The sequence below is a fragment of the Simochromis diagramma genome, unplaced genomic scaffold, assembly GCF_900408965.1.
Source record: "Simochromis diagramma unplaced genomic scaffold, fSimDia1.1 OVJJ01000061.1, whole genome shotgun sequence".
Lineage (NCBI taxonomy): Eukaryota > Metazoa > Chordata > Actinopteri > Cichliformes > Cichlidae > Simochromis > Simochromis diagramma.
Window position 1 is genome coordinate 838,111 of NW_024386945.1, and position 236,969 is coordinate 1,075,079.

The 236,969-nt window shown below is 39.6% G+C and overlaps 14 protein-coding genes and 2 long non-coding RNA genes across 31 annotated transcripts in view; 11 read left to right on the forward strand and 5 right to left on the reverse strand.

The window, feature by feature from the left end:
• The first annotated feature begins 1,384 nt into the window (after positions 1–1,384).
• On the forward strand, positions 1,385–20,328 carry LOC120737465 (tubulin alpha-1A chain). Of its 8 annotated transcripts, none has more exons than XM_040038185.1 (5): positions 1,385–1,516; positions 2,800–3,022; positions 3,118–3,266; positions 3,362–4,288; positions 19,358–20,328. In XM_040038185.1, exons 1-5 carry the CDS (start codon positions 1,514–1,516, stop codon positions 19,403–19,405), a joined length of 1,350 nt encoding a protein of 449 aa, XP_039894119.1. In that variant the 5' UTR covers positions 1,385–1,513; the 3' UTR covers positions 19,406–20,328. The 8 variants fall into 8 exon arrangements, with proteins under 8 accessions (XP_039894119.1, XP_039894118.1, XP_039894120.1 ...); XM_040038184.1 differs by lacking the exon at positions 19,358–20,328 and adding an exon at positions 12,460–12,569; XM_040038186.1 differs by lacking the exon at positions 19,358–20,328 and adding an exon at positions 11,998–12,569 and having other exon boundaries at positions 3,362–3,826.
• A 290-nt stretch (positions 20,329–20,618) lies between these two features.
• On the reverse strand, positions 20,619–47,355 carry jph2 (junctophilin 2). 2 transcript variants are annotated; one of them, XM_040038178.1, is made up of 6 exons: positions 45,970–47,355; positions 41,539–42,355; positions 28,361–28,479; positions 25,219–26,162; positions 22,338–22,438; positions 20,619–22,263 (listed from the first exon to the last, which is right to left on the reverse strand). In XM_040038178.1, the coding sequence occupies exons 1-5, from the start codon at positions 46,346–46,348 to the stop codon at positions 22,358–22,360; spliced, it is 2,340 nt and encodes a 779-aa protein (XP_039894112.1). In that variant the 5' UTR covers positions 46,349–47,355; the 3' UTR covers positions 20,619–22,263; positions 22,338–22,357. The 2 variants fall into 2 exon arrangements, with proteins under 2 accessions (XP_039894112.1, XP_039894111.1); XM_040038177.1 differs by having other exon boundaries at positions 20,619–22,253; positions 45,970–47,354.
• A 5,356-nt stretch (positions 47,356–52,711) lies between these two features.
• gdap1l1 (ganglioside induced differentiation associated protein 1-like 1) lies at positions 52,712–81,389 on the forward strand. The gene is made up of 6 exons (XM_040038192.1): positions 52,712–53,163; positions 61,263–61,455; positions 67,167–67,340; positions 76,197–76,291; positions 78,384–78,498; positions 78,576–81,389. The coding sequence occupies exons 1-6, from the start codon at positions 52,984–52,986 to the stop codon at positions 78,917–78,919; spliced, it is 1,101 nt and encodes a 366-aa protein (XP_039894126.1). The 5' UTR covers positions 52,712–52,983; the 3' UTR covers positions 78,920–81,389.
• Positions 81,390–81,728: 339 nt separating this feature from the next.
• fitm2 (fat storage inducing transmembrane protein 2) lies at positions 81,729–85,535 on the reverse strand. The gene is made up of 2 exons (XM_040038195.1): positions 85,322–85,535; positions 81,729–84,723 (listed from the first exon to the last, which is right to left on the reverse strand). The coding sequence occupies exons 1-2, from the start codon at positions 85,492–85,494 to the stop codon at positions 84,114–84,116; spliced, it is 783 nt and encodes a 260-aa protein (XP_039894129.1). The 5' UTR covers positions 85,495–85,535; the 3' UTR covers positions 81,729–84,113.
• A 5,420-nt stretch (positions 85,536–90,955) lies between these two features.
• Positions 90,956–94,014, forward strand: r3hdml (R3H domain containing-like). Its single transcript, XM_040038124.1, has 5 exons — positions 90,956–91,276; positions 92,069–92,187; positions 92,307–92,409; positions 93,205–93,320; positions 93,861–94,014. The coding sequence occupies exons 1-5, from the start codon at positions 91,097–91,099 to the stop codon at positions 93,982–93,984; spliced, it is 642 nt and encodes a 213-aa protein (XP_039894058.1). The 5' UTR covers positions 90,956–91,096; the 3' UTR covers positions 93,985–94,014.
• Positions 94,015–96,588: 2,574 nt separating this feature from the next.
• Positions 96,589–119,154, forward strand: hnf4a (hepatocyte nuclear factor 4, alpha). Of its 2 annotated transcripts, none has more exons than XM_040038119.1 (10): positions 96,589–96,710; positions 114,859–115,033; positions 115,386–115,480; positions 115,979–116,085; positions 116,177–116,332; positions 116,875–116,962; positions 117,065–117,217; positions 117,357–117,593; positions 117,750–117,872; positions 118,333–119,154. In XM_040038119.1, exons 1-10 carry the CDS (start codon positions 96,602–96,604, stop codon positions 118,473–118,475), a joined length of 1,386 nt encoding a protein of 461 aa, XP_039894053.1. In that variant the 5' UTR covers positions 96,589–96,601; the 3' UTR covers positions 118,476–119,154. The 2 variants fall into 2 exon arrangements, with proteins under 2 accessions (XP_039894053.1, XP_039894055.1); XM_040038121.1 differs by lacking the exon at positions 96,589–96,710 and adding an exon at positions 113,343–113,765.
• Positions 96,704–113,012, reverse strand: LOC120737433. 2 transcript variants are annotated; one of them, XR_005696741.1, is made up of 4 exons: positions 110,668–113,012; positions 107,289–107,351; positions 107,068–107,132; positions 96,704–105,815 (listed from the first exon to the last, which is right to left on the reverse strand). It is a non-coding gene; the product is annotated as an uncharacterized LOC120737433 (long non-coding RNA). The 2 variants fall into 2 exon arrangements; XR_005696740.1 differs by having other exon boundaries at positions 107,289–113,012.
• A 2,637-nt stretch (positions 119,155–121,791) lies between the features above and the next one.
• ttpal (tocopherol (alpha) transfer protein-like) lies at positions 121,792–128,543 on the forward strand. 2 transcript variants are annotated; one of them, XM_040038123.1, is made up of 6 exons: positions 121,792–121,896; positions 122,485–122,711; positions 125,531–125,774; positions 125,884–126,077; positions 126,427–126,537; positions 127,852–128,543. In XM_040038123.1, exons 2-6 carry the CDS (start codon positions 122,502–122,504, stop codon positions 128,128–128,130), a joined length of 1,038 nt encoding a protein of 345 aa, XP_039894057.1. In that variant the 5' UTR covers positions 121,792–121,896; positions 122,485–122,501; the 3' UTR covers positions 128,131–128,543. The 2 variants fall into 2 exon arrangements, with proteins under 2 accessions (XP_039894057.1, XP_039894056.1); XM_040038122.1 differs by having other exon boundaries at positions 121,863–122,033.
• Positions 128,544–134,144: 5,601 nt separating this feature from the next.
• pkig (protein kinase (cAMP-dependent, catalytic) inhibitor gamma) lies at positions 134,145–162,011 on the forward strand. Of its 3 annotated transcripts, none has more exons than XM_040037950.1 (3): positions 134,145–134,472; positions 156,987–157,168; positions 159,312–162,011. In XM_040037950.1, exons 2-3 carry the CDS (start codon positions 157,015–157,017, stop codon positions 159,392–159,394), a joined length of 237 nt encoding a protein of 78 aa, XP_039893884.1. In that variant the 5' UTR covers positions 134,145–134,472; positions 156,987–157,014; the 3' UTR covers positions 159,395–162,011. The 3 variants fall into 3 exon arrangements, with proteins under 3 accessions (XP_039893884.1, XP_039893885.1, XP_039893886.1); XM_040037951.1 differs by lacking the exon at positions 134,145–134,472 and adding an exon at positions 141,658–144,025; XM_040037952.1 differs by lacking the exon at positions 134,145–134,472 and adding an exon at positions 144,057–151,514.
• Positions 160,499–179,787, reverse strand: ada (adenosine deaminase). Its single transcript, XM_040037953.1, is given in 12 exon segments — positions 160,499–162,402; positions 163,447–163,576; positions 163,681–163,748; positions 164,792–164,893; positions 166,362–166,433; positions 170,171–170,190; positions 170,329–170,454; positions 172,890–173,005; positions 173,093–173,236; positions 174,708–174,830; positions 176,449–176,510; positions 179,660–179,787. Coding segments are annotated over 12 exon segments (1,113 nt in total). The 5' UTR covers positions 179,705–179,787; the 3' UTR covers positions 160,499–162,297.
• Positions 179,788–190,637: 10,850 nt separating this feature from the next.
• ccn5 (cellular communication network factor 5) lies at positions 190,638–204,132 on the forward strand. 3 transcript variants are annotated; one of them, XM_040038108.1, is made up of 6 exons: positions 190,638–190,821; positions 196,274–196,974; positions 197,840–198,056; positions 198,495–198,743; positions 201,651–201,892; positions 202,651–204,132. In XM_040038108.1, the coding sequence occupies exons 2-6, from the start codon at positions 196,912–196,914 to the stop codon at positions 202,936–202,938; spliced, it is 1,059 nt and encodes a 352-aa protein (XP_039894042.1). In that variant the 5' UTR covers positions 190,638–190,821; positions 196,274–196,911; the 3' UTR covers positions 202,939–204,132. The 3 variants fall into 3 exon arrangements, with proteins under 3 accessions (XP_039894042.1, XP_039894043.1, XP_039894040.1); XM_040038109.1 differs by lacking the exon at positions 190,638–190,821 and having other exon boundaries at positions 195,358–196,506; positions 196,620–196,974; XM_040038106.1 differs by lacking the exon at positions 190,638–190,821 and adding an exon at positions 195,358–196,192.
• A 264-nt stretch (positions 204,133–204,396) lies between these two features.
• On the forward strand, positions 204,397–208,776 carry LOC120737426 (P2Y purinoceptor 1-like). Its single transcript, XM_040038111.1, has one exon. The coding sequence runs from the start codon at positions 207,086–207,088 to the stop codon at positions 208,043–208,045; it is 960 nt and encodes a 319-aa protein (XP_039894045.1). The 5' UTR covers positions 204,397–207,085; the 3' UTR covers positions 208,046–208,776.
• Positions 208,777–217,465: 8,689 nt separating this feature from the next.
• On the reverse strand, positions 217,466–220,092 carry LOC120737428. Its single transcript, XR_005696739.1, has 4 exons — positions 219,070–220,092; positions 218,756–218,850; positions 218,422–218,574; positions 217,466–218,266 (listed from the first exon to the last, which is right to left on the reverse strand). It is a non-coding gene; the product is annotated as an uncharacterized LOC120737428 (long non-coding RNA).
• A 683-nt stretch (positions 220,093–220,775) lies between these two features.
• Positions 220,776–222,447, forward strand: LOC120737427 (P2Y purinoceptor 1-like). The gene has a single exon (XM_040038112.1). The coding sequence runs from the start codon at positions 221,112–221,114 to the stop codon at positions 222,060–222,062; it is 951 nt and encodes a 316-aa protein (XP_039894046.1). The 5' UTR covers positions 220,776–221,111; the 3' UTR covers positions 222,063–222,447.
• A 3,229-nt stretch (positions 222,448–225,676) lies between these two features.
• Positions 225,677–227,645, forward strand: LOC120737425 (P2Y purinoceptor 1-like). Its single transcript, XM_040038110.1, has one exon. The coding sequence runs from the start codon at positions 225,916–225,918 to the stop codon at positions 226,906–226,908; it is 993 nt and encodes a 330-aa protein (XP_039894044.1). The 5' UTR covers positions 225,677–225,915; the 3' UTR covers positions 226,909–227,645.
• Positions 227,646–229,909: 2,264 nt separating this feature from the next.
• Positions 229,910–236,969, forward strand: part of LOC120737445 (P2Y purinoceptor 1-like) — a 25,721-nt gene continuing 18,661 nt past the window's right edge. The window contains exon 1 of the mRNA XM_040038147.1: positions 229,910–235,227. Coding sequence (XP_039894081.1) covers positions 231,514–232,443 — 930 coding nt within the window. The 5' untranslated portion in view covers positions 229,910–231,513 and the 3' untranslated portion in view covers positions 232,444–235,227. The remainder of the gene's footprint in view (positions 235,228–236,969) is intronic.

Consider the following 236,969-nt stretch of genomic DNA (forward strand, 5'->3'; position numbering starts at 1 on the left):
GGACTCTGGGACAACTGTTGTCATAGAGTTTCATTTGTTGTTAGAAACCAAAGTGCTTAACTCCCTGCCAGTTGGCCCATGAAAACCAATTTATGGTCCGTTTCACTGAAATCTGAAGGTTTAAGAAACCAGAAGAGCCGCATTCACAGTCTTAAGAAAGAGTGATGCTTTGGATGAAGTGCACCATGCATGGAATCAGTCAGCCCCACCCTGACATCCTCACGACATTTTTAAATTTTCACTGGCTCGATAAGACAAGGATTCATGCACATGTAGGGAAGAAAAAGCCTGTTTCTTTACAGACCGAGGAGTGATGATAGATTTTAGGAAAAACGTGGCTTATATCCCACCACAGAGGCAGCTGCAGTGCAGGCCCTTAATGCTACTATTTAAGCTGGACCACGTGACCACCAGATAAAGGCGGTCTATGTGGATACTGGTCTGTATCCAGGCAACTCCTTTATTCATTTCCTAGCAACCGTTAAATCTTGGGAGGGGGGCTGGGGGTTGGGCGTCGTTGGCCTACATGTCCCTCATATATGACTGGGCAGTTTGACCTCTTTTATCTGAAGAAGACTGGAAAACAAAGCCAAATGGCTGTTAATCTGCTCAATAAAACACCACATCTATTATGTAGCAGGCAGTAAATTTTGAATAGTATGTAAAAATCTGTATGCATGAAAACCTACAAAGGTCATATCAAAAATACTTGTAACAGTGATGGTTTGATAATAACTAAAGTTTTGTTGTTGCCAGCCAACGTGGATGGGTGTTTAAACTCCTCTTTAGGTTAACTGCAAATGCACATTTTATAATATAGCCTTAAGGAAAAGTAAGACACTGGAAGATCCATATATATCCGGTGAAAGGCTTGAAATTCAGTCTGATGGTAACAAATTGGAGGGGCGATTTGAAGAAAGATTAGCTGATTGGTTTGGTATTGGAAAATGTGAAATAAAATAAGATGTATTATGGATAAAACCTGATAAAGTCAATTATAAATAAAAGTGAATACAGTTTTCAATATCAAATGCACAGAATAGTCCACTTTTTAAGTGTTTCTTGAATTTTATTATAAGCCTTCCTATTAGTTATTCTGTTTTTGTTTATTAGTTTTAGCATGAGGAGCGACATATGGAGAGTTTGTGTAGAGCAGCCGGGTCTGTCTGGCACAAACATGCTGAAAATTACGCAGCATTTTTCCCATAATCAGAGGCGCCATGCTTGCAGTACAATACGGCAGGATAGTAGGGTGGGGTCTGCTGGGCGGTCCTTGTAGTGAGGAGAACCGCTTATCCAATCGAAAGCCGCGGAATGACTGGAAACGTCAGACTGACGGGAGATTGGCCAATAGGGCGCAGCAGCCACCGGCGCCGGGTCTTCCCTTGCATATATACCCCTGTCCATCCTCATGTGCGCCATTATCTCTTACATCGACCCCATAACAGTCGAATTGTAAGACTGCTTATCGAGGAGCTTCTGCCAACCTCCACCGCGACTATAACATAACAAAATGGTAAGAACTTTAAAAAAAAGCTTTGTTAACAGGCCATACTTGAGGCACACTTAAAAAAAAGAAGAAGGTGGGTGTGATTTGTAAGTTGAGCTCTTATAACGGAGGGTTGCTTTACCTTTAAATGAAAAGTGGGATTTAAAACTGTGTGGCTGATTTTGCTATATAGATATTCAATTTCTTGCAGTGTAGTGTGGAGGTTTTAGTCCCAGCTTGAGATGGGGAGATGCTCTGACGTCTTTCAATTGGGGGACGTGGCGGGCAGACCGAACAAAAGAGGTTTTCAGGGGTGGACAGAGGGAATAATGGAGGCTTCAGTCCAGCCGGTGACTCTGCGGTATTTTATTCTCTCACTGGCATGACAAAAGCCCCGGTCATCACTAGTCGTGACCGCGACGGGCTGTAAGGGTAATTCACGGCACTGGCAGGGAGAATGGCATTAAGCTGTATCAGCTTAAAAAGAATGCCCCACACCCACAGTAACCCAATCCTTAGGGAAAACTGGATGAAAATGCCCTGTCAGCGCGGTAAGCCATTAAAAATGCATGCGAGTAACGGACTCTCCCGGGCTGATAGTTACCGCACTGATGCACAGCCAGCCACCTAGCAGATGTACAGCCGGCAACCTAGTAGTATTTTCTGTTATAACGGTTTAGTTTCAGTGATGAGTCGAAATCAGTGGCATTAACATATAGACAGACCTAACACTGAATTAAAATGATCAATTCTCTGATGGCAAAGATGGCGTAACTTGGGGGGCGGGCGCAAAAACCGCATTTTGGGGCTAAACCGGCAAACTTTTGAGCCATTTTTCCACATTTGACTGGTGGTTCAACGCATGCAGTTATTATGCTGTAAAATCAATACCCGTGGGTATTACCATTATGGCTGCCTTGCTTCCTTGACTAAACTTTTCTCCTTTAACGGCTCAACCTTTTCTAATATTCACGCTTCCCAACGAATTTCAACAGCCCCGACGTCATCGGTTGCTAGAGTGAAGGGTTTGTCGCATAGCAACGCGGGTCCAGACACAATCCAGTGCACCTGTTGGGCGGGAAAAAAATAAGACTAGTTGTTGCTAATAAAAGAACATGTTTGGATCAGTAAAAGTGACTCTCACCCAAAACAGCTGAATGAAGAAAAACACTTTGAACAGTTTTGTCCTTTGTTTTGTTTGCATAAATAAATTATTTTATTTTTGCATAAATAAATAAATAAATGAATACATTTACAGCTAAATTAACCCCCCCCCCCTCCTTTATCGCTTTGTTTTCTTCTCTCCACAGCGTGAGTGTATCTCCATCCACGTTGGTCAGGCTGGTGTCCAGATCGGCAATGCCTGCTGGGAGCTTTACTGCCTGGAACATGGGATCCAGCCGGACGGACAGATGCCCAGTGACAAGACCATTGGAGGAGGAGACGATTCCTTCAACACCTTCTTCAGCGAGACTGGAGCTGGAAAGCACGTCCCCAGAGCTGTTTTTGTGGACCTGGAGCCCACTGTCATCGGTAAGTGTCATCACCGCTCGCTGAACAATAATTCAAGCAAATTAACATGAAAATACCTTTGAAGTGTAGCTAATGTAATGTCCTTGTTTGCATAGATGAGGTACGCACTGGGACCTACCGCCAGCTGTTTCACCCTGAGCAGCTGATCACAGGCAAGGAGGATGCTGCCAATAACTACGCCCGTGGACATTATACCATCGGCAAAGAGATCATTGACCTGGTTCTGGACAGGATCCGCAAACTGGTGGGCTAAATTTACAGGAGCTTGTTTCAACTTTATCTTCAGAAAGACAAATTAAATAAAATAATCACTGGTTGTCATCTCCTCTCTCTCCTCAGGCTGATCAGTGCACTGGTCTTCAGGGCTTTCTGGTGTTCCACAGCTTCGGCGGTGGCACCGGCTCTGGTTTCACCTCCCTGCTGATGGAGCGTCTGTCTGTCGACTACGGCAAGAAGTCAAAGCTGGAGTTCTCCATCTACCCAGCTCCCCAGGTGTCCACCGCTGTGGTGGAGCCCTACAACTCCATCCTGACCACCCACACCACCCTAGAGCACTCTGACTGTGCCTTCATGGTAGATAACGAGGCCATCTACGATATCTGCCGTAGGAACCTCGATATCGAGCGTCCTACTTACACCAACCTGAACAGGCTGATTGGTCAGATTGTGTCCTCCATCACTGCTTCCCTCCGCTTTGATGGTGCCCTCAATGTTGATCTGACAGAGTTCCAGACCAACTTGGTGCCATACCCCCGTATCCACTTCCCCCTGGCCACCTATGCTCCAGTCATCTCTGCAGAGAAGGCTTACCACGAGCAGCTCTCCGTGGCTGAGATCACAAACGCCTGCTTTGAGCCAGCCAATCAGATGGTGAAATGTGACCCTCGCCACGGCAAGTACATGGCCTGCTGCCTTTTGTACCGTGGTGATGTGGTGCCCAAAGATGTCAATGCTGCCATTGCCACCATCAAAACCAAGCGCACCATCCAGTTTGTGGACTGGTGCCCCACTGGTTTCAAGGTTGGCATCAACTACCAGCCCCCCACTGTGGTTCCTGGTGGAGATCTGGCCAAGGTCCAGAGGGCTGTGTGCATGCTGAGCAACACCACTGCTATTGCAGAGGCCTGGGCTCGGCTCGACCACAAGTTCGATCTGATGTACGCTAAGCGTGCCTTTGTTCACTGGTACGTGGGTGAGGGTATGGAGGAGGGAGAGTTCTCCGAGGCCAGAGAGGACATGGCAGCTCTGGAGAAGGATTATGAGGAGGTGGGAGTCGACTCCATTGAGGGTGAGGGAGAGGAGGAAGGAGAGGAGTATTAAAACAAGCATTAACAGATAATAATTGATTGCAATGTGTTCTTGAATGCATTCCAAACAGAAATGTTTGTCAGTTTGGCTGTTAAGACTAAAAACTCCTGAAAATGTTAAGTTTGGCTGTCTTCTAAATAAAACCTTTGTGATGTGAAGTCCTTTGGAGGAAGGAGAGGAGTACTGAAAGGGACCTGAAGGCATTAGTTAAAAAGGAAATATTTGACTAAAATGTCTCCTTTAAAGCATTCCAAATACAAATGTTTTGTCATTTTGGCTGTTCAGTTCTAAACCCTTGGAAATGTCAAGTTTGGCTATGCTCTAAATAAAACCTCTGTGATGAAAAACTGTTTAACTGTTTGTCTTTTAAATATTCAGTGATATTCAAAATGATTTTTTCAGAATGATTTTTAAATATTCAGAAACTTTGTGACATATTAGTCATGAGTAAGTAGCACAAAAATGTTTGAATCATGTAATTTAAGATGTTTCAAATTCATATGTTTTTAAACATGCATGTAAAAAGCTGATTAGTTTTCTCAATAGCGTTCCAATCTTTTTTCTTGTAATCGATACATAAATCTTACAGCCGTGTTTATAAATACTGTTCATAAATACAGATTTTAAATATTAGTGTGAACCATTGCTTGAAGTTTCAATAGTTAAAGTCACGCTAAGAAAATCAGTTTTCAGCAGGTGTTTAAAATTCACCTGCTGAATATCTGAGTGATTCAGCCGACCTGAATGACAAAGGAAGACTCTTTCAAAGCTTAGGTACGACAACTGTAATAGCACCAGCCCGTGTGACCCACCTGCCACAAACTTTAATACAAAAGCAGTAAATTTAGGTCAAGTAATGAATAATATCATAAACTAACCACCTTTGATTAAGTTTTTATATAAATAAATATGTTTATGTAAATATATAACTTGGTTGTTGCCCGCTTGCAGTACCTTTATGGTCCACCAGGGGGCCCCAGCCCACAGTTTAGGAATCCTTGCACTGTGACAAATCTTTAGACCGTAATGAGGATCCTGAGGTTTACAATGCGGTCTTCAAAATTTAATAATTAAATAGTATGAACTGTTAAACTGAAACCTTCAACTCACAATAGATCCATGGTGTGAGACTGGAAGGAGACACAAACCCAGCCACCGGTGTAAAGTTTGGGCTAAAGCAAATATGTGGATCCATCTGCTGTGACAACCTCATGGAAAATAAGGCTGCAGCCAAAAGTATTCCACTACAACTAAAATAAAAATACTGAATTGACAGCTGTAGTGAATTACTCTTCAGGTCTGGTAAGTCCACACAGGAACTATAAGATTAAACTATAAGAGGAACCTCAGATGGGCAGCATTCTCACCTGACCTCCTACTTTACTATTGTATCTAATGAAGCCAAGCAACAGCTTATCCTGACCTTATAAAAACATCTGGAGTTACAAAAGGTACAAAGTACATAAATAAGGTTAGGTGAACATTTTTTTTCCAGGATTTTTAGCCCCACAACCTCTGAAGTACAGGAGATATCCACATGAAATGTTCAGGGCTGAAAAGCACATTTATGCTCTGTTACAAACATCAACAACATACATTTCACACCCACTCCAAGTGGCAAAATCTACAAACAAAATCTTATTTTTGCTCAGAATGATTTTCTATGACTACATTTAAGCATCAGTATCATAGGATATAGTTTCAATATTAAATTTGTGCCAATACCAATGAACTGCTTATGTTTAAAAGTAACAGAAGAAAGCAGCGGTGCCCTGGATGTTTTTGTCTATTTCTGATAATTTGCTTGAGAAAACGTCGGAGTACAATATGTGGGATTGATGGCTGGTCGCATTGAGTTATCATATAAAAGTTCTTCGTTTTTACCTAAAATTTGATACCGGGTTTATCTTTTATAGTTGTGAAAAGGAAAGTTTTTCACAGGATTTTCTAGACCTGTAAAAAAAAACTGAGTGAGGTATATGATTCAGTAACTCAGAGAAGCACATTTAGCAGCAGTAACTTGGAAGTAATCATTTTCCGTATGACTCGATTGGTGTCTTGATTCAATGTGGAGGAATTTTGGTCCACTCGTCTTTATTACAGTGCTTCGTTGGTAATTTAGGTTAGCAGGTATTTGTTATTGCACAGCTTTTTAAAAATCCCACCATAGCATTTCCAGTAGGTAGAGACCTTGACTTAAACTGGGCCACTGCAAAATCTGGATTCTTTTCTTCTTCAGCCATTTTCATATAGATTTGCTGCTGTGTTTGGGAACTTAGCCAAGCTGTCAGACAGACGGCCTTACATCTGACTCTAGAATACTTTGATATACTGAGGAGCTCATGGGCGACTCAATGACTGCAAGGCGCCCAGGTCCTGTGGCTGCAAAAAAAAGCCCAAAATCATCACTCCTCCACCGCCGTGCTGACAGTTAATGTTTGTGCTGATTTACTCTTTTTACCAAATACGATTGTGTGCATCGTAGCCAAACATCTCCACTTTGGTCTTGTTTGTCCAAAGGGCTGTTACAGTTCAGATACTAACATAAGTTGTGATGTCGTGTTCTTTTTTAGAGACCATGGCAGCCCCTTCCAAACAATCTGTAGTTTTTCCATTTTTTGTTAAATGAATGATGTGTCGTTCATCTGAGGTTGCATTTACCTGCTTTTAAGACCTCGTCTTATCACCCGATATGTAAAGCCTCAAGCGTGATTTATGGTCCCAGTAATGTGTCTGTCTGTGTACAGTGGATGAAAAGGGGTTTTTACACACCACTAATGTGTTTCCAACTGCACATCACTGAATTGAGTGCTGAATGACTTACAAATGGGCCAGAATGGAGGAGGGAGCAACAGCGGACTGGGAAAGGATGAAGCATAAAACGAATGTTAAAGATAAAAAATTAAAGCATGAAGAGTACAAACAGTGGCTGCGGTGGACAGTTTTCAATACTTATTTCCTCTTCAGATCCTTGAACGTTATCACGTTGCTGTTCTCAGCAGATGGCTGATGGACCAACAAACAAGAGTAGCCCACAGACCGGCTGTAACACATATTTTTCACACTGCCTCCATCAACAGCAAACACTCTCAGCATCCCATAACTACCTGCCTACCTGCCTTCCCACTATCACAGCTCAAGCATAAAACAGGCATTAGAACTTTCAAGAGTCTATTTTCTTTTTTGGCATGATTGCATTACAGACAAATTGTATATAAAGTAATTATTCTGATGAAAAAGGATGCCTGTTAGTGTTATAGGGATTAATACTGATGTTAAGATGTCGAGCTCATTTTAAACCGTTTATATTCTGTTTTATCTACAGTGATTTATCATATTCTATAAAATAACATGTTTGTAGTGGCTGTCCTGTGAGGAATACATAAACAGCTTTTATTGAGCTCAGAAAAGCAGCTCAACTACTTGATTAAAGGATTAAAAAGCATAATAAAATATATCGATACATAAAAATTACAGCTGAATTAAAAGGCTTGAGCACTGTGTGACATGGTTAACTGTCAGTATTCACAGGAGGATTACAAATATTAATGAAAAAGTAAGTTTGAGATACTAATACTAATCTGAAAGAGTTTGTGGAGCCTTTGTCTGCTGTTTATTAAACAGCAAGAAGCGACTGTGCCACAAGATGGCAGCATAATACAGGGTAGACGCAGAGACTTTGTTTTCACTTTGGGACATTTTAATTTCTGCCTGCCTATTTTTATTTTATTTTATTTAACTGAACTATTGAACTGAACAAACTGAACAAAGCACTGCTTACTTTGCTTTGCTTTGCTTGCTCTGACACAACGCCACTGCTGTAGCTGTGACTTCTTCTGGGTCAAAATGAAATTCTAGCCCTTTTTCACTTGCCTTTAAAATTTGAGATTTGTGGAATAGGGGTTGTAAATGTAATTGTAATTTTAAACAGAACTTAGATGTGATTTTCAGGCTTGACATTTTCACGTTTTCTCCCTTTAAAAGTAATGAAGACTCACTGAAAAGGCAAAAATGCAACTTAGAAGACATCATCTTAAAATACCTAAATTTAGGCTTGGGACCTAAATATTCATATAGTATAAAAATATTTTGCATGCATTTCATTAAATATGCTAATAGTAAAAATATCAGCTCATTCCTAAAGTGGTCAGATGGGATTTTTTTTCAGTAGAGTTGTATATTGATTTTCAGTCTTTTAGGCTTGCTACCCTTGACAAAGAAGCAGTGTCTTGGAGCCATTTCAGATAGTAGTTTTCTCTAAGCTCAGACATTTTTATTCAGTTTGCCAGTTTTTAAGCATGCTTTTTCTTCTTTTGTCTACCACTTGTCCAGTTCCTATAATTTTTTTAAAAACACATTTGCTAAATATTCAGCTAACTCTATGGGAATCACCTGTTGGTGATAAATACCATATTATATCTGTCTAAGTGAATGTTTGGCATTTTATTCCCCCACTGAAACTGGAACAAATAATAAGTGAGTTACTTCGATATGCTTGAATCCTCACAGGTCAGTTTTAAGTGGGTTAATAAACAAACAGAAATTCCTCTGAAATTGATCAGGTATTTGTATTTGTTGTAACTGTTGCTCCCCTATTGGCCAACTGGACAAATAAAGGAAAATAAGGTACATGGACTGGACTGAATGTGAGTGAAAAAAAAACAGCCAGTGCCCAAAGAAAAACTTTGAAAGACCTTCAGGAAAGTCTGGAGAATTATTGCTCAAGCTCTAGGAGAACTATTGTTACTTAAAAAAAATCTACAAGAAGCCCAGCTCAGGTGAAACAAAGCAAAGAAAAAAGAATGGCTCAAGACTTAATATAGACTTAATGTAATATTACCCTCCATGTTTACTTTTTGTGTAAGTCAGTATGTTTGTGTTTTTACTTTTTCAGGCTTCTGGTTTTGTGGAAAGAAGAAAAAGCTGCTGTTTTGAAATGTGTTCTATAAATAAATCTTGCTTGTGACTCTTTGGACCCCGAGCACCAGGTTGGGAGACATAAATTGACATTGTTTAGAGGTACACAGATATTTAAAAACAAGCCCGCAGCACCAAAATGATTCAGGTCTGGTTAAGTAATAATGTCATATGTGATGACAAGTTTCTTTTTCTTACAAAAGGTTTTTTTTTTTGTTTTAAATTTTGCTGACAATAATGCTGCCCTTATTTTTGAGGGAGTCTATTGGAGTGGATTTCTAAGTGTCATTTTCTTTATTTGAATACTTCTCCCAACACTCTATATTGTGCTTATAATACTCACTGAATGTCATTTAACTAAATAAAGCAGGACTGGGGAACTCAAGGTATATCCCACCCTCCAAGATGCAAGTCTCACCATTCTGTAGCCGGGATGAATCTCCTCCAGGCACTTGTACATAAAACCGGCACGTATAGAATCGCCAGTTATATTAAAAAACCGCCTAAAACCTTAATTTGCTTCCAAATAGGGGTTAAAAAAGTTTTTTTCCTCGTGAAAACATATCTTTTTCTCTGTTTACTTTAATTGCCATGTCTTTCTCTTACAATGTATCCGATCATATTTGGTAGATGCTGTAAAGTATGAGTGAAAACAGACAATAAAAACTTAAATGTGAAATCACTGGGGGGAAAAAAGCACAGTTCCTGCCTGAAACACACTGCTGGCAGCTGGGATTGCCTCACCTTCCTGAAAAGTTTGTGCCGTGTCAGGCTGAACGTGACGCTTACAATCTAACCAATAGGAATAGGGCTCGTGTGACGTGACCCAATCAGATTCAGCGGAGCGTTTCCGGCGGGTGAGCGAGTATAAAACGCCCCGCCCAGAGGCAACGCATCAGTTGCCTCTTACACGGGACTCATAAAGGCCTATTTGTGGGAGCTAACGTTTTTCTCGCTTCCTATTCCTCATTTTAATCCTGAAACTTATCAACACAAGGAAACATGGTGAGTGTCAAGTTTTTTTTTTGTGTCTTTTCCTACAATTAAGTTCAAACTAAAGTTATATCACGTGGTAGCCGGTAATTCAAATCAGCTGAAAGGGTCGTTAAGTTCAGTCGTTACTTTAATAGCTATAAGAAGTTATCATTTCAGGCTGCTAACCAACCCCAGTGTTCAACAGACATTTAGTGTATTTTTGGTGTAGCGTGACGAGGCACAGCCCGAATTCAAGTTCTGCCCCGTCTGTCTGTTTCCGGCTTTTCATGCGCACATTGACCTAGTTGGCAAAGGTCAGCCTGCAGCATTCCTCTGATTAGCGCCTCTCTGAAGAGGCCCGGCCTTTGTGAAATTGAAGCCACAGACTCAGCAAACAGAAGCAGCTCACTTAAAGTTTTATGGGGTTTTTTGTGTCTTTTGTTTGGTTTGATGTGAAAATGTTTGTTCTCGACACAAAAGATTTGCTTGTTGCTTTGCTTGATGTACATGTGATATTTCTAAAGGGGCTCAGATGTTATCAGCCTCAGGGGAGTCGTGACTGTGGCATCCCACTGCTAACAAAGAGCCTTATTTATTTTCTTCTTCCTCATTTCTCACATTAGTTCCAGAGACGGCCTCAACATGTGATGAGTAGCTTTCAGCTACTATTGGGATTAAAAAAATAGAATGGATGACAAATGAATGACTTTTTTTTTTTTTTTTTTTCTCTTCCCCCCCCCCCCTGCACAGCGTGAGTGTATCTCGGTGCACGTTGGTCAGGCTGGTGTCCAGATCGGCAATGCCTGCTGGGAGCTTTACTGCCTGGAACATGGGATCCAGCCGGACGGACAGATGCCCAGTGACAAGACCATTGGAGGAGGAGACGATTCCTTCAACACCTTCTTCAGCGAGACTGGAGCTGGAAAGCACGTCCCCAGAGCTGTTTTTGTGGACCTGGAGCCCACTGTCATCGGTAAGTGTCATCACCGCTCGCTGAACGCTAATGTAGGAAAATTAAAAAAATCTTTAAAGCAAAACTAAAGTAATGTGGTTTGTATAGATGAGGTGCGTAGTGGTACCTACCGCCAGCTGTTCCACCCTGAGCAGCTGATCACAGGCAAGGAGGATGCTGCCAATAACTACGCCCGTGGACATTACACCATCGGCAAAGAGATCATTGACCTGGTTCTGGACAGGATCCGCAAACTGGTGGGTGAATTCAAAGCAGCTAGTATAAAATGTATACACGAATTAAATATTTGAACAAAGTAACTCATGCCTGGTTGTCATGTCTTCCTCTCTCTCCTCAGGCTGATCAGTGCACTGGTCTTCAGGGCTTTCTGGTGTTTCACAGCTTTGGCGGTGGCACCGGCTCTGGTTTCACCTCCCTGCTGATGGAGCGTCTGTCTGTCGACTACGGCAAGAAGTCAAAGCTGGAGTTCTCCATCTACCCAGCTCCCCAGGTGTCCACCGCTGTGGTGGAGCCCTACAACTCCATCCTTACCACCCACACCACCCTAGAGCACTCTGACTGTGCCTTCATGGTAGATAACGAGGCCATCTACGATATCTGCCGTAGGAACCTCGATATCGAGCGTCCTACTTACACCAACCTGAACAGGCTGATCAGTCAGATTGTGTCCTCCATCACTGCTTCCCTCCGCTTTGATGGTGCCCTCAATGTTGATCTGACAGAGTTCCAGACCAACTTGGTGCCATACCCCCGTATCCACTTCCCCCTGGCCACCTATGCTCCAGTCATCTCTGCAGAGAAGGCTTACCACGAGCAGCTAACTGTATCTGAGATCACAAACGCTTGCTTTGAGCCAGCCAATCAGATGGTGAAATGTGACCCTCGCCACGGCAAGTACATGGCCTGCTGCCTGCTGTTCCGTGGTGACGTGGTGCCCAAAGATGTCAACGTTGCCATTGCCGCCATCAAAACCAAACGCACCATCCAGTTTGTGGACTGGTGCCCCACTGGTTTCAAGGTTGGCATCAACTACCAGCCCCCCACTGTGGTTCCTGGTGGAGATCTGGCCAAGGTCCAGAGGGCTGTGTGCATGCTGAGCAACACCACTGCTATTGCAGAGGCCTGGGCTCGGCTCGACCACAAGTTCGATCTGATGTACGCTAAGCGTGCCTTTGTTCACTGGTACGTGGGTGAGGGTATGGAGGAGGGAGAGTTCTCCGAGGCCAGAGAGGACATGGCAGCTCTGGAGAAGGATTATGAGGAGGTGGGAACTGATAGCTTGGGAGAGGATGATGAGGGAGAAGAGTATTAAATGACTTAATGGTCCTGTGCCATTTATTTCTGTCATAAATAAAGTTTGTTCAATGACTGCAATTTGTCTTTTCTTTTTAAAATACTATAAAGGGCACTGGATATCAAATTTAGAATTTCAGTTATTAGAGCTTAATCTGACTTGTGTGGAATTAAAGTGCTCACATGATGCTGTAATACTTTCTGGTACGCACCACTTTAGAAGCCAAAAATCTGCAAAGCCCATGCATCACACAAAGGGTTGATCCTTTCTTTTAGGTCAGAGCAATCATAATGTTAAACTTTCAAAATTCCCCACTTAATAAAGATCTCATAACTTGATTTCACATTTTTCATCTCATCAGCATCCATCTGTAGAGGCTCTACATCCCAAACCCTGCAAGACCCACTGTGGTTTAATATAATCTAACAGGTGTCTTGTGTGGTCACTAACAGTGTTTGAAAGTAAAACTGATTAAAGTCTAGTCACTTGGGGGCAGTGATGCTCCACAGATGTTCTGAATCAACATGTTGAAGCTGATCCACACTCACGTTGTTAGTGCTCCACTTGTTTTATCCATTTCAGTTCATGATTTGGAGGTGTTCATTTCCCTGTGAGGTACAGTGCTTCTCATTACTGAAGTGGCAGTCCAGGCTTATGCCCACAAAAGTCACTGTGCACCTCAGCTGAATCCTACCGATACACCTCAACTATAAGTTATGCCAGTTCATACAGTTTTGTAATGAAACTTAAACAATCACGTAACTGATAAGTTGTTGCAGTGTGAGCTCAGTTTAATTACAGTTTACGGTGAATCCTGTTAACCACCATGACTGATGAGGACAATGAGCAGATGGGTCAGACTTTGAAGTACCCCTCACATCTATAAAACAATAAAGGTGCCATTCATCAGGTCGTACAGCTATTTTTAAAGCAGGACTGTTTGAAAATTGCAAAACAAAATGTAAATGTGTCGAGGATACTGTGAGCACAGTCAAATGTTTTAGTGAGTGGTGTACTCTGGAAAAACATTCTCTCCCATTTGTCTCCAGCTTTGTCTCCGCATGTAATCTGAGACAGATATGTTTGCCCTCTCATAACTTTACCAACATTTTTCTATGTGTATAAGGTTCAAAACATGAATCTTTTTTATGATGATAATTTATTTTTAATGGAATAACAAAGTGACTTCAGCCAAATGCCCCCGTTCATATTGTCTGCTGCCACCTCTGCTCATACCTCCAGTAGTTCTATAGGATGGATGAGAAATAAAAAATAGAAAAGCAGAAAATAGCCCAGATTTCAGAGACTCCAAGTAATAGACAGGATTTAAAAGATGAATTCCAATGCCAATTTTAGCTTTATGGACTTTAACATTTTTCTAATAAAATGGTGCATGATTTCCTTTTATACTGTCATGTATATCCCTGACACTGCAATATAAGTTTGTCAGGAACTGTAAGAGATGAAATATTGTCAAGTATAGAAAACTGAATGTCAGCAGCCTCATACAACTTATTTCTTATTAAACCTGTGAAGTGGACGTGTAACGCCACCAAAAAGAGGCCTAAAGGCAGAATGTGGGGTAACCAGAATGTCCTGATAAGTTAGATCGTCCACCAGCCAAGGACATCTGCGTTGAGAGAAGCCCTTCATGCAGGGGCAGTGCCAGAGCATAAGCACTGGGCGGGAACCCAACTTTCACAGGGTGGATTTGGCTCACATCAATTTACTGTTTCAAGTCCATTATGTGCAGGAGGTTATTATAGGTACGAAAAGTGAAGTAAAAACTGAAACTAGGTGTTAGAAAAAGAATGAACTGAAACAAAAATACAAACTAAAAAGAAGGTTAACTAAAATGATAATGCACTTACAAGATTAACTAAAATAAAATAAACACTAAATCTTATTTTTGGTCTTTGATGAGGTCAAATTTGTAAATCAGTTTATTGAGACAAGGATGTCTACATAACCTGAAAATGTTTATATACGCATTAAAATATAAAGCTAACAGTGAAACTGAATATTTTCAATTAATAAAAATGAAACAGAATGACTCAATCCGCTGTGGAAACTAAAATTAATTGAAATAAAAATTAATACAAATAAAATAAACATGTAACTCTGATGTTCAAAGCTATACTTGTAGTCACGTAACAGATCCATAAAAGAGAGGTTATAAACAAAGATGCAAAGCAGAAAAACCCGTTGGATTTACATTACATTTAAAACAGCAGGTCTACTGCAGGAGGCTTTAATAAACTTCTAATTTGGCCACATTTACAGGCTACACAACAAATGTAACTTTAAACTATCTGACGAACATATATCCTTAACTACAAGCATTCAAGTGGCTAAATTAATTCACCACATACTAGAAAAGTTGGAGTCACACTGCAGAATTTCTCACCCCTAGTTTTATTTATTTTTCGATTGTCTTGCCAGATCATGCATTAAAGCTACATGAGCTGACGGATGACTGTTTTTACTATAGCTCCAAAGACAAAGTGTAGGATCAGTGTCTTCAGTCATACTAGTGATCTTTATGACTGTATTAGCACTAAGCCTGAGCTTTGATATCTTTTTACTCGAGTAACTTAGTGCAGATGTTTATTTTAAGTTCCTTCAACCATAAAACCTATTTAAATAGTTTGGAAAGTGTATCGGTAACATTCAGATGATGGGGAACAAAGACCTTTTTAAACATACCTGAACCAGCAAATGAGGAGATTTCCATAACCTGTTTTCTCACATCCTTGTTGCTGTTTTTCAACCTCATCTAGCTTCTTTTCCAGGCAATAACCCAATTCCCCAATCTGCATCATTAGTACCTTTCCACTGAATTTCCAACCTTTTCACATAATCCTGAACAACAGCCACAATGGCAGTATTATTGCCCATCTTTAGTTTCACACCTGCGTGCTGTGGGTATCTCTGTTAGAAGAGGAGTGAGAAGGTGGCTGAAGTCAGCCTGGAACAAAGAAAAAAATCAGCAAAATTCAAGGTTTGGTGGCTACTCAACTTCCAACATACTTTTCTCTGGCTCAAGGCTATTATTTAAAACCGCTCTGGATCAGAGCTTTTAGTTGAGGTTTGAGGTAGAGGTGCACACAAACCTGAGAATAGAAGTTCCAGATCCCACTATCAGGACTCCTTTCTTCCGTTCCTGCATCTCTTGGACAACTTAATGCAAAACCTTCTGGTTGGACGAATCAGTGTTCTTTGCAAATAGGTGGCAAGTGACCAGATCCATTAAGCCCAGATGTTAGATCTTCATAATGTTTCTTTATAATTCTGAAGTCGATAAAAGCCAAATGTTCATATGAAAGTGTAACATATCCATTCTTCATATAATGAAAAAGCCCTAACAAGTTGTTAAAACCATTTTGTACTCCACAAATATTTAAGAAATCGTAAGAAAGCACCTGCAGAGATCTCCACCCTACCGTCTGGTCCATTTTAACCAATAGGCGCAGGTCTCATGCGACATCAAACCAATCAGATCCAGCAGACCGTTTCCGGAGGATCTGCGGTTATAAAAACCACCGCGTAGCAGGAGCTGGTCATTTATCTCTTACACAGGATTCATAAAAGCCTGTTTGTAGGAATTAACTAATTTCTCCTCCTTTTCCTCATTTCGGCTCTGAAACTTCTTGACTTCAGGAAACATGGTGAGTAAATTTTTTTTCTCTTATTAAGTGTCGATTTAATCAAAAATCATTACTGAAATAGTCAATAATCAGGTGGCAGACCGTTAACTGAGATTAGCCGGAAGTATCAGCAGGATTTAGTAACACCAATTTAATTTTTAAAAGGATAAATTTCACACTGTTAACCAGACTACGCTGTCCTGACTGTATTTTTGGTGCGATATGACAGGACACATCCAAAATTCAAGTTATTTGCTTGTGTCCGTTTCCGGCTTCTTGTGCGCGCACTGAGCCAGTTGTCAACAGGTCATCCTGCTTTCAGGCTGAAGCATTCCCATGACTCACAACTCTTTGAAGGATCCTGGCCTTTATGAACCTGCGACCGCAGACTACAAACAAACCAACTCACTTGAAGCTCAATTGTTTTTCTTCTTCTCATGTCTTTAATGTTTTTGGGCGTGTATGGGCTACTTTTTTGTAAAGAAGTCTTTCATTGTCTACAGCTGTGTTTGCTTTGCTGAACTCTGATGTGCACTTGTTTGTTCTTGACACAAAAGATTGTCTTGTCCTGGCTCACATGCGACATATTTCTAAAGGGTTGTTAGTTCAGAGCGTAAAAGGCCTCAGGTGACCACATGAGTAGCGGACAGGTTATGTAAATTGGAGTAGCGATTTCGGACTATAGAAAGCGGCAAATAGCGGGCGGAATTTTTAAGATCCCACACATTCTGAACGTCCTGAATCTGTCGCCATCTCCTGTAGATTGCTCTCGCCACAGCGACCATAGCGCGCGGGTGCGCTCCCCAAATACGCAAAAAGTTGCGCACACGCTGCCATCTATCCGTCTCTCTCCCGTGATCGATGTGATCTCTTTCCAGTGTCTACCTGCTAATTTATGACGAAAATGTTTCTGATGTAAGAGGGTCTAAAGAAAGTTAAAGCCGAGACAAAACCAAAAACTGATGTCACTACTGAAGAGTGAGAGACCGGAGGATGTACTGCAGACCATGTTCTCCAACCTTTGACTTAGTTGGTTCTACAAAACCTAAAGCCTGAGTCGGAGATTATTATCAGACAGTGGTTATGATCCTTCTGCAGGGTCTGTGAGTGCTTACACAACAGGCAAGTTTGGTGCATCATTTGACTCTTCTGCACCAAAATGGAACAGTTGAGCACCGACTTCTCAAATCAGATGCAAATGATAAAAAAATAAAGCTGACATTCCTGAATACAGGCAAATTTCTGTGACTGGTCCTTTGTTGGTAGGATGTGGTTTAACAGGTTGCGTATAAAAGGTGTTACTTCAGAAGAAAAATGACATCAGTGATGAATTCAACGTCCCTTAAACCAAAACTCTAAACATAACCTGGCCTGACTTCTGCATAAGTTACCTTTGTGATGTAATTAGATTAAAAGAGCTATGCACGTGACAGTGAAAACTCTGACTTCAAGTTCAACTTGGCTCGCTAAAGCAGTAACCGTGTTAAGAATTCTCTCAAGTGTGATTCATTTGATGCAAGGGACAAATTACATAGCTGACTGATGGAACGATTAAATATTTTTAATGTTCTATACTAAAATTCCAGTATTGCTGAAATCACAGTCCTAAATCATGAAGTCATATTCCCCCAGGTAACTTTACGTTAGTTGAAGAGCAGGTCTAACATGTCATTTTTGGATAATAAGTCAAAAATGAGGTCACCAAATAAATGGCTTTTCCATCTCATTTCCACAGCGTGAGTGTATCTCAGTGCACGTTGGTCAGGCTGGTGTCCAGATCGGCAATGCCTGCTGGGAGCTTTACTGCCTGGAACATGGGATCCAGCCGGACGGACAGATGCCCAGTGACAAGACCATTGGAGGAGGAGACGATTCCTTCAACACCTTCTTCAGTGAGACTTGTTCTGGAAAGCACGTCCCCAGAGCTGTTTTTGTGGACCTGGAGCCCACTGTCATCGGTAAGTGTCATCACCGCTCGCTGAACGCTAATGTAGGAAAATTAAAACATCTTTAAAGCAAAACTAACGTAATGTTGTTTGCATAGATGAGGTGCGCAGTGGTACCTACCGCCAGCTGTTCCACCCTGAGCAGCTGATCACAGGCAAGGAGGATGCTGCCAATAACTACGCCCGTGGACATTACACCATCGGCAAAGAGATCATTGACCTGGTTCTGGACAGGATCCGCAAACTGGTGGGTGAATTCAAAGCAGCTAGTATAAAATGTATACACAAATTAAATTATTGAATGAAGTAACTCATGCCTGGTTGTCATCTCTTCCCCTCTGTCCTCAGGCTGATCAGTGCACTGGTCTTCAGGGCTTCCTGGTGTTCCACAGCTTCGGCGGTGGCACCGGCTCTGGTTTCACTTCCCTGCTGATGGAGCGTCTGTCTGTCGACTACGGCAAGAAGTCCAAGCTGGAGTTCTCCATCTACCCAGCTCCCCAGGTGTCCACCGCTGTGGTGGAGCCCTACAACTCCATCCTGACCACCCACACCACCCTAGAGCACTCTGACTGTGCCTTCATGGTAGATAACGAGGCCATCTACGATATCTGCCGTAGGAACCTCGATATCGAGCGTCCTACTTACACCAACCTGAACAGGCTGATTGGTCAGATTGTGTCCTCCATCACTGCTTCCCTCCGCTTTGATGGTGCCCTCAATGTTGATCTGACAGAGTTCCAGACCAACTTGGTGCCATACCCCCGTATCCACTTCCCCCTGGCCACCTATGCTCCAGTCATCTCTGCAGAGAAGGCTTACCACGAGCAGCTCTCAGTGGCTGAGATCACAAATACTTGCTTTGAGCCAGCCAATCAGATGGTGAAATGTGACCCTCGCCACGGCAAGTACATGGCCTGCTGCCTGCTGTTCCGTGGTGACGTGGTGCCCAAAGATGTCAATGCTGCCATTGCCGCCATCAAAACCAAACGCACCATCCAGTTTGTGGACTGGTGCCCCACTGGTTTCAAGGTTGGCATCAACTACCAGCCCCCCACTGTGGTTCCTGGTGGAGATCTGGCCAAGGTCCAGAGGGCTGTGTGCATGCTGAGCAACACCACTGCTATTGCAGAGGCCTGGGCTCGGCTCGACCACAAGTTCGATCTGATGTACGCTAAGCGTGCCTTTGTTCACTGGTACGTGGGTGAGGGTATGGAGGAGGGAGAGTTCTCCGAGGCCAGAGAGGACATGGCAGCTCTGGAGAAGGATTATGAGGAGGTGGGCGCTGACAGCGTGGTAGACGACGATGAGGGAGAAGAGTATTAAGTGCTAGCATATTCCTTCTCTTAATCTCTATCATCTAGTTTCATAAAGTTTAATTGAACGCACCATTTGTGCTAATGAATTACAGGATAGTAGAATTTCTTTATAATTTTCAGATTATTCAGTTTTAGCAAAAAACAAAATTCTGTCTTGGCTGGAATCAAATACTTTTATCCACTGTGTACTTTTAACATGACCTAATCTATCTTTACGGATGTTGCCAGCATGGGGACTCATACTCCTTTCTAGTCACTTGAGGGCAGTGATGCTCCACACATGCTGACTCAACACCATGTTGAAGTGCTTGACATTTCAAACTATTGCAGGTACTTTACCTGACCTGACCTGACCTGAGGCATTAGAATGGTGATATCACAATTAATAGTGTGACAATTCTCCTTTGATCATGGCTCAATTCACACCTCAGTTTTGGCTCAGATCTTGAGCTGGATTATTCAATCTACATTCTGTTCATGGTCTGGCATTAAATTATTTTTTAAATTTACCAAAACAGGTGTATTTATAGTTTTATTACAGAACATTGGGAAGAATACAGAAGTCTTTGGTACGAAAGTGAGGACATCAGCAACCAGACAAAGAGAACCCACCAGAGAGGAGGAGAGGCTGTGTGTATGTGAGGGCACTTGCATTACATATAGCGTTATCTTAGTGGAAACCTATTCTGTTTGATTCATTTTCCATTTAATATCACAGAATAAAAGACTTGGTTTGAGTTTTATTTTTCACTTTCCAGTCCAGTGCTCTGTAATAAGGAACTATATGTGAAAGAAATAACAAAAAACAAACAAAAGAAGTCTTTATTGCTGGCAGAACCCCCTCTATTCTGATGTTTGTCCATTTTCTCCATACCTGAACAATGTCCAAATAGACAGTACAATGATCTATTGTGACTGTTTGATTTTTGGTGTAGATTTCAGGATTGTTACACCCATATTTACCATTCGGATGAGGTTTGACATGCCTGACTGAGAACCACCAAGGCCAAACGCTGCCTTGGTTTAAAATTGGGTGTGATATTCACTGTGGCGAAAGGCAGGGACAGAGGGCGTCTCATGCTGGCAGACAGGTGGTGTTTAAAAATACTTTCTTCTTCTGTTACTAGACTGGATTTCTTCAGGGTAATGAATGATGACGAGTACGTTCAAAATCTCAAAGCTAACAGTGGGAGCTGTTACAGATCATCAAAAATAAAAGATTCACAAGTGTAAAAGTTTTTAATTTGACTTCAGCTGTATTTCTGCTCTAAAACAGAAAAAATAAAGTGGCTTCCACATTTGCATTGACACTGGTGTGAATCATTGAATGCATTGGTAGATTACAGGTAAACCACAATGGGGAATTTCTTAAACTGGTTTTTACTACTTTCAAAACAGTTTTATATGCTTGTAGACTTTTTCACTAGTGGTCTGTGTGTACATTTGCAAACTCAAAGGCAAAAAAACAACAAAAAACTGCAGCTAAAACTCTGTTCCTTTTAAATCCTAACTGGGTTAAGAAAATAAAAGCTTTCTTCTCAATATAAGACATGGAGTTAAGAATCTTTCTATTTTCCTCCATCTCACAAACATGAGGTAATCTGACTCATTTGGGAAACAAATTTTAGGATTACAACTTCTGATTGTACTAATGAGCCCTCCCCCCAGAATCCTATAACAGAATATTTTGAATGCTGTAAAGATGTGCACTTCAAAAAAGGTACAAAAACACAGATGCATACAAAGTGTTCTCATGTGTACAAAAGCTGATCTTACAACAGGCCCTGAAAATAAAGCAGTGGACAGTTTTCTACACTGACACATAAAATAATGAACCCAACCCACTCCCTGCTGCAAGATAATTATGTAGATCCAGCAACCTTACAACAACATACAGTGACAGTTTCAAATTAGATAAACTCCAGCCATCATTTTCCTCTTGCAAAACTTGCACAACTCTGTATTAAAGCTGCCTGGGTGCTAAACAGCATTGCACGACACCACAGGAACCTACGCAGCAGCAGCGGCACTCATAAGCTTCTTATTTTCCCTTCTCTATTTGGTTTATCAGCTTCCCCAAAGCAAAGCAGCAGAATGACAGGAAATGCACATAAATCCCAGTGAAAACTGAAAACTTCACAGTGTAGTACACCACAGTCTCAAAGATTTTGCAGAAACTCACAACGCTTTGAAAATGTTGCCAGTAAATAAACCCCCTTTTTTTTTTTTACAGTACCACTCGGAGAGCTTCTTGATGAGACTCAACACACGCGAGATCCCTACTCCTGACAGTAACAGTTATCACGCCCAAACCCTTCACACATCTGTTGTAGTTTTTGTGTCTAAACAATCAAGTTCAAGGCATTATAGAGAGAATATTCAGTCTGGCGATTAAAAACGTATCTAGGTGGGTTTGTCTTATGTGCCTGATTCACTCTTGTGAGATCCAGATAGTCTGAATGCCAATTAAGTGTTTATTTAAAAGCCATATTGCAAAAATGTTGACACGCTCATGACACACTGTGAAAAAGTTGAATTCTTGAGTGCCACCCTTCTTTCCTCAGCATCATCGCCGGGACATAACCTACCATTCACCCACCAATTTTTTTTTTTTTTCCCTCTAAACAAATCATTTTTAGATGCACTGAACAGTGCCAGCCCTTCAATGTCCTTCAGTTTCTCTAACCTCTTGAAAGAGAGGAGCTTCGCAGAGCCTCACGAAGTCATATCAACAAAAACCATCCTAGGAGCTGCAGCGGTCTGCGTGAGGCTTCTGTTCCTCCTCAGTGTTGTCTTTGATCTCTGGTCTTTACTGAGGAGGAGGAAGCCCATCTCTCTCTGACACTGCCGTTAACCTGTAGCAAACTGATATTAGTGGATTCATGTTTATTTTTACTGTATCGCCGCTTCTGAGTACATTTTGATGGTGTGTTTATTACCTGAGGAGGTGGAAAATGTCTCATGACAAAATGTGAACGAAGAGAATGGCCAGGCCGATGTTGAGCAGGATTACCATGCAGATCATGATGGTGTTTGGGCCCTTAAAAAAGGAAAAGAACTCAATGCAGAATAAGGACAGCGGATCCAGTCAAAACTGGAGATGAGTGAAAAATTAAAGGAAAAACCTAAACCTTAGCTCCAACAGTAAAGGGACCCAGTGGTCCTGTTATGTAGAAGGGTACATTACGGTGTCCTGATGGGAGGAACGGTTTCCAGGAGTAAAATGCCTCCATGGATGTGCAAGTTAACTTAAAATTAATCCAAATTACTTTTCTTTTTGCCATAAGTCAAAAGCTAAGGAAATATGAGACAAAAATAAAACAACAAATTCAGAAAATTCATAAATTCATATCAATTAAAACCTTAGAACTAAGCCCAAGTTAATCACACAATTAAATACAAGGTCCAAAAGAGTGGTTTCGTGGATCAGCTTACCACATGAAAGGGGGACAATGAGTCATCAGAGGAATTAGTTTATAAGTAGAGCTAAAAAAATAAAATACTCAAAGAAATATTGATAATTGAACCCTTGATAATGCTGATAATAATGATTTGATTATTAAATAAGTCTTACAACTATTTTCTCTAAAGTTGCAAGTGATTCTGCAGAGATTCAAGAAACAAATGGAAACTTACTCAGTTTTGAGGTGTTAAACACCAACATGTAACATAAATGCTACTTAAAATGCAACATTCTTAGAAATTTTTGAGAAAATGTATCCTGATGTCTACGTTGGGGGGAAAAAGAAAGTAGAGCCCCTGCCTCTTCTACTGTTATCACTTGGAAAAATCTTAAGCGACATATACAACATCAAATATAATGTGAGTTATTCATTATGATGATGCTACATGAACTTAAACTGTATAACACTGAGTGTACTGACTACAAATCAAAACTTAGATATGCAAATTTACATTTGATTTCCTTAAAAAAAAAAAAAAAAAAGTTGTCAGAAGATTCAAAAAACACTATAAAAATAGAATTTTATGGGAATTATTTCATGGTTCAGGCTTTACAGGATTAAGACTACATATTTATCCTGGAATAATATTGTGCGAGCTCAACCCGATGCCGTGGTGAAAATTGCATACTCTACCAAATCAGAGCTCCACTTTCAGTAATGCAGTCACCCCTTTTTGTACAATGGGACTCCATGAACAATGTGATGACATTTAAACCTGAGATAATTAGCTTCTGACATGAAACTGATAATGATACTTGGGATACTCATGAAGATTTTGACAGACTTTAGTTTCTTTCCCACAAAAAAGGGAAATGCTAACTAAACTCAGGGTCAAATGACAAACAGTGTTTGAGATCGCCCAGATAAAGGTCGTGGGTCAGCTTGTCTACTGGCTCATATTACCCCCACTCTCCCCTACAGACATTAAATCTGAACCTAATGAAGCCCTGTGGGAGATTTTGAATTTACGTCATACATAGCACTCCCCACCACCACCAACACACCAAATGAGGCAAAATCCTCTGGATGAATGGTGTTTATAGTGTTCCAGCAGGCTGGAGAATCACAAAGACTCAGAGTGCTCTGAAACCTTTCTAATTGCATGTGATGGCCATAAACCTTATTAAGACACTTTGTTTGTTTTTCTTTAACCTTCCTAATCTGCGGCTGTTCATGTTGGGTTTTATCTTTTCAATGCAAAGAATTAATAAAGGATTATCAAAATTATTATTTATAGGAGATGGTTGTACCCAAAACATATCTTGTGAGCAAGTTCAAAATAAGACTGCAGGAGGAGCAAGACTGAAAAAGGGGTTTAACATCTAGAAAATTGTCCTACCAGCACCTTTAAAGATCAGAAATTAACACCCCTTATCCCTTTTGTGAGATTTAGGGGTGCAGATGGGAGCAATCTGCTAGCTTTGGTTAGCTCTAGGCTAGCCATTTCTTCCTGTTTCCTGTCTTTATGCTAAGCTATAATCAGCCTCCCACATTCCAGCTTCATATTGGCAGGTACATTGTGTACACTGTCTTCTACCTCCCGAATACAAACAAATTTAAGCATATTTCAATAAAAGTTGCTTTAATCCTAGCTTATAACAAATATTTACAATGTAAAAGTGAGCATTTCTTTGTCATGCATGCTATTTCTAAGTGTATTTTTTTTAATTTATTTATTCCCATCTAGCCAGCAGGGAAACTAAAAGAAAATTGTTTGGACATAACAGATAATTATCGTCCACTGAGATTAGTAAATGTCATCTTATTTGGTGGAGGTTAGTACTGGCTGACACAGATGTTTGGCTGATATATTTATAGCCATAATTATAACTTAATGCTGATGCTTAGGGTACATGCTTAGCTAAAACTTTAAAACCAATGTAACATTAATACCTGAAATTGGCAGGCAATATAAAGCAAATGCACATTTAAAATAGAGAAAAAGGAGACATAGCATTCATTTACAACTATTTCCCCCTCCAATAAACCAGAACAGTAGTCTGGCCTTGCCCTTATACGGTAAATAACGTGACTGGACATGGTGTACACTTTTATTTGACTATGATGGTGTCAAGCTGTGCTCTTTAGTTAGAAACTAGGGCTTATGGTCATTAATGTCAGCAGTAATGCTAGTGTATATTTTTAAGGCTGTACTGAGCTAAATGCTTATACGAACATCGGTAAGAATTACTCTCTGGGGACACTGAATGTGTGTGGAAAATTTCACAGTAATCCATCTGATAGCTGTTGACCAAAGTCTTGGACTGACAGACTGACACCACCATACATGTTGTGACAATATTGATGTAGCAAAAAATAATGAAGAGTGAGTCACTGTGTATATTTACTGCCTTACCTCCATGTCCAAAGACTCTGGGGTCACCTCGTTACTGAGGCTCGACAGGATGGGCTTGGGTCTGACTTCGGCTTTGGGTTCCACCTTTGCTGCCGGTCTGGTAACTAAAGATTTTGCTTCCACTGGCTTTGGTGCCATTTTAGGTTCAAGACTCGGAGCAGGTTTTGGAGCTGGAGCTGGGCTGGGTTGCCGTTTTGGCAGCGGTTTTGTTTCTGCTTTACTGGGAGGCCTGCTCGGTTCCCTGGACTCCACTTTGTTCTCAAATACAGGCGTCACTCTTTCTTTTGTTGGTGGTGCTCTTTCGCTTTTTACCTCGGAGGCTTTAGACTCAGGAGTTACAGATTTGTAAGACGCTTTGGAAGGCGTTTTGGAGGGAGCTTTGGAGATGGGACGTGGTGCTTCTTCTTCTTCTTCTTCATCATCTGGTGAGATGAGGCTATTCCTTACAGGGGCAGCAGGGGCTGTAGTGGTATCTGATGCTTTTGCCTCAGAGTCAAACTTCTGCAGTGGCTTGATCTCCATGTCAGAACCCTGCTCGTTCTTGTTGCTCTGGCGGCTCGGGGTACGAGATGGGCCACGACTGCTGGTGGCCCCTCCTCCTCCTTCAGATACAGTTGAAGCAGGAGCAGAGGGAGTAGTGGGACGACTGCCTTGCTTGTCGTTGAGTTTACTACTTCCACCACTTTTACTGGTTTTGTCTTCATTCCAGCTACCTGGACTGAGGAGTTTGGGCTCTTCCTTGCTCATGATGCCTGGGCTTGGAGAAGGTGTGCGACCTGGGGATGAGCTAGGCATGAGGCTGTCCAGTTCATTCATAACCGGGCTTTCAGGTGGTGTAGGCAGTGGCTCCTCCTCAGCTAGCAGGGGTTCATGCATGATGGTCTCTGTGTTCTCACTGCCTTCCACGGCCAACTGTAACGCTCTCTTCTTCAGATACTCAGGACCTGAAAGCCAGTTCAAATACTTTTTAATCACTGGTTTCTACCATCAGTCATTATAAGTCAGAGGAATTATTATTTTTTCCATAATTTAAAATGTATAATAGATACAGAATGTGGGCTTTCAAACTCCTCCTACACAATCACAAACTGACTAATGAAACTTGGCACACAGGTACGTCTTAGACCTGTGTAGGTTCTTATCTAAAAAACATATGACGCCATCATGTTGCCTACAACCATCTACCAACATTTATGCACCTACAATGCCTCATTAAAATAATATTATTTGAATTACATGACAATAACATGTAATTTATAGCCACAAACTTGAATTATGAATTATATATGATGTCATGTTGCCAAGGAACCACCTAACAATGGACCGAAATTAGAGATACTGTAGCATGGGTATGTACTAATCACGATAATTAGAATTAATGTTCCATAAAAAGGCCATGGTATTTTTAACACTAAGTAATAATGCCTCAATCCATTAGGGATTTACAAACATCATAAATGATTTATCATGTGAGAGTGTCATGACTTAAAGTTCAAAATAATCCTCTTTTGTTTTTAGTGGTTTCAGTCATTCACCATGTGAAAGAAGCTGTTTTAGTGCCTCTCACTTTACCCAGCTTTATTCTGATTGGCTGCCATTCACAAACAGAATAATTGAGCAGCAGATGGGTGTGGCTACTGTGCTCACAGAGAGGTCACACTTCATGGTGCATAGCTCAGTATTGGGTTAAGTACAAAAGGAGTCTATAACAGAGTGCTCACATCAGTGAGGCCTGAACCTTTAGCTTACAGTGAGAATTATAGGTTATTATTAGTTTGACCTCACAAGGATAAGTTATTTTTGCAGGTAAATATATTTTTTAGAAATATTCATTTATATTAATATCTTTCTGCTGTTTCATAATTATCATGGAGCACAGCTCACTGTTAGATAAATTCCTGTTGGCTCGAAAATAGCTAAAGGAGCTCAATTTAAAAACGGACATTTTTCCATTAAAAAAAAGATTCCCTTGATAAAAATGTTTTAAAAGTATTGCAGGGCTGAGAGGTCACAGATTGTCTTTGTAAGTATCATCCCCTTAAACCTCCTGAGAGCACAGGAAGCAGCTACAGGGGATATTAGAGATGCATTCAGCTGCTGCATCCCCTTCCTAATAAGCTTTCGCTGGAGTACACATTTTTCCATTAAACACAGATAAATTCTCTGTTTGCTCACATTTCAGAAAAAAATCCAAAGGAGAAAATTTGTCCCAAAATGAAATATGCTAAAAACAATTAATATTTTTGATATTGTCAGACAATCCATACCTACAATGCACTGATACGCTTTCTCTTCATATTTGGTTTGAATTGAACAGCTGAACACTGTAGTTTTGAGCAAATGTTACTAAAACAGAAGAAATTACCATTTGTTGGGAAACATTTTTTGTTGTGGATGAATACACATGCTGATGATCATTACCAGCTGTAGGACACGTACAGCTGTCCTACAGCTGTACATATGATACTTTTCTTATGCTAAAAATAAGAAAAGTATAGAATATCAAAAGTCCGATCCTTAAATTTGTGAAGTGTTTTGAAGCAGATGTTTCTCAGCCAGCGCCAGTCTCAACCAGACTTTTAGTGAAAGACTAGTCATTTAGAAAGTGAGAGACAATTCATTTAGAAAGCTGGACGACTTTCTGTTTGCATCTGACTTCTTTAAGCTCTCTGCTGAGTGAGAGCGCAGGAGTGAAATGCAGGAGGCTCCCAAATAGCCCCTTTGCTTTTGTGTCAATGTGTGTGTCGACAGACTCGCAATGAAACTGATACGATCCCTTCGACCCAATAAGATGGTCCTTTTTTTAGACAGTCAAACGCGACTATCCCTGTGATGGGCCTCAGCAGAAGGATATACTATCACAGGCTGTGAGGACAGAGACAAAGTAGAGAAGTAGCTCTGCTGTTGGGATTTTACATTTGCTGTTTCCTTCGTACAGTATCATACATAAGTAGGTAAAAAAAAATTCTGAATGAGCTTTTTTAGTGTGCATTCCCGTGATATCTAGTGAAACTCAGAGCTTGCATACAGCTGCAAAGTCCGTGAGTGACATTATGATGCCTTAAAAGGTGGCCCTTTTTGATGCTTTTTAAATTAATTTTGCTGATTTTTTCTCAAATGTGGTGTGGAGATGTCGACTAACCTGGCTGGTAGAAGGAAGGGGAGAGCTCTTTGGCCACCAGTCTGGCAATGCTGGACTCTCTGTTGGAGGCCTGGGCAGCCTGCTCAGCTGCATCTGCCTTGGCCTTGGCATGGGCTGTCCTGCAGTGGAAAGATGCAACACAAGTCACTCAGCCTTCTTCTTTCATCTTCTCATTTCATTAATGGTCTGAATCCTAATCTCCCCCCCCCCTATATGCCGGCAATGAACATGCTGTTTTCAGAAAGCATCTGTTGTTCACTTCAGTGTGTTTTATAAATGACACAATCAGTACCACACTTGGCTTAGCTGTCGGGAGGAAGAGTGGGATATGAGTGTGTTTTCACCATCAAGAAAGCAAAGTCAGAGTGTCTCCCAAATAGAATAATGCTATTAATTTAAATGTGAAACTACAAAACCTGGTTTTGTCCCCACAGGAGGCAACAAAGTCCACCTGTTAGCAGCTGTGAATCGGTAAATCAGAATTCCTTTAATAGCAGGGCAGTTTCACAAATGTCGGTTTATACTGGTCTATAACTTTAAACCAGGCTTAATTTTACTAATAAAAAAATAATTAAAGCCAAAGAAGGGGAAAAAAAAAAAAAAAAAAAAAAAGATTCCCTCAGGTAAGCCTAGCACTGATATTACCATTTCATCAGCGACACCTCCATTGACAAATAACAGGGAAAGACAAAAACCAAAATAAACAAACTGGTTATATTTGAGGAAAAATACCAAAATCAATTTATTTTGAAGGCTAAGCTATAACTTGCTGATCTCGTCTCATCATTAAATCATCAATCAGTTCATTTTGGAGTCACTGTTAGACAGAAACCACCTTTAGAAAGCCAAAAATTATATTTTAATTGTCCATCGTTTACGCTCCAAAACAAAAAGGGAAATCCCTTCTATTTATCCTCTGTGTCACCTTTTTAAGTAGCTTTAAGCTTTTCTTGTGTGAGGAAACACAGCTGAGGGCTTGGATACGGTCACTCAATTGAGCATTTGCTTGTCACTTTCTTGTTTAACCTCTTTACAGCCACCAGTGATCAGCACATGCATCAACCAGGATGCAGCCTGTTTCAGTTCTACATACTTTTTCTGCTTTCTATTCATTTACGTCATACTATAATGGTTTAATGGTTCATGAGACATTGACCTCGACCTTCCTACACAAACACTCTCAGAGATAAGGGCCTTAAACAGAGTGACCAAAAATATCGCAGTACAAGGCTTGTTTATAGTATTCAATCATGGTCAAATGGATGCTGGGGTGGGCAGTCGCTGGTCATATGGCTCATTAGTATTATTAGCTTTGGAGGAAAGGGGTTGTCCTGTTCTACCGTTTGCCTGGGACAGAAATAAATTACACTTTTGCCACCATGAGTGAGACAATGAGTTATTGCTGGCAAGCTACTGAGGCCTCCATCATCACACAAATGTCTGTGTGGGTGACAGGCAGAAAGCACTGCGGCCTGACAGGCATACATTTGTATATTTATAGTTGTTTTGCTGCACACTGGAAAAATTTACTTATCATGCAACACTTTGCAATGCAGAGTTCATGAACTTTCACCCTGGATTTCCCCTTTAAAAAAAAAAAAAAAAAAAAAAGGAATCACTGAAGAACAGGTAGCAACCAAGAAAACAAGGCTAATTCCAGCTGCTAAACCTGAAATGCAGTCTAGTTATACCACGAAAATAGGGCAGCACAATTTATTATTATTTTAATACTATTATGCTTCTCTACTCGGGTAAAGACTGTAGCCATACTGAAGTTTTGTAGAATAAAAGCTGTTTAACTGGTTCAGTGGTTACCATCTCAGTTTAGCTTGTTAGCATGCTAATGGTAGCTCTTTAGCAGTGTCAGCAGTGTGCGATTGCTCACGCGCACAGCTTAGAGGGAACATAGCGGTGTGTCAGGCATTTTGACTTTGCACATGTTTTATGATAACTACATTTAACCTAATTTCTACTGTACGATTCAGCTCAGTGTGACTTTACCGTACTCTCTGTGTGTTGGGTTTCTATTGTGGAAAGAAACTGGATTGTTTTTTTGTAGCCTTAAGTGCTAAACCAATTATTTGGAATATTTGGTCAGGGAAAATTATCAGTAGGAAGCCACTTGGGGAATGTTACATGGAAAATGAGCCCCAACACATTGCAACAGCAACCAAACAGTTCCAAAAATCATATCATCTCAGTGAAAAAGTACACATATAATTAATTTAATCTGATACACCTCCTGCCTCTGTAAACATACAGTCAAATTTCAGCTAAGCAGATCAGGGAACTTTTAGTTAAACAATTAAAAACACCTGCTGATATACTTCCTCAAAACCATAAAGTAAAACATCTGGCAATCACAACAGGATCAGTTAATAGTTAAGAAAAAAAATCTAATCATGTTTTCATCATTAGTGATGAAAGAGGATGATATTAGATGATGAACTGCTGCTATATCCAAAAACTCGAGAGGTAAATGAGTTAAAAGCTGCTGCTGTTTGTCCCCAGTAACTGCAGGTACTGAGTGTGATTACTCTGTAAATACTCAACATGTTGTAACTTTACACCAAGATGAAAATAGCTCCTCTTAGGTGGGGAAGATGCTTCCACCAGGAACAATTAGAGGCTCCTGAGGTCCCCTGATTGATATAAATGAGCTCCACCTGTCCACACAGACTCAGCACCTACTCAGGAAGCTGTTTTTCCTCAAAGTTATTCTAACAGCTGATCTTTAACAACATGTTTCCATAGCAATCTCAACAATATCTAAACTTAGCACAAAAAGTAGGGAAACTTTGTTTTGGTCGATTACTTCTTTGTTGTAATAATGCTTCTTGGCAATAAATCTTGTACCACTGGAAAGCCTGTTTATTTCCCCTTAGATGATGCCACATTTGCGAGGAAAATGCTTTTGTGTGTTGAAAAGCAGAGTAAAGTATGTGGGTTGTGCCCATGAAAATCTTGGAAAAAAAATCCCCTCTGCCAATGCCAAACAGCTTATTCTGCTATCATTTATTTGACCAGATGATCAAAGTCTATGCGATCGTTGTTATGTTGGAGGATAGAATTTGGTCCAAGACTGTGGAGATATGTGATTACCCCTGGCTGCAGAGACTCATCTTGATATCTCTCTGCATTGAGATGCCTCTAATGATGACAAGCCAGATTGTCAGCACCAGGGTACCAGAGGCTCAAAACAAGAGTCAATAGCAGAATAAGCTGTTTGGCTTATTCTGAGAAGATTTATAAAGTTTTTTTTAAAGGCACAACACACATACTTAACTCTGCTGCTCAACCCATGCATGGATTTCCACTGGTATCAATTTTATTGCCAAGAAGCAATTTTGCAGCAAAGAAATAACTGACCAACCAAAAATGTCCTTACTACTTAGTTGTTGTGCTAAGTTTATTTAAAGTGTTAATGAACACAATATGCATACATGTTTATTATAAAAATATACTCTGAAAAGCCTCAACCATCTTCTCCCTTACCTAACAATATACTATTACAATTTAGTTCCTGACTGCCTGCAGACAGAGTGCTGTGTGAGGTAGCAGACAAGATGGCAGCCTTTCAGTGTGGACGGGTAAACTGCCAGTTGGAAGAGAAAGATGTCGACAGATGGCTTCTTCCTGGAAACTGACTCTACCTTCCACCTCACAGTGGCTCAGTGTCGTCAGGAGTAGGAATAGAGTTTCAACTGTTTGTTAACTGCGGAGGCTGCAGAGGGGGGCTTCATTCAGATAACACTGAATGTGGACCACATCTGCAGTTTTCCATTGGCCATAGTTGACTTTGACTGATGGATTAACTCAGGGGGAGTCCGGCTGCTTGATTTCACCTCTGATACACCTAAATGGTCCAGATGTCTGATGTCTTGGACATCTGGCTCAAACAATAATGACTGTAACCCACATCAGGTCCAGCTCATATTATTACTATGATAGCTTGATGTGAGCTTGGGTAGATTAGTGGCTAACAGCTATTTTCCTTAGTATGCCTGGAAGCACCAGGGTAATTCTAAGCTGAAGCAATCAGCAGATTTGACACACCGGGCTCAGTTCAGTTCAGCTTCCTGCCTCTCTCTTGTTCTCCTTCCTGTTGGGAACTCCACAGTTTTCCCATTTAGTTTAGCTTATTGCCAACAAAACATGGCATCGCACAATAGTCACAGAACCACGTTTACACCACTGATATTACATTTGTACTACTTTTAACATAATAAATGGTTGAATTCAGCATGAAATACTGTGTTCTTTCCATTTCAGTTGTAGCATAGGAGACGGACATTACAGCCAGGAAGATCATTATGAAAGAAAAGGGTCATCTGAAAGTGACTGCATGTATCCTTTGTATACAGTCTATGCTTAAATACAGTGGTTAAGTATGAAAACTCACTGTGCACTTTATTAGAAAACACCTATGAGACCTGCATTTTTTAGTGCTATGCTATACATGTAGCAGAGCTACTAGTAAGTACTAAAATGGCTAAAGGCAGCAGGTGGATATAAACTGACCCCTGTAGCAGCCTCACATCCATTCACAGCTCACTGAGCGTGTCCGTCACTGAGTATTAGTGACCACACAACTCTCAGTACCATAAATATGGTGAAATCTTTAGCACAAGCACAAGGTGAAAAGTAGGAACTTAGGGCTGCATGGTTAAATCAAATTCAATCCTGTAAATTACGAGTCGCATAATCAAAATGAATAGATTTGTGCAAATCACTGACTAAAATAATAATAACAAAAAAATAATAATAAACCAGACACTGGCATGAAGGATTAAAGCAGCCAAGCACTGAGCAGTGTTTTCCTGCTGGAACACTGTATTTGTTTGGGGCTTTTGGTGTAATTATATATCTTGTACCACATCTTCCAGTGTGGTTACAGTTGCTAAAAAATGTATATCATAGCTCCTCATAATGTCAGTCAATGGATGTTCTGATTGATAAATCCCACCTGTGACCTCAGCAAACACTTAAATGAATAGTTTAAGGCTAACCAATGTGTTATGCCATGACATTAGTCAGTGAGAATACTTTAGCCTTCTTTCTGGCTCAAATTGAGCCCAAATTTTCAAAATTAACCTCGTTTTCACCAAGCACAAAAACGATCAAGTCAGCCCATAACGTTAAGATTAGTGAGGTCACAGATCAAAAGTTTTCTTGGGCTGTTATTCTATAGGTTTATATACAAGTCTTTTTGAAACCAGAGGAGCTGCACTCTACTGTTTATTAGAAAACAAACCCCCACAAGTGTAAGAGAATTCTGCACTGAGTTCACTTCTCAGACACAGACAGCTTTTATATACAGTCAGCGAAGGAAGCATTCAGAGGCTTCAGCTGCAGAAACAAAAGTACAGTAAAGGTCACTTTACACAAATGCACTGCAAAAATAACTGTGTGTACTTTGAATAAAAAAAAAAAAAGCATGTGCTAGTGTTAGTACATTAATATACTTTATTTTCTGTGCGTCATAACTCCCCACAGCTATGAGATCACAGATTAATGTACAACTTAAATTTGGCCTAATATATAAGTATAGATACAATTCTTTAAATAAGTCCTGGTACTCTGCTGTTTTGTAATGTCTGTTTTTTGTCCCGCCACCATCGTCTTGGAGTCTACTGATGGCGAGAGATATTCTGTCATTTTGGCATGTGCCACTGGATCTTTGTGGAGGGTCCTTTCCAACTCTGCAGCAACTATGTGTGCATGCATGAGGGAGTATGCAAGAGTGATTAGCTGTTAATAAAAAAGATGACAACATTTTTAAATATAATTGAATCTGTTGGCCAAAATATTCGCACATTAAGTGCTAATGGAAACCTCGTTATTGCAACATTACTCAGAGGTCACGTCGCAAGAAATAGTAGAGAGCTCATCTATTTTTCTAATTACTGACCAGTTTCTTTTTCTATCAAATTAAATAAGGCACTTGTTAAAAAAAAAAAAGTCCTCAAAGAGTCCTGAGCCGTAGTCTGAACTTTGTTTACAACTTTTATGACCAGTTGATCGCTCACCAGCACAAAATGCTAGTATCAGCAGTACAGTATGTAATCCAAGCCCCACAACTAAAGCTAGGTGTGGTACATATATACACTAACCCTTTATACCCAAGCACTTGCTTATGAGGTGTGCCATATTTATATCCATGGAGGCATTTGACACCACTGCTGACGCAAGATGGATCGAGATCTGTGATCTCGAACTGTTGGCGGCTCTTAGCGGAGCTAAGGCTCGCAGGAGGTGACAGAAAGAGAGAAAAACAGCAAGCAGATTACTGTTTCTGAGCACAGCTGTGTGGTGTATGGGTAAGTATTTGATTTCTGTCTGCAGGAAAAAAAACAAAGAAGAATCTCTGTCTGGGTGTTTGTGACCAGATAGGAAAGACGGGGTCTGACAGCAGCAAGGGGGGAGGGGGACAATCAGCTGTTGCATTCCCCCGCGATTGTGATACAGCAAGAGTATGCCTGTCCATATTTAGTCAGGGCTCCTCCGCGACTACAAGGCCCCTATGTGTGCGTCATTTACACCCTGTCCTGCCACACAGGTCCTCCTCCAGACGCCCAGCAGCCAGTCCACAAAGCAGAACAATGTCCACAGACTGTCTGAGTGTCAGCAAACACTTTGACTAACTGGGCTTGAAGAGGCCTGGTCTGGGATCGCATGCAGTGTCCTGGTTGTATGTGTATTTTTAAATCCAAGACATCACTGCCAAAGGATCATAGTGTGAGGAAACCACTGCCAGGAACAGATGTGTCATGTCTCCTCTGCTTATATAATATTGGATTTCAGTTTAATATCCAGGACTACAGGAAGGCTGTTTTGTTAGGACCAATGCAACAATATAAAAATACTCCAGTGCAAGAAAAACAGATTTTAGAGGGTGCAAAGGACATTAAATTGTCAAAAAGAGAATAAGAAAGATGTAATATTATTCCAGTAGCTGTCGACGTAGGATAAAAAGATAAATTCGAGGTGCTGTGACATAGTTAAACTCCTAAAAATAAAGAGCATTCCATGCACTTTTGCAAGGAACTCCTCAGTCACTTACACCTGCTCCCTATCAGCCACGGCTCCAGCAGATAATGTGCACTGATACCAATCAGAATTTTAGACTACTGCAAAAACAATGAATCCACTTTTTCAGTTCAATTCAAATTCAATTCAGTTTTATTCATGTAGCACCAAATCACAACAACAGATGCCTCAAGGCACTTTATATTGTAAGGTAAAGCCTCTAAAATAATACATAGAAATCCCCAACAATCATACGACCCCCTATGAGCGAGTGCTTTGGCGACAGTGGGAAGGAAAAACTCTGGCAGAACCAGGCTCAGGGAGGGGCGGCTATCTGCTGCAACCAGTTAGGGGTGAAGAGGAGGAGGGTAGGACAAAGACATGCTGTGGTAGAGAGATTAATAATAACTGATGATTAAATGCAGAGGAGGTGTATAAACACACACTGAGTTAGACAAAAAAGTGGAAGTCTGGAAGTCCCCAGCAGCCTAGCGTTATTGCAGCATAAATAAGGGATGATTCCGGGTCACCTGATCCCACCCCAACTATATGCTTCAGCAAAAAGGTTTTAAGCCTAATCTTAAAAGTAGAGATGGTGTCCGTCTCCTGAATCCAAACTGGAAGCCGGTTCCACAGAAGAAGGGCATTTGTTAACAATACTTTACATCTCCTCTGCCATCTGATTTAAATGTTTGGACACTGAGTGTATAAAGCACTGATATGTCAGTGGCATGTACACCGTTTTCTGCTACATCTTGCAATGCATTTTGTCTCACTTTGCAGGTACCAGACTGGCTGTTGATAATGATGTGATGATGAATCCTCACGCAGTGAGTATTCACCATAAGGACACTGAATAGATGCCTGTTTTGCATCACTGAAAAAGGATTGCCATTTATACTGTGCTTATTTGGTCTTACCAGACACTCAAAGTGGTTCAGACTGCACTCGTCAAGGAATTTGAAGTGCTGTGATATGGTTAAAGGAAAATCTCATGCTTGAGCTAGTTGCTGGTAACAAGCTCATTCAACAGAAACTTTTAAATATAAATGATTTATCAGCCCAAGCACATTAGCAAAAAGACTCCACGGTCACTTAGACCTGCTCAGAGTCAGCACTGGCCTCTGCTTTTAATGTGTGCCAGTAAAGAGGATTACAGCCAGAGCTATCTACTGCCCAACCCGTACCCATTTCATTTATTTATCTATCTTTTGGATTGTGCTTCCTACGCATGCAGCAAAAGAATTCCATCTGAAACTTGAATTGACAGAAGGGAAACATCTTTTTGTCGGTTGGAGTCTACTGCTTAGTTTGACCCAGTCTCACCTGGCCTGGACATGAAAAGGACTGACAGTTCTCAGTTCTGCGGATGGTGTTCGATGGAAAATAATGCTGCCCTTATTCTCTGTGGGTCCCACTAACTCTGCAGAAAACTCGCTATACAAGAACGTGCACCAAACAGGGCCATTCAAAGTACATTTTAAAAAGCTTAATTTCTCTTGAGACCTTTTAAGTGTTTGTTTTTACCACCTGGAATGGCCATGGCTTATGCTTGCTACAAAAAAGCTCTCCATCAGTGACATCTACGACCTAATTACAGTGCAATTCCACTTTATTAGATAATCTAATGTTTGGTGGAAATGGGAAGTAATCCAAAAGAAGACACTGTGTGCACAAGGGACTGCATGAAAGAGTGATTAGATGACAGCATCTTTAAATATAATTGAATCTGTTGGCTAAAATACACACACATTAAGTGCTAATGGAAACTTCATTATTGCAACATTGCTCGGAGGTCACATAACAAGAAATAGTACAGAGAGCTCATCTGTTTTTCTAATTACTGACCCATTATTTTATTCCCCTCAAATTAAACAAGACAGCCCTCAAAGAGTCCCGAGCTCCAGTCCGAACTTTGTTTACAACCAGTTTACAAAACTGTTTTTATGGACGGTTAAAGAGCCAAAAATACTCAGAATCCTAAAGAGTTAATATGTAAATAGTAGAAGTCAATTTTAAACGTAAACAGTAACTCAAACTGCCAAGTAAATGTAATGAAAACAAAAGTTTGCCTGTAAAATGCGGTGCAGCTGAAATTTCAGCACTGACCTTCCAGCACTTTTTTAGGCTCTTCCTGGTGACAGTCGTGTTAAATGTGAAATCTGCTTTTCTCTGTTCAGACTTGCCTCAGGTGATCCTAAAGCACTGACACAATGAGTAACTCTCATATACTGCTTATCTTTGCAGTACAATATTTAGATTTCAATCTGCAGGGACGGGGGTCTGCAGTCCATCAGTGCAAGTCTCACTGCTGTAAACACTCAGCCTATTTCAGGTCTTGAAGACGGCAAAAACACCACCGCCTTGTATGGTCAGACAATCTGAAGGTAGACATGTCTGTGCACACATGAATCACATAATAAAAAAGGATTTCCTGCATTAATTTTAAATCAGATTGTGCTGCAATGTGTGAGAGAAAGGTTTAAATAAATCTGTGAGACAAATCGGGGTAGCGATTAATCACGATAATGACTTAAACATAATCACACTCATGCATTCTGTGCTCATCCAAAAGGTTTTTCACCTAGTTAAAGGAATAGTTTGACACTATGGGAAATGCTACTCTTAGGGCGATTGTGGCTCAAGAGTTGGGAGTTCGCCTTGTAATCGGAAGGTTGCCGGTTCGAGCGTTGTGTCCTTGGGCAAGACACTTCACCCGTTGCCTACTGGTGGTGGTCAGAGGGCGCGGTGGCGCCAGTGTCCAGCAGCCTCGCCTCTGTCAGTGCGCCCCAGGGTGGCTGTGGCTACAATGTAGCTTGCCATCACCAGTGTGTGAATGTGTGTGTGAATGGGTGGATGACTGGTTGTGTAAAGCACTTTAGGGTCCTTAGGGACTAGTAAAGCGCTATACAAATACAGGCCATTTACCATTTATACTTGGCAGTTAAATATGAGGGCAAAGCCAGGAGCCACGCAGATTCATATAAAGACTGCAAAGTGAATAAGAGGATAACCCACTGAGACATCACCCTCTTTTTGATTGTGTTTTGAAGCCAGACAGGCTTTTATTTGGAGGAGAGGGTGGAGTGTTATCAGCTATAACCTGTAGGCCTTTACATGCCATATACAGAAGGAAATGCCTGCTTAGTGTAAGTAATCTCTCTACCGAATTTTGTGATTTTTGGAGTGTTTTTAATTAATTTATCTGACAGATAATATGGCTCGCTGTGGGGATGTTAGCAAAAACAGACCTTCCAAAAAAATTTGTGGCAAGCATCTTTGTCTGTGCATTGCAGCTGCACTGTTTACAGATGCAGCTTGGTAACCAAGCTCGGTACTGTTGGGTTAACTTAGTACTCCCACCTTCTCATCTAAATACAATCAGCAGCCAAAAAACTAAAGTTCAGGCTTCAAAAGGTAAAGTGTAGAAACCACTGAGTGCCAGTGTCCATCTTTTATATGCAGTCATACAATTAAGTACATTTTCCCTTCTAATAGGATTCAGCAAAGGCCATTTCTGGCATCACAGGGGGTTATAATAGGGTCAGACTATGTTTGTGTGGGGCAGGTTACAAATGCTCAGAGGAATTTAGCATGTGAAGCACATTTCCTGTGTGAATATATTCCTTGCTAAATAAATACATTGTACATAAAAGGAAGTTGTTTCTTACTCTCATGTGGCCTCTTTTTTTATTTCACTAAACTGTTCTTAACTGTTATTTCAGTTTCTTTTTTGATCTAGAAATCCTTTGGGTTTTAGCAGGGATGCATCTATCATCTGAGCTGCAGGTTTCTTGTGAGACTAAAAAACAAAGAAAAACAAACTTTCTGATCTTTGACATAGCTGAATTTGCTTGGCATTGGCATAGTTTGTTACTTGTAGTTTTCCACCTTGGAAAAGACATTATCATGTTTTCCTACAGGACTCCCAGGATGACAGTCCCTGGTGGTTTCCCCACAGTCTCTCCATTAAAAATATTCAAATTTAGAAAACTAGATGCAAAATGTGGAACATGATCATTGTAGAACAGGCGAACAAAGGGTAAAAATGCCGCGTAGTCTTGCATAAAATGATACTTCTGGCTACAAATACTCCAGGAGATCACCTGTTTTACTTCCAGGCTTTGGGTGTAATAAGCTCAGGAATTTGAACCACTGATCAAATGATTATTGGAAACCTCAAACTATTAAAATCAAAAATTCTGAATGACCCGACCTCTTACAATGACACACAAATATAAGATTACAGCATGTACTTCCACACATGCTTTAGCGTTTTCACACCAGGAGGAGCATGGCTGTAAGGACCCTGGGATCCCAGCGGGGTGTCATTTCTGAGAAGTCGTGTTCAAGGCCAACAGTGGTGAGCTGGAAACTGATACTGTGGAGCTGCTTGCTACATTCCAACTATTGTAAGATACATCAACATTTTGACAACTGCAGGGAGTAAAAGTGTCAGATTGTGAATCATCTAAGATTTTCGCTAAAAGGCCAGCATCGCCATTACTCAAATACCCTGCACGACTCCATGATAAGTACTCTTCTGTTCACAACTCAAATATCATGTTAATTATTCAGCTTTAGAGATTTTGGATTTTGTTTCTCTTTCATGGGGATGATGAGACTTATGGGTTCCCCTGTTACTAGGCTCTGTGTTAAGCTATAAGCAAACTCATTTAGAAAAATCCAGAGATCTTCTGCTCCTCAGGTATTCAACTAAATCCTCTGTCGACTACGATCTGGGCTTGCAGCAGGAAGCACATATAGAGATTTCAGATATGTATTCTCCTCCTAACGTTGAAATCTATCAGAAAGCTATCAGATATTCAGCCACTCCTGTAACTGAGTGCAGTGGAGCTCTAAAGGTCACTCCAGTCTCACTGTTTGAATATGTTGTACACAGTGCCAATTCAGGCAGATAAACTGAGAAACACACACTGAGAGGGAGAAAAGTTATGCCTGTGAACTTTCCAGTTTCACCACAAAAAACTAAACAGGTAACCAGAAGAACCCACATGAATTTTTAACAATGGGTTGTCCAGTTTGTGCTATAATACATTGATTAAAAGGTATTTCTGTTAAAGGTTTATTTGGACTTGCAGCCAAAGCCATGGATGATTACAATGACAGATAAAGGCTCTAAATAAATGTTAGTAGTATGTGATCTCATCGGCTCTACTGCAAAGGTTGCCAAACAATTCAAAATTACACCCAGCATATCCTTATTCACATTACGGAAAATCACAGTAGCTAAGACAATTACAGCACATAGTGTGTTTGTGTTTATGTGGATTGCAGTTTGGGGGGTGCCTACATACTTGTCTTTACTCACTTTTGTAGGATTTTTAAAATAATTGATTTTATTTTTGTTTTATTTGTAGATATTGAACCATATCTGAACCAGTGCAGTGAAAAGAAGATTGACATTTCCATCTGCTGTGATTTATATTTGGTGATGTCGGCTCTCATCGCTCTTCCATGTGTATATCGGTAATGGACAAGCTAGTGAGAGCAGCAGAAGGACCCAAGGACAGAACAGAGTGGGCTTCAATCAAAAACAGATCAGATATTAAGTCAAAAACAACATTAAAAGAAGAGAAGGAGTGCAGGTGTAGTGCAAAGCAACATGCTTATGTGCAGCTACTGTAAGGGGACTGAAGCACCCACATGGGATTTTCCAATTGGAAGGCACTGATATCTGCTGATCTGCCGGGTTTGTGCCAAGTTTGACCGAGTTTGACAAAAAAATACACTTGTGCAAACACTTCAAAAGTAGCCAAATTCTACAAAAACAACAGAGCCAGCGACCCTCGGTGGTATTTAATACCACTGTTAAAGATCGCTGGAGATTTATCCAGCCATCCATTTTCTTGACAGCTTAGCCTCACTGCAGGGGGCTGAAGCTGATCTTAGCTGCAACTGGACAACAGGCTGGATATACCATAGAAAAATGACAAGTCCTTTGTAAGGGAGACAACCACTAACACTCACATTCACACTTAAGGCTAATTTAGAATCACCAGTTAACCTAAGAAGCATGTCAAAATCATAGTTTTGCTCTGAGGATAGAAAAAAAAATACCCATAATATGATTAAAAAAAAAACAAAAAAACAAAGGCATGAGAAGAATGATCTCTCTGGTTTCTTACCTGGAAGCAGCAATCTCTGCCTTCTGCTTGCCGATGGCTGCAGCCCTCTGAGCACCCTCCACTGCCCGCTCCACCTTCTGCTTGATCTTGGTTCCCTTCAGCTGGATCACCCTCTTCTTCATGGCTTTCACCAGCATGTTGTTCATGTACTTGCCTTCTTCCTTCCCTCCCTCAGCGAACGTGGTGCATCCGTAGCCGTGTCTTTGGTTATTGAGCCACTCACCCTCATACTTCAGCCCGCTGGACCTCTCGCTTATTCCATATCCTGAGCGCTTGTCATTCTTCCACTCGCCCATGTAGACCTCTGTGGTGGTGGCGTCAATGTCAGCCTCCACTGGGGGGAAATCCTCAGCTCCAGCCAGACTCTCGTCCCCAATGCTGACTGTGGAGTTGGTGTCGCTGGCGTTGGAGCTGAGAGCTGAATCCGGCCTCAGGAAGCTGATCTTGCTCTTCTGGCTGGACAGCGATGTGCTCGAGTCGGACTTCTTCAGCTTACCCAGTAGGGAGCTCCTGCGAAATAGGCCCTTCTTCTTGTTTTTAACAGCCCCAGGGTCCACCTGGAGTGTGAGGGCAAAGCCTCCTCGAGACGGTCCCAGCTGGGTAGGAGTGGCGACGGGTGTCTCCTCACCTGAGGCATTGGTGGTGGTGATGATTGGGACGTCTTGCTGCAGGACGGTGCCATTGCTGTGCTCGCTGCGAAGGGAGGTCAAGGAGGTGCGAAGAGGGGAGCGGACAACTGCTGCCATGCCGTAGGGGACGCTCTGTCGAACACCATAGCCGTGCCGCATCCCACCAGTGAACTGACCCTGAAATGTACCTGGAAACCATTAAAAAAATAAGTTGTAAATATTTTGTTACTACACCGCAGATCCTGAGCACAAGGTATTTAACCCTAGAAACGTGTTTCCACCTTGATCAGGATGAAATCAACACCAAATCATCTACATTGGGAAAGACTGCACTACACTTTTTATGGACATAGAAGACAGACCCCACTAACACTGGAAATCATAATGATATTTACAATCAGGTCAAAGACTTCCTGATCTTTTGTTCAAGAATGCTTTTTGATCTTAGAAAGAAGTTTTCATAGAACTTTAAGATTTTGAGATGCAGATTTTATTGACTTCCCCATCCTCGTACACTTTTATTTCTGATCAAGCAATTGCAAAACCACTGGAACTGCAAGAAGGTGATTTGAACAGCTTACTATCATTAAGAACTTTGTCATAGACTCTGGGCAGAAAGCACAGGATTCTTTTGCTTTTATTTTGAAGTGATTGCTGTTAAACATTCCAGTCACACGTGACGGTGAGACAATCCAGTTAATCAAGACACAGTCGAAAAATTACCAAGAGGGAGAAGCCCTGTGACAGCCTGCCTGATGGACAGACAGGGAGCGCAGCAGCATGTGCCGCCTGTTCTTTCTTTTTGTTTATTCTCTCCTGTAGTTTGTGATTCATCCTGTTTGCTGTTTGTTGTCTCTCCTTTTCCGTCTTCTCTGTCCACTCACTCACCAGTCAGTTACAGTAGCTCCCTAATTCTGAGTGTGTATGAGGTCTCTTCCTGTTAAAATGGAGCACTTCCTCCCAGTGCTTGCACACAGCGTGATCATGTTGATCTTTCATTATAAAGCACCTCGAGATAGCTTGTGTGCTATGTAAATAGCACCTGCGAAAAAAGTATGATTTTTATTTGTTGTGCCGTCTGTATTTTGTGCTAATTACACAAAGGAGGAATGCACTGTGTTAAACCTACATTGTATCTTACACCCTATCCTGATGCTCACTATCTGAGAAATGTTACCTAACATCACAGCTATACAGACTTCAACACCTTTGATAAGTCTGTTAAGAATATGCGGTATAAACCCATTATATTGATTAGCAGAAGGATAATGGCTCAGAAATAATTTAAGAGGCTGCAACTATCTCTAATTTGCTCATTACATTAATGCAAAAGCATGTGATGCTTTAATAGCTCCTGCAATAAATGTATTGACTCAAAGTCAGCTCTTTAGTTTTTTCTCCTTTCTGTGTCTTAGCAGAAGTTACTGTTCAGCAGTGGAAACACACCAGCTCACAGGATGCAAATGGCATCACCCACTACAGCAGGGATTCAGTGCATTACCATAAATTAAATTGAAGATTGTGAAAATAGTAAATCTTAGCACCTTAGCTTCATTAGCATGTTAATAATGCCATTCTTAACATATTAGCCTGTTAGCCTATTTGAGTCCAGGCTCACAGAGCTGCTATCGCTCCTGGAGACTGTTGTTTAAACTTTCATTTCTGCCAAAATGTCATGGATATCTTTAGAGTGACACATCTCATTCAGTAATACCCTCGCTGACAAGTCATCTTAGTGTCTGTTCTCATGCTAAAATTGATGTGTGTGGATTACAGTGACAGCGAGGCCTCAGCCTGCAAGGCCAAGAGGGCACCAAATATGTGGGCTATTATTAAATCCTGACATCTGGTGCTCTCACACCCACCCGCCTCCAACCACATCTTCCAACGCACCGCACCTCAAAGCTGATGAGTCCGAGGTTAAGGAGGGAAACCACTGCTGTTGTACAAACACAATTAATTTTATTCGTCTAACTCATTTTATTAAGTAAGTGAGCTGACGGGCTAAGTAGAACCAAGAGAAGCGCCCAGAGAAAGTGTACAAAAAAAATGCACACACAAAGTTCGATGATAATGTTTCCTTCCTGATACACTGTTAACACAGTGGCCGCATTCATAAATGATATACAAATGACATAATATACAACGTATAACAGTTGAGAGGACTAGTACTGCTGCACAACTGCTCACTTTACTACACGTTTTGTATGCTTAGTACTTTTACTTGTGTAAGACGTAGACTTGAGGGCATTTCTTTTTGTGTTTTTATTAATTTTGAGTACTTATTTTGCCACTGTGACGTGTAGTGTAACAAACTGGAAACATCCATGTAGGGGTTTTTAGCTCCAACAAACTCTGAGCACCTCTTGACTGACAGCAGCAGGGTGGTGTTTTCTTCTTGTTACAGAGGCATCATTAAAGACCACCGAGTTCATTGGGCCGGTCTGTTTTGCACTCACGGATTTGTCTCCAACAATCTTGGCGGGAGTTTGCTTGTGATGTTGCAAGATTTACAAGCAGAACAATAGTAATAAAGTACTGCACTTCAGGACTTCACATTTATTTTATAGCTATAGATAGCAGTTAAAACCATGAAGGTCATGATGTGTTCAATTCAGCTTTTAAAAGCACATTAAGAAGTTGAATCATCTAAACCTTTTCAGTTGTCAAGTGCATCAGTAATCTCAGCAATACTGACTGAAAATCCTCAAACTAGCAACTTTTCCTCATTGAGAGGAATGTTGTGAAGAGGCTCAGCCACACGATGACCTCTGACCCTACTGTGGTCTGCTGCTGCAGTTTTAATATATACAGTATATTTCTTAGCTGCCCTTAGCCATCTTGATTAATATTAAAATAATCTGAATACTCATAACTCTGCAGAGACCTACAGCAGCAGCAGCATTTTTATTTAGTAGTAACTATGTACATTTAAATCGGTATTTTACTGAGTACAGTAACAAAAATACTCAAGTCCTTCATTTATCTATTATTAGTTTTACTTAAAGATTCAGAAACCCGATTATCCTGCTGAGACATGAATCTGCAGTTTGACCACAAGCATCTGTTCATCTCAGTGCCATGTACTCAAGTGATGTACTCAAACATAGATAAGTGGATGTGCTTGAGCATGTGTACTTACATGCTGTAGTACAGTAAATGGTAATTTATTTGATTATTTCTATATTTAAGGAGTAATACGTTTATCAGCACTAGCTTTAGAGGCACATTAGCATTTTCAATGACTATAAGTAACTCTTTTCTGTGGTAACTAAGTACATATACTCAAGTATTTCACAATGGTTTTCAGGTACTCTTTCTATATGTAAAGCGTTCTCCATTTAAAGAATCTGAACCGGCAGTTTTAATGTGCACGTCTTTCTTTAAATAGTAACAAAGTGCATATATGTGAATATTTCACTTTTTCACAGTTATAAGGTGCCCCCCCCCCCCCTTTTTTTTTTTTTGCTGTATATTTGTTATCCTTCTGTATAGATTTTTGTAGAGGTAATAATTTCGTTTTTCATTGCACTGCTTATGTGGCAACTTTAGTGTTTTCTTACATTTATTTACGAATTAAAGTATCGAGTCTATCATACAAGTCTTGTAAAGAAGTAGCCTTTACAGACTAATGATAATTATTAGATACACATGGCATACAAAATATGTGATATTCAATTAAAACAACGAATACTTCACATATCAAACTTCTAACAGCACATTATCGAAAAATATAAAAACATCAAAGTTTTTTTTCCCCCCACTTGTTGGTCGTTGTGGGCATATTTAATGCGACTCTCACCTCCATCCGCATACGTCTCTGTGCCATATCCATCCTGGAGCCCGTTATTCCATGTCCCCTCATACTTTGCTCCGCTGCCAACACTGATCCGGACGCCATATCTCCCTTTGAATCCATGAGTCCATTCCCCTTTGTAAATCCAGTGTCCTTTGGTTTCTACTCCCAGACCGTGACGCTTCCCCTGCGACCAGTATCCCTCGTAGGTGTTCCCGCTGGGCCAGGTGTAGACTCCCACCACCTCGAAGCCGTAGTTCCAGGAGCCCGAGAACTCGCCCTGTCCTTTGGGTCCGGTGCAGATGCCATGGCCGTGGGCTTTGCCCCCCTCCCAGCCTCCGCAGTAAGCTCCACCGTCATCAAACTCAAAGCGACCTCCACTCATTCCTCACCGCAGAAAAACGCACAGAAAGTAAAGCTGAATTTTTTTTTCCTGTTACCTGTCTAAAGATAAGAGCTCCGTTAGTCTGACTTCACCTTCACCTGACATTAAAACTGGCAGGAGATACCCTCAGTGCTGAACTTGGTTTCTTCTTTGGAAGTTGGTTTGGGGGTTTCTGAGCGTGTCCATGAAGCTCCGGGGCGCACTTCACACTTTATTCTGTTTTTCCTCCCTTCTTTTCTCCGGATTACTCCACTGTCTTATTGGATTCGTCGATTAAGCTAATTAACTACCCACTCCACGGATTCCCTCCAGGATAAATTATACCTCGTTGCAAATTTGGATCCTATTACCGGTTACTGAAACGGAATTGTTTCTGTATTTCTGTCTTGAAAAGCCAGGGATCTTACATGGCTTTACCAGGTGGCCACAGAGAAAAGCCCCTTTCCCCCTGTCCCTGCCACCCAGCTATCTCCCGACAGTCGCTGCTGTTGGAAATATTTTAGCAGTCCTAACAAGGCGACCAATCCACACACACACCCTTCCAAAAATACAACCCAATCCTTACTCTGCTGCCTGCAAGGAGCCATGCCAGAGAGTCTTGCCACTTCGGGACAGGACTCTGCTCTCTATAGGTTTTACTGCTGCACACACGGTGCGCCCAGTTAATGCAGTTGGAGCGCAATTATTCTCTAATAGGCTGTTAAGCTTCAGCAGAGAGATATGTGAGCGCACATGCACCACTGCTGCATCCAATTCATCTTCCTGTATGACGGAAAAGCGCCTGTGGTTCTCGTGACATTAAGTCAAGTGCAATATTTCCAGTGCAAATTAGGCTTCAGCATGTGTCTCTGTGGTTTATTTCTCCATAAATGTAGCCATGCATATAGATCCCTTTTGGTACCATGTGTGCTGCTAGCATGTTATATATTCCTGTTTTACTAGGAAAAAAATGTTTCTCTGTCTAGTTTCTTCTGCTTTCTAGTTCCCCTGTCTCCGTCTTGTCTGTCTTTTTTTTTTTTTTTTTTTTTTTTTCCCAGTTTTACTTTGAAAGTTAGTTTTGCTGTATTTTACTTCCTTTTTCCTCCTTTGTGGTTGTATCCCTCATCCTCATCAGTTTCACCTGTTGCCCACCTGACTGTCATCACTAATCACACTTATCTGCTATCTCACTGGCCCCTTTATTAGGTACAGCTTACTAGTACAGGTTTGAGATGACTGGAGCTTTGTGATATGGTGCATTACCCTGCAGGAAGCAGCCATCAGAAGATGGGAATACTGTTTCCATTATGTCACTACCAACAACTTGACCTATAAATACAAGGCAGGATGGAGTCATGCTTTTATGTTGTTTATGGCAAATTCTGACCTTACCATTCAGGTGAGGTAACACAAATGTCATCAGGTCTGGTTTTTCCAAATTACTCTTGTATAATTTTGGTGAACCTGTGTGAATTATAGCCTATCTTCTTCAAGGTTTGACATGTTGTACATCAGAGATTCTCTTCTGTATATAATGAGTTGTTATTTGAGTTACTGGTACCTTCCTATTAGCTCAAAGGAGTCCGATCTCTGGCATCAATAAGGCATTTTCACACAGAGAATTGGTGCTCACTGGATATTTTATCTTTTTCAAACTGTTTTCTGCAAACCCTAGAGAGCACTGTTTGGTAAAATCCCAGCAGGTCCTTAAATAATTAAACACTTAAATACTTAAACCAGCACCAGCAGCTACGCCATATCCAAAGTCACTGAAACCACCTTACCCATCCGGATGTTGAATTTGGACTTCAGCAGGTTGTCTTGGCAATGTCTATATTTGTATATGCATTGAGTGTAAATGCAGTCTTGTGGTTGGCTGATTAGTTATTTGGAGTGAAAAGCAGTTAAACAGGTGTGCCTAACAAAGTGGCCAGTGAGCATATATTCCTCTTTCCTTCTGTTTATGTCAGATTGTCTGCTTGTGCTCTGTGTGTTTACCTTGGATTTAATGTACCCCTTTTATGGATTTTTGCTTTAACTCCCAGACTTTATGTATGACTTTGTGTACTTTGTGAACAACCATAAATTATTTTTCTTAATTTTTTTTTTTTTTTGGGTCCAAACTCTGAGCCAACGTAACAACAGGAGAAAAAAACCCCAACATAAACACTCACACTTATGCCCCTTCCAATGAGAGATCTGCATCAGTTATGTATCACTCTTCAGCCCTCTGCTGGAGCGTTTTGGTAACAACAACGTATTTTGCTTGAAAACTTGAGTTGTCAAACTTGGGATGACTCTGTGCCAATTTCAGGAGCCAGCATACGAATGAGGGCTGCACAAGGAAGTATGCTGTGTTTGTAACTTGTCCCTTTGTAGCGAAGGTTCGTCTAAATCTGAGTCAGTTTAACACTGATTTATATTTCTGAAACATTAGTGAGGTGACATTTCTTGATCAGCTGCATCTATCAGTATTTAGCTTTAGTCAGCTTTGATTACTAAAACAGAACGGTTCAGTCTGAAGGGACCATGCTCCCTTGTTCTCATTCTGTTGTATCATATTACGTAATGAAGGAAATCTACCATGCAGACTGAATTCCTTGCTTATGGCGCCGGACAAAAAGTTATAGAGGTGCAGATTGTCTTGCAGACTGGCCTAAGAACACTGGGCTTAAAATATCCTAAATCAATTGAACCAATGGGTTCTGTAGAAGAGGAATATGTACTCAGCTATTTTAATTGAGTAACAGCGTTTGTGCATTCATGTTAAGTATCCTATTACAAGGAAAGGGTTTGCACTTATACTCCTTTGCTTAAGATAAAAAAGGTAGAAAAATGCCTGTCTAACATACAATGTTAAGCTTTTGATAGCTTGACCTTGATATTAATCAATTGCCATTTTAAACTAGTGTTTTGAGGGGTTTTTTTTGTTGTTTTTTGTCTAATGAATCCAAAATTGGGCAGTGGGGTCTGTTTTTGTTGCTTCCAAAGGTCAGAACATGAATCTGTGATTTTTAGGAAATTATTGTTACCCAATTTTACTGCTTAAAACTGCTTTCAAGTCTTGGTAAGAACATCTACTCTTTTTGTATCTGAAAAATGTTAACTTCTATTATTTGAGGTAGCAAGTCAGAAAGAATCTGAGCAGACTTCTTTAGCAGCTCATTGTCTCAGCTGCAGGCTCAATCATTTACCAGTTGTTTCCCTCAGTCTTGAATAATTACTGAAATAAACTCACGTGAAAGGCCTAGAGGAGGAATCATATGTGGAATATTTTTTCTAAGGAGTCAAACCAAAGACCCAAGCCTCCCAGTTTATTCTTTAAAAACACGTTTAGTTACACATTTTTAAACTGTAGAGTCTCAAGCTAATAAAATAGGTTTAGGGACTGGATTGCTTAGACTTTGTCAGATAAAAATGAAACTATATTGAAATGTGCATAACTCTTCAGTCCTCACAGGGTGCATTTAGAAAGGCATCTGAGCTACAACAAACAGGTCATGAAAAGAACAAGGAGTCCTGTGAACAGATGGTAAGACCCCTGCAGAGCCCTGATTCTGGCTTCCTGGAGTCTGTCTGGGATTATACAGGAAACCAGCAGAGACTGAGACAGACTAAATCTCTGGTAAATTCTGGACTGGGCTGGCATTTCTATAGCAAGCCATGTCCCCAGGATATGGAACAACCAGCCCAAACTATGTGCTAGGCTGCCAATGAGAGCTGCTGTTTTGGAGATTACACTCAATCGTTCACCTTATTTTACATGGTTACTCCAGTTTGTTTGCACCTAATTAATAAAAACATTTCTCAACTTTTATTAGAATTTTTGCAGAGAACTGGCCTTTATAGTAAGCTGTTGCATTTATTGCACATGCAGTCAGTTTGGTAGAGCACATATTCAGTTCAGAGTAGCATAAATAAGTCTGAAAAATGATGCTCTTTAAAAAAAACAAAAACACTATAACATCATACAAGAAAGTGTTTGTTGCTTTGCAAATTATTCTATTTGTTGTGTCTAACACTGAAACAAAACACTAAATAGCATTTTTAAAAATCAGCACACTGACTTAAGGTAGACTTCTGCACATAAACAGAAGTCAACTGTTATTGGATATTACTAAAAAGATGAATATAGTTTACTGTGCTGCAGGATGTCTAACATGTTTTTTTTTTTTTTTTTGTAAAACCAATAATATATTTCTAATCTCAATGCTAATTAAGTCAAAAAGCAAAGAAATTATGTATTTATTTCCAGGGTTGGGATTAGTTTCAATTAGTTGTGGTCAAACGTTTACATCCACTCATGGACGTCATGGTTAGTTTGGGCTTTTAATTTGAACTCTTCTTTTTCCAGACTGGAATCATTGTACAGCATACTTCTTTTATGACTTTAAAATTAGGTGGAAAAGTGTGAATTTGAAACTTTCTATAATTCACACAGGATCAAAAGTATACATGCACACCCACTGATACTTAAATGTCCTTTAGAACAAGGGTCAAACACAAGGCCTGGGGGCCAGAATTGGCCCAGCAAAGACTCCAGTCCAGCTGACTGGATAACTTTAGAGGAAAAACTTTTAACTCTTAGTTGCTATGTTTTAGTTATGTTTACAGTAATAAAGTAACACATAAACATTCTCCTTTTTTTTTTTTAATAAAGTCCTGCTGACAGTTCTTTCATTTACTACAGCAGCATTTCTTTATCATTCCTTTATTTATTCTTATTAAACGTCTTTACACTGACAGAAAGTGGAGTTTCACTGGTCTGTATGTGGGGGGTGGTAAAAAAACTGATATATACGTGAGCTGTATGTGACCCTTGATGTAAAATGAGTTTGACATTCCTGCCTTAAGAAACTGCACCTCAGCTACATGCTTTGGTAGCCATCAACAAGCGTCTGGAATAATTCTGACTGGATATTTCACAACTCTTCGTGGCACAATTGATAGAGCTCATTTAAATTGGTTGGTTTCCTGGCACAGGCCTGCCTTTTAAGCATAGTTCACAAATAATAATAATAATGGATTTCATTTATATAGCGCTTTTCGGGGCCCTCAAAGCACTGTACAATTCCACTATTCATTCCACTATTACCCACATAGAACCCACACAGGAACAGGGAAAACATGCAAAATGCACACAGAAAGGCCCCAGGGAACCAGTGGGTTCAAACCCAGGATCTTCCTATTATGAAGTGACAGTGCGAACCACTATGCTGCCTAATTACTTCATTCTGTTTCCATAAAATGCATTTCTATTCTTGGTGTGTCGAGGCCAGGTTTATTCCACAGGAGACAAAAAGGATGGAAACTGAAGTGTTTCTAGATCTATAGGCACATTGTTTCATAAAGAAATAACACTGGTATGTTTAATTACAAAACCATCTGCGTGTGAAGTTTTTTGTGCTTTTTCACTTTGATCTGACTCACAAATGTGGGAAAAAACAATTTGGAAATATTCTTGGAGCATGACTTATTTTATGTAAAAGATGAATCACCCATTAAGTGAGAAAAATATTAACAAGAAGTAATAACTTCTGTTGTTGTAAGTTTTAGCTTCTTGGACAGATGGTTTTAGATTTAAAAAAAAAAAATAAAATTAGGATCTGGTCAAAGTATTTACTGTGAACTTCTACATTACGTTTTCTAAATGCTCGCTGTGTGTTGAAATATTTTGGGATGTATGTTGTTTTTATCCGGGCATTTAATTTTAGCTTTACCTCAGTTTACTTAGCAACTGTAAATAAAGTATTTTTAATGTCTTGACTGATTGGGGGGGATTGATTGTCCCAGTGCGTCATCTTGTGGTGTAAATTGGTATTACATGAAAGTGCAGCACGGCTCTACTTCTACTTCAGTTGATAATGTTTTTTTTTTGTTTTGTTTTTTTCCAAATTAAAACAAATGTTACTCTATTGTGTTGCGTCCCTTGTTTCTTCACATTTTGTCGATATCTCCGTTAATTTCGGAAGACTTTAAACGATTTTACGGTCACGGGGAATTAGGCCCTACGTGCCTTTTTAAGAGAGTAAATCAGGAGTTCGGAATATTAAAAGTTATTATGTAATCGGTTTACTGGTGTGGCTCGAGATTGAGCTGCACGTCACCCACGGACTAAAGTGAGTTTGACACCATGGCCTAGTCCAAATAGTTTCCCGGTAACGGAAAGAAAAGCACTTGAAGTCCTCTGATTATTTAATGAGCTGCTCTTATAGGCAGACTACGGTCCACACAATGAAAATTTGCGTGCGTACCGTGGCCCACAGCCTCCATTGTCCTTACAGGAGCCGATTGACCTTCCACTGAAGCGCTCCCTGCGAGGGGTTTCCACGGCGCATGTTTGTGCGTAACGCATCATGTGATGTAATACGGTTACCCATCGATTTAATTGCAAGTACAGCGGCATGCTCGAGTAAGTCGGTATTTGCATATGGATTAGGGTGTGCGTGTTTTTCCCTGGGAAGCGCGGAGCTGTCCCAAACTGATGGATGCTGTCGCTGCTGCCGCGTGAACCGGTGATGCTGCTGCGCTCGAGCCGCTGAGCTTTCTCTCTCTCTCTCTTGTTCGCTCGCTCGCTCTCTTTCCCTTTCACACACACTCTCTCTCCATCCTCTCCCTCCTCGCTCCTCTCCTCCACACGCACAAAACGCTCTGTCATGGCGTCTTCCAACCATGTTACCCCTACCAACTGTAGCTGGTGGCCCATCTCAGCCATGGACGAAGACGGCAAAATCACAGACGGGGAGGAGTGCGAAGAACCGGCGGCAGAGCCCAAACCCTTCAACAAAGACAGGCTCGTTTTGTACCACTGGACGCAATCTTTCACCTCCCAGAAGGTAAAAAAAAAAAGAGCAGAGCTTGAAAATGGAGGTGGCTCCACGTCTCTTTGCATGACACGATGCTACAGCTTGGAGCTGCCTCTGTTTGTCTGCTGTGACCAAAGCGTGTTTGCATCAGTGCATGTTTGTCCTGCACATATACCTCCGGAATATGAATATCATCCTGCAGCTGGGCAGAGCTCCCGTTTGAGACGTCAACGCTGCAGCACGGGGGTCTCATTTCTTCGACAGAGAGTAGTGTGTTTGATCAATGTTCTATCATTAGTCACCGCATAGATCACCTTTCACATCTTATCTGCTTCCATCCTCGATTGACACGTTGGGGCTATTATCTGCCCATAATGCTGGTGAACGTGGTTAGGCTACTATGGGCTTTGACACATGACATCCTAAATAATTGATCAAAATGCTGTGCAAAACAAACTCCAAAGGCCATCTCCCACCTTCTGCAGCTGAATCACACCATATGTTCTTATTTTCATGCCTTCCTTCAGTCTACCTGTGATTTATTAACATGCATGCTCCCACGAAATGAGCATGTGTTTATAAAAATTTTGCATTGAAGCCACACAAATAACTCTGAAAACATAAATGATTATCATATAGAGAATTCAGTACCATGAAGCTCCAACAATTAAACATGAAACCCGTTTGCATTTAAAAAGCATAGACTGTATGTAAAAGATGAACTCAGTCGTCATGGTATGTTTTCTCCTCATTTTGAAAGCCACGCTTCACTGTTGCTTAGGCTGGTCGTGCACCTCTCGATTTTTGTAACTCTGTGCGGGTAGCGCGGCCGATGTGGCTCGGTTGAAGACGTGAGTGTATCATCATGTCAGGTTTTACCATATTTCAATGAAAGCTCAGATATTCCCAGATTATACAAAAATCCTGCACCATTTTTAAAAAGATAAAACTTTCTTGAGAAAACTTCATTTTGACTTCCACTCCTTTGCTAGCACTGAGAACACTGCAGTGAGTATGAAGCACAGCAGCGGTATAACTGTGAAACAGTTGTAGAGATGTCACCGTTGACTTGTGACACAACCAATCAACTTCACAGGTCCAATGCAAAGAAACTGTTATCATTTAATTAGTGCTAAACAACAGGCTAATAATATACTGGAATTTCACACACCAGAATTGAACCATAGACTTTCTGGACAGCAGGTAAGATGCAGTATTTGTCAAATAGTGCAGCTGTGATGCACCAATAGCATAAACATGGTGGAGAGGTTCAGTTCTGTGACTCCAGTTAGCAGACAATGATTGGCGACAGCTCCTTTTGTCGTGCACACCGCCAACTCTCGTATCATGAAGCTTAGACCAAAACAGTTTCATTATCCAGGCTGAAAACATGTTTATTTGTGTATTATAGTTAGGCATTTTAACACGGGAGTCTATGGGGACTGACTCAATTTTAAAACCAGCCTCATATGGACATTAGAAGAACTGTGCTAATTAGACAACAATAGTGGTTTGGCCCACTAAGGAGGAGAATGGTACCAGTGCTACAGCTGTAAAACCATAATATTCACCTTTAGGCTCAAACTCTCTATGTGCTGGAAGAGGTTCAACCAATGTCAACTGGATATGCTCTGAAGGACAGTCATTGCACTCAAAGGTGAATGCACAGCAGGGTGCATGGCCTATATAACCAAACGCACAGAAGCTATTTGCAAAGCGTTGTTTATTTTATGGAAAGGGTGCTTAAAGAGTTACTTTTCTCACTAGATAAAGCCGTAGTATAACAGATGGTGGTAATTAGACATTTTTAAAAGACTTTGAGATGTTGAGTGACAGGTGGTGCCTAACTGCCACTCAAAGCAGCCATGTAATGCTTAACTGCTACAATTTACAGCAATTAATCTGATGTCACGAAGGGCAATTAGCTGTAGTCGTAAACTGCAATCTGTACCAGGCTGCAAATATGTTTATTTAAAGTGTATTTTAACATGGAAGTGGAGCTGACCTCAGGAGGCCACCAAAGCAAGACGTCGTGAGAGTTATTCAAGCTTGGACTTGGACACCAGATGATTTTGAATGATGTGGAAACTTTTGTGTTTCATTACTCATTATTGCACATCTGTCACACAAATGTGCAAGAAAACCCCTTAAGAACTTCCAGAGCTTTAGAGTTTTTATGATACTTGAAGTTTAATTTTGGATAACAAACAACTTCTTTCACATGTAAACAAACCGGAGGTGACAGCATGCAAACGCTGTAGAAAAGGTGAAGGTCATGACATAATCACTTGTAATTGCATTTCTGTGTTAACACGATGAGGATATTGTTCAGTGTGAGATTTAATATGAGGACACAGAGAAGGAAAATGCTAAAAGAACAAGCGGAGCTTTCCCTTTCCACTATCATGCTGCTTTATAGGCCATATTTATTAGATCCAGTAGTTTGAGATTTGACCCACATAAGTCATTAAACATTTGGACTTTGCTGCTCACCTTGTCACACCTGTAAATTGATGTACATGAAAAGGTAAATTGCTAAACTGCCCCTTTAAAAGTGGATTCAGCTATGCAATGGCAACTGGCATTTCATCCTTTGTCCTCATCAGCCACCATCTGTGCCTAATGTGTGCACATGGATTACATGACTATGACTAGTATCTTTGTACAGTCAGTGAGTTTTATAGATGAGTTGATGCGCATAAAAGTAAAACTGCAACTATTTTCTTTTAAATTTTTAAATTATTCATTGGGAAAAATGAGCATTCTGATGACAACCCCTTACTGTCTGATAAACAGCGATGGCCATTTTCACTACAAGATTAATTTATTGTGAGAAATGCTTCAGTCTCTTAGGATTCTTTAAAAATTCAAGTCTCAAGGTGCGATTCAACACATAGATCTACCTTTCTGTCATCATTGCATATTACTGAGGACGAAGTCAGAAATGTTGTTTAGAAACACTGTAGCACATCAGCTTTGAGTTCATGCTCAGTCTCAGGTTTGTACGTTAGTTATAAAGCTCAGGATCTCTGGCTCATGGCCACTCGAGTCTGAGCTGCTGATTGAGCTGATTGTCACTCAGCAGAGGGTAAACACCAAGCTCACTGTCATGATTATCGCCTCAGTCCTGGAGCTGGAGGAGCTGGAGTGACTCCTCGATCAGTGTGTGATTGTGCTGTCAGTGAACTCGCTGCCTCTTTCACAAGTAACACATGGGTTTCAGCTAAGATGCTGAAAGAAATTCGAGCAACAAACCTGCTAATGTTTACGTGTACGATGTTGTGTTATTGTTATGTGAGCTGAAGCATGGGATGATGGGAAGGGCCTTTATGAGATTAAGAGGCCGCGCACCTGGTTATCTGCTCCACTAGAAATTTACTGAAAATGTTACACATTAATATAACACAATTGGTCAAAATCAGTTTGTTGCACCTTTGAAAGATGTGTTATATTTAGTCAATCTTTTGTGACTTGCCAAATATGTTTTTCCACTGTATGAAAAGACAGAAATGAATCCTTTCGTAAACACACTGGCAGTGCGAGACAGGCAGCTTTTGATAAAGGAGTCACATTTTCAGCTGATCAACATTTCTCTGTGCCGACTCCATTGTCGTCAATGTGCAGGGGATTATTTACAAGCTTGTATATACCTCAGCAAGTTTATGAGGAAGGAGACAATGTACCGTCGAACTTCTCTTGCACCACACTTTAACTTTATTGTCTTGCTTTAATACGGCTTCATATCTAGCACCACTGTAACTTTGATCCTGTGGCCCTGCACTATAATTATTTACCTCACACCAGGGATGAATTTTGAGCACAACAAATATGGTAATGATAGACACAGAAAAGGCGCAGTGACACAGAGGCCAGATGCACAGATCGATACAGCTCTGGCAACCTCAGAGTCTGCAGGGTAGAAATGTACACCTTTAGTGATCAGGCTTTAACAAACTGCTGTTTTCTTTCAGTGTGGGGGGCAGTGTATCATGACAGCAGTGAGTATCTGGACACTTTCTTTGAAACCTTTGGTAGACACAATGCCATATTTTGCTGTGCTCTCTATTCAAGTGTAACTGTTACAACGAGGACGTGAACACTGTCAAAGCTTATTTGATTGTCTGTTTACTACCATCAAACAGATAATCAGACAAAGGGAAACTGAAGCTATATGTACACATGATGTAAAGGAGGATAATACAGGTGGGCAACAAGAAACAGCTAAATCTGATCAAGACAAATGACACAAAGGAAGTCAAGCTAAATACAAGACATAAGAGACTAACAACTAAACAGGGAATCACTAACAGAGATGACAACTTAAGAATCAAGTCAACACTCTTCTATTCTATTCAGCTCAGCTTTATTTATACAGCGCCAAATCACAACAAAAGTTGTCTCGAGGTGCTTTATATTGTAACCTAAAAACCCTACATAATACAGAGAAAGCAACAACAATCAGACAACGGCCTATGAGCTATCACTTGGCGGCATTGGGAAGGAAGAGCTTCCTTTTAAAAGCAAGAAATCTGCAGTACGACCAGGCTCAGGAACTGGGTGAGTGCTGAGGGAGAGGACAAAAGAGTTTAATAATGACTAATAACTAAATGCAAAGTGGTGAATAAACACACAGACTGAAAAGAGGTGAGTGAAGAAAACACAGAGTGCATCATGGGAAGCCCCCAGCATCCCAGGCCTATTGCAGTGTAACTAAGGGAAGGTTCAGGGTCACCTGATCCAGCCTCGGCTCTAAGATTTGTTAAAAAGGAAAGTCTAATTATATTTGGACTGTACTGATTTATTAGAAACTCTTTTATTTATTTATTTTTAGATAGACTAAAAGTTTAAGATAGTTTGCTTTCTTTGCATTTTAACCCTTTAATGCATGAATTATGACAACCTCAATCAGGATTTTTTTCTTAAGTATTTTTATTCATCTTCAGGCATGAAAAAAGATTTTTGAACTTCATTTTTTTCAAACATGTACTTTTCAAAGACTTTTCAAAACGTATGTTGTCCGACAACATACGCAGTGACCACTATGTGTGAAAGTGATATAGGGAAGCATATAATTTAGTTGTGCTTTTGACATAATGATAAAAAGCAGATTCTAATTTTGACTCTGGTATAAACACCAAACATAAACTCATGTTAAGGCTGTAATCAGACGTAAGGCTCAGTGAAACTTGCATGGAAGTTTATGTCCAGACCAGTCGTTGTATACTTACATTACTCAGAGGTTTGTCTTGTGTTGGAGAGTACCTACCCCTGAAGTAGGTGCTACAAGAAACACCAAACCACATATGATACAAGGAATGTAAATAGTTCCTGCAAAAATAACACTAAAGATTTAAAAACAAACACAACAAAGCAAGTGCCACCTGGTTATAATGTGTTAAACGAAAGAAGCTTTTCTTAAAACTTTTTAACTCACCCACTCACACACACACACACACACACACACACACACACACACACACACACACACACACACACACACACACACACACACACACAGCTGGTCGAACTGGAGCTATTTAGTTTCTAAAATCTCATCCTCAAGGGTTGCGATAGGATTAACGCAATGAGACAAAATATAAAAATATATAAAGGGAAATAAATTATTTTCTGGGACCTTTCTTTACCTGTTCCCAGTAAAATCCTCTGTTCTGGGACCAGGCCATATCATTTATTAAAATGCGAACTGCTGCCATTTTGAGAACGTCAAACTTGGCTTACTTGGCCCTACTATGATTAAAATGGGTGCAGCTTTGCTTTATACATTTGATCAAGTTTGGTGCATTTCAGAATGATCAAGAGCAGGTTTAGTAAAATAAATGTCAGAGTGTATAAATACAGGCCATTTACCATTTACCATTAGAGTATCATTTCTGTAAGGCTGATTCCCCGCCCCCAATTTCAAGTTTGATTAGATGGATTATATCTCTTTATTACTCAGTCTGTCCTGATGAGGACAGACATCTCTCAACAGAGCCGTAGAACCTCATGTTTGTTCAGTTTGGCTCGTTAGTTGTGGAGGTTTTACTGACAGAAGAAAAATAGGACTTAAGAACTTGAGGGAGGGATTGACTGAAACAATAGTAAGACCCGGAATTTGATTAAATGTAGTCCACTATGTTCAGCCAGACAGCTGCTGTTGTGTCTCCTGAATTAATGGGTTCCAGACTGCTTAATTTGTCCACTTTGTTTGTATAAGAGGGGTTTTTCACATTACAAAATACAGAAACCTAAAAATCTGTGACTTACCAACCAGTGACTTATCTATTTAAATACTGAGATTTTAAGGAGGATATGCTATGGCTAAATGGACCTGCAAAGGCTCACCAAGAAATCATATGCAGTCATAGTGTAAAGGTGCACATAAAATAATTAGCCTGTCTCTGGCAGTTTTTACATGGTTATAGCTACATTCAAGAACCCAAAAAACTTCAGACACACACATTTAGTGAAACTGAACAAAAGCTAAAACTGTGTAAAAATGCTATTTCTATGTTTTAGCTAATGTTTTTCACTCACCTGGTTCCTGACTCTGACTTTTCTGAGGTTGGCATTAATCTCAGTTGGGAATGGGCACTCGGACAGCTGTGGACACTGTGGAAAAGTAGTTCCTGTTACTTTATTCACGCTTTATGGAATTTAGGTGGTGCAATTTTAAGCCTCAGTGTTAGCTGCTGTGATGTCAGCTGTAAGAGAGGGTGAAGTGCTACGCTGTCAACTAAAGCTAGCAAGCTTTGTTAGCAGGTTTCATCAATAAACTGTACAGGTGTGGTGCACAGACACAAAGGTAATAGTAACTGACAGGCTAATAAAATACCAGAAAGTGAGTTTTGAAGACTGAAAGTGAGCTTGCAGTGCCTCTCAAGCAACATTAAGCAGCGTTGAAGGGGTAAACATTATTTTAGAGGGTGTAAAATAGTGTCAAATTTTAACATAGGATTCTATGGGCCCCAGGTGCCATCAGAAGAGCAGTTTTGCATTAATCACCGCGTCATTTCATGCTGCATTCCTCTAGCAAAATATTATATCTGGCGCTAAGATGATACATGAAATTATAAGAGAAGGTGGTGGAAACGCTAATAACTAAGATCTGATTAGTGCCACAACTAGACTTTTTAAATAATACATAGTGTGTTTAAAGAAAAGTGTACTTAGATGTATTACGTAGCATCATGTCTTTGCAGTACTAACTGCTTTTCATCCCTAATAACAGCAAGCTGCAGATGAAGTTCACTTATTGTATAGTGTAAGAGGAGTGAATTTTATGCTTCCCAAGCAGCTGAACTACTTGGCATCATTGCTAAGAAGTGACTAATAATATTATGTAACTCTCGATGCAACGGTGACTGTGTTATTGTGGGTATCATCCAGGGACAGCTCAGCAGTATAACACAGGGACCAGAAATATTTGGCGGTTTTATATAGAAGTCCCTGATTTAGTGTTTCTTTTCCACGCTGATGGAGATATAAAAGGCTTAGTTTTTTTTTCTTTTTTTTTGACATTTCAGTTGCATGCATCGATTTGTTCCTGGTGTCCAAAACCACTGGTCCTGCTGTAATTACTATGCTTGTTTTACTACATCCTTTAGGTTTATTTCATTACACCATGTCTGGCAGTGTTCAGCAAAATTCCCATTTTGTCGTTCCGCCAAATGTAGCACTTTATGCCCCAAGTGTCATCTTCTTTCATTAATCTTATTCCCAGTAATAGCTCTCCATGGACCTTGGCTTATCCTTCATGCCGTTAGTAATGTATCCTGATTGTCCTGGATTTTTTTTCTCAAACTCTAGCACCCTGTGTATCTCATTAGCTTGGCAGACCACACAAACAACCAGCTCTCTCTACAGTACAGCAATTTGCAAAGTAATGAACTGAGCGGAAGCTTTTAGTGAATTTAATTTTACATTTTTTTTTTGTTGTTTGTTTTTTGTTGTGCAGTTTTTTTTTTCTTAAACCAAAAATGGATGAAATGTCCTCTTATTTTGTTTTCATAGTCTAGTAACAAATTGCACATGTTCACCCACTGAATATATTTCCAGACATACATGTTGTGATTAAATAAAAAACACAGGGGATGTGTTTGGACTAATCACGTCCTTTGTAATTTCAGGTACGGCTCGTCATTAATGAGAAGGGTCTTGTCTGTGAGGAGAGGGATGTGAGCTTGCCACTGCAGGAGCACAAGGAGCCCTGGTTCATGAGGCTGAACCTGGGCGAGGAGGTGCCCGTCTTCCTCCATGGAGACACCATCATTAGTGACTACAACCAGATTATAGATTACATGGAGAAAACCTTTGTGGGAGGTAGGACAATGCTGTCTTTCTTTTCTCTTGTTTAAAGATGGCAGAGTCATTTCCATTTGCATATTTTCATTATTTTCATTCATGCTCCATTAGAGAAGCGTTGCATAATTCATAGTTCAAAATAATCCCTATTTATCGTGTATTATTAATCTGGTGCTTGCTGTGGCCGTTCAGTTCTCCTGCTTACTGTCTGAAAAACACTGTTTTAGCTCCTTTTGCTCTCACTTTAAAACTTTCTTTTTATTGGCTTCCCTTCATAAACAAAAACAAAAGATTTTGGCAGTAGGTTGATTGGGCTTCTGAAGTCACTGCTAAAGCTTGAAGAAACATCCCCTCTCTCTGACGTCACACAGAGCTATGGGTAGAAAAAATGCTTTTTCTCTCAGTGATAATCACTTACAAAGACCTTGTTATTTAAAACTGGCCATATGAGCATCCACCATGATAACAGTAACTATATAATAGAGGAATAAGGAAGCGGCATAGGTCCCACTTAACTTACAAGCATCCTTTCTATAGCAGGAAAAATCATCTTTACGTTGCACTGCAAAAAAAAACCCCCAAGTTCTTTTCATTTCCATATCTTCCTCATGGATCATTAATGGGTCTAGATGCTATTTGTCTGGGCGTAGCTTTAGCCTCTCTATTTTATCTTGACATATTTATGTAGCCATCAAGTGCATGTTTGAGGCCCTTTTACAGAGATCTACTTTTTAAAGAGTCCACCAGAGAGAGAGTTGTTAACCAGTAAAATTCGTTATGTTTACTAGCTAATTGTACCAAGTTAGACTATAAAAATTGGTACTGTAGTATTCAAAGCCGGCTCATTGCATGTGTGCTGCACTCCTCGTTTTTGCATTAGTCCACCTATACCAGACTAATTCATCTCTCAAGCCCCCAACCGCCGCCTCGTGCTCTGCCAAAGGTTTGTGATCTGTAATCATCAATAAAGATGAGGATGAGTATTTGTAATTCTGATGTAAGCCACCTCTGTGAGTTACCAGCTGTACAGGTTAAGTGGGTGTAAAAACTGAAGGCAGCAAAAATTCCAGCAGAAGTTTAACCTAGCAGACGGAGATTGATTACACATGTGGCATCTCAATCAGTGCTGCCACACCACTAACTGCAGTACTAAGATGAATCTGGTATAAAAATTTGACCCAGTTTGGAGCTTTTATGAAACTATTCATAGAGGCCAAAACTGCTTTTTGTATCAAGCTATAAACATATTTTAAAATGCTGTAAAGTCAGGCCTTTTAACATGAGAGTCTATTATGAAGAATTTGCATTTGGGGTCAACTTAAGGTGGACATTTTAGAAACTTTAACTTTTGGCACTTGTATGTTGGCTTCATTTTTCACTCCTAGAGGCTGTTTGTTTGTTATAAACACAACCCAACCGGTCGCGGCAGATGGTTGATACTCCCTGAAGTCTTCAGCTGGAGGTTTGTTCCTGCTAAAAGGGAGTTTTTCCTCCCTACTGTCACCGCCTGCTTGCTCATAGGGGGGTTGTCTGATTGTTGTTGTTTTTTTTCTGAATTATTGTAGGGTCTTTAACGTACAATAGAAAGCACCTTGGGGCAATTGATGTTGTGATTTAAGAAAATGTAATAAAATTCACTTGAAATTAAAGCATATCGGCCCTATAAGGGGGCGGGATTTGCAACACAGGGGATTCTTCTTCTTCATCTCTCTCTTATATCTCTGACTAGAGCTATAGAAAATTTGAGGCCTCATTCGCCCAGTTTGTGAAGCTGGAGTGACAAAGACTGTTGGAAGCCATTGGAGGCCATCTGTTTTCTTTGTGCAGACTGTGTCAGTGCATACTATAATGTGAAACTGTAACTCTTTGCATCAACGTCTTTGCACCAATGTCACTGAGACGATCCTTGCTGATTAGATTAGACAAAATTGGAGTGACCCCTTGGGGAACATTTGTGGCACTCACAAACGAGACACAGATATAAACACAAGAGACATAATTTAATGATTGAAACAAAAAGTCCATCAAAGCTATATTTAGAGAAGCGGCATCTGTAGCTGTGAAGTTGTGATGGGTATGGAGGAACGTACGCTGTGAGGTAATGACTGAGATTCAGACTCTTGAGCTTGAAAAGGAGGCAACTGGATTTCTTTACATGTTTGAAAACATTTTGAAGACATGTAAAAAGTTTCTTCAGTTCTAAAACAAGTGGCAGAGAGTCCCAGGTAATAAACCCTTAAAAGGTGTCCTGACCCTCTTGGAAAAGAGGTTAAATGTGTTCAAAAACCTAGAGAAGGACAGTTGCCTTCTTTTTAGGCTCTCAAGGCTGCCATGGCCTGGATGACTGAGAGCCTACACAGACATTCAGGCTTGGCAAACATGCAGCTCAAAGAATAAGCAAATGTTAAGAAGCATACACTGAATCCTGTTATCTGTGTTGTGCTGTAGTATCTGTAGGTGGCACGTTCTATAGGATTATCAGCTGAGAGATTATGTAACAAACTGGGAGCCTCAGATCAGAAAATGCCTGGGGACATAGGTCTGTAACTGAAAAGCTTCATGGCTTTCCTGCTTAGTTAGTGCTCACATGTCTAGAGCAGTGCCTAGAGCTTTGAATTCAACAGCAGAAGATCTGGTTCACTGCTTGCTCAGTAATAAAAGGCTAGAGTGCATAAGCTGACCCCAGGGTCTGATGATCTCAGTCAGCTAACTTCATTTTAGTCTTTTGGTAGTGTGCTAATAACTTGTTTTGGAGCAAGTTAGTCACAGAGATATAAAATCATTCATCAGTCTCCAGTTATACTCTAATAATTTAGTTAAGCTGTTATTGTTGCATTTTTTGGTTTTGTTTATTTTGTCTACTGAATGTCAAACAAGTCTGATGCATGTTTTATCCAGAAGCTTTCATCCAGGAGTCAATTTGAGGGGATGAGTTACAGGCATGCTTTTTCTCTGCCTTTAAATCCCTAATGAATCCTGGCAACGTGGGCTGCAGCTGGTCAGCAAAGTGCAGATTTCTCAGAAACGGGAGGCATATGCAGTGTGGAGCAGTGCCAACAGTTTTACAGTGTTGTTGAGGCACAGCAGGGCAAAAGCTGTTTGCAAAAAGATGTCAATCATCGCCCGAGTTGTTCTTATATATTTGTCATGCTCATTGTGAACATATATGAACTCAGTCGGGAAGTTGCTTGACAGTTTGCTGCTAATTTAATCTTTCCATCACCAGTGCTGCAGCAGACTTCCTGCAGAGAACCACTGCAGGGCATGCCCAGGTCAGCATGCAGGTCCAGAGACTGATTACTCAGCTCTCTGGAGCTCAGCCACATGCAGCTCCACCCTCCTTCAGCTTCTCCTCATCGTCAAGCACCCATCTGATTATCTCTGTTTTGTCAGCGATGCCTTCCCTGCATGTGGCTGGCTGTGACCCTGCAGAAAGATAAAAGCTCCCTCTGTTCTGCACTTTCAGTACCGAATCTCAGCAGCAGGTCATTATGCTGAACACCATCGCTCCCAGCCAGGCGCTGCGCTGTCAGACACGAGAATTAGGGCAGCAAAATGTAAAAGCGGGATCTCTCTGAGGTAGTAAAAGTTGTTGGAAGTGTTTTTTTATGTGTGTTAAGGTGCAAACAGACTGTAGAGTTCATCTTATTACTTTTTCAAACCCACGTTGTGCAGCATAGTTAGAATAAACTGGACTTACAGCCTGAAAATGTGATGAAAGTATTTTGTTTTAATAAAGCTTATGTTTGCGGGCCATTTTAGATGTTTACAGTAGCTATAAGGATAGACAATATAAAACATTTTAATATGATAACAGCCAGAAAAAATCCACTCTTAAATTCTGGTAACAAAATATTTGGCACATGTTGATAATCAGTCTTTAACAGGAAACAAAATCAACATGCCTCACGTGCTTCCCTGTCGCTGTGTGAGGAGGACCTGCCTGAGCTAAAGTCACTAAAAGAGAAAACTCTCCAAACAACTCGACTCCTCTTTGGGTCACAAGTTATTTTGGAGTCTCTGGGCTCTTTTTTTAATCCTCCAGGTTGGTGTTTTTTTTGCCATCATTAACTTAGTGTTTTAAAAACAGGTGTAAAAGAGAAAAACGACATACTCACGGGATACAATCATAAGTGAGTCTATTCCAGATGACCTTCATTTATGTTTATTCTGTGAACATAATTTATAAAACGGAGTTAATGTTTTATTCATTTTGACCTGACAGTAGTGACCGAGAGAATATAGTTACCAGGAACTGGAACCAAGGTCTTTTTGCAAGCAGAGTCCTGTATGCCTTTAAAAAGTATGTAGGCTTTAAAGCATCTCCAAGTTGTCTTGGATGGAGAAGGTACCTCCATCTTTTATATTTTCTTAGCAACAAAGCCTTAATAAGCTGTTGGATGAAAACTTTATGAGAGTGAAATCCATCTTTTCTGCAACTGTCTGCAAGAAAGTCTATAATAATTCACGATCATAATAATAATAATAATAATAATAATAATAATAATGCAGCTTTTTTCTAGTAATGGCAGGTAAGCAGAACAGATTGAGTCAGTAGGCGGATGATGTAACAAAGTTATGGAGTCTAATTACAGTGTTATTGTTTAATTTGTGTTTTTGTTGATCTGGAACGGGAATTTAATCTCATGTGGTTATACCAGGGGTGGACAACTCCAGGGTTCGAGGGCCGGTGTCCTGCAGGTTTTAGATGTCACCCCGGGTCAACACACCTGAATCAAATGATTAGTCCATTACCAGGCGCCTGGAGAACTTCAAGACATGTTGAGGAGGTAATTTAGCCATTTAAATCAGCGGTGTTTGACCAAGGACACATCTAAAACCTGCAGGACACCGTCACTTGAGGCCCGGGGTTGCCTACCTTTGGGTTATACCATAGTCTAGTGTTTTCACTCAACATAAATTGTTGTTGATCTTGTTGTTCCCTTCACCTGAAGGATGAACTGGTTAGATTTTGGTAATCAAGGTCACTGTGACCTCACCTCCAGCCCTAACATCTGTACCATTTCTGAAAGCTCAGTATGTCAGGAACACTTTCGGGGATTTTCTTTACATTTGGCACAAACATGTACTTGGGTCACATTACCACAGTTGCACTGTAAAATAAAAGTGACTTTATTCGAATTGACTTGACCTTGAGAAGCCGAAAGAATTTACACATTTCGTGCCTGACCAGTAAACAATTATCCAAGTGGAATTTTTGTTAAATAAAAGGAAGCTAAACACAGGTCAGTTTTTTTCTGTGGTTTTTCTGATGTTCACCTGCACTGCCACGGGGTGACTGGATTAAGGGAAAGAATTTGGTGTACAGAGGCAAACATGTGTTTGTCCAAATACTTATGGACCTGAGTGTATAAGCCTGAACAGATATGGATGTAAACTAATTCCTAAAGGAATTCATCCACAGGTCTATAATTTTAGTTTCAGATTGTTTCAGTATGTCAGGCTTTGTCAAACGTGACGGGTGGTGTATTATAGTCCTCCACCTGTTACCAGGTTACCATGTTGTGTGTCTGATAGCTGAATCTGGCACAACTGTGTTATTCTGGGTTTGTGTGGTTGCTTAGAGACCTTGGGGGTTTTGGACAGATTAAGAAAAAGTCCACAGAATAATGCTCTGCAGCATGTAATTATGATTCACTACATTTTGCCCAGTTTGTATTCCTGTAAAAATGTTTTCTCTTTTTCATGCTCTTGTCTTACTCACACAGACACAGTGGCTCAGCTGATCCCTGACGCAGACTCGCCTCTCTACGATCGTGTGCAGCAGTACCGTCAGCTACTGGATGGTCTGCCCATGGATGCGTACACACATGGCTGCATCCTTCATCCAGAGCTCACGACTGACTCTATGATCCCAAAGTACGCCACAGCAGAAATACGTAGTAAGTGAAGCCAGCTCACTGCACTGCGGAGGCACGAATGCTCGTATTTTAGCATCTTTGGGAATTACAAAACAGCTCGTGTTACTTAGAGAATGGTTTTTGGGTTGTTTTTGTTCAAACATAGTGTAAGGTCAATAGAAGAAATAAAGGATCCCTTTTAATCAAATGCATTTTTATTGTATTTCGAGATGTCTATAAACATTCCTATAGCTCTTGACAGTTAGATTGCCTCCCTGCTTTGTGAGTGCAGATTTGATTTTCTTGTGAATAACAAATTTATTCAGTGTTAGAAAAGTTCAGGTTCCTCCAATATTTAAGATGTAAGAAATAAGAAGCATTGTTTCAAATTTTCAAGTAAGTTTTTTATTTTTTGTTTTCACATCAGTTTTGATTCAGTTAATTTTAACAGATTAAGTAAATACCTTTACAACAGCAGTCCCCAACCCCCAGGCCTCGGACCGGTACTGGTCTGTGAGTCATTTGGTACCGGGCCGCGAGAGTTGAGGCTCAGGTGTGAAATGTGTGGTTTTCAGGGTTTTTATCGGTTTTCAGCGTTATTTTGTTATCGTTTTGATCGTTAACTCGGTTTTCCTGGGTCTTTTCACGTGTGTTATGAATAAATCTTCTTTTTTTCGGTACCGGTACTAGTTTTATTTTGTTGTATTTATCCGCAACACCTTAAAGGCCGGTCCGTGAAAATATTGTCGGGCATAAACCGGTCCGTGGCGCAAAAACGGTTGGGGACCGCTGCTTTACAAGAACGTTGATAGCTAGATCAGCTGTTTTCATCTGTGTTACGTCAGCTGACCTTCTGCTGCTTCTGTAGCCGCTTATTTAAAGGACACACGAGAAACATACATCACAAAGACTGACCTGCGTTTAATTCAGAACTATAGAAGAAGTAAATCTCAAGCTACATCCTGAAAGTTCACAAAGAGATTTAAAATAAACGAACAAAAACAAACAGGAAAGAAGTGCAGATTTAATGAAATGTGCAAAAATAAATGGAAATACAGGATGTTGTTTGAGGTAAAAAACAACTCTATAACCGGAAAGTCAAAACCATCTTTATCTTCATTATGCTCTGACCTCTCTGAGGCAAGCTTTTGTGTAATGTCTTGAAGTAATCGTCAGGAACAGTTCTTCAGGCTTCCCGAAGGAGATTCAAGTTCTTCTTAGGAGCTTCCTTTTCTTCCAATATCTGTCAAGATGATCCCATTACTTCAGTAACTTTAATCTGAAAAGAAAACATTTATCAAATTTGACTAAAGGACAGACGCAGCTCTCTGTCCATTCAGGTCAGTTATGTGAAAAAGCCAAAATAGCTTTAACTGACCAAACCTTTGTTCCCCAAAAAAGGTACAATATGAAGACTGTCTGATCTCCTCACGAAAAACTGAGCAAGACTTCAGGGTCTTTCCAGAAACAGGATGATTTGCAAATTTTAGCAACTGAATCCACTCGAGTGTGTGTAGCACAAAGGCACGCAGTGTCCATAGAATCACAGTGTTCACTGACTCAGTTTAATTTAATGTGACAGAGGGCTCTGCTCCATTTCACAATGCATGTTCACACACGTTTAATATCTGAATAGATACATGTGGGTCTGCAGGTGTGTGTGTCTGTGTGTGTGGTGAGTTAATGATATATTTTTGTCCCTTTTGTTATTTCTAAGATATTACATTTATCAATTAATACAGAGTGAAAAGGTCAAATTATAAAAAAAAGGCTCCACAATAAAAGCAAAAATGCTTCCTTCTAGAGTTTGCATAATTATTCATAAATTATATTTTGAAAAATTTATATTTACAGTTTTTCTCAGTCGCTTTGGTGCGTTCCTCAGAACACCATTAACATTTGCACAGCAGTTAGTGCATTTCCCAAAACAATTAGTGCAAACTGCAAAACCTAGTGGATAGCCTGCAAAAGCACGTCACATGCACAGAATTGATTATCCATACCTCAAAAGCAAGTATCCATGTCAATGAAACTGTCAGTGCCATCAAAATGAAAAGTCTTGACACCATCTTTATGAACAAGATAGTCAAATGGCATTGTCATGTTTCCACTATGACAGTTTATAATTTCAGTGTTTCCCATTGCAAAAACAATTGGTGACACCTGAAAATGCTGACGACAGTACTATGGCCTACCTGTACAGCCATCTGAAATGTGCAGTAAAGTCACTGTAGATGTTATGGGAGTCTTGGGAGTAACTGAGACACTGAATACGTACGTTTCACATTTCCATTGTGTAGAAGTGTTTGTAATCCTACAGAATTGTGCAAAAGAAAAATATGCTACAGTCACTTGTTCACTGTAGAATACACACATGCACACATGGTAATATTCCCTCCGCGCTGACCAGGGACTTCAGTGGTTGCTCTCTGTCCAATGCGATTTCTTCCACGCCTTCTGCCTTTGGCCAGATTGAAACCTGCCTCATCAACATATATGAATGTGTGCAGTGTTTCCCTGGCTTCCAGCTCCAGTACACGCTTTAGAGAGAGACAGAAATGCAATGTCACAATATGCCTGTGTACAGTAACAAACAGTAATGCATGCATTTGGTAAAACACATTGTAGAGTATGTGCTGTGGAATTGCAAGTGTACTGCATGAAACTACGAAGTACTGTAAAACAGTTTGCAGTGCAGAACATAGAAGACCAGCTTTACCTGCACATACTGGTGACGGATCTCCTTCACCCTGTCACTGTTTCGTTCAAATGGCACTTTATACAATTGCTTCATGTGGATTTCATTTTTCTTGAGTACTCTGTCAATTGTTGAAATTGAAACAGATTCAATATTGCCAAATACCGTGTAATTCTCTATGACAGCGCTTTGTATTTATCTCAGCTTTATTGCATTGTTTGCAATGACCATTGCACAAATGGCTTCTTCTTGCTGTGGGGTAAAAAGGGGCCCTCTTCCGCCTCCGCGAGGTTGTCTTACAATCCTATGTGGTGCAGAGTGAGCTTTTTGTGAAATTGCAAATACAGTACAGTAACATGTGATGTGTCTGAGATGGCACAGTACAGTACAGTGTATTACTGTTTGCATACCTGTTTTCCCTACGGAATGTTTGAATGATTGAACTGACAGTAGTTCTTCCAGTATTGGGTTGCACCCTTCGACCAGCCTCCTCCATGGTGAGGCCGTGGTTGACAACATGGTCCACAATTGTAGCCCTTATTTCATTAGGGATCCGCCTATATCTGCCTCTTCTCCCTCTTCCCCTTCCCCTTCCTCCCCGCATCCTCACCCCTCTTCCACGGTGCTGACCTTCCATTTTGTGTCACAGAAGTGTAGAAATGGTACACACTAGCTCCTGCGCAGTTTATATATGCTTGCCAATTGGGGACTCACAGGATTCATCCATAATTGACAGTGAACAAGTTGTTTGTCATTGGTTACAACTAAACTTTCACACGCCTCCTCATGAGTGACAGCTGTAATTCACCTGAGATCAATTGTTCAATTTCGGAGACATTTCCAGGAAAAATGATACAGAAAGGTATAGGATTTGCTTGACAGATGGCCAATATTTGGCATGTGATAACTAGTTCAACAATTTTGTGTGTGATGACTCAAGCAATGGATGTATGACTATTAGTTTTATTGGGAACGACTATTCAGCATCCATAGGTATGATTACTTTTGACTGACATGACATAAGCAAATGGAAATGTCAGAAAGCAGCAGGGAAATGTATGGAAGCAACTGATTCATGTCCAAAATCATTTGCAGTTTGTTCAGAGAGAGGAGAAATTGCTACTATGATGTGCACAAATGACTGAGTGTTGTGGAGGTTGAACTAATAGTTATGAGAATTTCAATTCTGATCTGAGAAACGCACCAAAGCGACTGAGAAAAACTGTAATAGACAATAGTGTAGAATTGTGTTAACCCTATTGAAAGATAAGCCATCTACATTTAGAACGTATCCTAAAACAAATGCAAAATGTGTTAAACAAATACAGGAAAATGTGTATATTTAAGCTCCCTGGCTACTAAATTAGGTACATTGTGTTAGTACTGGGGTTAGAACGCATTTTGCCTTAGAATGAAAACAACAGAATTAAAATGAAAATGACGGAATTTGAGAACAAACAATGGAATTTGAATGAAAAGAACAGAATTTGAATGAAAAGAACAGAATTTGATCAAAAACAAAAGAATTTGCATGAAAACAAAAGAATTTGAACAAAAACAATGGAATTTGAATGAAAACAACGGAATTTGAATGAAAACAATGGAATTAGAATGAAAACAACAGAATTAAAATGAAAAAAACGGAATTTGAACGAAAACAACAGATTTTGAATGAAAACAACGGAGTTAGAATGTACAGAACAGAGTTTGAATGAAAGCAACAGAATTCTAAAACGAACAATAGAATTTGAATAAAAAGAGTAGAATTAGAATGAAAACAACGGAATTTCAATGAAATGAACAGAATTAGAATGAAAACGACGGAATTTGAGAACAAACAATGGAATTTGAATGAAAACAATGGAATTTGAATGAAAACGACGGAATTTGAATGAAAAGAACAGAATTTGATCAAAAACAAAAGAATTTGCATGAAAACAACAGAATTAGAATGGAAACAACGGAATTTGAATGAAAACCGAATTTGAATGAATAGAACAGAATTTGATCAAAAACCAAAGAATTTGCATGAAAACAACAGAATTTGAATGAAAACAATGGAATTAGAATGTATAAAACAGAGTTTGAATGAAAGCAACAGAATTCTAAAACAAACAATAGAATTTGAATAAAAAGAGTAGAATTAGAATGAAAACAACAGCATTTGAATGAAAACAACGGAATTTCAATGAAAAGAACAGAATTAGAATGAAATGAATAGAATTTGAATGAAAACAACGGAATTAGAATGAAAAGAACAGAATTTGAATGAACACAACAGAATTTGAATGAAAACAATGGAAGTTTAAAACAAACAACAGAATTAGGGATAGCCTTAAGTGGTATGCATTCAACAAGGAGCTAGAAACATTCTCTCATCCCAACTGGTCGCAGCAGATGGCCGCCCCTCCCTGAGCCTGGTTCTGTCAAAGGTTTGTTCCTGTAAGAGGGGAGTTTTTCCTTCCCACTGTCGCCAAAGTGCTTGCTCATAGGGGATCATATGATTGTTCCTAAAATAAATGCAAATTCATGATGTGAGTCCCCTGCTCCGTCACATCTCAAAGGTGCTCCATTGGACTGAGATCTGCTCACTCTGGAATACAGTTACACTTATTATCAGTGTTGGTCAAGTTACTTGAAAAAAGTAATCAGTAACTAATTACTGATTACTTCCCCAAAAAAGTAAACCCGTTACTTTACTGATTACTTATTTTCAAAAGTAATAAATTACTTAGTTACTTAGTTACTTTTTAAAAACACAATTTACAACCTGAATAGGTGATAAAGCGATAGATCTTTCAGCCCAATTCTACTTTTTCTGCATAATCCATCATACAAAAATTAATCAAATGGAAAAGTCTCTTTTTTTAAACTTGTTTTATCAGTTTTAATTTTTTAACTTTATGCATCAAGCAAAAAATGAAATTATATGCACCATTCTCTGACTTGAAGAAATTAGTTTAACATTTAAACCTATTTTCTGCACATTCCATGTGTTACATGTAACGCGTTACTGCCCATCTCTGCTTATTATGAACTCATGAACTTAACTTAATATGCATGAAACCACTGCACTCTGTGTATACTCTGGTTATGAATGGATGGATATGGTCAGCAACAATAGTCAGAAAGGCTTGGTATTTAAATTTGGTACTAAAGAGCCCGCAGTATACCAAGAAAATAACACCCACATCATTGCACCACCAGCGACCTGAACTGTTAATACAAGGTAAGATGGATCAGTGTTTTCACGTTTACACCAAATTTTTACCCTATTGTCCAAATCTTGCAGCAGAAATCAAAACACATAAGTCCAGGAAACATTTTGCCAGTCCAATTCTGGTGAAGCCATGTGAATTGTATCCTCAAATTCTTGTTCTTGGCTCACATGAGCAGGGCCAGGTGTGGTCTTCTTCTGCTGCTGCCCATCTGCTTCAAAGTTTGATACATTCTGTGTTCAGAGGTGGTCTTATGCATACCGTGGTGTTAACAAGTGGTTATTTGAGTTTCTTTTGCCTTCCTATCAGCTCAAAGTTGTCTTCGTAAACACCGGAGATGGTTGCGTGGGAATATTTAGGTAGATCATTGGCACAATCATGCAATGTTCAAAGTCACTTAAAACACCTTTTGTCCCCATTCTGATGCTCAGTTTGAACTTCAGCGGTGGTTTTGATGAGGAGTTAAACAGGGGTACCCACTGAAGTGTATACTGGGCCCTCATTGGTGAAAAAAGTGTCCCATGTTTGTCCCTAGTGCTCATCCCTGAGGTAAAGAAAGTTTTCTTGTGGATTGACAGGATGAAAGGTAGATGCTATTTTGGTTTTGTCATCTTTTCTTGACTACTTTCTTCTTTTAAAGATATAAAAACTTTTTAGTGCTTTTAACTTGCTATATTGAACACTGTCACACACTCAGCGTGACTCAGCTTCAGCTCTGGTACCAAAGAGACTCCTACGACGAAAACCACATGCATTTTGAATGCAAAGCAATTCATCTTCCTTACAGCATTTTCCACATCATTGGTAAAACAAATCCCAGGTTTTTATGTGCACAGCGTGATTAGCATACTGTGTAATTTGGTGCTACTCAATACCAAAAACCCTTAACACAGCACTTTGTAGTGATGCCAGGTTTTTAACGGCAGATATTAGACCTCCCAGCCTGAACTGTGGTGCTCTTCACATCAGGTAACGGCCTTGTCATGTAAATCAGAGCAACAGGCTGGATGAGATATAAAAGAAAGTCTGCAGGAGAATTAATTATCCAGTGAAATCCTGACCAGTCTGTGATGGACCTGCAAAATCAACTTTATGGAGTATTTCATTGAACGCATCGGTGTTCTCTGTGCGGTAAACTTTGGTTTGGATGATTATGACTCAGACTGAAGGGACAGTTCAGACACAAACATTTTTATCTTTCTGGGTTCATCTTGTCATCATCATTCCAGCAGACTCATGGAAAATATGCAAAAAATAGGCCGCGTCACAGGTTTGCAGCTAAAGTAAAGACTGACAAAATATTAGAAGACTAAAAGATTCTGCATCCTGGCCAAGTTCTTCATCTTTATTATTAACAATTCCCCAAAAAACAACAAACTCAGTAATGTGTCAGTCTGTCTTATGAATTTTTCCATCTTCCTGCTTAACTCTGAAGAAGTAAAACTTCAAAGGTTTGACTTTTATTTTGTAAAAACAGAATCTCAGAGCACAGTTGTACACTGTTTTTGGCAAATGTTACACTAAATGTCATTACTAACTACACTTGTTAGTATTGTAGGTGGATTTGGCTAAAAATATAAACTTCAGTGTCCAAGTACATAATACAATCACTGTGTTATTGCAGAGACTTTACCTTGCAATATCAAGTACATTGAAGCAACTGTTGTGCTTTGTGCTACATAAATAAAATTGAATTGAATTAATGGTGCCTGCGCTGAACTACACCTGCCTCTGCGCAGTTTGTTCTGTTAGTTTACCAAACTGCCTTAATTAGGTCACAAAATGCATAAAAATGCTTTTGTAATTAAAGGTTTATGTCTGGGATGCCTTAAAAACTTGTTTTAGCTGCATGTTTTTTTTATTATTCAAGTGATCTTTGAGTTGGAAATCATAAAACGACATGAGCAGAGCTAAATCAAGTAGGTTAAACACTAAGACAAAACATCAATCTTTTACTTTGACTCATCATTAGTTACCCAGATGGCAAAAAGAAGGGTAACAAAAAACAACAACACAGATGAGTGGATTCATGCCATTCAGACCAGAGAAACAAAATGAAAACAGCTTCTATTAAAAGTGTAGTACAGTAAAAGCCATACCGGACTGTGCTAGGTAACAAAAACAAATTTAATCCTGGACTCGCCTGTCTTCCTGTCCACAGCAGTAGTTAAAGAACAAAACAAAACAATCAGAACTGAAGAAGCTTCTCGGATGAGAGGTGAAACGCCTTCAAGCAACTTAAAGAAGTCCAGACGCTTTTTTTTTTTGCAAGCTCCTTTGAAAACAAAACAAAAAAAATAGCATCTCTAACAAAAGAAGTTATGTGAATGTGAGCAGATATTATCTGCCTGACTGACTGTTGATGTTGTAATATCATACCTGGATAGAAAAACACACAGTGGAAAACTATCAGTCATGTTCTGGCCTCCTCAGAGTCCAGACCTCAACATTATTTAAGCAGTTTGGGCTCATCTCGACAGAGAATAGACTAAAAGGCACCCAAAATCCATAGAAGTCTTTTGTGAACATGATTCTACCAAATATTGAGGTTTGGTTCAATTGTGCAAACTATGTTTTAGCCTTATATACTGTGTTATATTTACCCAATGAAAGAAATGAGAGGTGGCTCAAGTGTTTTGCACAGTGCTGTACGTTAGCAATATAAAAAATTATAGTGCACCACGGACACATCTTATGTCCTTGATGACGTAAATAAAAACAATATGTGTAACAGCTGATGACACAAGCTTCTTCCTCTGCCCTCGGGAGACTGAATGGAGCTCAGATGGGAATAAGCTTTGTATTGTCAGACATCCCCTTGGAGATTAAACACACTGGACTCTGGCGTATTTGCTTTTAGTAAAATATGCCAGGCAGACAGCACAGTGTCTAAATATTATTCAAAGTGTTTTTTTCCCCTTCCTGAACAACAGAGGACACAGTTAATGTGAATGCATGCACTGTGTTTGTGTGTAACTTCAGGACATCTGGCCAACGCTGCGACAGAGCTGATGAAGCTGGACCATGAGGAGCCTCAGCTGACAGAACCGTACCTCTCCAAACAGAAGAAGCTAATGGTGAACCCGTGTTTTCATTAACGTTAACATTTAACTTTTAAGTGTCCTTCACAACTACAGATTTCATTAATATACACTTCAGAAGTGAAGACTTAAGATGACTTTCAGGGTGTGATTCATATACTGCAATTCATAGGAGTTCATTTGCATAAGTTTCAGGGCCTTTAATCCATTAAATGATGCATTAAAATTAAATAAATTTCTCACTTATTGTAAGAATTAATAGCTTAGTGTATTGTACATTTTTAAATTGTTGTTATCCCTTCAAGAAATTATAGTGCACATAGAAAATCCATTAAATCCTCTAAATGTGTAATACATTTATACTTATTTAGGGCAGCTGCCTGAATTAGCATCTTAAACTGATGTATTAATATCCTTCATGGGTACAAAGTGAAGGTTATCACACAGGAAACATCCTGTAAGATTAGCTTCATCGAGTGAAACCCTTAAAATTTTAAATCCTGAATAAAAATATACTTATTTTGAATTACATATATTTGAGACCCCTGAACGGGAATGTAACGAGTATGATTTTTATGTATTTAATGCTTTTTTGGGGGGACAAACAGTTTAAGTCTCTATTAAACTGACATTTATGATCAGAGAGGAAATCCTGACTTTTCCTTCAGTGCCGTTAGTTTTCCTATTTGTGGCTTTGAGTGAAATATCTTTAGAGCTACTGGATGTGACATATAGTTAAAGTGCTTTAAATGGTTTTTAAGACTAATGCTATGTAAATACAAGTACACTGCAATTACTTTAGATTATTATGACAGTTTTAAACAGATTCCATGCCCCCCATAGAATAATTCATATTAAGGTTATTTGTATTTTTTGTAAGCAATAAAAAGCAGTTTAGGCGTTTGGCTTTAGCATTTAACTAGATACATATTTTTGGCTGAAATAATGTTCTGAGATGTTTTTTATTTTTCTGTAAGTTTTTTCTTTTCTTCCAAAAAATGTTTTTAAAGGTTGGATAAATCTCTACAAAGTATTCCAAAAATGTTTAGTGAAAATGTTGCTTTTGATGTTGTTTTTGGAGTGAGTGGAGCTTTCCCTGTTTAACTTTGGTTGAGGCAGATAGTCAGACTGGTTAACAGAGTAGGACAACCACACACTGTCACATCCACACCTATGGCCATTTTAAAGCCACCAGTTAACGTGATTTGCACTGAACTGTGGGAGGAAGCCACAGTACTCGAATGGAACCTGTGCAGGTACAGCGAGAACATTCAAACTGCACACAGAACGGCTCCAGCTGATCAGCATATATAAGAACCAGGAAAGTTCTTGCTTTGCTGTCGCAGCGCTAGCACTAGCTGTTTCTCACTGCATGTCAAAATATCAAATTTAAAATGTATGTTTTCAGCATTTTAGGCTAAATGTTAAAATGACACATTTTATTTCCTGAAAATATGTGAAACACTTTTAGTGTAGTCTCCAAATTAGATATATTTCCTCGTGGCATTAGAAATCATTTCACTGCAATGTGTCAATCTATCATAAAACCTGATTTAAATGATATAGTTTATAAATGTTATCCAGTAACATCTGTGACACAGTCTCATAATTTTGCATTCAGAATACCTTTTGTTCAGAAATTGCATTCGAGGAGCATTTTAAAAACCCCGTCATCTCAGACACCAGTGATGTCCTCAAATCAGAATAATGCAGAATATTGTTTTTGTTTTTTATTGTCATAAATATGTATAAGGACATTTTATAACTTGCAACTTAACACCATTCTTTGAACGTTGTTAGGATTTGAAATAGTGCTTCAAATGAATGTTTTCTTAAAGACAGAATTACAAAGTTTATGTAAGGTTTGTTATTTTTGTGGGAATGTTCCCTGCTAGCTAAAATTTCAGTGTTATCAAAACTACAAAAAAGTAATTACTGCTGCTTTAACAATTACACCATCTGCAGTTAAAACAGTTTAAATTGAGTCCCGCTAAATAAGAAGCCACGCTTGCCTAAAAGGGGGCTGGGAAAGGCTCGATTTATGTCAACTTATAACAATTTATCACTTGAATTTAACATTAAAACATCAGTTTAATGCGTGCTACTTTTTTACTTGTTTAATTGACAGGCAAAAATCTTGGACCATGATAATGTGAACTACCTGAAGAAAATTCTGGGGGAGTTAGCCATGGTTTTAGATCAAGTGGAAGCTGAACTGGAGAAAAGAAAACTAGAGTATCAAGGTATGTCCAAATGATGAATATCAAAGCACAACCCAGACGTTTTCTATAGTGATGTTATCGCATTCTTTGCTTCGCAGGCCAAAAGTGTGAGTTGTGGCTTTGTGGACCTGAATTTACACTAGCTGACATCTGCCTCGGAGCCTTGTTGCACAGGCTCAAGTTCTTGGGACTTTCTAAGAAATACTGGGAGGACGGCAGCCGGCCCAACCTGCAGTCCTTTTTTGTGCGTGTGCAAAAACGCTACGCTTTTCGAAAGGTCTTGGGTGACATCCACACGACCCTCCTGTCGGCAGTCCTACCCAACGCCTTCCGGATGGTAAAAAAGAAGCCGCCGTCCTTCTTCGGGGCCTCTTTTCTCATGGGTTCACTGGGCGGGATGGGCTACTTTGCCTACTGGTATTTAAAAAAGAAATACATGTAGTGAATGCCCACTTGTTGTGTTATATGTCTGTGTATTTGTGTGATGTTTAAACTTTTCTGTAATGTTTTATGACTGCAGGAAAACATAATGAATCTATATAGAGAACACTATTACTTACCTGGGTGAACAAAGAAATATTAAAACATTCCATAATAAAAAATTCTTAACAGCACATTTTCTGGTAATCAAGGCCTTCGTTAAAGTTTAATTACTGGAAACTTGCAGCTCTTGTGCATGCAAGTCCTCATTTAACTTTTGTTGAAGGCATGCATCAGGTCCACCTACACTGAAATCTTAAAGTGAAAAAAAAAACCCAGATAAAACTTTAAACACAACAACAACAGGGGTTAACTGACCTTCGCATGCCACTATTATAGTCACTACTCATACCTGCTCCTCACTCCTCCATCTACCTGAGGTATAACCAGTAAAACCACAGGGACATGTACATGACGATTACTTTCTGAAAAGTGCTGTGCTGCCAGAAACTGCCACATGTAATGATGAAAGGATGGAGGCAAACTTTAAAGGTATGCTTTGACATTTTGGGAAATGTGCTTATTGGCTTTATTGATGAGGCGTGGATGAGAAGATCGATACTACTCTTTGTGTAGGTGTTAAATATGAAGCTACAGGCCAAGGGGGTGATTAGCTTAGTTTAAACACTGAAAACAAGCGAAACAGCCGCTCTGTCACAGAAATGTGAATACCAGCACCAGCTAGGTATAGAACGTGATTTTCACTTAAACAGCATGAAACAGAAGCCAACACCAGTAAATGCCTTTGTCTCATTTAAATATGAAAAACATAATTATGCTTCACTATTAACATACTAGGTCTAATCAAATTATCACACTTAGCTTGTGATAATTCAGTGAAATTGTCACACTCCACGTGTAATTTGATTAAACACAAACACATTAGCTATATTTTGCAATATGCCGGCGTGAGGACAGTAGAATCTGATATATTAAAACTAAGCAGATAATTAGGATAATGATGGAAGGCGCGCTTCAGTCAATATTGTGCTTAAGTGGTGCAAATCACTTAACACATTTCTAATGAATTAAACTGCCACTCCACTTTGGGTGGCATGACATTGCGGTGTGGTGGTTTGCACTGTTGACTGGGAGCACTCACTATGTGCTGGGTTTTTCTTTCAGCAGCTCCATAGATGTTCACGTTGGGTTAATTTTTGCTTCTAAATCGGCCATAGGTGTGGATGTGAGTAAGACAAAGTGAAAATGTGAATGTTTGGTTTGTAGTGGAAATGCTTTGAGTGGTCCAGTCAGACTGTGTCGGTTCCACTTTACCTGGTTGTTAGCCCTATTTTTTAATCTAAATTAGAGTATCAAACATACATAAAGTGTGTCACATTACAAGATATGAATATCTTCCAGTGTCACAACGAATCACGAAGGGGAAAGGTTAAAAAAGAAAGTTTAAAAACAAGAGCAGAAGAAATCTGCTTCTGTCTATTTGTGTTTCTTTTGGGGGACTAAACCTTGCTCCTGATAGAAGCATGTTAGGGAAACTAAAGGTGCAAAACAGTGTGTGGGTCTTTGAAAAGACCGTCATTTCATGCAAATGTTTCCAGTCTTAATGCTGAGCTAAGCAGCTGTAGCTTCATGATCATGCACACAATAAAAGCAGTACCCATCTTCTCATCTAACCCTCAGAAATAAAGTGGAAAAATCTCCCAAACTATAAAAGTGCTCCTTTAACTTATTGTACACCCAATATGTAATAACACACAGAGACATGCACACGTGTGTCCAGAGTCAGTTTATTTAGAGCACCACAGATCACACAGCACACAGTGGTCCACTGTCACTATCTTGTCGCTGAGCAGAGGAAAATCTGGGTGTTTGAAAAGTTACACTTGGCTCTACTGATAGCAAAATAATAAATTCTGCATCTATGGCACAATAGTGATGACTTAGGGTTAGGATGTATGTTTCATTGCATGGGTTACTTTCGTATTGTGTACACTGAGGGGTTTTTTTGTGGCCCAGAGGCAGAATTTATGACATGACTAAGCCACAGATTTCTAAATATTCAGTTGGTAACTGTAACCTTTGAATCACCTGCACTGCACCGCGTCTGAGACGGTCCCTCAGCAATACTGAGCAAGAAAAAACGCACTGGAATTCACTGCTGTTTGTTTGTCTCTGCTGACTTCCTCCTGACAGATGCAAGATTGTTTTTAACAGATAGATATTTTTAATTACACACGGTCACATTTATTTTACCATGCTTAATTTTTAATGAGCTTAAAGGTTAAACAACGGGAACGAGGGAAGGAAAAAGCTGACTCATCTGAAGGCTTAAGGAGCATGATGGTGAGAAACAGAGAACCTTCCCAGCCGTCTCGTTGTTTCTTAATGCAGTTTATTTTTCTTACTCCACATTAAGTTAACCCTTGACGGGAACCACTTTGTGTTTCTTTACCAGATGTCCGTGCTTTTTTTTATAAAAAACCTTGTTATCATGTGCGCTCTTTGGGTTTAACTCATTGTTGTGAGGTGCTGGCTGGAGTTGTAAGCTGCTTTTGCTTTTTCTTGGCTGGTTATTACCGACATTCTTGCAGTAAGAACTCACAGTGCAGCGACTCTTTCTCTCATTATAACTGCTGCTCAAGATATTAATAAATAACAGAGGTCATGGAGAGTTTTCTACTGTCACACAAACTCACCTGTGCAGGTGGTGATTAGCATCTAACTGCAACAGAAAAGGCTGAACCAAAGACAATGATCAGTACTCCTTTAATAGAAGTTTGTTGCTGTTTCATGTCTTGTAGCAGAATGTGTTTTTTATTAAGAAAACCAAAGTGTACCCAGTTTAATTTTTGATATGGAGAGTGCAGGGCGGCCAGTGAGATCAATAAATCCTTTTTGTCTGAAAAGAAGACATTTGAGATACACATTAAAGTAGACATTAAAGTACTTGATTTCAAGATGTTCAGAAGGGAGGTAAATGAGATTTCCAAAGTTTGAAAGCAAGCAAAAGAGGAGATATGTGTCCAGTTACAAATAAATCAAATAATTAGCTTAACTGTGTTCTCATTCATGTTGAGATTTTCATGCTAAAACGGTTCAATAATTGACACTGTGGGCGAAAATGCCAAGAAACGTCATAACCAGCCAATCACTGTAAACGCTTGGTACATTTTGATTATTGCAAGCACAGCTGTTACGATTCCGCTGCTTCCTCTGACTGAATCGCACTACCCGAGGGGTCGGATCTGTACTTCTTGGATCCAACAAAGATTTCAAGTCGAAAGAATCCCAGTTGTGATTTGTGGCCATTATATTTCACTATAGTATTTTTTTATTTTTTACTTTTTATTTTTTATATTTCTATATATGCATTTATTTATGGTGCTTTTTATGATGTTTGTTCATAAGCCTTAATTTATTCAGTTGCCATCAATGACCAATAAATAATGAAAATAATTAATGGAACTTTTTTTTGTTGGTTTATTTGGACAAAAACTCAGAGCTTCCTGCACGGAGGAGAAAGTCGATTTTTTTTATATTTGATACATAAATCCCAACAGTAGAAAACTGAAACATTCTTCTGTGATTTACATATTTGTAAGCTTAACAGAACTTTAACAAAATATGACTGGTGTCATTCTATACTTTTCCTCATAGCTCAAAAAAGTCACTCTTTTTACACAAATCTTCTGGCTCCTACTTCCTGTATAAATCAAAAATATAAAAGTTCAGCTTTTAAAGTGAAATTTATGCTGTGGTTTTTACCAGAGATGTACTGGTGAGTGTTTAAGGAAGCAATATTGTGTAAGTGGGAATTCTGATTTATTCATATAAAGGCTAAATCACACAGATCAAGGTGCTTCATAGTGTGAGCTAAGGACCATCAGATGATCCCCTACAAGCACTTAGTGACAATGAGGAGGAAGAACTCCCTTTTAAAAAGGAAGAGAGGGCTGACCTAGGCCAGTTGGGGTTTGAGGGTTAAGTAGGGCAAGACAGGGAGAATACAGAGAGATCACGACCAGCAAGCAGGTCCAAACACAAACTACAGAAGTTAATGACATGCAGCAGTGACCAATAAATACGTGTAAAGTGGAGAGTACTCAGTGCATCATGGGAAGTCGTCTAGCAGCATAACTAAGGGATGATTCAGGGTCACCCAACTCTAACTATAAACTTTATGGAAAAGGAAAATCTGAAGCTGAATCCTAAAAAGCAATTCAGCACCAGTAAACTACACTGTTCAGCATTTTTAATAGCTTCTGTTCAGAAACTTATGGCACAGAGGAATATTAATCTTGTCTGATTTGTCTTTTAAAGACCAGTTAAAATAAAAATTGATAGTGTTTCAAAAGCTGATGGCAACATAAGCATAAAGCTGCTTTTCTCCATGTTTTTAAATTATATCTTTGCTGTAGGGAAAAATAGTTTCCTTTAAACAGTTTAGGCATTTTTTTCATGAAATAATTAACAGGAGAAAAAAAACCTCTTTATATCAATTAATGATGAAAATAAATGTTAGTTAAAGCTCAATACTGAATATTTCCAACCTTAATAATATTTCTTAATTAAATATATTAAAATCCTTATTCCTAACCACATTCTACATCCCTGAACAAACTTAAACTACACATAATGTTGACACACAGTTACTTTGACCCCAAATCATTCACAATAAAAAAACAAAAAAAAAAAACTGATTTCAAATATTACACGTAGGATGAAATGCAGCTTCACTGGATTACAATAACTTGTTCAAAGCTTTCTAAATAAATAACAATGAACATTTACTGTACATTGGTTTGCAAAAAACACACATCATCAGTGCTATACAACTGGAGCTGTAAACATTCTCAACTGTTCCCATACATACCTAAAAACTGCAAATACTCAGTTTGGAATAACGCACTATAAGTCAGGCAAATAATAGCGAACCTTGAGGCTGAAGGTGAGAGGACTGAAGCTGGGCATCAGAGCAGCTCTGTGCTTTTATCTCAGATTACAAGTTATTTTGGGATCAGCAGCTGCCAAACAGATGAAGAATTGCAAGTAAGTCATTGTGTACAAGGTGGCCAGCCTGTGAAGAGGGGAATTACTTAAAATAGCTTCAAGTAGAGTTGCTGGCTTGGACCTGGATGCAGATAGCGTCAAATGTAGTGTGTTATTTTGAGGATGATTTTACTTGAGTGTTCAGCTTAGGCATGCGGCTTCTGTTCTTTTGGGTGGCGCTGAGGGGGAAGCCCTGGTGACATTGGCTTTACATACCAAACCCGATATGTTAAATACCACCCCAGCAGGGCGCATATGGTTCCTAACAACTTGTGAGATGGGTCATGGAAATAAACAGAGGTGCACGTGAACATCCACACCCAAATGATCATGATAAGATTCAAGGCTATATACAGCAGGCTCAAGACCTTCCTGGGAAGTCCAGACAAGCTGGTGGTATTGAGAGAGCTCATCGGGGCAATTTCCTCCATGATGAAGAGGGTGGAGTACGCCAAAATGAAGGAATGTCCTGAGATGTCATAGCCAACCCAGTGGAATCCAGCCCGCCTGCAGACAGCTTTCGATGTGAACTCCTTGTAATCAACCTTTACCAAGCTGTTTTCATAACAAGAACCGGTCACATCCTCGATGTAGAAGAAGGTCTCTGTGCAGACGTACCAGACAGCTGTTGCCACCACCAGAGAAAGCAGCCGCCGGGCGAGAAAGGAGACACTCCGGTTGAAGGAGGCATTGGAGAGGAGGAGGAAGGGGGTTAGCAGCAGCAGCGTCCAGCCCCAGGACACTTTAACAAAATACCTGCAAGACAAACAGAGCAGTCTGATGAACCAATTTACCACTTCAAGATAAAGTTAATGTTAATCTCATATGTACACAGAATGCACACTTCATACTCCTGGGCCAATACAGAATGTTTATGCATAAACATTCTGTATACTCCAGGTTTTTACCTCTGTTTCTAACCATCTGTAACACCAGCACATATACTGGTACATATGTACAGATTTCTTTTTAGAATAGAATATAATATCTTTTTATTGTCATTGTACATGTACAACGAAACTGTGGATGCTCCACACTAGCTGCTCATGGAACAAAAATATAAATAGCAGGACATAAATAATAACAATTGCCAGTTTCTGCTCTTACAAAATCCAGGTAAGCCAAGCAGTTTTTGTTTGTTTTGAGTTGTGTTCAACAAATAGGACTTCATTAGCCCGACAGTTGAACAGTTCACCCTTGACCTACATCTCTCCAGTCTTGCCAAATTCATTAAAACATTAAAAAAAGAAAATTATAAAGGTGCGTTTAAGTCACCTTAAAGTGAACGCCAGGTGTGCCCACGAGCTTGAATGAATCGGTTGTGTTAGCTAATCAATCGCGTCGTCATACTTACACGTTCAGGGCGTTTTTGCTGCTGCTGAAATACGTCTGCGGAACGAACTCCAGCTCTTTCAGGACGGACCCCACGACCGAGATGAGCAAAAAACTCCAGGGGAACTTCTGTCGGACGGCCGGTATCCTCCACAGTACCACCAACTTATCCACAATGACATCCAACGACGCCATGTTGACGCTATGACCGTTGCTCTACACCGGCGGGGAGGGGTACGTTGCTTTGACGTCACTGCAGGTCAACCAATGAGATTTTATTGTTCTTCTTTGTGTTTTTAATGGCAGACTACAAACGGTAAATTCAAATGGATAGCGCCCCCACCGTACAGGGTGATGTGCTACTTTCTTCTTAACACTTGCTTTCCTTTCACTTTCTTTGTATCTGACATATGTTTTCGTAGATATACATATTATTCCAAAATAACATAATAAATGGAGGAAAACAATTAAACCACAGTCCTAAAACCAAGACCAGCCAGGCAAGGCCATGATGATCCACTTGGTAAAGTAAACCTGCTAGGCATCTTTTTTGGCTTTCAAACAACAATTCTGATGGCTAAAGATCCAAACGGGACAGGGGAAAAAAAAGAAAACAAAAAAGGAACACCTCTATAAACATCTGCACATCAGGCAACCTGCTCTACTCCTGAGCAACAGCTACCCTAGGGGGTGCTTCAGAGATTTTGGTTCCTTCTGAGATGAGCATCACACAGTTCCTGCCGGTATGTCGGCTGCAGCTCCATATTGTGAATCTCCACGTCTACCTGTTGGATTTGGGACTGTTGAGGCCATTTCAGTACAATGAATTCACTGAACTCACTTAGATGATCCAAGAAAAAACAAAGAAAGAACGGAAGAAAGATCTTCTGTATATTTCTCAAAAAATGTGATCCCGTCTCCCTGAACCTTAAAAGACACCTCTTTGACAGCATCTGGTCAAATTCCCCTTATTTCCACATGTGGTATGTCTTCCTCATTAAACCGACATCATTGTGATGCAATCTACATTATTTATCTACTGGAAAAGTTGCTAAAAGAGTTCTGTTTCTGGGTCAAATTTAATTTATTTCTCCCAGTTTTTCTGTTATTACATGCAACACAATATATTCATACTTTGTAATTAACAGTTTAAAAATGTATTTAATAATACTAACTAAAAAAAATAGATATAAATGAAAATCATATGCATATATTTTCACTGTCTACACATACAATTCAAGGTAATTAATGGAAGTGTTGATGAGAGCTGGTGCTGATGTTTGTAAAACTGAATCCTGCTCCTGCTGACTGATTGTGATTATACTGGAATAAAATAAATCTCCCCTTGAAGGACAAAGTTTGTCCCCAGTGCACTCTGACTTGGCAAACAAGCCTCTCTAAAAAGCAATTTTCCAAGCATGCCTCCGGTTTGGCTGATTGTTCTTCAAGGATTGCTGCCAAACTACAAACTCTGTCAGGAGGCAAAAAAAAAACAAACATCCAGATTAAATGGTTTCAGATTACATTTCAGACAGCTCAAGACCTGATTGAATCACACCTCAGATTTCTATTGTTAGATTGAAAAAAGGAATCTTTTTGCAAAACAAAACATTTGATGAAACTAAACTTTTGAGGGCCTTACTCAAGTGATAAAGACGTAAGCAAATGTAAAGAACAAGATGGAAAACTAAAAAAAATCTCCTGCAGTAATCATCACTGCAAAGGTGTGTTTTCTGCTTCTCTTGAGGTAAACATAGAGGTCACTGAGTTCTTCTCATCTCCTTTCAGATTGATCTGCAATGTCACAGGGAAGTTTGCATGTAACTGTCCTGCAGTGCATCGAACCAGATGATGTCATGCTGCAGGCAGTAAGAGAGGGACTCCAAAAACCAAAATAAAACTGGTCTAGTCCAGCCAGATAATTATCCTCTCCAAGGTTTGACCTATTTCTGACCCCCCTGGTGAAGTTTCACCATTCAAATTTCCAGACTCTTGAGAACTAATACCCCATGGTGCACCATGTTTAAAACAATTTCTGCAGTTCATTTGTGCATTTAGGAAAAAATAAACTTCTGATATATTTGTATTCATTGTTATTAAATGACATCCAATAATTTCCATTAAAAAGTATATAAATACATATAAATATATGTTTAAAAATTTTGAAAAGGGCTAAAAATGTTAAAATTAAATACTAATCAACTGAAAAGATGCAAACTAAAGTTTTAGCAAATCACACCCACCTTGTTTTAATAGAGATTTTTCTAAAATTGCAAAAGCAAAACAATTTTTCACCACTTATCATTTTCTCATAGTTACCCTGATCCCTGCTTTTATAAACACACTATTCTAATGTCAAACAGCCTCTGCATGTATTTTAAGTGTTATGGTTTTATATTTGTATATATCTGGTTTATGCTGCAGCCCCATGTGATGTTTCCTACAGTGTTAGTGAATAGTAGCTCAGCTTTAAAGATTTTATCACAATACCTTTCTTTCCTTTGAGGCTGGCAAATACTCTGCAGTACAGCCACACTTTCACTTTTCTCCTCTGTCAGCGGGAAGAACCAGATGACTGAATAAATATACTTTGAGCCTGTGCTGCTTGACCTTTTTCTTTCCTTCTTTTTTGATATTTAACAGCCAGGTTTGATGGATATATTCTCTTTGATGTGTGACGACTTATATATCAACTATGTGCAAAACCTGTCATGCATGTGGCTGATGCTAATTTTAAAAGTTGGGTCTTTGCATTCAGTACGTTAAGCTCAAGCTAATCTGTTCATTCAGCTCCACTGACAGAATGCTAAAGAGATTTGAATAAAAAATCAAGAACAATACTAATACGATAAAGTGCAAGTAGATAGAAAGTAGATATAAAAAATAAACAGTTGCCAGTTATAGACAGGCAAGTGGGAAAAGTGCTTGAGTTTAAAGGATCGACAACACGATGTGACATTGACCTTGTGTGCGTTCAAGGTTTTTTTTGCCTTTCTGTGCATTTCACACACAAATCACAACGTCTGGGAGCCTATATGGACGTATGCTGCAGCATGACTTTGAAGGTTACACTATGTTACCTGACCAGCCAGGTGACATAGTGGAATCTTCAGACAAAATGTGGCCATTGATGTTGAGTCTTTCTCTTCTGCTGTACTAACAAGGCAAATAGGAAATGCAGGGGTAGATGATCTAGACAAGAATAATGCTAAGTAATGCACCTATGACTACTGACTGTGACAGCAAGTAAAGATGTACACAGTATTCCAATGCACAAAGCAGAGCCATGTGCATAAAGTATAATAAAAATGTGCAGTAAACAGGATTTCTGTGAAACCCGCTCAAATATATCTCAGTAAGATGGTGCAGAACAGAATAAAATCACGTGAAGACTCACAGATGAAGCAAAATACTGGCACAGAAAAAGGGAGAAACAAAGAGTGGGCAGGACATTAAGACATGGGTGACCCAAACAGGGCAGGTAATCACACTGGAGGAAAAACCTAAAATGAAAAATTCTAACAAAGATAAATTATGACCTTGAAGACCAGATGAAACTTCAAGATGAAATAAAGTATTTTATTATGTTAGCTGCTATAATAATCACTAGAAAAATATAATTTGGAACATGAATTGCTTTCTCAGGGTAAGACTGTCACCACTGCAGAGAACATCCTATTCATGCCTAAGTGGTCGAGAGTTGAACATTCAGCAGAAATGATATAAAGTATGGAATGTGCTGGAAAAATATTGTAGTGCGTGCATTTAAAACCAGCAGATTCCGCTGCCCTACTTGCTAGACGTGCATCCTTGCAGCTTCATCCCTAAACTAGTAGGATCTCTGTTTTTTGACACAATGGAGAAGATCCAGCATGCAGAGCAGAAGCATAAATACAAGGGGACATTCACTGAGAGCTCTAAAAAATATCAGCTGCACTGCATGCAGTCTGGACATGATCAATGATATGGTCATGACTTCACTGGCAAAATTGATATCTAGTAAAGATTTCATAATTTTGTAGTCCAGTTTTGTGCTTTCCCCTGTGTCATCTCTCTGACACCATTACCTGTAGATCCAGGTGATGCAGTGCATCTTCAAAATCTCTTGAACCAACAACAGCTGCAGATAAACCCTGAGTCTGCAGCCACTTTCTCCCTCCTTTTTCTTAAATGCACATTCTTTGCCCATCTCCTACAAGCTTCCTATTATCCTGCTTATTCAGCTTTTTATTGTATTTTTTATTGAAGAAATCCAGCGAGGTAAGGAAACTAAAACATCTCCCGTAAACCAGCCTCAAGCTCTGAAATTCTGAATTCCTATTTTATTTAATATAAAGATATCTGTTATTGATTCCAGTAATAATTATTTCTGAACAGTATTTATCATTAGGTGTTCAAACCACAACTCTAACTCCTCTTGTCCTCAACATAATATAACCAAGCTTGCATTATTAATTAAGAATAATGTACAATAATATACAGTTAAAACATATAAAATGCATGATTCATTGTGAAAATGTTTACTTGCTGCTGCTGATAAATACAGAGGTTAAAGTAAAGTCCACCAAAGTCCTTTCATAAATCAAATCAGATGTGGTTCTGACCCTGTCAAAAATGATGGCGGTCGGTAAAATATTTTATGATTGAGATTCATGTTCTCAGACGCAATTTCCTGTGTTTGTGAAGTAAGGAGAACGAAAGAGACAGACAATAAATTTTCAGGAAAGAAGAAGAAGAAGTCAGCATACAGGAGGGTTTGTGCTTCAGTTAAAACTGCCTGCCACACATGACAAACGGGCTTGTTTGCAAACGCGCACTCTGAAGTGAGGAGCTCCTCTGCAGCTTGTCTGTGAAAGGATCCACTGATGCAGGTACGAGGCTCAGCTTATTCCACGCACTGTGTACAAGGCATGATTGAAGACTGCAAAGAAAATGAACATGTGATAATGAAGTGTTTAAATTAACTGAACGTTTAATCTTTCAGCAAACAGCAACAATGTGATGCATGGTTTCTGACCTGTTCTAATAGTTTTTATCAATACCTTGCTGTGTGTTTTTTTGAAGACCACCAAAACTAAGAACAAAACAAAAACAAGTAGTGGATGGGTAAAATGATATTTTCTGACTGGGAAAATGCATTAAATTGAGGTATACTGAAATGTATTGACATTCTTGTTATTTAACAAATTTTTCTTCTTACACCAACTTTATACTTCGTTTGTCCTTCAAGTAGTTGTTAAGGTTAATTGTGTGATTGCTAACCTGATATGGACTTGTTATAAAATCCATATGATTTATGATATTTCTCAAATTTTGTTATTAAATAATAATAATAAGTATAATAATAATAGGTAATAGAAATAAAACACATTGCAAAGTGACCTCAAAACCTTTTGGGGCTTTTTTTCACTTTTGTCAGAGAGCACACAGTGAAACATGAGACAGTAAAGTGTGGAGAAAGTGGGGGAAGACACACAGCAAAGGCCCTGAGGTCAGACTCAAACCCAGGCTGATGTATTTATCTCTGCAGCAGAAGGTCACGTGCTCAACCCAGAGAGTTAAACTGACTCCTTTTCCTTTTATGAATAGTTGCAAAAAAAGGGTCACCTTTACAAATATGTTGATGAGACACTCTTTTGCCTCTTATCTGGTTTAATTAACCAAATTCAGCACACAATTTATTAAATTACCATATGCCTGGGATTTGACTGTGTTTTTTACTTGTAAATTTGACTATCATGCAATCTCCTCTGCTCCTCAGAGCTGCTGCCTCCTCCTCCTCCTCCACAGGTCTCAGATGACTGCTTGTTTTCAGCTTATGCTGGCTGCCACCCTGTGGATGATGCCTGGAGGCGTCAATACTTATCGCAGCAGACGTAAACCAGCAATTTCACCCAGAGAGATGAATGCCCTGCTGGATTACCATAACCGAGTCCGCTCTCAGGTCTTTCCTCCTGCTGCTAATATGGAGTACATGGTGAGGCACTTGTATATATATGGACACACATAGACAGTTTGTTTGTATGAAATGCACTAAAAAGGTTAAATAGTGAGGTGTTACCTCCAGCAGTTCATTATACAAACTAGCAGGCAGCTTATAGTGAAGACCCCAGCTCTGCTACATGTGCTGCAGACAGTGCTGAACGCATTGAAAATGGGGAATCAGAGACCTCTGCTGGACAAACTATGAAATTACAGAATTCCCAAATCCACCCATGTAAGCTGAATCCAATAAACTGGTGATAAGCCAATATCGGCTATAATATCAACCAACTGATTAATCAGTCAGAGTCTAGAATACATAAAATATGACAAGAAAACAAATAACTTAAAAAAATACTCTACAGTGCTCAAGACAAAACAATATCTTCTTGATAACTTTGCATTAAATACAATTCTGTGGTATTTTTGTAGTTTTGTTTATGTTCTTTTGAAGTTCTTCATTGTATTTCAGAGGGCTATGCTACTTTTTACTGCATGTGCTACCTAACAATATAAAATAGCAGAATTAGTCATTACAGGCACTAGTCACTGCAATCAGTTACAGTGATAAATTACTGTTTTATTGTTGGCCATTCAATAAAAGTAACCATGGAGAAAAACAATAATAATGTGATCATGACTTGGGAGCATTGCCTGCATAGTTTGGGTGTTTGACTTTGTGTGGCTTTGGTGTTTTATACAGAATAGGAAAAAATGTCATGTCATGTTAGGGATTGGTTGTTAGTGACAGCTCCTCTGTTGTTCTCCTTTTCTGCTATTTATGCAGCTGTGGGATGAGGGACTTGCTAAGTCAGCTGATTCATGGGCTTCACGATGCGTTTGGGATCACGGTCCGACACAGGCCATGAAATACGTGGGTCAAAACCTGTCAGTCACTTCAGGAAGGTAGTGCATAGCTAACAAACTGTGGAAACACTGAATGCTCATTATAATCATAAATTGTTTTTTATTAATAAAATAAAACAAACACTACATGTATGATATGTTGATTCATAATTTAAAAGGTACCAGTCCATCACAGATCTGGTCAGGTCCTGGAACGATGAGAGGCATCACTTCTCCTACCCAAACAGATGCAGTGGGTCAGTGTGCTCTCACTACACTCAGGTATGATATACTCAGTGATTCCATTTTAGTACATTTGAGTGAGATAAAATTAAACATGTGTTTTTCTTCCCTATGCTGTATAATAACCATTAGATATTTATATGTTTGTACATACTGTGAAACTAAGTGTTAAGATATTAAAAAATACATTTATCATCAATTTCATTAATTTCAAAATGCAGAAAACAGTGAAAACCTGAATTAAATAAATATTTTTTCAGCTCACCTATAGAAACAATAGCACACAGCTTTTCTAAGCACTTATCTGGTGGGTTTTTCTCGGCACTTTGAAGAGCTTTTCACAGTTTTTCTGTGTTTTCTGTCTCTTCATGTATTCTCAGTCTGACTCTATGATGGTGATGCTCAGAACTCTTTGTTTAGGGTTGTTGATTTTACACAGAATCAATGCACGTCCATCAGATGTCTTGTGTTCTGTTGTATATCATAATAATGTAATAATGTAAAGTGTGTGCAGCTCTTTAGGCACATTTAAAACAGTAAATATAGCACCATCAGTGTATGTGTTCCATAAAAAATGTGGCTTCAGTTATTGAAAAACTCATCATTTAGATTATAATCAAGTATTTATGATCTATTCTTTCTGGAAAAGGTCGGATCCTTTTCTCTTTTATTTTATTAAACACTACTTTCTTGCTTTGGAGGGTTAAAATGCATATTTCTGGGTTTAAAGCAGCCTAACAGTTGTGTTTTCAAATTAGCGCTAACCTCTGTAAATGTGTGTGCTTTGACTTGTGTGCATATGAAGAGAAAACATGTGTCTATGGTTTGTGTCAGATGGTGTGGGCGAGCACCAACAGAGTGGGATGTGCTGTCAGGAAGTGCTCCAACATGGACGTGTTCGGCAGCACCTGGAGGGAAGCAACGCTGCTGGTCTGCAACTACTTGATAAAGTAAAGTTTGGGAAATATGCTCATTCACTTTTTCACCAAAAGTTTGAAGATGCAGCTCAAAACTGTGGCTTCCTCCGAGACACATAGGATGCTTATTTTTTAAAGTAGAAAATAAGTATCCTCTATGCAAATGCTAATAAGCTAATCATTGTTGGTTGTAGTTTCAGTTTTAGTCCACTATTAGATCTTGAAAATGCTTTAAATCCAAATGATCTGTTTTATTTCACACATATGGGATCAGTTTAATGTTTTTAGTTCAAACCAGGTTCAAATAGGACACAAGAGGCAGCTTTCAAGAACAAAAAGTGAGATTTACTTGTATATGCAAATGTCTTAATGAAGTTGGCAAAAATAAGAACAAACAAACAAACAAAAACAAAAACTGAAAATAGACGGTTGCTGTTTTCGTCCATGTTCTAAGTAAAAAAGAAAGAACCAATACAGACCCAAACCCTGCTCTCACAGGTGCAAATACTCATTTAACTATTACACTCAGAATCTCACCTTTTAATTAGCTAAATATATTTCTTTGTATTTCAGAGGAAACTGGGTGGGAGAAGCTCCGTATAAGACTGGAAAGCCATGTTCTGTCTGTCCATCCAGCTACGGAGGCTCCTGCTGGAGAAACCAGTGCACACTGAACAAAAAACCCAGGAGACTTTGACACAAGAAAGAAGCTATTAACACAACACAGTGTTTTAATTTGTAAACTGAAAAAAAAGAATCCGCAACAGTTCCAAATGTGACTCCCAAAAGCTGTACAACAAGACAACCTGGATAAATGACGCATGTGTCCAGTTACCACTGTTACCATTTGTACTGTAAATACTTTATTTACTGCAACACTTGAATTTCTATTCCAGTTACAAAATAATGTTAAAACTGTTATTTCCTTTGACTTTCAGGAGCTTTGCACTGTTAGAACCTGTTTAATAATAATAAAAAAAGCAGTTTTATGCTACAAGTTGCTCATTTTAGCCCTGATATACATCTTTGATTGTCTTTCTAGACTGTGAACCTGTTCCCACAGTAAATGACAATGCATTTATGGTTGCCTGTTTGCCTGACCGAACATTAATTAAGTTATAAATAACTGATGAGGCTGTATATTCAGCACAAGTAATTCGCTGTTCACCACTTGTGTTTATTCACTGCAGCTGCAGGAAATTTTCTGTCCTGCATTTCACCTCATTACAGCTCAGCATTTACCCATCAGAGACTTTTTCTGTCATAAACCCGAGCCTAATGCAGCTTTTATGGCCTAAAATACGAGGGAATCAGCTGTGCCTCCCAGCTCAACTGATTTGTGGACACACACACACACACACACACACGCACACACACACCCAAACGTAAAACATTTGATACAGAAACCAGTCTCTCCCAAGCAAACAAAGTCCCTCACAAACAAGTATAAAGAGCAGCTGAGATCAGCACTTTGTTGACTGTAATGATTGTTTATTTAGCAGCTCTATTCAGAAATGGAGAGTGGGTGTAATTTTCTTTCTTTGTGCAAGGTGTTTCTCCTTACTCTACATTTTGGTGCAGGTGTGGTTTTACAGGTAATTGCATACACTGTTTTCAGAGTTTCAATCAATTAGTTTCCACTGATACAAACAGTTAGATGTTTGGAAAACACCGTTATCCTCGCTGGATGAAACTTTCATGAGAATATCCACACCGCCTCATGCCTGCAGACGATTAGCGAGAGAAACTGAACTCGGAAGAAACCAACATCAAAATCCTTTTCCTAGTAAAGCTAATCCTATTAAATTAACACATTATATTTAATCTGGTTCTTCTTTAGATGATGTTACACTTACTGTTTTTTACATTTTAGGCGATTTTAACTTAACAAGCAGTATTAGTGTGTTAGTTAATGAGCTTTAGAGGTGCCAGAGAGTGGATTTTGCAATCTTCAGCCAGTCTTAAACTAAGCAACTAGAAAGAATTAATGCATATTTTTGAAGGTGCCCAAAGAAAATATGACAAATTTCCCTATGGAAGCAAAAATGTCTGTTTGCATGCAGCTGAAATGTGCCAGCACGATATAGAATTATCGTAAAGCACGGCTTGTTTCCAAATCAAATGTACAGATTTTGTCTCTTTTTATCCATTTAGATTGTTTGGTGTGTGTCCCAGTTAGCTCAAGGATGAAAACATAACATTTTGTGAGCAATTTCATTTGGGAATTAATCTCTGTCTACCAAGCCGTACCTGCCAACCAACTGAAGCGTGAAGCTTGCAAACTTTAAAGCTCCGGTGAGGAGATGGCATCCATGTTTACACGCCAACCGTCTCACTTAGCAGAAGAAAGCCAGAGGAGGGCTTGTGACACTGTAACAGGATGTAAACATTGTAAATTGATAGCTGTATTATGAGTTTCAATTTTTGCTAGCCATTAAAAGTGATTTTGCACTTTTACACTATAATCCCCTCAGACAGACACACATATTCTTTACCTTTAAGCATCGGGGTGAAAAATAATGTTGAACTTCCCAAATGTAGAGCGAAGGAGCCACACACTGACCTTATGATTGCCACATTTATCATGCTGAGCACCTTCTTTTGGTTGGTGAATGTAGTTTTAGAATACCTGTGTCATAACTGAGTATTTTTCTGCACAGGGCAAAGAGCCAACTAGCTTCATTACATTCAAAGAAGGCAGACATCTCAACAGCTTATAGGCCAAAGAAATAAAATCAAACGATATATTTGATTTAAACTCATTCTCCAATGAAATGAAGCTGGGCTTCCATCTCTGCTGGGAGGCAACATTTTAAATTAGGGGGATGTTTTGGCATCCGCAGAGAGTTCAGGCCCCAGGTATATAACGGCAGTAATGTTTTCTCCTCAGTCAAAACAAAACTGATGATGTCACTCGTCATACAGTATGCTTGCTGCCACCCTCAGTACATTCTCCACTCCTCTGTCTTTTATGTCCCTCCCCACCCTCTTTCTTTCATTCCATTTTACATAAACTCTTATTCTTACACAATTTTCATCTTCGACTGAGAAATGGCTGTTGGGTGATGAGAAAGAGGGAAAAGAGCACAATAACTTTATGTCTATTTGAGTTTCTATCATCATGTTGCCATAGCTACAGCTGCTATATAGATTGGTGTCCATACGAGCCTGGTTACTGTTTAACCTCCCCACCCACATTTGCCCAGATTAGGAAAATCAATAAGATAACAGCAGCAACACCGGCCTTACCTTGCACCAACAACACCCTTCTCGCACTACAGCACCCTGCGCCAGACTTCCACATTTTACACCTTATGGTGAGGGGAGAAAATAGTGGATTTAAAACATATGCTCGGGAGGAAGGAGAGGACGACATGGTCAATGTAAACTCACAAGTCAGTTCAAGTATGGAACTTCCATTTGGTGAGTACACACTTTTGCTTTTATCCGTGTGGCCGACTAGTTTAAAAAGAGGCTAAGCATGGCAGCTGCTTGCCTCTTTTTGCTTCTTATTCAGTGTTTTTGTGCAACAGCTGCTTGGCTCCAGAGCTCTGCTGGATCACAAGGGATTCAGGGTGCAAATATCACCACCATACATGTCTGTCTTTTTCACACGGCTGTAATCCAGGAGGTGTGTCAGAGATATGGAGGTCGTTAAAAAAAGGCCATGGGAGCTGGGCCTGATGGAGATGATGGTTCAGAGATATTGAGATGTAAGAGCTGTAAGAGTACAGTGAGTGTGACAGGGCTCACAGGCTGATTTGAAATGATTTAAGCTTGCTCTGTTTGACAAGCTGTGCTCATGGACTGGATATTTTTTACGGAGTTCTGAAAACATTCTTTCTGTAGAGTTACACTATCCATAAAAAGACTGACATTTTAACCTCACTATGACACCGTGACAAGCCTCTGCATTATTTTATTGCTACAATATAAGGTGCTGTGCAAACACAAAACAGCAGAAGGACACATCGCTGCTACAGGCACACAAACCGCCCCTTTGTCATAACTGTTTTGAACCATCTCAAGAGAGGCCTTACTCGGCATCATCTCATACCAGCTGTCTGATGCAGCAGTTGGTGGGAGTTTAGTTTTTGCTTCTGTGGTCATTCATTAAATAATTTGCATGTCACACCGGGGATGCAAAACCATTTAAACAAAGCTCTGGCCAAATGAGAAATGAAAATATCCGCCCATTGTTTTAAGTCTGCCTTTGCTCGTTTATTCCTTCCCTCCTTGCATTTCTTCTCGTGCCACTATGCCAATTCGCTATATGTAGGCTATTTTTTCAGCAAAAGGAACAGCTACACAGAAAAGGTGAATTGTACAAAGGAAGGAGGTGATATTTTCATACATTTCAGTCCTAGTGACCACTGAAGTGAAAGTCAGTTCAGATAGTGAAAATAACTTCTCACATATGTGTCCAGCAGTATTTCAAGGTTGTCGCTGCCAGGCTTGCTTCTAGGACTTTGTAGCTGGCAAGCAAACCCCCTATGGGCTAGCTAACTGGGAATATACTAACACTAATCTCTCTAATGAACACCCCATGCTTCTCTAAATTTTCTCTGCATTGGCTGGTTTACATCCAGCTCCATTTACTTTTCCATTTCAGTTAAGAGTGAAGCGACAGGGATAAGATTTCCAGGCTGCTATTTTAGTTGCTGACAGGACAATATTTTTATTTAATTATATTTATAATTCATGTTTTGTGAGGGGTTTTTGTTACGGCATAAATCTCTAGATGATTTCATTTCATTATGACACAGTACATGCAGCATAAAGAGAAACTGCATAGAACAATGAGCATCATGATTTTGTTCAGTTATACAGTTTTGTTTGATGTGTTATTTTGTCAGTTAGAATTACAGTCACAGGTGATCATCATGCGTGACACACAGAAAGAAAGCTGTGCATTTTGTTTTCAGTGGTTGTATCGCACAAAGCCATGAGAATTTAAATCTACTGAGAAGTTAAGCAGGCTCACAGTCGTGTCCACAGCAAATGAATCCTGTTTCAGTAAAATCTGACCTTGATCTTGAGCACAGTTGAAGACACATTAGGAGACCATAATATGGAAGTTCCACTGACATCCTGAAGGCTTTACACATCAGATGTGTAAAATTTGTGAGAATATTTTGTGCTTTAAAAATAGTTTTTGGATTCACCCATTCTTAATGTGCAAATTCACACCGACCGCGTAATTTCACTGGACGAATTTGCAGCATTTATTTTTCTTTAGCTTTCTGAAATGATTCGTCCGCCTCCTCAGATGTGGTCCCAACTCTGCCAACAAGAGTTCAAACTGCCCCCCTGACATCCTGACATATGTATGAAAGCAGTTGTGATACAGCTTTAACTCCTGGTTCAAAGTATGAAATTCTCCCTGCTGCTGCTTTTTTCGGAGACTTGAATGAACCTAGCATCTTTGTTTCCTCCTTCTCCGGGTTTAGAAACAACAGGACCGGCTCATCGTGGCTTAATATCAACTTCTTTGTCCTCACATTTTCCTCAACAACACAGTGCATTCGGTGTATGTGTGTGTTAGATGACAAGTTCAGAATCCGAAAATTCAGATTTTCATGCTGTTTTTTGAATCGTGCCCAGTAATAACCTAATAACATAATACTACAGTTAACTGTGTTATCCTGTTAAATTTATACTGTTTATTAATGTTACAGACAGACAAGACCACATTAACATTACCATTTTATTATAGCCACCAGTTGCTACCTGCAGGTAGCTGCTAATACTTAAATGGCTCATGTTTATGCGGACAGTGGCAAGGTCAACACTTCAGATAGCTGTTTAATACTTGTTGTTAAAACAGGAGACTTACTGACCTCCCAACAGTCGTAATAACGACCAAGGCATCAGTCTTTAAGATGCTTCATCGTGTTTGTAGTGCTACTGTTCATGTGTCCAGCTTCTAGTAAGGGGGGAAAGGTTGTGCACCTTTACTTAGTAAAGGTGTGTGTCATCTGGAGCAGGTGAAGATGGCAGTGCTGGTATCAATGCTGTTGCAAATGCAAACTGAATGTGAGTTTGCTGCCTAAATACTCACCAAATGTACATTAAACCCCAAGTTTTATTCAAAAAAAGTAAAATAAGAAGAAAAATACAGCACAGAGATCTTATATTTTACTTAGTTAAAATTTATGAATGTGCTTATTCTAAAGTTTCCACCAAGTCTCTAGTGACTAAGCAGCACAGACAGGCTGAGGAGGGGCTGAATTACTAAGAAATACAGTTTTAGTTTTCATATGATTTGTTGACAAAAGCAAAGCTATGAAAAGTGATTCTTTAAGCTACACCCTATCGAGTCAATGCAGACTATAATCTTGGTTGCTAATTTACAGAAGTAGCAAACATTAAAAGCAGAAAACCTTTTCTTTTCTTTTCTTTTTTTTCTTTTCTTTTTGTTTGGAGTACTGACTTCTAATGAATACAATAGTAAGCTTTTCTTAGAGGACTTGTTTACAGTATATGCTTGACAAATCTTCCAAAACCAGGACATTTATGTTATAAATACATTCTTTGGCAGTTGCGTAGTTTAAGCTTCTTTTTGGCCTAGCTCAGGTTAAACTATGCTTCTTTGTCCAAGCAAGCTACAAACCTCTGCTCATGTTACTTCTATTGCAAAACCGTATAATTCCACATCCTGAAAATAGTCTGCTTCCTACTGAGATTTTATCAAGATGATAAAATATATTATGATAAATTATGTATTTTTTTAGCAGGTTTCTCACTCCTTCACACTCAGCTGTGGGCACAAGCTGACAAACCTTCTTAGCAAGGTGACTTATAGCTCATAGAACACACATAGTTTGTGTCAGACACATGGGATTAATTGCTTAACGGTCGCAGCCTGGACAAACTCCCAAGCCCTGCAGAGGGGCAGAGACACTTGGTGAATGCAAACATGACAACAGCCGTTGAACAGACCCTCAGCAGATATCTGTTTGCCTAAAAAGCTGAAAGACTTGACAGCAGGGCACATTCTACATTAAACACATAAAGCTATGCACACAAAATATTTTTCAAGGCACTCTTTTTTTTTGTCATCGTACTGGCATGTAGATGAGGATTTCTCATGATAATGGCATCTTTAAAAAAAAAAAATATAGTACTTCTAAACACTGACACATTGCAATGCAAAGGTTTAACCTTCTCATAACTTCTGCATGAACCATAAACAAAGTAATGCTTACAAAGTTCAAATTTATACAATTATCAATTATTATTATTACAAATTAAATAATGAAATTTTCTGTTACAGGCAGAGGTTGTTACTGATAGGTTGCTAAAGAAGTAATTTTGTCAAAAATTGTGTCACATTTTTCAAATGTTGGTGGCAGAACAGCCACTTTCGTTGCTTCAGTCATGCATTTAATGTTTCAGGTGAAGCAATGTCATAAAGTCTAGGTTATAAACAAGTCAAGTTCATTTACAGCTTTGTTGCAGCTCTGGATTGGATTATAAATATCATTGTAGATGGAGTTAGTATGGACAGGGAAATGCCATTTTTTTTGCTGCTTTTGGTGTTTATTGATGTGGCCGTTGCTTTGGCAACTTCAAGATAATGTTTCTAGGTCAAAAATGAACTTTTCTATGAAAAGTTTTAATACTGCAATGTGCAGCAGAGTTTGTAATTGTTCAATCTCTTGAAGTAAAATTAAAAAAATTAGTACACTGAGGAGATGTCCTCCTAACAAAACAGGCTACTGGTAATTAACACTGCTGCCTCCTGGTTCAGCAACTGGCTGTGGCCTGTTTGAAGTTCAATTATTCTCTCTGTACCTGCATGGATTTCACCTGGGTCCTCTGGCTGCGTTAGCTTACTTCTAAAAGTGAAAGCAATCAGTGAGCTGGTGGAAAAGCAGCTACTGAAGAGTTAAATCTATATAATCCTATATAATTTAACTATGTCTAAAAGCTAAAATGAAGGAAACACTTAAAAAAAGAACAAATACAGAAACAGATGCATTTACTGGTCAGTATTTATTTCAAAGTGAAAGTATTGTTTGAAGCAATCATTTTAACAGTTTATACGTGTACAGCTAATGTACACTCTCAAAACACTGGAAGATTAGTATTGTCTTGTACTGTAGCCACATTCATATTAACAGTTACATCGAGTTACATCATATTGTTACAAACTGTTTTTCAAGTTCAAACTGTGTTACAATTTCTCTAGCTGATGGTCTCGCACATATTAACAAGAACCAGCCACTATTTAGATTATTGTCACATAAAAAAAAAAATGAATACCCAAAAACAAGAAATAGTTTATAGTATGTCCAGAAATATGGTCAAAATAAGTGACCAAACCTGAACATTTGGCCCATGGTGACTTGCCTGGGGGGAAAAAAATCATTAACATGTTTGCCTGGCCACCCCTATAAAAACTCTCTGGCTCCACCTCTGTCCATTTTTATTTACATCTAGGCCTTCTCACTTGCAAATGTAGGGCTTTTACAGATACTCACACACTCTTAAAAATCAAAAATCATGCCCACTTTGCCCATGTGGTAAGACTGTCTGGAGGAATCAAACTAAATTACATAAATTGAAGTGCTCTTGGTCAAATTATGGCATTCTGTCATTCAGACATGTGTCACTTTGACTTTAATGTTCCTCACAGCTTCAGTCAGACATAACCAAGAAATAACCTGCAGCATTTGCATATTATGTAATAAGTGCAAGATTTAACAGCACAGGAAGACTTATGAGGTCTGAGTCAGATTATGACTCAAATGACAGATAAAATCACTCAGCTATTACTGAGTTATTGTGGGCTTTCTCCATAAGGAGCCATAGTGTGATGAAATGAAAAGTCCTTTTTAGCAAGGCTTATCTAATGTCCACTTTTGCCACCATGAAATATTTGTTTTCTTTTCCATTCCTTTTATCACTTTGATAAATCAGTTACCTCATTTTATAACTTTGTGTTGATCTTTCCCTTTAGCTAGTTTGTAAGGGTTTTTCCTTATGCTGGGACATGACCCTTTGTATAGTGAAATAATATAAATAGCAGAAGCTTGCATTATGTTAAAGTTACATTAGTGGGTGAAGGAACCACTCAGCTAATGAAATGAAACTTAATCTGTGCTGACATCAAATGTGACATTTAACAAATCTCAGTGTGCCTCTTGGGTATTTAACAGAGGCAGAAAGCCCAATTAGCAACCTGTTTGGAGAGCAGGTATTACACACTGTTCTCTTGACACTAATAATCCGAGTGTTCAAGTCTCCAATCAAATCTCATTGTGACAGGCATTAGGGGATTATCCCCATGTGCCTTGGGCCCTTACAGTCGGCCTGGTGGCCCCAGCAAACAACACTATCCAGTAGCTGCTTTTCCTCCCAGCCTGCCTCAGCCTGGCCGGGCCTGGGAGAGGCGACGAGGCTCATGGGCCTTCACACAGCTGGTCGGCACACTGTCAGAGCTCAGCTTTCCCAGGGATGTATGGCCAGGATGGAATCCTCCACTTTACCAACCCGGGTAAAGGTAAAAGACACATAAACTTAGTTGTAGTTTGTTTTTTTTCCTGCTGTGTGTGTGTTAAAATCTTTGAGGTAAAGCCCCTGGAAGATTGAAGACAGTACTGTGAAAATGAAAACAATATTCTGTTGTACTGTGAATTTACTGTTGCTCGAGGTTTTCAAAAGAAACATGCTGCAAAGTTGCTTTGACAAAAAAAAAAGGTATTTTAATTCCTACCAGAGCTGCTTCTTTGAACATGTGTTACAATAAGTTGACTCTATCATGAATATTTTGGACGTTTCAGAGCTTCAACAGTTTGTGCTTTAAACAACTACTGTAGTAAGAACCTGGTTAACAGAGAAGTGGACTGAGTGTTGATTTGTTGAATGTCCACAAGATGGCAGTGATAAGCAATGATTTCATATTACCTGACACTGATGAAAGCAACAGCACTGACACAAACACTGGACTATAAGTAGAGGGCCTAGTGATGGAAAGAAGCAAACCATGCTTAACCACCAACTGGACTTCCTTCCAGTTTAACCTCAATTGAGAATTTTTCATTTAATTCTACATATGACTTCTTCTCTTCTCAATTTCAGATGGGAATACTGTACTTTCCACTTGACTGCTTTTCACATAGTTTAGCAGATTTATTTAGCAAAATACCCGATGAGGTTACATTGTTTCCATATTTTATGCTGCTTTCCCTCTACTCCACTACACTTTCTACGACACTACATTTATTTGCTAGTTGCGGTTACAGTTTACTTACTCAGATTATCAAAAAGAAAACATGTAATGTATTATTATAGAATAAACTATGCTGATACTTATTCCTGTGCACTTCATACAGTACTTTCACTTATAACAAGGTGAGTGCACTGTGCTATATTGTGACGCCTTGTTAAAAAGTAATTCTCCAGTGTACCATTCTAACAAACTGTTACCAAGTAATCCTCTACTGCACCATAGTAGCAATTTGTTACAAAGTATTTCTCCACCGTAGAGTGGCTACTTTTACTGAAATTAAAAAGCGGAGAATTTCCTCAAACATAACGAGAGTGGAGTATTGTTTCACTTGGTGAGGGTACTGTTACTCCACACTTTCAGTACTTTGCTCACCACCCCTGACAGACCTGTTAAGGTGCTGCATAAAATGAGAACATCAGGTCACCTCAGTGACAGGCAGAAGGACTAAAATGAGAACATGAGTGAGAAAAATGAGCTCACTGAGTTAATTCACTTAACAATAAAAAAAAAAAATTTGATGTTACAGATGCTGTGATGATAACGTCTTGCTAAATAAAGACAACACTCTGTGTGTACTGTGTTCATTACAATTCAAGTTAAGATGCTGGACAAAAAGCACTCTTGACTTAACGTTGACAGGGCAGCGCTGAATACTTCACGTCATGTTATTCGAGCTGTGTAGGTTAAATGTCTATTGATTTGCTGCTCACTGAAGGACCTATAGAGAATTAGAGAGATAAAGGTGCTCCGAGCAGAGCTGCTGACAGAGTGGATTGGAAAAGCAGTCAAAATGAATCTTCAGCAAAACAGGGTTAATTATTACAGACCCTTATCACATGCTGTGATTGATTTACGTAGTGCATAGGTCTTCATGTTTATTGATGTAATTGTTTACTTATTTAGTGCACAGGGGCTACTTGAGGTTTTCAGTCTGACTGAAGTATAAACATGTTTTTGTGAATTTGTTTTTCTGTAAAGTGTGTCGCTTTCAGTTTTATATTTATGAAAGACGTACCGAAAGGTTGAATGGCCTAATAAATCTTTGAGATAAAGAAATACTGGTGGCCCAAGTTAATATCTGTAAAGAAATACACCTTAATAAAGTGCCTTTAAACAGAAATACAGTGTGGTCTGCTAAGTGGGTAGAAGTCACAAAGAGAAACTGGAAAAGGGTGTTGTAATATAATTTTCCATCAGCCTATCTAATTTATTAGCTAAATCTTTAACCTCTTATAATATCATGACACAACTAATAGACGCTCTTGGTTTATCATTACATGAGAGCAAACAGTAATCATGAGGGCGATTTGACAACTTGCCTGCTCTTTCACTGAAAAGATTTTATTTCAGCCGCGGTGAAAATCATCTTCAGAAAGCTAATTTAAAAGTAAACTGAGAGTGGTTGTAAACATTAAATGATAAAACTTTGAAATCGTTTTAATTAACATGAAGACGGCTCTTTGAGGATTTCTTTGGCAATCCGATTTGTCATTTTAGCACAAAACTTTAAAAACTGTGTATATAAAGGTGACAAACTGGCTTTTAATGAATAAGGGTTCGTGGGCCTGTGAGATTGCATTATCTTCTCTGTGTAAGTAGAATGCTAATATTTGACAGGAAAAATAAGATATTTATATGAGCTTTGTCAAAGTAATTTCCACTACAGAGGCGGGAGTAACGCATAACACAATTTTACTGAATAAACATGCTCACATAAAACCATCAGAAAATGATGCAAGACAGTAATTCAATCTTCTTAAATGATAAATCTGCATTATTATAGGAACAGAATATTCCACTAGCCCAGAAAATATGATATTCCCCCACTCAACCACACGGGCTTGCATAAGATGTGTTATTTGCAGATAGCTATCTGTTGACAAGGTCTTTGCCATGACACTCTACTCACCTATCTCCTCCATCTACTGCAGCAGGCTTTTTCTGCCGGCCTTAAATCTGCTGCAGCCAGCACATTGTTTCCTTCTGTTTTCCTCTTATCAACATCAACACATTCCTGGTTATGCCTTGCTTTTCCACTAAGTTGAAGCTCTCTTTGAAAGAAGCAAAATAAGTCCCCGGAGAGTTTATATTCCACATCTTATTAACTCTTCCAGGCCACCACGTTCGTCTTTTTTCCTCCCAGCTGCTGGTTTCTGCATTTTGATTTTATTATGCTGCTTCCCTGCCGCCTGCCTTTGAGATCTGACTTGGGGAAATGAAATGTAGTCATTGAGGAGAAGGTACAAATAGGCAGTGGTTACAAATGGAGTTTGGTCAGTGGTCGGAGATTCCTATTCAGAAGATAGACAGGACTTTGTTCACAAACTGGAGTTTGAAATTTCAAAGGGGAGAATCACACATGTATTACATCAGGTCTCAGCGATCCTTTGACTTTTAGCCTCGGGGCAAGAGTTTGGGTGACTGATTATAAGACAGCTCAGTCTGGCCCATCACATTTTAACATGGCAGCCTCCCACTTCATTTAAAAGTCAAATGGCCATTGCCAGCTGAGCTGCAGCTTTTATCAAAATTCAGCTTCGGCTTAAGACTCTATTTATATTCTGTTCACTACATTAAAAAAAGAAAAAATTTCACTTTATTTCATTATATTTTGTTATAAATAGCACTCAAACAATGCCTGCATTTGACTACTTTAAAAAACAAAGCAAGACAATCATCCTTTAACGGCATTTAATACAACCAGAGAAAAAGCTGCTACAAGACAAATAAATAAAAAAAATCATTAATTATATGCATATTCTGCCCCCATGTAGCTGAATCACACACTATTGACTTGCTGATAAGCTTAAGCTGTCACATGTAAATGTGATTACTGTTGATGAATGACTGTTTTGAGTGGCTTTGTTAACTGCTGCATCACAATTGCCTAGTAAATCTGGTCCCCGCACATCAACACAATTCCAGTACTAAAGTACCAATAGAAACAAATGACAACAGTGGTGTGTTATTGTAACTGTCATTGTAGCCATGTCTGGTCAGGATTTAATACGCATGACAGCTACATACTGAACCCAACTAGTAATGTTTAACTTTTTTATGGTTTTAAAATTTCCTATATTTAAAGAGGCAATAACATGGTAATAAAAACCTAATCAAAATCACATGTATAATCTGAGTTATAGGCTTGTTGTCTTGGGAACCTGGTTGTGTAACAGCCTTAAGAATGAGATTTGTTGCCATGATTAAAAAAAGAGTCTTCAAATATGTTAGCATCTCTACATAGAAAGGTACAATGTTAGCATGCTAACTCAATCACTGACTGCCTCGTGAGGTGTTTGGCAGTTCTATTGCTTGCCATTTCATGTGAACATTATTGGAAAATGGAGTTCAGCAATTTGGAAAATAACTAGTAAAGTTATCATGTTATCACTGACTACACATCTTGCATTCTTGATTATATTTTAAATAGAAGTCACTGATTGTATTTTTGGGGGGTTCGAATTGTCATAAAGAATTTTTTTGAGTATTACAGCACCACAAGCATTATGACCTGACCCTGGGCTTTAAAGTTCTGGCACTTACCTGATAGTAGTTGTTTTGTATGCAGTACACATGCACACAAGTTTCCATTGCGGCTTATCTATCCTCTAACATTGAGAAAAGAAAAAGAAAGTGAAAATTAAGCATACAATAAGTATTCAGTGGCCTGCACAACCACCTTTAGCAGCAATAACTTAAAGTAATAATTTTCTGTATAACTATAATATATATAACTGCAGAAGTGTAGAAGAATTGTGGCTCACCCTTTTTATAATGTTGCTTCATTGCTCTGTGCAGGAACTGGTTCACACTGCTCTCCTAAAGTCCTACCACAACATTTCAGTTAGGTTAAAGTCAGGATGGCAATACCTTGATTTCTTCTGTTTACAGGTGTACCTGCAATTACTGTCTCTATGCACAGGAGACCTCTAATTTGAATACTTTGGTATGCACAAGAATTCGTAGTAGGCTCAGTGTCTGCAAGGTGCCCAAATTCTGTGGCTCCAAATCAAATCATTACTACTACACCACTGTGTTTGACAGCTAGTATGAAATGTTTGTGATGATATGATGCGTTTTCACCAAATGTGTGTTCAGATGCAGTGTTGCTTTTTCCTGCACAAGTATGGCTTAGAAACAAGCCACACTTGTTCAACATTTCCCTAACTGTACTGTCATGAACTGAGGCCTGCAGAGTCTGCGATGGAGCTCTTGGTTTTTTGTAATTTCTCAGAACACTACACAATCTGACCTTGGCGGTTTTGCTCCTATTTATAAAGGATCATATGAGTGCCCTGGAGAGGAAATGTAGCCAGTTTTAGTACAACAGTTGCTGTCCGAGTTAAGTGACCTAGATTATTTGCAATAATCCTACAGGTCAGGTCAGTGCAATATTTTACTGTAAACAGCCAACAGTATGTATTTTGAATGCTCAGTGTAATAAAACAGCAATAAAACACACAATAACACATCTTCTTTTAACACGTGTGTTCTTATCACTTAAAAACATACAACAAAGTCAGAAGAATGTTTCCAAACTACGGAAACATGACCATCTGAGAAGCATGTGAATGCACAGTTTCTTTACTGCATCACCATGCTAACTATAACAAAATATACAAACCAAAAAAAAGAAAAAACACTGAAAAATAATACAAGTGAAAAACGTCAAATAGTTACCTAAAAGATGTGTATTTATTCAAGTTCATGGAAACTATGAATTGTCATGCTGTATGACTTTATACTTCACTACATTAGCCTATAAATTGAGCCCCTTTTCCCATGTACACGCATATCTTGTTAAATATAGGTTTTCTATGTATATTGCCATTTTGAACCAGAAATGTAAGCTTTTGAAAAACTTTGTCCAGGTTTAAGATTTTCAGAAACTCATCATTGCACCTTCATTTCCTTGTTTACAGTCAGGCTGTTTACCATCGAATCATTTATTTTTGCAAACATTTCTATACAGTTAGGGTTATACCGCCACCTGTTGCTGTGTTTGACATTGTTTTTGTGTTTTCATTTAGATGGACAAAGAAAAAAAGAAAGTGAAATTTATTATTATTTTCTAAATTAATAAAAAAAAATAACTAAACATTATTTTCAGGGACACGAAAACAAGGGCAGGAAATTTGTGTCCAGGAACACTGACACACTGAGCTGTTTTATCACAGCTATATAACATTTTCTTACCACCAGTATTAATGAATAATGAATGATTTACTTCTTAGCATTAGACTGAATGACTGTATGAGCAATATGAAATAAAATTAGTAACACATTAGCATAGCTACTGGAGCTGTTTTAACTACACGCGTTAGCTGCTTCTCCTTATATTGCCGTCTTTATGCTACACTAAACAAGCTAAACTGACATTTACAGTCATATTAAACTATACCTTTAGAAAAATGTTGCCTAAGATGAGTTGTAGTCTTTAATTAATTAATTAAAATATAGTGGCTACATTAGAATTTGACATCAGCAAGAACGTGAGCTGCCCAGAGAGCCTATGTTGGCTGCACGTGTCAGTCCAGTTTGAGGAAATGTACAGTATGTTAAAACACCCCCCCCCCCCCCCCCCTCTCACACACACACAAATCACAGATAAGTCACGGAAGAATTTCAGCCTGCCCTTTCTAACATATCAAAACAGTTTGTGGGTTTATGATTAAGAAAGCTATAACCATGCAGATTATATTTTATAGTCCCATATATGACTGTTCCTTGAGGAGTTCACAGAAATTTAAGATAGCAGCAATGATACAAGTACTTTAATGATAGGGGGAGATAAGATTTGCTGCAGTGACTCATTCAAAGCTCCACACTGATTCTCCAATCATCAGTTCTTCCCTCTCTCCCCCCACTCTCTGACTGCTTTGAAATAATCAGCACACTTCTTGAGCAAATATGGGCATTGCAGAAGAGCAGCATGGATCGAACATGAAGCAATGTTGTAATGGATGACCTCTGCACACACAAGTGAAACAACATGCTCCAGTTTGATACAGAACAATCACCTGTGCACACTGTAGGAGTGTGCACAAAGCTGCTAATCATTTTTTGATAATTGGTCTACGTTAATTGCATTGTTTATAGTGTCTAATTACCATGAAAGCTTAAATGTAAATGAATGTAAATCTGTGACCTTTCCTGACATTCAGAAAAACAGTAGTTTAATCAGAACTTGATTGCTTCCATTTTCCTTTCTGATTGGCTCTTAGTAAGAGGGGTTTTTATCAATCATTAAGCAAATCATCTCTCAGTCACACACAGAAGCCTACAGGCATGGATGTTTGCCTGCATGAAGAAAAATAATTTTATGAGCCCACCGTATAATTTGAGTACATGACTAACAACTTCACCTACATGGGGTTTAGTGCTTTTGAGGTCCGTCTGAACCTGAGATCGTTGACCTATTGCTATGTACTAGGTACTTTTTCTGCAAATACAAGGCTCTTGTTTGCTGTGTGACATGCAGGATGAGCCTGCTTTCTGCTTTGCGCAAACACAAAAGTTATTTATGTAAACAATCAGATTCTGGGCATGAAAATCATTCACTGAGTGCATGTGTGCCTAATGACCAATGCTGCATTATTTTCAGTTTAAAAGTGGCACATTTGCCTTCACATGTAATTTAAAGTGTAGCTACATTCAATGAAAACTGTTAAATTATACAGTAAATATTTTTGTATATGAGGCTTAAATAAAATACTCATGAACAGTTTTTAAATTACCATCAACTTCTACTCATCTGGTCTTTACACTGTACAGGGAAACCATGAGATTTACTACACTTAGTGTTTAATGTATTTGCCCCCTTCTTGATTTCTTAGGTTTTGTATATATGTCACGCTCAAATGTTTCAGATCGTTAAACTAATGTTAATCTTAGATCAAAAATAGCCTGACTAAATACAAAATGCAGTTTTAAGATGATGATTTCCTTTATTAAGATCCATGCAATGGAATTGTCTTTGGTTAACTTTTTGTTTGTGTTTGTTTGAAATGCTCTGGTGTTTCTTCGTGAAGCACTTTGTTTGTCTCGAAAGGTGCTATATAAATAAAGTAGGATATAAAGTGAAACTGCCAGAGTAATGACAGTGCACAGCTTGCAGAGGAGAGTTAAATAAATGTTACTTACTTACTACTTATATCCACACATTCCTCCACAGTGATGTGGAGGAATTTTGGACCATTCTTTTTTGCAGAATTGTTGTAATTCAGCCACATTGGAGGGTGAACGGCCCGTTTAAGGTCATTTTAAAGCATCTCAATCAGATTTGGGACCGGATATTGACTCTGCTGGTTCAAAATTTTTTGGTAGAGTGTTTCAGATCATTGTTCTGCTGCATAACTCAAGCGTGCATGACCTTTCAGGTTTTCTGGTAGAAAGCAGAGAGTATGGTTCCGTCAGTTACAACAAGTCATCCAGGTTCTTAAGCAGCCCCGACCATCACATCGTTGGTATGATGTTCTTTTATGAAAGTGTTAGTTTTACGCCTGATGTAACAGGACTCAAACTTTCCAGATCAGTCCAGATTCTCCCAAAAGTCTTGTGGTTCATCAAGATGTTTTTTGCCAAATGTGAGACGAGCCTTTGTGTTCCTTTTGGTCAGCAGCAGTTTTCTGCTTGAAGCTCTCCCATTGATGCCATTTCTGCCTGGTCTCTTATTGTTGTCTTATTGTTGAATCATGAATCCCGACCCTAACATGGAGAAGTGAATCCTGCAGGTTTTTGGGTTCTTTTGTGACCTCCTGGATGAGTCGTTGATGCTTTTCTTGGTAGGCCGGCCACTCCCGGGAAGGTTCATCACTGTTCCAAGTTTTTTCCCTTTGTGGATAAAGGTTCTCACTATGGTTCACTGGAGTCCCAGAGCCTTAGAAATGGCTTCGTAATACTTCTTCTATATTTATGGATCTAAAAAGAGAAATTATCTAGTAAACAGCAGTTCTGATTTGGGATACTTTGTAAAATGTAAAAAAAAGAAAAATTCAATGATTTTCAAATTATTTAACTTATAACTTAAAAAAACTGAACAAAATTAATATATCAAATGTTGAAACCTGACAAAAAAACAAAGCTTGCACTAGGCATAATTAATGCTACTTATCATCACCTCTTTTAATAACTGTAAATAGAAAACAACTGAGGAGATTAAATGCTTTACTTTTTTAAATGAACTCCTTAACAGGTTCCTCTGTGTTAGTTTTTGCTTCATAATACATATGTGGACTGCTGACTGGATAGTTTAGCATGGACTCTTTTACTGGGGAGACATGCTGCTGTAATGTGTGCAGACTGTGCTTTGGCATTGTATTGCTGTCATGAATAAGGCCTTTTCCTGTAAGAGACAACTGGATAGGAGCAAAAGTTGGTGGCTTGGATGAAAGATTTTAATCTAGGCATCAAGCTGGCCTCTCTACTCTGTAACTCAGGTTTTGATTGAACTATTTTCCATCCTCGGGGGCAGAGGGGGCCAGATGTTTGATTAACTCTGGTCACTGTTTACCTTTAAAAATCTCAGTTTCAGAATTGCGTATGTTTGTGCATTTCTAAAAGATTCACTCTGTCTGCTCATGCTTTTTTTTATACCCACTTATGTTACCCACAACTAATAAATCTGTAACCTTGTAAACTGTAAAACAAGCTGGTGTCACTTCACTGCATTTTATTGCATATTTTGTGGCATTAAATGTAAAATTTCTGTAAAGAATGATTAATTGACCCACCATTACTCTTTTTATTTTTCTAAAAGGCTTCTTTAGGCTCCTCTGAGTCATCTAAGCTGTCTCTCAGAGGAGCAGCCGCCTTTACAACAAGCTTGGAGCTTTTGGAAAAGCCTCACGTGAACCTTGCATTATAGCAAACAATGACGGCTTTTACATAAAGGTATCATTTGTGCTTTTCCCCGCTAATTATGGCAGAATTAACTCAGATTTCCGAGCAATGTAATACACATGGAAGTATGTTTGAATATGGTGGTTAATTTTATTTGATTGTGGTTATCTTGTGGTGGTAAAAGTATTTTTCCTCTACTTTTTATCTCATTAAAGTACAGTGCAATTATTCAAGGTCAAGGTAATCAAGCTGGCAATCAAGCTGGCTCTAAAGTTAAACTGCTTTATAAAGAGTTAGGCGATATAATTAATTATCCTCTGTTTAAAATAATGATTAATAACTTCCGTAATATATTGATGTGCAAACTATGTCTGTTGTCATGGAGTGATTCCTGAATAAGCCTAGGTTAATATTAAATATCAAAAACAAAACCAGAGGAATGTTTCGATATTTTTTATTCTATCTGTGCAGAGGAGCATCTGTGAGGATCGGTTGGAAGCTTTGGACCTGGAGTCATACAAGCTTTCTGAATATTTAAGCAACAAAAGGCAGCCTCTGAGTGTTTTGGCTGACCTGCAGAGGGGAGACAAGGGGGGCTGCTGAGCTAAAAGGCAAGAAAAAAGTTGTAATGTTTTTCCACAGTGGAGCAGAAATGTAAAGTAGCATCAAACAGAAGTGCTTTCAAAATTTGTAAAATTTCATAAAAATTGGAATTAGTCACTTTCCGCCTTATTCCAGGTCTTTTTGCAGGCACTTTCGTTTGTACCAATATCCAAGCTTTAATTGGTGTGCATGTGATATGGGCATGCAAGGAAAGTGTCAGCTATAAAATGAAAAGTTCAAAATGGTGTCAAATGATGTAGTAGGAGTGAACTGACATAGCTCAGGTTGAGGAAATGTTTATCCATTACTGACATGCAGCGATGGCAGATATCAAAGCTGTGCTATCTCTTAAAAAAAAACAACCCTGTGATTCACCAGTGAACACTCTGGTTAACCATCAACCGGACTGACACTCCACCTCTTCTCTGGTTAGTGGTATGAGGGAAGGAAGAGAAGGACACCAGCTCTGCTGTCAGTCACTGTTCACCTCTCTAACACCAGTAGGTCCATATACCACTCAACTGGGCCAAGGAGCTGTCCTGTCACTGGGCGGAGCTAGACCCAGAAAGAAGGAGGGGGGTTTGCTGAGGTGTGTGGGGGTGTGAGAAAGGAAGGTGGAGAAGGAGGGGGGCACTCTACTTTCTTGGACAAGTCTTTCTGTCCCACTGTCAAGTAGTTGAGAATTTGTTGGCCTAAAGAACTAGCAGACATGGACATGGCAGACTACAGCGAAGCTCTGGACCCAGCCTATACCACGCTAGAGTTCGAAAACATGCAAGTGCTCCCCTTGGGTGCAGGTGAGTGTCATATAAGTAGCGCTGCCTTTGAACTTTGAAACTTTTACTGATTTAAAACTTTGGTCGGGAGAGGAGAGCGCGAGTTCTGGCGTGAAGTGATAAAAGGGGTCATTTGTCCATCTGCTCCTGCTGGTAGAGAGATGATCCTGTTCAGTGGTCTTCTTTTATCACCTTGGGTGTGATAAAACATTAAGAGATTTTGTTTTACGAGACTGATGTATTCTCAGTGCACTTGGGTCATTTGGCCCAACCAATTTTAACCTGTTCCAGCTTGTACAGGGATGTGGTGTCAGACTGATTACAGGGGATTGATCTTCATTCAGTGATGAAGCAGTAGCTTTAGTATCATGATCACCCTTCTCTTGTTACAAACGGTCTGTTCCCACAGAGTCTAAACTGAGGAGAATGGATGTCGTTTTTGGATATGCGCTTACAGTGACACCAACCTATTTGTATATGCAGTCTCCCATGACATCTGGCTCTGATCCTGATTCTAAAATTTCCAAAGAAGCAAAAAAAAGGAAGCCTAATGGGAACCTATCTCAGCACAAAACTTTTTTTTTTTTTATAATTTACACAATTATATTCTGTCATTGAACAAATATGTAAAAGTGACTCTCCAAGAACCAGCCTACCACTTTTATATATTGTACATTTCTTTAGCATGTGTCATGGCAAACTCTATGATAATCAGCTTTGTTCTGGTGACTGTGAGAGTGGCTTACACAAAAACTGTCTCCATCGATTGCCTTTCATAGGTAATCAAACCTACATCAATTGAGCTCTGTTGACGCTATCTGAGCTACTCAGGCTGCTAACAGATCCCTGCAGTTCTCTGGAGGGCTGCTTTTGATCAGCTGTCAATGGAGCTGATGAGTGTCTTCACTTCGGTCTTTCACGCCTAGAATTAAACCAACCTGGCAGTTCAAGTTTGCTGTCTGGCATATGATTAGAAATAAAGTCATATTAAAAAAAAAATAAAAAGACGCTTCTTCGAGTTTCAGGTCATCTTGTTCCGGTGATTTAAAGCTAATCACCTAAAAGCCTGTTGGCCTGATGAGCCTTTTTTTCCTTTCTCTCTCTCTCATGTCAGACTCCTCACCAGCTGAAAGCACTAACATGAACGCCGCGAGCCACCTGGCTGCAGGCAGTTTGTGTGCCATATGTGGAGACAGAGCTACAGGTAAACACTACGGTGCCTCCAGCTGTGATGGCTGCAAGGGCTTCTTCAGACGCAGCGTCCGGAAAAACCACATGTATTCATGCAGGTGAGGGAAGCTCTTCAACTAAAAAATACTGCTACTGTTTGTGTGACAATGAAAAAGCAATGGACATCTAGCCAATGCAATTAATTCTCAGTTATGTGCCACTGTGTAGACAAGCAAAGATTGCAATCTTCTGATTACAGTCTTGTGATTAAATGTTGATGGATGCAATCATTACATATATATATGTATATATTCTTCATGCTTAAGCTACTTGAAAAAGAAAGCATCTGGAATTTTTACTTCATCTATTTCAATTTGTATCCAATTGCTTCACTTTGTATTGATTCCTTCATTAAGTTTCCTTTTTAAATCCGTGATAGCACAAACAAACTTAATCCACTCACTTTTACAGGTTTAACAGACAATGCATTGTGGACAAAGACAAGAGAAATCAATGCAGGTATTGCCGACTGAAGAAGTGCTTCAGAGCTGGCATGAAGAAAGAAGGTAGATGACTTTTATCTCTTCACTAAACCAGTCAAAAAAATCAATCTATGTGAATTTTTTAGTGTTAAAACAATAGAATCTATTGCCTCCCAAAACAAAAGAGAATTTAATCAGCAAATCACTACCAGAGCTTGAGCTGTCTCCACTAAATTGATATGACTTGTCTAAATGTGTTGCAACACCCAGGAGGGGACTACTTTGTTAATGTTCACTCCACAGAGTGCTTAAGTCTCTGACCAGCTTATGCTGAGCAAACATTTCCAAGCAATAACAGCCATATACTGATAAACATGACAACCTTGGAAGACATATTTTTCTTTCAAATCACTCTGTGTTCCGTGTTTGTGCAACAAAGGAAATGAGAAAATTCAACACTTTTCTTGCATTTACAAAAATATAACTGCATGAAAGTTCCACTTTTATCTTTTGCTTTGCAAATGCAACCTACATCTTGCTGCCACATTATAAATCTGTGAATGTTCTTTTTTTTTTTTTTAGCTGTACAGAACGAACGAGACAGAATCAGCACCAGGAGATCCAGCTATGAAGACAGCAGTTTACCATCCATCAACGCACTCATCCAGGCAGACGTACTGTCAAGACAGGTAAGGTGGCCGTACATCATGTTTGGGGCTCATATCTACTGTAACTGTAACAAGACCTCAAATGACTTCATAAATGCATTTTCCTGTGTAGATCACATCCCCTGCTCCTATACTCAATGGTGACATACGGACTAAAAAGATCGCCACCATCACAGATGTGTGTGAGTCCATGAAACAGCAGCTGTTGGTCTTAGTGGAGTGGGCCAAGTACATCCCAGCCTTCTGTGACCTGCCCTTGGATGACCAGGTGAGACCCATACACAGACAGAGTGCACACAGTGATATAGACACTCTAGTCATTCATCAACCAGTATACTCAAAACCATAACGAGGGTTGAGGGACACGTGGCTGTGGGACTGTCACTGACTATGTTCTTCCTTAATCAAATAACACTGCAGTAAAAAAAAAAAAGAAAAAAGAAAAGAGGAGAAAATAGTTTTCCAGTCTCTAAGGATGACGGGGTTTTTCATCACTCTCTTAAAATTTTCAACCAGAATGGTTAATGTGTTTTAATCCTCAGTTGGAACATGATGAGCTGGTTTTAATGTCACACTGCTTCTTGAAAAAAAAAAAAAACTGCAGAATCATTAACAGTGTGATCACCGAGCCTTAGTAACTGATTTGCTGATGCAGTGAGATGGCCTTCTTTGCCAATTTTAGTTCAACCAGTGAGGTTCATGCAAGGGGAGTTTAAAAAACCCCAGACAGAACTATATAATATAAACACGTATCACATAAGGGAGTTATTATTTCATAGCAAACTGTCTTTTAATTCACTTTCATTGCAGGTGGCATTGCTTCGAGCTCATGCAGGAGAACATCTCCTTCTCGGTGCTGCAAAGAGGTCCATGCTTTACAAAGACATCCTCTTATTAGGTAAAACTGACACACAAGGCAGTGTGATACCGCACTCGTATTGCATATAATCATGCTGTTTCCCTATTCCAATGGTGCGTTTTCAATGTGTTTCTCCTGCAGGAAATGACCACATCATTCCCAGAAACTGCCCAGAGTTGGAGGTGGGCAGAGTAGCAGTGAGAATCCTGGATGAGCTGGTGCTTCCTTTCCAAGAGCTTCAGATAGATGACAATGAATATGCCTGCTTAAAAGCCATAGTTTTCTTTGACCCAGGTATTAGTGCTGACAAACATTTCAGATTCTTGAGCTTCTTTCCAAGCCATTAACTTGAGTGAAAACTTGAAAAACTCAGTCACATTATATACAGATGTTGGTCATCAAAACATTTCACTTTGCTAACATTTGCCCATAGATGCTAAAGGTCTGAGTGACCCTGGAAAGATCAAGCGGATGCGATACCAGGTCCAGGTGAGCCTGGAGGACTACATCAACGACAGGCAATATGACTCTCGAGGCCGTTTTGGAGAGCTTCTCCTGCTCCTGCCGACACTACAGAGCATCACTTGGCAAATGATTGAACAGATCCAGTTTGTGAAACTCTTCGGCATGGCCAAGATTGACAATCTGCTTCAAGAAATGCTTCTTGGAGGTGAGAAATGGTTGTCAGTACAGATAGGTTTAGCAAAATTTACTATAGCATGAATTCTGAAACAGTAGGCATTGCATTAAGTGGACAGAACTGCATCAAACCACTATTCAGTAATAAATTATGATTAACTGACAATTGTTGGGGTTTTTCTTCCAGGTTCTGCTAATGAAGCACCACATGCACCTCACTCTCTGCATCCTCACCTGGTTCAGGAGCACCTCAGCACCAATGTTATAGTGACCAGCAATATGCCAACGCCAATCCATAATGGTCAAATCTGTAAGCACAAAATACATTAATGCATTGCTACATTTAAGATTTGGTGTCTGTAATTAGCTTAAAACTGTCAGGGTTTTTTATTGCTACATATGGTAAAAACTTCAAGTCTAATGAAGGTGATCACAATCATTAATCAGTTGTATTTTAATGAAGAGAGCCCATCAAATTTTCCTCACGCAGCTCCATGTGCAGCCAAGTCAGGTAGCTGGAAGACCAAATAGGCTTGGCAAAATAATCCCCTAAATTGTTCACAGAAACTAATCTGGCTTATTTTGTAAAAGAAAACTTCTGTTATTCTTTCTGAGCATATTTAATGCTCTGACAAATTTCACAAAAGTGCTTATTCCTTATTGGAATCTTGTGTTATCCCCGCGTCACACTGTAAGATAATAAATATTCACCTGCTTGTGCTGTAGTTTCTCCACATTAGTAACTGCTCTCTCTCTGTTCTACTTTTCAGCCACTCCTGAAACCCCAATTCCATCTCCACCCGCTGCCTCCAGCTCAGAACATTATAAAATGGTTCAGGGGGTCATAGCCACTGTTCCCAAGCAGCCAACCTCCATCCCTCAACCAACTATTACAAAACAGGAGGCCATTTAACAACCCCTTAAATCTTTATTCCTTCAGTTTTTTTTCTAATTAAACCAGGGTCTTTACATGTATGTTTATACACAATCAGCATTGAAGCTGTTAACTTGACTGGAACCCTAAAGTAGCTGAATACTGTATATATATCTATAATAAAAATCTGCAGGTGTGGTCTTTACAGATTGATAGCCTGAGTTTTCAGGCATCACTTTGTACATGTATGCAGCTGCAGCTGAGCTTCATGGTTCAGTGAAGGCCAGATAAAACCATAAGCATTGTAATCTTCTAGGCTTACTGCCTTTCTGTAAGACTGACACTTAGAAGTACACTGCTGTATATATTATAGCTCATTATTGGGTAACTTCAATTCCATTGTGTCCTATGCATGTCCTCAGTGTGTGCAGTAAGGCTTATGTTAGAAATGGCAAAGTAATCATGTCAGTATTTCATGAATGTTACAACAGGCCTTACACTGTCATATATTTAGTGTTTAACTTTTTATTTTTTTATTTTATGTTTCTTAACAATAAAATGAACTCAGAAAAAAAAAGCTAAAGAAAATTCCTCTAAAGAGTTCAACTTTTCCTTCGAGTTGCTCTCAAATATTTTGTGGCAAAACTAAAATATATGGGGTTTGTTTTATACACTGGGATATGCATATTTACAGGAGTAAAATTTAAAGTTTTAAAATTTACTCCAGTATAACCAAGTTTGGCAGGCTGTATACACAGAGACTTTTAAAAAGTCACAGGCAGACATGCTAAAGAAGTTTCCCAATAATATGTTGTGCTCGGTTTTAAAAGTATATTGTATGTTGTTTGTTTTTTTTGTTTGTTTGTTTGTTTTGTTTAGTTTAGTACTTTGTCATGGTTTAACTGATGGAATAAATTGTGCCTTTTAACCTGTACTGCCTTACAAAACCAGGTAATGTTTTGCCTTACAATGTGAAGTTGAGTTAATAAATCTTACGGTTTATTTTTACATTGCTTTTTCTGCTACGTATTTATACTACGGTCACAAGAGAAGTGGCCACCAAGGAATTCACTGCATTTGCATTACACATTCTTTCAAAGGTAAATGGTGGGAAAAAAAAAATTAGGTCCAACGTGGCAGTGCTTTTTGGTCCCTGATAGACTACTGCAACTTCAGGCTGATAAGCTGCCATAAAATCATTACAGATAGCGCTGACTCCAGATAGAGAGATGCAGATATATTTGTGCACTGCATCTAGAAAACAATGAATGCTGTGTGTGCTATTGTTAAGCTCATTTTACTTTTTGCAATGGAAACAAAGCATTACATTCAAGACAAGTACAAAAATAGAAGTATCTAGAGGAGGATTACTTTTAATATTACTGCCCATAATGAGAGCATCAACAGGACCATTGGTGAGACATAACTATTGAGATTTCTAGGAAACAAAATTGTACTTTCTGGAGATTGTTGGCTCTCGCTGGGTGAAATCTGTTGCAAACAAGATCCTGCAACAAAAACATATTGATTGCTTTGGTTGCAAGCAGATTCCCATGGCTGCCTGTAATTTTTGCTAACTATGCAAAAAATTGTAGTACAACTTGTGAAAAGGGTGTGATGCAAACTAGAAATTGAGACTTTTGCCTTCCAATTAAAAGTTGTTCATCAATCCATCATGTAGTCAACATGTTTTAAAAGGTGCAGCTTTTAACTCTGAAGGTGAATGGTCCTGGTTTCCAGTTTATACTGCACTTGCCACAGTTTCACCACAGCTCTAAGAGCAACTGGGCAATATTTGTAGACAACTCTGTCACTCTCATGAAAACTATGGGGGACCACAGCAATATGCTAGCAAGCAAAGCAATCAGAAAGAGGTTTTTCCAACCAGCTAGGGAATACACATTTTTCCCTAGCAACAGGTGTGATGCTGGGGAAATATGAGAGTCACTGATTGGTCTCTAGGCCTTTAGGGGCTTTAGCAAATATTTTCCCAGCAACTGCTGGTAACCTCTTGCAACTGGTTGGGGAACACTGATTTTCCTCTCATGAACAGTGATTGCCAGATGGTCACCGGCTGGTCTCTAAGCTTGTCTGACTGGGGTATCATTCAATTGACTGTACACTGTCACCATTCCAAAGTGTCCAAAATGAAAGAAAAGCTAATGTCACATGGTTAGCAGTCACATATCTGCAACATCTTAAGTGCAGCTTTAAGGTGCTTGCGCTTTACTGAAGTCTAATGTTTGCTGTTTTATGTTTAATGTTTTGATGCTTTCCACATCCACTCTATCACAATGCATATATTGTACTTTGTTCTCAAGACCCTTTAATTTTAAGTTTTAGTTACACTTAAACTGCAGGCGTTTGTCTGGTTAGGAAGGCTGAACTGTTGTTAACTGTTGCCTAACTATTGTGTAAACTATTTTACTTGGATTTGTGCAAATGAAAGTGATGACAAGTGCACTGGACAGGCAACAAAAAGCCAACATTCACAAATGAAATGGTTTTACATGTGGTGTCCACAAACCATTTCTCTTGCCTTGTCACCATGAAAATCATCTTTTATACACCACTTTCCTACAACATATTTATTTTTAATCAGTTATTCTCGGCCTGCATGGACCCCCCCTGTCTTGTTCTTGGTTCTCTCTTTAGCACAATACCTAACATATCCTGGATGTACATCACAATACATCATCGTTAAATTGGTTTGACACAAGTACTGGACATTAGCCTAAAGCTCATATCCATATTTTCTTTCTTTTTCGTCCCCTTTAATTAGACATTTAGTCAATTGCTTGCATTTTTTAAAGAACAAAACACCAACCCCTTGTTGTACGATCAATCCTGTAGTGAAACGAATCCCAAATGTAAAATTTGTATAAAAAAAAAAATCGTCTACCTACATAGCCTCCGAGACGACATGAAGCCTACAGTGGCAAGGAAGCAGCCGCGGAAACATGAAGGTAAATTCTGCCATCTACTGCTTTGAAATGCAATACAAGGATGGTATAACCTGCGTACAAGTATGAGATCATTACGTTAGCCTACAGCTATAAAACCCCAGAGCTATAAAATTACCTGCCTGGTGCTTGAATCAAACAACAGTGTTTGAAAAGTGTGCGTTTCTGTTACTGTTGGATTTAGAGATGTGAGGTTCAGGTACCCAGGTGCGTGTTTATGTTAGTAAATCTTGAAACGGATTAGTTTGTAATTTGTTAAAAGAAAAAGAGCTGGATATTTCAAGATCGCATTTGAATTTGAAACACAACAGGCTCACATAACAGTCACGCTATTAATTTTTTGATATATAGGTTTGCCTAATTTCCGATTAAACTTGAATGCAGCATCGGCATCAAAACAAAAGACGCACGATTCATCGGCGCAGTGCATCACGTGTTACAAAAGCACCAATGAGCTAACGCCGGCTCTGTACCCGGAAGAGGGATTTTCCTGACAGGTCCGTTGTGATTTTTTTGACAGTGGTTTTTGTAGCTTTGATCTTTGCGGATGTTTTCTGAATTTATATATCACTTACCAGCAGCCTTTTAGCACTCTATGTCTGCCATTGAAGGCTACCGTTAGACCCATTTTCTGGTCAGTATTCAGTCATTATCCGGACATATGCTCTGTTTAGGCTCAGGCTGTATTAGCTGAGAATCTCTGGCGCTGTGACTCATTACTGAGTGAATGCATGCAGTGTTTGCAGTCTTGGGTAGTTACTGGAGAGCATCCCGCTCTTGTGTATCTGGGAACATCGTGTTCCCACATCTATTGCTAAACTTAGCTGAAATTGAGCTACTTACTAAAACTGCGCAGTTTGTGAGTGTACCTGACACTTACTGTAATGTTCAGGCACTTAACAGTTTTTATTTTGTGCTGCTGTACATTTACTGTGCAGAGGCAGCTTACTGGTACAAAATATGATAATGACGTTTAATTATTGATAATGAAGGTGTCAGGCCGTGGGGGTATCGCTGTTCTTATTTGAAGTAAAGCTATGGTATTTAAAAGTTAATTCTCCTCACCCGTGCTTATTTCCCAACAGCTTCACCCAGTCATTCCATGGCCGATCAGCATGAGTCCATCGATCTCGGTGGTCCTACAGTGGACTCGTCAGCAGCTGCAGTGCACAGCTGGTTCCCCAGTCCTCCACCACCCATCTATTCCTGTACCCTGACCCCTGAACTGGTGGCCAAGGCACGTGAGGAGCTCCAAGAGAAGCCAGAATGGCGTCTACGGGATGTCCAAGCACTGAGGGACATGATACTTAAGGTAGGGCAGAACAATGATGCCTTACAAAGCAGAGGGCAAAAATTGGAAAGCTTTTGAGTAACATTCAACTGGACCTTTGGGAAGAATTTGAGAAGTGTGAGTAAGGAAATACAGGAAGGAATTTTCAGTATGAAATGTAAGTGTATTCATATATGCCAAAAATAGCCTACATGCGATCGGAAAAATAATCAGTTCTTTTATTAGGCACTTTTCAGGGCATGTTTGCAGCACTGGGGCCTAAATTTCACCTACAATCTATAGGTGTTAATTTTTTCTACACAGGAAAGTGATCCGTTTTATCTCCTCACTTTGAAATGGATCCTTTAGCACTAAAATAGTGAATTTAAATCTCATTCATTACTTTTGGTACATCTGCAGTGTGTGGTTTATGCAAAATCTCAAGGCATCCCAGTGTGCCTCAGCTCGCCATTTGAGAACCACTGTGATAAAACTTAATATGGTACTCAAAAAAAGAAATGCAAGTTTTATATTGTGAAGTAGTTTTTAGTTCCAGTTGTTTGGTTTTAGTCAGTGGCGAGATTGGTGATTTGTTAATTTGTTTAACACAAATGAACTCACTTGTACAACCGAGAACTGGTTCAGTTTGCTGTATTCTCTTGCCAGTGGAATCAGGGCACAATAAAACAGTGTATGCACAGCATTGTTATCAGTGGCACCATGCCACGACTGACTGACGTTGACTGGGGCCAGGCTTTTGGCATTCTGGATCCTGTTGCTGCAGCTTTGCGTGTCCATGAGAGCATCTGATCGTATTGTTCTTGGTGAAATTCTGACCAGACTGAGGTACCGAGTTGAGGTGCTCTAACCTGAACTTGTATTGCTCCTGCAGCAGCGCCCTGCGGCTTTTTCAGCAGGACAGTGTCTGCTTGACATACGGCCTGACACTGTCAGAGTAGAACAGGCCTTTCTGGAACAGAAGCAAACCCAGACACTTCATTTGCCAGCTTGCCTCCTATTGAACTTGCTTGGGGCACACTGGGTCATTGTGTTCATCACAGCCAGTAACCAGTTCACAGCTCCAGGCCACATTCATGCAGGAATAGAGAGCAATTCCTCAGCAACAATTTCCTGACTCTTATCCGGTCCATTTGGAGATGGATAGCTGCCTGTGTTGCATCCAGAGGAGGTTATATCTCCCATAAAATAGCCTGTATATACATATATTATGGTCTTGGTCTATAAACTCTCCTTAAAACACAAACTTCCATTTGTTTTTAGGATAGTATATTAACTTTTAATACCCTAAAAATATAAAGCTGATGTAATATTGTATTATTTGTGTTTTTGAACTTGGGAACACCTGCCATAGCCATTACAATGGTACTTTGAGAACTTTGGCAGGTGTTTCTGTTTTTCTCTGAGGACAGATTTTGTCAGTGCTGTCCCAAATATATCACAAAGCTTTAGACGTTCAGAGTTCAGATTTAAGGTTGTTCTTGAAGGTGGATGTGGGGGTCTGATTCCACGTTGTCCCGTTTCACATCCTTTATTTTATTTTTTTTATGTATTTGTAACTCTCCTACATGACGTTTAGGAAAAAATACAGTGTGTGATTGCACTGTCCAATATTCCAATGACACTATGACCTGTGACAAATGAGTATGGATTTTAACTGCACAGGTCCTGTGTTTTTCTGCTGTAGTGTTTTGATAGCATTAAAAAGCAGTGAATAAAGGTATTATTGAACAAGGCCAAATTTCAATTGTTTGTCAATTAAAATATTTTTTCTTATTTGTTGCATTTCAGCAGCACTGCGGTCCATGTGAATTGTCTTTGTTTGTCTTGCAGACATTTTTTGACAGTGGTTGGAGTCTCATAGAAATAGAGTCTCATAGAAATATGATCTGTAGTTTTGTTATTTCCAGCAATGAGGTGGTCCACCTCTGAATTCTTTCTTTCCTCTTCAGCCTATAGCACTGAAGGCTTAAAGTAAATTTATTATAAAATGTGTGATGGACGTAAATCATTTTAAAAATAAGGTTTTGGTTTTTTCCCCTAAAACGGTGGTACATGTTCTTTATTAGTGAAGGAAAAGTCTCAAAGGTTTGGTCCTTTGAACAAAGAAGGTTCACTAAAAATAAACTGAAGTGCCCATGTTATCAGAATAAAGGATCCTTTTACTGCTGGCTAAATGGTGAATTTCTAATAGTTTAGAGTTTAGTAATAGCATTGACACCTGGCAATAGGACAGATTTGTTTTGGGTTATTATAAGGTGTTATTTTCAAGCAGTTACATTGATACAATTATTCTGACAACTTTTTAAAAGATTATTTTAACCAGATTCTTTTGTAATGATTTATTAGTTCCACTTATGCCAGCTGGGGATTGGTCCGATAGGTACAGTATGGGGTGAGCCCTCCCTTAGAGACAGGCTGAAAAGGAGCTAGTTGAGGTGGTTTGGACATCTGACCAGGCTGCCTCCCAGGTGCCTCTAAGTGGGGTTTTCCAGTCAAATCCTTCTGGGAGAACACCCCAGGGTAGACCCAGGAGATGCTGGATTATCTCTCGGCTGGCTTTGGAAACACCTCAGTGCTCCCCTTGAAAAGTTAGAGGAAGTGGACAGGGTGTAGTAGTACTGGGCATCTCTGCTTAGACTGCTGCCAGTGAAACCCAGGCCTGGAGAAGTAGTAAAGAATGGACAGATGGATGCTAACCAAGCTTAATTTAGCCATTTTTCTCAGTGTTTTATTTTGTTTAGTCAGAAGCCGTATTTTGTTTATTCTAGTTGTTGCCATTCATGACCTTCCCTCTTTTCTTTTTTTTTCAGTTAACTTTTTTTTCCCTCTTGGCTCTGCAGGAACAGCCCAATCTCAGGACACGACTTGATGATGCCTTCCTGCTGCGCTTCCTGCGGGCCAGGAAGTTCGACTATGACCGTGCCCTGCAGCTGCTCCTCAATTACCATGCAGGACGTAAGGCTTGGCCAGAGGTGTTCCAGGACCTGAAGCCATCCACAGTGAAACACGTCCTCGACCTGGGCTTTCTCACAGTGCTGCCACGGCCGGACCCCAACGGAAGATACATCCTCTGTCTGCGCCCAGGTTGGTGTCGGCTTCATCGTCACTGGAAAATTCACGCAATACTCGATTTATCTGACGCATTATTCGTTCGCTCACGATGCACGATTACTCACTTCTAACTGTTTTACAGGAAAATGGAAACCAAATGATTACCCATTTGTTGACAATGTTAGAGCGATTTATTTGACTCTGGAGAAGCTGATTCAGCCGGAGGAAACGCAGGTGAACGGCATTGTTATTTTAGCAGACTACACCGGAGTGGGCATGTCACAAGCATCCAATCCAGGCCCGTTCCTCGCCAAAAAAGTTGTGAGCATCCTCCAGGTATGACATCAAAAATCTAATGTTAGCAATAATGAGTATTATTTGATAAAGCCACTATCTGATGATGATATTCTTATGTCAGAGGGGATTAACTCTGCTAGTTTCACCCTGAGATGGTTACTTAATGAATCACTACCTCAAAATGATTCTTATTTTTGATGATATTGCAGTAAAAAATGGAATTAGTGCAACACTTGAGAAAAAAACTTGTCAGTCACAGCAGCTCCTGAACGCTGCCTGTGGTGTTTTGTCGTGACTGCAGAGTGTCTGATATTTACATAAGTACACAAAGCATGTGTGAATCATTTGACAAGGCCCAGCTGTGACTGTTTTCTCTTCTAATTCACAGGATGGGTTTCCGATCAGAATCAAGGCCGTTAACATAATTAATGAGCCGCGGATTTTCAAAGGGATCTTTGCTATAATTAAGCCGTTTCTCAAGGAGAAGATGGCAGAGAGGGTAACTATTCTTGTACTGTCTCTGACTCTTTTGTTTGGAACAAAGGCCCGCTTTGAATCGTGCCCCTCATTTTATTCTGTAGCCTGTGTTTCAAACCGATAGTCTTTTTCATCTGTGAAACTGAAAAGCTAAGCACGTTTCCTTTTCAGAGAAATAAACCAAAATGGTCAAACAGAACAACAATTTTTCAAAATGGTATGGTAAGCCTTGTGTTGTGTTCATTAAAACGCATAGTAACACATCTGTAATTAACACTGGGGTCAACAAAAACAAGCTGTAAATGCAACAGTGGCATATTATCCGTTTTTATGTTAATATATAAGCAAAAACAACAGAAAATCAGCAGGTACAGTCAAAATAAATAGATACTAGTTTGGATATAGTAAATGCACCTCTGTGTTCAAATTTGATTCTGTGCATGGCATTTAGTGGTCAGATTATTTCATTTTTTATTTTTGCTCACAAAAGTGGCTTCTTGGCATACAAAGGGTGGTCAGCAACACTTATCACATTTACACATGGCCAGCCCCCATTCCAAGTCTTCTTCTTGGGCATGTGCAGGCAGCTTGCAGTGTGAGTGCCATTTTTAGTTTGCTCAGTGGACGCCCTTTTTTGACCACTTTCACTGTCACTGGTGAGTCTGAAAGTCTCCTTCTAGGACCATGCTGTTCTCAGACAAAATATCCTCAGTTTCTAAGCTCAAAAGCAGAATGTCAAGTGAGAAATGAGACCAGGAGCGTTCTCGTGATTTTTATTTCAACAGTGACTGGGTTGTGTGATGTCCTGAGGCGTGTGAGGGCGAACATCCAATAGGATCGACCTATACCGTTGTGCGTGCCAGCACGTTATCCGGTGCCAACATAGAGCACATTAAAAACACAGGAGTTATTTTGGCCTGAACCAACACAATCTTTTCTCACCACCTGTCCTGCTTGCCAGATTTGGCTCACTGAAGCTTCATACACTTCCATAAAATGAGAGTCAAGTTAACACTGCAGGAGGCTCAGCGTGCATTGCAGATGCAGAAGTACAAAGGGACAGAAGTAGACTTCCTCTGAGGGATGTAAAAAAAATAAAAAAGCTGGGCTGAAAACAAACGAACAGAGATGCACGAGAAGGTGTTCTTGAATGTGAGGTTGATTTTAATTCCTGAACCTTTTTCATAAAACATCTCAAGTATGAACATGGCAAAGGTGAAGCTTTGTAGGAAGGTGAAAGTTGAAGGCAGTTACCTGATAAATCTAAAATTACATTCATCACATCAAATATTAAAGCTGCAGGTCGCTGACAAGTCTTTGTCGTCTTCTTACACAGTACATCCTCCACGGTTCAGACCTGCGCTCCCTGCACCGGAACATCCCACGATCGGTCCTGCCAGAGGAATACGGCGGCACCGCGGGCCAGCTGGACATGAGTGCGTGGTCAAGACTGCTGCTGGACTGCGAGGAGGAATTTGTAGTGGAGTTCTGCCAGCCGGATCCACTAGAGGGCGTGGTGCTTCCAGAGTCCATGCTCTTTGAAGGAGAGCAGGCCAGCGGGCATGATGACGACACCTTCAGGGGGCTGCGCTCTCAGCTTTACTACTGTTACTGATGTTCGCTGTAGTCGCAGAGCTCCCATCACTGAGAGGACATTTTCTGTTTCATTTAAGAAACACGTGTGTAGACTTTTACAGGGCAAGTTGCCAATATTATACATGATTTATTTTACTAAGTAAGCACTTAGGTGGTATAGTCTACTGTTGTTCACATGTAGCCCAGCATTCAATCATTCATCTAAGGCAGCTCCAGGTACTGGTTAAGATGCTTTTTTTTTCATACATTGATGCATGTTCAGCCAATATTGATGACCTCTAAGAACTGATTATCGGTGGGGTTTATAATATTGGTTCACAACAGATTTTGCTTGCCATCCATCCATCTTTTCCTGCTTATCCGGGGCCGGGTCGCGGGGGCAGCAGCTTAAGCAGAGAAGCCCAGACCTTCCTGTCCCCATCCACCTCCTCCAGCTTGTCCATGGGAACACCAAGGCATTTCCAGGCCAGCCAAGAGATATCTCTCCAGCGTGTCCTGGGTCTGCCCCGGGGCCTCCTCCCAGTAGGACATGCCCAGAACACCTCACCCAGGAGGCGCCCAGGAGGCATCCTTGTCAGATGCCCGAACCACCTCAACTGTCTCCTTTCGATGTGGAGGAGCAGCGGCTCTACTCTGAGCCCCTCCCGGATGGCTGAACTTCTCACCCTATCTCTAAGGGAGACGCCAGCCACCCTTCGGAGGAAGCCCATTTCTGCCACTTGTATCTGCGATCTTGTTCTTTCGGTCACTACCCACAGCTCGTGACCATAGGTGAGGGTAGGGACGTAGATCAACCGGTAAATTGGGAGCTTTGCTTTTACACTCAGCTCTCTCTTCAGCACAACAGACCGGTACAGCATCTGCATCACTGCAGCCGCAGCACCAATCCGTCTGTCGATCTCTCGCTCCCTTCTCCCATCACTTGTGAACAAACCCCCAAGACACATAATCTCCTCCACTTGGGGCACGAACTCGTCCCTGACCTGGAGTTCGGCACTCCATCCTTTTCTGGCTGAGGACCATTGCCTCAGATTTGGAGCTGCTGATTCTCATTCCCGCCGCTTCACACTCGGCTGCGAATCGTTCCAGTGCAAGCTGGAGACCATCACCCGATGAAGTCAACAGAACCACATCATCTGCAAAAAGCAGAGATGATGATACCACCCAGGTGAAAACCCTCTGCCACTTGGCTATGCCTAGAAATTCTGTCCATAAAAATTATGAATAGAATCGGTGACAAAGGGCAGCCCTGGCGAAGCCCATCACCCACTGGGAATGACTTATTGCCGGCTAGGCGAACCAAGCTCTTGCAACGGTTGTATAAGGATCAGTGTTCCTTGCCATTTCTCTAAAATCCTATTTTAAGATCGGGGACCAAATCCACAGTCCTCCTTTTGTGTTTAGCTAGGGTGGTGCAGTGGTCAGCACTGTTTCACGTTGGCAAAAGACTCTCCAGGTTCAAACCTTGTTTAATATTAAGGGGTTTAATATTCTCCCTGTGCATGTATTGCCAAAGTCAGTTGGAGCAATCTCCAACCCTCTCTGCAACCCTGCAACTCCTGTGAATTTGAAATGCAGTAAAGAAAGTGGTTGGATTGATACATTTAGTTGACAATTATAGGTTGTCTTCCAATGTTTCTCTCTTTAATTCACATTCCACATGGAGATATCCTCACATATGAACTTAAAAGCTTCAGGAGTCTTAGGCTGGGATGCTTTCTACAGTATTGAAATGGTCTGCTTCAGGTTTGTTCGCAGTACTAGAAATACTCCTGAAATACTATTTGATTTCAGCGAGCGTGCTGCCAGGTTAGAGCGTGCAGGCGGCAGCACACATGATGCCCACTCACAATTTTATCTGCATTATTCACACATTGCTGCAATCTGACATCACTTTTTGTACCAGGGAACTGGCAGTTTAAAGACCAGCCAGTTTGCTATTAGCGTGCATCACACACAGTCTTAAGTCCCAGAAAAGCCCCACGCTGCAATGCATGTTTGAAAATGGCTTTTTTGATATTGGACCTTCACTGTTGAGTAGCACAGAAACGCTGCCTGGGGAGGAAAACGCTGTAACTCTTGAAGTCATCCTCTTATTTGGATGATTGAGCAATGAAGGCTCGTAGCCTTTCTGCATCATATGAAGACTGTGGATTTTGTCCTCAATCTTTGATAGCAGGCTCCCTACAGCAAGGGAAAAACTGCTTTCAGTGTACACGTTTTTACCAGTTTAACAGCATTTAGGTTTCTGCGTGCGCTGCCATCTAGTACATTGCCTTAAATGATGTTGGATTTGGTTGACAATTTTGTGTGCACCAAAACTCATATTTGTTCTCATCAGGACTCGTCTTACATGAGAGTGGCTATACTTCATCGCTATAAAGGACAAGAGAAAGGACAATGTCATAGATTTACCCAAAAAAGATTTAGCCAAATATGTAACTCATAGAGTATTTCAGAGCCTTTGTTTAGCTGATGGTTACGTTTCCTGGCTTGACTCTTCTAAGAGGATTATCTTTTAAGTTCAGATAATCTGCCTTATGTTTTATTTTTTTGAAACCCGTTTGCCTGTGTTTCATCACACAGTCTTAACACAGGGCCGTTCCCGATCGCAGGGGTCACACGGGGAAATATAGAACATTGAGGCCTGACTTTACAGACCTCCAGTTTGCCAAATTGTACACCAGGCCATGTACAGAAATGTGCAATAATGTTGCATCTGTTTTCTTGCGGTAAAGCTAACTTGCTTTTGTTCAGTCTTTTGTATTTTTATTTTAAGCATGTCTGACTATAAGCTGTGTTGTGTTGCAGGATATTTGTTGTTGTGAAGACAGTAAAGGAAAAGCCAAACAGAGAACATGCTATTTGTGTCTTGTTTGTTATGTGGATGCTGTTGTTGGCATGCTGCAGGCTCTAGGGACGTTGCGGGTATTTTCACAACATAATTGCATCTGTCTTGAGCTGAGTTTCCCATATTGGATTCATGGGTCTCCAAAGACGCCACAAAAGCAGCGCTGGGAGAAGCATTCTGATCTTTTGCTTCGGTGCACTAACTTTAGGACAGTGAAGTACTCCATTGCTTGTAATCAGAAAAGAACATACAAAGTACTCATTTTTCTTCTCAGATTGCCATTACATTTATATTTTTGGAAAACTCTTAACATTTGAGAAGCATTTTGAAGTTTCCATTCGTCTAAGTACATTTTTATCAAGTTGTCACATGATTTGTGCCAGACTGCTGGTCTTTCAGTCTAATCTGTCATTCAGGTGAGTACTAGAGTACCTGTATCTGTCCAGTGTTTCGACCTCCACGACCATGATGTTGATGGGCATAGTCCCAGTTTTTTTCCTTCGGAAGTCAGCCAACATCTCTGACATTCAGATGGAGGAGGTGATTTCATCCGGACCATTCAACAAAGTTCCTTACCAGATTCCTGTGCTCTGATTTCCGCCCACCCTCAATACACCCAACCAATGCAGTGTTGTCAGAGTTATCTACCTGTTTCAGCATGCTGCACTTCCACAAGGCTGGTAAGCAAACTGAAGAGGATCGACGCTGCATTGGCTCAGCTCAAAGTTGAAAATATTCAAATTTGGGTAAAGTTTACTATTAATTTTCTCTGAAACCTTACAGTTCATTGGGCTGTGAGCTGGAGGGGAAAGAGTGAGGGTAACCCAGAGTAAGAATCCAGTGAAATATTTGCGTCACCTCTTAAAGTTTGTTATAACATTAATAATACAGACAATATCAAAAATAGCAGTCAGAAAATATTTTTTTAAAGTTATTATTATATACTTAAGTGTCGTGTAAGAACATCAATTCATTCATATGTATATTTCTAATATTTCAAAATTCGAAGTGGATTGATTAGTAAAATAGTGACAAATGCCAGGATACAGAAGACTCTCGTGTTTCTAAGCCAGTCGGCACCCGTACCGTAATATGCGTAAGAACGGTGCAACAACGTTGTAGGTGCGGCTGGGGGTGCGGCTAGCTTGACTATGACTTCGCATGTGAGGGCTCACTGAATTACTGCGAGAGATAGCTGAAGGATATTGACGACAGGCGGAGCAAAATGTTGTAGTCCAGCAGGGTTTATGTACACAGCACTGTTGCAAGAGACACTTCTAGAAACATACCACATCAATGAGTGGAAACTTACATCAAAGCACATTTGCACACTGTTTTTCAAACCAAAAAGGTTGAGATGTCAACCATATGGGCAGCAGCTGGGTCTAGATGGTCAGCAGTGAGTGAACTTTCAAAATAAAATACATATTACACATTTAAAATGGTACCTCAGAAGTAAACGCTACTTGTTCCTTACAGCAGCAAATGTAGAGCTATGAGTACATTTTTTTGGATATCCTGTTTAGCGACAGTAGAGCAACACTGAGGATGAAGATGGCATTTAAATATGCTACTGTACCATAACTGGTTCTTAATTTTTTATTAGGTTAGTCTGGGATTTACAGATTTAGTTTATAGAATATGTATGTATTTTAGACAATAATGAAGTATATCTTTCAGTAAAAATCAAAATAACTTGTGGCTTGTGAGCCTGCTCGTTTGCTGCTGTACCTCTGCCATCTGGAACGAGAACACAGAACTCATTAATTTCTTTTCTCTTCTCTCTTTCATAAGATTTTAACTTTATTTTAACTCTGCACAACCCACACTGTTATTGTTGCTCTGCTGTTTCCATGACGCTGGTTAACTGAGTGAGACAGTTAAAGGGGCACTGCACTGATTTTGCATATCATGCTCAGTTTAGTCGTTGAGAGATGTGAAAGCAGTTGGAGCTTTCAAAGGTTACAAAAAAATATTTGAAGGTATTGTTTTTTATTGATTGTTGCGGATGGAGCTTGAGTCACTTTCTGTTTTTAGGTTATTAAACTGCAGAGAAGTGTTGACTAAAAACAAAACTGATAATCTGGCAGTAGTTTGACAACACTTTAGTGCTGAAGATATAGCCACACCCCACTGGTTAGAAAAAATATTTTAGTTTTGCACACCTTAAATTTATTTTTAGTTCATTCCAAAAGCTAAAATACTATTTTCTATAGCTTATCACTTGTGCTTTTATTTAATCCATTACACCGGACCCATGACTAGGTTGTAATGCACCATAGTAATATATTTTTCTGTTATAGTTTTGCATTAAAATAAGTATACTTAAACAATGTCATACATTATTTCTGACTACCTGGACAGGACAACAAGCAATACTTGAGAAATGAGTGGAGATTCAGTTTTGATGGCCGAGCAAGAGCTATTTTTAAATATCCGAATGATTAGGAGCGACTGTAAGAATACTAATTTTTCTTAAATGCCATTTTAGGTTATTAATTTTAAACAAATTATAAAGAATTAATGAGGAAATTGCACAAATTTTGATCAGTTGGTCGAAAAACCAAAAAGAGTAGTAAGGGCTGGGACCACACCTGCATCCTATTTTTCATTTATTTGCTTGGGTATGTGGCTCATATGCAAAGGTTATATTAATACGCTGCAGCTGCATCATGGGGGAAGATGAAATTCAGTAATTTAACCGTCTGAGCCATTATGAAAGTGCAGTACTAAACTGGCCTGCAGAGTCATTTTAATTTTCTCGAACACCCAAAGTAGTGCCAGTTTATTAGGTGCTTAAAGGAAAACACATGTAATGGAGTGCACCGCTACCGCAGACTACATCACCCAAAACGATCAGATAAAAAAAAAAAATCAGCTGTCTCAACACCAAAAGCTGAAGCCGGGAATGTTTGTATGTCTACATGCACAATAACCTCTAGACAGTTTGCATCACTAATAATCCTTCCACGCAGTATTTACTTTAAGAAATAGCATGAAAAACATCTGGGGCTTTCCTAAATCTCATCCCATGAGGTGTCTGCTGGTTTGATGTGCAGCTAAATAAAGGTTCGGTGACATGAAAGCTAGAAGAACCCCCCCTTCCTTTTATAAAAAAAGAGAGAGAGACGTCTAATCTGTGGGTGTTTTATCTTCGGAGCGCAGTGTGGTTTTGGCTCCAGCCCACAGGAGGAGTGGGAGCCTCCACAGGCTCGCTGTGATTGGCTCAGACACGACTAACTCCATTTTGGAAAACAGCTGTTTGAAGACACAACCTTTTCCCCGTTGTTTGCCGACAGTACCCTGAGAAGAAAAAAAAAATCACGCAGGTTTTCGCCACGCACTCTCTCTTCACCAGGGGTTGTGTTTTTTATACACACCATCCTGCTTCACTTTCGGCCCACTTAGGCGCGCTGCGTTTTTTGTCCGACTGCCAGGAAACTTAACTGGAGATCCATGGTGTTAGATTTCCATTGTAACAAGTGGATAGCAGGAGGAGACCCGACCAAGGTTAGTGGCGCTCTTTGTATTGGCGATGTTGCTCTTATGGCTGCTGCTTTAAAAATGTATTATTTATTGTTGGTTTGCGTGCGTAAAAACAAAACAAAACAAAGAACGCTCATGTTTGGAGTGACCAGCCGCAGGGAGCTGTGGAGTCACGAAGCGAGCCTTCTACATCATGTTAGGAAGGCATTTTCCAGCCAGCGCAGCGACCAGCGTTAGACAATACATCTTGATTTGCAGAGCTGTGCGTGTCCACTGTACACACACTGCATCCAAACGGTATACACACGAACGCCTACTTCTACAAGGGCTTATTTTGTGTTGAGTTATCTTGCGGTTGTTAAAGATTTTCACATTTTTGTCTCGACAGAATGAGGCATTCAAGTGTGTCTATTATTCTGGCCGCCTGCGTGCTTTACATGCGCATATGTGTATGTGTGTGTGTGTGTGTACAGTTTAAAGGGCTGGCATCCACGTCCCTCCCACACATTAGCTGCTGCATTCAGTGTAGCTAATGACAGACAGGATTGCTGTTGAAAGCCTTCACCTCCTCGCTCATCAACTGGGCTATTTCTACTCTGTCAGTGCACCCAGATCACCCACCTCCCAGATCAACTTCGTCATCTATTTCCTTACTCAATCGAATAACGTGGGCGCGTTGACAGGAGGTTGCTTGCAAATAACCTGGCTGCTGAGTGAATTAGAAAAATCCCAGTCCAGTTTTTCTCCTTTTTAAAAAAAAATAGGAAAGAGAAAGCAGAGCTGCTTGGAGATGGTGCTCTCAAGCATCATCATCAGCATCCTGGTGGGGATCAGCTTGGGACCCCCCACTTTACAGTGTTGCTGGGCAAGTGCCAGTGTTACTGGGCATGGGCACTGGTGAAAATAAACACTGGCTTCTCGCCTGCCTGGGGTGGTTTGCTTCACTGTCTACTGCGTGACTTTAAGTAAAAGTGCTCCCTGAGCCCAGTGCACAGTAATCCAGGCATAATAATAAACCAGGGGTTGTGATTAAGTCAAAATAATACAGCACAACCAGTTGTTTTATTGTCAGAGCCCGAGTGGGTAAGCAGAGGAATGAGCTTAAACTGCAAAAGCAGTGTTTGGCCTGCACTGATTTGTCCCTTTTTTCCTCAGGGGAACTGTTGCATATCACTACTGCATTTTCCAATTTTTGGAGAGATCGAATAGTAAAGTTGTGCATTATTCCTGTTTTAATGGATTAATAGTAAAGGCAATCATACTACAAGATAATGCGAAGAGAACCAAAAAATCTTAACATTTCAGTTTGCAGCCAGAGAATGTTTTACAGACGATTTCAAACTATTTTATGTTGGGTAACGCTAGACACATACAAATAGTAATTATGAGATTTTTGCATTTAAGATGTTAATGTTCCTTAAAAATATCACGTCCCAAAGAACTGGGTCACCTCAAGAGTTTAAGATTAAATCCTGCACAGTCTGTAGAGACTGATGTCGCATGTGGTTTTCTTTGGATCAGCTCTCTGCTGCTTCTTCTCCTCCCTTTGTACCAGCTAACCATACATGGTCTGTTATCTATCAAAAACGCCAAGGGGGCTGGAGAACAGCCAGAACAGAGAGTGCAGTGATGCTAGGAAACCCTGTGCTACTGGAGAGACACACATGCCCTGCTGACCTTGGACAGAGCCCTGCAGAGCTCCTGCATTTCAATCAAATTTACACACAAAAAAGGCATGTAGAAGAAAAGGCAGACCACTTACCATTAGGAATACACGTCCTTGTAATTTGACTGTTAGAAAGACTTGTCCTGGGAGGCCTTTTAGTGGGTTACACATCTTCCAATTTGTGACACGGGCTTTTCGGAAAGCAGTTAAATCATGAGTAATCAGGTCAGGCCGGTGCAGTTATGATTGTCTGCAGTGCTGTATGGCCAGAGCTTTCAGAACCATTCTGCTCCTTTAAAATATGCCAGTAGATAGAAATCATATCTGCCTCTGCTGAGGGCTGCCAACTATAACATGATTAGCCTAAGAACATTTAGACTCCTATATCCCTGTGCTCAGCGCCTGATTAAGCACACATGGCATGGGGTGGGATGTGTGGCTGTTTCTGTCACTCTTTCCTTTTCTGTCTGGACAGCTTTGTCGTATTCCACTTGTCCGAAGGTTAAACCTGTTTTCTTGAAGATTTTTTTTTTATTGTTAAGACATTATGTCTTTGTGGTGCTTTAAATGGAACTCTAAAGAAGTTACATTCAAGGCTTTCCTTTGCAGTAAGGACAGGACTTTGCTCCATTTAGCTAAAGCACGTAATCTATTCTGTGATTTGGTTCAAAACGTCTGCCAGATGTCAGCCCACTGCCCAGAACCCTTCCTAACACGTTTAAGATAACAGGGACCACAAAAGCAACAGCCTGTATCTGAGTCCATAGCAGTGACTCAGTGTTTTAATACTAAGTGAACACAGTGCTCTTGGTCTATTTTTGTATGCTTCCCCCTGTATGATCACGTGTTTTAATGTGTACATATTTTGTGGGGATTTGTCAGTTCAGCTGCGCTGACCTCGAACCACATTCTTTGCCCTGTGCACGGAGGCCATAAGTGACTCTGTTTATAGCTTCCTGGCTTCCCCATGAGGAGAAAATGAGTGCATCACTCTTTTGTGTCTTGTGTGACAAACAGGAAGATGCTTCTGCCGAAGATGTCTTTCTATTATTTTGTCCTTCCACATAATCAAAGCCAAATTTCTCCTTTTTTAAAAATTGAAATTGAATTAATCACAGACTGTACCTCATTTCTTGGGCCATGGGTTAATGATGTTTATGGACACAAATCCAGCATGTGCCATTTCCCACACACAAACTAGGATTTGTAGGAGAAGAGCGCTTCAGATCAACACCCACATGGTTCATTCAATGTCATTTTCCTTTCCCGTCACTGCTCTTTTCACATTGTCGTCTGTTGCCGAGCACTTCTGAAAGTCTTATCTTGCTGGCAGTGCTAAATGAAATCATTAATTATCTTGCTAATGTTTAATAATGATGGTGGAGACAGTGCCGATGATGATTTACAGGTACATTTGATGACTCAAGCATAGATATGTTTTAAATAGCCACAGGGTGCATAATGGTCACATGTCATAAAAGCTGTTATGGTGATGTTGGAAAACCTTGCCAATGAAGCATTCTCAGAGATGCAAGAACTGGGGTGGTGGTGGATGGGGCATTAAGACCAACAGAAACAAATACCTTGTTTACACTTAACAAAAAAAAGCCAATTGGAACATAAGTGGAAAATCACAGGACTTTGCTTTTTAGCTTTGCTTCCAGTCATGCCTGTCATGTGTGTTCAGCTCACCACTGCGCTGAGGTTTTCTTACTTCAGGGCCATTTCATCTAGAAGGTTTAAGGGCCAGTTATTATTGGTCTTTGTGCCAGTCATGTGACACATTTGTTTAGCAAGAGCTAGCAGACAAATGATTAAAGAACTAATATTTATGCCATGGCTGTTCCATTGGAGCACAAAGTCAACAGCGACTTGCAAAAGAGCAAAGGGCAAGATTAAAAAAAAAGGACGCCCACATCCTGCATTCATGACATATTTTTCCCTTTGCTTCCTTGTAGGGACACATTAGAGTTTCACTACAAAATAAATCCAGCCAAATGCACCTCTGGAAGGAGGAAGGAGCTTCAGATTACAACTTGTGTCTTTGGTTGTTTTCTTCTGTTTGGCACTGTCTTCTTTTGATCAAATCCCCAAACATGAATTTCAAAAGCAAAGATTTACATTATCGCCTTAAGTCTGCGGTGTCGAACATAGGCTTTCAAAAAGACTTGTGCTTTTGATGCATAATTCTTTCTCAAAACTCAAAATTTGCCTGGCGCTAAAAGCCTTAATTGGCATTATTAAAATTTGTTTTGCTTTCAATGTACAGGCAGACTTTCAGTTTGTACAAAGGAACTGTTTGAAACCTAGCTGTCAAAAAGTTCCTTATTTATCTGTCTGATACTTTAAGAGCTTCATAATTATTCATTAGGTGCCTCCTGCTTGTACAGTAATTTAAATATTAACATTTTTGCTCATTGAATTTGGTTTCAGTCAACTCCTGAGGGAAATCTCTGGTACTTCAGCGAAATGCTTTACAAATGTTCAGCAGCTGGCCCCTTAACACATCTGTCAGCTCTTTGGTGATGAGCAGTTGGTCTACTGTAGGTTTTTAGACATTTTATTTTTTAACTGAAAATAGCTGTAGTTGCCCAGAAAGAGAATCGTGGGAGGGAACCAGAAATCGCTGTCAGTGACACCCCCCCCTTCATAGTCATTGTTTTTACATTGCCATTTGATATTTTTTTAAATTTAAATCTAAATTACAGCCACTTTAGGGCAATTAAAATATAATTTAAAAAGCAGTGCTCCATTCCAAAATCTGTTTTATCCTTTTCTATAAAACATTACTTCCTCATAGAGTCACAAGGCATGTTGCGTCTTAAAAAATGTAGTCAGACCATTTCTGACTAACAGAAGAACAGGAAGTGGATGCTTAAGAAATCACAACCACAAATGTACAAATCTTCTCACAGCATTGCCACCGTTTGATGGTGTCTCTGGACTGCGATGGAGGCTGTGTCCTTAAACAGCTTCACCAGCTTTACATGGCCTCGTTTTGCTGTTGGGCAAAAATGTCAATGATGAGTACTCCATGAGCCAACTGGCAGCTATTTTGCAGCATTATTTTTTTTTTTTAAAGAGGGTCAATGGATCTGTTTTGTTAAACTGGGTCACTGCTGAAATGTACAGTAACAGCTCTGAAAACAAACTGTCCACAGTGCAATCAAACTGCATCCAGTCAGAGTGTGTCATACTCAAGAAGCTATTGGTGAAGCAATGCTTACGTGTCTTGTGGTTTTTCATTCCAACTGAAAATTGACTCCAACAACTGAGTCCAAAGCCTTGTAAAGACTTGAAACCAGTGTGCTGGGATAGCCTGCACCTGTGCGCCTCTGTCTACCTGATACATGGCTAGAGGAAATGGTTTGATACTGCATATCTGTTGCTATTAAAAGACCCAAAGCTATTCCCTAATGTCTCTCAACTTCCAGACTAATGACATAGTTTGGCAGGGTCGCCTTTAAAACAACACATCTGTTTTTCAGCATTAAGCCTGTTGATTTAATGTGGCAAAGCTGAGTTACACCCTCTTACTTCAGCTATGTGGGCCTACAGCACAGCAGCATCACAGATAGGTCTGAGGTGTTAAATAAACACAGTTTTAATCTGGTTGGAAGGGGACTTTTTAATCAAACCTTATTATGTAAATGGATTCCCATCCACGTGAACTGATGTGGAAGTAAAATTGATGCGTCCCTTTTTTTTGGCCCAGCAGGTCGGTGGAACGATGATTTGATGAGAAACCCCCTTTCATAGAAAAATGAAAATGTACTTTAATCATTTTAGATGGAGTGGCCTGTTTCAAATTCCATGTGATCGGAATAAAGTGGTGAAATCGTTGAACTGTTAAAATGGCGAGAAGGCAAAAATCCCCTAAAGTAAAAAGAACACCATGATCTTTGGATTTTGACAGGGAGTCAGAAGCTTGCTATCTGATTTATGCTTTTATTTGATCCACGTCAGTATTTCTAAGGCTTTGTTTGCTTTAAAATATTTTATTGTTTCTGAAAAGGTTTTCATCAGAGTCCCCGAGGAGAGGAAACAATGAGTAATGTTGATAAGAGGCTACTTGGAAAAACATGGAAGGGAATAAAAATGGTGATCCATTAATTAATGAACCCCATTGCCCATTGTTTGTTAGAATAAAACCAAATAAGATTAATTGCTTAATACGTAGATTAATGGCCTGTCAAAAAGCAGTATATGAGGCCTGACTAGTGTCAAACCTTTACCGACAACTGTGCAAGACATTTTGTGCGACAGGTGGTCAGTACAAAAAAAATAAGTAAAGTTACATTTGGCACACCTTTTAGTTCCTCTCATATTTACTGATCTCCTCCTGGGCTGCCTGCTGTAGTTCCCTTCTTTCTGTTTCCTTAATCTGTGCTTTAGAGGCATTGTGCTACATTTGGCAAATGCAAACTCAGTTGTTAATGAAGGGTTAATATGTATTAAAATAAGGCAAAGAAAATTATATTAATAATAAAGGGACTGACACTTATAGCGGACGCTGTGCTGGACTTGCACTTGTGCTGTCTCTATAAATGCTGGGAATATATCAGTCAGGTGGTGTGCTAATTATCCAAACAAGTCCAGACATCATGCACAAACTGACTCCGTCATCTCTGGCTCCCCCTCCCTTTGCGGCGTGTCAGACACACACACACGCACGCACACAGGCTGATGTGTTCTTTCACCTTGTTTGTACCTCTGAATAGTCCACACAGAGAAAGCTTTTCCTGCTGGAGTGCCCACGGCATCAAACACCTGGTTCACTTGGGCGCACACTGTGACTTAATGTATGTACTATGGTTTTGTCTGACACATTGTATTCTTGTGAGTCTGTAATTCAAAATTTTCTGACTACAGCCATAAACAGTGAAAATTATGAAAAATGCGTAAGAGTTACGGGAGTTATGGACATTCTGTACGAGTTGGCTCCAGAGGGATAGCTCGAGGACAAATGTTTCTGACATGTGAATATTTGCGTGGACTTATGATCACGTAATTCTCTCTGTTGTCAGACAAGCAACCTAACACGACATACAGTATTCGTATTTTAAATCGGACTAGCTTGCCTTTTTATAATTTAACAGAGGGCTTATGTTTGGCTGACTGTATTGGAATGTAATAGTATGTTTAATTTCATACAACCACTGTAATTGCCTGGCTTTCACCAGTAAAAGCAGGAAGGAGGCGGAATGTTTTTTGTAACAGAGAAAATATTCTAAAATCTGTGCAAGTTTTTGCTGCAGAACATTATTACTGTGAGACCACCAACTGGTACAAGGGCCCTCTTGAAACAGTTGCTAGTTATTCTGTTACTGTTACTTTTTTTCATGAAAGAAGCACATTTTGAGAGATTAAATTTGCTCATACAAGTTTCAGAATTGGTTAAAAAATTTGAAAAAAAGTCACTTTTTCACATTTAAAAAAAAAAAAAAAAAAAAAAGAGAAGCTTCATCATAAAGCCACTACTATACTTTATTACTGTGATATTTACTCTACAGTTTAAAAACCCTTTTCTTTGTTTTGCTGTTTTCAGTCATTGTAATACAAGAAATTCCATCCATACACTTTTATAGATGTGCATCATACTTACATTGGTCAGTCTAATCTAAAGACCTACATGAAGCTCCTTTGTGAAGCTTTTAAGTTTATATTTTGATGTATGGTAATGGTGCCATGGCAAGTTTTGAGGTTTAAAGCTGAAGTTGTTCCACTGCTGCATATTTTGCGCCACATCATATCACCTGTAGTAATACTGGTATATATTTTTACATGATGTAAAGTGTCATGGGTTTACCATCCCATTGCGCACATGACACGATCCCCGGCATCTCTGAGAGCGATGGCCTCCATTGCATCAGCCTCTGATGATGACCAAGTACCTAAAAAGAGGGCTTCTACAACAACGTCAAACAATGCAAGAAAGCTGTTCCTGCTAACGGTGGAAACAACAAACCTGTTTCGGCACCCAGGCAAAAAAAAGATGATCAGACCACGAAGGCAGCTGAGAAATACAAGCAGCTAGTCATGTGTGGCCCAAAAATAAACAAATGGCTCCGCCAAGGATTGCTGGAGCACTCTCTAGTTACACTCCATATACCAGGAAGAGCAAACAGTGGGTTGAAATTACATGGTGGAAAAGGAGAACTTTAAGGAACTGGTTTAAAACCCCCCAAAAACAACTCAACCCAAGATGCAATATCCTAAGAAGACAACATTTTGAACCTTTTAATTTTATTATGTGACAGTATAGTGGAGACTTATGAGTGTAGTGGCATACCTAACAAGAAAAAGATCCCCAGTTCAGTGCCTGTTCAATTGCTTTGGGGGTTATGTCAGAAAAAGCATCCATTGTAAAAATCTGCTAAATCAGACAAGTGGAGCTACCCATGACGGCGAGCCCTTGTGAATAACAGAGCAGCCGAATGTAGCTTTCATTGTGGAGGCTCCTGAATAGTTGGAAGGTTGTTACTTTAGTTATTGCAAGCACTTAAATTTATGTATAAAGACTGGCAATTGTAACTAAATTGCCTGAAAAAAACTTGGCCTGAGCCTCATAACAATCTCTCACACTGCTTGAATCCGCTACTGTGAATACTGCTGTAAGAGGGGGGAAAAGGAGCTCCTTGGTGTTTTGTTCTTATTTGATGTGTGATGTGTCACTGTATATAATGCTAAGTCACTACTTAAACGGTGTAATGCTGCTCCTGCTACTGCTGACACATTGTGCCTATAGATTCACATTAAATGAAGTCTGTCATCAGTGACAGTCGCTCATTAGAAACGGATGGAAAAAGCACGTAATTTTGTTTGCTGTAATTGATGCTGCTGCCCGCAAGCTGCCATCACCAATAAAATCGTCTTTCGTATTATTTTTTTCTGTATTGTCGTAAATATAATTATCACAAATTTCCTTGAAATATTTCAATATTGTATTTCCTTAAAGTATTGTATATCACTCGCCCATATGTAACTCTATATAATGCAGTTAAAACTCTGTTATTATGATATCATACCCTGTGATTTCTGGACTCTGCTTTTTGGATGCCATGTGGGGTGGAGTGCTAAATTATAAGCTAGCACTAGCAAATTACATTCATAAACTTTACAGACGAATAAAGTACTGGAATTTCATTTACCAGAACTGAAGCACAACAAAAGGCACCAACACCACAAACACTGCTGAGAAGTTCAGTTTAGCGAACACAGGTGAGGCATCGATTGGCTGCATCTCCGTCTGTTAGGACATCTGTCAATAACTTCAGATTCCAGATGGATGGAAAAGAATTCACCCACCGTGTAGTGTTGTGAAGGGGAAAACTATACACTTTGACTATCTGTATTACCCATAAAGGCCAAAATGTTTTTGTACCAGGCTTTAAACGTTCTTTTTAATGTTGTAAAGTTTGGAATTTTAACAAACTTTGCTCAATTTTGAAGCCACCCTCAAGTGGCCATTAGAAAAACTGCAATTTTTGGCGTGTGTGTGTGTGTGTGTGTGTGTGTGTGTGTGTGGTTACTGTTCTGCACACTGTAAAAACCAAAGCTTTTCTGTATACCATCATGAATGATATGGAGTAAGGTGCAATGACTGCCTCTGCTCTTTCCTTTTTTTTGTATCGGCGTGTTTGCTCACGAGGAGGGTGACATATGTGCCTTTGTATCTCCGTCAACTCAGCAAATCGAATCACATGATGCCCACATCCTCCTAGACTTGTGGGAGAAAAGTGTGATGATGTAGCTGAGTGGAATTACTTGGCAAACCTCAGACGCAGCGGGGCTGTCGGGGCAGGTGAGAGGAGCGAATCGTTTTCTTCAAATTATTTCCAGTGCAGCATAAAGAGCAGCTGTGTTTGGTATAATCACATTTCTGGCTTTGGGACTGAGACGTGCCTGACTGTAAGTCATTTTCTGGTCTTTGTTATTTTATAAGAGAGAGGATTAGTGGGTTGAGGGAGCTGTGGGTAAAATCCCTCTAACAGGTGGTGCATTAGGAAGTAGCCAATATATTGGTATAGTAGCCATTTATTCTGCTACAAACTGGTCAAATGTGTGCAGCTCACGAGCAGGATGTATTGTGTGTCTCAAGTTCTCAAAAAAAAAGTAATGAAAACATTGGAGCCTGTGAGGGATTCTGTCTTTATTTTTAAAAGCACAATAAACATGGATGCATTCCTTTTCTGCTTCTCTCATCCTCCCTTTTTTCCCCTTTCAATAACCTCATGGATTTTCTGTCCTCATCTGCTTTCCATTCTCACCTCATCCTCATCATTTTCCTCTCACCCCCCCTACCTTCATCACCACCTACTCTCCAGTCCCCTCACCTACCACTTGTCCTTGCATCGTCCTCCGCCGCACCGCCGCCGCCACCTCCTCCTCCTCCTCCTCCTCGTTAGCTCAAGGGTCTTATTCAGCCTCCAGTGTGTGTGCAGAGAGTCTGGGAAAAGAGAGGGCATAAACAACACAGGCAAACAAACCACCTGCTTCCTGTTGAGGTCTCGTGTTGTTAAATGTGCGGACAGAAATAGAAATGGGCAACCTTGCAGCAGAATTAGAAAAGATGGAACGGACAGTGGGAGGAAAATCACAGACCTGCACAGCAGTTAAACACCACGCTTCCCTGCATACCCTCTGGATTCCAGAGAAAGAAGGCTCAATCACACCTGAGGACTTATGGTAATGGGGTGACAGGAACTAATTGGAGCTGAAGAAAGTAATTGATTAATTGACTGAGTTACAAAATTAATCTCCAGCTGAAGTGGCCCAAATTCAGTCTTCTTTGTGATTCTACGTGAATCTTCCTCATACCGTACAACAAGAGCTGTCTTTGCTTCCACCCACACTAAATCTAATTTGTTTTGACCAAAAATATTTATTCATAAGTTATGTCAAATACAAACAAAGAAGAAAATCTTGTCATCTTAGAAGAAAGACACAAAGATATTTGCCTTGATTTAACAGCTGTAATCCTCATCAAAGCTGCTGCTGATTCATTTCCTGAAAGTTGTCGATTTCCTAAGTGTTTCAGATTTCCAAACATTACATTAGCAGGCATTTTCAGATTAAATTGGGTTAAATATTTCTTTTTCACGCAGATTTACAGATTTTCCGTCTATTATTGTAAAAATGAATATTTCCAAAATTTCAAGGAACCCAAGCACATTGAGAGAAAAATGTCAGATCCTCACATTTAGGGAGATGAGAACAGCTGCTTGGATAAACAATTGTAACCGTGTAGTCCAAATATGTTATATTTATTTATATTTTTATTTACCTTTTTTCAGAAAAAGGTATTAAAATCAACGGTGCAGTTCATTATTTTATCACTTGTTGTCATATTATTATCCTCTTGCTTAATAGATTAAAAAGTGATTAAAAAGAGAGGGACTTGACATTATCAAATTTTAAAAAACAAACAACCAAACTGACTTATTGTTAAAAGGGAACTGTTCTACTAAGAATAGTACTATTAATCCTTATTTTTTACTACACCAGGCCTTTGTGCAGCTCCTTAAATCAGCCACTGCACAAAAGCTGTTTTAGTTCCCTTCCCCCCCTTCGTTCAAGCCAACCTTCTTCTGATTGGCTGCCTGTCATACATGCAGGCACGTAGGTGGGGCTTCTGTGCTTACAGCCAAAACTGTGTGCTCCAGATGACCATATTAGGAATATTCCTTTCTATGACGTCATGCAGATCTAAGGGTGTAAAAAAAACTGTCTGAAACTGAACATTTAGAGCAGTCTGAAGCCTGAGCTTTTGACTCACAATATTTACTTGTAAATATGCTTATTATAAATGTTTAATGTGAGCATCCACCCCTGTAACGGAATATAAACAGCATGTATTTCATTGGTTGGTTGACTGAACTGCAAAAACCCAATAATGTAACATTTCAGTGAACAGAAATATATACAAGGTGTGGGAACATGATATATTTAACACCAATTTTTAACACTAATTTTTTATTTTCTTTTATTTATTTATTTATTTATTTATTTTTTACAATATTTTAACTAAATATTCTTTTCAGCTATTTTTTAGATGGTATAGCCGCACTAAGTCCTTAACAAATCAAATCCCCCTCGGAGCTGCTTTATATAGTCATGAATTATTTTGTCTTGTTAAGTAAACAAGACGGTAACTGTTCAGATCAGATGAATTTCAGGGAGCAGTCGTCTCTTTTATTTGCTTTGATCGTATTAGATGAGAGTGCTGTCTGTGTTTGCTTCTGATAGTCATTCATTATAAAATCGGTTTCTCCTGACAAATTCGTTTTTGTGACAACACTGCCCGTGAACAGTCTCATGAAAGATGAGAATCTAAGCGAACAGTTGCTGCAGCACTCTGAAACTGAGATGAGAGAATTTTTTCCCCCTTGCTTAGAAAGGGGGCCATAATCATGGCCTCATTTTACAGTCCGGTTGAAGCACCTGCTCCTGACTCAGCTATGAATCATGGTTGGCTGATGGGAATCAGTCACACCCATCCTATTGACACACACCCACACACAAATACAAACCAGGGGAATCCCTATAGCCTGAGGCAGAAAATGCTGCTACAGCAGACTGTCTCATATATCTTGACACTTCTCTCTACTGCCTGTGAAATACTCATTGATTACAGGTTATTTGGAGTACTGTGTTGTACATTTAATATCTCTGGCAACGTAACCTTTACTTACCTCCAGAGAGGCAAATGTGATCCCATTGTTTTCTTGTGGATGGGTATCATTTGACACAGCAATATCATGATGCACCGGCTCCCCCTCCTCTAAAACGAGTATCGATTGCCCCAGCTGTTGCTAAGTGAGCTGTGCTAACAGAAGAGGACACAGTCTATAGTAGAAGTATTGTCTGTCTCTTTAGTCTTGTTCATTATGTGGCCCTGCCATCTGCTCAGCAGATGAAATAACTGAGTAGATTTAAAAAAAAAAATCAATTTAAGTTGGTGTGAGCACACTGACATTTTAATGCCGAGTTAGAGATCTGTCTCCTTTAATTAGACATATTCAGCAAAAGCACGTTATATAAAGGGTTTCCCTTTTCAGCAGTTGTTACTTTTTGAGCAGCAGTAATCAGTGTGGCTTATGTTTGATAAAATAAGTGGAAATCATGCAAGGCTTTGGTGTGATTACCTCAGAATGACGTTATAAATAAATGTGTAAAAGAATAGCTCAGCATTTTAGGAAACTGATTTAGATTCCTTTTCTGAGATGAAAAGTGTGCTCACTGTGAAGGAATAGTAAGGATTTGGTGCACAGTCTGAAATGAAGTATGATGTAATGGTGGTCAGAAAACACTGAAAATTTGCTAGCTGAAAGGAAATTCCACTTTATACATGTACTTGAGGACTGTGTATGAAAAGAGGATAAATAAAGTCCCTGCTCTAGTGGGAGCTCTGATAAATGTCCTCAGGTTGTGTCCCTTGAATCAACTTTGCTTCTGGTTGCAAATGGGCTCGTCTCTGTTCAGTACTAGAAACCTGAGGCTGTGTTAGTCACTAATGGCAGAAGGCATCAAAGGTTGCAGTGAAACAGCCAAAAACATTGCCATCCAGATCTTTTCCTAACCACTTGTCCTTTACGTCAATAGACAAGGGCATGAGGTCAGGACAAAAGGTGGAGGAAAATTCATAAACAAAGACAAAACTAATGCAATCCAAGTTGCATTAGAACCATCGCTTCACTTCAGTATAGCTCGGTATTTTTATTTGTAGTGAACTTTTCTAATGTCATCAGGAGATTTGCACAAGGCAACGACTTCATAACAAGCAGAATAAAATGAAGCAATGCTGCATTGTTGTTCACATATACTGTAGGTTTACACAAATACGTTAAAGTTCAAAATGTATTTACATGTTAGCAAGTTGCACAACAAGATGCAAAGCTCACCAGTAATTTACATGATTTGCGTCAATCGTCACTGGTTTATTTCCATAAATGGTCAAATGGTGCGTCACATTGAATTGTGGCTTATCTTACAAGTGGCGCTCAAGTGTATCCTGTAGCAAAGGAAACATGGAAGCACCTTTCCCTAATGTTTAGAGAATTCAACTATTTAATCTTTAAGGTCCCCAATTCCTCTGTTTAGTCAACTAGTCTATATAAAATGAAGTATTGTTTACACACACAGTGATCGATCATGTTACTGTGACTATGAGGCACTGGCTTCTAAGAAAACCGAAGGGTTTAATCATACACGTTTCAGAATGGGACCCAGAGCTGCTGCAAGGGAGACTCAAACAGTGACTTCTGTCTCTGAAGTCTATTTCTTATCTCACCAAGTGAACTGACCAACACTGATTAGATATGTGTCCAGAGAGGCAATTCAATTCAGTTTTATTTACATAGCACCAAATCACAACAGTCAACTCACGGTGCTTTATATTGTAGGGTAAAGATCCTGTGGCAGAATATAGTGTTTTAGATTAAAACAACAAAAATAACCCTATAAAATCCTGTAATACTACTCTGTGTAAGAGAGGTGGATGTTGTGTGGCTGTTCACAACCTTTCAGTTAGTAAATTTCTTGTTAATCAAATGTATTTAAAAAACACGTTTCCTTTATTGCAATACTGTGAGAAATATTTCTTGCTGGATGTGTTTGTGGATACAACATCAATATCGGGCCAATCAATATGATGTCAACCATGTTTGTTGGAAAGTCAGCTGAGTCAGCGGTCCCCAACCCCCGGGACACGGACCGGTACCAGTCAATGAGTCGTTTGGTACCGAGCCACAAGAGTTGAGGCTTGGGTGTGATTTTCAGGGTTTTTATCGTTTTTTTTTTTTTTTTTTATCGTTTTTGCCGTTAACTCTGTTTCCCTGGGCCTTTTCCCATGTGCTATAAATAAATCTCCTTTCTTTTGTACTAGTACTGGTTTTATTTTGTTGTTTTTATCCCTGACACCTTAAAGGCCGGTCCGTGAAAATATTATCGGACATAAACCGGTCTGTGGCGCAAAAAAGGTTGGGGATCGCTGAGCTAACTGATCTGTTGTGGCGACATGCTGGCGTCTTGTGACCTCAACAACTAAGAAGGAAGAATGTTGAGTCATTACGTACCATCAGCCCACCTGAAACACTGATCCTGGCATCCTGGAGAACAAAATGAAGAAGACCTCATGTACACACATACTTAACCACACAGGATGCCTGTAACGTTTCGGATTGATTTTTTTCTGACCACCAAGACTTGTGTTGGTTTAGTAACTTGCTGAAACTCTGACCTTCTAATTCCCTGAAAGCCAGTGCAGCTTGAAGTTTCTCAGGCAGGGGAAGAGATGGTCGATCCGACTCCTGCTGAAAACAAATAGGGTCAGGGTTTTTTTCTTTTCTTTCTTTTTCTATATTTTTTTAAGACATAACAAACACACAACTCTTATTCACATACGTTTTTACTGAGCTTTGCTCTTGGGATAATACAACTTCAGTGTTTTGTTTTTTCAGAATTACTTTAAAGATTCTACATGTCACCTGTCCAAGATACAAAACAAAGAGAAATGCTCCTTAAATGATAATCCTGAAAAATACAGTTGTTATAGTCTAAGTATGGTGGACGAGTTCAGTAATTTCACATTCAAACAAAGAAACATCCAGACAGGCAACAGACTGTGGCTGGGGTGGATATCATCTATTAGTATCCTTTGGGCTTTTGGGCAGGCCCCAATATTACTGATGCTTAACTGAAGCTCTGTGATGACCAAGCCTTTCAGTCCTGGTCTGTGCAAATCTCATTCAAGTTTTGAATCTTTCCTGTATGACTGCCTCTCTAATGTGCAGACTGTAATTTTAGAGTCTAAAAAGATCTCTTAAAGCTGACTTGAGTTTAATAAACATGCTTGGGGAATTTTATTTAAATTCTAATCTAATTGATTTTAAATTAAATACAATACCACAAATCAATATGTTAGGGTAATAGGTGAATTGGTGATTCTAAGGTAGGTGTGAATACGAGCACAAATGGTCATCTGTCTCTGTTAGCCCTGCTATACACTGCTGATCTGTCCACGGTGCACCTCTTGTCCAATTGCAAGTGTAATATCCTGCAGGCCCAACGTAACCCTAAATCAGATAATTGGAAGAAAATGGAATCTGCAGACAAGTTGACTAATCAAGAAAATAATCTGCAGTTGCAGCCTTACTTGCAATGTGCTGTGAAGCATTTTTCGAAAATGCCTTTTCCTTTTTTCATGTCTTTGTACAGGCAAAATGCTTCATAGTAAAATCTTTAATTTGTAGCTCTTCTTAGAGAAATATGATGGTAGTCAGTGTGGGAGTTGGAGTCATTTTTAATGGTGGATAACTCATTTTGGAGCAAAGCCATTCATATGTGTGTTTTTCTCCAGCACTGATCTCTCTTGAGAAACAAATGCTGGGAATTGATCTTTGAAGTGCTCAGGCTTACGAAGTGGGGAACCACAACTTAGCTGCTCTTCTGCTTGCCTGCTGAGATAATCTGTCCGAGTGAGATTGATTTTTGATTTGGCTGAAGCTTTCTGAAGATGCAGCTCCTTTTTGTTTTATTCATAAGTTCACTCATGACTCTTCCACAGTAGCTGATGCTAATAGCCTTGGTCAGCCTTCTTATCTCCGGTTCCTCAGCTGATTCATAATGCCTTAAGGCGTGGGAGCTCAGTACGCTCATTTAGGATGGCAATTATATGAGACTGGCAGTGATCATTCTCGGTATCTCCGCTCAGTGGAGAGGAGATGGGAAATTGCATTGAGTATCCAGTGTTATCAGTGATAATTCTGCATGTCTGACAGAGAAGATGGAGGCTTCTACTGTGACTTAATCGTAATCCTCTGATTTTAGTGCCGGTGTGAGAGAGAGAGAGGTGCTGAAAACCTCTTTACAGCAGCGTCTTATTGTCTCCTCAGCAGGGAAAGTTTTTCCCAGTGCACAAGTAAAAGGCTACTGAAGAGCAAAAGCTAATGGGTTGCCAAGTTGCAATAGTCACTTCACCAGGGGAAATTAGGTCTTCCCACCCAGCCTGGGTCCTATAAGAAGAGGAAGGATATGGGGCACACATACACACAAAGTTGAATGGACAGAGCTTTTATTTATTTATTTATGAAAGGAAGACCAGGGAGGAACAACAATGCTAATCCTGATGAGGAAATACAGCTCCTTTGTGTTTGGAGTGGGCTTGTTGTCAAGCAAGCAGCTGCTGACATCATGTGAATAGACAGTGCCCAGACCACATTTCAAGGGGGCTGAGAGGCGGCGAGCAGGAGGGCAAAGAGCTGAGCACACTAGTGTTATGGTGCTCTCAGAGTGCAACGCTCTGCACTGGAGGGTGAACCGATTCAGGAGCGTTTGTCTTAAATACTTTGTGTCTGTGTGCAGGGACCTGAGAGGAGATGAAGCAACTCTGATTACTTTGGTAAGAGAGACAGCTTGACGTTAATTCTCTGTCACCTGTTTTAATGTGCTGTTTGTACATAAATAAAACAAAAAGTTTTAGTATGTGGAACTGCAAGCTAGTAAAGATTCAAATCAAGAAGATGTTTGTGGTTCTTTATAAATGTGGAAAAGTGACAAACTGGCAGAAATTGAAATGCTATATATTTCAAGCAGTTTGAACAGACTCAGCTTCTGCATTAGAAGGATTGGCTTCTTTAATTTGCTTATAATCACAGTAAACTGAAAAATGTTGTGTTTTGGATAAAATGAAGTCTTCTCGCAGGCATCTGGGAAGCTCAGACTGGCATTGTGTTGTTAATATAATAATTATTGTGTTCTCTGTTGTAGCTTTCGTTTGGGTAATTATTTTCAAGATTAATCTTCGTTTGTTGGAGGGTTAAACAAATACACACAGAAAGATCATTTTGATGTCTTTGTAAACCCCGACGTGTCCAGCGAGCAGTCGAAACCCCAAAACATTAATTTTACTGTTTTACAGTAAAATAAAAGCATCAAATTCTCACAAAAACAGTTGAACGTATTCCTCTGTTAAACCTTGCTAGATTGCAAATACATTTTCTGTCAGTCAACCAGCTGTTTAGTCAAACAATTCTTGTTAACATGATTCATTTGTTTGGATTTTATTAACTCTAAACCACCAGAAATAGGCCAGTGGAAATTTTAAGATGAGGCAGATGACTGTGATATGGAGAGTTTTTGCCTACTCAAGGACTGCTCAAAAACTAGTTGACTGAGTTGAAGTTGGACAGGTAGATGGCCCTAATGGATGTCAGAATCAGCAAAGAAGTTGGTCTTTGTGTGGGTTATGGCAGATAATACAAGCTTATTACACACAAATCAGGCTTAAAAGGCTCCGCTGGGACTGAAGTGAGCTTGCCTCTCTAATGGGCCCAGCATAAGTAACTGTGCTGACTCATATTCCCATAGTGAACTCAAAGGCTTTTGTTTCTAATATCTACATGCCCCAACCTCTCCGGTTACATGTCACCTCACCCAGTGTGGTCACAGTTCATGTTTAAACCTGTCAGAACCCTCTCTGTATACAGTTGATGTTGCTGTCGTACATGTTTTCTTCAGCCTTTGCTTTCATTCACAATAGGCTAAAGTGTATTGTGTGTGGGATAATACTGCAGGAATATGAATTTGAATTGGCATGTTTCCCTGAAAGTGATTGCCTACATCAGAAACTGTTGACAGATGCAATGCAGAGCAGGAAAAAGAAGGGGAAAGAGAGGAGTTCAGCTCGTGAGCTGGGATGTGGCGATTTCCCTTGGAGTGTTGAGTTGTTATATTGTCTCAAGTGTATATACACACACACCTGTGACATTTGTCTGGTGGCAGTGTTTCCAGCTGCAGCAGTGTAGAGTTTCCCTCTGTGTACTTGCCCTGGGTTTTCGCATAAAGGCGCCTTTTTAATCAAACTAGGACATGCACTTTAAGAGCACCATAAGTCATAATTCCTGGAATTTAGTACTGTTGACATTTCCACATGAAAGCGGGGGATGAATCAAATCTGTGTGGAAGGTGGATTTGTTAAGCGTACTGTACAGTGTGTCTTTAAAAGGACATGCATAAAGGCCATCTAGATATAAGGGGCAGGTCTGCTTATCTTCTGGACTTTTCATCTATCAGGCAAAAATGCCAAACAGTTGCTAGTTTCAACTTTGTAAACATGAAGGTTTGCTGCTGATTGTCATTTATTATAAGTTTAGGATGAACATGCACATGAACATGTTTTGGGGTCATGATTGAGCACTTTGAAGGCATCGCCTTTAAAGTAGGTTGGTTGCATGCAACCAATCAAACAAGACCTGTAGTTAACTACTTGTAGAAGAAAGATTCTTGATGTTCTTTTTTTAAAATGTATTTATTTTTTATACAATACCTTGCACCTTAGTAACTTTCCATATCCATTTGCATTATACAAATCGCGTCATGTGAACAACAGCCGCAAGCTCCACTGCTTCAGTCAGTCGAGCCAGCGCCACAAAAACAAGTTCATCATCGCAGTTGGTTGTGTGGATATCAGTATCGAGTGAGATGCACCACCATTAAACCGCTTCCATCACAGCTGAGACCAGACAGTCAGGCACAGAAGAGTGTAAACACCAGCTGAAGAACAGAAGGCATCATCACCATCATCATCGTCATCCCTCCATGGAAACCTGTTAATAATCTCATGGTAGGATTTGATCCACATGTGCAAGGAAGCCAACTAATTAAACAAACAAATGGCAATTAAATGAGACTTCCATAAGCCATATAACAACTGGGCTGGTGGAGAAGAAAAAGGCATAACAAACCACACAAGTTCAGTCATTGCTGCACTGAACACACAGTCAGTGTTCGCTGTTTGTTCGATAGATCTCCCATTAAAATCTTTCATTCTGTGTAGAAATTGCACTCATTAGGAGCATGCCTGAGTGATTGTTTTATAATGTGATGTGAAATCGTTGTCTTCATAGAGCAGCAACTACAATTCAAAGAAACTGATATGCTGGTTTGTCTATTAGCTTTTCTTTTCTTTTTTTTTTTTGCAGAGGATTAGATGAGAGGCTAGATTGTCTCATGTTTGCTTTGGTGCATCTGCTCACTAGTCCAGAATATCACTCCTGACGTATTATAACGTGTTGGTTTAATCACGTTTGACTTAAAAACATAAAAACAACAATTTGCATTTTTATGGGGAGGTTATGAGACAGCTGACAGCTGGAATAGGCTCCCGTGAATCTGAACTGGATAAACGGTTAAGAAAGTGGATGGGTGGTTATGAGACAGAGTGCTTCTTGGCTCGGAGTATTTTGTTACCTTATGTCAGATCCACGCAAGCCGTTTTGCCCTGAGTTTACAACAAAACAAGCTAGCACGCAAATATTTTTCACACATCGTCTTTGAATATTCATTGGAATAACAAACATTCTCTTAAGTGGCTGTAACAATGAAGAGTTTACAGTAAATTAGTGTCCCTTGATTTTATTAGGTACTAACAGCTCTTGGTGATAGTTTTTGGAGCTGTAGCCTGTGTTTTCATTTTGCATTGTCATTATGCCTCTATTGTGTGTGGTGTTTGCTCCATTGAAGGAAGTGGGAATTTTCCATCAAAATTCTTCTCCCTGTAATTTGTCTTCCTTTTTTTTCCCAGTCAGCATTCAAAACCAAGATGATATATTCAGTTCATACTCTATAAAACTGGAAACACTGCTACTTTGTTAAGCAATTCAATTTCAACAATTAAACTTATTGTTTCATTTTTAAACGGTGTTAACTACACAGTACAACATGTGCCCAGTTGTGCACCTTTACCCAATAAACTACAATCTCAGGATAGGTTTGAATATTATGTCACTTACACAAATTTACCACAAGATTAAAACCACCTTCCTAAACACGCATATAGAAAAAGGTCAGGCTATTTTATAGGCTAGCCGTAACATGATAAAGCAAGGTGAAAGACCCCGCACATATGTTGTTCAGACCTTCTGTTTGTGAGGGGTATCCAATCAGAAGAAAGTAGCCTGAAAGTGAAGGGGGATGGGCCTCAACAGCTTCAAACATTGGATAAGGTGATGTGTTGCATCAAGGTGATTGTGAGATACAATGTTTCTTTAGTAAAGTCCAAGAAAAGAAAGTAGCATAATAGTCCACTCTAAAGGGAATTCCTGGACCTGAAGTTTCCCATCAGAACATTACATTGCTACTAGATTATGTTTCCCACTTTGCCCGTCAAGTGTTTTTTTCTTTTCTTTCTTCTTTATTGTGTGTGATTGATTAGCACTAGTATAATATCTCTTTGTGTCTTTGTTCAGTGTAATCCAGAAATAAAGGTATAGGATTGAACTTGCTGAAAAGAAAAATCAGAAATTTCACAGATGTTTTCCTGCTAATATCAAGATTAATTGGTGGTTAATGAAAGCCTCGATTGTTCGCGCTCCAGGAAAAGGTGGTACTTTAGGTGTACTAATGAACCTGTGAGACACTGGTCTCCCACGGAGATTTTTAGTCACCAATGACTGTATAGCTCGGCTATCTAGATGACAATCTATCAGAGGATCACACCACCATCTGCTGTCGTGAATACAGAGTGGCTCTTGTGTTTGGTAGAAGCACTCAGGGAAATGCCAGTAGTCCAGAACTCAGTGACATTTTCAGAGGTACTGCTCTTACCTACGGGGGCTTACAGCCTGCCCTTCACTGCAGATTTCCCAGTCAGCATTGCTTACATCTGCAGCTGCTACTGACCTCTCAGTGAACGACCCTGGGTGCTTCCTTTTTGGCATGATGCACACGCACTGTAAAAGAAAAGAAAACAATTGCAGGACCCTTTGAACGATACAAAAGGAATGTGAGTGAAAGAGTTTGGGAACAGACTGGCCCCAGGTCAGCGTGTCGTTTCTGCGTCTGCCAGCTCATTTTTATTCCCCTCTCATTCCTCAACTCGCCCTCAAGTCTGTTAAAGATTCATGGCTTTGCTGTTTAGCTGTTCAGTTGTGACTTAACAATGCTTCAACAGAGAGTTAAAGTCTGTAGATGTAGTCATGTATGCTGCACATACAGAGCAGAGAGGTCTTTGCTCTCTGTGCTAGCCTGTGGGGGGACCTTCAGGGAATAAAGCTGTAGGAGAGCAGCAGCTGTGATGGCATTTGCTGGCAGTCTCTGGGTTTCCGTGACCCCATGTTTGCATCAGAGGACTACTTTCTTATCTTTTCTATCACTTTCTTTTCTGGAGCAGTATTATTATTGTTCTTGTCTCTGAGGAATACTGACTCTGTAGTGTCTTAGTGGTTGGCGGTGTCCATGACCTAGTTAAGTATGGAGTGAGAACAGGAAGCAGAAGAGGAATAAAAAGCTAATGGGAGCTTGATTTGCTTTTGTTTGTTTTGTTTTGCTGGGACTCTTTCTGGCCACATCCCTGCTGGTTTTTTTTCTTAATGAGTTTAGGTTTTTACCCTTGTTTTCCACATTGGCTGGCACTCTCTCAAGCTTTCACCCTTTTCTTTCTTTTTTCTTTTGTAAGTACGTTTAAGACAGACAAATGAACTCTAGTCGACAGGCCCAACTGTTAGTGAGACCCCCTTTCCCCAGTGTAATTAGGATGACCAATTAGCACAGATGTTAAGAGTGTCATTAATTGTATACCAAAATAGAAATTGCAATTACGAACACCTTCATTAATCTGTTTATTAATTTCCTCTTGGTGATCCCTCCACTGTAGAATTGTTTCTAAGTAGCTGCTTTTTTTCTCCGTTTTGGTTATTCTTAGTGATTTTTCACTTACTTACCAGTATTTTACATGTCTTGTTGGCTATACCGAAGTAGAAATGCACAGGATAAAGTGGAAACACCCACGGCTTTGAAAGGAGACAACACAGTGATTTATTTGCTTCTTGCAACACTTCCATAGCCATCTGACACCCCCTCCTCCCTCTGGCAGGTGTAATGAGAGCGCTGGTCATGGGCAGATGATGGATGTGGAGACGTCGTATTCAGACTTCATCAACTGTGATCGCACAGGCCGCAGGAACGCAGTGCCCGACATCTCAGGAGAGGGGTCAGTAGCGACCAGCACCAGTGAACTTACCAAAGACATGGCAGAGATGGACCTGAAGGCTGCAGGTCAGTAAAGCCTCATCAGAATGAATGTGTGTTATACAGTGTGAAAGCAAATCAGAGAAAATAAGCATATAGTTTTTCATATTACAAACAAAGAATTTGCTTGGCAAGATTTTAGACTGGCCGACCGTATAAAACCCAAAGACTGTATGTAAAAGATGGACATGACTTTGGGATTGCTCATTTGTTTGTGGAGCCTTAGCCAGTTGTTAACGCTACATAGATATCAGTTGTTTAGCAAGATTAATCTATTTATTTATTTGTTTTACAACATTAAATGTAGGTTTCTTAATTTGGAACATAATGACAAAAAAACCCCCCAAATAATAATATTTAAAAAAACAACAATAGGTCCTTAGAAGGTCTTAAATCATTATAATACAACTTCATATGAACAGTAACATATGACACATTGCACCATGTCATTATTTTTTTTTAACAAAAACTGAGCCAAAATGCAGAATTGTGCATGAAGAACAAGTGTCCCTCATGATTCGATAGCCTGTAGAACCACTTTCAGAAGCAAGTGCAGGCATGCATGATCAAGTTTCAACTTGATTGCCAACGATGGCTGAACCTTTCTTCTTTTGTCTCGTCTGTCCAAACCAGAAGTCTTGCGGTTTGTTCAGAAGCAATCTTGCAAACCTAAGATGCCATGTTCTTTTTATAGACAAGAGACTTTCTCCTGGCAACCCTTCCAAACAAACCGTACTTGTTCAGTCTATTTCTAATTGTACTGTCATGAACTTTAAGGCTCGTTGAGACCTGTCTGAAATGACTGAAATGGAATTCTTGGGGTTTATTGTAATTTCTCCGAGCATTGCACAATCTGACCTTGGGGTTATTTCACTGGGACATTCACTCCTGGGCAACATATTGGATTTTTTTCTGCTGAATAATCTTTGTAGAATGATAGACTTATTCAAAGTGTTTGGATATGGCCTTACTGATGCACAGAAATAACTGCTTCTTTAAGATCATCATGTTGGCTTCTGTATTTTCATTTTTGTTATCTAATATTAATAAATCACAGCATGCTGTTTTTTATGTTGCTCATCTGAGGTTGTATTTTAATTATTAACTAATTTTAAAGGAATTTTTAAAATGATGTTCAGAGGTGTAAAACGAGTACGCATGAGGCACAAGGTTAGAGTCTGTGGTTAGACCAGTTTGGGTATTTGGTTGACTGTAAGAAAGATTAATTGATGCTGATGAGACGCCACTTAAATCATTTAAATGAATTAAAGTCTAAAAGTAAAGAAAAGTCACATTTTCTCCATCCCTCTGTGATTACAGTCAGGCAAATAAAATAAAGACATGGCTTTAAATCTGAGAAGGAAAACTATTTTTGAGTCTGTTGGAGAACAGCAGTGAGAATGTTATAGAGGCCTGAGCTACATGAAGATTTCACACTACTAGAAGTCCTTTGTTTTGTTGTTGTTTCTCACAGATATCTGTAAAATTCTTCCAGAATCGCACCATTAATCTGCCAAATCTTCTTTCTGCCAGACCGGAGCTGAAAGAACTGTTGTGATTTCTACTCTGAAAAAAAAAACAAAAAACAGTTTAACCACAATTCATCATCCTGAAGCTAGTTGAGAAGAATTCCTGCTTATCTGTGCAAGGCTATTACTTTGATCTAAGCCACATTAAAGTCTTATCTCTTTGACAAAACACCGCCTGTACTAGATGCACCAAAATATACCACAGAAACACAATTACACTCAGTTTATGGTCTCAGTGAGATTTGATCGTTGTCTCAGTGTTAAATTAATTGTAACTGCAGCACAGTGACACATCGTTGTGGCATCCTTCAGTCTTAGTCAAAGGTCTACTTTTTAAGAGGAAGGTGTCTTAATGTCAGTTGTACCAGACTGCATTGTTGTGTGTTACACGGTTGTTCTTGCTGGTTTTGTTTTCAGTCAAAGACAATTTTCCCATAAGTTGACAATTAAATGACCGAGATAAATCAAACCACAGGACGCTGATATTGTGAGAAGAGTCAAATCATACTAACACTGGGCTGCTGAAGGAAGTTGTATTTCCTTCCTCAGGATTCTCTTACTACTTGGATTGCCGTATGTCTTTAAGAATTAAATTAAAAGTATCTTTCACTTTTTTTTTTTTCTTCTCCCTGACCTGGCAGGAGGAGACCCAGGGTCCTCCCCAGCCCCAGAGGCGGAGGGCTCCAATAGCCAAGCTGCCCAGGGAAGCGGAGGCCCATCCTAAGCTCAGCCAGAGACCGAAGGGAGGCAGAGAAATGTAGAGAGGAAGCAGGTGAAAGTAGAGAGACATGGAGTAAGGAAATGGAGAGTGTTGGTATTGGTTCTCTTGACTGGACATGAGGACACTTTCGCTCACTGCCGGCCTGTTTGGAGCTTCAGGGGCTCCAAATGTTTGCCTTTTTATTGAATCCGATTGTACCACGGGAAACAGAACAGAGTAGAACTGACAGCTGAGATGCTGCGCTTTTGCTTTATACTCTGTTAGTTATTTATATTCCTGACGAGAGAAGAAAGCACAGAAACTTTGGATTAAGGTCTGCGGAGATGGACTGAGCTAAACAGAATTCGTTCATAACAACACTCGAAATGTTGCTCCAGCCTAATGTGGGACTGTCATGGAGGGGTATTCATTATCATCCGTTTGTCATTTTCTTTCTATGTATGTGTGTGTGTGTTTGTGATCCTGGTGTTCAGTTTCACGGTCGAGTCTTTTCTTTATATATTTACCAACATAGTCCCCATTTTACTGTCGTGTATGGAAATTCATATTTATTGCTAAATGTTCAGTGATAACTTTGTGATAGCAATTTTCTTTGTGTAATAAAATACTTATGAATTACTGCAACGTTCGTATTTTATGTTTTCGTTGATAATTAACTATATTTTGCAGGTTGCCGTACTTAAAATCTGAACCAGAGCAGGCATAGAAGTTGTGAAGGTGGTGACTCTCAGCCAAACCGGGATTAATGAGTTCGGGGTTAAGCTGCACCAGAACCATAAATAAAACTGAACGCTGCTTTTGTGTGTATTAGTGGCCACAGGAAGCTAATGTTTACATTTCCACATAGCTTGGCCCCTTACTCCCATTTATCTCTTCATACAATAAAGAAATCTTTAGTTACAATATTTGGGGGTTACGAGGCTTTTGATAAATGATTAGATCAGAGTTTACTTCATATTAATGATCGGGCTTCCTTTGAAAGATATTTAAAGTTACCGTTGATTTAAACTGTCACAGAAAATAAATGATGGCAAGCAGGAACATTTTATAGTAGCTTTTATTTTGTTTTCTTATAAATTCCATAAATGTGGTTATAAATGGATGTGCTTTTTTTTTTTTTAATAAATACATACATCAAACAAGAGTAAAGAGAGTAGTTATCAAATGCAAAACCATAGTCAGATGTCTATCTAGGTAACAGTAGTGTGCCACCTAGTGTACACATGTAAGACTAAACTTTTGGTATTGAGCTGTGTTCGCCTGACGCGCCCTGAAGTTTTGCACATACAGGGGAAAAAGCACATGTCTCTAACACTGGATTATGATACTTCACCTGCAACTGAACAGTGGATATTCAAATTGAACTATATTTTGCAGTTCTTAGCCTCCACTGCTTTCAGTTATCCTTCATGTCATTGTTTTCTTCAAACATGAACGTTTAAGGTGTGAACCACAAATAACCTCCCCTGTTTTTCCTTTTCCAGTGTGGTTATGTGTTAAACCTGTTACTTAGAAGTGTAATTGTGCATTCAATGCTTCCCTGATTCTCCTTACAACAAAAGGATGTAAACACAAGATGATAAATACAGGATGTATTTAAAAAAAATCATCCGATTTCAAAAGGCTATTTTCGTTTAAACAATGGACATAGACGCTTGCAGTAAAGTTTAAAATATATGGCTGAATATAAAATTTTACATACAAAACGTTCACAAGTGATCAATGTGTCGTACTCGGGCCACACGGCGTATGTCCGTACGAGAGTCAAACTCCTCCCACACTTTTGCGAACGTGTCTGGAGTCAACGGCTGCAGAATTAAAGCGCATTGAAATCGGATGATTCTTTTTGATTTACCCTGTATATCCAAAGTTCTGATATAACACAATATGTTTCATTCTATATTTTTGGACACAGCAGGGGACCCTGACTATGTCCAAAACAAGCACCCATAACTAACACATTAAAGCTATGCAAATACTAAGTATGATTAAAAAGAAATCTGGGATCCGGCCCATAAAAATGCAAAAAGCCCATATGTACATTTGGGTATTCTTCCTTTCAAGGTTATCTTCTTCTGCATCTCTTTACCACTTCCAGCACAGCTGCTGTTTTTAGACTCCTTCATAGACATCTTATTCTGTCCCCTTGTCTTCCTACCACTGCAGTATATGCTCCTCCTACAGCTTCCAGTGTTTTCCTAAGCCAACTGAGAGACAATCTGGTGTTTCCTGAATCTGCCTGAACCACCTCAGTGAGATCTGTTCAATGCAAAAGAGTAGCTCCACCATGAATGAACTCCTCTCCCTGTCATTTTAGAGTTAGCCCAGACACCTTCAATTAGATTTTCATTTTACGAGGCAGATGAAGCCACGGGGAATTCTGGTAACCAGGGCTGGTTTTGAGTGAAGATTTTGTGTTTTTTTTGTGTTTAAAAAAAAAAAAAAAAATCTTCTGTGCCTTTAATGCCACGTGTGCCATCACAGCTGATGTTTTCTCTCTGTTGGAGGTCTGTGGTGAAAGTCACAAGCATACACAATGGGCCTTCTATGGAACAATATAAAAATAGCAGTGGTGCTGGAAGCGATCTAGAGATGTGCAAGAAGAAAAAAAAAAAAAAAAGCACAGCCAAATTTAAATTACGTATAGTTTCTGATTTTTGTGGTTTTTGTGCTTGCACCTTGTAATCAGATGCAATGTTGCTAAATACACAAACAGATGATATACAGGTATGTAAGATGAAGGATGCTTCCCATTGGTAAACAGCATATCTGATGTAATATTCTGTGTATGTTGTTTGTTGGGTTACAAATGACTAAAAACATGTTCCACTGCATCACATGGAAGATTAAGGTCTCAGAGTGATTTGTCCCTGCTTTAGGTTTCTCCTCAGAATTGCTGGTCAGGGTTAAAAGGCAGTGCTCTGGATCATCTCATAGGCCTCACTGAGTGTTTTAAGCAGCTCTTCCTTTTCCTTGGCAGGTAGAAAGCTTGACTGTGCAGAGCAAATGTTCTGTAAGACACAAGACAGATTTCACATTGAGCTGGGGAATTAACTTTTAGGGAATGGTTCAGGAATCTGGGAACTTAGTCACACTCTCATCAACAGTAAGCAGTCGGCTAGAAGTTTCATACTCATGTATGTGCAGTGAATATAGAGGTACAGGAGAAAAACAGTGTCTTGTGCATCTTCAAATTCATATACAGATGTTATATGATAAATGCACAGAGAAATATATGGAGCTACTGAAGCATTAATCTTTAAAACACAATTTGCATTTGCTAGTTTTGCAATAAATGTCCTGAATCAGCAAAGATTGATGAGATGAGATTGATGAAGGCAGAAACGATGCAGAATGCTGCAGCTTACTGCTTAATGGCACTGTTGTGCTTTTGAATACTTATGCTTGCTTATCATATATAAAATAAAAAACTAAATGTAACTCCACAATTGGTGACTTTGGACCAGAGTTTCTGTGAATCCTGGTGCAATATGGCAGGAAAAGACACCTGTCATACTCCCAGTGATGACAGGCATTCTCTTCTGTCACTGTTCCCGGTCAGGAAATAGTCTGGCAATTAATCCTCCAGTAAAATCAAAATGTGCCCTTTTTACATTATGTTAGTCTTTATTTAACCACAATGTTGCAATTACTGAGCTTTATAGCTCATATTCGTTACCTCTATAGAGCTATGCTAGCTGTTTCCTGGATGTAGCTTCACAATCTGCTATAAAGATTAAATGAGCATTGATCTAAGTTCGCTCTTGGAGAAAAGCCAATTAAAATGTCAGTGTCACCATCCTTTTAATGAGCTCTTGGAAAATTATTCCAAACCTGGTGGAACTTGGATGTGAAGCTCAATTGGTGCATTGGTTAAAATGCGTCTGAGGCTCTTCGGTGAACAGTGGATTATTTCTCCATGGAAGGTTTGGTCCCTGCTTCAATTAACGATGCAATATACCTTGCAATTACACCCCCTGCCTTCTTTTCAAACCATATTCAAATGAATTCTTCCTGTGAACTACTGCTATGATTATTCATGCATTTGATCTCACCAGTCGTTTGAATTCCTCCTCGGTGAATCCCATGTGTTGGTGTGCTGTCTGGTAGTCGTGATGCAGGTTGGAGTTAAAGATCAGAGGGTCATCTGTGTTCAGAGAGTAGTTAGCTTTGTCTTTCATGAACCTGCACGAAAGAAATAGTACGAAAATGAATAGATGCCCAAAGTTAGTTAATATTTAAATAAAATAATTGAAATTTTTTTTATAAAAAAAACAAAAGAAACTGACGTGATGACGGGGTGTTTGGTGAAGTCTGGGTTGCAGGCACCTGTTAGCTTACTCGAAATAGGACACGTCTGCAATCAGAACAGCAAAGGCAAAACTGAGAGGCCAAAATATTCCAGTCTTTTTTTTTTTCTAATTCAATCCAATTTTATTTATATAGCGCCAAATCACGACAAAGGTCGCCTCAATGCTTCCCTGATTCTCCTTACAACAAAAGGATGTAAACACAAGATGAGGTGTTTCTAAAACACCTTTTTCACAGTAGACATTTTGACTTGTAGCAGGAAAAACACACTTGGAATTAATGATGCCATAGATCCCTTAAGTGCCGCACTAAGGCATCAGAGACTACTCCAAGGTCTTTTCTTTTTATTCTGTACCTCCTTAACTCCTCAAAACTTCCTACTTGTGAAATCAATCTGAGTGTCCCATCTCAAAGGATGTCTTCATTCCTAAAATACATCTGAAGGACAGAGGAGAGAGGAACTTCTTGCAAGAGCTAAAATTGAGGATCCGCAGCTGTATACTTTGCAGAAATCCTCTTACCCATGACGTATAAAAGAGCCATGACATAGAGCTGGTATATATGTAGCTGAAGCACTCTAAAGATAAGGTTTCTTTGTGTTCATATGTTGTTTCATTTATTTAAGATTATCAACTGCATGAAAAGGACACAAATATTGTGTCCTTGTCACATTCTGCCATGTTGTGAATTTATCTAAAGGCAGTAGGCCTAAATATATAAACCATCATCAACAGCTGACATCTGAGACCAGAAAATACAGCTGGAGGCTACAGCAAAACAATAAACAGAGCTCTGTGAGAATGTCTGATTTTATAAAGTGTCTCTTCCACTTGCAGGAAAGGATGCAAGGAATTGACGAAGAGGCAAACATCAAATTCTCCACTAGGGGTCAGTGTATCACTGTCGCTAAGTAGATACTTAGTAGCCCTCCAGTCCACTTATCAATGTAATTATCTAGTAGAACAATCTCATTTCCTGTCTGTAATGAGCAATATGATCAAAGAGCAAAGTACATTTATTAGATTAGATAACTTTGCGTATGATTCATGTTTCTAATGAAAATGCTGAGAATTTCACACAGTTCTTTACCTCAAAGTGCATGTTTTGAGCCAGCAGTTTTTTGTACAGGTCGTTGTCCTCCAGAGTGCCGTAACCGTGTCCAACACGTTCAGCTTTCAGCACTTCCACAGCCTAAATTTGAAACAGAAATTCATAACATAGAGGTGAAAGGTTATAAAGTGCAGAAAACTGCACATGTCAGCAGTGCCTTCAAGCTATTTCTGGAGGCACATTCAGATGTTATGCCATAGCTGAACTGTCAGTTTAAAGGATGGGTTCTTTAGAGAGCAGCCGTTTTATTTTAGTCAGACATAAAGTGGTTATGCACTACAGAAGTTTGGATGGACATTAAAAAATAAGCACAGTATGTAGACCTATATTGGGTTCTTAAGTATACCCTTGTAGGCCCCACAGGAGTTTGAATGAACCATGCCGCTGCCAGTCAGCAACAGCTGCGAAGGATGCAGTCCGTGTTACCAGGTAGATGTTTAGACAACATCAAACGAAACTGAGAACACTTCTGTAGCTTCAGTGTAGGGTGAGCGGCAGATGTGTGACCCAAAGTGAGCGTTTGAGGAAAGTTTGCTCTATTTAAATATCTTGTCTACGCAGTAAGAATGTGCACAGATCTAAATAGAGGGGCAGGGTTTTGTACAATAACTTATAACGAGTAATAACGAGTTACTGCATGATTAGTGACAGCAGCTGTGACACTTTATTTCGACTGGTACTTCTACTCATTTTGAGCACTTTCTGCTACATCTCTCATTCGCACAAATTCATGCAGTGCTTTTATCTATACCTCAATGCTTTTATCTATCATTCACACACACTCACACGATGGATGCGTCAGGGACAACATAAGGCTCAGTATCACAGTGATCCAAGAAAACTGATCCCCTGACTTTCTGATTGACAGACAACCTGTTCTACCACATGAGCCGCAGTCGCCCAACAGTCTACAGTTAGTGTTGCATAATTTATTTCAGTTATACTCCAATGATAATGAACCAGCTATCGAAGAAGTTGTGCTAAAATTTGTCTGCTCTCTGCTGGAGGAAAGGGGCCCTCTCAGGGTTGGCCGTGGGTGTGCCTCACATGTTTGTTATGTTGTTGGACCTTCACATGTCCGTTGTTGTGTCGTCCTTTACCCATATATAGTATTTACTCAGTGTTAAATGTATTCTTTTACCAGGCTTCAAATGGGCAACACTAAATATAAAACACTTATTTTATTGACATGCCCGCCCTTTTTGTTGTCACTGTGTGGCTTGATCGTTTAGTTTACAGGTATTTTAGGATATACAAGCACTAACATGACTCCACCACCTCACTCAGAAATGTCTCATAGTTGAGCTGCTTACTTCCTTAAAATGCACACAGTATGTATGGAGCAATTTAAAGGCACTCCCAATTTGTTTTCACACTAACCTTCAGCTGGGCTACAGCGGACATAGAGCTATGCTCTTCTTGTTTTCTTTGGACCTCTGCCCTTAATTCTGTTGTTAACATGTGGCTTGACTGTTTACGGACGGTTAAACAATCAGTGGGCTGCACCAGCCTGTTCACAAATGTCTCAAGTTATTGTTGAACAGCTCACCTCCTTCACCACAGAGGCCGGCCCCACCTCGCCAGCATGAACTGTCCTGTGGATCCCACAGTGTACTGCTTCCTGGGAACAAAATCAATCATGAAACGCAGCAGCAATCAAAGAGCTCAGCCAAACATTTGGTTTCCACATCTGTAATGTGTACCACTGACTTGAGTGCCGTTTATAATGTAGACAGGTTCTTGTACACACTTATTCTGGCAGAAGTGAAAACTTTAACAAACGTTCCCCCAGTGGGTACACATTGAAATAAAAATGAATGTTTAATTTGTCATCGAAGTAAACTAAATATAGAGAAGGCATTACTCTGGTTTGAACATCTGGTTTCATTTTAGCATCTACAACCTCTGGCACACCGAGTGTGTCCTGCTTAATCAGCTCATACTGCATGCATCTAATGATCACATATGAAGATAACCTTCAATATTAGGGAGGACTTTGTTCTGTCAGCTCTGGTACTCGTTAATAATTAATGTACAGTGTGGGGGATTGTATATACATTTCACAGCAGATAGTGATAAATACTGCTCATCATAAAGAGATGTTAGAAAAAACAATGTCTCTCTAAAGGAAAAACAAAGAATGACAAAAATGTAACAAATAGAATGTATGCAATGAATACAATGTAAACTGTAGATTTACTTAATGCACATACAGTTGCACTGAAAGGTTTTCTGTGAATTATTCTAGTGCTTAACGATTGTACACCACGTATCTTCACTCAGAGTTTGAGACACAAAGTTTTAGTTATTTGGGGTTGTCTGAAATAAAAATTCTGTATGCAGGGTTGGAAAATACAAACAAAACCCCTTCGATTATTATGCCAGAAGTTTGTTGAAAGCGTTTGGTCAACATGAGCATTCTTAGGTACTCTAAACAAAATTTGGGTATTATTAGTTGTACTAGATGCATTTGTATGTGTTTGTCAGTCCAGTGAGTGTGGTAAAACAAGCCCAGCTGTATTTGATCACGAGCATTAACAGAAATTTGAGAGGCCTTGGCCTCAAGAAGTTAGTCAGGGTTTTTTTTCTGGATGTTGTGCAATGACTCCAAAGAAAAAGAACAGCTCACAGAAATCACTGCAAGCCCAAACATTCATATCCAAGACGAGTGCATGCAACTTTCAGCTGCAACTGTGTTATTTACCTATCTATACACACATATACGCATGCAGGCTGTTTACCTTACACTGAATAACATTACAGAAATGCTTCAGTCATTCAGATGGTATTGTACTTTCTGTTGATGCTTAATGCATAATGAGCCAGCCAACAAAATTCATGCAACATCTGCAGATACTGCACTGGAATTGCACAACATGGTTTACAACTAGCTTATGAATTACTTTCATTGACGCACAAGCCGAGGCAGTGACTGAAAGGAATTTTTTTCACGCTCACAGATGAAAGTTCATGTAGTGTTTTCTTATACTATTACTACATCAACACGTAGTGTTTGGGGGGGGGGGGGGTATTAATATTAAAACAGCAGCTTAGTAAATGATTCAAGCATCCAGTGAGGACAAGTTTTAGGCTAAACTCATTATTTACTGTAATGTTTAACTGCACATGACTCAAAAAGACTTCAAGGGTTTGAAATTGTGATTCTTTCTGAGGTATCCATTAGTTATTAATAATTTCTAGTGTTATTTCCCCCCAGACTTTTGTGTTTTCATGCCTTAGTCTTTGCTAGTTATTTGTGTTTTTAGATTCTTACTTTGAAGTTTTTATGATTTTCTTCTTTTTTTCTGCCTCTGCAATCGAATGCCCTCATTTGTTTCACGTGTGTTTAATTGTTCCTACTTCTCATTTAAAGGTTGTTTAAAGGTTGCTGCTGTGAAGTTCCCACTCTCTGGAGGAACTTCTCAGAAAAGCTCAAAATATTTGACGTAACTCACCATAATGTGTTTGAACTGCTGTCATCAGATGACACAGGATATGAAGGCACTGCTGTGCACATTTTCTGAATGTCTGTCTTTTTGTTTAGCCTTCCCTATTTATATTTTGTTTTATTTATTTTGTATATATATAACGTTTATACCTTAAAGGGTACTGCACTTCATTTCTTAGTGTGCAATGCCAATAAAGAGATTCTGATTCTGATTTCTAATCACCACCAAGTTTGTTTTTCCTGCCTTTCCAATTCTTGTATTCTCTTTGCCAGATTTTTGCTACAGTTTCTCTCCTGTGCATCACTGACAGTAACAACAGAATACCAAAACAAACGACCACAGTCAGATCTCTTTAGGAGTATTTAGCTCTATTATTATTGCTACTCTTTTGTTTTCATACTAAAAAAAGTATGAAATACAAATTATGATACCTACCCATGCTGGTAATCATAACCCCTCCTGTCTTTCAGAATGTAATTAATGTAAAATTGATGTAATTAACTGATGTAAAATATCCAGCACTTCAGTGCATTAAGTGATTAATCTACTTCCTTCATTAAGGTCTGACAGGGAAAACTGATTACTTACTGTGGTGTTCCCAGAATTAATCAATACTGGCTGGCAGAAAAAGAAATTGGATTTTTCTGACAAGCTTCACTGCATAAGAGGAAATTGGTTTGGGGAAATTAGATTTTTCTCCCATATTTGCTGGATAGAGATATGCATCAGTACATAAATTCTCTATATAGTGGTCTATGCCAGTAAATAAATACAACTTTCTCACTGAGAAAATTTACTCTGCGGCTGTACTTAGCTGCAGCGTCAAAAGAAAACTAGGATTATGATAAAACACACAATCTAAATTACATTTTACTGTGTGCTCCTCTAAATATGCAACTAAAATTGGTGATAGTTAAAAGGGCAGAGAAAACATAGTGATCAATTCTGAGGACAGCGTCTTTATCATATATTGCAACCAGGGCCAATAGTTTGAGACATTTTACCTATAACCAGAAGAAGAAGGCAAACTCAGGGCATTACCAAAGAAAAACAGATTATATGTCAATCTGTCCTACAGCTGTCAGGATATTTCAGCAGACCAGCAAATAGACTAACGATGTCATAAAGCGCCCATTCCATAGAAGTTATACACCAATTAAATCCACAATGATTACACGCCCACAGTGATATTGCTAAAACATTAATGCAAAGTGTAAACATAACCACGATCACCCGCTTAGTTAAGTGTCTGTGCATGCTCGAGCTTGCTAACTAGGAACTACAATCAAGGCTGTCAGGCATCTTATTAGGTAAATTGTTGTAAAACAAAAATATTGTACCAGCTGAAGTTTTTACCATATATTTCTGTGAGATGATAAAGTCTTTATTCCAGTCTGACTCAGAAATACATTTGCACCAAACCAATTTCTTAAAAAGTACTAAAAACATTTAAAATGTGCAAAAATGTTTACATCCGGTGGTGCTAGAGGAAAAGTCGGGGCATGACCAAAATAGCATCTGAGAAGCATTTTCTCCTAAATCTGTATGTAAGACATTTTACCATGTAAGGGATGAACATCATTCACTGACAGTGTTGCATTAAAATGCAGGTCAATAGAATTTATCCTTTGGGGACCATTTATTTTAAGGTTCCCAAAGGATTTCATGGTAATGCATCCAACGGTTATGAATTTTGACTGTGGAAAATTACGATCCCACAAACGTCTCTCTCCATGCAGCTGTAAAATAAAGCTTCCAATACTCTAAGGATGCCTGAAAGTTAATGATGCAAAAAAAAGCAGCTATATTTATCTGGCCGTAGCCACTCGGAGCATGACAGACTCTACGACTGTAAAGGTGTTTTTTTTAAAGGTATTGTAGTTAGGCATTTCTTTTTAGATTTTACAACTGTAAAGGTATTTTTATGACCTCAAAAATGACATAATACTTTATTGTTACAGCTGAAGGGGGTGAGGCTGGATTATATGGCATTTTTGTGAAACAAAGACAATTTAAAGTTCCTTCTGATGGATGATGTTCATCATACTGGTGTTTCAACAAGCTCACCTCATAGGCCTCCATTGTGTTCAGGATTGGCTTTACAGTTGAGAGACTCATCACCTGCCAAATCAATGGCAACCACTCCCTCATCCTTATATTTCTTACACAGCTCCACAACATCCTTTGACCAGCCTGGAGAATTTAAAACATACATGTGTTACCAAACAGCTTGGTCCTGCTAACTGATAGCACACATGCTAAATGATACATAAATGTGACGACATGATTAATCTTCTTTTATGACAAGTTCAAGACAACTTTAATGAACATTCATAACTGTATTCACCTGGCTGATAATAACAGAGGTTTTGTTCTTAATGAAACAGTCTGTAAAGTCAATGTGAAACCAGTGCCAGCAACATGTGACCTTTGTAACCTTTGAACATACAAACGTGGTTGCTCCATGCTGATCTCCTGGTTTTATTATTATTGCAAAAACACTGTTTCTTATCTAATGTTCAGCACGAAAGCAATAAAAGGTTTCCTCAACTTGGCGCGTCACATCCTGTCTGTTATTACTTCACTGATATCTATTCTACTTTTACATAAATCCAAAGTTACGTAAGTACGCACTGTAACGTGTTTAAGCATAAACTACTCTACCTGCATGCAACAGCTGGTAATGCATCTGTATTTGCCGTCTAAACCATAACAAATTCAGATGTCCCGTTCACAAAGTCACAAATGAAAATAAAATGTAAACAGCTTCAGCCTGTTTTTGTGAGAGTTGTACTAGAAAATGCACGACGGCAGATATGAGTTTCACTTGGCGGTTATACCGGAAACAGCTGCAGGAACGGAGCAGAGCAAAGGACACATCTCTACGATCAGTGCTGCTGCTGCTAACGGTAACTGCTCATGTTACCTCAGTTAGAATTACTGATACAGCAGTTTGAAGTGTGTACTTGTGCAGATACTAGCAGCACTCGTTAGCCCTCTCCTGTGAAAGCTGTGGATCTCTAATGCTTTTTTTTTTTTTTTTTTTTAAATATAATCTTTGATGTTTTATTGCCTCTAAATACAAGTAATATTGTTATTTTCTTTGATGGCCAAAAACCTCAACAAATGTTCAGTGATCAAATCCTTCTGAGGATTAATCCTAATTACTTTGGAGCTATTTAATCAATAACCACTGAGAGAAAAAACCAAAACCTGAGGCTTTCTCATTACCCTCAGATATCCTTTTAAGTGCTAATTAGGGAACGTTTATCTATGATCATCAGTTCCTCCATTTTCTTAACTGTTTATCAAATTCAGTAATAGTAGGTGACTGGAGTCTATCTCAGCTGTCAAGGAGTGACAGAACACCCTGCACATGTTACTGGTTTATCACAGCTTGTGACAGATGTAGAAAAATGAATAGTTTACAAACTGTGGGTCTCCAGTTATACCTAAATACTACACCACAAAAACTGTGATGTCTTGAGTACCCCTGGTCTTTTTCAGACAGTAATGCCCATAACATCACCACACTAAATCACACGCTGTTTGTAACATGATTCTGGGACGTATAAATGGGTCACAGGATAGAGAGTATGTCTGCTGACACTGGGCCAAGGGTGAGGTAGATGATGCTGACACAGAGGGATGGACTACCATCTACACATACAGCTAATTTAGAATGACCAAATAACCTGACTGTGGGAAAAGTTAAGCACCTGAATCACCCAGTGAGGCCAATATATCAGCTGATATTAGCTACTTGTTGATGTATTAGTATTACTATTAATGACAGCCAATAAATAAAATAATAAAGCAAAGCAGACATGGGAACCACCCTTAGTTTGTCTGCCAGAAGGGAATTCTATAGCTTCCTTGTGTGTAGCACATTTATATTGCACATTTAGTACACCACAAACTTAACAATCAGCTAACCAGGCAGAGCCAAGCAGAATAAATAAGTAATCCAGGACTTTTAAGAATATATTTACACTGCACTGTCATTTTTCTAAGATCTTTGTAAAACCTCGTAAACATCTACACAAATTTTAGGGAAATCTGTCAATATATTGCGTATCTGAGAGGAGAAAATATTGGCTCATATATTCGATTTTTAAATCACCAAATAGTGGCAAATCCACTATCGTTCAGAGCTCTGAACGATAGTGGATTTGCCACATGCAAACTCCTCACAGAAAGACTCCATCCACCTAGATGGTTTGTCCTCAGAAACCTCTGGATGTGAGTGCAGTGCTAACTACTATATTACCGTGGCATCAGCTGAACTAACACAGTCACGTTAGCAATTTCATTTCATGAGCTCAAAGTGCTTTTAAAACAGTCCATCAGACATTCATACAGTGCTCATTGGAGACCAACAATTTGTAGCATATTCATTTGAAAGAAATACGAAAGGTTTGCATATCTATATCTATCTATATCTATATCTATATCTATATCGTATAAATTAAGTTAGCATGTTGTGTTTTTCTGTGGCGCTTGTGTTTATTTTATTTTTATTTTCTAAAAACAATAACTGAGGCAGTGGCTAAGAAAGAACACAGTACAGCAAGAAACCTTATCTCACAAGGTTGTGTGAGCAGACAGGAGCATGAACAGTTCATTACTTGGCATGTGGCGCATGCAGCATAGAATGGACCTGGCTTTGATTTTGAACTCTCTCTCCCCCTCGCTGAGGCCCTCGTTAACCAGTCTCACCACCTCATCTGGGCTCAGGTCGCCCCTGAGCAAAGACAACAAGAAACGTTCCAGTAAATGAATCAGAAGTTTATTTGATCCTTTATTTGAGCTGTGCAAACCAAATACCTACTCTTCCTGGTTCCATGGAATTGGCTTCACTCCACTGTTAGCTAGAAAATGTGGGCTGTATCTAACTTCAACATAAATCACTCCTTCTTTGGCTTTGTCTTCAACAAACTCACGGGCTATCCTTTTAATGGCCTCTCGGTCTCCACTGAGAATTGAAACAGAAAAACACAGAACAAATTAAAATGCCCATTAGCTCTGATAAGCTTATCTCAATGATAAAAAAAAAGCAAAAGCACTGGCCACTCCTAACCAGCTATCTATACATTACTGTCTTTCACAATGCGCAGTATAAGCATTTCTAGGAGTTAGCTCAAGTGTTATTGATATGATCTATGATACGGGACGTATTTTTTTGCTGATTGACTTATAATCTGTATTAGATTAAATTCGCTGACACTGACAACTATTCCATGTTGTGCATAATGATCCTCTCGGCTTTCTTCTACAATTTAAAACCAGGTGAAATAAGCAAAATGTTTTTATCATTTACACTGACATGTTAAATTATGTACAAATTCTTCCAAGTGATCTCACCTTATTGAAATTATGTTTAATACTTGGTGTTGACACACTGTAGGAGATCCAGTGCACATTGGAGAGGCATAAGTACAAGGACTTTAAGGACTTTAAGGACCCCAAAATGTTGAATGCCCTTTCTGACACAATGTCAAAGGAATTTGTTTCTCCTCCTGGGATCAATCCAAGGGGTCTCGTTTGTTAGGGGAATTTGTAAAACACTTTCTTTTCAGATGAAATAGTTTCATAATTTTCTGCATGACAATACAATACTTTCATTCTGGGCGAATACTGAGAGAATTAGAGCTTTCCCTCTTTTCCAGCAGCACATTTTCACTTGCACATCATGTGACTGCAAACAACGCTGCTTCCAGCATTTACAATGAAAGCGAAAGCTCATTGACCAGCCTTGAATGCATGTTCTGCAGTGTCCTCACAGTAACCCCCTCAGAACACACACACAAATGCCTCATCACTGCCAAGCTCATACAACAATTCGGCCTAAGCTCAACTCAGCCTAGCAGGTTCCCTGTGTTGTTGAAGCTGTCCTGGCTTTAAGCGCCTTGATTCAGAAGAGTCCATTCAGCACAACTGCATGAAGCATTCCAGACATTATACAGACCGTCATTGTTGAATTCTTTTATGGCCATTGAACATTTGAAGGCCTGTACTCGGTCTTTTTAAATGGTTGAGGCCAGTTACTGCGGGAACTAAATATAAGACAGAGTGACACTGGAAAGGAACCGAGAACAACTTCACTCTAGTTTTAATTTGGCTGCTGAAGTGGAACTTGATCTCTGTAATAATTTGTTCCTCTTCTGTATGTCTGACATTTAAAATCAACCCCCTGTCGTGGTGCACAATTATATTGCATAATCCTGCCAGGTCAGTATCATCAGTCACAGCTATACCACACATCCTGATTTCAAAGACTTTGGATGCACTATGACTGTAGTAGCTACATAATAGGGAAATCTGTCATGTCAGTGTGATAACAAACTGCTTAACTAGGCTATTAGTAACTCGTTCTTTGCACCCAGGGTCAGCTGATCAAGAGGGAAACACCTTAGCTAAGTATGCAACTGAAATGTGGCACTTACGCAATTACGTGCATATACTCGTTGAACTTTTCCAAGAAACTAGTGAGGGTGCCAGGCTCTTCAACAATGATCCTCTTCGTCATCTCCTCCACAGTATTCACTGGCAGAGGTATACCACGCCTCCTAACATAGGGCAAAAAAAGGAAATAGAAAAATGTAAAAACTGCATTGAAATGTAAACATTTAATGTTACCCTTTCTAAATGTTTTTTTAACTGAGTTGTGTACTTTGTTTAAAAGAAATTTGGAACAGCAGTAATTTGTGTGACATGAACCACTAAAACTTTGAATAAAAACATTTGACTGTTTTGGTGACTGATATTCATCACCCAAGCCTTCTGAGACGGAGTATATTGCCATTTTGCCAAATCAAATGAGATGAGAACTACCTGACTAGGAACAAATGGTAGACAAATGTCATAAAAATATAGCTTGTATATAAAGGAAGCTTGTAGCCTCCTGAAATAAAATGTAAAGCCACTGCATAAGTGACTTAAACCTCCACTCTTTCAAACTGCCAGCAGTTGGCTCTTCTGGTTGGAATTTAAAATTTTCAAAGTAGTTAAGATTCAGGACACGGCTACCTTGTGTGTTTGATGTCAGTGAGTATGGGCCTCTAACAATAAAGCTAAGAAATTACCAATTTTGCTCTGCACTTATTCTCTTGGAAAATAACACAACTGCTGCTGTAGCATTTTTTTTTCTTAAATGAATCTACACTAGGCATGTCACCAGAACTAATCTTTTGATATTACAATTGTTAAGGAACAACGCAGACAGTGTCAGCAGCGTATGTACCGAGGCTCACATTGTTCAGAATTGACATGGACAGCATACACCTGCCAATGTTTTTGTAATACCCTTACATGCTGAAGAAGAAAAATGCCCACAAGCCACTGCAAAAACTACACTAGAAAGATGGCGACTAGAGAGCAGCTCTGACAATAACTCCACCCTGACTCACTGATAAGAAAGGAAGTTACAGACAGGCATATGTTTTCCTCAAATACAAGTTACCTCTTTTTTTGAGACAGCAGGCAGTGACATGATGAAATCAACTATGCTCCATGTTTGCAACGGCTAATGCTCACGCTAATATAATGCAATTAACATTATACCAGAGGTGGGCAACTCCAGGCCTCGAGGGCCGGTGTCCTGCAGGTTTTAGATGTGTCCTTGATCCAACACAGCTGATTCAAATGGCTAAATGACCTCCTCAACATGTCTTGAAGTTCTCCAGAGGCTTAGTAATGAACTAATCATGTGATTCAGGTGTGTTGAGCCAGGGTGAGATCTAAAACCTGCAGGACACCAGCCCTTGAGGTCTGGAGTTGCTCACCCCTGCATTACACCGTGCAGTAATGTTAGAAGGCGACTCGACAGCCATCCTAATTTCAGTCTGTGGCCTGTCAACAAAATATAATGTTAAGATTTTAACTCAATGGTCTACCTTGATCATATCAGTGATTTAAAACTACTTTCTAATAAAAGGAGTTTATTTTCACCAATAAAAACGATATCAAGAGTCAGTGATTTTGGTACCATGTAAAAAACATTCTGGCATCCTAGTTCACGCTCCATATTACAATTTCCCAAAGCATAATTCCTAATGGGCCAAATGCCTTTTGAAAATAAAGCCGGAGAATTTTTTTTGGCCTGTATCATCCAAAATACCTGCCATGACAGTTAATATCTAAACGTCCATAATAAAAAACTAATACAATTTAAATATATTAACTCACTTGGCAACATCCATAATGGTCTGCACTCTGATGGCTCCATCCAGGTGCACATGCAGCTCAACCTGTGAATGAGAAAGTCTGTTACCAAATAAACTGATTATCAAAAATACTTCCACGCAGAAACCTGGTGGAGTTTATAGAAGACAAATATGATGTCAGTGGAGCAGCAAGCAAGAGCAGGGGTGTGTTGCAATTCTGTGATTTGGCTGCAGCCCATCGTGAATGCAGTATGCATGACAGAGCAACAAGTGGTGAAAAGGCCAGCAGTGCCAACGAAGCGTCACAATAAGTATTCTGGCTCTCCTTCCATTGCTGCGAGTGCTGATTTTTCCAACCAGATGACAAATGATAAATCTCTGCCCCTCCCTTAACAGCTGAGACCTTGGTTGTCACAGCAAGGTTCAAATGAAAATTTTCCTACCACAGACATTTAATTCTAACCTCTGGTTAGAAGTGATGATGAGCAAAGAACTAGGCAAGGTTATTGAAACTTGTTTCAATAGAAGTTTAATCTTTTTATTGCATTAATCAACTGGTTAATATGCTTTAATCCGCTTCTGATTGAGCAGTGGGAACCGACACAGGACACTGTTTTTGCCAAAGCGTAAAATTAGAGAAACTTGGGACAGTTTAGGATATTATCTGAAGATGAGGTAGGGTGAAGGCAGAACACATGGTAACCACATGCACACTGTGATTATTAGCACTAATCTCACATTGGCTGTATTCTCATGTGCGCCTCTATCAGTGTTTACAAAGGTTTATGCTGCAGTGCACATGTAAAAAAAAAGCTCATGTTTTTATTGCTCTGAAGCAAGCAGGGCTCAGTGGGAAAAGCTGATGTACTCACTTTCATGCTCCAAAATCATCAAATTCTGACAGCTGGAATGTTTATTCACCATTTTTTGCTTCTTTAGAAATTGATATTTCACATTAAATAAATATTATAGAGAAAAGTGTCAGGCTCTGAAAAGACTTATTAAACCCTGGACAGCTGAATTTAAGAGCGCCAGGATTTCTGATGTCCTACTGTTTCCCTGGAAAATGCCAGATGTTGTGGGTTTGCATCTTTTACACCTGGAAAAGCTTGGCTTCATCCCATATGGTTGAAAGCATGTTTCCAACATAAAAATGAATTCAAAGGCTTGATGTCACTGGCACCTGTTAAATGATGGGTTTGGAAATATGGCAAATCTCTGTGCGGTTTTCTAAATAATTTTTCATATCAGAACTTTCAATAGTAACAATGAATAGAAATGATTTAATTGGAGCTGTCACAAACAAGCTGTTTGTGAAGCTGTTTTTTAAGAAAATGACCACTTATCTACTCTGTAATTATTAGGCAATCCTAAAATAGGAAGTTTAAAAAAAAAAGTTTGGACAGGATTCCAGTTGGGTCTATTTTGAAGCAACATTTGACTTCTGTCATTGCACAAAACTTTATGTTTCTATTTGCCTTAGCACGTTTAATGTGATGCAGCTGTGCAGCACTAAAACATAACAGAAGCTCAATGAGAGCACAGTATTCAGTCTTACTGAAACTCTTTCACAGATTTCTGCTATTTTATAGATGAAGCAAATATTGTGTGATCAACAAAAATAATCAATCAGTGGTGATCATTTGCTACTTTGCATTACAGGATTGTACATTGAATATGTTTGGTTTAGAACAGGTGGTCTGATGAAATAAGACATGCACAGATGCAAAATGTTTAGTGTATTTTTGTCATGATGTATGTGTTATGAGCCATTTCTTTAAGAAATGAATTATTACATTAGCAGACACCAGACCTAAGACAGCAAAGAAACCGGCTGAAACTAGTCTGTCTGACCAAACTTCCTGAAAATTTAAGCACCAGTCTGCAGAAAAAGTAATGTGAAAATTTGTCATAACAGTACTTATAGCTTATTCTTTGTTGACATTGGCTGTATTTCAGCTTTATGTGATTGGAGTTAATTATTGAAAATACATATGTCAGGTTGCCAAATATGACACTATGCATAGATTAAATTCTTGGACCCAGGAACATGAAGACAACATTTCTCCCATTTATTTTTTTTCACTCTCATTTAGATGTGATGTGCAACTACTGAAACTTTAATCCAGATCCAGAACTTCCAGGTTGGGCCAAACATCGAATTAAACTCTTTTTGAGTAATCCAACTAAGCAACAAAACAAGTCATGTAGCCTCATAGGTGGAGTTAATTCGCTTAACACAACCATAGTTTAGCAAACACAACCCAATGATCACATACCGCACTAATCCTGAACTACAGCACTGTGATGCATTCAGCATATACAGTAAAACCTGTTTGGTGAACCGGTGACAGTTGTTGCTGCACACAATGAGCTCTTCAACTGCATATTAGTGTGTAATGAGATTATCTCTTCCAGCAGCCACCGCACCCTAAGGTTAGGTTATCTCCATTTACAAATTTTTCACAAGCCAACATCACGTGACCTCATCACTGCCTGGCAACAGAACCCACATCTTTTTCTCTGCTTCTAAGAAGGTAACAGGCTTCAGGCTCCAAAGGCCACCAATATACACTTCATGCCTGTGTGCCTGATTTGCATGTCAAGCTGTCTGACTAATAAACGTTTATTTGACTGTTAAACTCTGTTATGGTCATCGGTTGTCAGTATCATCCCTTTAAAAGTATTATTGATAAGCTATATCAGGAAAATTATGTAAAAGTTGTGTTTCGTTTGTTTATTCTTCAGCGAGGATAGAATCCGGCGCATTAAGCCTTTTATGCCACGAGCGGACATTAATTCATAAATTTTTATCTGCCACGATCAAGTTTTGATACCTTCCCCAATTTCTTTGCTTTGCGGCAAAAAGGCATTGAAATGAAAGGTGCTGCACACGGCTCCTTTCATTCATACAACAGGTTTTGTCCGTTTAAAGGAGGGTAGCCAAATTTCAAACTCCAAGCAAGAAAAATAAAGTTTTTCCGTGTTTGAGTGCGGGTATTACGACAGCAGGAAGGAAGTTGGGTTTTTTTTTTTAAAAGTTAAACTTTATTTTATGTTTAATTTTTAAACCTTTCTTTTGAGTCCTTTTTTGTCGAGGGGGTTCTCACAATAGGGTTCCCAAACAGTGTCAAAGCAGGCGTACCGGGCGTAAAACCATGGAAAATTGAAAAAGAAACCGCTTGAATTATTAAAGCTCACACTACAGTGAGCCGGCTGAGCTGTGAACGTACCTTCGGCTTGCTGAATACTACTTGTTCAGATGAGCGATCGGCCATCGTAGAGAAAGCGTTGTGGCTGAGCCTGCTGGTGTACAGAGAGCTGACGAGTGGAGAACCGAAGCTTATCGCCGCTCGCCTTGCTATTATATGCATGACTCAGGGACACGCCTTCTTTCCCCTCCCAAATGCAAAAAGCAGCGCCAAGAGGCTGTTTTTTGCTGGACTACAAAGTGAGAAGTGATGGTGTGCAGATCAGCAACAGGCTGTGCGCTTTAGTGTGCATTAAACATGCGTAGCCTTAACAACAGCGAGCAGAAGGATTAATGGCTCTGTTGTCTGTGGCAGCAGCTTTGCACCCATGTGATGCGAGCTTTGTAGCCATCTAATTGGCCTAATAATATGAAACCAGGTTATGAAACAGCGACTTCGTTTGCATTTATTCAAATCTCTGATCACCGACCCCAGAAAAGAACAATAATCACAAACAAAAATATTAATTTTGTTGCAATAAACTTCACTTTGGAGCTTTTAAAAGAATCCGTTTACCTCAAAGACCATTGGCCTACTTCAAATGCTTCAAATAGCTGGCCGTGGAAAGTGCACAACCTCCTAATCCCAACAACAGGTTAGACTCTTTTTCTGTCAGCATTAAAAGTGTTGAACTCAGACCTGAATTAAGGGCTGAAACCGGTGTAGTTTATCTTTAGGTTTTAGTTGGGAAACAATAATAATGGCACCATATGGCAGTGGGAAGCATTATTTTTGTATTTTCAGATTTCATATCACAGAGATAAAATGGTTAGACTTTTAACCAGCTGGTCCCAGTTTCTCATACCACTTACAAAAAATGTAAAAAGCACATTCGCAGCTTTGGTTTCCATCATCTGCAGCTATAAAGACATCATGTTTCTCTTGAAATGTTTATCACTAATCTGCATCTCTGAGGTTGTTGTTATCGCGTTTAAAAACAACTTCACATAGATGCAGAATTACTGCAATGTCATTTCTGTCTGCAGAAAGCAGACAACTGGTTAACCAATCTATAAGTTATGCAATGCAGTGACGCAAAGAAGCTGTTTGCATAACTGTTTAACACATAACTGTAACTGATGCACTATTAAATAAAGTTAAATAAAATTTGAATAAAAGGTATGTGAATAAAAACCTCTGGATCAGATCACAGTTCTAGTCCATTTTGGTCAACATTTGACTGCATGGAAGCCCCCGGGTCAGTAACACTGCAGCATCAAGCCTCTCTTTAATCTGTTGTTGGATGTTACACACAACATTACAACTGCTTGAGGCCTCTGCTGTATCATGTATCATATAATTTGCTTCCTTTTGCATTTTTTTTTATATATAACTGAAAGAAATATATATTACTGCATGCATTATTGCTGCATTATTCTACAATAAACATGCAATATTATTTGCATTTGGAAGGAAAATGTTAAAGCTTTATTAAACGCATTGTTTTCCATCAATTTTAATGTAATATAATAATTAGTTGAGTGAGATTTATAGAAACCTGCCTAAAGGAAAAACATCTTTGTGTGTATGGCGGAAGTGTGACATGTGAGCATTACAACAGGATGCGATGGTGAATTCTAATGAAGAGGATCAACCTTATGTGAATTCAATGAAGCAGAAAATGAATTGTTATGTAAGAGTACAAAAACCTGTTTTAGGTGATGCTCAAATTTCAATAATATTTCTGCCTAATCAAAACTTTTTGTCGTCTGCTTTGACAACACTTTATAAAAACCGTACTTTCTTTTTTACACAAAGAACATTTTGGCCCATGGGAATCTAAACAAAGTGAGCACATCCTCTTTTAACTTGAGTCCAAACAGCTGTGAACAGAATGTCAAACTTGCGTGCTATATTTTCAATCTGCTTTGGCAGCAGATTTTGCATTTTAACCAATGCTGACCTCCCCTGAAATCAGCCCAATCATCATTGCCAGTCACATGTGACCACTCTCCACTTAGTTTCTACTTTCAATCCACAGAAGCCTTCTGTTTGCTGCCAAAAAAAACACTAAAATGATTCATAATAATGACATTTCTGTATGAGCCCCTTGTTCTTTTTCTATTATAAATTATCAGCATTTTTGTTATGAGATAGTAATTCAGTTTTCTTTGCTGAGGTTTTGAATATCCTGCTTCCAATTAAACGGGCCAGAAGAATTTTATTTGTGAGGCCTAAAGCTGGAAAATTAGATTTGAGCAGCTCCAGAGTCCTTCTTTGTCCAGATAATCTGTCCGTCTTGCTGTGAGCAGTTTTCTCAAGAACCTTTTTATCACTGAAAACCAGTGGTGGAGGAAGTGGCTATCCCCGTCCTTTATGTAATACTTCAAGTAAAAATACTAATGCAACAAGTACTCAAAGCCATACACTAACAATGTTACTTCATTAAAAACAACTGTAGAATGATCAGAAATTGTACTTATCATTTTCATTAAAAAAAAAAGGTTATACAGATATGTATTTAAGCAATACTGGAGTTACTTTGTTATATCCACCCATGCTGAAGACACAGTTTCTGTTTAAAGCCTCTTCAAGACCGAGCGTACACAGAGGTTCCTCTCTTCACTTCCTAGCATCAACAAGTGGTTGTAGCTCAGAGCAATCCTACAATTTTTCATCAACAAAGAATCCATTTTCAATTTAAAAAACATTCCACTGAGCCAGTGTGAAAAAATATCTGAGTGCCTCCCTTCACTCCTTTCCTCTTCCATAAATAAGTCTCCATTACATGCTTATTAGCATGTAAACAGTGCAGCATTTAATAAAGATAAGGAAGATTGTGCAAGAACTGGACTGACTCTTGGTTAACACAAGTCTGACATGTTAACTGTTAACAGCTGTTAGCTCATCTGCCCCATTAATGTAGAGACAATGGCATCATGTTTTAAAAAAGCTGCACTACAGATGTGAAACTATAAATCTGACGTGTCTTTAACAGAGAGTTTTTTCTAAGGCCTTACACATGAAGCTCTTTTTAGCGAGGTCGATTAGATAATGTTTTGAAAAGCCTTTTGTGCAGGCACAGGAGAAATGAGAGAAAAACATGCATGGTCGACAGTTCCCATTTCCTTTTTTATCTTGTTCATAAGAAACAGAGAAGTCTTTGTCTTAAAGAATAAACAAATATTCATATCGAAAGAAAGAGGCTACACATATCTTAAATATTTGCTTTTTGTTGCTCCTTGTAGGGTATCAAAAAGGACAAGTTTGCTTTGATGTTTGACAAATACAGTAATGTTGGAAATGGTACATGTCATTTTAATCAATGAGATTCAGACATGCCGTTAAGTGGATGCTACAAACTACACAGATTTGATTTCATTCAGCCACAAAAGTGTTTGTGGCTGAATGGCTGTTTTACTATAGTCCAAAAGTGATATTGGCCAGGACCTCACTCAAAGTTAGTTTGTGCAATCCAGGAAGGAGGTCTCTCCTTTCTTCCTTTCTTTCTTTCTTTCTTTCTTTCTTTCTTTCTTTCTTTCTTTCTTTCTTTCTTTCTTTCTTTCTTTCTTTCTTTCTTTTTACAGCTTACACAACCTTTTATTTATGGACAGCACCACGGACATGTTGTCAACAGGATACATGTTTTCCCCCAAACTGTTCCCACAAAACGGCAGAGTCTGCAGTTGTCATAAATATCACTTTATGACTTTGCTTTAATCTTGCAATACTTCACATATTCTCTGAATAACATGATAATTACTAACAGATGTGCTTGTGGCTTGCTGTTTCTAGTCATTTTGGAGAACATTTATTTGCTTCTTTAGTTCAGTACAAACGGTTTCTGTTTAAATTGATTTTAACAGAAACAAGTGGGTAAATCTTATCCAGTGTTTAGAACAGAAAATGGAAGAGAAACTGACAGATCAGCAGTGAACATTCACAGCTGGGCGTCACTTGGAAACAGACAGGATTTATACACTCATTAGTGCACTGCCAAAATCATTGTGACTGGACATGATGGCAAAGTCTGTGCAGCAGAGACTGGACAGGTGTTATAGCTGCCAATAGAAAGCCCAGCAAATTTCCAGCAGGTGGCAGTGAAACATAACCTAAAATGTCTACTCAAACCGAAGGTAGATTTACTTTCTACCATGTGGTGTTATATGCTTTTTTATAGACTGGACATAAACTATGCAAACTACTTGGTACATTTTCAAAAGGCCTTGTTCAGTTGTGAAGTTTTAGTCCTGCCATCAGGAAGGTGCTGCTTCTCATTTTGGTGATCTTGAGTTTTCAAAACTACACCAGGCAGCACCAATGGTGAGGGAGAAGGAGGGTGGGTGTTGTCTTTGGCACACATTTGATTTGCTGTTTGGGTTTGTCCTCCCACAAATATTCTCACATTCACAAATCTCACATGATGTTATGCAAAGGAAAGCTGCAAACATGACCACATTCCTCAATGTGACAGGATATATTGATGAAAACATTTACATTTCATCTCCATGAATTCATCTCCACATGTTGCAGATGTTCAAAAGTATTACAAAAAATACAACCCTGATTGCAAAGAAATTGGAATAGTGCTTAAATAAAAAAAAACTTTGATAACTTGCAAAGATCATAAACCCATATTTTATTTTACAATGAAGCGAAACAAAATGTTTACACTGAAATAATGAAAAAAAATTTTTAAAGAAGGAAACAAGGTCTTTTTAAGTTTGATGTCAGCAACACGGCAGGCCCATGTTCTGTGCAGCATTCTCTTTTATTTTAACAAAAGTCTGTAAATGTCTGGGAACTGAGGAGACCAGTTGCTGGATTTTGGCAGAGGGATGTTGTTGTCTGATAGTCTTGCTGCTTTTCTTTGCATTTTTCATTTCGTGATTTGTCAAAAGTTTTAAGATAAGATAACCTTTATTAGTCCCATGCGTGGGAAATTTGTTTTCAGTTGTTGTAACGTCAACGTTATCACTTGGACCCTTCTACTGCAAAGCCATGCAGTTGTATTGAATGCATTACACAAGACATGCCTGAAAAAAATGTGAGCATATGTTGCTCACACCCAGAAAGAAAAATTATTTTCAATTTCAGATAACGCGACCACAAAAGTTGTCACATTCACATGTTGCGTCTTCTTTTCATGATAGAGCTTTAACCTGCTTTTTTGAATGGCACTGTGAACTTTGTTCATAGACACTGATGTCTGGAAGTGTCCCTGATGCCATGCAGAGATTTCCATGACAGAATCGTGTCTGTTTTTAATGCAATGCAACTGGAGGACCCAATGATCGTGGGCATGTGATACAGATTTTTGACCTTTTCCCTTGCAAACAGTGATTTCACCAGAAATCAATATTGTGGATATTACGTACTGTAGATTATTTGATATTTAAAGTCTGTGGTTCAAAACCCCTACAAGACTGGCCGCTTTGATTGAAAATGTGGGAAGAGAGTTAAGCGCTCAGACTGTTCCTACTGAACGTATTATGGGAAAGATCTTGGAGGAGCTTACAGCTCTTAAACGGGAGATAAACCTGGACACCAGTGATGGATGCTAGAACAACTGTAAAATTGATGCAGCGTGTTCGCTCCAAAACAACATATCCATCATCTTTCATTCGGCTATCCCCCCACCCCGACTGCGCCAGCTGGATGCTCTTGAAGGTTGAAGCAAACGAGAACAACAGCAATTCTTCCAAGAGATATGATAACGAAAACGAACTGTCTCTCTCGCCCGATCCCTCAAGGCCACCTGCGTAGGCTGCGGACTGTGGAGCTTCGCCTAATGGGTGAAAGGACACTTTCTCAGGCTGAACACAGGACACACCTACTGACACGCACACACACATGTGCACTGATACTGACACGCCACACCATCACCAAGATGTGATGACATTTGTGTTTTTTATGTGCTGGAGTATTTTGTATTCTCCTTATGCTGACTCCTTTTAGGGATCAGTATGAGCAGAAATTCTTTTTTTCTCCTGGTCTGACCTTTTGTTTTACAAATTTCTGTGTTTTTCCTTGCTACCTAGCCTGACCTGTCTCCCCAATGTGATGTTTTGTATGTATGGTTGGCAAGGTCTGTCATCTCGGTGTGGGCAACTCCAACTGACAAATAAAGGCTCTCTCTCTCTCTTTGCAAGTTTACATTTAGGAACATTATTCTGAAACAGTTTGCATCTTCAGATCTTAGATGCATGAACCTCTGCCTATTGTTACATCTGAGAACCTCAGCCTCTCTAAGATGCTCTTTTTATACCCAGTAATGATTCAGTAAAGGACTAGCTGTTACAATCCAGGACTATGCATTGCTTTTAATGGAGAAAATCTTGAGGGATGGCTGTTGTGAGGAAAGCAGCCCAGAGTACCAGCAGCACACATCATTGTGTGCCTCAACTTTTGTTCTTTTACCCAAGCTAGCCTGCCATTTCCCTGGTTAGGTTTAGGGATTAGAGATCTGATCTAAATTGTTCAAATTTGGGACACATCGTCAGTAGTGGACTTTAGATTCATCAGGTGTTTATCACTAGACACCCTCATCCAAGGAGGCCCTGCCAGGGTTGATCAGGCCCCAGAGTGTGTCAATGGTTTATGTTAAAATAGTTTTTCTTCTTCTTTCTCCTGTTTAATTTTCTACAATTTATTCTATCTATTCACTGCAGCTGAGAAATACTTACCTCTTTAGCATTTATGGAGCCTCATTTCTTCAAAGGGACAGAAAAGGTGACAGAGAGGAGTGAGACAAGTAAGATAAGATAAGATAAGATAAGATAAGATAGGAGAGAACAGAGAGGAGAGCCAGAAGGGGGCGCCCGATCTGGCTTCCCACACCTCCCTGCCGGATCGGGCTGTACGCTCTACCTCCCCACTGCCTCCCAGAAAAGGGAAGAAGAGCAGAGAGGAGAAGAGCGGAGCATTTTTCATTCTTCTTTTTAGTTTTACTACCACGAGGCTAACTGCACAGGATGCCCTGAGACAGCTGTAGCAGTCAACCAGCAAAACTTCTAATGTTAATGACTTGTTGTCAGTTAACCAAATTAGTTGCAAAGTTTTGCTCCAGCAGTTTCTTTGCAGCAGCCCTTATATTTCTAGCCTTTTTTTTTGCCCCATCCCAGCTTTTTGAAACATGATGCTGCCATCCAATTCAAAATAAGCTGTTTTTAATATGATGTCACAGTTTAAACACTTCATAAGTTTTCTATGTTCCATTGTAAAAAAAATATGGGTTTATCAGATTTGTAAATCATTGCCTTCTGTTTTCCCAGGAAGGAAAGCAGACCAAGTAATTCTCAAAAACTGCAAAAGACCAAACCAAACAAAAAGGACCTACATAGTCAAGTTCATGACAGTGAAACTACAAAAAGACAGAACAAGTATGACTTGTTTTGGAAGCATCACTGCTTAATGGGCACCTTAGTATCAAAGCAGAGACTTCATCTTGTTCTTACCATTGGGTGAGATGGGCACACTTGTGGCTTTACTCACTTCTGGCCATGCCTCAGCTCTGCCTGTGGATAAGGGAAATACCAGAACCCTGAAAGTGAAATCTGTAAATTGAACTTAGATCTATAAATTGAACCATGTATTTAATTCAGTTAAGCTAACTTAACAAAAGTTGTCTCAATGTGTTTTTTTAATTGTAAGATAAAGACCATTCAACCTTAAGAAAGAACCTCACTGATAAGACAGTGAGCCAACATTTGTTAAATGTAAGAAGGAAAAGCTCAGTGGTCCGATTATTTTTCTGCCATAAAGCAAAGATGTTACATTGTCACTAGTTGGTGTTTTTGCAAATGATTAAATTATAACAAAATGCAGAGCTGGCATTACATAATGTTTTTCTTAAGAAGAGACTTTGGGCTGAACCAGGCTCAGGGAGGGGCAGCCATCTGCAGTGCAGGGTGAGGGGAAAGTGCAGAGAGAAAAGATAAGTACAGAGAAACCACAAACAACACATAGACCAAACCCAGTACAGTGACTAGACAAATGTGAATGACTTGATCCAAACAGAGGAATGACTCGGGTCATCAGCTTTATCAGAAAAAAAAGTTTTACGCCTGAGCTTCAAAGTTAGACAATTTAACGCTGATGAGTTTGTGTTTTTGTGCATTTATCTCTGCCTGTCCGGATATGAGAAAGCTGATTTTTATCAGTCAAAAGATAAAGGGCAAACTGCTCACTCTGGCCACTAGAGGTCTCTCTCGCCTTATAGTGGTTCAAGAGCATCTGCGATAGTTAGAACGCTTCACAATAGGCACAAAAAAGAAGAAAGAAATCATCTTATTTTATAACGTATATTAAAGAAATGAAAGCTGGAATTTTTATAATAATTTTCAGGGTCCAATTTTCAGATGTATTTTCTGGAAATAACTGACAGAAACTTTGATTACTCCTTTGACCGCTGGTACAGCATAAACTAAGTGCAGGTAAGATATAATGATATAATAAGATATAACTTATAACAAACAGAGAAGTGAAAAAAGTATTCCAAAGAACTGTCAACACTTTAAAGCATTCAAAACCAGTCTTTCAGGTTTAGAAGCCAGATTATTCTGCATTGCCCTCTCTGTAAATCAAAATATTTTTTTTAATCGCCTTGTGATAAGGAACTGTGACACCGGCTTCTGAAATACCACAATGAAAACAGCTCAGTCTGAGTACTCCCACGCACCGAGACAGGTGCCTGCGTGCCATCAGTGAAAGATCTAGCTGTCGATGCAGATCTAGAGAAGATTAGACTGTTTATCTTACCACTGAAGTCGAACGGAAAAGTAAATTAAACATTTCATTGGAAATGTGTCCTGAACTCCTGCTAAATGTTCATCCAACTGTTCCTCAGTATTGTTTGCTTTAATTATCATTATATTGCGTAACATGAGATAAGTCCACAGCTCTAAATTATGCTTTACATACATACATACATACAGTCTTTCTGTGTTTTAAACTTCTGCAGCTGCAGCAGATTGTATTTAACTGAAGTTAGCAACAATTTCAACTAAAAATACGCAGTCTGAGTGCCATGCTAGGATGTGGTTGCCATCATGAATTGAGACCTTGTTCCATATTTATTTGTTCTTATTTATTTTTAGTAAATGAAACCAGAAATGGATATGCTGTTGGTTTAGGTGAGTAAACAAATGCAGCAGAATATTTTTATTTCATGTTGCTACAATCAGCTCTCCAAAAACACCCTTCTGAACCCAGGGTCAGATGACAAAAGTAAGCAGACACGAGGATGATGAGATAGCAGTATATGTAAGTAATTTTGGTGGAAAAGGGGGAAAATCTAACTCCTAAAAATAGGACATAAGGAAGCAAGACAAGGTTAAAACCATCCTAGCAACTCTGTGGTGCTTTGAGTTAAATCTGTATGTTGGCAATAGAGTGCTAGTGTACTGATGCTGGGTAGACATGTACCTAGTCGCTAGTTTATGTGGTAATTGAATTGGTCATTTAATTCATAGCCACTGCTATAAATCCTGCCTTACTGAAACTAACCCAGCCACAGAGGGGCCACAAGCCAGTGTACTCCTACTGTCATTCCCAAGAACATAGGGAGGTATGTGTCATAAAGGGCATCGAGCATAAAATCTTTGCTAAATCAAACATGCAAACATCAAATATTTGATTTCAACAATGAAATGGTGCATGGCCATCAGGGTTTTACTGTTGGCTTAAGACTAAGAAATATGAGAGGCGGAAGGCATGTTAGAGACATCAAGAGATAAAGAAAGGCAAGCATCTGGAGATTATGTATATATATATATCTATATATATATATATCTATATATATATATGGATTCAGAATATTTAGTTGGCATAGGCAAGAAGAGAACTTTAGTAGGGGGATCTTGAAAGAAGAGCAAGTGAACAGTGTTGTGGATGAAAAGTGTTGTGGATGAAAAGTCAAACAGGATGAGGAGATTTTGAAGCTGGGGTGACGTTGAATATCTGCCAAAAAGCTGGATTTCAGGGCAGTTAAAAGGAGCACATTAACTGGACATGTGTTTGAAAGGTGTAGAGGTGCTGAGGAGGTGGTGAGTAGGTATGATTTCAAGAAAAGAAATGTGGATGGGCAGAGAGAAGTAGATTTTGCAAATAGGATGAAATTGGCTGCGGTGACGAGTTCATGAAGAGTGAGGTACATAAGGTGACGTATAAGAGTGAAGGAATGTACACAAAGGTGGAATATATTCTATATGAGAGGTGCAATATCAAAGAGGCAGAAGATTGCAAGGTGGTGTCAGGGGAAGATAAATGTTTATGCTAGGAAACTAACAGTTAGGCGGGCACAAGTTCTTACGTTTTTAGAAGTTCTTTGGCAACACTAATCACAGAGTACAGAGCTGTGGTTGATGGGAAGCTGGTGCGTCATCTTGAAAGGAACATGAAAGAAGGTACAAATAATAATTTTAGGGAACTCAAGCATTAGTTTTAGACATCACTTTAATCTCTCTAACTGATCAAGGCGTGTGTCTGTGTCCACCTGTTCTTTGCTTTTCTCAATTTATTTAACAGACTTCAACCCTTACATGCATAGAGTTTCTCCCATGCTTTCTCTGCCTAGTTTCATACTTTTATTCTTATGGGTTGCTTGCTCAACCAGGTGAGCTGTAAGGGCATACTGCTTGTTTAATTTAGGGTCAGTCTTATGGTCTTATTACAGAAAAATTCAGGATCCTGAAAAATGTACCTGGCAAATGTTTGGATATATGAGTAAAACTGCTTGGGTGAATTCAATAAAATCTTGAACATGTGCAGAAACGTAACAGAAATCCATCCAATAGTAGAAATATTTCCCTCTGGAAAAAATGGTGGCCAGACCACCATTTTTTCCAGAGTAGGGATAGCCCTGAGTCTACACGTGATTCCTGCCATTATATTACTTAACATGGAGCATTATAATTTCACGAGGAACTGACACATGGAGCTGTGCAGAGCTGTGATTTGTCATTGCACAGACAGTTGTTTCCACCTCTACCCACGCAGTGAAGCAGTCATGGTGAGTGGGTGTGGATGTGTGTCTAGACGAGCTGTGCTTTTCTTTTTCCGCAGTGGACACGGCAGTGACCTCGGCCCCGTGTACGTCAGGAAGTGACCTTAGGACCTGACGATGTCCTTATCGCCTGCTACGAGCGTTCCTGTGGCAACTCTGTTCGACTTTCACACATTGTGCTGGAATGCCTGGAATTCAGGTATAATTTTAAGCAAAACCAGCAGAGAAATTCATGTTGGAAGAGTACTGACTATAAGTGTGCGTCTGTGTCCTACGGTGCCTCCTGACATCTGGACTGAATTTATCATATTATCATGTTAAATCATACATCAAAATTCTTTCTCACTGGTATGGTTTTCATTTTGTGGTTTTCAGTTCTGTCTTAGAACATTTTTAGATACTGGTGTGTGGAACTTTGGTAATTACTCTATTTAGTGTCTGGCTAAGTGTCTTGGCAGAATTAAATCATGTCTCAGTTGTTTATTTTGGATAGATGTAGACCTCTTTATTCAATCTAAGTTGTACATTACATCATGTAATAGCTGTGCACTGCACCTGTGGCACTTCCTCTGCAGAAGTTATTTCAGAGGAAACACATGGACTTGAGGGGTGAAAGCACTTTTATTGTGCTTCACTTCAATAAATATTTGGGAACATTTTACATCTGCTTAAATGTTCACCCCTTCATCTTGTCTGTTTTCTTCGTATTGAAAAGTTTATGAAAGTATTTTTTTAAGCTGCACTTTTTGGCTGCTTCTGAGATTTGTACCAGTTAGGCAGCCGTGGCTGGTGGGAACAACTTATGTGGTCTGGAAGTACAACTAGGAAAGAAATCAGGACTGTGTATTTCATTCATCCATAGTTTATGTGATAGAAAGAGAGCAAGACAGGTAATAGCCACCTAAAAAACTATTAATGAACCATACACCAGAAAAAAAGGCATTTGCTGAAATCATCCAGCATCTTCTGAACAAACATATTAGAAAGATGTTTTTGACAACTGTATTTTTCATGAGCCCCTGCTCTACATCCTTGAGTTTTCATTCAGTAAATTAGAAATGTGTTCAGAAGTTTTTCAGCATCACTGAAAGACGGTGTTATTGACAATCTAAGGGGAGGTGCACCAGAGCCGAAGGAATCAGACATAACAGAAAAGGTAGTTTGAGGTTTTATTTTGTTTTGGATGGAGGACTGCTCGGTCTGTGACCTCTGCAGGGTGTGGTGGCGATCCTGGAATAATGACTCAATATAGCTTAGTAAAGTCAACTATGACTAGACAGCAAGTCGGATGTTTTTGCTATTTGTGGAAGTTCCAGCACTCAAGGCTGATTTGCCCACCTTGTTCAAAGAGTACCTGCAGATGTGGCAGAGACAAACCTGCCAGTGCAAACTTTCAGTGACTCTAAGAGCCAAAACCTTAGACACCAATTGAAGTGCTCTGCATTTCATTGAATACGTGTCAAATGTTGTTCTGGGAGAAGATTTTAGTATTATTCAGGGCTTTTACAGCACAAACCATGTTTATTCTGAGACACTTAAATCAGCCACAGCCAGCTAGTTGGCACCACCCAAACCCACAAACTGGCAGAGCTAAATATTGTCTCGGTCAACTGTTGATGCTACAAAAACTTATTTTTGGAAGAAGAACAAATTCAGTGTGCAGTTTATTTACATACACATGTATTCATTTAAAAACGTGATATTAACATATACACATGTTATTATATTTCCTGATGCTGAATGCTGTGTTTTAAAGTTGTTCATTTTCATAAATAAGAAACAAAACAAAGCATACATTTGTTCAGAGAGCAAACAAACCGTTTCCACCACACGTTTTCTGAGCTGTTAATGTAGTTATTTAATGGGAATAAACACGTGTAACAGGTTCTGTGATGTGTCGTCTACATGGAAAAACAATATTCAGCTGCCAATCAGATATTTAAATTGATTAATTTTCAAGTAAGAATAAAAAAAGAATAATGTGGAAGCGCTTTTTAACCTCACTGAGTGCAGGGTACTGTCTGATTTCAGACAAATCATGCCCATTTGAGTTTCACATGTGTAAATATGATTAAAGAACTTTACAATGTCAGAGTATCAGCACAGAGTATCTGCACCACAGACTAAACCTGCCTTGTATTTTGTATTACTTGCACGCTGAGGAATTTTGGGGTTGTTGGACAACTCTCCCTGAACATGTGTTAGACATTTCTGGTTCACAGTGACAGATTTGGTAGAGTGACCGGGCTTTCTTTCAGCACACAGATCAATGAATTCTTTAGTAACATTTATAGGACAAATAATATTTTCATTACTTTGCCCTGTAGGTTTTGCATTCATAAATCAACAAGGAATCCAAAAGACTTTCCTGCATACCGTCACATACCAAAACAATATTCGCCCAAACTGAATGGGGGTTATTGTGCAGGATTTGGATTTGGGGGTTTCTTCAAAGGAGTTCACTGCGATTGAGAGTGATACTTCACTGTCTGGGACATTTCCAACATCTGTAGGCTTTGGAAAAATGTGTTGAGGCTTTTTTGCTAGTCTCAGTTTAAATTGGCAGATATGATTTCACTGTGTCTGATACTGGCTGACTACATCCCTTTCATACATGTTTGATCAAAGAACAAGAATAATGAAGCTTGACGGACAGTCTGTGAACTTGCTGCCCATATTCAGCTTAAACCTCATATTTTTCCTCTACTTTTTCCTCTACATATGTTTATGGCTTTAATATCCACTCTTTTAAAAAATCTCCACTCACCACAATAACCTATTATACTCTCTCAGTATGTGGGATTCACTGAAGAAAACCTCTACTTTTATCTGAGATCTTTGGAGTAGTTGCTTAAACTTGCTGCATGTTACAGTGGTGCTAGCAGCTATTACAATGCAATCCTTCCAGGTTCGGTCATTTCTGGAGGGCATGGAAAGCACATGGTAGCGGCCAGGAAAGCATAGTTTCAGAGAAAGCTCAGTTTGAGCCCCAGCAGTATGTTCATACTGGCAGGCCACCTGGAGTCCACCTGTAAGCTACACACATTCTTTCCTCTTCTCTATCTTTATGTCTGTCTCCTTTTATTTATAAGTTATGACTGGATGTCTTTCTTGCCCACCCATATAATGTGAGAAAAAGCTGATGTTGAAACTTAGGAATCTATTCCTAGTGTTCCTCTGACTGAATTGTTTTCTAATGAAAGGCTTGCTTTCTATTTAAGTCAATGGCTTGAGTATTTTTGTTTATGTCAAGGGACGCTGTGGCTTTGACTGTGTTGTTGTTATATTTTGTGTAACAGTGCTATAAAAGCAAATTATATTTATTTCTAGAATCAAAACAAAACTTCTTGATTCAGACTTAACATTTCAACATCCAAATGAAATTAAGCACACATAGTGATTTCTTCCTGATGAATCACTGATTTTCATCTAGCATAACTGTCCAGGCATGTGAGAAATGGGTACTGTTGAATCTTAGTCATCTGTTCCTAGTTTACCTTAGACTAAATTCTTTTATAATGATGAATTACTTTCAATTGATGACTGTCTGCAATTTTTTTGCTATATTTTTTTACAAATGTGGCCACAACATGAATAATTGTTATAATTTGTGTATATAATAGTGGTAAAAAATGTTTTTTTTAATTTAATGTCACTTTTGTGAGATATGTTCTTAACGTTGCTGTAGAAACAGGTCAAAGCTCCTGCTTATCCAAGGAAATATCACCACGCTGGCATGAAGGATTGGAGAAAAAAAACTGAAACCAACTTGGTTACTAAACAGTTTTTTAATTGCTTTGGTAATCTGCTGATTTTACTTTTGCTGCCATCATGATGTAACGATTGTGGTTATGAATCATGTCTAACCAGTAACTTGGTGGTTTTGCTTGCTCACGTCCTCTCAGAGTGAATTGTAACACGAGTTATAGCCCTAAATTAATGGGGAAGTGTCTTAAAACTGAATTCTTTCTAATGGTTGACAGGGGCAAAACTTCCAGTTTCAAAATAAAATCTTGTTGTACAGATATCTGGAAGGTTCCTAATGAGTTCATGGTCTAAGTCTTATCAGAAATGTTGATGTTTATTTTGTGAAGGATAGTACCGTTTAGAGCAGGGGTGGGCAATTCCAGGCCTCGAGGGCCGGTGTCCTGCAGGTTTTAGATCTCACCTTGGGTCAACACACCTGAATCACATGATTAGTTCGTTACCAGGCCTCCGGAGAACTTCAGGACATGTTGAGGAGGTCATTTAGCCATTTAAATCAGCTGTGTTGGTTCAAGGACACATCTAAAACCTCCAGGGACACCGGCCCTCAAGACCTGGAGTTGCCCACCCCTGGTTTAGAGTTAGCAAGGGTGATAAAGGGCTTACCCTGTGATACAGCTTCACTTTAGAGGTCACCATGATGGATCATCTGCCTCCAGCTCTATCTAACCCTCTGCATAGCCTCCTGAATTTTATAAACCTTCTTTGGGGTCTTCCTCTTTTCCTCCTGCTTAACAGCTCTGTAGTCAACATCCTTTGTCTAGTGCAGGGGTCACGAACTCCAAGCCTCGAGGGCCAATGTCCTGCAGTCCTCGATCCAACACAGCTGATTTAAATAGCTAAATGACCTCCTCAACATGTCTTGAAGTTCTCCAGAGGCCTGGTAATGAACAAATCATTTGATTCAGGTGTGTTGACCCAGGGTGATATCTAAAACCTGCAGGACACCGGCCCTCGAGGAGTGCATCCAGTGTCCATCCTCTGCATATGTCCAAAGCAACTCTTCTTTATCTCTAAACCACTCGACCTGAGCTGTGCAGCTAAAATGCAAAGTGGCTTTTTGTGTTAGGCTGTAAACATATTTATTTCTGCTGAGAGGCTGGGTGTTCTAAAATGGGTATTTCTGAATATTGGCTCACTGCAGTTTTTGTTTTTTTTTTTGCAATTCCATATTCATTCATTTGTTACAGTCTGTTATGACCATGTTGGTGTCATTCCTGGGACATAAGACTTAAAACTGCTCAAGTCTCACAGGTGAATTTGACCAAATGGTTGTTGTGATGTCACAGCTTTGTAAATGATGAAAAACACTTCAACTAAAACTAGTCTTAAAACTTTTTGAAACTGTGTTGGGTGTGAGTGAGCGTGAAGTTGACTTTCCAACACATTTGTGATTTGTTAAAATGTTTATTTTAGTTCAAACTTCTGTGTTTTGTTTGCTTGAACATAACGAAACTGCAACTGAAAATGAAAATAATATTGAAAAAGAGGAAGTCAACAAAAATCACCGCTGACCTTTTTGTCCAGTTTCCCAAATGAAATGGAATTGTTTATCCACCACATTCTGACTCTTACACTAACTTTGTTGCTCTTTATATCACCTCAATAGACATCAGAAAGGTTTTTGGATTTAAAGTGTTTCTGCCAAAAAGTTTTTTGCAGCTGCTGTGTTTTTCCACAGGTCACAAAGGTATTACATCACATTAACATGCTTGCAGTGATGGTCCTGTCCTGACGTTAATTATGATGTTTAAGAACAACACCATCATAGTGATTTCAAATAAGCCTCACGTTTCAAATTCCTGGTTAGTACTTCATGTACTTCGTATTCAAGCTAAACTGAATTTGTCTCATCTGCCACTTTTCTTTCTGCTTTTTGCCTTCAGGTTCCCATTCAAGAGATCACAATGATTCAAATTCATGCAAACCTCAGACATGCCACCTTTACACCATGGAAACCACAGCTAAGAGAAGGATTAAGTCTCTTTTAAGTCTGACCCCTCAACATATTTGGGCTTCACAAGCATTTGAGGGATCTGGGAATGAAAAACCGTGAAAATATCTGCTCTATATTCATTCTGTGAAAAGATGAACTATATCTGACTGACCAGCAGATTATGTAAACATAAGCTACATAAATTCTTCTCCACTTAAATCAGAATTGTTACCACAAAAGCCCTGGAAGTTGTTTGACTTGTTGACAACCTTGCTAATGTATTTTTCTCTCCTTAGCTTATGTGAAGCTGTGCAAACTTAGAACCCCGCAAGACTGGAAAGAGAGGGAGGAGAGGAAAAAGAGTGTGTGTATGGAAGTGGAAATGGGCAGCAGGGAGGAGGAATGTAAAACATCTGATACTAGTCCAGTTGCTGTTTACACAGTAGTCAGCCCGTGACATCAGCGTCCAGACTTTATAAATGTCAGGCGGTGCAAGAAGGAGCAGTTAGCAAACAGCTGCACTGGTCACACCACATCGTCACACAGTTCACTGAGACAGACCGAGCTCCATCAGCAACACAAGCCCCCATGGACCGACAACTGTGTGACTGTGTGATTGCTTTGGCTGTACTGCTGTGTGTGACTACACAGGTGAGGCCTCCTCCAGCTTATTTACAGTAATCGATTCTGAATGAGACTTTTATCAGAGAGTATTGTAGGTATGTAATGCTGAATTGTTTGTTTTCTTCCTTCACTGATCAATACATTTCCTTTTTAGAGTATTTGTTAATGTTTTCTGAAAGAAAGACGACATTTGCCTTGATTTTATTACAATGATTTGAAATAAAGATGAGATGATTAAAGTCATCCATCAAGAAAAGGTGATGTATTAGACAAGCAAGACTGTTGTTAATATTTTTATTTTTACCTAGTTGTTAATGTATTTTTTGGTTGATCAAATGCCAGAAATTGAAGTGAAATCACACTTTACTTGTCATCAACTTCCTTGTTTTGTGTAGCCGACTGTTAGAAACCAGTAGACATTCAGTGTTATGGTAACATCACAAATACAGACAGAAAACTCTTACAACATAAAAGGGGGGACTACATTTTTTCCCTTGAATATGATGTAAAATATGAATAAGAAGTCCCACCTGTGTTTTTTTGCAGTTATGTATTTGAAAAGTTGTTGACTGTATTTCTTTACAGTAACTTTGTTGTAAAACCTTGAAGGCTTCTCTTGTAAAGTGAAAGTGGACTTGGCCAGACCTCGCCTGTGTTTTGGCTCCTTCAGACACATGTAATTGGAAGCAGTGCTTTACTGCGTTGGATACCGATTCAGCTTCTGAGAATGCTTATAATATTTTCTTTGCTTCATTTTTTAAGGAATGAGAGTAATAATTTTGGTACTGGAATGATCATAACATCATAAGACTGATTTATGATGATTTTCTCTCATCTTTTCAGGTTTTGTCATATTGTCATACCTTCTAACTTATTTTTCTTGCTCCTCCAGGTGCTGTGCCAGTTGTGTGACAGGCCATGCCTTTGCCCCAATCCTGTCCCTCAGTGCCCCACAGGAGTACCCCTGGTGCTGGATGGCTGCCGGTGTTGCCAGGTGTGTGCCCGGCAACTAGGCGAGTCCTGTACTGAGATGTTTCCCTGTGACAACCTGCGAGGGCTTCAGTGCGACTACAGCGCCAGCTTCCCTGGGTTACCTGGGGAGTGTGTCAGTGAGTGTCACTTCTAACAAGCAAACAACCAGGCCCATGTCTGTGTGGTTAGGTTATAAGGGTGGAGGACACATAGGGAGGGAGTAGATAGAGCCTCAGCCAGTTTGCATGACTGGGACACACAGACTGACACTTAATGTTAGAGTCTGCTTAGCTGAGTGGATTCAGGACTGCTGTTGACACATTTCCTGTAATAATTACCCATGAGCATGATAAATTGCAGAGACAACACTCCAAATGAAAAACAACTTAACAGTGTCTCACTGAAGAGACTTGCTTTTCCATAAAGTGATGCAAGCACTTGCAGGGACAGCAGCTCCTGTGTCCTCACCTCTCTCTTGTTTTCTTCTGCTTCTTCCACCTAACTTAATCTATCCATTTCCTGATTAAGTTTCCACATCAATGGATAAGCAAAGACAACGTCTGTGTTTCTAACAGGTCAGAAGGATCTGGGCTGTGAGGTCAATGGGATCTTTTACCAGGAGGGGCAGTCGTTCCAGCCCTCCTGTGACACTTACTGCCGCTGCAGGGGGGGCGGGGTGACCTGCGTGCCAGCTTGTCCACTGAATGCTCGTCTTCCCACTCCAGACTGTCCCAACCCACAATACATCCGACTACCTGGGAAATGCTGCAAGGAATGGGTGTGTGAAAACCTTGAAAACACGGTCATTCAGGATGCAATTACAGGTAATGGAAGCATGACTCTCTGATACAGATGTATTTTGATGTTTTACAGGTGGGGAAAAGAGCTAGCCTGACATGTTTAATGATTCCTTTAAATTTTCCTGACATCAGAGCTGGATGTCTACAACATATTTTCCAGTGTCTGGATTCTAGTGCCAAACGTATGTTCATGTAGCGTATGAGTCTTAGTTGCTCCTCACTGATGATCAATCCATATGTAATATAATCCTTCATTCCTTTTTATGAGCTCTGTTACTGGTGGTCATGTCTGGAAGTTTTTACTGGAGTATTTGTGCATTAAACGGGGTGTGTCAAGCCAAAGGAAAACTCCCCAAATCCAAATATAAACCACATTTTTCTTGGTGAAAACATCCTTTTTTCCCTCAGTCACCATGCTTCCCAGTTTCATAACAACAACCAAAGCTGTGTGACAATTAAATATATGAAGCCATGTCAAGACCTCATTACTTCATTAAAGGGGGAGTGTGTGAGCACATGAGATGGGTGTTGAGGAAATGAAGCCAGTCTGAAAACATCTGGAATTCCAAACACTGTCTGACTCAAACTAAGTTATGAGAACAGCAAAGGAACATTTTGTTCTTCGATACAAAACCTACTGTGTCATCGTTGAAAATTAGCCGGCTATTATGACTTCTACATGTTAGTTTTGTGGCTTTTATTTGCACAAAAATGCATTAAATGTAGCTTTAAAATTTGATGTGAGCAAAAAAACCCCCAGAGAGGTGAAAAAGTCCAAACAGGATCTATTTTACTTTACTTTAAAATAAAGGTTTTCAAACTCTGTTCGAAAGCTGGATTAAGAGGAAGCTATATAAGCAGGCTGATCACCATAAATATGTAAGTACTGAGGTAATGAGAGGAGTCAGCTGCTCAGATTGTGAACAGTTCTGCACTGGTAGTTGTTTGCTTGGTAGTGTGATTATTCAGAAGTTATGAAAAGATCTCCATGAACGTTTTGGCAAACGTGGGGATTTGCCCAACTTAAAAGTAACTTTTAGAGTTGGAAGGATTATTGCAGTTAGCAAGATTTGGCACAAATTTAAATAAAAACTTAGAGAGATGGTTTTCATTTTCCCTAAAATATGCCAAACTCATTTGCATCTAGATATCCTGGTTTCAGGACTAAATTCCTGTATGGTAGGCAGGGAATCGTCAGCATTGATGAAATGATGCAGTCTCAGATTGTTGTTGTTTTAGTTTTGGTGCATTTAGAATTTGATCTAAAGGTTTGATGCATTTCCAGTATTTGTGTAGCTCAGCAGCTCAGGTAGTTAGCAATAGGCCACCTCAAAGCAGGATCCCACAGTGATTAATCACTTCAGCAAGAGCAGGGATATTCAATTGAAATTTAAGGAGGTCCACTGAGAAAATTTCCTCAAACAAGGGTCCACAACATCATAAAGTCCCACACTCTAAGTAAATGCAATATATTTTGAAGTATGCAGTACACAGTTGTATCGATGCCAGTATATAGTCAGGAACTGTCAAACAAAAGAAAATACAATTCAACAGCATTTCAACAATATTTACTATTATTTTATTCTAATAATAATATAATACTAAAAAGTTCTTTGCTAATTCCAAGCATAATAAGGTTTGCATTCAATAATGAAAAAGAGCTTTTGATAAAGTTGTCTTCAAATAAACTGATTTAAAAATAATGAAAGGTGTAGTTTGAGTCCCCCCTTCTGTTTTTTCTTCTTAGCTTCTACATATAAATCATCTCTGCTTTACCCCTTCTACTCTCAGTTTCCTGTTCTGCATCACGTCTACTCAGTAAGCTGTGTTTTCCCCGTGCTAAATGATTTGATTGGCTGAGCAGTATCATGTGATAATTGACTACCGCAAAGGAAAAAGCTGCTCATTATAATACACTTACTATGAATGAAAAAAAAAGTTGCCCAGAGTAAAATAAAAACAGCCCATCAGGGCACATGAAGAACGGCATCTGTGTAGAAGAAGCTCCTCTTGAGTCTCTCTGTCCTTGCCCGGATGATGCAGAACCTTCTACCGGATTGCAGAAGTTGGAACAGTTTGTTGTCAGGATGGGACAGGTCCTTCAGTATCTGTGCTGCTCTAGTCCGGCATCTCCTGGTGTAGATGTCCTGAAGCGGGGGGAGAACAATCCTGCAGCAGAGTTCTGCTGTACGGATCACTCTCTGGAGAGCTTTTGGTCCTTAACACAGCTGTTCCCAAACCACGATGTGATGTTCTGTGTGAGGATGCTCTCCACAGCGCCTGTATAGAAAATCCTGAGGATCTTTGGAGAGACCCTGAACTTCCTCAGTTGTCGTAGGTGGTACAGGTGCTGCCTAGCCTTTTTAGTCTGGACCTGAATGTGGGCAGACCATGTCAGGTCTGAGGAGATGTGGACACCAAGATACTTGAAGGACTGCACCTTCTCCACTGGAGCTCCATTGATGATAATGGGCTTGTAGTCTCTGTGCTGACTCCTTCTGAAGTCCACCACCAGCTCCTTGGTCTTGCCAACGTTCAGCTAGAGATGGTTGTCCTGGCACCACGATGCCAGATTCTTCACTTTGTCAATGTAGGCCGCCTCATCGTTGTTGGAGATGGCACTCAACACCACTGTGTCGTCAGCAAACTTCACAATGGTGTTGGAGCAGTGGGTGTAACACACTATGCATAGATAATTGCAATACTTCATATAGTTTATATGCTAAGAAAACAGGTAATAAGCTTTATTAAAGTAAATGAATAGATAAATACATTTATTGATTAATTTAAACTTTCATTAAAAAGTTTAATAAGTGCTAAATTTTCACAAAGACTAGAATCACATTTGTCTACTTAATGCAACATGAACTTTAGACATGAATTTTCCTCTTATTGTACTCATTGGTTTGTTTGGTTTCCCTCCCCACCCAGCAATGAAACCGGATCAGTTATGGCCATCTTTGCAGAGGCATCACCTTCAAAACAACAAGTTTTCGCCTGCCTCCTCTTGTGTAGAGCAGAGCACCCAGTGGAGTGCCTGTTCCCAGAGCTGTGGGGCGGGGGTTTCCACACGGGTTTCTAACCAGAATCCTGCATGCAAACTGCAAATAGAAACTCGCCTGTGTAAGGTGCGACCTTGCCACACTTTCCAGCCGGCCCCAAGGAAGCCCATGGTGAGCGCTAACAAAACCCACATCCTGTAAATGTGTACATTTACACGTACTGTCAGGTTTTACCTTTGATTTCAGTTTCACGTATTGCTTCTTTCAAAACTGTAACGAGAAAGTTCACCGGGTCACACAAAGTATGCAGAGACATGTCATCATTTTTAACACAATATCACAAAAGGTAAAAAGACATTTTAAGGCAACTACGAAAACAATGATAAGAATCTGTCTAGTTGGACACCACAATGAAGCTGTGACAGAACAATTTTGTTTCGTTTCTCTCGTCTGCCTTTTGACACAGAACAATACTGAAACAGATTTCATCAATCAGATGGGGGAGGGGTTCCTCGAAACCCAGACTACATTAAAAAAATTAAACATTTCAGTGTTAAAAGTACTAAAAGGGACTTTATAAAGTAGTTCCCACTAGTCACTGAAAAACTGTGGGTCCCACTTTCGTGCAGCAGAGTGGAGTCGGCCTTCCTGTAAATCTGCAGTCAATGTTTATACTCGTTAACTAAGTGAACTACAACCTTTCACTGACCTTTTTTTTTAACCACTGTTTTTACCATCAATTATTTTTAGAGGCTTTGAGGCTCTAGAGATTTTTTTAGAGGCTTTGTAGGCCTATGTTACTGATGTGCAGATAAAATATATAAAAAAATGCATATTGTCATGAAGTCTACCTAAACATCTTGAATCTTTAGCCTTACTGAATCATTACACTGATTACCTGCTTTTTCTTCTTCTCACTGTTGTTTCAGTGGGGACAGAAAGGAAATTGCAAGGCCAGCTACACGTCACCGGGACCCATTCGGCTAGTTCACCAGGGCTGCTACAGCACTCATGCCTACCGAGTCCGTTACTGTGGTCAGTGCACTGACTCGCGATGCTGCACACCTTACCAAACCAGCACTGCTGAGGTGACCTTCCGATGTCCCACTGGCAGACTGCTGCAACGAGCTGTAATGATGATCCAGTCATGCGCCTGTCATAATAACTGCCCCTATGCACCTTTTACAAATCCTGCTCTGTGGGGATACAGACCCTGATCAGTGTGTAAGAGCACGGACTCACTAAAACTATAGACTTCAGTGAATGTTTCAATGGCTTCACAATAAAAGTATCCCCAGGTGGATTGACGTAAACAACAAATGGACACTGAAAGAGAATATTATTATTTTAGAAAACTGTGATTTTGGATGAATATGTCTGCACTTATTTACAGCTCACAACTTCTGGAAAGCATCATTCTGCCAGTTTGTGACTTCATCTGAGAGTCAATAGAAAACAAGTAGACGTGTTTTACAAGAAAGGGAGAAAAGAAACATAAATGTAGGAGAGCTAGGGACTGTAATATACATGTATAACTCACAAAGTAAGTTCTAGAAATACTTTTACAAATAACTTTCAGATGTGCACTGATTTGGTTTCTTTTTTCCTCCCAGAATTGTTCAGTACAGTGATTCCCAATAATGTTTCACCTTGGATATCAAAAGCAATATTTTAAAATCACTGAAAACATCTTGACTTTTCCCAAATCTTTAGGCTAAAGTTAAACACTACGTAGATATACTATAATTCAGTTTTGGGAAAATGGATCAAATTAAACTCATCCAATATTGTTGAAATCTGGCCTGTAAAAAGAGAAGCATGTCACCTAAAATCTATATTATAACTTAAAGACAGTTGACCATGATGTCAACTGGTCATGAACATACTTTTAAAGACTGATTTTTTTTATTTCTAACTTGTAACTTGTGTCTATAAATTCAACTTTCAGTGATGTAGAAATATGTATTTGTTAAAGACATAACCCACAGAACGATTACAACTTTTGTAATGACAATTTCTAGATATTCTCTGACGTGAGCAATGCAGCTTTTAACTTTTGAACTTTGTGTGTGTGTGTGTGTGTGTGTGTGGCATAATGGGATTACATTGCACTTTCATTTATTATTCTGATGTAAATAACTGTAAAGAGGTGTCTCATGTACAGTGATTTTTTTAAAGTATGCCCTGTATTTTTACTCCCACTGGATTTTGTGCTTTTTGTGGTTATTATGTTTGTATAAATAGTTACATTGTTCAAACTGTAGCTTTTAATTATGTCACTTCATCTGTCATGACTTTCTGCTGCTGATGAGCTGTTAAAACTTGCTTGTAGCACACCAATATACACACTAATATCAACAAGAAAATCCTTTTGCAGCTTTGTGGATAAATTTAACTTTTAATAACTCTTATTATGATACTGGCTTAATGTGTTATATTTCTTTATTGTTCCTTTAAGGGTTTTTTTCAGTCTCACTTAAAAATACCTAGTATGCTTAGAAATCTACAGTGGTGGATATAAGGATGTTGTGGGTTCATGAGCAGCTGAATATAAAGATACATTCTGAAATGAAAAAAGTGAACGTGATCTCTATTAAAAGTCCAATTATCTTGTAGCGTCCCTCCGACAGAAGACAGACACGATCGGTGTTCCGGTTACCGGTGTTTATTAAGAATAGTAACAAAGGCTACTGTGGGCCGTAGCCAACAACAAAACGACAGGGAAAAATGCAGTCTCCAGAATCAAAACAACCCCCCCTGACTCTCGCTCCTTTTTTCCGCACACACCCACAACAACATTCTCTAACACCCGCCCCCCAAACACTCTCAGCCAACCACACACATGCTCTCCTCCAGACTCTTTGTCACTGGTAGCTGATCTGATTGACTGGCCACCATCATTGTGTGTCACAATGGTGGTGGAGTCTGTAGGGGTGGAGTCCAGATCTGTCCGTGGCCCACCCTATTATCCCAGTGAAGTGGCCGCGCCCCAATAGGGGGCCAGTTTGTCCCGGTGCAGGGCGACCCTCCGTCCCCTTGGGGGCTGTTGTACCCTATACACCACTTCCCACAGGCGTTCCAGAACCTTACAGGGTCCAACCCAGTCACTGTCCAGCTTAGGGCATCTACCCTTTTTCCTATAGGGGTTGTACACCCAGACCAGTTCCCCGATGTCAAAATGTCGGCCTCTGGAATGGACGTCGTAGTTCCTCTTCTGCCGCACCCCCGCACTCATCAGTTTCCTCCTAGCAAAGTCATGAGCTGACTCCATGCGATCCTGGAGCTTCCTCGCATAGTCAGGACCTGATTGATCCCCATCAGCATCGGGGGGTCGGCCCATCATCATCTCCGCTGGAGTCCGGATCTCCCTGGCCAACATCAAGAGGCAGGGGAGCACGAAGTGGAGTCTTGAATGATATGCCATGAGGACCAGGGGAATATGAGTGTCCCAGTCACGTTGATGTTTAGCCGTCACTAGCGCCAGTTGCTCTGTCCAGTGTATGGTTAAATCTCTCAACGAGACCATCACTCTGTGGGTGGAGGGGTGTTGTACAGGTCTTATGGGAGCCTAGTTTCTTGCACATGGCTGCAAACACACGGGACTCAAAGTTCCTGCCCTGGTCCGTGTGGATTACTTCAGGCACCCCAAATCTGCTGAACATCCCCTCCACCAGAGCATCCACAATCTTCTTGGCCTCTTGGTCAGGTAAACTGTATGCCTCTGGCCACTTTGTGAAATAGTCTATAGCTGTGAGGATACAGCGGTTTCCCCTTTCTGTGTGGGGAAAAGGACCCTGAATGTCCATCCCCACCCTCTCCATAGGGTACCCTACCGAAAAATGTTGCAGTTGGGCATGGGATTTGGCTGTAGGCCACTTTTGTGCTGTACAGCTGTCGCAGCAGCGGCAAAACTCCTCTACATTCCGCCTATGTTGGGCCCAATAGAATTCCTGCCGGAGGCGGCGGAGTGTTTTGGTGACACCAAAGTGGCCAGACCCTGGGGCCCCATACACTGCGCGAAGCACCATCTCCTGCAGGGCCCGCGGGACCACCAACTGCCACCTCATCTTGCCAGTAGCTGGTTCCTTCCAGCCCTTTTGCAGCACTCCATTGTACCGCCACAAGGCATTAAACATGGACCAGAGTCCCTTTGTGGCCCATGACAATATGGGGTTGTCGCTGTTCCTCAGTTCACCCAAGCACTGGTTTGATGTCAGCATCCTCCTCCTGTTGATATCTCTACTCTGTTACATCCACAGCAACCAGCCTCTGACCGGATGGCCGTTCCTCTACCCCTGTCACAGCACACTTTACATCGGGCACCAATTGGTCCTCCTCCTGAGCTTCCTTCCTCTCACAGTAGTGGCATCCGTCTTGGGCACAGGGTCTGTGGGAAAGCGCATCTGCATTTTTGTGCTGGGCCCCAGGTCTGTGTACAACCTCAAAATCATAAGCCTGCAGCTTCTCAATCCAGCGTGCTAGCTGCATGAGCCATTGCAAGGCAGCATGGTCAGTTCTGACCGTAAAGTGGAGGCCCCCGAGGTAGTACTTAAAGTGGTGTATGGCACATACCACTGCGAGCAGCTCCCGCCTTGTGACACAATAGCAGCGTTCAGCTTTGTTGAAGACCCGACTATGGTATGCCACCACTTTCTCCCCGCCGGGTATCACCTGGGCTAGCACTGCACCAGATCTGCTGCCATCTGTGTCAAAGACAGAGGGCAGAATGGAAATGCATGCTATACTGTGGGTACACTGTGGACCTCTCTCTGCTTTGTAATTCTGCCCATAGTGCTACGCACAGGTCCCAAAGGAGATGGGGGAGCAGTGTGCTACTGGGGGAACACACTACCATTGGGGTAAGGCTGGGACAGTATCAATATGGGCAGTATGTGTTAGAGTAACATCCACACAAATGATTTTCTGGTATGTTAATTTAAGTTTTGAAACTGCTTTTACAAGCTAATTGTGTGGTCATTTTCTGTTGCATAGCAGTCTCGTTGTTGCTAAACAGGCAGGACAGAACCACGCTGTAGAACAGGCATAAGATAAATGTTGAAAACCCAGAGATTCAGACTGTGGAAGCATAGGCTAAAAACTAGAGCTGAACTTATTTCACTTTTCACTTCTCATGTGGCTTTGTCAGGATGAGAGCAAACAACAGAGTGTATAAACGTGTGAAAACTGCCACTCCTGCATGGTTATATTTTCCTGTTTTCAGTGAAAGAGGTGAGTCAGTTATCTCATAGCTCACAGACGCAACTCAGGAAGTGTATAAATGTGTGCGTGCTTTGATCTGTGCAGTGAAGGCTCTCACTCATCGAGGAGGAGGAATTGTACCGACTGCTATCAAGGAAGGACACGATGAACAACTCTTGCATCAGCTTTGACTTTACAGGAAAATTCCTGCCACCTGTCTACATTTTAGTATTCATCACTGGCATGGTGGCTAACGGACTGGGATTGAGGTCAGTGCTGCAGAAATGGGAGAAACTGGGGAATGTCTCTGTTTTCGTTTTCAACCTTGGACTTGCAGACATTTTGTATTTGCTCACACTCCCTTTTCTGATGGTGTACTACTTCAAGGGTGATCAGTGGATCTTTGGAGAAGCCTTTTGCAAGACAACAAGATTCTTCTTCAACCTGAATTTATACGGCAGCATTGGATTCCTCACCTGTATCAGTGTGTACAGGTACTTGGCTATTGTCCATCCAATGAGGATGATGGGGAGAATAACTGTGACTCATTCTGTGGCTATCTCAGTCATGGTCTGGCTGTTGGTGAGTGTTCAAAGTCTTCCAGACATGTTCGTCCCCAAATCACCCATAAACAATACTAAGAAGTGTTTTGATACCACCTCTGAAAAGTACATTGAATATTATCTGAAATACAGTTTGGGATGGACACTCACTGGTTTTTGCATCCCCCTGTTCATCACCCTCAGCTGCTATGGACATATGATTGCTGTTCTCTGCCACAATGATAACATTGATGAAGTACTGAAACAAAGAAGCTTAAAGTTGTTATTCATCTTGATTCTTCTGTTCTCTGTTTGTTACATCCCCTATCATATATTAAAAAATCTCAACCTCTTGTCAAGACTAAGCGTAATCAAGGGGACATGTCATAAATGGTCTAATGGAGTCTATATTGGTCATCAGATAAGCCGTGGCCTTGTGTGTCTGAACAGTGCGCTCAATCCTCTAGTTTACCTGCATGTAAGTGAAGATATTTGTTCTCAGCTCAGACAGCTACTTCAACAAGTTCGCCAAGCTGTCACTAGTCTGTACACCTCTAACCAAACTTCAGTCACGGATACTTGAAATGTGCCGATGAACATGAGGAGTACGCCTCATCTGAGACTCATCTGAGACTTTTGTAAGAAACACAAAAATGTTGCTTTTTACTAAAAAGCAAAAATAATACTTAAAAAATACTTAAAAGACAAGTTATTGCATTTGTGATGTAGTTGCATGGTGTCATGCATGGGAGGTTTGCAGCTTGAATGTGTGAAAACAAACAGGATATGATGCTGCATGCTTCACTGCTGATAGAAGGTTAATGTTAACAGCATATCACATGTATGTACACACACTGAAAGTCAATTTTGATTATGTTGTATATACTGTATATCTATACTTTGAGCATTTGAATTCAAGCCTCCTCATTGTTGTTCTGCTGTCTAACTATAATTAAAGGCTTTTTATTCAGATTTCCCTTATTTTTGATAGTAAGTGCATAGTTGATGCTTTCTGTCTTTTTATTTATTTTTCAGTAAAATAAACTGTTTTGTCTAGATCTCATTTTTGTTTTTTATGTACAACACATTTCCAGCAATTGAATTAAATGTTTCAAATATTTGAGGAAAATCAGCTTTGCAAATATTTTTAAAGGTGGTAAATCAATTCAAGAATACAATTTAAGATTGCAAGAATACACAGTTGTTTTTGTGAAAGAACCGTAATGTAGTCGATTATGATATCCTCTGACTGCATTTCGTTACCTCGTACTTGTGACATGTCCAATGACAATAAAGTTGAATTCTATTCTATTCTATTCTAAAATGCCACAGGATATCTCATGTAAAATTATGGTAACACCTATATTTATTTTCCTCTCTAAGAAGTGAATGCGCAGTTTTTCCGCTCTCACCATGGGTGTATATGTTACACAGACGTTTGTTTACCACAGATAGCCAAGTAAATGCACCCCTAAAGGTTTAAAGCCTCTGAGGTTGTTATCAGAAGCAATACTACTTTATACTTTGTCATTAAAGTCGAGATATTTTCAAATGTATTGTAATTAGCAGGTCATTTGCTTTAAATTAGCAGCATCATGTTTGGAATAAAGAAAATGCTCCATTCCAGCAAAGGAACCTCATCAGACATCTGGGATAAAGTAAAAGTGGCAGGTTTATGTTTTTCCCAGTCAAAAAGACTCACTCTTGATAAAACTATGACTTTTAGACAAATTTATTATGGAGATTCTGCAATTTTGCACACAACAGTAGCTGCAATTAAAACCATTTATGACCTAAAACATAATTTAACATAAGTCCTAAATATGTCATTGCCTGTGAGTCTTGATGGGTTATTTTGTGATTTCAGGTTGTTATTGAAAGTTTTCAGTTTGCTTGTAATTATTATTCCACAGCTTTAGTTTTAATTACTATTGTAGGTTGAGTTTTACTATTCTTTCTATTAATGTTCTTCCATTCTGAGTTGTGTTAGAATTATTATTCTACTTTGAATTCATTCATGTTTTTGTTTTCATGTAGTTTCCATAGTTTTTCTTGTCACTTGGTTTAGCTTCACCTCTAATCCGAGAAGCTTATTCAGTTCTAGGGTCAAATGGTGGAGAGTCACAGAGCCCCAGTCCAGTATTTGACCCTAGAACTGAAGAAGTCTCTCGGATGAGAGGTGAAACGTCCTCAAGCAATTTAACGAAGTCCAGATGTTTTTTTTTCCATGCTCCTTAGACTACGATGACCTCGATGACGGAGAACCTTCACAGACAGCTTTGAGATGCATTTGTAGATAAAAGGCATGTCCCAATTCATAGGCCACATCATTCGAAGGCCAATTACGTCACAGCCAGGCGACGAAGGCTGTCCCATTTTAAAGATTCCTCCAAATGCGGCTGACAAATGCGTCCTTCATTTCCCTGAATTTGACGGATGGGTCGAGTGTGTCCTTCGTGGCCCAACCTATCCCAGAATTCATAGCGCAGCCCAGCAAATTCCAGTCTCCAACAATGGCGGCAGCTACTTAGTTTCAATATTACTCCTATTAATTCAATTTCAATTCAATTCAATTCAATTTTATTTATATAGCGCCAAATCACAACAAAAGTTGCCCCAAGGCGCTTCATAGATACAGAGAAAAACCCAACAATCATATGACCCCCTATGAGCAAGCACTTTGGCGACAGTGGGAAGGAAAAACTCCCTTTTAACAGGAAGAAACCTCCGGCAGAACCAGGCTCAGGGAGGGGCGGGGCCATCTGCTGCGACCGGTTGGGGTGAGAGAAGGAAGACAGGATAAAGACATGCTGTGGAAGAGAGACAGAGGTTAATAACAGATATGATTCAATGCAGAGAGGTCTATTAATACATAGTGAGTGAGAAAGGTGACTGGAAAGGAAAAACTCAATGCATCATGGGAATCCCCCGGCAGCCTACATCTATTGCAGCATAACTAAGGGAGGATTCAGGGTCACCTGGTCCAGCCCTAACTATATTACTGTTTCTGGGTCACAAAATACACTTTTAGCATATTTTCAGGTGAGAATGTAGCTGTGTAAACTTCAAATATCTGTTCAATTTATTAAGACATCACATATTTGCGAAAGTGCTCCGACGTTTTCTGAGACGTCTGTTACCGACCAGCTCGATAGCTGGTTATAGTTATAGTTTTCACACAGCTGAATAAACGTCAAACAGAAAACTGATTAAACAGAAGTGTGAGATGGTCGAGTATTTACTCCAGTGTCCTGTTATATATTAGTGAGCAAGGAGCAGATGGCTGAGTTTATTAAACTCCACCGAGACAGCTGGTGATGCAAATCTGAAGGCTCGACTGTCCCATTTCACAGCCTCGCACTTCCAGCCTTCTCGGTCTTCGAAGGACAGCCCGTGCAGACCGCAAAGGCCGGGTCCTTCGACCTATGAATTGGGACATACCTATTATTACGTGTTTTACCATCTTTAAGGTGCTAGCTTAACGTTACGGTGTAAACGTTACCTTATATTGTAATAAAGCAGTTACTGTTTAAACAATGTTAGGACAGAAATATTAGCTTCTGTCATGACTAATTAAGTTACTAGTTAATAAAGTTACCAGTAAAATGATTCATCGCTGCCACAGATTCACAGTAAAGTTTCAGTTATCACTGTGGGACTGCTGAGTCACCTGAAGAACTGATTTCATTCATGGGGGAACTCCAGTAAGTAAGAATTCTAAAAATAGGAACCCAGACAGACAAATGCAGAATTGTGACATAAATGTCAACGTGTTAGCTGACATAGGAGGACAGCTGCATATATATGGGGCGCCGTTTGTAAAGTGAAACATGCTGACATTAACGGCAACATTTTTCTACATTTAGCTCAAAACCTTACAAAAACATGTTTTTTTCAAGTCATGTTTTACAACATTTAGTAAAATATTTGTAACTTTTTACATTTAAAACACAATTTTAAATGTTAAATCTAAATTTTAAATCTAAATATTATATTTAAATCTAAATGTTAGATTGCCTACCAGCATGTCCAGCGATTTAGCTGGACATGCTGGATTGTGAAATGGAGACTAAATTTGCTAAATGTTAGCTAAATATTCAGTTTCCTGTAACATTTAGATTTAACATTTAACATTTAGATTTAGAGCTAAATGTGGAAAAATGTTGCCGTTAATTTCAGCATGTTTCACTTTACTAACGGCGCTCCATACATGTAGTCTGAAAAACAGTTTTGTCAGGTTTGCAGGTATATCAGCATGAGACATTTTTACATTGAGGAGATTATTAAAATCTCTAATTCAGTGAAGCATTATTGGTCCAGTCTGTTTGGATAAATATAGTAAGCTGATGGATGTCCATTTATTCACACATTTTCTTAAGTGCTTATCCAGTTCAGGATCACAGTGGGGTTGGAGCTGGATATGTTAAATAAATACACCTTACAAAAGTTAACAATAAACCTCCATCCATGTATGTTGTTATCCACAGGATGAGAACATCAAAATGATCAAACTGGAAAACTGTGGAACAGAAGTCTTTCAGAGGAGGCTGGAGGCACTGAAAGGCTTCCCTTATAGTTCCTGGTGAATAAAAGCAGAACCGTAAAGTTTACTGGACTCCTTTACTGAGAAGCCATCCAGTAAAGGAGGAACTGGTTAGAAGCTATTTTCTCGACATCCAACTCTAAATTCTGGACATATTTTTCATGCTCATCCAGCTATTTAGTAAATTCAATATCTATCAGCTATAAACTATAATACAAATATAATAAAATATAACTATCTCCTGGTATTTATAGTTTATTGATGTAAGACCAGACATCTGTTATCATATCCCATTCCTCACATATCAATGAGATGCTTTACAGTTTTTCTTTTTTTAACAGTTTTTAAAGATTCTGACTGTAAACAGCTTTTTAGCTTTTTCACCTTTGATATTATTTGACACTAGATATCAGGTTTATTGGATTTAATTTAAAGGTTCCTATGACCCAATGAGCCATTTGCACTGACCAGTGACAGTTTAAGCTGAATACATTCATAATTTAGAGCCAACATTTCTGAGAGAAATAACTGAATTAGAAAAATAACAGACCTCAGGCCAGATTTAATTGATAGAGATATATGCATACTGTCACGGCCAGCGGGGGCAGACCGTGTGGAGAGTGTGTGTGGTGGACCCAGGCGCGAACACAGGCGACGAGACGGGAGTGAACTTAAACTGAAAGCGAGCCTTTATTTGGGCTGATGCAGAAGGGACTGCAACTAACCAAAAACCTAAACTGGAAAAACACTAACCTGACTGAAAGGAATAACTATGACCACTGTGAACGGAATGCTGTGCAGATGCATGGAAACTGTGAACCAAATGGCGTGACGAAACAGACATGAACATGACCTGCACGGAACCTCATCGTGCGGCTGCATGAAAAACAACATAAACCAAATGGCAAACATGAACTGCACAGAATCCTGAAAAACACTTAACTTGACCAGAGGGGAGGGACACAGATGACGCAACAACGAACAAAGGAAGACTGAGGACTTAAATACACACATGAGGTGATCGGGGGAAGTGGAGACACATGAGGACACAGCTGACTCGATTGAAACACAATGACAATACAGGGGAGAGTAACACCAACTACAATGAACAAAGAACACCAGACTCTAAGAAAATAAAACAGGAAACACGGAGACATAGACATGGAGATAAAACATGACATGAATTTAACGTAACCACATAGACATGAAACGTAGACGCAGGAACCAGGGAGACTGAGTACAGGCGGAGATGACAGAAATGACTAAGAAATAAGGTCTGAACAGCAACCTAGAATTTAACTAGATTGAAAATGAATACAAAAAATACATAAAACTCAAACACTGGGTCACACGACCCAGTACCGTGACATATGATGAAATTTATGTATCCCAGGAAATTGTTTTTATCTTGTCATGGGAGACCCACACCTTCCTCCAAAGATAACTGTTAGTGCATGCTAATGTTTGTTTTTAGAAATTTTTCAGTTCTGTTTTCTATTTCGATGACCACCTACACCCCACAATACTGTTTTAAAAGTGTTGCTTTCAGTTCCTTTTTTTTAACATCTATGAAGTGCCTGTTCATTTTTTATTTAAATTAGTTTGACATAAATGTTAGTTTCCTTTATGATCTTTTAATGCTTACACTGTACAGGTCTACATTAGAGACATTTCTGTTACCTATTTCTGAGACTGGGCTGCTTGACTACAATTTGGAAGTGGATGCAAAATCACATGGAGTGTGCTGTAGTTTCTTTTTTAATATGATGGAATGCAAACAGGAGGTATCCACTTTTGACTATGCAAAGATTATTCTGATCCCATTTCTACCCGTATCTACTGTTTCAAGATTTAACTGAATTTTGCTCAACTATAATTGTCAGGATATATATGTATTCCAGTTCACATAGGGCACAGGAATATAACAGACTTATCAAATGTTCTTTGATTGGGTACACAATATGAAGTTAATAATTTTCTTACAAATAAAACTACACTGACAAACATGAACAGCTGTGCTTATTTTTGAGACATGAATGTTTGTAAACAACTTTATCTTTCAAATGTGTTAATATTTAGACGGTGTACATTTGTAGGCTGTAATGGTGAACCTGAGGTGACGGCCAACAGAAAGTAAATAACAGAAAGAAAGGAAAAACAAAATTGAACGAGTAATGTCTTTACCCTGTGCGGTGTGTGAAGGCTGTGCACACAATCATCCCATTCACTGTTGTAAACAGTCACTGCTAGCTAACATGACTGCCCCTGTCTCCGTGGTTACATCATATCATATATATATTTAAGATAAGATCAGATAACTCTTTATTGTCATTGCACAGTCATACATAGTACAATAATACAATCAAACTGGAAAACTGTCCCACGTCGGCACTACATACAACACGACACGACACAGTAACTTAACTTAGTAATAAAATGAAGAATAAATGTATCTATATTGCACAGTGTTATTATTGCACATTAATTTTTATTGCACCTTGTTCTTTTTGTAAACATAAGTATTATTATTGTCATTGTTGTTACCCCCCCAAACAAGTCCAGGGAGGTGACCAATCAGGTCCGCTGTTTGCATTGATTAGGGCTATTGCCCTGTTGTAAAGCTATCCTTGAGTCTGTTTGTCCAGGACCTCAGCAGCCTGAATCTCCTGCCAGACGGCAGCAGCTTAAACACCTGGTGTCCTGGGTGTGTGCAGTCCCGTAGGATGCTGCGTGCCCTCTTGAGACAGAGAGTACTGTACAGGTCCTTCAGGGACGGAAGAGGATGCCCAATGATTTTATTAATGACCTTCTGAAGTGCCTTTTTGTGTGCCGTGGTGCAGGTGGAGAACCATACAGAGATGCAGTATGTCAGTACACTTTCAAGGGAGCAGCAGTAGAAGATAATCAGCAGCTCCTTCTTCAGGTCCATTTTTCTGAGGATTCCCAGAAAGTGGAAATGCTGTTGGGCCTTCTTCAAAACCGCAGAGGTGTTTGAGCTCCATTAGAGGTCTGTGTCTATGTGCGCACCCAGAAACTTGAAACTGGAGACCCTTTCCACACACTCCCCATTGATGCTGACAGGCTGCAGCCCAGACTTCCTCCTTCTAAAGTCAACTACCAGTTCTTTTGTCTTGTTGGCATTGAGGTCCAGGTTGTTGTATACACAGCAATCTGACAGTCTCTGAACTTCAGTTCTGTACGCCGTCCCTGTCTCCCCCAGAGATGAGCCCCACCACGGTGGTATCATCTGCAAACTTAATGACTGCGTTGTCTGGGTTGGAACTAACACAGTCATGTGTGTACAGAGTGTACAGTTGGGGACTCAGTACACAACCTTGTGGGGAGCTAAGGCTGAGGGCTGAGGAAAGATGAGGCCCCACTCCAACTCTCTGGACACAGTCTGACAGTCTCTGATCCAGGCAGCAGGTGGTAGAAGGAAGTAGGATATCCAGCAGTTTAACTATTAGCCTGTCTGGGAGTGCTGTATTGAAAGCAGAGCTAAAGTTAACAAAGAGCAGCCTGGCTCTTAGCTATGGAAACAGCTTCCAAAGATACCACCATAGCTCTCTGCAGCTGTAACAGATTCACTGTTTGCTAGTCATTTCATATTTTTGATAGTTATGAGGAAAGACAATGTTTTTTAGGTCATGCTAGGTGGTTGCTGTGGACAAGGGTGGACGGTGAGTCCGATTTCTGTTATTTGCTGTCTGTCGTAGGTGGGCTGTGTTGTATTTAGAAGTGGCGACAGCCTGCTGTAACTCAAATTCAAACCCAATTTGTCCTTTAAGAAAAGGCATTTTATAGCTGCTCATGACACACACACAGGGACATAAAGCACTTTGCCTCACCATGATAATGCAACTTTACTAAAACCTTTACAGTATCTGATTTAAAATAGAAAAATGAAGCAACCAGAGGTTTAATGATAATGACTCAGGGGTCTATAGTTCACATTTTACAGTCTCTTTGACTCTTTGTAGATTCATATTATTCACTGAAGTGGATTTTAGAATGCAATTTGGAGGGAACGTGAGGGAAGTAGACTGAATTGCACGAACTATTTACATGGTTTATATATATAGAGGAGTAATCACCTTAAACTAGCTTGGATATTAACAGAAACTATGAACAGGTGCCATGGGAAACCAGGGGACTGAGAAAGGTTCAGGCACATGGAACACAAGGAGGAATATGTGGGTGAGATGGATCAAGGCTCCAGGGGGTCCAGAGGGGAGAGATAGCCACTGTTGACATGAGAGGCAGGGCGAGGTGAATGGTGAGTCTGAAATCCTGAGTCTGCAGGTAGACCAGAGAACTGGGTGGAAATGAGACCAGCGCTGCTGATAAGCACAGCATGAGATGGATCTGGAGAGAACGAACTGGTGGAGAGTGGCAGGCAGCGGTGGTTTAAGTGAACCCTTCATATGATGGCCCAGACAAAACTCCACCCCAGGGGACAGGCAACTGGAACTCGTCTCACACCCAACCAGACACTCCCACGACACATGACAGTTACTGTTTAATTTTTTACCTTGTTATATCATGAATAAGGTTTACCTGCTGGAGGTTTGATGAATCAGTTGGGCGATACAGTCAAAGACAGACTTTTCATTTGCAGGAATCCAAGTTTGATTTTTGTTCACATTCCTATTGCTGAATATGACTATGATAGACTGAACACCTGGCCAGGGTGTACACTACCTTTCACTCAAGGATGCCAGGATAGAGCTCAGCCCCACTATGACCCTGGGTGGATGTGTGATTATAAAATGAAAGGACTGATAATGATTATCAATATTACATCAAAATCAAATTATAATCCAAATTCCTAGGTGTTTGTTGTATTTGGCAAGAGTAATATGGATTACATATGTCTAAATTGCTAACCCTAGCACAACAAATAACAACGCCCCAGACAGTCAGTATTATTACATGCTGTGAACAGAAGTAGCTGTGATCACAGTTTCACTTATAAAAGAAAAAGAAAACACAAACAGGGAAAAAGCAAAATTTAAAAAAAAATTAACTTTATGGGGTCATATCTTCCAAACTGACAAAAGAAATGATCGTTATACTCTCACAGCAAAGGATCAGGCTCACTATTTATAACATCGTGGGCCATTAATGTTTGTTAGATTGTGAGTTGTTTAGTATGCTTCTGTACAGGTAGGGTCACCATCATAATTATATTTGAGTATAATTAATATGCAAAAAACACTAAAAGGTTATACATGAATTTGACAGCATTATTAATTGGATATTTTTCTTCCAGTTTTCTATCATAATTAGAAAACTTAGACTTTATAATTAAGTGAAAATCTCATATTGTGCCAGTACGATTCTTCATAGCTCCTGCTTTGAAGTACTGAACTTTAAAATTTACTCCATGAAAGATAATAATTCACAGTGCAAACTGTCTGAAGAATTCTGACTTTATTATCACTGTATTAATCTGATTCTTTCTCATATGTGCTGTGAAGAAATGCAGCAGCAACTTACAATGGGAAAGCGTAATTAAAATGAAAACATCTGTGACACATGTGACACATTCTCACATTAAGAGGACACAAATGGAGGATGCACAGAGAGTGTATTAAAGTCACATTTCTGAATCTTTAGTCAAAAACAGGCAGTGGTTACAAACAGGAGGACAAGCAGTCCATTAAATACTCTACAGGGTCAAACATACATGGACACATAATTCAAACAGCAGTAAAAAAAAAACATAACTGGACACTGAAAAACTTAACAAAGTGATGTGGGAGGGGACAAAGGGAAGCAGCTCAATATATTCACTGAATTATCATCAGTTACAAAAGAGAAAAACTGGTAAAGGCAGCATGCAAACTGAGCAGAATACAGAAAGATCAGAGATTATAAATTAATCAGGAAATTACTTCAAACTTACTGAGAGCAAGGCCTCTGTTACAAATCTGTCTCATTGAAAAATATGTTGTAAAGATACAATATGGTAAGTGTTCATGGTAATTCAAAAGCTGCCTGAACCACTTAAATATTTTATAAAGTCATTAATAATTAGAAAGCATCTAAACATTCTGGTCATGGATTTTACAGCCTTTGTCGCACTTGCTGTCATCTTAATAATCATCATGATCAATACATGACATGGCGAGGTCCTGGGGTAGGCGGAGCTTGCTCGGGTGATGTTAGCATGACAGGCAGGAATAGCATCTGGCACGCGTTGGTGAAAAATCCCAGTACACTGGTGTAGTTTCCTTTACAGCTGTTTGACATTTGACACTAACAGTAAGGGGAACAGGAAGAAACAGTGTTAGCTCAGGTGACCCACATAGTTTCTAAAATAACTGATAGGAAGTAACCAGTTAATTAGAAATGAATGGCATGTGTTTCGAGTGACTGCGTTATAGTTACTGTAGTTAAGTTACTAAACTTACCAAAAGCAGAAGTACACAGATGAACAAGGATCAGCTGAATGTTACATCAACATGCTCATGTTTGGTGGTCGCTGAATGCTGCTCTATTCTTTTGTTGCTTGTCCTTTATTGAAGTTGGCTGGTTGGGCAGTCCAATGGTGATATCCCGCCTATCTGAGGAACAGTTTGAAAACGCACATGCTATGCTTTGTTTGTATTATGGTTAAAGTTGGATGTTAATTTGTGTCCTTTAAAAATTTTCCTGTATTTAAAAGTACTATAATTTAAGTGGTTCTGTAAGAGTATCTCCTGTGAAAGTGGAGACAAGTTTATCCACTGATCCGAATCAGTTTACCTGGATGTTTTCTTTGAAGCTGGATGATGACTCCCCTCTTCCTCACTCCAGTTCCAGTTTGCAGACCAGTTGGCCTCTGAGGTCACAGTGATCATCTGTAACAGGAGACTGAAGTTCAAATCAGTTTCTTCTGTCATTTTTCGTCATGTTCAGAAAAACACTCCTAAAATAACCAGGCAAATAAATATTATTAAAGATTTACACACTTCATTAGACAACAGTGGAAACATCTCCCTTTAATTCCATTTATCATGGAAATGTCCCAGTAAATCACAGTAAAATGTAGAGAACATACTATGTACTAATGGTCTTACCTGTAAAGACTTCCGTATCCACTGGTTTCCAGCGAGCGTGGATTCTTCCCATCCTCCTGTTAGTGATCCTCCATCTGAATGGATGATAACAACCTTCTGAACAAACTAGCAGGTGGCCCCTACTGGGCCATATCTATAGGGCTGATTTCTGCTAATAATGCCCATTGTATGGACTGATAACATCCGAAAAATGGTGGTCCCTGCAATGTGGGGCCCAAATTGATCACCCACTGTGCCCTTGATAGTGGCTTCAAATGTGGGGCAGGCATAATATACTTCGGGTACACTGTGGAACCCGCTTTGCTAAGCCCCTTTTTTATATTGTACCTACTCAGGTCGACTTGCCATGGATTGACACGACTCGTCCCAATCCATGGCATGCGTCTGTGCGTCATGTGAATTAATATGTGACACATGTTAACAGAAAAAAGGCGGACATTGAAGTGAATATATACCTGATGCTCAGTCTGTAGCTTTTCGTCACACCTGGGGGAACACGGTGTTATTTCAAGTAGCTATTTCTTGTGTTGTCGAGTTTCAAAAATGTCAGTTTTGATTTTCGACAATCAGTTGCTCTTATGACTCATCGAATGACTCTAGTGACCAGTCAATTGGTAGCATGCAGTCTGACGACTTACATCTTAGGATCTGTTTAGATTACTTGGAACCCAGATTCCAAGCAATTTAAACAGTTTCCCTGGTACCAGATTCTCTGGTACCTGGTACCAGGTACTATGACCTAATGGAAAACCCATTAGTCCCATTGGTCGATCCGAGTGGGTACTAATGAAAAACATTTGCTTTAGTATGAGATTTTTGTGGCCTATGTGTGTCTGCCCACGGTGCTACTGCACAGGTCCCAAAGGAGATGGGGGAGCAGTGTGCTGCTGGGGGAACCTGCTACCATTGGGGTAAGGCTGCAACAGTATTAATATGGGCAGTATGTGTGTTAGGTTTTGTATTGTTGATTGTCATTTATGCTTAGAAATATCTACTTATATATGCTTAGAGTTTTTTAATTAGTTGTAGATTGGTAGAGGTTTGATCCTTGATAGTCTGCAAACTTTGTGTGCATTAGAGAGCACTCTGGGAGCATGGGAGAGGTCGTACCTTCTCTTATTGTTTTATGGTAGGATAAACGTAGCTATATCTGTTTTAGTCTAAGTGCCTTTTGTTTAGATGAACTGCTGGACTTCTAGACCAGCAGGTTTGGGGAAGTCTTTATGGGGTCACACTCTGACCACACACACACACACACACACACACACACACACACACACACACACACACACACACACACAGTATTCTTTGTTCACATGTATACCTATGTAAGATGTTATATGTTAATGACCCTATGCATATTCATGTAACCACAATAAAAGGAGTGCTATGGGGAACCTGGCTGAGAGTCTGACGGAGGTCAAGTGGTGGAACGACACTTGGCTCCAGGCAGGTCTCCCTCATGCATGAGTAACAAGAAGAACTTTGCCTACTTGGTGTTCAATGCTTTTGCTGTGTTTTTAAATTGTCTCGTTCCAGCGGTGGGCCTGTGCTAGACAGACCCAACAATGTGTTAGAGTAACATCCACGCAAATGATTTTCTGGTATGTTAATTTAAGTTTTGAAACCTCTTTTACAAGCTAATTGTGTGGTCGTTTTCTATTGCATAGCAGTCTCATTGTTGCCAAACAGGCAGGACAGAACCACGCTGTAGAACAGGCATAAGATAAATGTTGAAAACCCAGAGATTCAGACTGTGGAAGCATAGGCTAAAAACTAGAGCTGAACTTATTTCACTTTTCACTTCTCATATGGCTTTGTCAGGATGAGAGCAAACAAAAGAGTGTATAAACGTGTGAAAACTGCCACTCCTGCATGGTTACATTTTCCTGTTTTCAGTGAAAGAGGTGAGTCAGTTATCTCATAGCCCACAGACGCAACTCAGGAAGTGTATAAATGTGTGTGTGCTTTGATCTGTGCAGTGAAGGCTCTCACTCATCGAGGAGGAGGAATTGTACCGACTGCTATCAAGGAAGGACACGATGAACAACTCTTGCATCAGCTTTGACTTTACAGGAAAATTCCTGCCACCTGTCTACATTTTAGTATTCATCACTGGCATGGTGGCTAACGGACTGGGATTGAGGTCAGTGCTGCAGAAATGGGAGAAACTGGGGAATGTCTCTGTTTTCGTTTTCAACCTTGGACTTGCAGACATTTTGTATTTGCTCACACTCCCTTTTCTGATGGTGTACTACTTCAAGGGTGAGCAGTGGATCTTTGGAGAAGCCTTTTGCAAGACAACAAGATTCTTCTTCAACCTGAATTTATACGGCAGCATTGGATTCCTCACCTGTATCAGTGTGTACAGGTACTTGGCTATTGTCCATCCAATGAGGATGATGGGGAGAATAACTGTGACTCATTCTGTGGCTATCTCAGTCATGGTCTGGCTGCTGGTGAGTGTTCAAAGTCTTCCAGACACGTTCTTCCCCAAATCACCCATAAACAATACTAAGAAGTGTTTTGATACCACCTCTAACGAGTATGTTAAAGATTACCTGAAATACAGTTTGGGACGGACACTCACTGGATTTTGCATCCCCCTGTTCATCACCCTCAGCTGCTATGGACATATGATTGCTGTTCTCTGCCACAATGATAACATTGATGAAGTACTGAAACAAAGAAGCTTAAAGTTGTTATTCATCTTGATTCTTCTGTTCTCTGTTTGTTACATCCCCTATCATATATTAAAAAATCTCAACCTCTTGTCAAGACTAAGCGTAATCAAGGGGACATGTCATAAATGGTCTAATGGAGTCTATATTGGTCATCAGATAAGCCGTGGCCTTGTGTGTCTGAACAGTGCGCTCAATCCTCTAGTTTACCTGCATGTAAGTGAAGATGTTTGTTCTCAGCTCAGACAGCTACTTCAACAAGCTCGCCAAGCTGTCACTAGTCTGTACACCTCTAACCTCACGGATACTTGAAATGTGCCGATGAACATGAGGAGTACGCCTCATCTGAGACTCATCTGAGACTTTTGTAAGAAACACAAAAATGTTGCTTTTTACTAAAAAGCAAAAATAATACTTAAAAAATACTTGAAAGACGAGTTATTGCATTTGTGATGCTTGAATGTGTGAAGAACAAATAGGATATGATGCTGCATGCTTCACTGCTGATAGAAGTTTAATGTTAACAACATGTCACATGTATGTACACACGCTGAAAGTAAAGGTCAGTTTTGATTATGTTGTATATACTGTATATCTATACTTTGAGCATTTGAATTCAAGCCTCCTCATTGTTGTTCTGCTGTCTAACTATAATTAAAGTCTTTTCTTTCAGATTTCCCTTATTTTTGATAGTACGTGCATAGTGGATGTTTTTTTTAAAGCCTGTCATTTAAAAGTAAAATAAACTGCTTTGTCTAGATCTCATTTATGTTTTAATGTACTTCCCTTAAAGCCCAACACATTTTCAGCAACTGAAGATAAATGTTCTAAATATTTGAGGAAAATCAGCTTTGCAAATATTTTTAAAGATGGTAAATCAATTCAAGAATACAATTCAAGATTGCAAGAATACACGAGAGTTTTTGTGAAACAGTTAACTGCACTGCAGACAATTATGATATCCTCTGTAAATACCACAGGATATCTCATATAAAATCATTCTGACACTGTTTTTCCGCTCTCACTATGCCAGTAAATGTTACACAGATGTTCATTTACCACATATAGCGAAGTAAATACACTCCTAATAAAGGTTTAAAGCCTCTGAGGTTTTATCAGAAGCAATACTACTTTATACTTTGTTATTAAAGTTAAGATATTCACAAATGTGTTATAATTAGCAGGTTATTTGCTTTAAATTAGCAGAATCATGTTTGGAATAAAGAAAATGCTCCATTCCAACAAAGGAACCTCATCAAACACCAGTGGTAAGTAAAAGTAGTAGGATTATGTTTTTCTCAGTCAAAAATATGGCTTTTAGTCAAAATTTTAGGAGATCTGTCATCTGAGGTAAATAGGGGCACAGAAAGAATAATCAGTAAATAAATGAATCAATTTATAAGGGTTCTTTTTATTTAGAAGTGTTTATTTATCATTCACACCTCGTTAATAATAACATGTAGGAGAGATTTAAATCTGGTTTTCACTCATGTCACAGTACAGAAACTTCTTTACTTAAAGTGACTAATGATCTTCTAATCGGAGCCGACTCTGGTCTTCTCAACATTCTCATCCTTTTGGATTTGAGCTCAGCCTTCAACACTATCTCTCACTCTGTTGTCTCTTGGCATCTCTGACACACCTTTAGCTTGGTTCCAGTCATATTTTCTTGACTGCTCCCATTTTATTCAACTTAAATAATTTCTCTCTAGTCTATCCCCAGTCACTTCTGGTGTACCCCAAGGTTCAGTGTTAGGCTCTCTTCTCTTCATAATATCCTCCCTCATGGTACCATTTTCTTCAAATTTGATCTTCACTTTCACTGTTTTGCTGATGACACCCAGTTATATCTCTCCTCCAGGCCTGATTCCTCCCTCCCACCTTCTTCCCTTATAGAATGCCAAACTAAATTAAAATCCTGGTTCAACTGTAATTTTCTAAAACTTAATGAGGATAAAACTGAAATCCTTCCTATTGGCACTAAATCCAACCTTTTGAAGGCAAATCATTTCTCTCTCACTATCGATAACTCCACAGTTTTCCCTTCACCTCAGGGTAAGAGCCTTGGTGTCATCCTAGACAGTTCACTATCCTTTAAATCTTACATCAATAATCTCACCTGCTCTGCCTATTTCCATCTACGCAACATTAACAGATTACATCCTTCTCTTTCCACCCATTCTATGTCCTATCCTATGTCCATTCTTGTCCATAGTCTCGTTACCTCCCGCCTTGACTACTGTAATTCTCTCTTCCGTGGTCTCACCCAAAAATCCCTTCATAAGCTTCAACTGGTATAAAACTCCGTTGCCCACATTATTACCAGAACCCCCTCCTACCAGCACATTACCACTGTTCTTAAGGAACTACACTGGCTCCCAGTGAAATTCCAGATAATATTCAAACTTCTTCTGCTAACCTTCAAGGCCATTCAGAACCTTGCTCCTCCTTACCTTTCTGATCTGTTAAGCACTACGTCTTCTGCCCACTCACTTCAATCCTCTTCTTCTATCCAGCTTGCTGTGCCTTCTTTCTGCCTCTATTATGTATTGCATGATGAGGAGCTAAATGCAGATTTCTAGGTGAGTTCAACAAAAAGAAAAAAGTAGTTCATAAAAAAAACCCCAACATAAGCAAAGAGTCCATAAGCAAAAAACACCACTATAACAACAACAAAATCCCCCACAAGACATAAATGACTACAAAAATAACAGGAAATAACACAACAGGGGAATACAGGCAACAGTAGAAAAACACAGAGACAACAGCTAAATCAAGTGACAAGAAAAACTATGGAGACTCCATGAAAACAAAAACATGAATGAATTCAAAGAAGACGATCAAATATACAAATACAGGCCATTTACAATAGTAATTAAAACTAAAGCTGTGGAATAATAATTAAAAGCAAACTGAAAACTTTCAACAACAATCAGAAATCACAAATAACCCATCAAGACTCCCAGGCAATGACATACTTTGTCATGGTCCTGGGTCGTTGACCCAGCGTTTTGTGTTTATTCTGATTTTGTATTGGTGTAGGGTTGAACCTGAAGTTTGGTGTATATTCAGCCCTACCTGTGTCTGTCCTTGGTGCTCTGTTCATGTCCCCGTGTTGTGTTGCAAATCAGTCTGTGTGTTTCCTGCTTTACTTTGAAGGCTCGTGTTCTGGATTTCCTGCTCTATTCTGAAGGTCTGTGTCTGTTGTCATTGTGTTCAGCTTGTGTCCTCCAGTCATCATGTGTATTCATGTATACCCGATTACCTTGTGTGTGTATATTTAGTGGGTGTCGGTCTGTGTTCCTTGTCGGCTCGTCTGCATTCATCCATGTATCACTGCGTTCATCTGTGTTTCTTGGTATCCTGTTCCTTAATCTGCGTCTCTCTGCCCTGCACCCCTTTCGTATGGTCTCAGGTTTGTCAGTTAGTTTCTCCCAGTTTAGTTTTCCGTTAGTAATCTCTCACGATTCGTTGCCTGTTTCTGCCACTGCCACCTTGTAAATAAACGTCACTCGAATCATCAGTCACTGCCGCATTTTGGGTCCTCCTTTTCCTCCACACCACACGGCTCACTCCGCCAGCCGTGACATACTTACTTATGTAAAATGATGTTTTAGGTAATAAATGGTTTAAAATACAGCTACCATCGTGTGCAAAACAACCACAAACGGAGGTTATTAGATGCCCATCTGTTTAGATCACAAAGCTTTGCTGTCAAACAAAGTGTTTACTGATAAATAATAATATGCATCTGCATTTCATATGCTTAACTAACTTTCACACAGGGTGTTACATGCAATAAAAATAACCTTGTAATCCAAGTTATAATGAACATTCAATGTCTAGGACTTGAAAATGCGATCTTTTCTGAAAGTTTTAGTTAAAAAAATGTTTTGAATGACACAAATGATAACAATACAATAACAAACATGCTTTTGTGTGGTGCATTGATAGAAAGGTAAACAGTATTTGTGCGCTAGCAAGCAAACAGACAGTTTCACAAGCATGTATACACAAGGTGTTGCACAATTATTAGGAATCTCTTTCCAGTTTCTCGGTGCTGGTTTACAAGCAGGGACATGACCGATCACTCTATGAGCTGGTTTTCTTTCACTTGCCTCATTTGTAATTCTGCCACAGAGGAGTGAGGTTGTACAGACACACAATGCCTGATAATTGTACTTCTGTTGAATATGACTTTGAACGCAAAATTCTACCATCCATTTACACCATGGTATTGATTATTGGTCTGGGAGCTAATGGATGGGGGATGAAGTCGATCCTGCAGAAACAGAAGAAAGTTGGAAACAATGTGTTTCTTTTAAACATTGGACTTGCCAATTTTTTGTTCCTTCCAACACTACCATTTTTGTCAGCATACTATTTTATGAACAGTAATTGGATATTTGGAGATGCCTTCTGCAAGATCACAAGATTCTGCTTCAACTTGAATTTATACGGCAGCATTGGATTCCTCACCTGTATAAGTGTGAACAGGTATCTGGCTATTGTCCATCCACTGAAAGCGATGGGAAGGATGACTGTCCGTAACACTGTGGTTATCTCAGTTGTGGTTTGGCTGTTGGTGAGTGTTCAAAGTCTTCCAGACATGCTCTACCTCAAAACATCCACAAACAACACCACCAAAACAAATGAAACCGCAAAATGCTACCATACCACCTCTACACAGTATGTCGAGGATTACCTGACATACAGTCTTGGACAGACACTCACTGGGTTTTGCATCCCGTTCCTTATCCTACTTGGCTGCTATGGACATGTGATTTTGGTTCTCTGCCAAAGTAATACCATTGACAAGGAAGTAAAACAAAGAAGCTTAAAGTTGTTGTTTATTTTGATTCTTCTCTTCTCAGTTTGTTACATCCCATATCATATTTTTAGCAACCTCAACCTTTATGCAAGAGGATTATTAAAAAAGGGGCAATGCCCTACATGGAATAATGGAGTCTTCAGTGCTCATCAGATAAGTCGTGGTCTTGTGTGTCTGAATAGTGTTTTGAACCCCCTGGTTTACCTCCATATCACAGATATTTCTACTCAGTTCAATAAGCTTCTCCTGCGATCTTGTCATATGTTAAATCGTCTGACTGTATCAAGATATGGCAGTGTGCAGGCGACACAGTATACACAAGACTAGTTCATTGTTGACTTTGATCTCATCTTTTACTGCTGTGCTTAACAGCTACACTGTTCATTTGCTGTCCTTTTTTTCTATTTATTACATTCTTTTTTATACTATATTATACAATGTTTTAAATAAACTATGGATTCAGAGGAAACAGCTCCATGTGTCTGTGTTATGACAGATCTGTGAAAGGAAGCTAATGTCAACAGAGAATGACTAAAGCTGTGACTGAGAAAAAAAAATCAACAGCCAGTTCCTAATGACATTAGATTTTTGATGTAAATATACTCTTATCCACATTTTTCACATATATCACAACAGCAACACTTGCACACAATAAGGTCAGGGCAGAGCACTGGGAGATGATTATCATGATTTATTTTTCAGTGCAATCATTAACAAGTTGTGGTTAGTAGTTAAAACACTCACAAGCAGCCCCTGGGTCATTGGTGTATAAGTGTGTGTATACAGATAAAAAGACCTAAGAGCATAGAGTACAACTGCTTTGTGAATGGGTTCATATGGCTTGTACTTGCATCTTTTTTAAAAGAAGACCGCATGAGTTCACACAGTGCGTTCTAGTGAAAGAAAATAACATAAATCATATAAAACTGATTTTTCTTTAAACCAGATAAAAAACAAAATATTTTGACAATATATTTAATTTATTCTCTAACGAAACTTTGCTTTTCTGTTCTCATATTGCATGCACATGTTGCACAGCGGCAATGCAAATGCAGTTCTAATACAGTGGGGCAAAAAAGTATTTAGTCAGCCACCGATTGTGCAAGTTCCCCCACTTAAAATGATGACAGAGGTCAGTAATTTGCACCAGAGGTACACTTCAACTGTGAGAGACAGAATGTGAAAAAAAAATCCATGAATCCACATGGTAGGATTTGTAAAGAATTTATTCGTAAATTAGGGTGGAAAATAAGTATTTGGTCACCTCAAACAAGGAAAATCTCTGGCTCTCACAGACCTGTAACGTCTTCTGTAAGAAGCTTTTCTGTCCCCCACTCGTTACCTGTATGAATGGCACCTGTTTGAACTCATCATCTGTATAAAAGACACCTGTCCACAGCCTCAAACAGTCAGACTCCAAACTCCGCCATGGCCAAGACCAAAGAGCTTTCGAAGGACACCAGGAAAAGTATTGTAGACCTGCACCAGACTGGGAAGAGTGAATCTACAATAGGCAAGCAGCTTGGTGTGAAAAAATCAACTGTGGGAGCAATCATCAGAAAATGGAAGACATACAAGACCACTGATAATCTCCCTCGATTTGGGGCTCCACGCAAGATCTCATCCCGTGGGGTCAAAATGATCATGAGAACGGTGAGCAAAGATCCCAGAACCACACGGGGGGACCTGGTGAATGACCTGCAGAGAGCTGGGACCAAAGTAACAAAGGTCACCATCTCCATGCCTGCTTCATGCCCTGGGGGACGGGGCTATGGCTCGCTACATCCTCTTGCAGACCATTACATGTGGAAACCATTTGAATACAAGCGCGCTGATCCACACAGGTATGCACACGGGTGTTCACTGCTCGTAGACTTAAATTACACCTTTCTTGGCTGCTACTTCAAAGCACATTGTGCGCTGTCTGTCCTGCGTGCTGCACAACAACATTGAATATTTAGTATTTACTGCTGTTTACACTTAGCTAGATTAATGCGATGGTGTTGTGTTTAGTATGTTGCTTTAGGTTTTTTTTTTTTGCTTGTTTTCTATTCTTCTCTCAACAGGTGATCCAGGAGATTTTTTTTTCTCCCCCCCTTTCTCACTGTCCCTCTCCCTTTCTGTTTTTCTTTTCCTTCCTCTTTCTTTCTCCCTTTCCTATCCCTCACTCATGTCTGTCCTGTCTGTAACATCTGAAAATAAAATATAATAAATAATAAAAACAAAGATCGATCAAATGGACCAATACGGCAATGCCACGATGATCCATTTGGCAAAGTAAATCCATTGGGTATCCTTGTTGGTCTTCAGACAACAATTCTGATGGCTAAAGAACCAAATGGGACAGGCAAAAAAAAAAAAAAAAAACAAAGGTCACCATCAGTAACACACTACAACGGCAGGGAATCAAATCCCGCAGTGCCAGACGTGTTCCGCTGCTGAAGCCAGTGCATGTCCAGGCCCGTCTGAAGTTTGCCAGAGAGCACATGGATGATACAGCAGAGGATTGGGAGAATGTCATGTGGTCAGATGAAACCAAAGTAGAACTTTTTGGTATAAACTCAACTCATCGTGTTTGGAGGAAGAAGAATACTGAGTTGCATCCCAAGAACACCATACCTACTGTGAAGCATGGGGGTGGAAACATCATGCTATGGGGCTGTTTTTCTGCCAAGGGGACAGGACGACTGATCCGTGTTAAGGACAGAATGAATGGGGCCATGTATCGTGAGATTTTGAGCCAAAACCTCCTTCCATCAGTGAGAACTTTGAAGATGAAACGAGGCTGGGTCTTCCAACATGACAATGATCCAAAACACACCGCCCGGGCAACAAAGGAGTGGCTCCGTAAGAAGCATTTGAAAGTCCTGGAGTGGCCTAGCCAGTCTCCAGACCTCAACCCCATAGAAAATCTGTGGCGGGAGTTGAAAGTCCGTGTTGCTCGGCGACAGCCCCAAAACATCACTGCTCTCGAGAAGATCTGCATGGAGGAATGGGCCAAAATACCAGCTACTGTGTGTGCAAACCTGGTAAAGACCTATAGTAAACGTTTGACCTCTGTTATTGCCAACAAAGGTTATGTTACAAAGTATTGAGTTGTATTTTTGTTATTGACCAAATACTTATTTTCCACCCTAATTTACGAATAAATTCTTTACAAATCCTACCATGTGGATTCATGGATTTCCCCCCCCCCCCCCCCACATTCTGTCTCTCACAGTTGAAGTGTACCTCTGGTGCAAATTGCTGACCTCTGTCATCATTTTAAGTGGGGGAACTTGCACAATCGGTGGATGACTAAATACTTTTTTGCCCCACTGTAAATATTTAAAGATGGCAACTGAAAAATTGCTCAGAACTCTTTGTAATAAAATATTTTAATATTTTTCTCTGACTAATCAACTCACACACACACACACATATAGATGGAGTCAGTTTTTTCTTTTCTATTGCACACTCCCTCCAACCTCTCCACCACTTGTTTACTGTGGTTTCCTCACACATGCCAGCTGATACACCCCTTTTCTAAATAGTTTAATCTTGCTCTGTGGAAGAGACCTAAGCTTCCTGTTTGCATCTAGTAATACGAGTTCTTGTTGACACTGACTATCCTGCAAAAGCATTTGCAACACCTGGTGAATATTTCAATAAGGACAGATCATTAGAAACAGTTAACATGACTTTGACTCCAACGGCGATCCCGGCAGAACGGAACCCCAGCTGTGACAGGGTTTAGAGCAGGACCTCTGTGAAAGAGACAGAGATTCACAGGTAAATCTAAAGTATGCACCATGAATGCTGATTGGCTTGGAGAAAGCAGCGAGAAGGTGATTGGACTAGACCAGTGATGACACAAGCGGCTTGACAGCGTGGGAAAGTCTGATAAAGCTTACATTTAGGTGTCAGCACCCAGGAGCTGACACATGTGTGGCCATAGACCTTTCTTATTGAACTTGGGAATAAGCTTCATTTAAAAACCTTAAACATTACTGATTTATTATAATCTATTACTGATTCAGAATAAGTAATATTGACTCACATGAAACTAATAGTTAAACAGTTAAAAACAATCCATCATTTTTTATTTTGATAAATATTTTGGCAACTGTAAAAGTGATAATTTACAGTTGTTTAGCCATGAAAGACTGCAAAAAAAAGCACAAAGTTGTCAGGGTGAACAAGAAAAGCGAGGTCTGTCAAAATCATGAAACCTAATAATTTTTTATCAGGTCACTACCTCATAGCAACTATAGTCACTGAAGGAGTCAGTTTTCACCTTTTCTATTGCGCACTCCCTCCAACCTCTCCACCACTTGTTTACTGTGGTTTCCCCACACATGCCAGCTGATACACCTACTATCAGTCTATCTCCTCCCCCATCTTCTTTTCCAAATAATTTAATCTTGTTCTGTGGAAGAGACCTAAGCCTCCCGTTTACATCTAGTAATACGAGTTCTTGTTGACACTGACTATCCTGCAAAAGCATTTGCAACACCTGGTGAATTTTAGGATTCCATGCCTGCCCACTCTTGCATGCCACCACCAGACAGGCCTCAAATATTATATTTCTGAATTTCTTTGTTTTGGTTTAAGTGTCTTTGTGTACTTTGAGAACTTGTGTGAAAATGTGAGGATGTTCATTTTTAGATTTATTGAAAAATATAGTAAAAATACAAAAATAATACGCTGCTTGCTTTCACATTCCAAACAATGCCCAAAGGCAAGATTAAGATTGCATGCATATCTATTAGACATGTTGCATTCACTTGAGATCTCAGTCTTATGCTTCAGTGGGCAGGAATTCAAACTTGAACATGACGTATAAATTGTTAAAACAAAAAAAACAAAAATAGGGTGTGTTTTCTTTCACTTTCATGACATAGAACTCTCCATGAAGGGGGAAGATTGTGCAGACTTTACTTTAGAAGCACAATGAATAACAGATCCTGTACTTCAGGCAACTTAAAACTCCATGAACACAAAATTCTACCTGTCATTTATGCCTTTGTTATGATTGTTGGTCTGGGAGGAACTGGATTGGGACTGAAGTCTCTGCTGCAAAAAAAGAAGAAACTTCGACACATTAATCTGTTCCTTCTGAACCTTGGAGTTGCTAATTTTTTGTTCCTGCTAACACTCCCATTTTTGTCAGCGTACTACTTTATGGACAGTAAATGGATCTTTGGAGATGCCTTCTGCAAGATCACAAGATTCTGCTTCAACTTGAATTTATACGGCAGCATTGGATTCCTCACTTGTATAAGTGTGTACAGGTACCTGGCTATTGTCCATCCAATGAGGATGATGGGGAGAATAACTGTGACTCACTCTGTGGCTATCTCAGTTGTGGTTTGGCTGTTGGTGATTGCTCAAAGTCTTCCAGATATCTTCTTCTCCAAAATCTCACCAAATAGAACTGAAAAATGCTACCATACCACCTCTAACGAGTATGTGGAGGATTATCTGAAATACAGTGTGGGTTGGACATTGACTGGGTTTGTTATGCCACTCCTTATTTTACTTGGCTGCTATGGACATGTGACTTTTGTTCTCTGTCATGCAAATACCATAAAGGATGTGGTGAAAAAACGAGTTTTAAAGTTGTTATTCATCTTGTGCCTTCTCTTCTCGGTTATTTACATCCCCTATCATATTTTCAAGAACCTCAGCCTTTATTCAAGAGTTTTGTCAAAACAGGGGAAATGTCCAGATTGGGATGAGGGAGTCTTTGGGGCTCATCAAATAAGTCGTGGAATTGTGTGTTTGAACAGTGTTTTGACTCCCCTGGTTTACCTCCATGTAAAGGATTTCGCTACTCGATTCCAACAGCTGCTCCAGCGAACTCGCCAGATCTTTAATTGACTGAAATCAAGGAGTGGCAGAATCCCTGTGACACAGTCTGATAAAGTTTAACAAGTTTGCCATATGTTAGAAATCTTAAAAATGTTTTACATAACCAGCTCTACACGCATGCATCTTTGTTGTAATTGTATTCACACTGTGTAAAATTTCACTGGTTTTGACTAAGTCAACATTAGCAGCCACTTAATAACAATATTTTATTTCTGATGCAAATATCTTGTGATCCTTGAAAGGGACAACTGTGGCATGATTACAGCACCTCCTGCTAAATGCAATCAATAAATAAAGGTGCGATACATAAGTAAAGATTCTTTATTTTCCATGTAAAGCATCCTGGTAAAATGATGTTACATAGACAGCAGTGCCTAGAATTGGTACATTTTCAAATTAATTTATCAGCTAATATCTATGACACGCTTTCACCCACACCCCTTGGCTTATTATGAGAGGCCACCAAGACCCTCATAACACTATAGTTAAACAGTAATGTCATTATCTTACCTTTGTGGCAAAATATGCTGAAATGATATGTATGACCTGTACTTTATGTAGTGTCTAAATTAGATATGTTTATTGTATTTAGCTTTATTTTGTATTGCATTTTTTCTTTTCTTTCCTAAACAAACTTTTGTATACTGTTTACATGATCGAAAATGAAACAAAAAATCAACACAACACCAACAGTTGCCTCAAGGTGTTTTATATTATAATGTAAAGATCCTACAATAGTATAGAAAAAATAAATAATTTTAAGAATTTTGCCACCCAAAAGGAGAGAAGGGCAATATCATACACAAGTGCATGTAGTATAGTAGAGGCTTCTTGCCCCAGTTGGTCTTGTGTTGAAGTGTTCATGTTGATTTAAGATTTGTAGATTATTTTTTTAACTTATATTGCAAAGGTCTAAGAACTACTCATGCAGACGGAGACTAACAAAGTAAAACAGGAAGAGACAAGCACAGAACACAGAGATGAAAGACATGATGAGCAAACTGACAACACACAACTGACACACGTACACACAGATGAGACAGAGACAGACTGGACGTGAAAGAGAACCAACCAAATCAGACAATGAACTAGGAAATAGAAACGTGGATAACTAAAGTAGGGAGCAGTGGAAAATAATACCAAGCTAGAAGACTAAACTGTTAGGGTGCCTGGGTCGTCGACCCAGTGTTTTGTGTTTTTGGTTCTTTGATTTAGTTTATTTCATTATATTCTAGCTGTGCCTTATGGTTTATAGGTTTATTCTTAGTTTAGGTTTTCTGTGTGGGTTTTGTTAGAGTTTTAGTGTTCTGGTTTTCTGTCTGTGATCCATAGTTGCTGTCTCCCCTGTCTGCTGTATCCTTGTGTCAAGTCATGCGTCTCTGTGTTATGTTTCCTGTTTTACTTTGAAAGTCCGTGTCTCATGTTAATGTGTCTGGTTTTAATTCCTTTGTCTCCTTAGGCCTGATTTGCCCCAGCTGTGTTTCCCTCCTGTTTCCCATTCCCTGATTGCTCCCTCTGTGTATTTAAGCCCCGTGTTTCTCTGTGTCTGTGCTGTGATCTACCCTCATCTTGCTGTGCAGCCCACCTGCCACCCTTGGAGTCTCAGTTTTGTTACTTTTTTGGAGTTCAGCATTAAATCTGTTTTGAGTTCACATTTTGCCTCCGAGTGTCTGCACTTTGGGTCCTTTTCCTGCCTGCACACAGCCGTTTCATAACATAAACAATGCACAACACATAATAAATCCAGACATACGGCACTGTGCAAAGGTTTTAGGCAGGTGAAAAAAAAAATGCTGTAAACAAAGAATGCTTTCAAAAATGGAAGTGCTAATCTTTTATTTTCATCAAGTGAATGAACAAAAGAGAAAGCTAAGACAAATCAATATTTGGTGTGACCACCCTTTGCCTTCAAAACAGCATATACTGCTAGGCACACTTGCACACAGTTTTTGAACGAACTCGACTGGTAGATTGTTCCAATCATCTTGGAGAACTAACCACAGATCTTCTGTGGATGTAAGCTTCCTCACATCTTTCTGTCTCTTCATGCAATCTCAGACACACTCGATGATGTTGAGATCAGGACTCTGTGGGGGCTGTACCATCATTCCAAGTACATCTCTGACTTGCTCACTGTCTACAGCTCAGTCAGACCTCTCAAGGATCAGATTCAGATGTTTTACATGTTCCCAGAAATAGATCTCAGTCTACTAAGAGTGCTTTCAGTTATTGTTTTTTCTTTGGTTTTACTGTTTTCATTTCTTGTAGGAAGTTTAAAGACAAATCTGTCTTTATTTCCTGTGTTAAGTACACTGAGTTTTATTTATTTAACATATCATAAAGTGCTGTTACTTCATTACTTAAACAAAAAAGACAAAAAAGGTATCCACAATGATGGATTTTATATTTTCATGCAGTGTTTTTAAAAAGATAAAATAATCTACAGTCTTTGTGAAAAAGCAAGGAATTAGATGCATGAGATGTGTTGAAGAAAAAAAATCTGACTTCAGGTCCTTTTTCCTTTTGTTTGCTATGGTGGTGTGCTTATCAAAGTATACCTTTATAAGATGGATTTACAGACACAGACAGTGGGTAATGAGTGGGTAAACCAGACCACTGTTATTTATACCAGAAGGGTAACAGAGTAGTGGAAGGGTTGCTAATTACATACAAAGAACAAAAAGTTAAAAGGGTTTTGTCACTGATCATGGGGTAACAGGCTACAATAACAGGAATAAAGATAAGGTTCATAAAAAGCAAATGGCCACAGGAACAGGAGGCCACATTCCAAAGGTTCAGATATACACCTGAAACTCAACATTTAGGGCTTCAAGCAATGTCAGAAGGAGAGAGGCACTGAGGCACCGTCTTCCGCCCCCCGACGCTCCTGCTGCGCCTCCTCCTTCTGACAGGAACTGCCTACAGAACAAGCATGAATGATGCCTGAGTGGACACACACAACTCACAAGTTCCTGGCTCTGTCAGCTCCTCTGCAGAGGGTTTCCCTAAGAAGGTGGACCTAGCAGGGTCACCGGGGGACGGGGAGCTGTGCCTCACGGCCCTCACTTCGTCGGAGAAACCCTCATGCAGAGTTCAGAAACTTGTGTGTTGAGTATGTCGCTGTGAGCCTCCACCATTTAACTAGTGGGTGCAGCCTGAACTGTCTAGAGACAGACCAGACCAGCTGCACAACATGCTGCATGGTTCTAAGCTAAGTTTCCTTTCCTTTTTCTGTTCTCTTAGATTTGTCCTCAGGTTTGAAGTGTCTGTGTTGTGCAGCTGGTCTGGTCTGTCTCTAGACAGTTCAGGCTTGCACCCACACTAGTTAAATGGTGGAGGCTCACAGCGAACCTACTCAACACACAAGTTTCTGAACTCTGCATGAGGGTTTCTCCGATGAAGTGAGGGCCGTGAGGCACAGCTCCCCGTCCCCCGGTGACCCTGCTAGGTCCACCCTTCTTATGGGAAACCCTCTGCAGAGGAGCTGACAGAGCCAGGAACTTGTGAGTTGTGTGTGTTCCCACTCAGGACATCATTCCTGCTTGTTCTGTAGGCAGTTCCTGTCAGAAGGAGGAGGCGCAGCAGAGAGCGTCGGGGGGCGGAAGCTGTGCATCAGTGCCTCTCTCCCCCCTTCTGACATTGTTTAAGAAAAACACAACAAATTTATAATATTTAGATATTTACATGTAGGTAATGTCCTCAAGTTCTGTATAACCACTTTTTCCCTCTCTCTGTGTTTGTTTCTCGTTCGTTGTTGTGTGTGTTTGTGTGCATTTGTCTCTTTCAAACAGGTGCCGGTCCTCACCTCTGCAGTGCTGCCGTCTCCTGTAGCGCTGCATGGTTCTAAGCTAAGTTTCCTTTCCTTTTTCTGTTCTCTCAGATTTGTCCTCAGGTTTGAAGTGTCTGTGTTGTGCAGCTGGTCTGGTCTGTCTCTAGACAGTTCAGGCTGCACCCACTAGTTAAATGGTGGAGGCTCACAGCGACATACTCAACACACAAGTTTCTGAACTCTGCATGAGGGTTTCTCCGACGAAGTGAGGGCCGTGAGGCACAGCTCCCCGTCCCCCGGTGACCCTGCTAGGTCCACCTTCTTAGGGAAACCCTCTGCAGAGGAGCTGACAGAGCCAGGAACTTGTGAGTTGTGTGTGTCCACTCAGGCATCATTCATGCTTGTTCTGTAGGCAGTTCCTGTCAGAAGGAGGAGGCGCAGCAGGAGCGTCGGGGGGCGGAAGACGGTGCCTCAGTGCCTCTCTCCTTCTGACATTGTTAAAGAAAACACAACAAATTTATAATTATTTAGATATTTACATGTAGGTAATGTCCTCAAGTTCTGTATAACCACTTTTCCTCTCTCTGTGTTTGTTTCTCGTTTCTCGTTCGTTGTTGTGTGTGTTTGTGTGCATTTGTCTCTTTCAAACAGGTGCCGGTCCTCACCTCTGCAGTGCTGCCGTCTCCTGTAGCGCTGCATGGTTCTAAGCTAAGTTTCCTTTCCTTTTTCTGTTCTCTCAGATTTGTCCTCAGGTTTATAGTGTCGT

Coding starts and splice junctions, on each gene's coding strand:
- jph2 (XM_040038178.1), bottom strand. CDS start 46,348: ATGAGTGGAGGTCGCTTTGAGTTTGATGACGGTGGAGCTTACTGCGGA. Junction 42,356..45,969: donor AGAGACGTATGCGGATGGAG/GTGAGAGTCGCA, acceptor AATGGTTTCCAG/GTACATTTCAGGGTCAGTTC. Junction 26,163..28,360: donor CCCTTCCTTCTACCAGCCAG/GTTAGTCGACAT, acceptor ACTGGCTTTCAG/GTCCTGAGTATCTGAAGAAG.
- LOC120737426 (XM_040038111.1), top strand. CDS start 207,086: ATGAACAACTCTTGCATCAGCTTTGACTTTACAGGAAAATTCCTGCCA.
- ttpal (XM_040038123.1), top strand. CDS start 122,502: ATGGCCGATCAGCATGAGTCCATCGATCTCGGTGGTCCTACAGTGGAC. Junction 125,775..125,883: donor CATCCTCTGTCTGCGCCCAG/GTTGGTGTCGGC, acceptor ACTGTTTTACAG/GAAAATGGAAACCAAATGAT. Junction 126,538..127,851: donor AGGAGAAGATGGCAGAGAGG/GTAACTATTCTT, acceptor CTTCTTACACAG/TACATCCTCCACGGTTCAGA.
- r3hdml (XM_040038124.1), top strand. CDS start 91,097: ATGACTGCTTGTTTTCAGCTTATGCTGGCTGCCACCCTGTGGATGATG. Junction 91,277..92,068: donor CTGCTAATATGGAGTACATG/GTGAGGCACTTG, acceptor CTATTTATGCAG/CTGTGGGATGAGGGACTTGC. Junction 92,188..92,306: donor CTGTCAGTCACTTCAGGAAG/GTAGTGCATAGC, acceptor ATAATTTAAAAG/GTACCAGTCCATCACAGATC.
- fitm2 (XM_040038195.1), bottom strand. CDS start 85,494: ATGGCGTCGTTGGATGTCATTGTGGATAAGTTGGTGGTACTGTGGAGG. Junction 84,724..85,321: donor AGCAAAAACGCCCTGAACGT/GTAAGTATGACG, acceptor TTTGTCTTGCAG/GTATTTTGTTAAAGTGTCCT.
- LOC120737427 (XM_040038112.1), top strand. CDS start 221,112: ATGAACAACTCTTGCATCAGCTTTGACTTTACAGGAAAATTCCTGCCA.
- LOC120737465 (XM_040038182.1), top strand. Junction 3,023..3,117: donor CCTGGAGCCCACTGTCATCG/GTAAGTGTCATC, acceptor TTGTTTGCATAG/ATGAGGTACGCACTGGGACC. Junction 3,267..3,361: donor TGGACAGGATCCGCAAACTG/GTGGGCTAAATT, acceptor CTCTCTCCTCAG/GCTGATCAGTGCACTGGTCT.
- pkig (XM_040037950.1), top strand. CDS start 157,015: ATGATGGATGTGGAGACGTCGTATTCAGACTTCATCAACTGTGATCGC. Junction 157,169..159,311: donor GATGGACCTGAAGGCTGCAG/GTCAGTAAAGCC, acceptor CTGACCTGGCAG/GAGGAGACCCAGGGTCCTCC.
- hnf4a (XM_040038119.1), top strand. CDS start 96,602: ATGGTGAGGGGAGAAAATAGTGGATTTAAAACATATGCTCGGGAGGAA. Junction 117,218..117,356: donor CATAGTTTTCTTTGACCCAG/GTATTAGTGCTG, acceptor ATTTGCCCATAG/ATGCTAAAGGTCTGAGTGAC. Junction 117,873..118,332: donor AATCCATAATGGTCAAATCT/GTAAGCACAAAA, acceptor TCTACTTTTCAG/CCACTCCTGAAACCCCAATT.
- ccn5 (XM_040038108.1), top strand. CDS start 196,912: ATGGACCGACAACTGTGTGACTGTGTGATTGCTTTGGCTGTACTGCTG. Junction 198,057..198,494: donor GTTACCTGGGGAGTGTGTCA/GTGAGTGTCACT, acceptor TGTTTCTAACAG/GTCAGAAGGATCTGGGCTGT. Junction 198,744..201,650: donor CATTCAGGATGCAATTACAG/GTAATGGAAGCA, acceptor CTCCCCACCCAG/CAATGAAACCGGATCAGTTA.
- gdap1l1 (XM_040038192.1), top strand. CDS start 52,984: ATGGCGTCTTCCAACCATGTTACCCCTACCAACTGTAGCTGGTGGCCC. Junction 53,164..61,262: donor AATCTTTCACCTCCCAGAAG/GTAAAAAAAAAA, acceptor TTGTAATTTCAG/GTACGGCTCGTCATTAATGA. Junction 78,499..78,575: donor AAGAAAACTAGAGTATCAAG/GTATGTCCAAAT, acceptor TTTGCTTCGCAG/GCCAAAAGTGTGAGTTGTGG.
- LOC120737425 (XM_040038110.1), top strand. CDS start 225,916: ATGCCTGATAATTGTACTTCTGTTGAATATGACTTTGAACGCAAAATT.